A 201,974-nucleotide genomic window follows, 5' to 3' on the forward strand; every position below is an offset into this window, starting at 1 on the left:
TTTGTGCCTATTTTTGGTATAAACCAGCATCTGCAGTTCTTTATTTCAGCATAATCAAAGACAATGACTGTTTAAGTAGACAAGGCACAGAAGGATACAGAACTAATGCAAGCAAATGGGAGCAGAATAGTCAGCATGGACGCGGTGGGCCAAAGGGCCTGTTTTTGTGCTGTACAATCTATGACCCTGCAACTGGCATATACCTGTTGGGCCAAATGGCCTCATTCTGTCATTAGAAAATATAAAATAATTTTACAAGAAGTGAGAAGTGCAAATGGTGGAAAGAATATCCAACTTTCTAATTAACTCATTTATCACTTCAGGCATCTCCTGCCCATTTGTGGCAGAGTCTGCAGATCCCACATAAGAATCCAGTTGTCTCTGGAGTGGAACCAAGTCATCCTGAATCCGAGCTGTTGCCGCAGGAGGTGGGTGTCAGAATAAGAAAACTTCCATTATAATTCCAAATGGAAGGTGAAAGCAGCAGATATTTACTTTCCTTCCAGGATGCTAAGAGGAAATTGACATGAATTTGATTAAAGACATGAATTAAAGTCATGCAGAATTATGCAGCTCAGAAACAGTCTCTTTTGGCTTGGAGGTTGCTGTGAGTGACCCTCTGTAAGGTATCTGCAACTTCTGTGAGCCAGCCTGATTCAAAAGAGCAAAGTACAAACCATAAAACATGAAATATATATACCATTTAAATCATTGCAAAGAAAGCATTCTCAAGAGCAGATATAACCATAATTCCAGCAGCTTCCGCGGAGATCCCACCTGCAGGACAGCAGGGCGGCGCAGTGGCATAGCAGTAGAGTTGCTGCCTTACACCGCCAGAGACCCGGGTTCGATCCCGACTCTGGGTGCTGTCTGTTCGGAGCTTACACATTCTCGCCGTGACTGCATGGGTTTTCCCCGGGAGCTCCGGGTTTCCTCCCACATTCCAAAGACATACAGGTTGGCAGGTTCATTGGCTTCGGTAAAAATTGTAAATTGACCCTCGTGCATATGATAGTGCTAGTGTACATGGATCGCTGGTCGGCGCGGACTCGGTGGGCCGAAGGGCCTGTTTCCACGCTGTATCTCTAAACTAAATTGAACTAAACCAAAGCTGATGCTGAAATATTTTTGAAAAACACCACCAGGACTTTCTTGTTTAACTATGCACCTGGACAGTTGTGGCACCAGTGTTACTTAGGGAACCTTTCAATCTTACTGTCACTTGCACCCCAAATTCTAGCCCATTAACATGTCACCCATTTTAACAGCAATATTTTAAACAATTTCATTGAAACGACAGAGCATCATGATTCCAGGTGCATATTTATTGTAATCTTTAATAAAAGCCAGTAGTCACTGAGTAAGCAAGTGTTCAAACAAAACTTCGTACTGAATCTTTAGTCCAAGAATAAAACTGAAGCCCAGATAAAATTTGATTTTCTGTTTATATAATAAAAGTTTATAAATACACGATTATAAAAAGACAGACAGGAAATATTTCCCTCCACCAAAAAAAAAATAAATACAAGGAAATATAACTTTTACCCAAGATTTATTTTGAGCAATTAACCTTAAGAGAAACAAGCAAACAATCCAAAAGATTGTACAGCAAAGGAATCCTGGCACTGTAAGATGATACACAGGGATAAAATGTCCTTTTAAACACACTGATCACTCACTCTTGTCCACTCAATAATCCCCATTGATAAGACATTGGAAATGCTAGCTATTAAAACATTCAACTGCAGCCAAACACACAATATTTACAGAACATCCAGTCGTGGCTACTTTCTTCATGTCTCTTTAGGAGTCCTCTACTCTAGTCTGTAGTTCAACAGCAAACCAGTAATACTATACACACTACTACCTACAGTATACTATTGTATTTTAAGCATGACAAAAAAAAATAGCACAAATGATTGATAATTGCATGCAAATCATTGAAGAACTGTCAAAAAACTGACAATTATGAAAAGCAGAATTTCAAGAGTCCAGTGATGTGAACTTACTGGAAATCATGAAGGCACTTGGAGAATACCGGACCAGATTTTTTTTTTGAAGAGGACAGTTTGGTTTTAGTCAAAGGCTTATGTCGTCACTGAGTGTTGTCATTCACAGCATACTGGTAGCTAAGTGTTCTAACAACATTGAACATAATCGTAATAGAATAAAAGATCTTAAAGAAAATAGTTTACATCAAATATTAGACACAAGTAATTTAAGCAACATAAATTTTAAAAGCAGCAATGCATAGCCTTACTTTCAAATATTCCATACCTGTGGACACAGCTTCTATGTATGTATGTCTTTTAGTACATCTTTACAGTATAATTCAGGCAAATAAGTAGAAATCCTTCAACTGCCACCATGAACAGAGATATCAGGGGAAAATATCGGGGATGGAATTGAATATTTTTGCACAATAGGTCATTTATGGTAAAAATAAATCTAAATTCACTCGTCTTGCTACAATCATCTGGCAGTCTTCTAGGTCGCCATTCAAGCAACATTTGCTTTGGAAACTCATCTGAACGTTTCTCTCCACACCATCAGGAAGATCAGGACATCATTCACAGTACCTTTCAAATATATTCACGCATTTACCTTTTTTAAAGATCTGAAGTTCTCAAAACTGAACAAGCATTTTCATAAAAGAATATTTGGCAACTTTATTTTTCTTTAAAACTCCAGCAAGAGTTAAACCTATAAGCTCTCATTTCAAATTAAATGCAATTAAAGGTCTTTCCTCCCGTTTCTGCCAAGGGCTTTTTTTATCTTCCTCCTGGTCTGTACTATCGTTGTCATCATTCTCATTGATTTGATCATTGTCATTAATACGATCGTTTTCAATATTCATCATCTGATCATCAGTATCAGCGTCCTCAGTGTGTTTTGGACTCGTTGGAAGACAGGCTTCAATTTCTTCGATCCTCTGAATGTTTTCGTCCTGTAGACATTCTGTGGTGCCGCTCTGTCCTTCTTCAGCTGACCCTTCCAGTGGCTTCATTGAAGTCTCCTCTGGACTGCAAACTGCTGTACCACTTTCACTGCCACTCTGCTCTATGTCATCCATGTACACCAGCCTCGTGTACGTCATACTGCCAGAAAGATTGCGTTCCCGTGCTTCTTTCCCCTTTCGTGCGGGCTTCGATTCATTCATGTCCACGCCAGAATCCAAGCTGGCATCGTTGCTCCCGTTTTTCCCAGCTTTCTGCAAGTCAATGTAAGAATGTCTAACCTGGGCATTTGCACGTCCGTCTAGGGACACAAACCAAGCTCTCGGGTGAGGGAGAGGTTTTCCTCCAGCAAGTTCCAACAGTGCTTTCTCGGTAAAGAGTTGCACTTCACCGTTCATTTGAGCCATGGCAGCTTCACTTAGTGTGGCTGGGATGGACATAGATTCGGACATGGCACTTGACTGTGGACTCCAGTCCTCCCCCTCTGCTTCCTGAAGTTGCTGCTGTGATAAAGCTTGTGGTGCTAATTGCTGCTGCTGAGAGTGTGGATGTAACTGTTGATGAGAGAGAGAAAGATCTGCCTGTAGCCTCTCCAACTCTATCTGCTGCTCTGCTGGGGCAGTCAAAGGCTGTCCCATGGACGGATATTCCATAGGCAATTTCATATAGTGGGCAGGAATGACTAATGCAGGGAGCACTTTCCTATAAACGTTGTCGTTCACCTCATCTGCTGAACTGCAACAAAGCAATTGACCTGGCTGGGGAAAGGTGGGTGGTCTTTCAAGGTGGTCGACAGACCGAGACATCTTGTAATCAGTTACTTTTCTGTCGGTGTTTTGTGCTTTGTCAGAAACGTATGTTTGCTGATAATCTGGCCCTCGGATGCTACCCTTACTGTCAGCGGTGAACAGGCTCATTGAACCCTGAACTTCCCTATCCCTTCTATCCAACAGTGGTTGGGAAACAACAGAGTTGTAGCTCTGCCTATAGTCTTCTCTCACAGGAGATTCAAAATCTTCCAAAATGTCAATTGATCTGGCCATTTTGAGGCGGTAGCTTCTCGGAGACCTATAATAGTCTTCCTTCAAGGCATCTCTCAGCGTTGAATCCCTATGTGAAATTAATTCTTCTCTTGAACTGAATTCTCGTGAAGTGCTGTACGAGGGCTTCAGCATCGGCGTGTGAACATCTGCCTCCCCGTTGGATGCCAGTTCCATGTGGACGGCACTAATTAAGTTGAGGTGAGACATAGACGTTGCTTGGTCCTTCTTTGAACTGTCCAACGCAGAGGAGAGCTGGATTTTCCTATGGTGCAGACGGGGCTTCAGGCATTTTCTCCTGCAAGATACATGTGGTGGGACGGGAAAAGGAGAAATAATATCTCTATGTGCTTCGAAAATGACTTCACATAATTAAAAAGGTAAAACGGGCACTTAAAACATAAACTTAGTAACTCAAACATTTCCATGAAAAATCTACGTTGGAATTAAAAAATCAATTGACTGGCGTACATAAAGAAATGAGTTTGGGTTTGCTGTATTTTGGTCTTTATACTTACAAGCACAAATTTAACAGTAGGACCAATGACCAAATTTATTGTTAAATTGATTGAATAGCCGATAAATTTCAAAGAATTTTCGCAAGGAAAATCTCCAAGACTGTCAAGTGCTCCCAACAGCTTCTTATTAAAGTAACATTTGATAATTTGTCCATGTCAATTTTTATTTACTAAATGAATAAACGCGTACTTTTTAAATATACAAAATGGTATATTACCCTTTTTTCTTCGCACTGTATTTTAATCTCCCAATCCAAACAATTTCGCAGCTAACAGATGTTTCCCTGACTGCATGGCTGAAACTGGGCACTCATTGAATGAAGAATCACAGTATGGAGCAATTTCCTACCACACTGTGGTACAACATATTGAACAAAATACATTAATATAATAAAAAAATTACTGCAGCAGAATAAATAGCCTTTCAAGCATCTTATGGTTTTAAATAAATGAAGAATTGCACAAAGTAGAATGTCTCAAATTATGATTAAAAATATTTTTTTAATTAAATCAGTTTCATCCTTTGGAAGTGGATAATGATGCATTTCAAAGTGCTCAGCTTCAGTTTTATTTCCCTTTTAGGATTTACCTGCAATAATAGATGAGTAAGCAAAGCAAAACAAGCAAAATGATGGTCATCCCTCCGAGAATGGCCAACAGGAAGACAGTATGGTAGACAGTGATGTCACTGGCTCCAACACCAGCCAGATTACCTAAAACAAATACATTAAATTATAAAAAAATAGAAATTATTTTTTCTGGTGGAAGATATAGTATTTTTAATATCATAATAGGTTAAGGAAAGCCAAGTAGTAATGCATTAGTGCTTAGTCATTGGACTCAACTTCACCCGGTATTGCATATTTTACTTTTAGTTTAGTTTAGAGATACAGAGTGGAAACAGGCCCTTCAGCCCACCGAATCTGTGCCGACCAGTGATCCCCGCACACTAACGCTATCCTACACATACTAGAGATAATTTACAATGATACCAAGTCAATTAACCTACAAACCTGCAAGTCTTTGGAGTGTGGGAGGAAACCGGAGAGCCCGGAAAAACCCCATGCAGTTCACGGGGAGAACGAACAAACTCTGTACAGACAAGCACCTGTAATCAGGATCGAACCAGGGTCTCTGGCGCCGTAAGGTAGCAACCCTACCACTGCACTACTTTTCCGCCCATATGTTTGAACTGTTTACGCCCATTTTCTATTGAAGCCTAATCCACTGCAAAATTGGACTGGGCACCTACGATCATGATTTGCCAGAGCATGGAGACACCTACCCCACTTCGTATTTTATGTAAGTGATGATATCCTGAATGTGTGTGGCATTTATCATTTCCAATAGATTGAATCGGTAATTCATGAGCCCTGACCTTCAGTTTTGACTGTTCATCAACTGAATGAATCTGACATGGGTGATTTAAAATGTCCCTACTGGGGCATCTTTATATTCTATAAATTCCCTAGTCATCTTAAAAGTATTTTTAAAAATCTCATTACTAGGCACACTGAGGGCATCAGACCACAAATATCTTCAGCTCACTAATATTTCGCTCTGTGGCTCTAGCCACAGCCTTGGACCACAACTGCACCACGGGGTACAGACCAGCCCTCTCTCCAAGTGTCAGATGGGGTCTCCATCCGGAGATCTACCGATTACCTCCCCACTCCAACCACAACCCCTTCCCCCCCAGGTTTTTGTGATCCTCCGTTGTTTTGTGCAAACCCTCTCACCACTCCCTCGCTTTCCTGACAGCACAGAGATGACAAAGCAGCCACCTGTCTAAATGTGCAGATTGACTTTAATAAATCTTTAACAAAGGGGTGCAAACCACGTGAACACTTTAAAAAAAAAATGAAGGATGAACCAATTACATGATCTTTGATCAGTGATGCACAATTTGGTGGTGGGGCAAAATGCAGGACCACTTATCACATCAAAAGATGTGAAATCCCATTTCTAGGTGTAAGCTCGAAAGGCAATGCGCGAATGTATCCTCTGTGACACTGTTTCAACCCATCACTTTCAACCCGAATAGGATCCGCACCCTCCATGCAAGAACAGCCCATCACCGGCACGTGGGGGATGACAGACAGCCCTGCTTGCGACTGCGGATATCCAGACCAGACCATCCCACACATCGTGAATGACTGCTCATTGAGGCTTTTCCCTGATGGCATCAAGCCTATCCACCCAGCAACTGATGCTGCCCTGGTCTGGATGTCTGCCTTTGACCTACAACTTTAGGCTGTGCATGCCATGCGCAATAAGAAGACTTTCAACCCCCTACCACTGTAGCAATCCTCAAATATGATTGTAATCATAATAACATTTATTTACCAGGGCTTTGAGGAGACATGGCTGCAATCCAGTAACCCAACTGTGGAGCAAAGTATGTCCAAGTGAAATAGTCGCCTTCTTTTTGTACAATGCCCAATCCACTCTTCAGCCAAGCACCTGGAAAAAACAATCAATAGAAATTTTGACTCAAAATATTACTGCAGTTTTGAAGAATTTTTACCTCATTAAAAATGAGTCTAATTAAAAATGGACTTCTTTCTACAGAAGCACACCCAATTTTCTTCACTAAATTAAACGGAATAAAATGAAAAGAAATCATGACAGTTTTTCTCGTAGAGTGCTGACACATTTCCTATCATCCAAGTAATGACCTGATACTGGCGTCACAGGAGACTGCTGATGCTGGAATCTTTAAAAAATAACACATTTTTGGAGGAACTCTGCAGGTCAGGGAGGATCCATAGAGGGTAATGAGCAGACATCGCTTGATGTTTTTACTGAAGGGTCCCAAGCTGAAATGTCATCAGTCTATTACCTTCCACAGATGATGCCTGACCCACTGTATTCCTCCAGCAGTTTGTACTTTACTCATGACATTATGGCCTTGAGTGACTTCGGCCTCAATGTTTGTCATTGGGTCAGATCTTGCAGGCTTGTTTCCCCAAGTCAGAATCTCTGGCAATAATGTTTCCACACCTGAACCAGACAATCCAAAGGAATCCAGACTCCACAGGTGGATGTCAATAGGCACTTTAGTGATGCACAGAGGAAAGAAACCACACCTACTGGCTTGGATAAAGTGGATGTGGAGAGGATGTTTCCACTTGTGCGAGAGTCTAGGACTAGAGGTCATAGCCTCAGAATTGAAGGACATTTCTTTAGGAAGGAGATGAGAAGGAATTTCTTTAGTCAGAGGGTGATCTGTGGAATTCTTTGCCACAGAAGGCTGTGGAGGCTGTCAATAGATATTTTTAAGGCAGAGATAGATAGATTCTTGATTAGTACGGGTGTCAGGGGTTATGGGGAGAATGCAGGAGAATGGGGTTAGGAGGGAGAGATAGCTCAGCCAGGATTGAATGCCGAAGTAGGTTTGATGGGCCGAATGGCCTAATTCTGCTCCTATTACTTAGGACCTTACTGAACCCTCTTGAAAGCTTTGACATTTGGTAAAACCACATCTCAGCCTTGACATTTGGTAAAACCACACCACAGCCTTGACAACCATCAAACTAGTGAGGGTCATTAACTGTTTTAAAGTCTTACATTCAATGGAGAATGTAATTAAAACTTAAAAATATTTTAAAAAGAAAAATAATGTTTTGTAATCTAAAACACACACAAAAAAAATTAAAGACATTAAATTAGTTAAAATAGTAAACACAAACAGACATCATCCATTTTGCAATGTGATTCAGAGCCTTACAGTCGATATTGAAATGGAATGCAAGAGTGGAGTCATCAGGGGATGTGGAGGAATTCCAGCAGGAGTGGATGCCACCGCTGGGCTTGCCAAATGGTCCAAATCCATCAGAGAGTCTGGGCTTCAATGTTTGATAAAGCATGCATTGAAATAGCTTGTTGCTGGAGAGCTCGCAACAAAAAGCTTTTCACTGTACCTCAGTACGCGTGACAATAATAAATTAAAACTAAACTAATCCCGGACATATGGCCATGAAATGGATAAATGCTAGCACTTTTGTTTGCAATTGCCAACCTTGTAATATCCAGCCAATGAAGTGTTGAATAAAAAAAGACAATTCACCTTTTCATTAAAAATAAAGTGAATTCGAATTATTTTGCTTCTGACAACACAAAGATATATTTATCATCATATCATATCATATCATATCATATATATACAGCCGGAAACAAGCCTTTTCGGCCCTCCAAGTCCGTGCCGCCCAGCAATCCCCGACATTAACACTATCCTACACCCACTAGGGACAATTTTTACATTTACCCAGCCAATTAACCTACATACCTGTACGTCTTTGGAGTGTGGGAGGAAACCGAAGATCTCGGAGAAAACCCACGCAGGTCACGGGGAGAACGTACAAACTCCTTACAGTGCAGCACCCGTAGTCAGGATCGAACCTGAGTCTCCGGCGCTGCATTCGCTGTAAAGCAGCAACTCTACCGCTGCGCTACCGCGCTATTGTTCTGGAATATTTTACGATTATTTCTACTTCTCATCTTGTACAGGACATAAATTTATTGGTTTGCAGGTTAATTGCCTCAAGTGTGCAAGGAATGCGAAAGTGAAAGTGGGAATAACATAGAACTAGTGTGAACGTGTGACTGATGGTCTGTGTGGTAACAAGGGAGAGATTGCAATCAATCAATCAATAAAAAACGTACAGGTGAATATATGTAAGGCATCAGAATATCAGAAAATTGGTACGAACCATGGCAATGTTGGAATATCTTGATAAATTTGGGCCACTACCATATCTTAGTTACAGTCATTTCAAATCATGAAATATGACTCATTGTTCAAAGGATGCTCGAGGACTCTGGCATTCAACTTTAGATGCAGTTCACTCTTGTTGAAGTAAGTCTTGCTAGTCTTTTGCTCAGCCCTTCCACAGGTTAGTGCACAGATGTACAAGATCACAGAATGGTTACAGTACAGATGGAGGCCATTAAAGTTAACAGCACTTGCTTCTTACGCTTAAATTGTGCAATAGAGAGTTTTAACATGTTTGAAGTTTTTGCACACATTTTCCATTGAAGTTTGCCCACTGGAAAATTGGACTGTGCATCTCCTGTCATGGTTCATTCTTGGAGACACGAATCTGCAGATGCTGGAATCTGGAGCAACAATCAATCTGCTCGAGGAACTTAATGGGTCAGACAGCAACTGTGGAGGGAAATGCACAGATGTTGTTTTGGGTCAGGTTCCTTCATCTGGACTGAAAGAGAAGCTGATGGCCAATATACAGAGGTCAGGTGTGTGGTAAGAGTTGAAAAGCAATAGGCGTGTCCCGATGCAGAGATGCAGATGGAGTTAGGAGTGGGAAGGAAAGGTGGAAGTAATGACAGAAGCGGAGAGGTGAGAGGTAAAGGCAAAAGGCTGCAGATGATGGAATCTGATAGCAAAGGAAGATGAAGCATAGAACCAAATAAGGGAGGTAGAATGGGGTGGGGGTGGGGGGGGGGGGGGGAGGAAATCCCACTCCAACCTTGCTTTGGTCTCTTCCACTGCCAGAGTGAGGTCAAATATCAACTGGAGGAACTACACCTCATATTCCATCTGGCTCTTCTACTTCAGGGTGGTACAGTGGCACAGCTGTAGAACTGCTGCCTTACAGAGTCAGAGCCCTGGGTTCGATCCTGACTACGGGTGCTCGTCTGTACGGAGTCTGTACATTCTCCCCATGACCTGCGTGGGTTTTCACCAAGATGTTCGGTTTCTTCCCACACTTCAAAGACGTGCAGGTTTGTTTGTTAATTGGCTTGGTATAAATGTAAAATTGTCCCAAGTGCGTGTGTTACTGTGTGAAGATTGCTGGTCAGTCCGGACTCGGTGGGCCGAAGGGCCAGTTTCCTCGCTGTATCTCGAAACGAAACTAGACCCTATAATACAAACAATGAATTCTACAGTTTTAGGTAACCTCCATCCCTTTCTCTCTATTTCTGCTCCACCCTGGTCCTTTCACACATACCATCTTTTCATCTTTTCACCCTCTCCTCTGGCTCCCCATCACCCAATTCCTTTCTGCTTCACGTCCCACGCCATCTGTCCATAACCCACACACTGCTCCCATAGTGGCCCATCTGCCCAAACTACCTCCCTATTCACAATTCCATCTGCAATTTTAAAGATTTTCTCAACTTTTCCTGCCACATTCAATAAACTATGTACATAGTTTATCTGAAACTATGTACATAGTTTATGTACAAGAATCTGCATTCTGTAACCTTTTAAGAATTATGTCTTCTAGTTTATTTTTTCTCTCCCATCCTTCCGACCAAAATATAACAGGCCCATTTCATCGGTTTGTCTTTGAAGTCCATTGGAATCCTTCTCATGGTTCACTTAATAAGTCTCCAAGTTTTTTGGTCACCATAAAGTAAGAAACTGTGTTTTGCACATACAAGGCCAACTCATTTAGAAATATATATATATATATCAATCAAAGAAAGGAGTGGCCACAGTGCTGTGTCCAATGTGATTTCACTTTAAACTTCTCTCAATTGAAATTAAAACCTATATCTCCTGTTCTGTTTACCGATTATGCATGCAACTTACCCGCTGATATAAAATTTTCCCTCAAATGCACAAAATACAGACTCACCCAGTCACTACGAGACCACAGTTCAGACACTAATACAATATATCTATCAGAATATTTAGTACAATGCATTTTAAAGAAAATCTGACCCTTTCCCATAATTTATCCGTTATGTTGTAATGCAATACATTAAGACACGGCACATGAACGATTTTAGATGTGAGTGTTTGTAATTCAAGTGGGAAACCCAGTGATTTAATGACTACTCACTGTGACCTATTCATTTTTTTTGTTAAATTAGTTGCTGTGATTGTTTTCACCAAAGAAGCCCATGAATTAATTCCATTAAAACGTTTAGCTGCAGTCAAATTACTTTACAGCAGAAGGGACACTCAGACTATTGTGCGTATGCTAGACAAAAGAAAAATCAACTTTCAACCATTCCACTTCTCAGTACTTGTTTCACAGCTCAGTGTGCCATAAAATCAAGCGCCTTTGCCCTGGGAAAGCATCAAACACAATCAAGGGCCACATTCCCTCTTCTCCCCTTTGCCGTCTTGCTGAAGATACAAAAGCTTGAAAGCATGTACCACCAGATTCAAGAACAGCTTCTTCCCTGTTGTCATCACACTACTGAATGGTCCTCCCACAACTTAGGGTGTAGTCCCGATGTCCCAACCTACCTCATTGCGGGCCAGCACTTATTTTTGTTATTTGCACGTTCTCTGTAATGCTAAAACACTGCAACACTACATTACATTCTGCGTGTGTGGGAAAGAACTGCAGATGCTGGTTTAACACGAAGGTAGACACAAAATGCTGGAGTAACTCAGCGGGACAGGCAGCATCTCTGGAAAGGAGGAATGGGTGACGCATTCTGCATTCCGCAGTATGGTATTTTTGTCTAGCATTGTTGTACTACCTGTGTATGGATTGATTGTACTCTTGTATGATATGGTTTGATTGTGTAGATTTCCTTCCGTCAACCACTCTCTCATTTTGGAATGACCAAATCGACCTATTGCAGCCCTCACACTCTTTCTTTTATCTGCACTTTCCCTGTAGCTGTAACATTATATTCTACATGGCTTGATTGATTCATGCATGGTAGTTTTACTTGGATAGCATGCAAAACAGTTTTTCATTGTATCGCAGTATATGTAACAATAGTAAATCAATTCTAATACTTGCAAACTTAGTCATGGCTCTTCCATGCAAGCCAAAATCATTGATAGTTATATCACAAGGAACAAGAAGCCCCACTACATAGAACCATCCAAATACCAGAACTCAACTTCAACCATTACACTTTGCCTGACTCGTTGAGTTACTCCAGCACTTTATGTCTTCATTTGTACACCAGCATCTGCAGCTCCTTGTTTCTTAAAAAAATAATTTCCTTTGCTTTGTGTTACCAGCTGTCATCATGTTATGGAGATATCAAAATAATAAGTGTATATGGTTTGATTCATCACACTCTCTCTTCTATTAGTCACTCGAAGGAGCTTTCATTATTTGAACAGAAGAAACTGAATTCCCAAACTTGCAAAGGGACTTCCTATTCAATCGCCCAAAGTTTAAAAACCTCCACGACAAATTGGAAACAGCAATGAATCAATCGGAACAGAAATAAACTGAGATGATAAATAAAAATCAGTTGATTTTTAAAAGTACAAAACCAACTCCATTAAGTTCAACAAAAATTGTGTTGTAAATCACTAAGGACACCCAACAAAACCTGCTGAAAGTTTATCTACATTGAGACCAGATTCCAGAGGGAGTGTTTGGGACACTGCAGAATACAATCACTTCAAAAGGAAATGGATCTCCTTACTAAATTTCCCATTAAAAGAGATATTTAATGTTAATGTCCCTTGACTAAGATCAATGACAGGTAAGATTACTATGAGCTGGATCGTGACTCTGAATTCTTGTGGAAACATATCAATATCATTGGATATTAAAAATAAAAGCAGTTTACTTCTCAAAATTCCATTCATTGTATGTAACCTAAATCTTCTAATAGCATTCTAGAAACTGAGTAAAAATCTTTAACTGTTTCTGTGGTATTGGCATGTATACAAACTGTCTTGAAAGCATGAGGGACTTCAGGCTTTTATTTTGCACTGTTATTGTTTTTATTAAACTTTCTTTTGTTTATTTTTTTTCTATGAGTACTAGGTTTACAGACCTGTTATACTGCTGCAAGGTAAGAATTTAATTGTCCTGTTTTCGGTACATACACTCCTGACTCTAGATTTGGCTAAAACCTTTTCTAATCAGTGGATAGGGTGATATATTTTTTTAAATATTGTTTTAGGAAACATATAAACTCAAAGAATGGATGAGCACTCCATTCAGACAGAAAGCTGTGATGTAGCTTTTGAACTCAGGTGTGGAACAGAGCTTCATCCACAACCAATTAAAAATACTTTTTATGATTTTAGAAAAAGTTAAATGAGAGCTATGAATGGTTTCCGCTTGTGCTGGCAAGTCCGTTTGGTTCCATGCATGGAATCTAATTTCCTCCGCCCATCATCAATGCACAAACCCACAAATGAACAGGCAATGAGACCAAGTCAAGTAGTTTGATCGACAATTGAAACTTTAAAAAAAACTGCAGATGCTGGAAATCTGAAGTACAAACATGAAATGCTGGAAGCACCCGGCAGGTTAGGCAGCATCTGTGGAGAAAGAAGGTCAAAGATCTTCATCGTCCATTTTGATGAAGAGTCTTCGACTTGAAATAAAAACTCTTGTGTCCAGCATCTTCTGTATTTGTTTTTTCTCTAAATATATTCACTTGATCCATTATTCTTCGCATTGGACATCTGGACATAGGTTTTTGAAAGTTTGATATTTTGCAAAGACAAAACTCTTGTTCTGTGAATGCTTCCTGGAACAATTACTGAAGCTTGTTTCTACTGAAAACAAAAAAGCACATGTAATCTCCTCCAGAAACCCCAAGGGAATGTTTGTGTGAACTAGCAATTTCTGGTCAACAGCTGTGACATTGCTTTTGAGATAATATTTCTGGGCACTTTCATAAAAGTTTACTTCTATGATTTTCTGACTTAGATGTTATCAGACTGATAAATGTAAAAGGATTTAAAATTCCAAGACAAATCACTGGCAACAATTCTAAAAATAATAAAGATCCGAGAGTTTAGCATTTAAAATTACAGGCCAAATATGATTTGGAACCATAAGCTCCAGACCTCAGCTCAGTGTGGAATCATTGTATGAGTCTGAATTATATTTTTAAAATGGTAGATTGTCAAATCATCTCGACTGTGCAGTTGGAGGATGGCTTTTATGATGGGTTTTGAGCAATTTTGTTTTGATGTCATCTTCAGCTTGCTGCCCTAAAATTTATAATTTATAAAAGCTGTTTGGAAAATCCAATCAGTAATGATCAATGTAGCTATGTGAACAGATCATACAAAACTAATCATTTGAAGAAAATATAACCTTTAGTACTGTGAATTTCTAATAAAACCTCATATTTAAAATTCTCATACTATTCTCATACCGAGCTGCAGCTGCGGCTCACCGGCAGTCTCTCTGTGTTTTTTGTTGTTTTTTTGTCATTGTCGTCGTTAAATGTACGTTTTGTTTTATTTTTAACTCTGTGTATGTGGGGGGGTGGTGGGGGGGTTGGGGGAAACCTTTTTTCAAATCTCCTCCTCAACGGAGATGCGACCTTTACCGTGTCGTATCTCCGTTCGCGCCACGGCCTAACATCGTGGAGTCGGCGGCCTCCAGCTGGGATCGACCTCAAAGACTCCGGTCGCAGGGCCTGGACTTACCATCTTGGAGGCTTCGGCCGTGGGCCCTGCAGACCGCAACATCGGGAGTTCGCAGGTCCCTGGCTGGCGACCGGCTTTTGGGAGCTCCAGCCGTAGCAGCTTCGACCGCCCCGAAGCGCAAAGTACGATCGACCCGCTCGCAGGCCCTTCATCGCCCTGCGTGGCTCGGCCGCAGCACTTTCCATCACCCGGTGGGGGCTCAGGACTTTCATCGGCCTGCTCGGCTCGGCCCTGGGACTTTCCATCGCCCGGTGGGGGCTTCAAAAAGTTGGGAGCCTCGATCACCTCGTGGCACCACGGGAGAAGAACGAGGAGGAGATAAGACTTTGCCTTCCATCACAGTGAGGGTATGCCTAGAGCAATCACTGTGATGGCTGTTTGTGTAAAAAATTATATCTGTGTGTCTTGTGCTTTTTAATGTCTACTGCCGGACCCTGACGTGAGAGGACGCTGGCGTTGCGTATTCGCCGCTTTTCCGTCAGGATAGTTTGTCTGTTTGTTTCTATGTTAATTGTTTTTGTAAAGCGCTTTGAGCATGTGATAAGGCGCTATATAAAATAAATGAATTATTATTATTATTATTATTGCTCCTAAAGGTAGACTTAATGACCTGACCTCCTCATAACCTTATTTTCACACCAACATTTTCACTCCACAATTCTGGCCTCTCATTCTGTGTTATAATTGCTGTTCCGTCAGTGAGCATGTCTTCAAATATCTAGGCTTTAAGCTTTGAAAACCCTCCAAACATCTCTCTGACTCCTTAAGTCACTCAATGGCTTTTGGTTCAATGTCCTAATAATTGGGACTCAGTGATATGTTTTGCCTGACATTGCTCCTGTGAAGTGCACTGGTATGTTTGTACCACATTAAGGATATCCTTTTACAGCCACAGAGACAGAGAGGTACAGCACGGAAAAAGGCCTCACTAAATCTGCACTGACCATCAACCACCAATTTACCCAAAACCACCCATTTATCCCATTTTGTATTCTCCCCACATTCCCATCAATACCAACCCCCAGACTTGAGTAGGAGCTATTTACAAGAGCAAATTAATCACCCAACACTCACATCTCCAGGATGTGGGTAGAAGCCAGAGCCCCACATCATCACAGGGAAAAGAAACAAATTCCATGCAGGAGGCACCTTTGGCCAGGATTGATCATTATGGTTTTCGAACACCCATGGCTGAACTCAGTGAAGATTCACTCCTCAAGGGAATATACATTTGCAGAAAATTATGACTCTTTCATTGTGAATGTCTACTAATCAGCAGTTAATATAATTCAAGGAAGATTGAGATAGATTATGGTATAATCCAGTCTGATGGTGTGTAATTAACTCCTAGGATAAACTCGACTTCACACTAGGGATACCCCCTTTAATACTCTATGACAAAGCTATTGTACAAAATGGCAAAGGCTCATATCAGATCTAGCAGCTTAATATTGGGCATCCCTGAAGCACTGAACACTCAGCAACACTAAAAGTGTACAGCATCATAATCTGTAACCTCATGGCCTACCATTTACTAATTCTACCATTATATCAAGCCAGGGGATTAACGCTATCTCAACAGGGAGTACAAACCAAAAACTGTCTCAGGAAATTATAGGCCATGCATGCTACTGAACATCAAAAAGAGCATACAACAGATGGAACTGAGTAATCTCACAGCCAACAGATTAAACTAATGCTTAGTAACCCTGTCGCACCTAATCTTTAATGGAGGTGGACAAATAAACCAATGGAAGAAAGGGGATTCAAGAACATGTTCATCATGGCCTAGATTGGGGCTAGTGTTTGAGTGCTAAAAAAAGGTTGGCTTATTTGCCACTATTTTCAGTTGGCAGTATCAAAAGAAAGTTTCATCTTCTCTTGATCTTGAGGTCCAAGGATTATAAATGCCCACCTCAGCTAATTCGTGTCACTCCATGCGATACCATGGAATAGCGGAACGTGTTGTACACAGCAAAGGCAATGGAACCAGATATGTTACTTGATATGGAACTGATTTATGTCTGGTTCATAACAGAACAGGAAAGACTCCATCAGGCATATTACTATCAAATTAACCCACTTTCAATCATCAGTAAAGGGATGGAACATGTCGTTAAAAGCACTGCCAAATGGCACTCATCAATAACCAGCTCAACATTACTCAACTTGTGTTGTATGAGGGTTATTTGGCTCCGGACCTCAACTCATCCCTGGCGCAAACATTGACCAAAGAGCTGATCTCGAAACCTGGTGAAAGGCTGACTTTGTCACCAAGGCAACATCTGACCAAGTGTGGAATCAAGGAGCCAAGTGAAAAGAAAGTCAATGGACATCAAGGAGTAAACAATGGCTGGAGATGGTCATGGTTGTTGACGTCAATCACCTCAGCCCCAGGAGATCACTGCGGGAGTTGGCCAAGGAGGTATCTACAGTTGCTTCATCAACAACATTTCTTCCATCATCAGGTCAGAAGTAGGGTTGTTCACTGAACATTTTAGAATTCCCTATACTCTTCATCTAAACCTATACTATGTTTTGCTCCAACAACTCCCGTCTCTCCCAATCCATTGTGCATCTTTTTCACACCTATTCAATGTTCCTGGACTCCTTTATTCAATTTAATCCAACTCCACCAATTCACTTCCAGGTAAGAACATCAGTTCTTGATTCATTGAGGTGCAATCTCCCAGGCATGTAGAGGTCCCAGTCTTCACCAAACTGCTCCCAATAGTCCAGGAATCTGAAGTCTTTTCTCCAGCACCAAATCTCCAGCTATAAATCCACCTCCATTATTTTTTCACTCACTAGACTGTGGCATTGGAAGCAATCTGAAAATTACTGCCTTTGATGTCCTGCTTCTTAATCTCTATCCAAACTCCTTAAATCTGCTTATAGAAATTCACCTATCAACTTCAGGCTGGTCCCACCAAGGTACAGCACAGAACACCACACGAGATCCTTTTTCCCTCTGACTATCAGACTGTACAACTCCTACTTCTGTCATGGGATAGACTGACCCCCCCCCCCCCCCCATCTTTGCACATCCCTCATCCTGGACTTTTCCACTCGATAACTTAATTTCACTTTCATGTTTGTGCAATGTTACATATGTGCTGTGCACTAACTGGTCACATAAATGCATTATTATAAAGCACATTACACTTTCATAGGTATTACAGAAAGCTGGAGTAACCCAGCGGGTCAGGCAGCATCTCAGGAGAGAAGGAATGGGTGACGTTTCGGATCGAGACCCTTCTTCAGACTCACGTTTCGGGTCGAGACCCTTCTTCAGACCCATTCCTTTACACTTTCATAGCCTTGTAGCTGTATCTTTTGACTGGTGGCAGACTAATTTCCCTCTGGGATAAATAGGAAATGGTACCTTATCGTATCGTATTGACACTGACAGGTATTACACCTTTGGATCAGTCCCTCCCCTGCGCACCCTCTTAATAATGTCCTGCATCCCAACACTGAGGTAACATAAAACTATCCAGATTGTTCCACACCTGGGGTCACTTTCCGTCGCACCTCCATCTCTACCATCTCACATTGCTCCACAGCCATCCTGCCACTTTCAAGTACTTATCTAATTTCCTTGAGTTTCAATGCAATGAGTTTCAACCACCACTTTACATAGTACATTCCAAATAACAGCAAGTTGGATAACAAGGATTTTTATGTTACCTCCAACAAGAAATGATTGTGAAGAAGCAGAGCAGAATTTAGGAGCAATTTGTTTTGTCAGGATTGTTGGATCATGGAATGGTTGAAACAAAGACCATCATAGATAGAATATGTGCACACCAATTGTTCAGAGTTGGGGAATCTTTTTCTAATCTCTTACCTTGAAGGAGATGTGATTTTTTTCCATATCATATCTCCGTCTGCTCTGCGGCCTAACATTGAGGAATTGGCAGCCTTTGCTGGAAACCGATTTTGGGAGCTCCACCGCGGGAGCCTGTGGACTTACCATCGTGGAGCCCACGATCCCTTTGCCAGGGATCGACCTTTGAGCTCTACCGCGGGTGCCTGCGGACTTTAACATCGTGGGGCTCGTGGTCTCTGGTCAGAGACTGACATCGGGAACTCCAAGCCGCAGGAGCTTCGATCGCCCCGATGTGGGAGCTTCGATCGCCCAACGCGGGAGCTTCGACCGCCCCCACGCGGGAGCTTCGATCGCCCCGTCGCGGGAACTTCAAACGCCCCAACGCGGGGGCTTCGACCATCGGCTGCGGGAGCAATCGCCCCGACGGATAGTTCGACTGCCCCAACCGCGGGAGAAAAATGAGGGAAGATTAGACTTTATTGCCTTCCACCACACTGAGGAATGTGGGGAATCTGCTGTGGTGGATGTTTATGTTAACTTTTATGTAGTTGTGTGTCTTGTTGCTTTTTTTTAGTATGGCTGTATGGCAATTCGCATATCACTGTACCTTAATTGGTACACGTGACAATAAAAGACCTTTGAAACCTTTGAAGAATTAGAGGGCATAGGTTTAAGGTGAGAGGGGAAGGACTTAATTAAAACCTGAGGAACAACATTTTTGTACAGAGAATAGTACACATATGGAACAAGCTTCTGGTCAAAAAGGTTGAAGCATGTACAATAAGATAATTTAAAAGACACTCGGACATGTAGGTGGAGAGGAAAGGTTTAGAGCGATATGGATCACATACACCCAGAGGGGATAAGTTTAGATGAGCACCTTGGTTGGTCTGGATGGATTGTCCTGAGGGCCTGTTTCCGAGATGTATAATTAGAATATCTTTTGTGAGAAACAGCATTCAATATTGGAACAGGGAGAATGCGTGAGAAAGAATCTGATTTTGTCACCAAAGGTAATTAGTGACTTTCAATTCTATTACTTATGTCTTTCACTCCCTAAACAAAGACCTGCGTCAAATCACCTCTTAATATACTCTGTTCTCATTAAAAAGAGTTACAACATTTTCTGCTACCTCTCATCCTCGGCAATGTTCACAGGGAACCTATGACTAATTTCTTAACTTGGTGAGAATTTCAACAGTCATGCTGGCCAGGCAAGGGTGAGCTTGTGACTTTTTCTTGAGGCATTAGTCATGTTAATAGCTTTATCGTGACAGCACCACATTTTCCATTTCCACTGTGATGCCACCAGTAATAACTAAGCACAGCGAGCCGAGAATTACCATGTTCAGTCCAAGTACTTATTTCAGCAATTAATTTTTGACAGTCCTGCACTTAATCAGGTCAGTAATCTATCACTGAACAAGTAAGATGGCCCAACAATTCAAACCTTGTATAAATGAGTCTTAGCAATTCTCTAGCAGTTTAACTAGATGTTGTTGAGGCCGCATTTGGAGTACTGTGTTCAGTTTTGGTCACCCTGCTACAGGAAGGATGTTGCTAAGCCGGAAAGAGTACAGAGAAGATCTCGAGAATGTTGCCAGGAATTGAGGGCCTGAGTTAGAGCGAGAGGTTGCGCAGATTAGGATTTTATTCCTTGGATGACAGGGTGCCGAGGGGTGATTTTATAGAGAGGTATAAAATCATGAGGGGAATAGGTATTTTACCCAGAGTAGGGCAATCAAGAATCAGAGGACAAAGGTTTAAGGTAAGAGTGAAGAGGTTTAATAGCAACCCAGGAGGCAACGTTTTCCACACAGTGGGTGCTGGGTGTATGGAAAGAGCTGCCAGAGGAGTTAGTTGAGGCCGGCATTATAATGATATTTAAAAGACATTTGGATAGGTACATGGATAGGAAAGGTTTAGAGGGATATGGGCCTAATGTGGGCAGGTGGGACTAGTATAGATGGGGCACCTTGGTCAGCGTGGGAAAGTTTGGCTGAAGGGACTGTTTTGGTCACCCTGCTGTATAACTCTATAACTGAGGAAACTAATGTGGCAATATCTAACAAAAAGTATTCTTGGAGAATAATTTAGTCGAATGTCGAAGCAAGCCTTTTTGACATTCTTATTTTAACCCACCGGTGGTGTGATCGGAAGCTTCGCTTCAATGGATGCTGCTGCATTTGGAATACTTATTCCTGCCTCAAATAACGTCATCTATTAAAGTCTGTACATCAATGAATCTCTAAGATTCTGATCACAAATGGCTTCCTGCTTAACTGAAATGACTGATCTCAGGAGTTAGATAAATCACTGTGTCCAATTTAATTTGGATATAAATCAGGTAAATGTTCGCAAACATTAGACTTGGGTTTAACGAGCCACAAGTTTATTGATGGAGCATGTTTAACCAGATGTAGGTAGGTGATTGGCTTTTGAAAGAGAACATTTATTCCAGATTAATACCACCCCCATACACATGAACATGGTTCTTATGAACCAGTTTAAATCTCAAATGTTAAATTCAATAAGAAACTAGTCATTCAAGACTTTAATATGGTAATGGCAAGATGATTAAAAAAGTCAGAACCTATTCCAAGAAATCTTTAGGAAAACAAAATGCTAGAAATAATCAGAAATGTATTTATTTCTGGGGATTTCTAGCTTAAAATCCACTGCATTAGGTGGAAGAATTTATTTTAGGTTGTGGATATATGGAACTAGTTGCCAGAGGAGGTAGCCCACCAGAAATTGGAGGAACAGCACCTCATATTTCGCCTGGGCAGCTTGCAGCCCAGTGGTATGAATATCGACTTCTCCAACTTTAGATAGTTCCTCTGTCCCTCTCTTCCCCTCCACCTTCCCAGATCTCCCTCTATCTTCCTGACTCCACCTATATCCTTCCTTTGTCCCGCCCCCCTGACATCAGTCTGAAGAAGGGTCTCGACCCGAAATGTCTCCCATTCCTTCTCTCCTGAGATGCTGCCTGACCTGCTGAGTTACTCCAGCATTTTGTGAATAAATACCTTCGATTTGTACCAGCATCTGCAGTTATTTTCTTATACTAGGTAGTTGAGGCAGATCATATAGCAGCATTTTAACAGGGACTTGGACAGTTAAGAGGGATATGGGATAAATGGGGCTAGCTTAGATGGGGCATCTTGATTGACATAGACGAGTTGGGCCGAAGGGCCTGTTTCCGTGCTGTGTGACTCTAATAGCTGAGAGAGTTTGTAGCATGGTGGAACTTTTCCATACACTCTTGAAATTAATTTTTATTAATAAAGAAAGGAGTTTGTCCGTTCTCCCCGTGACTGCATGGGTTTTTTCTGAGATCTTCGGTTTCCTCCCACACTCCAAAGACATAAAGGTATTTTGGTAAAATTGGCTTGGTATAAGTGTAAGTTGTCCTTGGTATGTGTAAGATAATGTTAATGTGCGCGGATTGCTGGTCGGTGCAGACTCAGTGGGCCGAAGGGCCTGTTTCCGCGCTGTATCTCTAAACTAAACTAAACTAAACTAAACTGATTGGATCTTGTGATACCAACAGTGCTTGTGGAGTTCTCAAGACACATACAGTGACATAAAATGACATCAATTCTCAAGTGATGTTATCTGCAAGAATTCCATTACATTTACAACACCCACAAAAGGCATTGGGACCTTTATACAGGGAGGTAAAATGCATTACAAGAAGATACAAAACAAGAGCAGAAATAAATCAATTGGTTAATTAAGCCCCTCCAACATTCAATAAGCTAGAGTGTGATGCAACTGCAGCTTCACCACCACCACTTTCGCACTGCTTCCATACTTGTCAACTCTTCGTAGTTCAAACATCAGCCTATTTATCCTTGAATATCATCAGGGACCCTACTTCCACAGCTCTCTGGGATAGAGAATGCCAAAGAACCTCAGCCTTTTAAGAACAAAATTCTCCCCAGTCTATTTTGAATGGATGACAACTTATTCTGAAACTCTGCCCTCTAGTTCTGGATATCTGTACCAGGGGAAACATCTGCTCAGCATTCATCTTATCAATTCCCTTCAGAATCGAATGTTTCAATAACATCACCTCTCATTCATCTGAACAATATGTTTCGGCCCACTCTAACCTTCCTTTATTTTGTCATGCCTTTATCAACGGAAAGCATCATGGAACATTTGGAGTGTTTTGTGCAATTCTTGTCAACCATTATAGGAAGGGTAAGAATTTGGAGATGCACAGAAGAGGTTTACCAAAATGCTAACTTGATTAGAGAGCCTTCGCTACAAGGAGAGGTTGGACAAACTTGGAATGTTTTCTCTGGAGCATCAGAGATTGAGGGGAGACCCGATAAATGTATAAGATTAGAAGAAGCAGAGAGAGGGTAGATAGTCAGAAAGTTTTTTCCCAGGCTGAGAATGATCTGCCGTGATCACATTGAATGGCGGTGCTGGCTCGAAGGGCCGAATGGCCTCCTCCTGCACCTATTGTCTATTGACATGTCAAAGACTAGAGGACATAGCTTTAAGGTCAGGAGTTTGTGGAGTTTAAAGAAGATGTGTGGTGCTTTTTACACAGAGAGTGGTGGGTGTTGAATGCGCTGCCTGAGGTGGTGGTGGTGGTGGAGCAGATACGATTGTGGCATTTATGAGCCTTTCAGATAGCACATAGATATTCAAGGATGGTGCGATATGGATCACGTGCAGGCAGAAGAGATTAACTTGGCATAATTTTCTTGGGCTTGTTCCACTTCAGCACCATTCCATGTTCTATGAGCCCAGCTCTGCACTAGTCCACCGCAAACATGTCATTCCGAAAATTGGAGACCAAAATAATGCATACTATGCCAGGTAACAAATCACCAACATCCTATAAAGCTGCATCAAAACCTACCTGCATTCATGTTACCCATCCTTTGCAACAAAAGTTAACAGTCCAGAAACCACGATAAATATTTATTGCACTGACACACCATCCCTTTGTGTTTCATGCACTAGATCTCTTTGCACGGCAAAATAAAGTGCTCAGCAGCCTGCAGGCCCTGCCTCTAGGCCCTGCCTCCAGGGAGTCTCAGGAACCAATTTAACAGGTAGGCTCCTTCTTCGATGTTTTCAGGTCTAGTGATCATGCCTGCACGAGTGTAGTGCCAACCAATCTCAACAAGCTATGTAGGAAAATAACTGCAGATGCTGGTACGTAGAAACATAGAAAATAGGTGCAGGAGTAGGCCAATCGGCCCTTCAGGCCTGCACCGCCATTCAATATGATCATGGCTGATCATCCAACTCAGTATCCCGTACCTGCCTTCTCTCCATACCCCCTGATCCCTTTCGCCACAAGGGCCACATCTAACTCCCTCTTAAATATAGCCAATGAACTGGCCTCAACTACCCTCTGTGGCAGAGAATTCCTACGATTCGAAGGTATCACAAAATGCTGGAGTAACTCAGCAGGTCAGGCAGCATCTTGGAGAGAAGGAATGGGTGACTTTTCGGGTCAAGACCCTTCTTCAGACCGACATCAGGGAAAAGGTCGAGACCCTTCTTCAGGCAGTCAGGGGAGAGAGAAACGAGAGATATGAAAAGAAGCATAAAATAAAACAAAGGGACATAAAATAACTGCCTCTCCACCCACCCCAACCACCTCCGCCACTACTACCATCACCACCACCTCCAGCCGACCCATACCCGCACTCCAGCCATCCGTGGACCAAGACCAATGACTGCATGGATCCTCGCCTCTTCCCCAACCATAAACTCACCTGGATTCCAGGTCCAGTTCCAGACCGACAATCTGAAGAAGGGTCTGGAGTCGAGACATCACCTATCCATGTTCTCCAGAGATGCTGCCTGTCGCGCTGAGTTACTCCAGCACTTTGTGTCCTTTTGTGTATTAACCAGCATCTGTAGTTATATGTTTCTACTATTTATACAATGATAATCCCTTACTCAGTGAGAGGGTACAATCGGCAATAACAGACATCACCTCCCCCCCACCCTCCATGGTCCGTTATAATGAGGATTTACTGTACTGACGATATATTGCTGGTCCTACCTTACTGCTTGTCCAAATGCTGGAACTCCCAACCGCAAACAGTACTGGAGGAGGTTGTTTCACCAACAGGGGTTTGGAGCTGTCAATAATTCACAATAATGACTCTCGCCCACTGAATCCTGGCTGACCACCAAATTCCAATTAATGGTCATCCCATTTTATAAGGAGGAAGGACAACAAAAATGTACACTGCCAGCATAATCTCTCCACATAAACACACTGCAGAGCATGGCAGTTCCCATTCTTCCGAGGGCTATATTTGCACCATGCATCTTCAAAGAGAAACCACTGAGCTCAGGCGCACCTTCTCCCTTTGTCCAAACCTGGACACTTTACAGCTGCAGTTACAACAAAACAGGCTTCATCTGTGGTTTACAACTTTGTATGGTTGTGTCTATTTTTGCACTGGAAGAGTGAAGTTATGAATCCATCCATTTAAAGAAAGAATAGGCCTCTGAGCCTGCTCTGCCATTCAGTAAGATCATGTCTGATTAAACCATTAACAACAACTTCCCTCTCCGATGTTATGCCCATAACTCTACATTCCACTGAGGTCTAAAAATCGATCTCATTTTTCAAAACTCAGTATTGACAGCTCCCTGGGGTACAGAGATCCAAAGATTCAACATCCTCTAAGGGAAATTCTTCCCTATCTCTGTCCTATGTAATTAACCCTTGGATCTGACTGTGTCACCCTTTGCCAGCCGACAGCTCTTCACTGCGTCGAGCTTGCAAACGTCTCAAAGGAAACATTTACCTTCCCTAAATGTAACTACAACTGTATGTGTCCAGCGGTGTCCTTGTTGATGCCCCATACAGTTGTAGTAATGATGTTCAACCAAAAGAAGATCAAGACAACAAATGTTTTCAAAAACTGATGTGCAATTAAACCTAGAAACGGGTAAATGCAGACGCTAGTTTACTAAAAAGGACACAAAGTGCTGGAGTAACTCAGCGGGACAGGCAGCAAAGCAATCATGTCCAACCGAGTTTCGCAAGACAGGGAGACAAAGGGTGGTGGGTGTATGGAACAAGCTGCCAGAGCAGGTAGTTGAGGCTGGGACCATCCCAACGTTTAAGAAACAGTTTGACAGGTACATGGATAGGACAAATTTGGAGGGGTATGGACCAGGCACAGGCAGGTGGGACTAGTGTAGATGGGACATGTTGGTCGATGTGGGCAAGTTGGGCTGAAGGACCTGTTTCCACACTGTATCACTCTATGACTCTATGCTGCACTTAAACCTGATCCGTGTACATTTCCTTTCAATTATTAATGTCTGCAAATCAACCATAAGCTACATTGTTCATTGGTCAAAGATGAGCAAGAAAATTACTTCTCAAATTCATATTGTTCTGACCCTATCAACTTTATGTGATTTTAATAAAAAACTTATGACATAATTTGCCAGCTTTTATTTTTGTGAGTGTTCTTTGCAAATGTAGCTGCTGAAAGCTGAGATTCACAGAACATTTTGACGTATTTTTGGAATGTTATTAACAGGGAAGAAACTGCCTGCATCAGCACTAATCTCACCAGCTACCAACATAACATCTCCAGACACTGAGGCCTTCGGTCTCGCATACACCATTCCCACAGCAGGAAGTATCAATCCTGCATTTAATGTTCTATTTGTAGAAGATCATATCCTAAATTAGAATTTGGAACCGCTAGTCACTGTTTCAAGTAGCAATTTAGCTTACATTGTACAACTACATCTATTTATTGTCATGTATTTATTGTTTTTTTTGGCAAAAATGAATATCACTAATTATTATAATGCTTATAATGATTTGACTCTCGCACCAGTTCCCCAAATATGGTACGATGCATCTAATTCACCGAAACCTTCCTCAAAAATTACTGTCTTGCAGTTTTTCTATAAACGTACATTAAAATATTAGAAATGGTCCTTTACCTTATTTAATTTTAGATTATTTACTAGGGGGGGGGGGGGGGGGCACAGTGGCGCAGTGTTGGAGTTGCTGCTTTACAGTGCCAGAGACCCAGGTTCAATCCTGACAACGGGTGATTGTCTGCACAGAGTTTGTACGTTCTCCACATGACCTGCGTGGGTTTTCTCCAGGATCTCCGGTTTCCTCCCACATTCCAAAGATGTACAGGTTTGTAGGTTAATTGGCTTGGTATAATTGTAAATTGTCCCTAGCGTGTAGGATAGTGCTAGCATAAGGTATTGCTGGTCGGCATGGACTCGGTGGGCTGAAGGACCTGTTTCTGCACTGTAACTCTAACTTAAACTAAATGCGCTTTGTAAAAAGCAGTTCAATATGTAGGTTGTAAATTTAACAACAAAAGTGGCATGTAAAAACACCTGCCATTTGCAGGTAGCATTATGCACCATAATATACAATAGAATGTGGGTAACCTCTGTGCTATGCACATAGTAATTAGACATTTCAATCTGATTAATTTGCAGTCAAGCACATCACCATCAATTACTAATTACCAATAGATTTTTAATGACAAGCATGGCAGAAGTAGGACAGAATGGCTTGACATGGTTGCTGGTGATGGAGGGGAAAAAAAGAGCAGACATTATCAGGAGGAAGCATCTCAATCCGAAACATCACCTATCCATGTTCTCTAGAGATGCTGTCTGACCCACTGGGTTACTCCAGCAATTTGTGCCCTTCCAGGCATTGTCTCTACTCTTGAGTTATTTTACTCGTGTAGACAATAGTTCTAGCAGAGGAGAACATTTCAGGATTAGGTTTAGGTTTATTATTGTCACATGTACTGAGCCTCAATGAAGAGCTTTGTTTTGCTTGGTATCCAGTCAGATCAAATAATACTAATCATAAACACATTCAAGTCAAGCTCAAGTACAAAGAGGAAGATAGAGTGCAGAATATTGTTGTTAACTATATTCTGTATATCAGCATAGTAGTGTGTCAGTTCCAGAACCAAAGTCCATTGTCCACAATAGGGTAGAGGTGAATCGGACAGTACCCCAGCTTATGGAAGGACCGTTCTGAAACTTGATAGCAGAGGAGAAGAAGGTGTCCTGAATCTGTTGATGCAGTTACAAAAGCATAATGAATTTATTTGTTTAATGTGGATTGTTTCGTTTAGTTTTGAGATGCAGTGTGGAAATAGGCCCTTCGGCCCACCGAGTCTGCGCCGACCAGCGATCCCCGTTCACTAACACTATCCTATGCGCTAAGGGGGAAATTAACAATTTTTACCGAAACCAATTAACCCTCAAACCTGTACGTCTTTGGAGTGTGGGAGGAAACCGAAGCACACGGTCACAGGGAGAACGTATAAACTCTGTACAGACAACACCCGTAGTTAGGATTGAATCTGGGTCTCTGGGGTTGTAAGGCATCAACTCTACCGCTGCGCTACCATAGCGGCCCTAGATTGTTTACAACTTTAAAGATTAATATTCACTTTCTGGACTTTTAAAACTATAATTATCCATAAGGTTTGATATCAGTTGAAAAAGAAAATTACTTACCCTGTTGAATCTACTTTCAAATGGCTCAAATACAAGGATTTGTACAGTGTTTGGATGTTTCAAGGAAGGTTCTGCTGGGCACACCCATGAAATGTTACCTCTGGCACCGTGCGGTCAAAGAACCTTTATGGGCGACACAGTGGTGCAGCGATAGACCTGCTGCCTCGCAGCGCCAGAGACCCAGGTTCGATCCTGACTATGGTGCTGTCTAGGTTTGCACGTTCTCCCCGTGACTGCGTAGATTTCCTCTGGGTACTTCAATTTCCTCCCATATTCCAAAGACACATAGGATGGGGGGTTAATTGGCTTCTGTAAATTGCTCCCAGTGTGTACGATAGGATAGCACAGAACTAGTGTACGTGTGATCGATGGTCCGCATGGACTCGTTGGGCCGAATGGCCTGTTTCCACGCTAAATTCTAAACATCCTGCTCCTGCTTTTTATTAAGGCCCAGCAAAGTAGCCAATTTCTCCACTGTTTTGCAAAATGTCCTACTGCAACCTTCACTTTCCCTTTTTGCAATGCCAAGCCCTTTAGCTTCTGGCACCTTCAAGGACAAAAACTGTTTGTGCTTTTTTATTGATAAATATTAATTTTCCTGCTGCATCTGATCCAGTTCCTGTTCACTAAGGCATGATTCCACATTGCTTTAAGAAAGCCAAGAGTATTGTAAAAGCATAACATCTTTCTTTTAGGATACAAAAAGGGTGTGTCTTGTTAAAAATCTTTTTATGCTTGAGACCAGAATTTATTGGAGCCGAATTAGGCCATTCAATTTGGTTTATTGTTACGTGTACCGAGGTACAGTGAAAAACTTTTGTCACGCGTGCTAACCATCCAACGAAAAGGCAAAACATGATTACAATCGAGCCATTCACAGTGTAGAGATACATGATAAGGGAATAATGTTTAGTGCAAGATAAAGCCAGTATTCGGCCCATCGAGTCTGCTCCACCATTCGATCATGGCTGATCTATTTTTTCCCTTTCAACCCTCTTCACATCCAGGACCCAACATCAAAGCCACTTGGCAACTTGGATTTGATCTCAAAAGAAACAATGCTAAAGCATGGTGATCTGACTACGAGGGCAAGTGCCACGTTACTTTTGGAACAAGGTACAACCCGATGATGAACTCTGCCAAAACATCCCATGAACATCAAATAGTACAGAACAGAACAGGCCCTGCAACCCAAGCCAACCATTATGTCATATAATCTGCATATCTGCCTTCATGTAGTCTAATTTCCTTAATTAACTATGTCTATGGACTCAATTTCACCTGTAAATAAAACAATGGGTGTGATTCCTATTAAAAATTAGATTGAGCATTTGATTCAAGGAAAACTTTCTTAAAGTTTGAGATGGCGGAGAGTGTTACTAGAAAAATAGATGCAAATGATTAGCCATATTGTCTATTTGAAAGAGCATAAGTTCATGTCACAGGAGAAGAATTAGACCATTCGGCCCATCAAGTCTACTCCGTCATTCAATCATGGCTGATCTATCGTTCCACTCAACCTCATTCTCCTGCCTTGTACAAAGTGTTTGTAGTTATAGAGTCATACAGCAAGGAAACAGGCCCTTTGGCCCAACATCTCCATGCCGATCAAGATGCTCCATCTATACTAGTCCCACCTGCCTGCCTGCATTATTCACGTACCAGTTCAAATGTCTTTTAAGTGTTGTTATAGTATTTACCTCAACTACCTCCTCTTGCAACTCATTCCATATATCCACCACCCACTGTGTGAAAAAGATGCTTCTTGGGTTCCTATAAAATCTTTCCCCTCTCACCTTTAACCTATGTCTTCTGGTACTTGATTACCTTACTCTGGGCAAAAGATTGTGCATATATCTATCTATTCCCCTCATGATCTTGTGCATCTCTATAAGATCACCCCTCAGCCTCCTACGCTCCAAGAAATAAAGTCTTATTCACAGAGTCAAATGCTCCCTGTTGCTCAGCTCCTCAAATCCTGGCAACATCTTCATAAATCTCTGCATTCTTTCCAGCTTAACAACATCCTTCCTCTCACTTGGTAAAAGAACAGAATGGATTTCAAATTCTGTGGATTTTCCCTTCGGGTTGTCTTTTGCCTTCAAGTGGTTCAGTACACGAGAGCATTGTCCATCAATGTACTTTTGATCAGATCATTAATTCCTCTGTGCAGATGCTATTGACACTGTTTATACACCCACTGACTCGTGAATTTAGGCAGTGATTAGCGGTCTCATTTATGATGTGAGCCCAACTAGTTCAGTCTGAAGCAGGTCTGGTGAAATGCTTTCTCTGTTTCACCAGAAATATTTCAATATTACAATTAAGAGCCATTCTACAAAATGTGTGACTAATTATTCATTTTCTTTGTTACATGTTCATTAACAGGATCTGTTGCGCAGCTACTTGGAATAATCCTTACATGTTTAGCAAAGATTATTGTTTAAATCTGGACACGGTCCAGGACCACATTTTCAACATATGTGTTTTGGCAGAGATATGAACATCCCTCTTTTGGCCTCTCTCATCTGAAATGTTACTACTCTGGCAAGGCTCCCAAGATGTGTGAAGGATGCAGCAAGTCATAAAAAGTAAAATTACTTACCTTTTAAAATCTTTGGCATCCTTGCAGGACAATACACATTATAAGTTACCTCATACAACCATCCACTCCAGTTATGTTTGATTTCTATTGTGCTTGGTGTTAAGAGGAAAATTAGTTCAAAATTTTTTTTTTTTTAATTGGCTTCAGACTTTTATGGCATATCCCGGGACAGCTTTCCTCTGGAAGTAATACTGACACCATTCCTTCAGTTGAAAAATATGAAATACTGAAGAACATAAGTATGGACAACCCAAAACCATTGATAGTCCATTGAGTTTTACATCTTAAACCAACAAACAACTAAATATGGGGACCAACATGAAAAATAGATTATTGCAACTCTAAATGAGGCTAAAATCCAGTTTGAAAGACACGGCTTAATAGTGAAGGTAAAAATTACACTTCCAGTTTCTGCCCACAACGTCATGAACGAGATTGAGATTGAGATATTTTGACTCCTTTACAGCCAAAATATTCTGTGATTTTGAATGCAATGTAGTACCTCATTATGAGGGGGACAAATAAACTGAGCCATATAAAATAATTTACACTAATTCCATGTTAATTCCATTACTAATAATACAATCCTTTTTTTAACAACAGTTACAAAAGCTCGGTGCAATCATGGCTTTTGAAAAAATTCTGAGTTACTGTGAATTATAGTAAGAAAAATATGTATGCTATCGAAAGTATCCTGAGTGGTTGCTCATGGCCTGGGATGACAATAAGCGAGTTTGGTATCTCGATAGAGCATGCACAGGTCATAGGTCGTAAGGGCTAAGCATTCTCGCCGACCTGCGTTTAATCCGTATTTTACAGTTTTGCTTCGTAGAGGTACAAAAATACTGCTTTAATTAGGTTTATTTGTGGTTAATTTGTACTCCAGTAGACACAAAATGCTGGAGTAACTCGGTGGGACAGGCAGCATCTCTGGAGAGAAGGAATGGCTGACGTTTCAGGTCGAGACCCTACAGGAAGGGTCTCGACCTGAAACGTCAGCCATTCCTTCTCTTCAGTGATGCTGCCTGTCCCACTGAGTTACTCCAGCATTTTGTGAGTATCTTCGGTGTAAACCAGCATCTACAGCTCCTTCTTACACATTAAAAAATCCCTATGCTTGGCACTTCATTGCGGGTTACAGAGCTCCCTTCCACCCCGGGCAATGTCATTTATGCGGCCGACAAGAGTAGACACGGGCGTTGCACAAACTCACCTTTATTCCACACAAACCTCACTCTTCTTCACCCCCACGCCACTCCCGGGGATGGCGGTGCCAGCAGAGGCTGTTTCGCCAGCGCTGGCTCCCTGTAGCTGATTGTCAAGGTCTTGCTCCCTCGGTCACACCCCCGCTGTGCGTTTCCGATTGCAACACCTGTAACCTGAAGGAGCGCCACCCGCCAGGTCTGGGAGGTATGTGCCCACCTGTCACGGAGACCACTCTCACGGCAGCGCTGGCTGTGAGGATTGAGCCCGATCCACCTATCGAACAACCGCGGAGCGACGACCGACACGGGCCCTGGAAGGCCCGACTCGCCCCACAGGCCTTCCAGGGGACTGCGGAGATGCCGGGCGACGAGACCTGTCGAAGGAGCCTCAGCGGAGGTGGCGATGGGACTGTTGACCTGTAACCTCATGGAGCGGCACCCGCCAGGTCTGGGAGGTATATGCCCGCCTGGCCCGGGGACCACTCTCACGGCAGCGCTGGCTGTGAGGCTTGAGCCTGTCGGGTGCCGCTCCATCAGGTTACAGGTGTTGCAATCGGAAACATGCAGCAGGGGTGTGATCGAGGGAGTGGGGGAGGAAAGAGTGCTGGACCATTGCAGGAGAGGTTTGGGGCCATTGAGGGGGAGGGGGCTGCTGAGCTCTCGAGCTGCCGCTAACTTTAATAGATGCGCTCCCTCCCCCGCCGGGAGGACCAGCGCCCATCCCGGCGTGCCCCACGCCTGACCTTTCTCCCGTGGTGCAGCGCGGCGGCAGCGGGTCCCACAAGATGCCTGTCGCCGCCGTTCTACAGGAGAGGCTTCGGGTCCACGGCTCGCTCTGGCTGCAGTGCTGGCGGCACGGGGCCAAGGTGAGTGGCTCCCTCTCCCTTTCCCTGCCCCCCCTCGCCCGGCCACAGCCCCAGGGGATACTCCCCGCCCGGCAATCGGCTTCGTCAGTTAGAGAGGGCTGCCTCTCTAGTTCGTCAGTTGGAGTAGGGTTGCCCCAGCAGAGGCCCGCAGGAGAGATTTGGACCCAAGGGGTCCACCTCAGTCTAGTAAGGAATAAAAAACAAATCATATTTAACCATGTTATCTGGGCATCATCAAGGATCCCCACCATCAGAGCCATGTCATCTTATCTCACCTACCATCGGGCAGAAGCAACAGAAACCTGAAGTCCTACACCACCAGGTTCAGAAATAACTTTTCTAGAGCTGTCAGGTTCCTGAACCGACCCGCACATCCTTAATCCTACTTTGACAACTGAACACAAGTGCACATCCGCTGCATTTCCATGGACATTTAAAAAAAAAATCTCTGATGGCGTTTTGCACTGTTGTCTTGTTTTCTTGGCACAGCCTTCTTTCTTTTAGAAATTTTGTGTAATTTATATATAATTTGCTCTGGTGCATTTGTCTGAGTGTATGTGCCTGTGGCCCTGCTGAATGGGAAATTTTCATTGTATCCCTATCTCAATAATAAACTCAACTTGACTTAATGCGGAAACCTAAGTGTAGATTTTAGCAATCATTCTTTATCTTTTCAACTTTCAGCTTGAGTTGTCATTGACCATATTGTCCCTGAAAATGAACTTTCACTTTATGTCTCCTGTCCTTCACCATGCACTCCAATGACAGTGGAAGATCACCGACTTAATCGCATTCTGTTTGACAATTTTTAAAAGGACGGTTAGGAACTCAAGCCCAATGTGGTGCTGTTATTGTTATGCTATGTTAGCGCATTTCTTTTTCCCCTCTCTTGCGTGTATTTCCACTTTCAGTCTTGGATATGGTAATAATGCGCGTAGCCACCGTTCTGCATGGTGCTGCAATAAGTTTGTCTAATCAGTCTTACATATCAAAGGTTTGCTGACCCAGTTTACAACCACAGGAATCAGTTACAGAACAGGCAGGAAGAGAGAAAGACAACGGAGAAACAAATCTACTTAAAGAGAAAGTGACAGGCTGCTGGGTTAGGGTGGTGAAAGGAAATGGCAAAGTTGACAGGGAATGCCTCAGTAAAACAGAAGCACAAGTATACAGCAGAGCAAATATATGATTAAAAAAAAAATTCAGAGGAACAAGAGAAAAAAATTATATTTAAAAAATTTCATCAGGGTGTCAAAGAAAATTCTAAACTAAACATTGAAAGCATGCAGAGTTTTGCCAGTGGGCATTGGATTACTTTTAGGTCAACAACATACTTTGCACATTTTGGTTTATGTCCACACATATAAACACACAAACTGTTTTATAAAATCACTGGCAGCTTAACTGGGTCTGGCACCCTTTTATTCTTGAAACTTGAAACCTGGTGTTCTAGAAAGAGAGAAAGATTTTAACCAGAAAATTGGACACAGGGATTATCAAAGGGAAATCTGCAGGCCAAAATGAGACTAGATTTTGACTTGTTTGGTCCTCAGATTTTCAAAACAAAACTCATTTCTGGAAATACTATGTAGCACCAGCTCAGTCAAAACTATACTGTAGAGCAGGGAAACAGATCCTTCAGCCCATCAAGTCCACACTGACCAACAACCACCCATTTATATTAATCCTACATTAATCCCATTTTTTAATCTCGCCTTATTGTCAGCAACTCCTTTCAGACTCTGCCACACACAGTCACACAATATATAGTGAGCAACTAACCCACCAGCTTGCTTGTTTTTGGGATGTAGGAGGAAACCAGAGCATGTGCAAGAGAACTTGCAAACTCCACACAGACTACACCAGAGATCAATATTGAAGCTGTCTCTCCAGCGCTGTGGGGCTGTGGATCTACTACCAGTGCCATTGGGCAGTATATGTCCCAAGTACATTTATCTGTTAATTTTCGTTTTGTTTGGGCCCTTCCTTTCATTATGATGCGCACTTATAACTTTCCTCGGAAGTTGGATTGACTCAGACATTGCTTAGCTCTTTGTAACTATCACCATTATCACTGAAAAATGCCTAGTTAGGGCTGATTGAAAGTGATTGAAATTTGATGAATGGGATGCTTTGCTACATTCTGAAGGCATTCAAGAGAGAGCTGGATAGAGCTCTTAAGGATAGCGGAGTCAGGGGGTATGGGGAGAAGGCAGGAACAGGGTACTGATTGAGAAGATCAGCCATGATCACATTGAATGGTGGTGCTGGCTCGAAGGGCCGAATGGCCTCCTCCAGCACCTATTGTCTAAATTGTGTTTGATGAAGTCAATTAGCCACCGACTGAAGAGGAGTCCCAACCCAAACAGTCACCTATCCATTTCCTGCAGAGATGTTGCCTGACCTGCTGAGTTACTCTAGCATTTTGCATCTATCTTTGGTATAAACCAACATCTGCAGTTCATTTTTATTTTTTCGCCACTGACAAAGCCTGACTATGTACAGCGAACAAAAAACTGCTGGAATAATCCATCTGGTCAAGCAGTATCTGTGGAAGCAAAGGGACCTTTCGGGTCGAGACCCTGCATCAAGACTGGACCACTTTTATTCTAGATTCCAACATCTCCAGTCTCTTGTTCATCTAACCATGTATCTTGAGTTGTCTTAAGTACGAGGCAAGTATTCACTATTACCATAAAGTTCCCTTGATTACAATGGCCTAAGCATGCAAGGATACAAATATACCAATAGTGCAAAAGTAATAATTTAAAGCCTTTGGAGACAAAATAAAAATAGATCTTGTCTTCCCAAAGAGGGGCATGCATGTAAGCTTGAAAAGCAACAGAGAAACAAAATGGTTTGCTTTTGTACTTACCAGTACGAATTTAATATAAAAAACATTATTTATTTCCCATACCATCTCGGCAATGCACGTACCCAAAATAGGATTTTTTTTGGATTGCTTACCAATTTTCTTATCAAACTTCCAGGCTGGAAGAGCATCGTCATGCTTCAAACGGCTTTTGGCTGGCAGAGGAATCGTCACACAAATAGGCCCGTTCACTTGGATTTCAGTCCCATCACTATTCAACAGATGGACACTCACGGCTGTGACAGGGGTCAGCACAAACCTGCTGCTGTTTCCTGTTAAAGCAAAGATCATTTTGTAGCAATGGAAAGATTGAGCAAGTCATTATCATTGTGGAAGAAATAAATCAGTAAGGCTACCAGACATTTGGTGATTTTGCATAGGCAAAAAAAACTACTTGTTGGATTAGGAAGATAAGACGTTCATAATTTGAGTATTGAAAACAATACAAACCAGCTGTTAGAACATTGAACAATACAGCACAGAGATGGGCCCTTTGGCCACAACTGATCTCATCTGCCTGCACATGGTCCATATCCCTCGATTCCTAGCAATTCCATGTACCTATCTAAAAGCCTCCTAAACACCACTGTCACTTCTGCTTCCACCACACTCCTCGTAATGCTTTTCAGGCCCCCAATACTCTGTGCAAAAAAAAAAAACCCTGCACATTTCCATGAAACGTTCCCCCTCTCACCCGATAGCCATGTCCTCTAGTGTTGAATATTTCTACCCTGCGGAGAAAGGTTCCGACTGTCTACCCTATTTACGCCTCTCCTAATTTGATCTACTTCTCTCAAGTCTCCCCTCAACCTCCAATGTTCCAGGGAAAACAATCCAAATCTATCCAACCACTCCTTGAAGCAGAATCCCTCTGATCCAGGCAGTTACATATCTCCTCTTCTTTATTCCAAATATGGAATACAGCCAGGTAAAGATACAGTTCACAGATTTCACAACACAAAGACTGTCCAATTACACAAGTAGATCCCTGCAGGCACTCATTTGTAATAATTGATTCTGCACTGACTTGTGACCGACTCTCAAAATCAAATATTAGACGGTTAAAATTTATCTGGGTATCTCTGCAGTTGTGGAGCTCCTATTAAACAACTGAATAAAATACAGTTCCTGGCCAATACTTAACCTGCAGCCAGAAACTTTAACAAAGATAACGTGATAATTTTCTTCCAATTTGTTGGACTTTGCTGTGGTTCAATTATTTGTCCTGATTTCACTTAAACAGCAGAAGCTGCATTTCAAAAGTACTTAGGCTTTAAGGCACTTAAGGATATGTTGTGGGTGTAAAAAGCAATGCAAGAAATAGAAGCTCTGTCTTCTTCAGTACATCTTTAATGATTACATGAACAAATGTCACATTATAATGCAATCTAAATACACACATTATGTTTTCAGGAAAACAAGTTCTGCAATAATCCACAGCAAATTCTTGTGCACTCAGCAGGTGAACTATTTTAACCTGAAGTATTAAACATTATAAATGTAAAACATGAAATAACAGGGAATGTCAGTGAAACCATCTAATCATAGAATAAATATTAATGCTAAATACTTCAAATTCTAGAAATATTAAAACACAAAATGCTGGAATAACTCAGCAGGTCAGGGAATATCTGAGAGAGATAGAGAGAGAGAGTTGGCATTCAAGGTTGCCAAACTTTCAATAGGATTGGATTTCATGAAACTGCTGCTGAGACCAAATCTCTACATTAAAAAAGGGCATTAATTTTCAGAACATTCCTGTGCTTTGAGAAATGCTCTTCGACTTAAGCTAGAAATTCAGTCATTATTGGCAGTGGAATGACACCTTCATGGCGTGCCTGCTATCACACTGCTGAAAATCACATAATTCTCAAGTGGGACCTATTACTCAAGTCAATAACATCTTACTGGAACAATTAACATTCCACACTATTACAACATGATAAAATAGTTACAAGACGACATAAAATATATCAACCAAGAACAAAACTTAGCTTTACAGCAAACCACATTTTACTACACCACATTAAGATACAGGCACAGAGTTGTGTGAACGTGTATTTTTTTGGCATTCAGAACATATCAACAGAGACACAAGAAATTAGTTGGGCAATATTTATAAATTTATCTAGTGACATCCATTATGTTGGTTACATAAATTAACATTTCTGGAATCTAGGTGCAACATTTTGGGACGTCGAACATGGGGAGGACATCCACAGTAAATGGTAGGCCTCTGGATAGTGTTGTAGAGCAGAGGGATCTAGGAGTACAGGTGCATGGTTCCTTGAAGGTCGAGTCGCAGCTGGATAAGGTGGTCAAAAAGGCTTCTGGCACTTTAGCCTTCATCAGTCAGAGTATTGTGTATAGAAGTTGGGAGGTCATATTGCAGTTGTATAAGTAGTTGGTGAGACCGCATTCAGAATATTGTGTTCAGTTCTGGGCACCATGTTATAGGAAAGATATTGAAAGTGTTCAGAAAAGATTTACGAGGATGTTGCCAGGTCCTAGAGGGTGTGAGCTATAGGGAGAGGGTGAGTAGGCTGCTTCTCTATTCCATGGAGCGCAGGAGGATGAGGAGTGATCTTATAGAGGTATACAAAATCATGAGAGGAATAGATCAGGTAGATGCACAGTCTCTTGCCCAGAGTAGGGGAATCGAGGACCAGAGGACATGTTCAAGGTGAAGGGGAAAAGATTTAATAGGAATCCGAAGGGTCAATTTTTGTATGGAACAAGCTGCCAGAGGAGGTAATTGAGGCCAGGACTATCCCATCCTTTAAGAAACAGTTAGACAGGTAATATGGATAGGACAGGTTTGGAGGGATATGGACCAAGCGCAGGCAAATGGGATTAGTGTAGCTGGGACATTGTTGTCCGGTGTGGGCAAGTTTGGCCGAAGGGCCTGTTTCCACACTGTATCACTCTATGACTCTATGACCAAAGTCAGTTGTGCAACCACAGGTAAATTCCCTAATTTCCGGAAACATTGGCACAAGTTTAAAACATAGGTACATCAATTTGTCTCATGGCATGGTGAGAATTATTGGCCACATAAAGGAAAAGAAGCGGCACTGTTTTCACCTTCACAGAGAACGTGAGGAACAGCCAATGTTCAAAACATGTAATCATGGAGAGATACCGCATGTGAATAGAGGGCAGTGTGTAAATGGAATGAGCTGCCAGGGGAGGTAGTTGAGGCAGGTGCTATAACCACATGTAAAAGACAATTGGACAGATACATGGATAGGAAAGTTTTAGGGAGCTATGGTCTAAAAGCCACAGGTGGGACTAGTGTAGATGGGGTACCTTGGACAGCATGGGCGAGTTGGGACTGTTACCGTGCTGTACGATTCTAATTCATTCAAAATGATGTAGGGGAGTGGAGGGTGAGATATGCCAGGTGGTGGAAGTGATGGAAGGTGCCATCAATGGTACTATAAAATGGCACTTAACAAGAACTGCAATAACAAAGTCTATACCACAGGATAACGTAGCCCCAGACCTCATCTCACACTTGGTTTAAAAATGGACTGAAAGGCTGCATTCTTAGAGGCGAGGTCAGAGAGACTGCCTTTGACAATCAGGCAACAATTGACAACATGTGGTGTTTAGGAGCTGTGGTACAGTAGTAACCTACTTCAGACTACAGCAGGGTGTAGGGCATCACCATTGCCAGGGGCAGTCAGTGAATGTGAGCACCTCCACCTAAAGGCTGCCTTCAAGTCACACATCACCTTGGTTTGGACCTCACTGGGTTCTTCAGCTTTGCTGGGACTAAATCCTTGAATTACCTACCCAACAGCACTTGAGAGTATCTTCATCAGAAGGACAGCAGCTATTCAAGGTGGCAATTCACCACCACCTTAACTGGGGAAGGTCCAAAAATGCTGGTTTCTTCAGTGTTACCTTCATCTTGTAAATGAATTTTAAAAAGGACTCAGTTTAAACGATGGTATGTTTAAAGATAATGTGCTCACATCTTACCTGTTCGATTTACATCAATTCCTTGTAAATATGGGAAACCACCCACTTCCCATGGTGTGACAGCTACCGTAAGAAAAGCGATCAGGCTCCGATAGGATAAGTTCTTTGGCAAATTGAGAGACCTTCTCTGGAACTGGATCCTAGGCTGAATTAGGGTGCCTGCGGAATGAGAAAAACATGTATTTTTCAAGCATCCACCATACATAATGATTATGGCCGAATTAAACATTGTTAAATAATAAAATGTGAGAAGAATTTATATAGTTTGATGGCCAGGTTTACTTTGGAATTAAAATTAATAGTGGCACTCCATAGCAGTTAGGTATAAAAAAGTAGGAACAATCTACTGGAATAAAAACATCAGATTGATTGTGTAGATGTTCTGCCTACGTTTAAATTTGCAGTCGAGCTTTGCACTTGTACCTGAAGTACCCTGTGTTTCATTTCAAATTTGGCTCCAATTTCTTAATTGGGCTGCCCATATATTTGTTGTTTCATGTAAAAAGGATTTGCACTTTCTCTGATCTTCTGACAATCACCAACCACACCCCCACCATAATGTCCCACAACCTCCAACTGCTGCCACTTAATTAACTAGGAATCTTGAGTCACATCTTTTGGCTGCAATGTTTCGCAAACCACCCTAGTGAAGGATCCAATGGTATATATTCCTTCACTTAAGAGATGAACAGCCCTTCTTAAATAGAGGCACATTATCCACCCTCCAGTCTTCCAGCACCCCACATGTGTCTGGTGATAATTCATAGGACTGCAAATGGGATATTTTATAATAATAAATAAATAAAAATTAATAAATAATCTTTAAACAAACTGGTACTGACTTTTCTGACTGCAGAATAGGTTATCATGTTTTTAAACGTTAATATTCCTCACCTGTAGAGGAAGCAAAATTCTCTGTAACTATAATGTTCAGACAAATTTGATTCTCTGCAGCTTTAGTCTACACTTTGGCATAATGGCTATATTTTAACAAAATCGCCTGAAGTGTAGAGAGCACCATTGGTTTAAGATTTTTAAGTGCATAAACAGATGGGCAGTATAATGGTGCAGTTGCTATAGCGGCTGTCTCACGACACCAGAGTGCAGGGTTCGATCCAGATATCAGGTGTCGTCAGTGTGGAGTTAGCACATTCTCACTCTGACTGCGTGGGTTTCCTCCGGGTGCACCTGCGTTCACATCCCAAAGACATGCAGATGTGTAGGTTACTTGGCCTGTGTAAAATTGCCCCTAGCGTGCAGGGAGTGCTTGAGAAAGTGGCATGACATAGGACTAGTGTGAATGGGTGACTGATGGTCGGCATGTACTTGGTGGGCCGAAGATACATACAAGAGTCACGTCAAGAGTGTTTTATTGTATGTGGGAACGGAACAAAGAAATTCATATTTGCAGCAGCACAACAAACATGTAAAAACATAGTACACTGTAACCGACATAAAAAAACAACAAAATATGTTCAGTATTTATATAACAAAAACAAATAATAGTGCAAAGACAAACCCATGCCCCCATGTTTATGTAGTTCGCAGCTTAAATGGAGGTTGTAGTGTTTAATAACCTGATGCTTGTTGGGAAGAAGCTGCTCCTGAACCTGGACGTTACAGTTTTCAGCCTCCTATACCTTTCTCCCGGTGGCAGGAGTGAAATGAGGGTGTGGCCAGAGTGGTGTGAGTCTCTGTTGATGCAGGCTGCCTTTTTGAGACAGCAACTCTTGTCGATCCCTTCAATGTTGGGAAGGTCAATACCCGTGATGTTCATCACCTTTTGCAATCTTCGTTTCTGGGCGTTTGAATTGCCAAACCTGGCCATGATGCAACCAGTCAGTATGCTCTCTACTGTAGTTTAGCTTAGCTTAACAGCATGGATGCAGGCCTTTTGGCCCACTGAGTCCGCACTGAACAATGATCTACCGTACACCACACATCCCAGTTTTACATCCTATACACCAGGAGCAATTTACAGAAGCCAATTAAAGTAAGCATGCAAGTACAGCAGGCAGTGCAGAAAGCTAATGGCATGTTGGCCTTTATTGCGACAGGATTTGAGTTTAGGAACAAGGAGGTCCTACTGCGGTTGTTGTACAGGGCCCTGGTGAGACCGCATCTGGAGTATAGTGTGCAATTTTGATCTCCTACTTTGAGGGAGTGCAGGACCAGGTTAATTTCCGGGATGGCGGGACTGACATATGGTGAACGAATGGGTCGACTGGGCTTGTACTCACTGGAATTTAGAAAGATGAGAGGGGATCTTATAGAAACATATAATATTCTTAAAGGATTGGACAGGCTAGATGCAGGAACAATGTTCCCGATGTTGGGGGAGTCCAGAACCAGGGCTCACAGTTTAAGAATAAGGGGTAGGCCATTTAGAACTGAGATGAGGAAAAACATCTTCACCCAGAGCATTCTGAATCTGTGGAATATTCTGTCACAGAAGGCAGTGGAGGCCAATTCACTGGATGTTTTCAAGAGAGAGTTAGATTTAGCTCTTAGGGCTAATGGAATCAAGGGATATGGGGAAAAAACATGAAAGGGGTACTGATTTTAGATGATCAGCCATGATTGTATTGAATGGCAGTACGGGGTCGAAGGTCCGAATGGCCTACTCCTGTACTATTTTTCTATGTTATAATCCACAAATCTGCACATCTTTGAATGTGGGAGGAAACCCACATGGTCACAGGGAAAACATACAAACTCCCCTACGGACAGCCAATAGTCAGGATCAAACGGTCTATGGTCTCCGATGCTGTAAGGCAGCAACTCAACCACTGTGCTGCCCCTTTATAAGTTCAAGAGAGTATTTGTTGACACATCGAATCTCCTCAGTCTTCCAAGGACGCAGAAGCATTGATGGGCTTTTTTATGATTGTATCAATGTGCTGGGTCCAGGATAGAGATATGCATGTCCAGGAATTTGAAGTTTTTGACTTTCTCCACCACTGTCCCATCAATGAAAACTGGTTTGTGGATCCTCTGCCTTCCATTCTACAGTCAACAATCGGCTCCTTGGTTTTACTGATGCTGAGAGCACGGTTTTGTTCTCTAAACTAAACTATACATTGTTTTCCAGCCAAAACTGAGTCTTGAATGGTGCCATGGAGTTCAGCCCAATGGCAGGATCCATCAATAAAAGAATAAGACTATCTGCCACCTAATTGCAGCACTTATGCACGTGTTCATCAGAGATACCTTTGTCTCCACATTTTCTTTACAGTGATAATGAGCTGAGGCAGGTAGCATATGCCCTTTCCCTTCATCAAGGTTTCATGTCTAATCCTGATCGATTGGCAATAGTCTCTGCCAATCACAAAAGTCCTGCATCAAGTACATTTAGTCTGAACATACCCTTCAGTAAAGTGGAGATGCAAAAGCACAAGATCACCCAAAGCAGGAATTTTTGCATATTCACTCATCCAAATCACAGGAAGTTGCAGAAAACCTCTTGGGGAAAATAGAGTCAAATTTACTCTTTTCCTTTTTCCCATAGAATGAGTAATCAATTCCTATGATTTTAAGCATTTACTTTAATTACGTGCAGACCACAAGGCATTCATTCTATTCACCTCTAGGCTGTCCCATTCATTTGTGGTAAACAGCCTAATATTTATTAGCTGACAGCAATTGCTTGGTTAAAAGAAACAAATAGAAATCACACTTCAGAACCATTCTGATTTAGCTTTAAAATGACAGGAAAATATTTACATACTTACACCATGAGTTCCCTATACTTCATTTTTAAATTGTGCGAGAGAAAATAAGGTAATATTTATTTCAAGCCACCAAAGAGGTCCAAGCATTACAAATTCCAACAATAGTCATTTCAAGTGATGTACTTTGTCAGGACGAACCTAATAGATCTCATAGACGATCATTTCAAATTGTGAAGTCTAGTACACACCTTGGAATCCAGAGACAATCTGAACAACATCATCATATACCATCAGAGTTGCTATCCGCTCAGGGTGTAGGAGCAGACTCACCGAGGAAAACACTGTGAAAGAAATTATATATGAGGTTGTACACAGGCAAAAAAAAAATACTCGTAATGAAAACGAACATTTTGCAAAAGCTGCAACATTATATGAAGTCATTAGCTCTCAAAGTTATTATACTGGATGGCCAATGAGTGTCATATTGCGGTGTAATGAGGAACTGATTCCCACTTTCACGATTGAGACTGAAGGGCATGAGAGCATCATGGCAACTCATGACCATTGTGAATAGCCATATCAAGCCATCTGCAGACAATCTCTTAAGCCTGTGAATTAATGATTTCCATCCGATTAATCTTTACTGAAGGTCATCATTTTATACAATTTCCAGTGGTTTTTTAAAAAATCTATTGGGCCTAGCTAATGTAAAAGTGAAGAAAGGTGCATAATTATTAACCTCTGTAATCATGGCCTGGTGCCTGCACAGGAGAACACAACATTGACTCTCCAATTTGTGTCGGGCAAAAAATGTTTGGTATTTTAAAGAAACTTGAAAACTATGTCCAAAAAAAGGAAATTTGAAAATTTCTACTTTCTTAAAATTCACTTTAAAATTCGAGGCCATGCTCTATAAGCCTCACAATCCAAGTCTGTATGTTTTTAGCAATTAATTATTAACATTTAAATTGGATTCCTTTGGTTTAGTTTAGTTTAGAGATACAGCACACCTAGTCCGCGCTGACCATCGATTCCCGTACACTACCAGTCTCCCACACACTAGGGACAATTTACAATCTTTACTGAAGTCAATTAACCTACAAACCCGTACGTCCTTGGAATGTGGGAGGGAACTGGTGCACCCAGGGCAAACATACGCAGTCGAGGGGAAAACTTACAAACTCTGTACCGACAGCACCTGTAGTCAGGATCGAACCCAGCCAACTAAGACGCCCCATCTACACTAGTCCCCTTTGCCTGCATTTGGCCCGTATCCCACTAAACCTTTCCTATCCATGTTCAAATCGTTAGACAAAAATAGTAAGATGAAATTGACATGATGTACAAATGATGCATCTGATTGCATTAGATTTGTATTATTCCAACTGATATAGTTTTAAGTTGTAAAATCAGCATGCCAGATGGAGAACTTCCTAAAGTATCACAAAAAGCAGCGAGGACTGTGAATGCTGGTCACATTTTTGTGAGAAGTAGGATTAATCTCCAAGTAACATTTCCTGATTTATCCATTTATGTGATGACAAGGTTAGCACAATGTAAAAGTGACAACAATTTAGCTTCATGCATTCTTGGTGATTTCTCAGTGCAATTAACTGTCAACGAAACTGGAGGGTCCAGAACAACAACTCCATATACTACTTAAAACTAAGTTAATTCATAAACTGCTATGATGTGTTTTGCACTTGTGTCATGAGATTAAAGGGTTAATTTGCAGGTTGAGTCAGCGGTAAGGAAGGGAAGAGCAATGCTAGCAATCATTTCGAGGGGACTAGAATATAAAAACAAGGACATAATGCTGAGGCTTTACCAGGCACTGGTCAGGTCACATTTGAAATATTGTGAGCAGTTTTGGGCCCCATATCTGAGGAAGGATGCACTTGCTCTGGAGGAGGATTACGAGAATGACCCTGGGGATTATTGGGTTAACATATGAGGACCGTTTGAAGGGTCTGGGCCTGCACCCACTGGAGTTTAGAAGTATGAGGGGGGATCTTCATTGAATCCTACTGGATAATTAAAGACCTAGATAGAGTGGACATAGAAAGAATGTTTCCATTAGTGGGAGAGTCTAGAGCCACAGAGCACAGCCTCCGAATAAAAAGATGTACCATCAAAATAAAGATGAGGTGAATTTATTTAGCCAGAGAGCGGTGAACCTGTGGTGGGGGCAAAGTTATTGGGTATTTTTACGACAGAGATTGGTAGGTTCTTTAAGTATAAGAAAATAACTGCAGATGCTGGTACAAATCGAAGGTATTTATTCACAAAATGCTGGAGTAACTCAGCAGGTCAGGCAGCATCTCAGGAGAGAAGGAATGGGTGACGCTTTGATTAGTAAGGGTGTCAAAGGTTACCGGGAGAAGGCAGGTGAATGGGGTTGAGAGGGAAAAATAGATCAGCCATGATTGAATGGGGGAGTAAGCACGACAGGCCGAATGGCCTGATTCTGCAATGCCTGATGGTCTCCCATCCCCTCTCCCCTGCAATCAGCGTTTGCATAGTCAATTTGACTAAAGCAAGGAATATGCATGTGGAAAACTGTGCAAGAACCATACCCAATTATTTTTTAGCATGATATGTTACTCTACCACCCAATCATTGAGGAGAACTGTTATAATGAGCCTATGGTGCCTTGCAGTAATAATTATAGGACATATAGGTCTCAGAACATTTTTTTGAAGCCTGCTTAATTTACCCAACACCTATTTATATTTGTGCCAACCTGGTAGGTGACCTGATCAGCACTTCCAACATTTCGTTGATAGAAAATCAAAGCCGATACATTACTGTGCTCTTGGTTAACAGGGCTGTGTTGTTTCAATTCTACACACATCCTTCCTTTGTACACCTTTGATATTTATGATAATTTTTGTCAGTAGGATACCCTCACAGAAGTAGTTGTTTCATAATGTTAGCAGAGCAGGCAGTCTTTGTTAAGGGGAATGGCATTGAAGATGATGAAACCATATCAAATTGTGAACGTATATCGCAGTAAAAACAAGAAATTTATAACAACCATGTTATGCACGAGTACTATGTCGGGAATATAATCCAAACGCACAATGCAGATGGCCATTAATGACACTCTGTAGGAGTGCAATAACAATAAGCACTTTTCCAAGTTAAATACTTTCATCTTGTGCCAGGCTTTCCGCTGGGATAGCTTAATCATAACAATTCCTCGCTGATCACAAATTCATCCTCCACTGATCACAAGCAGGATCTTCTACCGGCTGTCAGCTAAAGCCTTTGGCGTTAGAAGGCTGTCAGCTTGGCTCAGTTTGTGATAAGATAACTCTTCAGATTTGAGCTGAGTAACACAAGTCTCTACCTACAATCTAATGAGTAAGAACCACTGTCCTGTTAAAAGTACAATTTTTCACATGAGACAATAAATTGGGATAGACAATAGACAATAGGTGCAGGAGTAGGCCATTCGGCCCTTCGAGCCAGCACCACCATTCAATGTGATCATGGCTGATCATTCTCAATCAATACTCCCCGTTCCTGCCTTCTCCTCATACCCCCTGACTCCGCTATCCTTAAGAGCTCCATCTAGCTCTCTCTTGAATGCATTCAGAGAATTGGCCTCCACTGCCTTCTGAGGCAGAGAATTCCACAGATTTACAACTCTCTGACTGAAAAGGTTTTTCCTCATCTCCGTTCTAAATGGCCTACCCCTTAATCTTAAACTGTGGCCCCTGGTTTTGGACCCCCCCCCCAACATTGGGAACATGTTTCCTGCCTCTAACGTGTCCAACCCCTTAATAATCTTATATGTTTCAATAAGATCCCCTCTCATCCATCTAAATTCCAGTGTATACAAGCCTAGTCGCTCCAGTCTTTCAACATATGACAGTCCCACCATTCCGGGAATTAACCTAGTAAACCTACGCTGCACGCCCTCAATAGCAAGAATATCCTTCCTCAAATTTGGAGACCAAAACTGCACACGGGTGTGTAAAGGGAAGAAAAAAAATCGCAGAGGTAACATCTGTAAAGAAGGTAGCAAATTTTAAATCTTTAAGGCTTTGGGTACAGAATGCTTCCCAGTATTTTCCATTAATGAACCTTTGTTCCATTTCAAGAAGAACAAAGATTAAAATTTACTACAAACAGAATAAAAGCAAAATCTAATGGGATTTTTAAATTCTGCTGCCAATGAGGAACAATTGCTGAACAAAGAAAATTTATATCGATTTAGCTTCATCTTATGCCCTTATCAACAGCAAAATGTTTCACAGGCAATAAATTATTTTGACAATATAGCCACTGTTTTGTGGTTAACTGTCAGTAGTAAATTAATTTAATATGGTTTAAATTTAAACAGGAAGCATAGGCAATATCTGCAGCAAAAAACAAGGCTTGAAATTTATTCACTGTCCTTTCGTCACCTTCGTAAAGAATTGCTGTTCATTTTGACTGTGTTGACAGCAAGGAGGGTGAACAACTATCTAATCAAATCAACTGAGGTCCTAGCTTTTGGCAATCTCTTGAAGCCATCTGCAAATTTTATTGTTACATTACCAGTGGACCCAAGCCAAAGATACTTCCACCAAAGCCAACAATAATCTTATAGCTATGAAGGTGACAAATATAGTCAACCTGAACTCATCTCAATAAACCTATTAACAGCCTCCAGGAAATCCATCAATGATAGCTTGGAGCTCAGCCTGGGATCATGTGCAAAAGCAAATGTTATCTGCATACTGCAGCTTGACTACTGAGGTTTGGCTAACCTTGCCTCTGGAGTGTGGACATCTTAAGGCTACCAGTTTCCCATTAGTTCTGAAGATTAGCTTGACTCCCGCTGAAAGCTTGTTGAGATGTAATGTTGTGGTGAGAAAGATTGAGAAGCATATTGGTATAAAGACACAGCCTTGTTGACATTTGTCTTCAATTGATAGCTTTGGTGGGTAAGCCTATATAAGGCTTTCATACAACCATTCCTGCAGTTTGCATATGTTTTCAGATTACCTATTCAAGGTTGGTTATATGTGTCTTGTAACTACATAGAGAACGTTCATCAGATTGATTCCTGGAGAAAGGGTACCTTAAGGAACGATGTTGTAAATTTATTGGACACCCTCAGAAATTTAGAAGTGATTTTATGAAATATGCCAGATTCTTCAGGGGCTTGATGGGGATGATGTAATGAGGATGTTTCCTCTATTGAGGGAGCCTGTAACCAGGGACTCCTTTTTATTGAGATTGCATCCATTCAAGGCTCAGATTACAAGGAACCTTCTGAGACACAAGCTTCAGTAAAAAACAAACTGCTAGAGTAACTCAAAGTCGCAAAGTGTAATATACAAAACATAGCAGTACAGCTGAAGAAACAAAAATCTAATACCATCAACTAATTAGAAAAATATATATAATTTCCTCTCCAACAAAAGGAATGGATCTGCTAAACCTGTGGAGGGACCGAGTTTATCTACTGGGAATCTGCAGAACGATTTACATTCTCTACAGAGAGCAGTCACAATGACAATGAGAGGAGCTTCTAAGATGTTTGGGACTTCTGTGTTCCTATAAGAGAACCTCAGAAGTGTCTCTGACTGCAAAGATGAAGAATGTCTGGCAATCGGTGGATCCAGGCTAATTGGCTTCCCATTATGGACACTCCTCCCTGCTTTAATTTAGGTCCCACTCTTTGCTACGCTGCTGGAACAACTCACAACAGGATGAGCAATGGGATTTATAGGCATCACCTGGTGGTGTCAGGGTCAAACAATACGTCAGGGTCTCCAAGCAGAACTTGACAGGCTTTGAAATTGAGGAATGGATCTGCTCATTACCAGATAGGTTCTCAACTTTCTGGCCTTTGAACTTCAGAAATACGAAACCAGTGAGGTGTTTCTTCTTCTTATTCAAAAGTAAATAAAGAGCCCCCCCACTGATTCCCCAAACTTCGCTGCACTGAATGCAGGAACAGAGTTCGTAACTGGCATTAAATTGTTCTTGATAAGGGCAGTGAAACAAAATTCCAGAGAGTGTTCATCGTGGCAACAAAGTAAAGCTATGGAGATTATTATAAGTGGTTGTAAATTGGAAACCAAGAACCTCATCAAAACCGCTTTTCTCTTAAACAGAAATCAGGTTGGGAAGATTGCCATTTCTTTCCATTTCTAAATGCACAGCCTGTTCACAAATTATTCCCATATACATGCTGATTTTTGGAATTTCAACACAATTTGCTGCAATGCATCATATTTTATGATGCAGGTGACTCTCAATGTTAGAGTCACAGAGTGATTCAGTGTGGAAACAGGCTCTTCGGCCCAACTTGCCCCAGCTACACTCGTCCCACCTGCCTGCGCTAGGTCCATATCCCTCAACTATCTCCTCTGGCAGCTTGTTCCATACACCCACCACCCTTTGTGTGCAAAAGTTACCCCTTGGATTCCTATTAAATCTTTTCCCCTTCACCTTGAACCTATGTCCTCTGGTCCTAGATTCCCCTACTCTGGGCAAGCGACTTCTGCATCTACCCGATCTACTTCTCTCATGATTTTGTACACCTCTATAAGATCACCCCTCATCCTCCCGCGCTCCAAGTAATAGAGACCCAGCCTACTCAACCTCGCCCTATAGCTCACACCCTCTAGTCCTGGCAACATCCTCGTAAGGGAGGTAGGCTTGAATGCCTAGATAAGGGTCTGCATCACGATTTTCCATAATACAAAACTGCATCATCTAAGTATGCATCAAAGAATGAGAGTCGAAAAAATAATTGTACTTAATTGGAGACACAACAAACTGCATTTGCTGGAATTTTATATTTATTTACTTTTTTCCACATAAATTCCAAGAGTGAATTTTATTCATAAGTTCATGTGATAGGAGCAGATTTAAGCCATTTAGCCCATCAAGTCTACTCCGCCATTCAATCATGGCTGATCTATTTCTCTCTCTCAACCCCATTCTCCTGCCTTCTTCCCATAACCCCCAAACACCCATATTAATCAAGAATCTATCTATCTCTGCCTTAAAAATATCCACTGACTTAGCCTCCACATCCTTCTGCACCAATGAATTGCACAGATTCACCACTCTCTGACTAAAGAAGTTTCTCCTCATCTCCTTCCTAAAGGAACGTCCACGTATTCTGAGCTATGACCCCTGGTCCTAAACTCTCCCACTAATGGAAACATCCTTTCCAGCCTCAATTTTTTTTAATACTGATTTGTGGATATCCGTTACCCACGATTGTAACATAGTAATTATAATTATGTAATTATATCTGTTGCGGCCTCCCTTACAAGGGTGTTGCCTGTAATTATATCTAATAGAGTCTTGGAGTCATCCAGCGTGGAAACAGGCTCTTTGGCGCAACTTGCCCATGCTGACCAACATGCCCCATCTACACTAGCCCCACCTGCCTGTGTATGGCCCATATCCTTCTAAACCTGTCCTAACCATGTAACTGTCCAAATGTTTCTTAAACGTTGCGATAGTACCTACCTTAATTACCTTCCCTGGCAGCATGTTCGACACACCCACCACTATTTGTGTAAAAAAGTTACCCCTCAGGTTCCTATTAATCTGGCATGGAGTGAGTAATACAAGGAAATGGCTGCTGCTTCCTTTAAATAATTGCATCATTTGTCTTTTCTCTCTCGTACATGCACACATCCACCCTCCCCTATGCTCTCTCTGCATTCCCTCTCCATCCCCACCCACCCACCCACCTTCTTTCCACACACACACAGGAACAAATGTTAAAAATATGAAATATTTACTAATGCGCCGTGTAATATTTGAGAACTTACAAGGCAGTTTGGTGGCCAGCCATGGAGAGGAGTTTGGCACATAACCGCTTTTTGTTGCAACAATAAACAGTTGAGCTCCAAGTGTGTAGTGAAAGGTAATGAAGGCTATCCCATCTGCTTCTGAATATCCTGAAGCAAATGAAGTCTGGTTGGTAAAAATCTCAATGAAGACTTTATCTAAAGGCTGATGGGTGCTGGAATCACTCACGTGGACTTTTAACGTCACTTCTGAAAAGAAAACAGGAAAATATTGTGAGATATTACTGATCAGGCAGAAAATTAGATGGAAGAAAACAGCTTTGCATTTGCTCTCATGTATTAATTTTACACCAAAATCAGGCACACACCTTGTTCCTGCTAGGGACAGCTTATTTCCAGCTGTTATCAGGCAACTGAATCATCCTACCACAACTAGAGAGCAGTCCTGAACTACGCCGATCAGCCAAAACATTATGTAGGAAAATAACTGCAGATACTGGTACAAATCGAAGGTATCACAAAATGCTGGTCAGGCAGCATCTCTGGAGAGAAGAAATGGGTGACGTTTCGGGTCGAGACCCTTCTTCAGACTGATGTCAGGGGGGCGGGACAAAGGAAGGATATAGGTGGAGACAGGAAGACAGTGGGAGAACTGTGAAGGGGAGGGGAAGAGAGGGACAGAGGAACTACCTAAAGTTGGAGAAGTCAATGTTCATACCACTGGGCTGTAAGCTGCCCAAGCGAAATATGAGGTGCTGTTCCCACCAACCTGCGGTGGGCCTCACTATGACAATGGAGGAGGCCCATGACAGAGAGGTCAGACTGGGAGTGGGAGGGGGAGTTGAAGTGCTCAGCCACCGGGAGATCAGGTTGGTTAAGGCGGACTGAGCGAAGGTGTTGAGTGAAATGATCGCCGAGCCTGGGTTTGGTCTCGCCGATGTGGTGAAGTTGACATCTGGAACAGCAGATGCAATAGAAACGGATGGCAGAATTGCAGGTGATCCTCTGTCTCACCTGGAAAGACTCTTTGGGTCCTTGGATGGAGTCGAGGGGGAAGGTAAAGGGACAGGTGTTGCATCTCCTGCAGTTGCAGGGGAAAGTGCCTGGGGAGGGGGTGGTTTGGGTAGGAAGGGACGAGTGGACCAGGGAGTTGCGGAGGGAACGATCTCTGCGGAACGCAGAAAGGGGAGGAGATGGGAAGATGTGGCCAGTATTGGGATCCCGTTGGAAGTGACGGAAATGTTGGAGGATAATTTGTGGATACGCTGGCTGATGGGGTGGAAGGTGAGAACGAGGGGGATTCTGTCCTTGTTACGAATGGGGGAAGGGGGAGCAAGAGCGGAGCTGCGGGATACAGAGGAGGCCCTAGTGAGAGTCTCATCTATAATGAAAGTGGGGAAGCCCCGTTTCCTAAAGAATGAGGACATCTCTGATGCCCTAATGTGAAATACCTCATCCTGGGCGCAGATGCGGTGTAGATGGAGGAATTGGGAGTAGGGGATAGACTTTTTGCAGGAGACAGGGTGGGAAGAAGTGTAGTCCAGATAGCTGTGGGAGTCACTGGGTTTGTAGTAGATGTCAGTCACTAGTCTGTCTCCTGTGATGGAGATGGTGAGATCCAGAAACGGTAGGGAGATGTCGGAGATGGTCCAAGTATATTTAAGAGCAGGATGGAAATTAATGGTGAAATGTATGAGGTCAGTGTGTTCTGCATGGTACAAGAGGTAGCACCAATGCAGTCGTCAATGTAGCGGAGGTAGAGTTCGGGGATGGGGCCAGTGTATGTCTGGAACAGGGATTGTTCGACGTACCCGACAAAGAGGCAGGCATAGCTAGGGCCCATGTGAGTGTCCATAGCTACGCCTCGGGTTTGGAGGAAGTGGGAGGACTCAAAGGAGAAGTTGTTGAGGGTAAGAACCAGCTCTGCTAGGCGGAGGAGAGTGTTAGTAGATGGAGATTGTTCAGTTCATTGCCAAAACATTGTGACCACTGACAGGTGGAGTGAATAACATTGATTACCTTTTTACAAAGACACCTGTCAAGGGATGGGATATATTAGGCAGCAAGTGAACAGTCAGTTCTTGAAGTTGATGTGTTAGATGCAGGAGAAATAGGCAGGAGTAAAGACCTGAGCGACTTTGACAAGAGCGAAATTGTTATGGCCAGACGACTGGGTCAGAGCATCTCTGAAACGGCAAGGCTTGTGGGGTGCTCCCGGTCAGCAGTGGTGAGTACCGACCGACAGTGATCCGAGGAGGGACAAACCACAAACCGGAGACAGGGTGTTGGGCGCCTAAGGCTCATCGATGCGCAAGGGCAACGAAGGCTATCCCGTCTGGTCCGAACCGATAGAAGGTCTACTGTGGCACAAGTCGCAGAAAATTTAAATGGTGGTCACGGGAGGAATGTGTCACAATACACAGTGCATCGCACTACACAATACACAGTGAATTGGGCTGCACACAGAGGACCAACAGCATATTAGGCAGGTGGTCATAATGTTTTGGCTGATTGGTGTACTATCTACCTCATTACATGGAAACATAGAAAATAGCCAGCACTGCCATTCAATATGATCATGGCTGATCATCCAAAATCAGTACCTGTTCCTGCTTTCGCCCCATATCCCTTGATTCCATTCATTGATGACCCTCGGATTATCTTTGATCGGACTTTAGTCGCTTTACCTTGCACTAAACATTATTCCCTAATCATGTATCCATACACTGTAAATGGCTCGATTGTAATCATGTATTGCCTTTCTGCTGACTGGTTAGTGTGTAACAAAAGCTTTTCACTGTACCTCGGTAGACGTGACAATGAACTAAACTGATAATTGCTTTTATCATATTGCTGTGAGATGATTCTGCACATAAGATAAGTCAACAATCTTATATATTTTCAAAATTAAAAGAGTTGGAACTAAGCAATAATATTGGCGCCGAAGAGCGGCCGCCGACCGATGGATGAGGGAGGACCACGCGGAGTGAGGACACCGCTGCCGAGAGAAGGAACAAAGGAGGACTTGGCGTGGAGGGACTGCGCATGGGGGAACGCCATGAGGGAGTGGGGGGGGGGAGGACAATGGAGGACCCTGTGTGGGGGGAGTGCCGTGAGGGAGGGGCGTGGAGGACAATGGAGGACCTGGTGTGGGGGGAGTGTGGAGGACCCGGTGTGGAGGGAGGGGGGGGAAGAAGAATGGAGGACCCAGTGTGGGGGGACAGCAATGAGGGGGGGGGGGCGGGGGAAGGACCCTTGTGGGGGACCACCGTGGGGGGTGGGGAGGACAATGGAGGACCCGGTGTGGGGGGGGGTGCCGTGAGGGAAGGGGGGGGGAGGAGGACAATGGAGGACCTGGTGTGGGGGGACTGCCATGGGGGGGGTGGGGGAGGACCCAGTGTGGGGGGACCACCGTGAGGGCGGGGGAGGACAATGGAGGTCCTGGTGTGGGGGGACTGCCGTGATGGAGGGGGGGGGGGAGGACAATGGAGGTCCTGGTGTGGGGGGACCACCGTGAGGGGGGGGGGGAGGACAATGGAGGACCCGGTGTGGGGGGACTGCCATGAGGGGAAGGGGGGGGAGGAGGACAATGGAGGACCTGGCGTAGGGGGACTGCCGTGAGGGAGGGGGGAAGGCGGGAAGAACAAAGGTGGACCTGATGCGGGATACTTTGTAAGCGCTCTTTATGAGGTGACTATTGCATACCTTGGCTATGCAAACAAAGAATCTCACTGAGACTTGTCACATGTGACAATAAAGCAATCATTCATTCATTGATTCATGCATAATAAACCTACTGCAGGAAAAAGATTAATGGGTCTTGATCTATTTAAAAAGACAATACCCCAGCATGTTGCAACCATCAATTTACTGCTAATTCTAAGTTTTTTGCAATGAATGCCCACACCAACTGACTGGTCCATTCGTCCACTAGTTCTGCTGAGCTTGTACTTGTGATGCACAGTGCTTGAGCAGAAATCTGCACCAACAGCATCAAATTCTACCTTCTTCAATTTTCTATTTGAGGCACAGTTAAAGCTGTTGGTTGCACAATCTGAGGGCCTGCAGATAAATTCCAGCCCTTCAGCTAATCCCTTCAAGTAGATAGTTTTGATGCCCCTTTTACATGTTTCAGTGATTCATGTAGTCTGGGGAAGAACCTTGATACAATTTTACTTTCTACGTACAGGAGCCATAGGTTATAGAGGAAGATACAGCACAAAACAGGCTCTTTGGCCCAGCAAATCTATGCCATCCATCAACCACCTATTTTGAACTCATCCTATACTAATCACATTACTTATTCTCCTGACGTTCACATCAATTGGAACAGCGCAACAGAGAGGAGGTTATGGCACACCATGCACATTATTCGTCAGGCCATCGATGATGTATTGTGTGCATGTAGTGGCCACACTATAGGTAGGATGTGATTGCACTGGGGAAGACACAGGATGATCAAACTCTGGAAAGCCTTGCCCGAGTAGGTAGTGGAGGGGAACTCCACAACGTTTAACTACTTAAATAAGCACTTGAATACTTAGTGCTTGGAGTATTCAAGTGCTTATCTAAATATTTGGATGGGATTCCACTTAAAAGCCTTAGTACAATTTTATTTTCTGCAGTTGGAGCCATAACTTACGGAGAAAGATAGAGCACGAAACAGGCTCTGCAGCCCAACAAGTCCTTGCCATCCATCAACCCTCCATTTATACTAATCCCACATTAATCTCATTCTTTATTCTCCTCACATTCCCATCAATTCCCACCGCCCACCCCACTCAGGCCCCAAACTCATTTACACACCAGATACGATTTACAGTGTCGAATTACGCTACGAAACCACACGTCTTTGGGAAGGAAAGAAACCAATGCGTTGAGAGGAAGGATACAGGAACATAGAAGGTACAAGAAGGATACAAGCCAAGTACTGGAACATGGGATTAACATTCTCCGTAGCTGCCATGGATTTGGTGGGCTGTAAGCCCTTTTTCCACACTGTATAATTCTATGACTATCTGGTACAAATGCCAATATTCAAGGGATACAATAGATCTTGCTCCTGCAGATTTTTGCTCAGATACTCAATAATATATTTTTTTATTTCAACAAACAATGCAGTATTAATTTTTGAAAACAAGGAAACCTGAAAAATAAATGAAATTCGCAAAAGGTGCAGATGTTCAAAATCCATAATTAAAACAAAAAAAATCTGGAAACGCTTTGCAGGCAAATTACCATTTGTGGAAAGAGAAATGTACTTAATAATTTAAGTCAGGGACCCTTTATCGGAACTTGGAAAGAGAAAATAGGTTAATTTTAAGATGCAGAGGGTATTTGGAAATGTTGGGAGGCAAGGGGGGTGGTGGGGGAGGGGGGGGGGAGGGAAAAGGGAAAGAGCATTGATAGGATGAAGGGAATATCTGTGATAGGGTGAAGCCAGACAAATGGGTTAATGAGGCATTTAGAGGTTGTTTGCCGATGAAGGGTCTCAAGCCCAAATCATTAACTGTGTTCTCACTCGGGATGCTGCCTCACCTGCTGAGTGTTTCCATAATTTTCTGTTTTTAATCTCTGTGAAATAAAAGGACAGCTCGTGCAAATCCCCAAGATAATTCACAATTTTCATTGTACAATTATATAGAGTTATACAGCACGAAAATAGGTCCTTTGGCCCAACTTGTCCATGCCATTCAAATGAGCTTGTCCCATTTGCCTTCTTTAGGTGCATATCCTTCTCAACCTTTCCTGTCGATATACTTGTTCAAAAGCCTTTTAAGTATTGTAATTGTACCTGCACCTTCCTTTGGTAGGTCATTCTAAATATCCATCATCTTCCAGGTGGATAAAGTTGTTCCTTATGTCCCCTTTAAGTGCGGTCTCTTGTACATTTGTAACACAATGTTCCAACACTTCTATCCAGTGCTCTGATCAAGGAAGGCTTAGAAACATAGAAAATAGGTGCAGGAGTAGGCTCTTCGAGCCAGCACCACCATTCAACATGATCATAGCTGATCATCCAAAATCAGTGCCTCGTTCCTGCTTTCCCCCCATATCCCATGATTCCGTTAACCCGAAGAGCTATGTCTAACTCTCTCTTGAAAACATCCAGTGAATTGGCCTCCACTGCCTTTTGTGGCAGAGAATTCCACAGATTCACAACTCTCTCGGTGAAAAAGCTTTTCCTCATCTCGGTCTTCTGTGAAGCCAAACTCTTCTGTTAAACGCCTTCTTCCCCACTTGTCTACCTGTGTCACCACTTTCAGGCACCTATGAACTAGTGCCCTAGATCTCTCTGTTCTATTACACTCCCCAAGGCCCTGCCATTTACAGTCCAAGTACCTTCGTTTAAAACTTCGCAGAATACAACAGCTTGCACTTGTCCAAGTTAAATTCAGTCTACCATTCTTCAACTCACTTTCCCAGTTGATCTAGATCCAGTTGTAATCTTACATAACCTTCTTCACTGTCCACTGTACCACCAATGTTTGTGTCATAACAAACCTATTAACTATGCCTATTACATTCCCAGCCAAATTGTTAATATAGATGTCAAACAACATCGGACCCAGCACCGATCCCTGCAGCACATCACTGGTCAGAGGCCTCCAAGCTGGCTGAAGGGTGTGCAGCTTTAAAAAAATATATAACTACTTGTGCCTTGCTGGTTGGTAATGTTAATGTGTGGAACTCATGATATTCAGCATATATTTTTTGCAGTCTGGTTGGGCACAACTTGGTACTAGGTAGGGCATTTTCATGGCAATGAATAAACATGTCTAACCCAACTCTAAGAATAGCATGGTGCACAATAATATTTTAAAAAGACACAAAGTGCTGGAGTAAGTCAGCAGGTCAGGCAGTATCCCTGGAGAACATGAATAGGTGACATTTCAGGTCGGGAACCTACTTCAGCCTTTTTTTGTAAACCAGCATCTGCAATTCCTTGTTTCTGCACAATAATATAATTGGTTCATTTCATATATGCAATGTTAGCATTATTGGGAAAGTAATATCCGATTATTAAGAGGCTTTCAGGACATCTGAACATCTTAAACTGCTTACCGTAGCTATAGCTGGAAAGTAGCAAACTGCATTAACACTAAACTAGGCAGAACCTCTGTGCTGTGGACTCGCAAAGAAGTATATGCACATGGTTTGGCACAGTGCATATTGCTGTCAAAATGAATAATTGAATTCAAATTAATTTTACATTGACGAGAGGGATATAGAACATAGAACAGTGCAGCACAAGAACAGGCCCTTCGGCCCACAATGCCTGTGCTGCAAACGTTCACTCAACAGTTCTGCACGATGTTTGAACCAGTTTCTAAAACTCTATGTTCTGAGTTTCTGATTTTCTAATATTGCTGGTCTGGATGAGATTAAATTAACTGTTAGCATTTTCTGGTGAGCTCCCCCCCCCACCTACTAAAGTACAGTCTTTGTTTCCCACCCTGTGCAGTGTCAATTGCTCTTAACTAAAATTATTCAATTTCAGACACTTCAGGTTGAGGGGAAGCTGTTTTTACTGGCCCCTGATTCTAATCACTATCCAGTTACCCTATTGGCAAGCACCGACTGTTGGTGTCTGCGTACACTTCTAATTTTAATCTGAGACTAAATTTTTGTCGACACTTTTTGTGCTATGTTTAGTAACTTATTAACTTTATTTATATTGTAACTGTAATTCTTTTTGTGCACAACCCGCAGGCATTGCCACTTTCATTTCACTGCACATCGAGTATGTGTATGTGACAAATAAATTTGACTTGACTACAAGGGGTCAAGTAGTCTGGCAATTTTCAGCACTGAGACTCACACATCATAATGGCCTCATGGGTGTGATATATCGATGAAAAATAGATAAAAGTAGGCCCTTTGGGGTGTTCCACCTTTTATTGTGATCTGTGTCCAAACCTGAAACATTAATTCCATTTCTCTCTCCACAAGTGCTACCCAACCACACTTTCTGCTGCCTTGGGAAAGCAGCCAACCTAATCATGGACCATTTGCACCTTCGTCATTCACTCTTCTCACTCCTGTCAGGCAGAAGACACAAAAACTTGAAAGGACATACCACCAGATTCAGGAACAGCTTCTTCCTCTCTAATATCAGACTACTGAACGGTCCTCCCATAAATCAGGGTGTGGTCCCAATCTTCCAACCTGCCTTCATTGCGGACACTAAACTTTTCCTTTGTAACTGTATTGCTACAATGCTGTAACACTCTATTCTGCACTCTGTTATTTTTTCTCATCGCACACTGTGTATGTCTTAGGTTTACTCATGTATGGTATGATCTGATTTAATTGATCAGCAAGCAAACAAAAGCTTTTCACTGTAACTCAACGGTACAGACAACAATAATAAACCAATACCAATATATCCAGCATTTGGTTTTTATATCAGATTTCTCGTACTTGCAGCGATGTTCTTTTCAGTGCCTGGTTTAAAATTAAAATTAGTGCCACTGCCACAATCTCCAGGCCGATCGGTACCTCAATGTTCAGTCCCATGTTATACCCCCACTGCAACGATGCTTGCTCCATATCCCAGGCTCCTCTGTTACAAGCTCGACACAAACATACATTAAAAAAAAAGTCAAGCACTGAATGGTTTCTCACCTTTGACATCTTTGAGCTGGCGAAAGACAGGGAAACTAATATCACAAAATAATCATCCCCTATCTGTCTCCGGGCTGAGTTAAATAAAGAAAATCCTCGACTCCATCCAAGGACCCCGACAGTCTTTTCAGGTGAAGCAGAGGTTCACTTGCACCTCCTCCAACCTCATCTACTGTATCTGCTGTTCCAGGTGTCAACTCCTGTATATTGGCGAGACCAAGCACAGGCTCGGCGATCGTTTTGCTGAACACCTCCGCTCAGTCCGCCTTAACCTACTTGATCTCCCTGTTGCTCAGCACTTTAATTCCTCTCCCATTCCCACAGTCACCTTTCTGTCCTGCGCTTCCTCCATTGTCAGAGTGAGGCCCAGCGCAAGTTGAAGGAACAGCATCCCATATTTCGCTTGGATAGCTTACACCCCAGCAGTATGAACATTGACTTCTCTAATTCCAAATAGCCCTTGCTTTCCCTCTCTCTCCATCCCCTCCCCCATCCTAGTTCTTCCACCAGTCTTACTGCCTCGGACTACATTCTATCTCAGTCCCGCCCACTCCCCTGACATCAGTCTGAAGAAGGGTCTCGACCCGAAACATCACCCATTCATTCTCTCCAGAGATGCTGCCTGTCCCGCTGAGTTACTCGAGCATTTTGTGTCTACCTTCTCTTTCTTTAATCATGCAGTCTGACTCCTTCAAGTTAAAGCAGAGGTTTAGCTGAAGGATAGAGTCAGACTGCATGATAAAAGAAAGAGGATTTCTTTGTTTACCTTGGCGGGGAGAAGGATAGGAACCTCAGGTTTAGCTTCTGCCATTAGTAAAATATTCACAACACATTGTCATAAGAGAGAGAGGAGAAAAAAAACCAAGTTGCAATTCTGACATTGGGTCTTCGATAAATTATAACTTTCCCTCCAGTTCATCAAGAATCATCCCATTCCACTTAATAATTGCAAAGGTTTTAGCATGAATTACTGGGGAAAAATGGTGAAACCATGGCAACAGTGTTTGTTCATGGAATATAGAAGGCTGAATGGAAAAATCCCCACAGAGAGCACATGCAGCATAACTAGGGCAACTCCGCTCAAACCGTTTTTGAATCAATACATTGAGGCTAGATTTTTCCCTTGGGGAAAGGAGTTATTATAACCATAGCAACATAAAGGTTAATTATCACAGACCACAAAGCAGGAGTGGTAATGGGAGCTGCAAGAAGACAGATTGTCACAACAACAAAAGGAAAGCCTACAAGGGGAAACAGTGAGCAAAGGGAGAATGACAGTGGGGAAACATGCTGTAAAGATGCAGCGTATTCAGATGGGGAGGGAATTGATTCTTTAACACTCATCCAGGGTTTTTAAAGAAATGCATGCTGAAAGATAGTATAAGAAAATAACTGCAGATGCTGGTACAAATCGAAGGTATTTATTCACAAAATGCTGGAGTAATTCAGCAGGTCAGGCAGCATCTCGGGAGAGAAGGAATGGGTGACGTTTCGGGTCGAGAAGGGTGAAGAAGGGTCTCGACCCGAAACGTCACCCATTCCTTCTCTCCCGAGATGCTGCCTGACCTGCTGAGTTACTCCAGCATTTTGTGAATAAATACCTCTGAAAGGTAGTATAATAAAAATGCTGTAAAATGATAGCAAAACTACCAGTCACTTTGCCCAAATGACACTTACACCAGTTGAAAAGACCACACTCTAAAAAGATAGAAAGTTTTTTAATGGAGTGTTTTACTGAAAAAAAATCTCAGCCAATTTTGTTCCAATGTCAAATTTCCTAACACTGGAAAGAGTTCACCACCAAGAACTTGGAAAAAAACCCCACCAGCCATCAAAATTTAGCCTGCTCATACCTCAATGCACGTACAAAGACATCCAGCTGATGAGGGAGACACCAACATTTATTTTAGTTGGGTCAAATACTGACGCCCCCTGAATAGAAATGAAATGGGAATCCACAATTCTCCCTTGAGTTGATAAACGTACCATCTGCTGTGGTACTGAGTTTATAATAAAAATAAGATCCCAGGTTTGAATCCCCCATCTGTTGTCACCTAATCTCAGTTGGATTGTCATTCGGGCATTACAATTGGTTTCAGTGCCTGAGGGCTCAAACATCAATGACAATTTTACATCTTCCTCATGGAATCCTCCCACCTCACCTGTGCCATATATTGTTTATCATTATAGAAATGGAGATGCAGACGATCCCTGACATTTTTGCTGCTTTTGGCATGTTGCAAAACCTTCCTTGGCTAAGAATCGAGATCTCAAACTTGTCTTGTGTAGGAGCAAATCCATTCTGTAACATGGCATATCCCTGCATTAAAACCGAGGAAGCTTCGAGCAATGTAGTGTGGCATAAGACCTTGCATATAGTTCCACATCCCGTCTTGCACAAGCAGGATTACAAAAATGTAATTCTCACAAGATTATCAGAAAGTACCCTGTCAGCATTTTTATTGCTCAGTGCATACTGAGACTCATCCAAACATTCTGGACCGTCACCGTACAGCTTGGTTCACACAACAAATGTGAGAACTAGACCATCGTTAGCAATAAACAGACATGGTAACAAAATAAGAATGAATGATAAATGAGATTCTTTAAAGCAATCTGCCTATTCTGCTAACATCTAGCTCTTGTCCAGCTCTTTATTCTGTGAAATAATTCATGGCTACATTTTCCTTGTATGTATTCTGTATGATTAATACAAAGTATTTGCATACGCAAGGATTAAAAATATCTGCATGTTCAAAATCCCAGCTACCTACTGAAAATTAAAAAAAATATTATTCCAATTAACTAAGTTATTTTGAATGTTTCAGGTCTTTTAAAGGGTTCTAATTTCTAAATATTTTACTCTACATTGTCATGCAACAATCTAAATGATTTCAATTCTAGTCTTTTTTTCCACAATGCACTGATAATGGGTTGTTGCAACAATAAAATATTTTCCCCCATTGCATGTTGTCTCTCTGAAAAATATGCACAGCCACCGCAGTACCTTGACAATGCAGACAAAATGATCTTTTAAATTTACACAATGCAGAGGTTCCAGGCAAAAACAATCAATTAAGAACAATCCCTTATATATAAATTTACTACATCTGTATAGCATTGTCCTCCCATCAACTGGTCTTGACCAGCTTACCTTCACGTTGTCTTTACACGAGTTCCATCTATATTGATGGAACTGGAACATCAACAGTAATGTGTGAGTAAACTGAGAGTAAGTTTAGCCATCACAGATAGATGGAGGCTGGGGCAGCCACAAGCATGGCAGTCATTGCAGCTGAGTCACTGCTCCATCAGCCCGTGTCCACTACTCAGCTCTGTTGCTGTATGGAGTTGCAAAGTCTTCCAGTGACCCGTTTCCCTGGTTTCCTCTCACCTTCCAGACATGCTGTTTATTAGGTTAATTGATCACTGAAAATTACCCGTGGTATATGTAGTGTGATATCATGACAGGTAGAGTCATAGAGGGGAGATACATTTCCTCCCAGTGGATGCAACAAGGACTAGAAACCATCATGGCTGCCGGCAAAAGACTACAAAACCCATAGTCAGCAGGGCTGCCTGCCCTGCTGACACTGATTGCTGCTGACACTGATTGCTGCTGACACTGATTGCTGCTGACAGTGATTGCTGCTGACACTGATTGCTGCCCAGATGAACCAGATGAGCTGATTGCCTCAGTGAGAGAGCTAAAAGGGAAGGGAAGCAGTGTATTTAAAAAGAGAGACAACGACTGGAGCAGACAGGGAGAGAAGCAGTGTTTGAGTTATATTTTGTAAGAAGGCAGCAAGCTACAGTTTTGATTTAACTACCTGTTTTGGTTTTGTGTACCTGTCTGCAAACAATTAAGTTTACCTGTTTTTGGAAAATATATGGAATTTAAGTTTGAAAACAAGAACTTTTCTGTCTTCATTTCCGGCACCCACACCTCCCAACCTTCAAGAGAAAAGCTCCCGACCTCTCAAGACATCCCTGTAGCTAGTGGGAGAATTGGGGGATGTTAATAGGCATGAGAGAAGCGAGGGGACATGAGGAACTGCAGATGCTGAACAAGGGGAATTGGGATTGCTCAGAGCTGGCATTATCTCCTATACGTTATTAGGAAATAGCAGTTTCCTTATTTGCTATTAATTTATTAGTCTGAATAGAATCACAGCAAAAGGCCCTTTGGCCCAACATGTCCATGCTGACCAAGATGCCCCATCTAAGCTAGTTCCATATCATTAAGCATTTGCCCCATATCCTTCCAACCCTTTCTGATCCATATACCCATCCAAGTGGTTTTTACATGCTATAGTATCTGTCTCAACTACTTCCTCAGACTTTGGAGCCACACCTATTTTTCAGTAGATACAGCTCTTGCCCGAGTCAGAGGATCCAGGCACAAGGAACTGCAGATGCTGGTTTACAAAAAAAGATACAATATTCTGGAATAACTCAGCAGGTCAGGCAGCATCTCTGGAAGACATGGAGAAGTGATGTTCTGGGTCAGGACCTTCCTTCAGACTGGAGTTCAGGAGTCATTTATTCCATCATTTTGTAGCTTTCTTTTTCAGAAGATCCAGAATTTAATTTCTACTTCAAAGAACCAAAGGACAGAGGTCTCTGTGGACCCACCAGGGCAGTGCTGAGGAGGTGCTGCACTGTCAGAGATGCAATCTTTTGGATGACTCACTGACCCCTAGGGCTTTCTCAGATGGACACAACGGATTCTTGGCACGAATTTAAAGCAGCACATTCATTCCACAGAGGAAGGAAATAATGTATCGCCTTGGACTCCATTTCCTGATCACCACCATTCAACAAAATACCCCATGGTCGGTGTTCATATGTACTTAATGCAAAAGCACAACTTAACTGGGATGATGATGATGATGGGCGGCACGGTAGCGCAGCGGTAGAGTTGCTGCTTTACAGCGAATGCAGCGCCGGAGACTCAGGTTCGATCCTGACTACGGGTGCTGCACTGTAAGGAGTTTGTACGTTCTCCCCGTGACCTGCGTGGGTTTTCTCCGAGATCTTCGGTTTCCCCCCACACTCCAAAGACGTACAGGGTATGTAGGTTAATTGGCTGGGTAAATGTAAAAAATTGTCCCTAGTGGGTGTAGATAGTGTTAATGTACGGGGATCGCTGGGCGGCACGGACTTGGAGGGCCGAAAAGGCCTGTTTCCGGCTGTATATATATGAATATGAATGAATGATGCAGCTTTATAGGCATTTGGAGTATTGCGAGCAGTCCTGGTCGCCCTATTTCTGGAAAGATGTGGAGGCTTTGCAGAGGACACAGAGGAGGTTTACCAGAATGCTGCCTGGATCAGAGGGTTTCAGCTACAGGGAGAGGATGGATAGACTTGGATTGTTTTCACTAGAACGTCGGAGGTTGAAGGGAGAATTGATAGAAGTATAGAAAATGTTGATAGGGGAGACAGAACTTTGTTTCTGGGGTGGAAATGGTCAACATTAGAGGGCATACTGTGGCTATATGATGGATGGGGAAAGTTTAATTGAGATATGCAGGACAATTTTTTTTTTACACAGAGAATTGAGGGCCCGGATCACATTGCCAGGAGAGATGGTGGAGGCTGATACAATAGGGGCTTTTTAGAGGCTTTTAGATGGGAAAATTGAAGTGCAGGGAATAGAGGAATATAGATCATGTACAGGCAGATGAGATCAGTGTAATTTGGCGTCATGTTTGGCACAGATAATCCTGTGCTGTACTGTTCTATGTTCTATATCCCATGTTCTAACTCAACTGCAATTCCTACAATAGTCAAATTCTCCATTCTTTCCATGTTTAATATCATGAAAGGACCAAAATTTGGAAAGCACCCGAGATCTACTAGCAACCACTGAGCACCAATGTAAGACAGCATTTGTAAAAAGAGAAAGACAATGGGAATTTTCTTCATTTTGCACAAATTGACAGTATGTTATTCATAAATCAGTGAGCAGATGTGGCTGGGAAATAGCTAACACAATAGGTCTACTTTGTCAGTGTGCCCTGATAGGATCAGCGAGTCCACATCCTAAACAACTCTCGTCGACTTTGCCATAGTGAGGCCCACCGGAAATTGGAGGAACAGCACCTCATATTTCGTCTGGGCAGTTTGCAGCCCAGTGGTATGAACATCGACTTCTCCAACTTTAGATAGTTCCTCTGTCCCTCCCTTCCCCTCCTCCTCCCCAGATCTCCCTCTATCTTCCTGTCTCCACCTATATCCTTCCTTTGTCCCGGCCCCTGACATCAGTCTGAAGAAGGGTCTCGACCCGAAACGTCAACCATTCCTTCTCTCCCGAGATGCTGCCTGACCTGCTGAGTTACTCCAGCATTTTGTGAACACATTCTAAACAACATACACACATCGTTTAAATAGTTGCAAATGATGCAGAAAATATCCATTGAAGGAGGAACTTATTGCAACAATGTTTAGTAAATTCAGCTTGTGTACTAAGAGCCTGCCACGCAATTCTCACATTTTCCTTTTAACCATTGCAAAGAGGACTGCTGCAAAGATCAAAGTCAAATTCTTTCAAAGCAACATGGAGATGTAGGTTATTTGGCTAGTCTGTATCGGTGCTTACTCTCCATATTTCCTAACGCATTTACCCACTCTGACTTGCCTATTGGTTTGCACAGTTGATTTAACATGATTCAACACGTCAGAGGATAATATATTTTAAAAAATAAAGCAAGGGAAAAATGGTCGATAATGCCTTATATTATCTTGGACCCTTAAAAGGAATAGTCCAACGTTTAAATTATTAGATTCAAAAGGCAAGTTGTACTTCGATCAACTCCTCAAATTACAGCTGGAGTTTGATACTTTCTGTAGGTAATGAAAACCTATCCCTTTTAGGTCACGACATACTGCCCTCAAAATATCCGAAAATAACTAGAATCAAGCCAAAAATTGGTCATTATTATCCCCAATATTAGCCCCTAATCCAGGCATCACTCTAGCAAACTTCCTCTGCAACCTTTCCAAAGTCACCACATCTTTCCTGGAATGGGAAGACCTGAACTGCACGCAACAGTCCAAATGCAGCCGAACCAAAGTCCCACCGTGACCTCCTGGCTTCTCTCGTACTCAATGCCCTGACTGTGAAAGCAATGATACTGTATGTCTTCTTTACATTTACTTGTGTTGCCACTTTCAGGGAGCTATGGACTTGGACCCCAAGATCCCTTGATGCATTTATTCATGCTCTTCTCTATTACTTACAAATAATTTTAATCTTTCCTTCAAAAAGTGATAATATTTAGATATTGACATAATTAATTAATAACATGATAATATTGCACATTTTAATATCACAATAATTTTGTTCCTCTAATTAGCAAATGTTTAGCTACAGCTATCAGGCAGTCTCTATTATTGTTAGATGAATTTTGTCCTCATGAAGGACTGAAATACTAATTTACAAGACTACCAGATGGACTGAAGTTTGAATTGGCTGCTGCATATTAAAATAGGAATATTAAATAGACCTGTGATGTGAGAACTTTCAGATAATTGTTGACATTTAAAAAAAAATGTATATGCAGCCAGCCCTTATTTAGTTGCAGCAAGAATATCAGTCAGAATATGCTCCATCTTTAATAATCAATCCCCTTTAACAATCACATCTGCCTTATTCACTCGAATAAAGATCAACTAGATCCCACTTTCAGGTTTGTTGCAATTTAGCCACATGAGCATCTGTCAAATCATGTTGATCTTTTAGCAGGCACAATCAATCCAAACCAATCCCAACAGCCTTTCATTTGGTAATGAAAATATGTGCATCATCAATTGTTTAAAAAAACCTGAACATTTGGAAATATTAGAAAAAATACTTCAAATTACCAAAAAAAAGCCTGATCCTCTCACTCTAAATGCATTTTGTCTGTCCATATTGTTTGATGAAGGAAAGAACAATTAGTATTAATTGAAAATTTTTGCCAGCTTTCCCTTAATAAGGAACAATGTCCAATTCAGCAAAAGCAATCCAGAGAATATTAAATTGCTGCAAGAGTCGGACAGTAGTTTAAAAACCATCCCCTGGATTTCAGTCAAACACTGCACCATTAAGAAATGGTGATTTTTGTCTTCAAAACAGAGCAAGTCTTTCTGTTCACAACCTGAAGTGATTTCCCAAGGGAGAGATAGTATAATGTTTTCTTATTGTGTAAGAGGACCGTTCCTGCTCCCTCTGAACAAGTGTTATCCACCTTCAAAATACTCTTACTTATCCAGCCCAGGCTTTTGCTGGATTGAGCATCTCGTCACCATCAGCTTCTGCTGGTACGACCTAAATGACCTGAGGGAGACTAAATATCTGGATCAAAGATTTTGAATAGAGATACTGAGGGATGCCTGCACACAGATCTTGCTGCCACATCAAATATTGGAAGTCACAGTTTATTACTAAGGGCTACTGAATATACCCTATAATACATTATTTGCCAGAGTCAAAGTATCACAAATTCTCACTTGGCGAAGTCTTTCCTTTATGTTACAATTTTCAGCTCATCTAACTCATACAATATCTTATTTCCTCACACTTTTCGTTCCTTTTGATATTGTATTTAAAAACAAGCTGCCTGCAAGAACTCTTGACATTTGCAGATGAAAAAAACAGCTTGCAAGTGCAAAGCAATCAGAAATATTCCACAATAATGGCAATTAAGAGGCATTTAGATAGGCACAAGAAGTGTAAGGAATAGAGGGATATAGATCATGTAAAGCAGATAAGGTATTTATTCACAAAATGCTGGAGTAACTCAGCAGGTCAGGCAGTATCTCAGGAGAGAAGGAATGGGTGACGTTTCGGGTCGAGACCCTTCTTCAGACTGAAGAAGGGTCTCGACCCGAAACGTCACCCATTCCTTCTCTCCTGAGATGCTGCCTGACCTGCTGAGTTACTCCAGCATTGTGTGAATAAATACCTTCGATTTGTACCAGCATTTGCAGTTATTGTCTTATACTATATGTAAAGCAGATAATATCAGTTTAGCTTGGCAATGTGTTCAGCATAAACATTGTGGGCTGAAGGGCCTGTCCCCGTGATGTACTGTTCTATATATTCCAATGTACATAATCTACAGGCCTTGCGGCAATTCTGCAATTCATAGAATGCAAACAAATCATCAAACATTTATTCTTCTATGATCTGTGTTTTAGTCTTCTCAAGTTTCCAATATAATCCAATACAGCAGCTAACCAGAATTTTGTTCCAAACGCTTCACATAAATGTGCTTTTCCTTGAAGTCTGCTGCATGGCTAACCTTGACAGCAGAAAGAAAATGTCAGACCCAGAGGTAAGGTTCAAGTAAATGAAAATGCATTTGTGTCTCATTACATAGGACAATGCAAATTGGGCTGACAACTGAACAGATTGGTCCTGCAATCAAGTGCACTGAAGTGACAAAGGGGCAATGCAAAAGAAATAGTTGCAACATGACCCAGTTCACGTCGTCATTCCACGCATTTAAGAGGCTTTTAGATAGACACATGGATATACAGGGAATGGAGGGATATGGATCACGTGCAGGCAGCGGAGATTATTTTAAGTTGGCATCATGTTTGGCATGGACTTTGTAGGCCGAATGGCCTGCTCCTGTGCTGTACTGTTCTACAGAGACAAAAGGAATTGCAGATGATGGAATCTTGAATAAAACACAAAGTGCTGGAGTAACTCAGTGGGTCAAGTGGGTCAGTGGGTCAAGCAGCATCTCCTCTTGACATGGATAGGCAATGTTTAAGGTTGCAACCCTTCTTCAGGTTGGTCTTCTGACCCGTTATGAATCAATATTTCAAATCCCTTCCTCGCTACTAATGAAACCCTGGTGTAAGTCCCCACACTGAAATCTCACAGATTTGATGGGTCCGCTGACTGGTTAGCACAAAACAAAAGCTTTTCACTGTACCTCATGACAATAAACTAAACTGAAACTGACATGGTCATTGCACTTGCTCAAGGCTAAAACCCATAAAAAGATAATGACCCTTTAAAATTTTCAGCGCTGCATCATTAATTACAGTTGGGCGCTTTCTGAAAGATATGCATTACTTCCTTTGCTACATGGCTCGAAAAAACCAATGTGGTGTTACTGAGAACCTACCAAGTGAACATTAGTTTAGAATTCTCAGTCTTCACCTGTTTTAAGATTGGATCAACATAGACGGATGGGCAGGGGTTCAAAGCTGATCTGTTAACTTCTTTCGGGAAATTGGATTGATTATGGAATTCCCAATTCCAAATGCGAAATATTAATGAAAAAAATATTTTCAGGGACAGATTCTTACAATATGATAGAAGTTGAAAGAAATGACGATTGTTGCATTTGCTAAAAATACATCAGCTAAAAGATCGGAGATGGAATAGACCTCATTCAATTTGCAGCAGGTCTATCACTTTTTCTTTCTGCTCATGAAATAATAAGTTACTGTGCCGAAGGCAAACCCCTGTGTGAAAAAAACCCCCAATGACTTCTAACAGTACAGCAGAGTCACAGAGTCATAGAGTGATACAGTGTGGAAACAGGCCCTTCGGCCCAACTTGACCACACCAGCCAACAATGTCCCAGCTACACTAGTTCCACTTGCCTGCGCTTGGTCCATATCCCTCCAAACCTGTCCTATCCATGTACCTGTCTAACTGTTTCTTAAACGATGTGAAAATCCCAGCCTCAACTACCTCCTCCGGCAGCTTGTTCCATACACCCACAACCCTTTGTGAGAAAAAAGTTACCCCTCAGATTTCTATTATATCTTTTCTATATCATTCAACCCGATCCCATCCTCAATGAAACTTTCATGCATTTACTGCTTTTAAAAGGCTCACTGAATATAATTAGGGAGCAAAAACACTGGCTGTTTTTGTTCCATTCACGTCCAAATGACATCTGGCCGATATTATCTAGATTCTTGATCTGTGTGATGTATTGTCACGTATGCTCCATTTACCCAGTAAGCTATTGAGAGAATTATGACCATCCTTTAATAAACACTAAACAAAATATAGTCAACCTGGTCAAATATATTTCTGACGCATGGAAACAAACGACAAGCAGCTTTGGCATTTAACTTTTAGAACCCCTATCCTCAATTGGAAAAAGAAAGAATTTTGAAACAAAGAGGGTAAAACTCCTACTCAGCTAATGAGTTATTTCCTCAAATAAAGAGAGTCCAAACCAGAATTCACTCAGTGAGAGGCTGTTCATTTAAACAGTTGTATTGAAACAGAGAATCAAGGTCCTCATTAGTATGATTTATACTGGGCCTCCACCACACTGGGAGGAATGACCTTAGGCTGCCCTGTTCCCCAGGAGGTTTTTCTTTGAAAAGATTATTTTAGCTCGTACACTATTACAGATAGAATCCTAGATGTGAGCTTGTAGCAGTTCATCATATGGAGCGGTGGGGAAATTGTTTTACTTTGTGTTGACAATAGCCATCTGTGCCCTTACCCGTTTGAAGACAAATCTGTACAAGTCGTTTCATTATGCTATACGCAAACCCAGAATAGCAATCAATAAATCCAAGGAAAAAGGAAGGGATATCGACTGGAAGCATTAATTAGTTTAGCTCCAGGGCTAGCATTCACATAAGATGCTGTACTGAAGAGGCCAAATGCTTTCTTCTGTTTGGACTAAATGCTGCAAAATAGTACATTCAAAGGTCCAGGATTACATGCTGAGGGAGTGAAGATGGGTGCAGTTGCTATTAAAGTTTCTACAATTTAAATCCTCCCTGCTACGCATATTGTAGAGCTCGAACCAGAGCTGGAACAAGAAACCATTAGACTGTTTGATCACGGAAAGAAAAAATACCCAATCATTAAAATGCAAATCTTGCACATAACCCTATAAAAGGATAACCATATGCAAATATACTAATGATTTAGACAAACAAAGTTAAAAAAAATCTGAAAAGGACAAAGTGGAGCTCTCCAACAAACAATACACAAACACAAAGGATGATGGGTGTATGGAACAAGCTGCCAGAGGAGGTAGTCGATGTAGGGACTATCCCAACATTTAAGAAGCAGACAGGTGCATGGATAAGACAGGTTTGAAGGGATATGGATCAAACAAGGGCAAGTGGGACTAGTGTAGATGGGACATGTTGTTTGAACAGGTTGGGCCGAAGGGCCTGTTTCCACACTGTATCACTCTATGACTCTAATAGGAACCAAACCTTTTAAAATATATTAAAGTAGTTAAAAGATTTAAGTTTTCTAATGCTCAAGTGCAAATACAGGAGACACAATTTTTAAAAAGGTATTATCACAGTCGATCCAAGCAACGCATCTGAAAGATTAAAGGATTTTAATTTCAATGTGTCCTTGAAGTAGATGGTGGAAGAAGTTTTTCTCTGGTCACTGAACTTCTGTTCACTTCAGTCATTGCTTAAACTTCCATCCTCACATTCAGTTCCACTGACCATTGGAGCCAAGCATACATCCACCAGCTGACTCTCTTGCAAAGAACCACAGACTATCCCTCATGGTTCCTCAGTATGTGCTCTACTGTACAACTTCCCTCATTTACAATGATGATTTAATTGGATACTTGAATGTGGAACCACAGTGTGTGAATTATGTCGATAGTTATGGAAATATAAAACACACCAATTCTGTCGCACTTTCCTAATTCTACATCATTATAAACACACAAACCAAGTCTCCATTTTACTCGCACTAGATACTTCATAAGGACATAAGGAATAGGCGTAGAATTAGTCTACTCCGCCATTCAATCATGGCTGATCTATCTCTCTCTCCTAACACCATTCTCCTGCCTTCTCATAACCTCTGACACCTGTACTAATCAAGAATCTATCTATCTCTGTCTTAAAAATATCGACTGACTTGGTCTCTACGGCTTTCTGTGGCAAAGAATTCCACAGATTCACCACCCTCTGACTAAATAAATTTCCCCTCATCTCCTTCCTAAAAGAACATCCTTTAATTCTGAGGCTATGACCTCTAGTTCTACATTCTCCCACTAATGGAAACATCCTCTCCACATCCACTGTATCTAAGCCTTTCACTATTCTGTATGTTTCAATGAGGTTGCCCCTCATTCTTCTAAACTCCAGAGAGTACAGGCCCAGTGCCAACAAACGCTCATCATCGGTTAACTTACTCATTCCTGGGATCATTTTTGTAAACCTTTTCTGGACCTTCTCCACATCCTTCCTCAGATATGGTGCCTAAAATTGCTCACAATATTCCAGCGCCTTGTAGAGCCTCAATATTACATCCCTATTGTTGTATACAAGCCCTCTTGACATAAATGCTAGCATTGAGTTTGCTTTCTTCACTCCCGATTCGACTTGCAGATTAACATTTTTGGGAATCCTGCACCAGCACTCCCAAGGCTCTTTGCACCTCCGATTTCTGGATTCTCATCCCATTTAGAAAATAGAGAAGGCGTTCGACAGGGTGGAGCACGACTACCTTCTTGGGACTCTGCAGGCGTTTGGATTTGGACCTCATTTCGTGGCCCGGGTCCGGCTTCTATACATTGCTGCAGAGTGCCTTGTCAAGATCAACGACTCTTTGTTGGTTCCCATTCACTTTGGAAGGGGGGTTCTTCAGGGATGTCCCATGTCCGGCCAGCTATATTCCCTCTGTGTGGAGCCTTTCTTGTGCCTCCTACGGAGGTGGCTGGCAGGCCTGGCTTTGCCGGGGCCGGAGGTGGTTCTTTCGGCCTACGCCGATGACGTGCTTCTAATGTTCACCGACCCTGTTGACCTGCGGAGGATGCGTGAGTGCCAGCAGGTGTTCTCAGCCGCATCCTCCGCCAGGATCAACTGAGGGAAGTGTGCTGGTCTCTTGGTGGGTCGGTGGCAGGTGGACTCCCTGCCGGAGGAGATGGCAGTTTTTGCGTGGAGCACCACGCACCTCCTCTATCTGGGGGTCTACATGAGTCCCACTGAGGGGGCTTGGCCGGCGAACCGGCAGGAGCTGGAGGCGAAAGTCGTCGCCCGGCTGGGGCGCTGGTCAGGCCTCCTTGGTGTGCTCTCATATCGGGGCAGGGCTGTGCTTATAAACCAGCTGGTGGCCTCTCTGTTGTGGTACCGGCTGGCCACTCTGGTCCCGTCCGCTCTGTTCATCATCTTGTTTTAGAGGAGGTTGGTCAACTTCTTCTGGGGTGAGAGGGACCACTGGGTCTCCACTGGGGTTCTGAGTCTCCCGTTGGAGGAGGGCGGTCAGGCGCTGGTCTGCGTCCGCACTCAGGTGTCGGCCCTCCGTCTCAGGACCCTGCGGAGGTACATGTATTCTGAGTGCCCTCCCAGATGGCACGCGCTGGCCAGGTACTTTTTCCGCCAGGGGGGCTGCCTCCAGGAGGGCTCTCGGCTCCCGGTGGCGGGCATGAGTCGGCGCGCTAGGTGGGAGTTGCCCGGCTTTTACCGCGATCTCCTGAAAGCCAGGAATCTGGTCACCTTCAGCCAGGCCGCTGCTCCTCAGGGGGAGGGGGATGCTGTGGTTGTGAAGGGGGCCGGTCCTCACCCTGTCACGGTGGGTGTCGAGGAGAGGCGTGTGCGTGGAGCGATTCCGACTGGGCTTACCCCCGCTCCGTCGGAATTGCTCATCGGGCCCACAGCCCAGGTCCCTTCCCAAGAGCCGGCCCCACGCAACGTGAGCCACCTTTCCCAGATGCCCAGCGTGCCATTCCGTGACGCGGAGAGGTGCATTTTGTACAGGCTGCTCCTGCACACTCTCCACTTCCTCGGTCTCGTCTTCTGTCCGGATACGCCCTGGCGGTCCGTGTTACCACCTGACGGTCCCCAGTGGAGGTCTCTCTATAAGGGAGTCCTCCCCCTTTACATCGGGGACCTGGGGTGGAGAGTGTTGCATAAAGCCGTGGTCTGTAACAGGTACTTGAGCCGGTTCACGGACTCGTCTGCCGCCTGTCACTTCTGCGGCGAGGAGGAGACCGTGTACCATTTGTAAACAGAGTACGAGAGGTTGCAGCCCCTGTTCGAGTATCTGAAGGGGCTGCTCCTCAAGTTCTGGCTCCATTTTAGCCCTACGCTGCTGATTTTTGGGCACCCGGTACAGAGGGGGGAGGGTCGGGAGGGAGGAGGGGGTCTCCCTGTCGGTCTGCTCCTGGGCCTGGCCAAGATGGCCATCCGCGGGTCCACGCAGTGGGTAGTCGACGGCCGCACAGAGGTCGGCTGCCTGCCCCTTTTCCGGGCTTACGTCCGTGCCCGCGTCTCCCTGGAGATGGAACACGCAGTGTCCACGGGGACGCTGGAGGCCTTCCGTGAATGCTGGTCGCCGCGGGAGGTCGAATGTATTTTTGACAAAGTTGGCGGGATTTTAATTTGATATTTGTTGTTTTTGTAAACTGCCAATACAGGCAGCTTTTGATCTGATCACATTACCACTTTGTATGTTTGTCTTGTTTTTTGGAATAAAGTATTTGTAATAAAAAAAATGTTTAAAAGGCCCGTTGCACCTCCGATTTCTGGATTCTCATCCCATTTAGAAAATTGTCTACGCCTTTATTCCTGCTACCAAAATGCATGACTCCACACTTTGCTACACTATATTCCATCTGCCACTTTTCTGCCCACTCTCCTAACCGGTCCAAGTCCTTCTGCAGAGTCCCTACTTTCTCTACACTACCTGCCCCTCCACCTATTTTCGTATCATCTGCAAACTTGGCCACAAAATCTTCAATCCCATCGTCCAAATTCATATTCCCTCGTCCAATTCCACTTCATGAATTCAAACAAATCTCTTAGAAATATTAACGGGTGGGGGTCAATCAACCCAGGTAACTAAGATCAAAATTGAATCCAATTTCCCACTTTATTGGCATTAGTTTATTAGAGTCACATATACTAAGATACAGTAAAGAGTAAGGTTCTGGCCTTGGTTTGCGTAGCACACCAAGTTCTTACCCTCTTTCAGTGGTTACAATGAAAGATTTCAAATTATTTGAACATTAATTTAATGCTGCATTTAAATGTCTTCAGACTACAGTAAGTATAAAATTAATTAGCCACGGGTAATACAAATTTCCTTCCCACATAAACTTTGATTCTAGTTTAATACAATTCGACTCTTTGAAGAAAACAGAGTCGTCATTGCCGACTTTACTCCATGCTTAATTGCACAATACAGCATGGAGTCAAAGAGTTACACAGCATTGAAACAGGGCGTTTGGTCCTTCTTGTTCGTGCCAACCAAGTTGTCTACTGCACTAGACCCGTTTGCCTGGTTTGACCTATATCCCTGTCAACCTTTCCAATCCACAAACCTGTCCAGATGTCATTTAAACATTGTAATTGTACTCGCCTCTACCATGTCCTCTGGCAGACTGTGCCATGTTCCCATCACCCTGTGCCAAAAGGTTATCTCTCAGGTATCCTTTAACTGTCTCCCCGCTCATCTTAAATCTTTGCTTTTGCCTTATTTCTGCCCCTTATGATTTCATAAACCTCTATAAAAGATATCCACTCTGCCTGTTTTGCTCCAAAGAATCTAGTTTCTCCTGATAACTTATGCCCTTGTGCACCCCAGCAACATTCTTGTGAACCTTTTCTGCACACACACACAGCTTAATCACATCATAATATTCCAGATGCAGTCTCACCAATGTCTTGTACATAACATAACATCACAACTCTTCTACTCAATGCCCTGACCAATACAGGCAAGCATGTCCTGTGCTGCCTTCACCAACCTGCATATTTCTGTCACCACTATGTACTTGTATCCCTATGTCTTTCTGCAATACAACCATTGCAAGTGCTTACTAAGGTCGTCAAAATTAACTTTGCCCCAATTTCGGACCTTAATAACTTGTGGACCAATCTTATTTTTCTGCATAATTATTTTAAAACAACCTCATTGAACCTAAAGTGCTCTCCCATTGACACTTGAGCTACTGGTCCAACCACATTTCCCAAGAGAAGGTAAAGTGCTGCCCCCTCTCTTGTAGGGTCATATTCATATTGCTTGAGAAAACATTTCTACATTTCTACAACTTCAGCACCAGAACTCTTTATCACTAGGGCCGTCCTAGTCAATATTATGGGAGTTGAAATCACCTCCAATTACAACCCGACAACCCGTCTGCGTTTGCCTTACCTACCTGCGCCTCTAATTTCCATTACTATTTGGGGACCTGGAGTACAATTCCATCAAAATGATCACCTCCTTCTTATTTCTAAGTTCCACCACTTTAGTCACACTGGGCATTCTTTTTAGTTTAGTTTAGAGATACAGTACAAAAACAGGCGCAATGGTCCACTGAGTCCACACCGACCAGCGATCCCCGCACATTAACACTATTTATTAATTATATATTAATTAATTAGGGACAATTGTGCACTGATACCAAGCCAATTTACCTACATACCTGTACGTCTTTGGAGTGTGGGTAGAAACCAAAGATCTCGGAGAAAACCCGCGCGGTCATGGGGAGAACATACAAACTCTGTACAGACAGCACCTGAAGTCGGGTTAGAACCCGGGTCTCTGACGCTGCAAGGCAGCAACTTTACCACTGCACTACCGTGCCGACCCTGCAGAATATCCTCTGCTATTGCTGTGATAATGTCCCATTTCAACATGCAACTCCTCCTCTGCTTTTACCTCCACTCCCTCCTATAGCATCTGTCATCCAGAACATTGAGCTGACAGTCCTGCACATCCCCCCCTCATAATAGCTATTATATCACAATCCCATTGTGAAAGAATGAATCAAAAACAGATAGGCAAACTGCATCTGTAAATAATGACCAGAATTTCTATTTTGGTCCAATCTGAAGAAGGAACTGGACACCCAAAAGGTCACCCATCCTTTTTCTCCAGAGATGTTGCCTGACCCGCTGAGTTATTCCAACATTTTGTGTCTATCTTTGGTATAAACCAGCATCTGCAGTGTGGCATGAAAGAAATCTATATGTAACTTCAAAGGGAATATGCACTGTTGTTGTTCGTCCTTCGGGTTCGATGATGGCCATGACTTCACTTTCAGTTGGAGGATTGGCGACTGTGAGTCCGGAAGTGACTGGTGAGGCCAATCCGGGCCCGGAAGGCACGCCCACACGTAAGGCACAAGTGGATGGGTGCTGCAGTGGAAGTGGAGGTAGCCCGGACCTTGCGCATGGTGCGTTTCCTCTGGGCCTCTGCAGTGCGTCTATCTGCCTTGATGTTATCCAGCAGGGTTCGCACGTTCCACGTGCCGAGGTTGAGAAAATAGATTATTTGTTACGCACAGACTGGACACATTAATTTCTAAATGGAAATTTCAAGTGGTTTATGTTCAAAGGCATATATTTTTTATGCTTCATCATAAGGTTCTGGTGACCCTGCGATAGGAAGGAGCTGCCAGAGGAAGTGACGGATACAGGTACAATACTAAAAAGGCGTTTGTTCAGATGTATGGATGAGAAAGGTTTGGGGGGATGTGGGCAAGGTGCAAATAAGTTGGACAAGCTTGGTTAGGAACTTTGGTTGGCACGGATGAGCTGGGCCTAGTGGACTGTTTCCATGCTGTTTAGCTCAGAGTCTTGATAACCATCCATGTACCTGTCCAAGTGTCTTTTAAAGGTCGGAATTGTACATGCCTTTAATACCTAGCAGGTATGGGCACCATTCTCTGTGTAAAAAAATTGCCCCTCGGGTTCCTTTTAAATCTGTCTCTCAACTTAAAACTATGCCCTCTAGTTTTAGAACTCCCCCACTCTGGTGAAAAGACTGTGGCTATTCAGTTTACCTTGCCCCTTTCTGCCTCCAACACTCCAGGGAAAAAAAGCCCATGTCTCTCCAGTCCGTACAATCTCTTTACACCCAACAACTCAGACTCAGCAACATCCTCGTCACTCTTTTATGCACACTTTCCTGTTTAATGATATCTTTAAGGACAACTAGAACTGTACACCAAACTCCAAATTTAACCTTGCCAACTGTAATCTTGAGCAGCTGTAATAGGACATCTGAGATCCTCTACTCAGTTCTATGACCGATGAACAGAAGCACATCAAGTGCCTGGTTCACCACCCTGTCCAGCTGTGTCACCACTTTCACGGAACTATATACCTGCATCCCTTAGTGGCTCTGTTCTATATCACTCCCCAGGGCCCTTCCATTTACTGTGCAAATCCTCCCCTGGTTTTTCTTCCCAAATCAGAACACATTGTATTTATCCGAATTAAACTCCATTCCTTGGCCCATTGGCCCAGTTGATCAAGATCCCGTTATAACCTTAGATAATCCTCTTCACTGTCCGCCATACCACCAATTTTAGCGTCATCCACAAATTTATTCAGGATTCAGTGCTGCGCCCGTTACTGTTTGACATCTAAATCAATGATATGGATGAGGACATACATGGCAAGATTAGCAAGTTTGCCGATGATACAAAAGTGGGTGGTAATGCAGAATGTGAAGATGGTTGTGAAAAATTGCAGCAGGATCTTGATCAATTTGCCAAGTGGGCTGAGGAATGGTTGATGAAATTTAATGCAGAAAAATGTGAGGTGTTGCATTTTAGGAAGTCTAACATGGGCAGGACCTTCACAGTGAATGGTAGGGCTCTGGGTAGTGTTGTAGAGCAGAGGGATCTAGGAGTGCAGGAGATCCCCTCTCATCTAAATTCCAGTGTATACAAGCCTAGCCGCTCCAGTCTTTCAACATATGACAGTCTCGCCATTCCGGGAATTAACCTAGTAAACCTACGTTGCATGCCCTCAATAGCAAGAATATCCTTCCTCAAATTTGGAGACCAAAACTGCACACAAGTACTCCAGGTGCGGTCTCACTAGGGCCCTATACAACTGCAGAAGGACCTCTTATACTCAACTCCTCTTGTTATGAAGGCCAACATTCCATTGGCTTTCTTCACTGCCTGCTGTACCTGCATGCTTCCTTTCAGTGACTGATGCACTAGGACACCCAGATCTCGTTGTACATCCCCTTTTCCTAACTTGACATCATTCAGATAATAATCTGCCTTCTTATTCTTACCACCAAAGTGGATAACCTCACACTTATCCACATTAAACCACATCCACCAGCTCTCCCCTGTCAATTTTCCTAGTTACATCCTCAAAAAATCCCTGAAGATTAGTCAAGCATGATTTCCCCTTCGTAAATCCATGCTGACTCGGAACGATCCTGTTACTGCTATCCAAATGCTTCGCAATTTCGTCTTTTATAATTGACTCCAGCATCTTCCCCACCACTGATGTCAGATTAACTGGTCTATAATTTCCCGTTTTCTCTCTCCCTCCTTTCTTAAAAAGTGGGATAACATTAGCTACCCTCCAATCCACAGGAATTGATCCTGAATCTATAGAACTTTGGAAAATGATCACCAATGCGTCCACAATTTCTAGATCCACCTCCTTAAGTACCCTGGGATGCAGACCATCAGGCCCTGGGGATTGATCAGCCTTCAGTCCCATCAGTCTACCCAACACCATTTTCTGCCTAATGTGAATCTCCTTCAGTTCCTCCGTCACCCTAGGATCTCTGGCCACTAGAACATCTGGGAGATTGTTCACACAAAGCCAAGTTAACAATCGCTAATGAGTCCATACCTCTCCAAATGCATATAGATTCTGTCTCTCAGAATCCCCACAAATAATTTACCCACCACGATTTGTTCTTCTTCATATTAGAGATCATAGATTCGAGAGAGGCAGTCAGAGGAGCCCAGGGTTACACAGTTGCAGCGATTTGCAAAAGGAATGTGATGCTTCATTCCATCTTATTCCACGACCGTATATTCAGATACAATTGTTCAAGGGAAAGGTGGCCCACATTTATTTACAATGGAGTTTGGTACCCCAGATCCATTTCACTAGTCAGCCCACTTATTACCAATCAGGGAACATGTGTCACTGTAAACTAATCTCACAGCACTTGCTGATAAACTTACGTCATAAATATTCAATTTGTATAATATTTTCCTTCCGGCATCCCGAGCCCAACCCAAAGCATACTCTGCGTGAAACCGGAGCCAAGAGCAGAGGAAACAGCATTGTCTATGGGACTCGACAACATCCCTGCTGTAGTACTAAAAACCTGCCCTCCACCTCCAACCAAACTAGTCCAGTGAGTTAAAACTCTGGCCATCTACTTGACAATGTGGAAAATTGCCTCAGTTATGCCTTCATCACAAAACACACTCTGGCTAGCTCATAGAGCGTGGAAACAGGCACTTCGGCCCAATTTGCCCAAGCCGACCACCATGCCCCATCTGCACTAACCTCCCCTGCCTGCATTTGGCCCATATCCCTCTAGGCCCATCTTTTCCATCTACCTGGCTAAATGTTTCTTAAATATTCATTCAAGAGAGAGCTAGATAGAGCATTCAAGAGAGAGCTAGATAGAGCTCTTAAGGATAGCGGAGTTAGGGGGTATGGGGAGAAGGCAGGAACGGGGTACTGATTGAGAATGATCAGCCATGATCACATTGAATAGTGGTGCTGGCTCGAAGGGCCGAATGGCCTACTCCTGCACCTATTGTCTATTGTCTAAATATTGTGATACTACCAGCCTCAATTACCTCCTCCAGCAGCTCATTCCATAAACCTACCACCCTTTGTGTGAAGAAAGTTGCGAGGGAATGTTGCTTGCTGCTTAGCAACCAATGTCTGAACATCATCTTAGTCCTGACCCAAGACGTCACCCATCCTTTTTCTCCAGAGATGTTGCCATGCCCCATCAAGGCTAGTCTCACCTGCCTGTGCTTGGCTCATATCCCTCTGAATCTTTTCTATCCATGCACCTGTAAAAATGTCTTGAAATGTTGTTACAGTACCTGCCTCAACTACCACCTCTGGCAGCTCGTTCCAGATACCCACTACCCTCTGTGCGAAAAATATAAAATTATTAGCGGCGTGAATAGGGTAGACAGACGGAACGCTTTCCCCAGGGTGGAAATGTCAAAGACTGGAGGCATCATTTTAAAGTGAGAGAGAAAAGTTTAGAGAAATGGGTGGGGTTTTTCTAAAGTTTTTCTTTCACTCAGAGTGGCGAGTGTCTGGAACAGGCTGCCAGGGGGTGGTGGTGGAGATAGATATGATGGTGGCATTTAAAAGGATTTTGGATAGGTACATGCGTATGCCGAGAATGGAAGAATATGGATCGTCTACAGTCAGAGGAGATTAGTTTAACTTGACATCATGATTTCAGAAACAGTTAGACAGATACATGGATAAGACAGGTTTGGAGGGATATGGACCAAGCGCAGGCAGGTGGGACTAGTGTAGCTGGGACATGTTGGCCGGTGTGTGCCTGCTCCCACACCGTACCACTCTATGACTCTAAAGTTCACATAGTGGGCTGTCAACAATTCTGTTTAAATTCGTAAAGTCAAAAAGAAGTTAAGGCTATGACATTATGGGTGATTTCAGACAGTACTGAGGGAACAAAAAAATCCTTCAAAGTTAACATCTGCTTTCAATTTGTGGTTGGAATGAAGCACACCCAGGATTGTTGCCGAGGCTGAATTTTTGAGTGTGCTCTGTTGATGAGATATGGATACCTCAAAGAGATTGATGGTTATCTGCAATGTATTACCACTGTTCCATAAAACAACGAGTGGATGGGACTAATGACTGGATTCAACTTTTATCGAGTAATTGAAGCATGCTGTGAAATTAGCTCCAAGAAAAACATTTTTGCAATAGGATATTCTAATAGATTGGATCAAACAACATCAAATGTAGCTTGCCTTGAAAGTAGAAAAAGAGTTTGAGGACAAGAGAAAAGGGGAGAGGGCGAGGGTAAGAGAAAAAGGGAGTGATGGGAGCTTCAATGTCGGGAGCCCCGACCACCCCAACGTGGAAACTACAAAAGCCTGACCGCGGGAGAAGACGGCAGGGGAAGAGAAAAATACATTCTGGCCTTCCATCACAGTGAGGAGGGACTGGAGGAGACTCACCGTGATGGATGTTTCTTTCGTTTCTTTTGTTTGGTGTTGGTTATGATTGTATGTGTTATTGTATTTTTATTGATTATTCTTATTGGTCTTATTGTTGAACTGCGGGTAATTTTTCATTTCACTACACATTTATGTGTATGTGACAAATAAATTACTATTGACTATTGGGAGGAGGGGGGGGGGGGGGAGAGAAGAGAAAGTAGAAGAAAGAGGCACAGAGTCACTCCATGTGGAAATAGTTCCTTCAGACCAACCCTTCCATACTGACCAAGATGCCCCATCTACTAAGCTGGTCCCGTTTACATGCATTTGAGTCCTATCTAGAGAGAGCACAAGACTGGATTTCCTCTCTGGGAACTAGGTAGGGCAAGTGATTGAAGTGCTAGAGTTGCACTTTGGGACCAATGACTATAATCCTATTAGTTTTAAAGTAGTTATGGAGAAAGATCAAGTCCTGACTTGGGGCAAGGACGATTTTGGAGGCATGAGGGGGGAACTTGCAGAAGTCGATTGCGACAGCTTGTTTGCAGGTAAGGAGATGTCTGGCAAGTGGGAGGCTTTAAAAAATGCGATAGCAGAAGTACAGAGGCAGAATGCTCCTGTTCGGGTGAAGGGCAAGGCTGGCAACTTTGGGGAACCCTGGATGATGAAAGATGTTGAGGCTCTAGTCAGGAAAAAGGAGGAAGACATTCAACGTAGGCAGTTGGGACCAAGCAAACCCCAAGGTTGTAAGATGCGTAGGTATACACTTAAGGAGGCAATCAGGTGGGCAGAAGGAGGACATGAAATGGACTGGCAGGCAAGGTAAAGGAAAATCCTATATTAAGGATATCTAAATATACACCAAGATCTAGATCACTTGGGAAGGTGGACCGAGGAATAGCAAATGGAATTTATCTCTGACAAGTACATCGTGTTGCAGACAGCATGTCTGACGAAAATGAATGGGTGACGCTTTGAGTCAAGGCTCTTCTTCAGTCCCTTCTTCTCCAGTCTGAAGAAGGGCCTCATCCAGAAACGTCACCTATTCCAATTCTCCAGAGACGCTGCCTGACCTGCTGAGTTACTCCAGCATTTTGTGTCTATTTTCGGTGTAAACCAGCACCGGCAGTTCCTTCCTACTCAAATGTGGTGTTGCACTTTGGTATGCCAAACCAGAACAGAACTTGCGCAGCAAAAGGTAGAGCCCTGGAGCGTGTTAGAAAACAGAGAGATCTTGGAGTACAGGTACATGGTTCCTTAAAAGTTACCAGTCAGATGGACAGGTTGGTGAAGAACATATTTGGCATGTTTGCCTTCATTCAGAAGGATATTGAATACAAGGTTCAAGGTCAGATTATTGTACCAATTAAAGTAGAGTGAAATTTGAGTTACCATACAGCCATACTAAGTGAAAAGCAACAAGACACCCAGCCACATAAAATAAAATTTAACATCAGCATCCACCACAGCGGTTCCCCGCATTCCTCACTGTGATGAAAGTAATAAAGTCCAGTCTTCGCCCTTTCTATTCTCCCACGGTCGGGGCTGTCGAACCATCCGCAGTCGGGGCCATCAAAGCTCCCGCAGCTGGCGATCCGAAGCCCTCGCGTCGGGGTGATCGAAACTCCTTCGTCGGGATGGTTGAAACTCTACGTGGCTTGGATCTCCCGAATCGGTCTCCAACCAGGGACCGCGGGCTCCACGATGTTAAGGTCCACAGGCCCGCGAGTTGGAGCTTTCCACAATCGATCCCCCGCAAAGGGATGGCAAGCTCCACGATGGTAAGTCCGCGCCCCGCCCGCGGTACAAAGCGCCAGGTCGGTCTCCAGGAAAGACCGCACCACTCCATGATGTAAGGCCGCAGTGGGGACGGAGTTATGATACAGGAAAAAATGGCATCTCCGTGGAGGCAAGAGATTGAAAAATGTTTCCCCAGCTCCCCCCCACATAAAACAAACCAAGGAATACATAAGTTGGCACATCATGATGCAGCTGTACTAGTCATTGGCGAGAGATCACACTTGGATTACTATGTGCAGTTTTGGGTGCCCAGTTATTGGAAGGATGTCAATACGTTGGATAGGGTTAAGGAGAAATTAACCAGGATATTCTTTCTTTGGAGCATAGAAAGCTGAGGGGGGACGTTATTCAGGTGTACAAAACCATGAAGGGCATGGATAATGTGAATGATCAGAGTCTTTTTCCCAGGGCCGAGGAATCTAAAAATGGAGGCCATAGGCTTAAGGTGAGAGGTGAGAGATTTAAGGGGGACCTCAGGGGCAACTTTTCACTCTGCATCTGGAAAGCAATGCCAGAGGAACTTTAGAAGCGAATGCAATTATGACTTTTAAAAGACGGTTGGACAGATATATGGATAGGAAAGGTTTAGAGGGTTATGGGCCAAATGTGGGCAGATGGGACTGGCCCAGGAGGCCAACTATGTCAACATGGAAAAGATGGGCAGAAGAGCCTGTTTCCTCGCTGTATTGTTCTCTGAATCTATGACTTTGGCAAAGAAGCTTCAGTTTTACCAGGGAACATAAATGAAAGTGTTGTGTTTTTTGACAACGGAAGTGAGCTCATATCTACTGAATATCATCTGAAGACAATTTTAAAAGCATCTGTAGATTTATTGCCAGATTCTGGACATTTTCTTCCCAGCTGCCAAATTCTTTTGCTGGTTCAAATGATTCAATATCAGTGTTTTGCTATCTTAGCATTATTGTGGAATTATTTACATTAACAAAACATTGGTACTCAAATTCTGTATATAATCTGACACCCTAATTTTTTACTTGTTATGCAAATGTTGCATGGTATCTAATGAAGAGTTCTCCGTTTATTCCATGATCCAAAAGTGTGTGTACTTATCTGTTTAACATTAATGCGCAAAATATCTAAGGATCAAAGGCATTTTATCAGATTGAATGGCAAGTTATCAAAGAGGTATTACCGGTCACCAAACAAAATGACCAATCTGAGACAAAATAAACTACTGGAACCTTGAGCAAAACACAAAGTACTGGAGGAACTCAACAGGTCAGGCAGCATCTGCAGTGGGAATGGACAGGCAACATATTGGATTGGGACACTTCTTCGGTACCATCACTCATCTGAGGTATTAACAAACAATGTCCAGTGTTCAAACCCTTGTCTTTGTGAACTTCATTCCACAATGTGAAACACACACAAGCCTCCTCAAACTCCCACGGTCTAAGTTTATCCAGTTTCCAAAATCAGCTCCCGATTTTATTTCTCACAAATTTCCCAGCCCACACCCTACATCTCAAATTGCTTCAGTTTCTGACCCTTGTATGCATCCACTCAAAAATAATATTAAGCAAAACTGGAGAGGAAAGGGTAGATTTGAATTTCATCGTAAGCTTATAGTTGTTCATTTACAACTTCTCCCTCCGGACCTATGCCTTGCATTATTTATGAAGCTCCTGGAGATGGTTTTTACAATTAAAAAGGTGCTGTATAAATACAAAATGACATTGATGAAAGTAGCTTAAATAGATTCTTTTGACAAAGTTAACACATCAGAATCAACTTCTGCCAATGCCTGCTTATATTTTGCATTTGCCCATGGTAAATTCTACACACAGTTTATGTCATAATTTTAAGCTGCATATGAATGTGGCAATATTTCTTCAATGCACCACAAATTGCATTTTAAGAACAGACTTTACATTGCAACAAAATGGCTGCAACATGTAATTCAAGGATTTGTACGTATACGTACATTACTATTGACTGTCATATCTTGAAAGACTGGAGCGGCTAGGCTTGTATACACTGGAATTTAGAAGGATGAGAGGGGATCTTCAGGGCCGTTTTTACAGCATTATGGGCCCCCGGGCAAAGCAGTGTACTGGGGCCCCTACCGTTACTCTCCCCCACCCCCCTTTCCCTACCAGCCCCCCCCTGTTGCGCCGGCGTAAAGCACTTACCAAAAAGCACTTAGCGATGGACTTAGGGTACTACATTGTTGCGAAAAGCACTTACAGATCGCTGTGAGAAGCACTTAGGGATGGAAAATGTTGCGAAAAAAACACTGGGACCGAAAATGTTGCGAAAAAAGCACTTATTGAACCTACATTTTTAAAGTAGTATTTATTTATTGCAAGTCACTTAACATACACAGATCAGCATGGGGCCCCTATGCTCGTGGGGCCCCGGGCAAGTGCCCATCAGGTCCATGCGTTAAGACGGCCCTGGGGATCTTATCGAAACATATAAGATTATGAAGGGGTTGGACACGTTAGAGGCAGGAAACATGTTCCCAATGTTGGGGGAGTCCAGAACCAGGGGCCACAGTTTAAGAATAAGGGGTAGGCCATTTAGAACGGAGATGAGGAAAACTTTTTCAGTCAGAGAGTTGTAAATCTGTGGAATTCACTGCCTCAGAAGGCAGTGGAGGCCAATTCTCTGAATGCATTCAAGAGAGAGCTAGATATTCGAAGGGCCGAATGGCCTACTCCTGCACCTATTGTCTATTGCTGCAAGTTGTTTATTGTTACAGAGGTAGAATTTGAGTTTAGCTTATTGTCACGTAAATTGAAGTACAGTGAAAAGCTTTTGTTGCGTACTAACCAGTCAGCGGAAAGACAATACAAGATTACAATCGAGCCATCCAGTGTACAGAAGCACGATAAAGGGAATAACATTTAGTGCAAGGTAAAGTCCAGTAAAGTCCGATTAAAGATAGTCCGAGGGTCTCCAATGAGGTAGATGGTAGCTCAGGACTGTTCTCTAATTGTGGGTGAATGGTTCAGTTGCCTGATAACAGCTGTGAAGAAAATGTCCATGAGTCTGGATGCATGTGTTTTCACACTTCTATACCTCTTGCCTGATGGGAGAGGGGAGAAGTGGGAGCAGCCGGGGTGTGACTCGGGAATTCACGTTATTCCGTTAATCTTTTTGATTTTGCATTTATTTGCACACTGTGGATGGTTCAATGGTAGTTTAGTTTAGAGATACAGTGCGCAAACAGGCCCTTCAGCCCACGCCGACCAATGTTCACCCGTGCACTAGTTCAATCCTACACACAACGGACAATTTAAGCCAAAGAAATGACAAATTGCATTCACATATTGTCTTACCGTTGACATGCAACAAAAGCTTTTCACTGTACCTCGTCGGTACACGTGGCAATAAACTAAACTCAATGGAAGAGAGGTTGGTTTGTGTGATGGTGTGGGTTGCGTCCACAATTCTCTGCAATTTCTTGAGGTCTTGGTTGCAGCTGTTCCTAAACCACGCTTTACTTATGATGCAATGTTCACTGATATTCCTCACAACACACGGTAGCGCAGCGGTAGAGTTGCTGCTTTACAGCGAATGCAGCGCCGGAGACTCAGGTTCGATCCTGACTACGGGTGCTGCACTGTAAGGAGTTTGTACGTTCTCCCCGTGACCTGCGTGGGTTTACTCCGAGATCTTCGGTTTCCTCCCACACTCCAAAGACGTACAGGTATGTAGGTTAATTGGCTGGGTAAATGTAAAAATTGTCCCTAGTGGGTGTAGGATAGTGTTAATGTACGGGGATCACTGGGCGGCACGGACTTGGAGGGCCGAAAAGGCCTGTTTCCGGCTGTATGTATATGATATGATATGATAACATGGAAAGAGGCCTTTTGGCCATCAAGTCTGTGCCAATTCTCAAAGCGTTCCTATCAGTCTAATTTCCCCACTTATTTCCATTTACTTAATTCTCTTTCACATGTTCCTCTTTATCTTCCAACCTTTCTCTTACAATTGAGGCATCTTACAGTTGGCATTTACCTACTACCAGTAGGATACAGGAGAAAACCCAAATGGTCATAATGAGAATGTGGAGTCTCCATACAAACAGGAGGCGGCACACTGGCACATCAGATGGTTCTGCTGCTTCCCAGACCCACGGACCTGGGTTTAGTCATAGAAACATAGATGCAGGAGTAGGCCATTCGAGTCAGCAACGCCATTCAATGTGATCATGGCTGATCATCTAAAATCAGTTCCTGGTTCCTGCTTCCTGCTTTTTCCCCATACCCCTTGATTCCCTTGGCCTGAAGAGTTAAATCTAACTCTCTCTTGAAAACATCCAGTGAATTGGCCTCCACTGCCTTCTGTGGCAGAGAATTCCACAGATTCACAACTTTCTGGGTGAAAAAGGTTTTTCATCATCTCAGTCCTAAATGGCCTACCCCTTATTCTTAAACTGTGACCCTTGGTTCTGGACTCCCCCAACATCGGGAACATTTTTCTTGCATCTAGCCTGACCAATCCTTTAAGAATTTTATGTTTTATATATTTCTATAAGATCCCTTCTCATCCTTCTAAATTCCAGTGAATACAAGCCCAGCCAACTCATTCATCATATGTCAGTCTCGCCATCCCAGGAATTAATCCGGTGAACCTGCGCTGCAATCCCTCAATAGCAATAATGTCCTTCCTCAAATTAGGAGATCAAAATTGCACACAATACTCCAAGTGCGGTCTCACCAGGGCCCAGTACAACTGTAGTAGGACCTCCTTGCTCCCAAACCATTATCGTAACCATTATCGTTGTGTAACGTTTGTATATTCTCCCAGTAGGTTCGTGGGTTTGCCCCATTACTTCCTTTACTAGTGCAGATGGGTGACAGGGGAAACAGGGGCAGTGTGCAAGAGAGAACAGGAGAAGGAGACGGATGGAACTGCTCTGAGAACTGTGATAAAAATCAATTCAGATGAATGGCATACTTCGGTGTTCATATTTCCTCGATTTTTTAAAATGCTACCACAGTAGAGTTGCTGCCTTACAGCACTTACGGCGTTCGAGATCCGGGCTCGTTCTCCCCATGACCGTGTGGTTTCTCTCCGAGATCTTCGGTATCTTCCCACGCTCCAAAGATGTACGGATTTGTAGGTTAATTGGCTTCGTATAAATGTAACTTGTCCCTAGTGTGTGTAGGATAGTGTTAATGTGCAGGAATCGCTGGTTGGTGCGGACTTGGCAGGCCGAAGGGCCTGTTTCCGTGCTGTATCTCTAAACTAAACTAAATCATATGGGAGGAAAGGGGAGAAACCCCATGTCGTCACAGGGGGAGATCATAAGATTATAAGATCATAAGTGATAGTAGAATTTAGCCATTCGGCCCATCAAGTCTAGTCCGCCATTCAATTATGCCTGATCTATCTCTCCCTCCTAACCCCATTCTCCTGCCTTCTCCCCATAATCTCTGACGCTTGTATCTATCTCTGCCTTAAATATATCCACTGACTTTGTCTCCACAGCCTTCTGTGGCAAAGAATTCCACAGATTCACCACCCTACGATTCACCACCTGTAGTCAGGATTGAACCCAGAAATCTGGCGCTGTAAGGCAGCAACTCCACCACTGCGGCAACCCTTCTTCAGACCCGAAACTTTATCTGTCCTTCTCCCTCCATGCATGCCTCCTGACCCATCGAGTTCTTCCAGCACTTTGCTTTTTATTCATTTCCAGCATTTGTAGTTTTTTGTGTCTATACCTTGTTGATGCTCAGAGTTAAAGCCTGACTTTTTAATGGATTTTATTTTAAATTCATACAGTGTAATTATAAAAATATATTGCCCAAGGAAAAATATTCAGACTAAATTCGTAATTAACCCATTAAACTAATTGTTAGAGTCAGTCTATAAGAAGTAATCATGATGTTTTATTTCCTAGATTTTTAATGATATCAAAGGTCACGATTGAACCTGCATTAATGGGTCTGTGCAGTAAAGGCACTACCTGCTGTAATAATATGTTACTGTGAGTATTCTTAATTTATGGCCGGCATTTAAAATCATTGCCATTTATATCCCTGCATACTTCTACTATTAAAATTAGGTTCACTACAATAGAAATATTCATAAATGTTCCCTTTCTAATTAAAAATGCAGGTAATTCCCCATAGTTTTACATTGTACCCATATCTCACTCTGCTTGTGTATATGACATTAAACTAGACCCGAGTTCACGTTAACACTAATCTCTGCCTTCCTGCTTGTTGAAGCAAGTTTATCTCAGTTCATGAAATCACATGACTCAGTCATTCATTACCGCACACTGCAGTCATGAATTCCTAAACATGATTTAAGAATGACTGCCCCACAGAGAATGGATCAGTTTGGCTGATTTGAGCAGTAGCAGTCGGATTAATTTGGAGTAAAGAGCAATAGAAGACAATTTATGGAGTGGAATAAATTAGGTGGTGAAGGGAGGAGGTGGAAGAGCAGGAGGAAGGAAGAAAAAGGTTGTTCCCAGTACCTAATACAAGAAAATGTCAATATGTTTTTTTACTGATACCACCAGTCATGAGCTACTCCCAACACTGGAAATAAAAATACAGATCACACTGAGAACCATGAGCACACTTTGTACAATGGCATTTTAAATATCACTACTTCAGGAGTAAAGGTAGTACAAATTGATTGGCCTGCAAGTAAATAAAAAATGTTTGAGATAGTGCTCTTCATACATAAATTTTGCATGTTGTGCTGCTGCTCATATTATGTGGGGAAGTTCTAGGCCAGAAATAAAATTTAAAAAATAAGCAAATGAAAATCCTCCTGAAATATTTTGTTTTAAATTTTGTGAATTAATTTCCACGACCCTAATTCCTTTTTGTGAAAAGAGTAACTTGTCAATACAAAACACAAAGCGCTGGAGAAACTGGGTAAATTGTCCCTAGACTGTGTAGGATAATGTTAATGTGCAGGGGTCGTTGGTCAGCGCGGACTCGAAGGGCCTGTTTCCGTGCTGTATCTATAAACTAAACACAGTGGGCGAGATGGTGTCTGTGGAAGGAGATGGATGGATGATATTTTAGATCGATGGCAGCACGGTGGCGCAGCGGTAGAGTTGCTGCCTTACAGCGAATGCAGCGCCGGAGACTCAGGTTCGATCCTGACTACGGATGCCGTCTGTACGGAGTTTGTACGTTCTCCCCGTGACCTGGGTGGGTTTTCTCAGAGATCTTCAGTTTCCTCCCACACTCCAAAGACGTACAGGTTTGTAGGTTAATTGGCTGAGCAAATGTAAAAATTGTCCCTGGTGTGTGTAGGATAGTGTTAGTGTGCGGGGATCGCTGGGCGGCGCGGACCCGATGGGCTGAAAGGGCCTGTTTCCGCGCTGTATCTCTAAATCTAAATCTAAAAAATCAGGATCCTTCGTCAGACTCAAAACTTCATCTGTCCATCTCCCTCCGCAGATTGTCCCTGACCCATCGGTTCCTCCAGCACTTTCTTTTCGCTCATGTCCAGCATCTGCAGTTTTCTGTGTGTTTATACCTGGTTAATGCTTGGAGTTAAAGCCTGACTATTTAATGGATAATGTTTAAAATTCATACAGTGTAGATCATAAAAATATATTGCCAAGGAAAAATATTCAGACGGAATTAGTAATTAACAAATGAAACTATTTGTGAGAGTCAGTCTATAAGAAGTCGTCAAGATGTTTTATATTGTATCAATTTTTTTGAACAACAGAAACAAAAATAATTTATTTTGCAAATAGATGATATACCGTGAAACCAGACATGAATAGTTTACATTTATGCTTAAGTCTGGATAATGAAGCAAATCACAGCTATGATTTAGGTAACTATTAGTTTGCTAAATATATAGAACTAGTTACCAAAGGAGGCTTTGAGAATAATTGGGAAAAAAGTTCATAAAAAGCAAACTAACTATCCCATTCACCATCACCGTACTACTAAATTACCTATTTGGTAAAAAAAAAATGAAAGTGGACACAAAATGACAGTTATCTTTTCAAGGAATATTCAGAATCTGGATGCTCTCAATAGTCTACTCAGCCAAATTCATAAATTTAAGATGATGCATTAAACACATGCATTTGCACCAGTCCTATTTTAGCAAGATGAAATTGCCAAAAATTCAATCATAGGACGAAACTTTGGAATATACCCACACTATACTTAGGAAACTGGATGTACAAGTGGTCTACCAATGAATATGAAGATTCGTCTGTCTGCTTTAACAGCTTTAACTCTCCATTGAAGTCAAAAGAAAAATCATCAGTTCCATGAAACAGCGACCATTTCAATGCTAGCTTATAATTCTAATTTACAATTTCTGCCATTCACTCCTAGCCATCCTTACTCCTTGCACTTTTTCAAAAAGCAGTTTTAGTTTAATACTGAAGCCTCTGCCTCGAACAATTCAAAGGCCAACATTTCCTTCAGCCCAACTGTAAAAAACTTCCAATTCCCTTCAGAATAGTTATAATAATGTAGTTGGAATATACTACATTGATGGTTTACTCTTTTCAAAACAACAATGGCGTCGTTTCTCTAAAATCTCATGTATGCAACATACTTTGTTAACCATGTTTTATAGCTGTTAGAGTTTGAAACAGTAAAATTAAACTGTAACAATTTATAATCACAGCGATTTAAATACAAATGGAGCTCCAACTTATCACAGCATCGTGTAGCACTTAACGCATGGTTGCAGCTACCGCTGGCAAAAAATAGCATGCATTTTACTGAACATGCCATTGCCAAAAGTTTACAAAGTTCAGTAGATTCCCATGACATTAATATACATTTTCCTGGGAACTGAAAATGATGTCGTGGAAAACTGTCACTTCATGACAAGCGGACTGAAAATCTGTCTCGTCTTCAGGATATTCATTAACATCGCAAGACGTTTCATCATCCTCCATGTTGAACAAATGTGCAAAAACAACGTATGTGTAAATGGTGCCATATGCCACAGAAGAATTGATCATGGGATTAATGCAAGATATATTAGAGCTCCCAAGATCCAAGATTTATTTAGAAAACCTTACCCTTTTGCTTCCTGCATTATTGCTGGGCGTTATTTCATTATGTTAAGATTTTGTATCCAACATCTTCACACTCTAAAATGTTGCTTTTCACGATTTTGTGGTCAGCTGAATTGGTACTTTTTTGACAATATTGATTATGCAGCACTTTACAGTATTTAAAATAAATTCACCATTGCTTTACAGGGAAAAAAGGGAATATCTATAACGTTGTAATAGTGGCCTAAATAGGAGGTGACTGAAATGTTTGTGGAGAAAATGTCTGAAGGATTTTTAGTACATTTTAAACAACTTAATACTATACGTAAATACAATCAAATCAAACTCAAGTTCAATAGATAAAGCTAATGGAAAGATATACAGAGTGCAGAATATAGTTCTCAGCATTGTAGTGCATCAGTTCCATAGACAGAGTCCAATATTCACAATGAGGTAGAGGTGAATCAGATGGTGCCCTAGCTTATGTAAAGACTGTTCAGAAGTCTGATAGAGGGGAAGAAGCTGTTCATGAGTATGATGGTGCAGTCTGCCAATCTTCTGCTGGATGAGAGCAGGGAGAAGGAGGAATGACCAGGGTGGGATGGGTTTTAATTATGTTGGCTGCTTTTCTAAGGCAGCGTGAAGTGCAGGTGGAGTCAATGGTGGGATGTCTGGGCTGGATTGGGCTACATCTGCAACTCTGCAATTTCTTGCAGTTTTAAGCAAGGATGTTCCCAAACCAAGCTGTGATGCAACCTGACAGTATGCGTTTTATGGTGCACTTGTGAATGCTTGTAAGAATCATTGGAGACATACCAAATTTCATCAGTGTCCTCAGGAATAGAGACATTGGTGTGCCTTCTTGGCTGTTGCATCAATATGGTTTATCCATGATTAATTGTTGGTAATATTAATGTCAAGGAACTTAAAGCTCTCAACAATTTTCTCTTTGGATACATTGATGCTGATTGGGGCATGAACTCCACCATGCTTCCTTAAGTGGCTAACTAGCACCTTTGTCTTGCTGACATTGAGAAAGAGGTTATTGTCCTGACACCATGTTACTAACTTCCCATCTCCATCCTGTACCCCATCTCATTATTGTTCGTCATCCGGCCCATCACAGTGGTGTCATCTGCAAACTTGTAGATGGTGTGAGAGCCGAATTTGGCCACATAGTCGCGAGTGTACAGGAAGTACAGTAAGGGAATTGCGAATGCTTCCTTGCGGGGCACCAGTGTTCAGAATTATTGTGGAGGAGGTGTTGTCATCTATCCTCACTGAGTCTGGTCTGTGGGTCAGAAGGTTGTGGATTCAGTGGCAGAGGGGGTGCTGATTCCTTGGTCCAGGAGTGTGGCGACGAGTTTGGATGGGATTATGATGTTGAATGCAGAGCTATAGCCAATAAATAGATGTTTTAACGTAGGAATCCTTGTTGTCTAGATGTTCCTGAGATGAGTAAAAGGCCAGGGAGTTGGCATCTGCTGTGGATCTGCTGCTATGGTAAGAAAACTGCAGTAGATTACGGCTGGTTTGAAGGCTGCAGTTAATGTGCTCCATCACCAGACTCTCAAAGCACTTCATGATGGTAGTCCGAGCCACTGGATAGTAGTCATTATGGCACGCTACCTTACTTTTCTTTGGCACTGGGACGATGGCGATCCTCTTGGTACAGGTAGTGACTTTGTACTGGAGTAATGAGAGGTTAAAGATGTCCGTGAATATCTCTGCCAGCTGATCCACACAGGACCCAAGGATGCGGCCAGGGACTCCATTCAGACCACTTGCTTTATAGGGGTCCACTCTCAGGAAAGGTTGATGTTACGTCTGTCATAGTAACCTTTGGCACAGGCACACCTGGAGACTGACCAGAGTCTTCAAAATGGTCCAATAACTTTTGTGGGTAGTATTTTTTGAAATTCGGGGAAATCCAAAAGGTAAAACAGCTTCAATTAGTTATGTTCGTATTGTGTAGACAGTTCCCTCATTATACTGAAAATAGACACAAAATGCTGGAGTAACAACGGGACAGGCAGCATCTCCGGAGAGAAGGTATGGGTGACGTTTCGGCTCCAGACCCTTCTGTGGTTCCTCCCTCATTATACTGATGCATTGTAAACATGGTTTCATATTCATCAGTGGTTGCATGGTGACTGGAATCTATGAGCGAGCTTCAACTAACAACGTTACTAAATACAGCCCCTTATAATTAAACAGCATCTTTCTCACAAGTAGCAAACTTCCTTGGATCACAAGGCAAGTGCTACTTCACATAGCTAAGAATAGACCAGAAAACTCATTGGCCAATCCATTTCACATTTATATTGAAATCTATAAACGCACCATATCGAACAGTTTCGAAGGACTTTTGCCATTAAAAAGACTGTGCCCAGTATTAATCACCCTTATACAAATAGTACTTGCTGACACGTGGACTTCCCTGTAATTGTCATCTCTAATGTTGCGGTGTCCCTTAATTTGAAATTATTCTTAGGTATTCTATGTCATTCAGCATTTTATGTATTTTTATAATCCTTCTCTTGTAAATCTATTGGCCAGACCATGCTGGGAGATGCCAATAATTGGCATGTGCCCCGGGTTCGATCTGACCTTCAGGCAAAAGTGGTGAGCTCTGTTGGAGATTTATTGGCCGCATTCTTCCGATGGACTCTGCAAGAAGCCCAAGAGCAAAGCACTAAACCTCCTGAATACTCCAACACCTATGCTGGAGAATTTACCCACAGATGCTGTGTGTGCCAGGATAGACTTATGATACGATAGAACTTTATTTATCCCGGGAGGGAGATTGATCTGCCAACAGTCATAAAACACAAGAGACGTGAAATTAAAATGACGAGTGGAAAGAATTGGGGATGTGCAAAGATTGGAGAGGGGAGGAGAGTCAGTCTACCTCACGACATAAGGGGGATGAGTTGTACAGTTTGATAGCCACAGGGAAGAAGGATCTCCTGTGGCATTCTGTACTGCATCTTGGTGGAACCAGTCTGTTGCTGAAGGTACTCCTCAGGTTGACCAGTGTGTCATGGAGAAGGTGAACTGTATTGTCCAAGATGCTGCACAGTTTGAGGAGCATACTCCCCTCCAAGACCACCTCCCATGAATCCAACTCCGCCCTCAGGATGGAGCCAGCCTTCCTGATGTTTGTTAATCCTGGTGGCGTCCACAGCCTGGCATAGGAGCCATCAGCCATGGACATTTTATGGCCGAGAAAGAAAGGTAAGACAAAGGCAAGTTATAATTTTGATTAATTATATGCTTTAATGCTTTTAGTTGCCCTAGTTGTATTTTAGGTGATGTGATTTTTATGGCTTTTTTCAATACAGTAATACTTGGGCTATTCAAAAGCCTTCAGCAAATAAAAGACAGCTTTGAGAGACAGCAATGTTTAAGGCTGTCTGTTAAAACTGCTTTGTTGGTATGGCTTGCTCTAGTCCTCCTATGCAATCAGAGTTCATGGCTTTATCCTGACACAGGGCTTTGCCAGATCGGTCCTGGTTATTTTGTCCTTGACGTTCAATGTCCAGACATGCATCTGCTTAAGCATGTGACCTCATTGGCAGCTGCAGGTAACAAGGTGCTCTTAACAAGCTTTAGGCTAATGTACAAACTTATTTTGCAAAATTACATTTCCCGAATGTTTTCTCACATTTGTCGCTCAGACTCATATTCTTTTGTACTACTTCCAGGCTTTGCCTGTGCACATGTGGGCCAAGAACCAAAAATAACATTTGATGTTCAAGTCTCCTCAAATTTCACTGTGAACTTTGGTGGTAAAGTTCAGTTGGCATTTTCAATTGATGCTTTTCACAAGTCAATGGACAAATAAAATTAACTTTCGTATCAAATCAACCTAACACTCTCTTTGTCATTGTGTGTAAGAACTGCAAATGCTGGTTTTCATCAAAATGCACCATCGAAATGCAGCGAGACGCAAAATGCTAGAGTAACTCAGCAGGTCAGGCAGCATCTCTGGAGAAAAAGTCTGAAGAAGGGTCTTGATCCCAAACATCACCTATTCCTTTTCTCCAGAAACCCACTGAGTTACTCCAGCACTTTGCGTCTCTCTTTGTCATTCCCTGGATAGATCAATATAATTCATTAGACTTGCCTCTTAGTTTCTTTTTAAACATATAAATGGGATTAATGCACGATTAGTGTACATGGGAGGAAGATGATTGTTGTGGACTCAATGTGGGCTGAAGGACCCATTTCAGTACAGTTTCTTCTATGACTCTATAGTACATTTATCTGTATTCACCTGCCTGAATTCTTACAATTACAACTACACCCCTCAACAATTACAACAATTACCTGCCTTAATTCTTACAATGTCAGTGCCTTAGCTGCCTCTAACATCAATGGCAGCTTTGCTACTAAATCACTCTTTGCTTCCTGATTGGATTTGATTGGTTTCCTTTGGGTTTGGAATCCTGGCCATTTATCATCAGAGGTTTCAGAACCAATCTCCCAGACACGTTGTTCTGTACATCTTCATATTCTGACTTTTTTTCCTACCCAGCACCAGCTGCTTCCTTTTCAACCAATTCATTACTTAAACCCAAACTTTGCTGAGGACACAGTGTCAAAACGTCACCTGCATATTTGAGATAACTCAAATTTTTCACAGCATATTTAAGAGATGATACTACTCCTGTAAAGTGAAGGTGTTCAGACTAATAAAATACATCCTCCGGAAGTTGTGCATTTTCAGTTCGTTTATAATCAAAAATAAATATTGGATTCCAATATTTTGTCAGTTTTGATGTTGGAATAAAAGCATAGCAATTACTTTAGTTAGCTAAATCAACAGTTGGTGATAGTTTTTAACCAAATTTATTAGAACATGATTACACTTGTAAATTCTAGCCTCGAGTCACTTTGTCCCCTGGAGTATTATCATCTGCACTTGGTAGTTAAATGGTTGTGCTCCTTTGTATTCAAATTCCCACCAACATCAACAAACTTGGAATTATGACAGACTAAGTATTGATGTAAATTGCAAATAGCTGGAGCCCAAGCAATTGTATACATTTTTTTAGATTTTAGATTTAGATTTAGAGATACAGCGCGGAAACAGGCCCTTCGGCCCACCGAGTCCGCGCCGCCCAGCGATCCCCGCACATTAACACTATCCTACACACACTAGGGACAATTTTTCATTTACCCAGTCAATTAACCTACATACCTGTACGTCTTTTTAACACTTGTTGCATTCTAGGCCGTCTGTTGTTTGGAGGATTAAAAACCATCCAAGGCAAATTTGCTGCTTCCAAAAGGGAATATAAAATTGAACTCGATCTGGTTGCCTGGATTGGAAGATTTTAGTTGTGAGTTTATCTGCAGTGAAGGAGGCAGAGGGATGATGATGATGTACAAGAGGATGAAAGGAATAGATTAGGTAGATAGTCAACATTTTCCATGATGGGGCATCAAAAACAAGGGGGCACAAGTTTAAGGTGTGAGAAAGGAATTTTAAAGGGGATGTAATAGGATACGGATTTGTTCTACACAGAGAGTATGATATCTGGAACATTCTGTCAGAGGAGGTGATGAAATGAGATGCAATTACTACATTTAAGTGGCATTTAGACATGCATTTAATTAGGCAAAGTCTTGAAGAGTATGGTCTTAAAGTAGGCAAATGGGATTAATGTAGATTGGTAAAAACGTCAGCATAGATATGGTGGGCAAATGGGTCTATTTCTGTGATGTACGACATTATGACTATGAAACAGGATCAAATGATGTCTCAAATGAGGACTGGATATATAGATAGCATATTAATGCACAATCAAGCATATGTACTTTATAGCACAAAGAATGGAATATTTTCTTTATATATTAATATTCTCAAAGCAAAGGAACATACTGAAAATGCACAAGTGCTAGGTCCCAGCACAAGTGTGTAAAGATAATTAAATTGACTAATCTACAGTCGTACATCAATGAGAGGATTATTTCAATCAAAAAACATTTGAAATTGCAGGAATTTGCATGGAATCAACGCCTGCGAGAAATAACCAGCAACTGCATTAGTTGTATGAAAAGATTTATCCAGAAATTGCAAAGTTGGCGGGTCCTTATACTGTGTGCTAGAAATACAACTGTCCGTGGTTAAAAGGTGAGTGAAGTCAATCCAAATTGTTAAGCACACAGCATCTTACATTTGACCCAGCTTGCAAAACTGCTACCTTGACAGAAATGGGAGTAAATAAGATGGCATGGAATTTCATCTCATCAGCAGGCACAAACACAACAGCAGACAGAAGACGGCATCAGAAGCTCAATTTTTGAAACAAAATGAGTATCATATGACTGCGTAATTTCTTGTTGTAGGTGTTAAGGCAGTCAATCTGCGAGTCTGTTTTATTATGAAGTCAATGTTATGTCAATCTGAAGGGTAAATAGAGGCACATAACTTAAAGTGGAGCAATGCAGCCAATGCGATTACTTAATGGTGAGAAAATGCCTCCAGTTATAAAATTAACAATGGGAGTCTGTGTAACAATGATTGTTTCAGGTAGAGTAGAAATAGGCGTGTGCAGCATTCAAATCATTAGTGGAAATGGCAGGAAGCAACAAGATCTTGAAGTAAAAGTAAACAGCCGGTTGATAGAAGTGATCATAGATGCAGCAGCAGATTTTTCTTTCATGGGCAGAGATATGCAGGGCAAAAATCCAGCCATTCACCTTTGATAGAAAGTTCATGCGTTCATAAGTTATAAGAGCAGAATTAGGACATTCCGCCCTTCAAGTCTACTCCGCCATTCAATCATGGCTGATCTATCTTTCCCCCTCAACCCCATTCTCCTTCCTTCGTCTCATAACCCTTGACACCCTTACTAATCAAGAATCTGTTAATATCGGCATTAAAAATATCCATTGAGTTGCCTCCACAGCCATCTGTGGCAATGAATTCCACAGATTCACCACCCTCTAACAATATTCCTCATCTCCTTGCTAAAGATACGTCTTTTTATTCTGAGGCCATGGCCTTTGGGCGGAGAATCAGTTAGTCCCAAGATAGAGCCTTGGTGAAGATACTACAGCAAACAATTGGGCATTGAGTACCGATGATTAAAACTGCATAGCTGACTACACACAACAACAAACCTGACTAGATAAGTATTGGCTGAGGAAATTAGATATCAATTGGATACTTATTGTTTATGCGGATGCTTTTCCCAGACTACCACACAAAGACTCTAACAAAGGTAGCACGAACCTCACCTTTACCTTGCATCTAGGGGGAAGATCACTTTCCAGTCACAGCTGCAAAAATCACGGAGCCGCTATGGACAGACTTTCAAAATCATAACGTTCAATGTTCAAATGTCAATATGCAACTCCAAACACAATGGAAGTTTTGAAATGTCCATTGATCAATAATGCCTGTAGTATGGGTATGAAATAGTCATCCTAAATGTCTCCAGATGAATTAATGGTGAATTACACTGAGAGCATGCTGGCATTGTAAATGCAAAGGCTATTACCAAAAGCTTCTTATATTGCCAGATATTGACAAAGAAGTAAAAGATTATGTTAGTATGTACCGTCTGAACAAAATTACCAGACATGCAAAATGTGATCATTTTCAAGTCAAAGTCCATTTCTTACAGAAAGACATTGGCAGTATTTCTTACCGATACTCATTTTAAATGGATTGGAGTGAAAACATGGGATCGTGGGCAATAGCACAGAGTGAGATTGATTTTTTTGCAATTCAGAACATACCTTAATTGTTTGTTTCAGATCATGGACCTTAGTTCATATAGTGACTGATGAATATTTCTGGAGGTGCTCCAGTTTCTAGCTTCACCCTAACTGCACTGCAGAAGGCAAAAAGGAGATACTCCAGGGTGGTGCCTGGGATGGAGTGTTCCAGTTACGAAGAGAGAGACTGGATAGGTTCAATTTATTTTGCTTGCTGTGGAGGAGGCTGAAGGAGGACTTAATAGGAACTCTGCAAAATTGTAGATAGATACTTTATTATCACCTGTGGCATGTCACGGTGACATGTCTTTGTTTTGCATACCATACATACGCAATGCAAAGAATCGCCAAGCATTGGGTGACAACAAAGTATTCATTATAGTCCCCAATGGTCCCTTTTAGTTCTCACCCCCCTCCCTCCCCCCCAGGCCAGGCCCCTCTTTGTTGTTGGTGACCTCCCCATGCCGGGCCCCTCTTTGTTCTCAGCAACCCCCCATGCCGGGTCCCTCTGTTCTCGGCGGCCGCCCCCATGCCGGGCCCCTCTTTGTTTTCGGCAGCCTCCCCATGCAAGGGCCCTCTTTGTTCCCAGCGGCCCCCTCACGCCAGGGTCCCCTTTAGTTATGGTGGGACACAGTTAGACTCGATGGTTGGACACTTGTCCTCATAGAAGAACAGTCCGAAACTAGCAATTCGGGACAGGAGCAAGGTTGAGAGATCCAAGAAATAAGTCTGAAAAAGGATCTCGACCCATACATCACTTATCCATGTTCTCCAGGAATGCTGCTTGACTTGCCGAGTTACTCTAACACTGTGCGTCTTTTTTAGTAAACCATCATCCGCAGTTCCTTGTTTCTAGACTTTTTTTTAAATTTGGCTTGAGCACTAAACACCAATAGATAGAAACAAAAATCAAAAGCTTACTCCAAAGGGAAAAATGTAAGAGCATCCAAATATTTAACTTCATTATACACAATTCAATTAAAAAGTTGGAGTACAATCAGCATCTTAACCAATTGGGTTAGAACACAACCAGATCTAAAAGTAAATAAGCTGCTGGCATATCTTTAAATGTACTACAATATTTTTGAAGAGGTAGAATAATAGAATACATGTTCTCAAAGAGGTTAAAAAACAGCAATTAAACATTTAAAATGTTTTTGGTCTTTGGAGTACGAGGTCATTGACCGCCCTCGATATCTTTCATTCCAGTGCTGATCTTACAAACTAAGGTCATAAAAAGGACCTCAAGGGAGCTCACACCATACGTCACAGCAGCGTGACCATGTAACAAGCTTGTCTCCACTTTAATGAGCTTTGTCTCCACACGGAGTACTTGGTGGAATGACTCACACTGACTATTCCTCTTTGGAGCGGGGGTGGGGGGGGGGGGGGGAGATAGCTGACACTAAGACCAGAGTTGGCTCATGACAAAGCAACAGTTGGAACAGTCTGTGTCCAAAATTCCCCATTGCTTGGGGTAGACTTCGCATGGGGCAACTGGGAATTAGAAACTAAGACAAACAAAAATGAATAATTCATTTGAATAATCTGGAATTTTATTAAGACAAGTGAACGGAGACACAAGAGACTGCAGATGCTGGAATCTTGAACAAAATGCTGGAGAAACTTAGCAGGTCAGGCAGCATTTGTGGAGTTAAATGGCAGAAGATATTTTGGGTCAAGATCCTTTTTCCTTAACCACCTTTAAACAAAATCTAAAGAACGCTCTTGACTTAAACTTCAAAAGTTCATAAATTCTAGGAGCAGAATTAGGCCATCCGGCCCATCAAGTAAGGAATCGCCAAATGCTTTACACTTAATTGATCAGTCTGAAGAGGGGTCCTGACCTGAAACGTTGCCTGTCCATTTCCTTCCACAGGTTCTGCCTGGCCTGCTGAGTTCCTCCAGCATTTTGATATTTGCAGCAAGGTACTAATCCTATTTGATCCTGCCAAAATCTGATACAACAGTATCATCCTAGTTCACCAAATATTTTCCCATGTGTTGACCATCCATTTTATGACACGCATCCTTTCATCACTTAATCACCCCACTTACTGCTGCATTGGAAGCAATGAGTCTGCTTCCAAAAGTGGACGATCATCAGCTCTACATACTTCTTTCTTCCAGTGTCACGACATTATCCAATTAATCATGTATGCATGAATTCAATTTTCCTCCAGTGAATTATTAACAATCTCAAGTCCTACCAGAACCTAGATTCTTTGCAGATCAACTCTATTTTTTTGGGGTCTTCTTAATTTTGTACACCTCAAACATCTCCTTGGCTTCTTCTGTTCAGATTAAAACCTTTCCAGTCTTCCAGCTGACATTTTCTGGTCCTGGCACAAATATATTTGCATCCACACAGTGAAATCAGATCTTTAGAATTATTGAGTAGGGTCTTGACCCAAAACGTCACCTATTCCCTTTCTCCAGAGATGCTGCCTGACCCATCTACTTACTCCAGCTTTTCATGTCTATTTTAGAATCATTGAGTGAAACAGCATGGAAAACAGGCCCTTCAGCCCAATTTGGCCACCTGTCCACCTGAGCTTGTTCTATTTGGTGTGTTTGGCTTATATCCCTCCAAACCTCTTCGCTCCATGTAATTGTCCAAATATCTTTCAAATATTGTAGTTGTACCGACCTCTACCATTTTGCCTGGCAGCTTGTCTCACATACGCATCACCCTTCATGTGAAAAAGATGCCTCTCGTGACCATTCTTATCTATACCCCTCATAATATTATACACCACTATAAAGATCAACCCTCAACCTCCTATGCACCAGGGAAAAAATTCCCAGCCTATCCTTATAACGTGAGCCCTCCAGTTCCAGGAACATCTTGGGGAATCTTTTCTGCACCCTTTCCAGCTTCTTGTAATGTGGTAAGAAGATCTGTCAAAACACTAAAGCTGCAGTCTATATTTCTCTAACAAGTCAAGTCAAGTCAAGTCAAGTTTATTTGTCACATACAAGATGTGCAGTGAAATGAAAGGGCACCCACAGTCCAGCAATAGAGCAATAAACAACAAACAATTTCACAATCACAACCAACACAAAACAAAACAAAAAAAGAAACATCCATCACAGTGAGTCTCCTCCAGTCACCTCCTCAGTGTGATAGAAGGCCAGAATGTATTTTCTCTTCCCCTGCCATCTTCTCCCGCGGTCAGGTTGTTGAAGTTGCCACATTCCAGGCCACGCTGGACAGTGAAAGGTCCGCAGCGGGCCGACCCAAGCCCCGCGATCCGGGACGGGCGAAGCCGCCGCCGCTGCACGTCGGGGCGGTCATGGCTCCCGACATTGAAGCCCCCGCCAGGCAGAAAAAAATCCCGCGGCCTATTTCAGCGGCGGGCCAACCCAAGCCCCACGATTCGGGGCGGGCGAAGCTCCCGATGTCGGCCCCCACCCAGTGGTTGTAAGCTTCCAACGTCCATGCGGCCCACGGCCGAAGCCTCCGAAGGCGAGTTGCAGCCGCTCCCGCAACGCCACCACAGCCTCCGAAGGCAGCCAGCTCTGCAGATGGTAAGTCCGGTCCACGGGCTGTGCGAACCAGAGCCCAGGTGGTCCCAGGTGGAAGCCGCCAGCTCCAGGTGTTTGGCCGATGGTAGGCCGCAGCGGGAACGGAGACACGACCCAGAAACAAAGGTCGCGTCTCCGTTCGGAAGAGACAATTTTAGTTCCCCCCCCCAACATAGTACACAACCACAAAAAACGACATCACATCTAAACACCACAATCAAGACAAAAACCAACAAAAAACACAAAGACAGACGGACTGCAGGTGAGCCGCAGCTGCTACACTGTCAGCTGCATAATAGGGATACATTTTCCATCCTTAAACACACATGCACATGAGCTATTCAGCCGGAATGACATGACATATGCGGAATGAGCTTTATTATGACGCAGACAGGCATGAAGATTTACACCAACACTGACCTAAATAACAGAAAATTACCACCACTCACTTCTGAATGATTCTTAAACAGAACAAAGAAAGGCAATGCTGCATTTATTGGCCTTCAGAATAAGCAAAGTACACAATCTGATTTCTATTGCATTTTAAAATTGATAGTTTGTGCACTTCTCAGTTTATATTGAAATAAAAATATTTCAAGTAACCTAATGATTTTTTCACAGCATATACAATCAAGTTTGATGATTCGTGACAGCAATCTTCTTCCCTTGTCTGTTTTCCCGCAGTCGGGGGCCTCGAGCCTTCCGTGTCGGGCCCTCCGTGTCGGGATGATCAAGCTCCTGCATCGTGGGGGGGGGGGGGAGGAATCTCAGCTCCCCTGCGCCGGGTGGTCAGACCTGGGTCAGGGCTGGTCGAACCTCGTGCAGCTTCGGAGCTTCTCGACATCGGTCTCTACCCGAGACTGCGAGCTCCTCGATGTTGAAGTCCGCAGGCCGCGGTTGGAGCGCCCATCTCAGGCAAGCGATCGCACACTCCGATGATAAGTCCACGTCCCCGCGGTGGGACTCAAAGTCTGCCCCGGGCAAGGCCGCCAGCTCCATGATGTGAGGCTGCAGAGCAACCGGAGATACGATCCGGAAAACAATCGCATCTCCGGCAAGGTAAGTTATTTTGGTATTTAACTCGCACCACAGATTACAACCATGTGAAATTGAAGCAAAAGTAGGCCATTGAGCCCCTTGAGCCATCTCTGTCATTTAATGTGACTGATTGTAATGTCAACTCAACACTTCTGTTCACCTGCAGTCATCACTCATCTGCTAACTTATCAAGAATCTATTGCTTTTCTTAAAATATAACAACATTACGCTTCCTCCCCACCTTTGAAGAAGAATCACAAAGGGTCATGACCCTCTTGTAAGATTTATTTTCACTTCATTTGACTTAAATGGGTAGCTCCTTTATATTTGCTACAGTGACCTCTAATTTCTGAGATTCTTCACCAGAGGACATATTCACACCACATCAAACTTCATAGAATCCTCAGGAGCTTATACGTTTCAAATAAATCATCTCTAACTCTTGTAAACTGCAGCAGATAACAAGCCTAGCTTGTTCATTCTGTCCCCATTAAACATCCCACTCAATCTGGGAATATCTGTCTAGCTAAACCTTTTCTGAACTGCTTTCAATGTATTAACATTCATTTAATTAATATGGAGACCAATACTGCATACTGTACTCCAGATTACCAATGTCCTATATAACTGAAACCATTCCTTACGATTCAATTGTATTCAAGTTTTCTTGTAATCCTGTCGGCTTTCTTAATTACTTGCTGTACCTGCATATTAGTCTCTGTGAATTATATGTTAGGACAGCCACATCTGCCCCATAATTTCTCAGTATTTATGTATTACATTTATTTTCATTCTTTAATATTTGGCAACATAAAATATGGTCCTAATTTTACTTCATATATGGAGTGTAATGTTATAGTCATGTTTTATTATTGAACTGCGATAAATGCACAATATTAATTGTTGTAAATTTGATCATCTGGTCTCTGCTAAGTTACATGTAATTCTGGAAAACAATCAGATATCAACTTGGGAGACTCCATCCAAATTTTACCCAATAATCTTAGCTATATTTACAAACAGCAAGGCTGACATGCTAGCCTCCAAAATACATTGCGTTAGGTTAGTTTAAGACTCTTTTGAGAAAATCCATTCGATCATTAACACCTTTTTGACCAATCTTGGATGGATGGACAGATCGATATTCAAAAACATTTAAAAATGTCTTCAAAATGGAAATAATAAACTGATAATTCTGAAAATTTCTATTTTCATTTTCCAGGATCTGAGCAACAGTGGCAAGTACAAGGTTTATTGTCAATTGAATGGCGGTGCTGGCTCGAAGGGCCGAATGGCCCACTCCTGCACCTATTGTCTATTGTCTATTGTCTAATTCTTTATTTCTATTAAAGTGATGACAAGTTGTTGCAATCCTCCTGGTGCAGTATTAGACAATAGACAATAGGTGCAGGAGTAGGCCATTCGGCCCTTCGAGCCAGCACCGCCATTCAATGTGATCATGGCTGATCATTCTCAATCAGTACCCCGTTCCTGCCTTCTCCCCATACCCCCTGACTCCGCTATCCTTAAGAGCTCTATCTCGCTCTCTCTTGAATGTATTCAGAGAATTGGCCTCCACTGCCCTCTGAGGCAGAGAATTCCACAGATTCACAACTCTCTGACTAAAAAAGTTTTTCCTCATCTCTGTTCTAAATGGCCTACCCCTTATTCTTAAACTGTGGCCCCTGGTTCTGGACTCCCCCAACATTGGGAACATGTTTCCTGCCTCTAACATGTCCATCCCCTTAATAATCTTATACGTTTCGATAAGATCCCCTCTCATCCTTCTAAATTCCAGTGTATACAAACCTAGTCGCTCCAGTCTTTCAACATATGACAGTCCCGCCATTCCGGGAATTAACCTAGTAAACCTACGCTGCACGCTCTCAATATGTTTTTCCATAACATTATTGGGTGGGAACCTCCACGAATGGATACCATCAGTGTTGAAGGATCTGCGAGATAGATATTTCAAAGGCAAGATTGTGTACAATTTAGAGGAGGACATCGAGGCTGCAGTGTCAATGCACCTGCTGCATTCTCCTTCCTGGTGGTAGAGGATACAGATTTAGGTGGTGTTGTCACATTAGCCTAGGAGAGTAACTGCAGGGAATTTTGTAGATGGCGCACTACACAGTCACCTTCTCTCAGTGCCTGAGGGAATACACGCTTAGGATGCTGGAAAGGATACCAATCATGCAGTCTGCTATATCCTTGGCGGCATCGACATTTATACGGAAGCTGCGTTCATCCAGGCTAATGGAATATTACATCAAACTCCTCACGTGTGCCTTGCAGGTGGTGGAGTTTTTTGAGATGACAGGGGGTGAGCTACTCCCTGTAGGATACCCAACCTCTGCTTTTGAAACTGGGATATTTAGGTGACTGGTCCAATTGAGCTTCTGATCAACATTCAGGTCACCCTGATAATGATGAGGATGGAAAACTCTAATGAGATAAATGCCATTGAATGCAAAGGATGGTTGGTTAAATTCTCTCTCATTGGAGGTATTCACAGGCTAGAGCCTTAATGAAATGGAGGTTATTTGCCACTTGTCAGACATGTTTGAATGTTGTACAGAGTCATTCTGTATGCACATGTGGTCTGCTTCATTTGGTGAGATGGTGAATGGAATTAAATTATTAGCATTGTTTCCTCGAGAGCAATGGAGGCTGAGGGGAGACCTGATAGAAGTAGGTAAAATTATGAGAAGCATAGATAAGGTAGACTCTCAGAACCTTTTTTCCCCAGGGTGGAAATGTCAAAGATTTGAGGTCATTGCTTTAAGGTGAAAAGGGCAAAGTTTAAAGGACATGTGCAGTGCAAGTTTTTTTTTCAAGAGAGTGGGGATGCTTGGAACATGCTGCCAAGGGTGGTAGTGATATTTAGGGGGCTTTTAAATAGGCACAAGAAAATGTGGGGAAGGGAGGTACATTCCAGAGAAGATTAGTGTAACCTGGCATCCTGTTTGACATGAACATTGTGGACTGTGCATCTATTTCTGTACTATATTGTTCTATGTCTAACAGACATCCCCACTTTTGATGAAGGAGAGGTCGTTGATGAAGCAGCTGAAGATAGCTGGGCTGAGAGTGTTGCCATGAGGAAGTCAGGGCTGGGATGATTAATATGTAGGAAGGAACTGCAGATGCTGGTTTAATCCGAAGATAGGCACAAAAAGCTGGAGTAACAGCGGGTCAGACAGCATCTCTGGAGAAAAGGAGTAGGTGATATTTCAAGTCGAGACCCAAAACATCACCTATTCCTTTTCTCCAGAGATGCTGTCTGTCCCTCTTAGTTACTCCAGCATTTTGTGTCTATCTTTGTGTTTATCTCTTTGATCATAAAAGGTTTTAAATTATTCCCCTACTGCCATCAACCTAGGTATAGCTGCTCTCCTAACTTAAATCTTATGATTTTGTATTTGCAGGTGCAAAAAAAACACATCAGTAATGATTATTATCCTTTGTAAATATGCAACCACCTCCTGCACCCCAGCCCCAAACACCCACCCAGATTTTTGACACAAAAAGCTGGAGTAACTCAGCGGGACAGGCAGCATCTCTGGAGAGAAGGAATGGGTGACGTTTCATGTCGAGACCCTTATTCAGACCGGAAACGTCACCCATTCCTTCTCTCCAGCTTTTTGTGTCTATCTTCGGTTTAAACCAGCATCTGCAGTTCCTTCTTACCCACCCAGATTATTTTGACACTCGGCATTGTATAAATATAGTAAGCCTACTTTGGCATACTATCCACCTACAGATCAGGAGCGGCACGGATTTGGTATGTCGTGGAATACGCTCTAGAACTTCTACAGGTGTACAGTTCACAGCGTACTAAGTGGTTGAATCATGGCCTGGTTCTGCAACTCGAACACCCAGGAACGAAGGAGATTACAGAGAGTGATAGACACTGCCCAGTCCATCACAGGTACTGACCTCCCCACCATCAAAAGGTTTATAAGAGGCACTGCCTCAAAGAGGCAGCCAATATCAAAAACTTACATCACCTGGCCACATTCTCAGTTCACTTCTACCATCAGAAAGAAGGCATAGGAGACTGAAAACTGTGACTACCCTAACATCAGTCTGAAGAAGGGTCTCGACCCGAAACGTCACCCATTCCTTCTCTCCTGAGATGTTGCCTGACCTGCTAAGTTACTCCAGCATTTTGTGAATAAATACCAGACTCAAGAATAGCTTCTTCCCAACAACCATCAGACTCTTGAACATTACACAACACTAACCACAACTATGAACTTTTGTAGACTGTCTCTGGTTGCATTAAGGATTATGTTTTCTTTGCTCTAATATTGTTGTTAACGTATTCTTTTTTTTTGTTTATTATATTATTTGCGTGCTTTGTGTTAACAGGCCTGTTCTGTTGCTGCAAGTGCTTCAACGTGCAATAACTTGACAATGATCGATAGTTTCTGGGCAGACCCCCCCCCCCCCCCCCCCCCAAGCAAATCAGTTCAGTAACCCTGGTGTCAGTGCCCTTTCATATGCTGATGGGCTTAACATTACTATTTCCTGCCGAGTTATTGTTCCTAATGGAATGCTTAAAGCAGGGTTAAATGGCAGCTGCAAGCCTCTGATTCCCATGCTTTACTGCAGCATGACATTTGATTGATCAATAATTACACCTTTACTGCACCAACATGCTTTTCTTCCATAACATTATATTCTTTAACAATTTGCATTTAGTGGGGCCAATAGAAAAAAAGCCAGAGAAAGGAGACAGTTGAAATCACTCTGTTGGTTGCACAATAAACTTTCCTTTTGAAAACCAATGCATTATTAGTGTTTTTGAATTAAATTAAATGCACCCTAATTAAAAGGCCATGACTAATTAAACCGGCTTCAACCAATTAATACATTAAAATTCAATAATATTACACGATTCAAGGGAAATTTTGAATCACTGTAACTTAAAGTCTCAACTTAATTATAATTATAATTGCTATCACTTTTGCTCATAGAAGCTACACCACAATTCTACATCTTTAAAATGTTAAAATCTATCAAAGGTAAATTATAAATCAATTCCTTGAAACAAGATCTGACACAAATCAAGACACCAAATATGAGTGTCAATGTCAAATATCAATGTCTTTATCAAATATATCTCATTTAATGAAATTAACTCAATGGCTATATAATACAAGATTTAAGCACAAATAAGGCAGTCAAATGATTTTTAAAACAAATTAAAAATCTACAGTTCTAAAACATTAAAAATCAGTTCTAAAACACTAAAACAATAGACAATAGACAATAGGTGCAGGAGTAGGCCATTCAGCCCTTCGAGCCAGCACCGCCATTCAATGCGATCATGGCTGATCACTCTCAATCAGTACCCCGTTCCTGCCTTCTCCCCATACCCCCTCACTCCGCTATCCTTAAGAGCTCTATCCAGCTCTCTCTTGAAAGCATCCAACGAACTGGCCTCCACTGCCTTCTGAGGCAGAGAATTCCACACCTTCACCACCCTCTGACTGAAAAAGTTCTTCCTCATCTCCGTTCTAAATGGCCTACCCCTTATTCTCAAACTGTGGCCCCTTGTTCTGGACTCCCCCAACATTGGGAACATGTTATCTGCCTCTAATGTGTCCAATCCCCTAATTATCTTATATGTTTCAATAAGATCCCCCCTCATCCTTCTAAATTCCAGTGTATACAAGCCCAATCGCTCCAGCCTTTCAAGATACGACAGTCCCGCCAATCCGGGAATTAACCTAGTGAACCTACGCTGCACGCCCTCCAAAACAGTATCAGGGGTTGCGGGGAGTACGCAGGAGAATAGGGTTGAGAGGGAAAGATAGATCAGCCATGATTGAATGGCGGAGTAGACTTGATGGGCTGAATATTCTAATTCGGTTCCTACAACTTATGAACATTGACAGCTTTGATTATTTAACTTCATCATCCTGATTCCAGGCACAAAAAGAAATGCTGTAAACAGAGGAGGGAGTTTATATTAATTTCTTGACCACTAATCCAGTTTAACATGATAGACACAAAATGCTGGAGTAACTCGGTGGAACAGGCAGCATCTCTGGAGAGAAGGAATGGGTGACGTTTTGGGTCGAGACCCTTCTTCAGACTGATGTCAGGGGATGTCAGGGGAGTGGACAAGACAAAGATAGAATGTAATCAGAGACAGTAAGACTAGTAGGAGAACTGGGAAGGGGAGGGGATAGAGAGGGAAAGCAAGGGCTACCTGAAGTTAGAGAAGCCAATGTTCATACCACTGGGGTGTAAACTACCCAAGCGAAATATGAGGTGCAGTTCCTCCAATTTGCACTGGGCCTCACTCTGACAATGGAGGAGGCCCAGGACAGAAAGGTCATATTGAGAATGGGAGGGGGAGTTGAAGTGATGAGCCACTGAGAGATCAGGCAGGTTAAGACGGACTGAGCAGAGGTGTTCAGTGAAACGATCACCGAGCCTGCCCTCGGTCTCGCCGATGTAGAGAAGTTGACACCTGGAACAGCTGATATAGTAGATGAGGTTGGAGGAGGTGCAAGTGGACCTCTGCCTCACCTGGAAAGACTGTTTGGTTCCTTGGATGGAGTCGAGGGGGGAGGTAAAGGGACAGGTGTTGCATCTCCTGCGGTTGCAGGGGAAGATACCTGGGGAGGGGGTGGTTTGGGTGGGAAGGGACGAGTTGACCAAGGAGTTTCGGAGGGAACGGTCTCTGCGGAAAGCAGAAAGGGGTGGAGGTGGGAAGATGTGGCCAGTAGTGGGATCCCGTTGGAGGTGGCAAAAATGTTGGAGGATTATATGCTGTATGCGACGGCTGTTGCGGTGGGAGGTGAAGACAAGGGGGACTCCGGCCTTGTTACGAATGGGGGGAGGGGGAGGGTGAGCAAGGGCAGAGCTGCGTGATATCGAGGAGACCCTAGTGAGTGCCTCATCTATAATGGAAGCGGGGAACCCCCGTTTCCTGAAGAATGAGGATATCTCCGATGCCCTGGTATGGAAAACCTCATCCTGGGCACAGATACGGCAAAGACGGAGGAATTGGGAGATGGGGATAGAGTCTTTATAGAAAGCAGGGTGGGAAGAAATGTAGTCAAGATAGCTATGAGAATCAGTAGGTTTGTAGTAGGTTTCCTACACATCCAGTTTAACATCTTGACTTATTTATTTTCCACTGCCTTCCCTCGACACCATATGCAAGAGTTTGAAAAGAAATTGCATTCTCATTGCCCAGTAAAATAATTCAAAACTATGTATCCAAGGGAGAGACGACACAGCCATTGTAACAAACGGGATAAAAATCATAATCTTCTGATTAACATCAAAATCATGATCATTTTCAAATTTAAGGGTGCAGTGGCATCAAACTGCTACATTCAGCCTTTTGAAATATGTTATTTCAATGAATTTAAACCAAGGTTATCACAATCAACTATCAAACCATACTTGAAACCTCAATTGTTCAAAAGTTGCATCGTATCAATCTGGAGAAGATAAAATCACGAGGAGCACAGGTGAACCAATCACAGTCTCCCCCCCCCCCCCCCCCCCAAGAATAGAGGAGTATAATATGAGATGGCATAGGTTTAAGGCAAGGGGAAACTTTATAATAAACCAGAGAGGCAACTTTTCCCACACAGGGGGTGGTGCATGTTTGGAACAACATGCCAGAAAAATTGATAGAGGCATGTACAATTGCAACATTTAAAGGACATGTGGACAGGTATCTGGCTAGATAAAGGTTAAGCTTTCAGCTCTGAAGGTCGAGGGATGTGGGCCAGGTGCAGGCAGATGGGACTGGCCGAATGAGGCAACTTGGTTGGCATGACCGAGTTGGGCCAAAGGGTCCATTTCCATGTTGTAAAACTCTCGGACTTCATAGCGATCTTCTTGATAGCTATATAAAGTAGGTGTTGATAGAAGGGGATAGGGTGCAAAAGTGTCTGTTCTTTCCTGGGTGACCTCTCTGAAAGACCTATCAATCTATCAACTATCAAAAAGGTTTACTAACGCAATTAAGACTCCATTGTCCAAGACATTTTTCTTCTTCCCAACCATGTTGACCTTACCCTTGATTGAGAAAGTGGGGAAACAAAGTTTGCAAGCATTTTCTACCCAATCTCTGACACTTAAACCCAACTATAGAAGCAATGTCAACAACCACAAAGAACACACAAATTGATCACACAAAAGGGCAAGAAAACTTTTTATTCTTGCTGGTTTCACTAGTGGTTGTTATCTGTGTTTAAGCTCCGACAGCAAGAATTTCAGCAAGTTACTCACTTAAAAATAAGGTGTCCAACCCTACTCTGATCTTTATTCTATGGAGAACTCATTGAATTGAATCATTGAACTATTGACTGCATTCATATCCTTTTCTGCAGGAGGGGCAAGAGTTCTTGCATGGATGCAACACAAATAACTGGGTGGGATCACTGAAGTGAGTTGTGCCACAGTGGAGCACAATTCTATGCTGTCTGTCCCGCTGAGTTGCACTGTTGTCAGGGAGGTAGGTGTGGCTCAAAGGCATCAAATCATCTGAGAACCAGGGCCAAATTACTCCCATCACTCACTGCAGAAGAACCACACTTTTGCGTGACTCTGAGAAGTTTCTCCCCCCTCCCACCCTAGTAAACATTCACCATGTTTGAAAGCTGCAATATCATCTGCATTTGCCAGTTTTTTATGAATCAGTTTGCTCCACATCTTCCTCCCCACCCACAGCATACTTTCTCAATTAAACAAAATGACTTCATTCCTGATTATCCTTGGACCTACTTGTTCCAAATAAAAAAAAGTTTTGAGCCCAAATCATAATTAAAAATTCCTTCATTTGATGGGGGAGGCAAAAACCAACTGCCCCAATGTGGCAGAAGTTTTACCCCTAATCCCCTTGATTGAAAAGTCTCCATTGTGTAATGTGGTTGTGATTGTAAACTAAAAATCAAGTTTAGGCCCAGAGACAAATTACTTTTTTCAATACAGGAGATAAAAGGTTCCAAAGCCCAACCACCTTCAGCTATTTCCTCTCTTCCCTTTTTCCTAATGAAATATTTGCTGACGGAACATAGAGCTGTACAGCACAGGAAAAGGTCCTTTGGCCCACAATGTCCATGCCAAGCGTAATGCCAAATTCTTTTATTCTTATCTCCCAGCAGATAATCTATATTCCTCCATTTCCTGCATATCCATGTGCCCATCCAAAAGCCTCATACCACTATCGCATCTACCTCTACCACCACCCTTGGCAATGCATTCCAACTACCCACCACTCTCTATGTAAAAAAAAATTGCCCCACACATCTCCTTAAAATTTTACACCTCTTAACTTAAAGCTAAACCCTCTAGTTTTTGAAATTTCCACCTTGGGAGAAAGATTGGAGCACAGAACATAGTGTACACCACAGGAATGTGTCTTTTGGCTCATAATGTTTGTGCTGAAAATAATGCCAAGTTAAACTGATTTCATCTGCCTGTACATGATCCACATTCCTCTATTCCCTGCACTTCCTCGTGCCCATCTAAAAGCCTCTTAAATGCCACTATCTTATCTGCCTCCACCACCACCATTGGTAATGCATTCCAAGTCCCCACTATTCTCTGTGTACGAAAATTGCCCTGCACGTCTCCATTAAGTTTACCAATCTCATCTTAAAGCTGTAACTTGTAGTGAAGAACATTTCCACCCTGGGTAAAACGTTCCGATTGTCTTCCCTAACAATGCCTCTCATAATTTTATATACTTCCTTCATTTCCCCTCAACCTCCGACGTCCAGAGAAAACAATCCAAGTTTTCTGTGGCAAAGAATTCCACAGATTCACCACCCTCTGACTAAACAAATTTCTCCTCATCTCCTTCCTAAAAGAACATCCTTTAATTCTGAGGCTATAACCTCTAGTCCGAGACTCTCCCACTAGTGGAAACATCCACTAGAATACAGGTCCAGTGCCGACAAACGCTCATCATATGTTAACCTACTCATTCCTGGTTCATTCCTAATTCATTGGTTATCCTGTTGAGTTGTAGTTTACTGAGGTGCTGTTATTCCAGTCTGGCAGTGGAAGAGACCAAGGAACGAAAGGACTTTAAGGGAATGGAAAGTGGAGTTAAAATGGTTAGCAACCATGAGCTCCAGCTCATTTAGAGCAACAATTGTAACAGATGAGGTTTGCAAACTGCAAGTGAACTTCTGACTCGCCTGGATGGATTGTTGGGGTCCCCAAAAGGAAGTAAGAGCGGAGATCGAGGGACAGGTGTTGCATCTCCTGTGGTTGCAAGGAAAAGTGGCTGGGAAGGACCGAGGTTGGGATGAGCAAACTGCAGAGACAATGGTCTCTACAGAAAGCAGAAAGGGCTGGGGACAGAAAGACAAGACTGGGATCAGGTTGAAGAGAACGGAAATGTCAGAGAACACATTAACATAATCTTCTCTATTTATTCACAAAATGCTGGAGTAACTCAGCAGGTCAGGCAGCATCTCGGGAGAGAAGGAATGGGTGACGTTTCGGGTTGAGACCCTTCTTCAGACCCTTCTTCAGAGATCTTCTCTGACGTTTCCGCCATCTTCAAAGTCTTTTTATTTATTCTTGTATCTATAATTATGTATACAATTTGCTGAGCTACAAGCTAATTTCATAGGATTACAAGACATAGGAGCAGAATTAGACCATTCGGCCCTTCAAGTCTGCTCTGACATTTGATCATGGCCTTCTCCCCATAACCTTTCAAGCCCTTACTAACCAAGAACGTATCAACCTCGGCTTTAAAAATACCCCATGACTTGGTCTCCACAGCCATCTGTGGCAATGAATTCCACAGATTCACCACTGTCTAAAGATATTCCTCCTTACCTCCTTTCTAAAGGTATCTCCTTTTATCCTGAGGCTGTGCCCTCTGGTTGTAGATTCTCCTATTACTCAAAACATTTGTTCCACACCAACTAACTTGATTGCACTCTGGTCGACATGAAAATAAACGAATATGAAATTGAAAAACAGGACAACATTGGCTATCCTCCAGTCTGCTGGTATCCCATCCATAGCTAATGAAAATGCAAAGATATCTGTCAGAACCCCTGAAAGCTTCTCCCTTGGTTCCCTAGATTCCTTGGATGGGTCCCATCAGGCCCCATGGATTTATTCACCCTAACGTACTCCAATTTTTCAAGCACTTCCTCTTTACTGATACAGAAGTGCTCCAGCACATCACCATGCCCTTCCCTGAACTTAGGGCGGCACAATGGAGCAGCGGTAGAGTTGCTGCCTTACAGCGCCGGAGACCCAGGTTCCATCTTGACTACGGGTGCTGTTTGTACAGAGTTTGTACGTTCTCTCTGTGACTGCATGGGTTTTCTCCGGGTGGTCCAGTTTCCTCCCACACTCCAAAGACGTACAGGTTTGTCGGCTAATTGGCTTCGGTAAAATTGTAAATAGTCCCTAGTGTGTGTGTGTAGGATAGTGTCAATGTGTGGGGATCGCTGGTTAGCAGTGACTCGGTGGGGCAAAGGGCCGGTTTCCACGCTGTACCTCAAAATTAACCTAAACTCTCCATCCTTGTTGGACTACAACTGGAATACTTCAGATATTCTGTGCACAATGCATTAGGAAGGCAGAACCAGGTGGAAGGATTGAGTGGCCAACCCCTTTCAATATTTTGGGAATTCTACCGTGTGCCTTCCAATTGTTAAAGCAGTTTTGTCCTAGTCTGACTTTTTACAATTTTTTTGAAGAAAAAGCAATAGCACTGCAGCTATTAATCAGCTTTAATTTTGCTGGATGGAAAATTACTTCTTGTGAAGGGAACTGCAGACATTTAAGTGGCCCTGGCTCACATCTCCGTTTGACACCACATTTGGGACTTTGGCGGTGCCAAACTGGCCGATTCTCCGGATGATTGGATGTTTTTTCAATTAATACTCCAACACACTTCTAATTCATATTTTGTTTTCTTTTAGAAAGAGGTTATACAGTGGTGTAATGTGTTTTCCAGAAAACCTGGATAAACTAAAAGGGATTGCAGGGACTGTGAGTATAAAGGGGGCATAGAAACAAGAACCTTGGTGTGTTGAAGGGAGAAGGAGAATCAGGACCCTGGAGAGTTTAAAGGACATGCAGGAATCAGCAGCAGGCAACCCAGATATTGAACAATCCGTCTGCAGATGATACCAGTTTTATGTTAGTTACCTTATTTAGAATGGAGAGAATAGAGTGCTTGTTGCTTTCATCTTTCAATTCACTGGAAAGATATTGAAAGTTAAAATTCAACATTGATATAAAAAAGTGTTAATGTTCACTCTAAGTTCTGCACCACTGGTAAAACCACCGCAGAGTTCAATTCATAGCAAATCTGTGAAACAATCCACCAATCGACAAAAAATGCATCGTCACTCCAAAGATGTCACAAGCAGAAAGAAAAATAGACTTGTGTCATTCATCGCACTATTAAATTTCACTATTTTTCACAGAGATATCACTCTGAAGAAATAAGACAAAGAAAAAAAAAGATTTGCTTCATGCAAATGATGCAGTGGATATTTCTATGAATATTAAATGTGCAGAATTTGTTATCGGAAACTGAATCCAGGCAGCACAGGAAAGAAAAACAAAATGTGCATGATGTCAACTAGAAATCATTTTGCAATGCACTCTCTTCAGTTTAAAACTGAAGCAGACTGCCAAAGGTTTGATTTCACTGGTAAAACTTTGCAAGTGCCGGCTACAGGCCAGCTGGCCGCCACTCGCTGCGTATTGAATGTTCTCCACATGTAAGCTGTCAGCAACCTCTCCACAAGGCATCCTATTCTCAAGACAAAAAGTATGGACACCGTTACCAGGCGACTTCCACAAGTGCCTGGTTGTCGAGTGCATCTCAAGTGCAAAAGATGTCCCTGAATTTCTTCAGCCATGAACCAAAGTGAGCAAAATTATAAATCTACACGATAAGCTGGCTGAGCATGCCGGTAAATCTTGGTTGGCAGGGCTCACCGAAACAAGGTTTCTGCGAAAGCTCTCCTTGTCGTCCTACCTTTTCGACAAAGAATAGGCTTAGATTTATTCAAAGGTACTGCGTTAAAATTATGAATTTGGGTCGGAACCCAAAATATCGTCTGTCCATTCATTCCCTCCACAGATGCAACCTGACCTGCTGGGTTCCTTCAGCACTTTGGCATTTTGTTTAGGAATGTGTAGATGCAATTGTATAAAAGTCACAATCACTGTGTATCAGATGGAAGCAGTTTCTCAAAACGTTCTAAGTAATTAGAAAATGAACTGAATTCCAGTTTCCCTGCCTGCTGCAGGCTGGGACTGTTGACTCTCCAGGGTCCTACTGCTCCCCCCAACTTCCCCCAGGCCAGGGCCCTGCCTACACTCCGACATTGCTGAGTCCTACTGCCCTTCCTTCTTGGCTAACCATACCACATCCCCTACCCCACACTCCTACACCACAATACACAAACGTTCCTCCGAGCCCCCCTCCTCCCTCCATGGTACCTCCCCCGAAACCCCTTCCACCCTCTTCAGACCCTGTGTCTGATCATAACCCTAACCTTGGTCGGGTTTTACCATGCCCCCCCCCCTGACCTTTCCCTCCCAGATGTAGAATGGTCTATGTTCAGCAGAGGCCCTACATTTGTACCCCTTACTCACACCTCAACGAGAGACCATGAAGTCAAGTTCTTCGTCTGCCGTTTCTGCCTCCAGGCCTACTCATCTGGCAAGGACTCCTCACTCTCCACTAATGACCCCTGCTGCTATGTCCAGCATTCCGCCACATTGTCTACCTCTGCTGGCCCTATACCTTCTCTTAACCTTTTCATTTACAACGGTTGCCACGTCGACTGCCTCAACTTCTCCACTCCCATTAGCCACTCCGAACACGCAGTTCTTTGCTCACTCAGTGCCAATCCCCATATTGTCATCAAACCCCCTGACAAGGGAGGTGGTTTATAGTCCCACTGGCTGACCTTTACAATGCTGAGGCTAGGCATCACCTCTCGGACACTTCCTCATTACCCATCACTTGACCATGACTCCATGGACAAATAACAGGCCATCATCGATATCCACATCTCTGGCGATCTCTTTCCCCCAACACCCCACCTTTCAGCTTTGTAGTTCCCCAACCCGACACTATTTTTTTTCTATTTCCTCCCTAAAATCCACAAGGACCAGTGCCAGACCCTTTGTTTCTGGCTGCTGCTGCCCCACTGAACTCATCTCCAAATGCCTCGATTGTCTCTTGTACCCCCTTGTCGTGTTCCTTCCGACCTACATAAAAGAAACTCTTCACCACTTCAATAGCTTCCAATTCCTGGCCTCCCACAGCATCATCTTTACCATGGATGTCCAGTCCTTTTACACCTCCAGTCTGCACCTGGAAGGCACCAGGATCCAGCAGGTCTTTACAATGTTGCCTCAGGCATCTGTGCTTGGCCCATTTCTGTTTTTCATTTATATCAACTTTTTGGAGGAGAAGGTACAAGGCACGGTTAGTAAAATTGCAGATGACATTGAAATAGCTGGTATCGTAGACAATGAAGATGATTATCAAGAATTATGGCAGGATGTTGATCTGCTGGACAACCGTTCTAATTAAATGGTATCTAGATTTATGAGCTTGATTTTTAAAAAGTGATCTTTTACGTTTATTCACTTTTATTCTTCCTCATCTAACACTCTCTTTTTTTCTCCATTTCATCTCTAGTCTTTGTCACCATCTCTCCTATCTGCCGAGTGGGAGAGTGAAATGAAATGTATGATTTCTATAACTATCAATAGATAATATGAAAAGTATTTGTGGGGTTTTCACCTCTTACTATATTAGTCCATGGCCACGGGCTGTATGCACGTTTGTTGACTTCTGAATGAGTTCTGCATGTACATGTGTAAGTAAAGTTGTGTAGTACAATCTTAGTCGCGAGTCTCCTGACTAATCATGTCTCTTCTGATTCCCATTAGATTGGATAATTTTAATCAGTATTTGACATTCTAATTTTCAGTTATAATCTTGTGATTGTATAAATCAGTTCAATACACTTGCACCATTTTCTTTTGTATTGTAACTTGTACCGTATGTAATGGACATGCTTAGAGATCATGATTTGATTAGGTCTATGCAGCCGAAACAGATGCCCAGCACTGAGATGCATTCACGACTGCACAGAGATATTTATAGAACAACCACGGCATCTACAGTTGCAGGCTTTGACATGGTCTGACTACAAGAGACACGACACTGTGAAACTATTGGTTGGAATTGCCCCAAACGGCATGATCACATTCTTATCAAAAGCTTGGGGTGGGCGATGATCTGATACACACATTGTTAGGAAGAGTGGATTTTTGAACTTAGTTGATCCTGGGGATTGCATAATGGCGGATAGAGGATTTCCCATTCATGAAGACTTGATGTTTCGCCAAGCCTACTTAGAGATTCCCCCTCCCAGCAGTGGTTATCAGCAAATGACCAGAGAAAAAGTACACAAAACCAAGAAGGTTGCCAATATCCACATTCATGTTGAGCGGGCCATAGGTCGTCCAAAGTGGTTTAACATCCTGAGAAACACTTTAACCATCACTTTAGTTCCGCATATTGATGATATTTTCATCGACGGCGCAGCATTATGTAATTTACTGCCTCCATTGGTGTGTAAATGAGATTTTGTTGCACTTGCAGATCATTTTGATCAGAAGTTCAACTTTATGTTCAACCAGATTTGATGTGAACTGAAATCCAGAACTCAATCAGTAAATGTACAGAAGTTCACACAACTCTTAATTTATTTCATTTCATTTAATCTTTTAATCAACCATTGTTTCAGTGTATATCACCCATTAAGTTCACTAGCAACACTCTGTTTACCCCGAATGACCTTTGACAAATCCCATGATTCCTTGTGTTTATCGAGATACCGAACTTGCTTATTCTAAATGAAAAGTCTAGGAAGGAACTGCAGAAGTTGTACACAGCTGAACAGAGGATACACACAAAATGCTGGAGTAACTCAATGGGACAGGCAGGTCTGAAGAAGGGTCTCAACCCAAAATGTCACCTATTCCTTCTACCCAGAGATACTGCATGTCCCGCAGGATTACTCCAGCATTTTATAGCTATGTAATGATAGGTCATTTACTCATGTTGATTCTATGTCCCTCTTCACAGCCACTGCCTGATCCGTAGAGTATAAACAGAATGTATCCACCAAATCCAAGATCTCAGTGCAATGAAAATGTCTGTTCCAAGGCTAATTCATTCAGTGCTCCTCACGCCTGATCAGCTTACTCTCAACTGTCGGGAAAATATGTTGAATCTTCTCCAGTTCCTCATTAAATGGAATCTGGCTTTTTTTTTAAAAATCAGTATTGTGTTCAATATCTATTAGCTGGCTCACAAGCTAAGGAGCAAAGGGAACACTGGAACGATAAAACATGAGCATTTAAAAAAAACTTAAGAAATGCAAATAGCTAGCAGTGTTATTTTCAATAATGAAAGTAACAAAGTTGTGTTTATATGCCTTGCGCAGTATATAGTTAAAATGTAGAAAGAAACCTCAAATAGCCAACATATTGTTGAGGGGATTTCCTTTCATTCATCTCAACACCCCATTACTGGTAAACCAACAACTACAACCTTGAATCATTTAATTCATAAGACTGATTGTGCTTCATCAAACGAACACTTTGATTGAATTAGATGGGATTCATCAACACACTTAATTCCCCTAACATCCCAGTATTTTAGCATGTTAACTTCATTCATGTATTCCAGCATTTCACACCAAATGGCCAAACCTTTCCTCTTAAAATCCCAGTAGCAGATCAAGGATCAGTCCTAAAAGCCTCTATCATCAGGATATGGGGTAAATGGGACAGCTTCTGTCTTCATTATTCACCGATCCAGACTGTGCTTGACGATATCTAGGTTTAGGTTTATTATTATCACCGAGGTACAGTGAAAAGTTTGGTTTTGCATGCTATCCAAACAGATCAGATATACCATACATTAATACAATCCAGTCAAACTCAAGTATAATGGGTGGGGTAAAGGGGAAGATACAGAGTGCAGAATACAGTCCTCAGCATTGCAGCACAACAGTTCCATAGACAAAGTCCAATATCCTCAATGGGGTAGAGATAAATCTAACAGTACCCTATATTATGGAATGACTGTTCAGAAGCCTGATAACAGGCTGGGAAGAAGCTATTCCCAAGTCTGTGGTGCATACTCAAGCTTCTGAATGGTTTCCCTTGAAGAAAAATAAGGCTTCTCATGAAGAGCACAGATTGGCAATGGACAAAACATTTGAACGGCTTGCTAAAGTTTCACTTTCTTCTTTCTGACCTTAACTGGTGCTCCAGATCCCATCCACCCCTCCCCCAGTAGCACTGCAGGCAGCATTTTTGCCTTAACCCAGGCACAAGAATAGGGGTCAGTGGAAAGATATTTGTACAGATAAATCACTGTGAATGTTAGAGGAACTTTACTGCAGGCTGAATACACATTAACCCTCTGGGATTAAAATCTTCCAGTAAATCTAATGAGATAGACTTCTTAATTTCTTTTCAAACTAATCAATACATTTGTTCCTCACTTCATAAGGGGAAAGTCACGTAATCCTCGCAGACGCAAGAAATTTAAGTGAAGAAGAAAGGCAAATCAATTTTTTTTTCCAATGAACAATTGCACATTTTGAAGGCTACAGATGTTTAGCTGGGCACAATTCCCTTTAATGTCTTCTTTGCTGTTCAAAGCAAATTCTGCAAAATATCTGGTCCTATCTAAATGATTAATACATTGATGATATAACACAGGTCAAGTTCTGGCAGATGAGAAAAGCTACTGAGCCATCATATTTTACCAGAGGACATCTCACAGGTTTGGTCATTAAGTGAAATTTGCTGCATTGATTTTCTGCTTAATTTTCAATAAAACTGATTTATTGCCTGTCATGCAATCAAACTATCCAATAGATTCTATATTTTCTACTTTCCAAAATAAAAGGAAAACACAAGAGACACTCTGTCAATCCTGCAAATAACTTACAGAAACAAGAATGTTCTATTCAAACCCAGGCAATAAAATATTCAGATATTGATGGAACGAAAAACTAATAAAGCAAGCTAAGAACTAATAAAACTGTCATAAATTGCAAGCTTATAATAACTGCTACAATTTCAGTTTCATCAGAATCTCTGGTTTCATTTGCGAGGCATAATTGGTAATAGCAATCCATGTTTAATTTGCTATCACCATCTATCACTCCTAAAAAAAAGTTTTTATTTTTAGTTAGAACGGTTTTGCACCCATATTTCAGAAATTGCTTCACCATTAATTGATCAGGCAAATGGCTAAGTGTTTAGAAAGACAATAAAATGCATTAAAATGTAAATGAAATACAGGAGTTTGACCAAATCGATTATGGGTCCATTTAGGAGCTATAATCGTAAATTATAGGACTATGCTATCAGTTATAAATGAGTTAAAAGTTATCTCAACCTCTGGAGAAATGGATAGGAAAGGTTTGGAGGATTGGGAAACTGCAAAATTTTCTTTTACCTGACGACAATGACCACGACAATGGTCGAGATTACACAGTCTTTGGAAACATCGCAAAATTCCCACGCTGTCAATGCTTCTTCGGCGTCCTAATTTACGCTGAAATCACTGACAAGTCGGTAAATACTTGAGAGTTTTGAAATATAACATCTTGCCCGGGTTACGTGAAAACCAAGCTTCACTGTAACAAGGCATAAACTGGATTTACTTCCAGTTTACTAATAGCAGTATTAAGAAATTTAATTTAAAAAGTGGTGAAATGGATTTTTGTGAAAAGTCTGTGGGCATTCTTTGAAAATGTACGGGAGATGCATATCTGGTTTCTGGGTTGCATATCTGGATTGGGAGCCTACTTTAAATGTAATGGCTGATGGCCATAAACATCGCAAAAATCCCCACGATTACCCGACCGTCAAACTGTCGCCTCCAATCTACCTGTCAAATGTCCTGACGGTAAATAAATTGGTTAAACACAAGTATTTTATGGCATCTTCAAATGACTTTACTTAATTTAATATTACGTGCTTCTAAATGCATCTAAGACAACCTAGCAAACCTGGGGACAGCATGCAACAGCGCCCACAATAAGCAACGATACCTGGCGACAAGCCAGCTGTTGCCGAGAAATTTCACTCCGGATGATTTCTCAGCGACGCACCGAGATCCACTACGATTCTTTGAAGACTCCACAATCATGCCCGCGACACCCCGGCGAACTGTCGGCAACAGCCTAGTCGCCGGCAGTCGCCTTAAAATCGCCTAAGTGGGACAGGCCCTTTACTCCAGCTTTTTCTGTCTACTTGGTGTAAACCAGCATCTGCAGTTCTTTCATCAGCATTAGGTGGATCCAGGTGAGGGGTGGTTGGAATCAGGTGGGGAAGAGAGGGGTGGAGATAGAATCAGAACCTGGCTCAAGATTGCTGTAGGTCACAAGAGGCTACAGATGATGGAATCGGACAGGAAAGGAAGGTGGTGTAAGTGAACCAAATAAAGGAGGTGGGATGGGCAGATGGGAAACAGTGGAATACAGGTACGATATGAGGAGTGTGTGGATGATGGGCAGATGGAGGGGAGGGGAAGCAGTTCGGCGAGAGAGGACAGGTTTTGTGGGAAGGAAGGGTAATTGTGGGAGGAATTGGGTAGATAAAGGAAAAGGGGACCGAGGTGCATCTATGCAACATTCCCTCAAAGCAACCATATATTTTACCTTAAGTATTTGAGAACCTTTAATTTTCTTAAGAAAACACTCATGTTAAAACTTCAATTTATACAAAGTTAAAAATGCAAAAACAATTCCACAAGGAATTAGGTTTCGAAATAAACAAAACAAAATCCACTCCTCGAGGTTGAACAGTTCCAGGTTTCAATTGGTCAATTGTTCAATCACTCATGATCCACTAAAGAGATCAGTCAAGCATAGGGATAGGCTATAGAGTTATATCGCATGTAAACAGGCCCTTCAGCCCAACTAGTACATCCCGACCAAGATGCCCCTTCAAAGCTTGTTCTATTTGCCTGTGTTTGCCTCATATCCATCTAAACCTTTCCTGTCCATGTGCCTGTCCAAATGTCTTTTAAATGCTGTTTATAGTACCTCATGTTAAATATGTTAAACATGTGCCCCACTAACAGACTGGTATACTACCTCCTTCTAAATTGGCCAACAAGTTACTTTATCAGCTAAAAAAACTGAAGTTATTCTGCAAGACCGGAGTTCTAGAAAATGACAAATCGTTGCACCCTCTCATTTCATGCATGACAGTAAGTTTTACTGCTCTGGTGTAAGATATATATGAGAATCTGCCACATATGCTTTGAAGAGTTACTATAAAATTAAAAAGTACCAAGCATGAATCTGTAACGAATAAGTTACATCCTTGGTCTTTAAGTGAGGAATTAATGAAATTCTCACCTGCAACAGCCACATAATCGCACAATTGTTCCACTGTAATACTATAATGTGGTAACACTACATTCTTCACTCTGATATTTTTCTCTTTGCACTACCCGTTGTACTTGTGTATAGCCTGATTGTACTGATGTACGGTATGATTTAGCATGCAAAACAAAACTTTTCTCTGTATCTTGGTACACATGATAATAACAAACCAATACCAACATGACTTGAAGGGCTGCTTCACATAAATACAACTTTAGTTTAGAGATACAGCATGGAAACAGGCACTTTGGCCCACAGCGTCCACGCCAACCAACAACCACCCATAAACTAGTTTTATCGTACACACAAGGGCCAATTTACAGAAGCCAATTAATCTACAAACCTACATGTTTTGGAATGTGGGAGGAAACTGGAGCACCCGGAAAAAACCCAGGTAGTCACAGGGAGAACGTTCAAACTCCGTACTGACAGCACCCGTAGTCAGGATCGAACACGGGTCTTCGGCGCCGTAAGGCAGCAGCTCTACCTCTGCGCCGCTGTGCAGGGGCAATGCCAGGTTAGCCACGCAATGGGAACTAAAAGTAGAGGTCGTCATCTCCAGTCATTTTCCAGACATTCTTGAACCATATAATTTTGCTTATCACACTATTCCTCACACTTGCCACCGAGTGCAGCTCAGTTCAGAGCATTTGGAATGAAGAACTGATTCCAAAACAAAACCTAAAAATAAATATGCAGAATTTAACACTGGCAGATTTTGTTCCTTGAAAAACACACTTGTCACTTTATGTTAACATTAGTCGGAAAGTTGCTATGGTAACATTGCAGCTTTGCATCATCTTACAATCCACTGTGTCAATGGCTCAGCATTAAAAACAGTTCAAGTGTAAAGTACTAATTCCTTCAACGCATACTGATGTAAGCATTAGAGGTCATACTGGTACAGTTTTAGCACATCTCTATCATATAATTTCTTTGGAGATTAATCTATCTTACTTACAAAACAGTACTTTAATGGAACCTTTCTACGTATTTTTGACAAACAGCCTGGGACTGTTTCCCCTTCCATTACCTGAAGTACTTTCAGCACATCACCAAAGAAACTCTACTCTGCAGTCGTTTACTAGGCAAGAGATAGTTTAATCATTATAAATTATGTTCTATAATAGGATCTTTATAATATCACGCTTTAGTTCTATATTATGTTCAGAAAAGTGATATCTATTGCTAGCTGACACTGAAGAGGATAACTTTTGTCAAAATTGCCAGACGAAATATCATTCCCTCATTGAACTAATGATATTAGGAATCAGATTTCTGGCATGACAAAAAGCCAGTGTTGAAAACTGTTTTAATAATTATGTTGGGTCATTTCCCATGGTAGGAAATTTAATGGCAACTGAAAACTCCAGTTTTCCACTCCCTGAATTTTTACCACTTTTTCTTTCCTTTCCTGATGTTAGCCACTTTTACTCTCAACTGCTTAGACTGCACACAATGGACCATTGTAGGTTCCACCTTTCCTAGGTCATCGATGCTGGCCATGATTGGTTTTGTACCTTTTCACACCTCCAGTTTCCCTCCCCCCTGACTCTCAATCTGAAGGGTCTCGACCCAAGACGTCAACAATTCCTTTTCTGCAGAAATGCTGCCTGACCCGCTGAGTTACTCCAGCATTTTGTGTCACTGCTTCAACTGCGGTTTCTTTCAAGTCCTCATGTTAGTAACCCCAGTATCTGGCAATGCAGAGGGCCCTTTGGATTCCACCAGTGTATCACGGTCTATCAAGTCAGGTAACTCAAATGCACAAATATATTGAAATGCCTGTAGGCAGTGACCATACTGACCACTCAGAATCAATCCTACCCTGCATTTAACTGGACCAGAGTGACTATATTACTGTATCACTCAGCATCAGTCAGGTATCCATGTGTGATAGAATTCAGGTAACGCAGCAAGTAATACTCATCCCAAACAGGAGAAGGCAGGAGAATGGGGTTGAGATGGGAAAGATAGATCAACCATGATAGAATGGTGGAGTGGAAATTTGATGGGCCGAATGGCTTAATTCTGCTCCTATGACTAGTGAACTTATGAAGAGGTTGTGATGGGGGAAGGGGGCCAATAATTTTGTCAGTTATAAGAGCTGTTATTAATGCTGATAACTTAAATGTAACTGAAATACATTCAAAAGTTATTAAAACTGAAGTGATAGTTAAAAAACACCAAGCTAAATTATAACTATTAAACCAAAAAAAATTAAATCTTGTAAAGGAGCGTTTCAACTCCTCGGCCTCCTCGTCCTATGCCCACAATCCCCACATGGGATCCAGCAACGATGCCGACAGATTCGGACTTCCCAATCTGTCAGCAACTCCCTGATTTCTGCATGTCACTATATCCACTTGGAAGCTTGGGATTTCTCAAGTTTCAACCGCTGAATGCCAATGGCTCCAAATGGGAACTATTGACAGATGTCAGTGTGAACCAGAAGCAGGGTAGGAGGAGTTTGGGGTCAGCAGCTGCACGAACAACAACCAAAGTCGCAGCAACGAACATGGGTTTTTTAAAAATTAGGTTGCAGAAGAAGGACATTCTTTTGGGAAGGAGATGAGGAGGAATTTCTTTAGTCAGAGGGTGGTGAACCTGTGGAATTATTTGCCACAGAAGGCTGCGGAGGCCAAATCAGTGGATATTTTTAAGGCAGAGATAGATTCTTGATTAGTACAGGTGTCAGAGGTTATGGGGAGAAGGCAGAAGAATGGGGTTAGGAGGGAGAGATAGATCAGCCATGATTGAATAGAGGAGTAGGCTTGATGGGCCATATGGTCTAATTCTACTCCTGTCCCTTATGACCTTAAGATCCAAAAAAAACAGAACACAGAAAGCAAAGAGTTGCAGTACTGTGGGAGATTGCAACAATGGAAAAGGATAAGGTTTTGCTTTCCGATAACAACATCAACAGAAATCCAAATATAATTAATGTCAGAGCCTCTCTAGTTAGCAAGCACAGGTGTGGATTGAACTTGAACTAAGGGCAGAAACAAAACAGTTTAGGAGGGAGATACATGGAAAGGACTGTCATGAGGTATTGCCAGTTATAAAGGTTGTCATGAATATTAATGGTATAACAGTTACAGAAACAGATATTCAAAAGTTATTACAATTATTGTTTGGTTGAATAGTTATAGAAAATGAGAGTCCAGCCAGAAGTAAGTGGTAATGGCCAAGTCTAAAGATAACAAGGGGTCATCATCAGATGGCTGAAGCTGGGGTAGAGTTTGAGGATACTACACATTGCAACAAAAGACCAGGATGTACTGTTTGAACTAATCAGATTCTGCTTCAGTTGCTGGGAAGAGGGTAAGACTCTGTAGCTGGGAATCAGTTTATGGTGGTGGTGGTGGTGGGGGGGGGGGGGGGGGGGGGGTGGGGGGGGGGGGTGGGGGGGGGGGGGGTGGGGGGGGGGGGGGAGGGGGGGCTGAAGGCAGTAAGTTCAATCTTTGTAATATTTAGTTGGAGTAATAAGATTCACAAAGTTAATCTGAGTACTGTTCCATCTGTAGTGGATGGGCTGCACAGCTGGTAAACCTACTGCCTCACAGCAAGAGAGACCCAGGTTCAATCCTTGGTTCTTGGTCCTCCAAAATATTCCAAATGGAATTTAAACTGGAGGTGGGTCCTGACTTCGGGTGCTGTGTGTGTGGAGTTTGCATGTTCTCCCCGTGACCACGGGGGTTTCTTCCCACATCCTAAAAGAGGTGCGTGTTTGTAGATTAATCATCTGTAAATTGCCCCCAATGAGTATGGAGTGGATGTGAAATTGGGATAACATGGAGCTAGTGTGAACGGGTGATCGATGGTAGGCGTGAACTCAGTCGGTTGAAGGGTCTGCTTCCTCGCTCTATCTCTAAACTAAACATATACAAGGACAAAATCAACCATTTCTGCAGAAGAATTTATTAGAAGGAACCAAGAGAGATTTCAGAAAGCACGTAAATATTATGGATAGAGTAAAATCAGTTGCTTATGTCTACTTTCAAGACTCTCTGCTTTACTTTAGAGCGGGGAAGATGAAAGTGTATGGAAATAAGTAACAGGATTAAAAATTCATTAACAATTGTTGATAGTTGTGGGGTTACTTCAAAATTAATAGGCAACAGTCACGTCTGGTTTCTGTTTGTTATTTACCTCATTAGAATCTGGATAAATGGTTATGGGGAGTGGTATTCTAATAATGTACTGTGATTCTTGGTAAAATGGGAAACAAGGTAAATAAAGCTGAAGAACAAAGCCGAAGAACAAAGTTACCCTAGGGGCAAATAGTCATAAAGAGGTCACACCATTTGGGAGGGAGGGAGAGGGGAGGCAGGAAGGAGAGAAGACTCAATAAACAGTGCAACCATTAACATCTACAACATGATAACTGAAGGGCAGGGCAGTTTTCCACACAAAAAATAATTAAAAGAAATATCCATCCTGCCTCACTCCACCCCGTGCTCTAGGCACGTGAAGCAAATGGAAAGCAAGCTGAGAGCTGGCGGTAAGAGGGCACCTCCAGTGCTTTCTGCAGGCAGAATTAATTTAACACAGGAGGTGGTTGTGGCTTCATAGTATGGTGCAGGACAGTACACACAACAAATGTTGCCCCTGAGCCAAGAACACTGCCTTCTTATTGCAATAGGATTGTTGTTCTTGTTGTATTGATCAAATGTGATTCTCCGAGAACATTTTGCCTCATGTTCCATGAATAACAAGAGCATAATTCCCATCCTAGTTAATATAAATATGGTATCTGGCCTCCAGGTCTACTGGGAAATTAGGCTTATTTTGACCAATCTGAAAAAGTTTGAATGCAATGCAGCATACAGTCTTAGAGACAGAAAGTTAAACCAAGTACATTACCAGTTGAAGATCTTGAGATATTATAAAAATGTACAATAGTAAACCCTTCATTTTCATTACATTCCGATTAAACACAGGCTTTCTACTGTGAACCACAGTTTTTTAACCAGCTACATCATTGATTAATCAATATGTGTAGAAAGGAACTGCAGATGCTGGTTTACCCTGAAGATACACAAAATGCTGGAGTAACTCAGCGGGACAGGCATTTCTCTGGAGAGAAGGAATAAGTGACATTTTGGATCGAGACCCTTTTTCAGACTGGGAGCCAGGGAAGAGGGACTCCAGAGATATGGAATGGTAAAGTGTGAAAATGACAGATCAAAGCAGATGCTGATCAAGGAAATACAGAATGGTTCTTTGTTAGCTGAGGGGAAGATGACAAGGCACACAATCAGTAAAATTAATCAGGAGGACAGTGGAACTAGGCAGAGAACTAGGATGGGGGAGGGACAGAGAGAGAGAGGGAAAGCAATATTCAGGCAAGCTGCCTAAGCAAAATTGATTAATCAATGTCAATAAACAATAGACAATGTCAACCCAATGGGATGCTTTAAAAAAAAAATGTAAATCACCCCTTCTATAAACGTGTACTGCAAAATCTAGTATGCAGATTTCTGGTAGCATAGTTACTCTGCTAATGCTGTTAGGAGAAATTTCCAGAATTCTGATCCAAAGGAGGAGAACCAGGAATCCATTTCAATAGACAATCGACAATAGACAATAGGCAATAGGTGCAGGAGTAGGCCATTCGGCCCTTTGAGCCAGCACCGCCATTCAATGTGATCATGGCTGATCATTCTCAATCAGTACCCCGTTCCTGCCTTCTCCCCACACCCCCTGACTCCGCTATCTTTAAGAGCTCTATCTAGCTCTCTCTTGAAAGCATCCAGAGAATTGGCCTCCACTGCCTTCTGAGGCAGAGAATTCCACAGATTTACAACTCTCTGAGTGAACAACAAGAATGATAATGGATCAGGTGCCAATCCAGCAGGCTGCATTGTCTTGGATGGTTTTATTAAATGGTGTTGGACATGCACTCAAAACAAGTGGAGAGTGTTCCATTGCACTCCTGAATGGTGGTTTAGAGAAGGCAGTTGAGAAATGGGGGAACCAATAAGCAAGTAGTTAGCTGCAGGATGCCCAACATCGAGCGAACTCTTATAACAACTGTATTTAGTTCCATGCCTTGGATAACACCGAGAGGATCTCCAGGAACCTTTCCTTTGAGGTGGGTATTGTTTCAGTGGGGAACTTTTCCCTCAATTGCCTTTTCACTTCGGACCCTGGTGGCCTTAACTGGGGACATTCTGCTCTGATGTCAACACTCTCCCTGCAGGTGTTGATCAAGTATTGCTTTCATGCACGCCACCAACATAATCAAGGACGTCGCACCCCGGTCACTCCCTCTTCTCCCCTCTCCCAATGGGTAAAAAGGTATAGAAGTGTGAAAACACACACCTCCAGATTCAGGGACAGTTTCTTCCCAGTTGTTATCAGGCTACTGAACCATCCTATCAACAACTAGAGAGCAAGCCTGAGCTACTATCTATCTCATTGGAGACCCTTGGACTATCTTTGATCAGACTTTACCTTGTACTCAACGTTATTAACGTTATTCCATCCAAGTATTGATACACTCTGGATGGCTCCATTGTAATCATGTGTTGTCTTTCTACTGGCTGGTTAATATGCAACAAAAGCTTTTCACTGTACCTCAGTACACGTGACAATAAACTAAACTCAATGTTTGAAACAAACTTAGCAGATCTGACAGCATCTGATGGAAGGTAGACACAAAATGCTGGAATAACTCAGGGGACAGGCAGTATCTCGGGAGAGAAGGAATAGGTGACGTTTCGGGTCGCAACCCTTCTTCAGACTGATGTCAGGGGAATGGGCGGGACAAAGATAGAATGTAGTCAGAGACAGTAAGACTGATGGGAGAACTGGGAAGGGGGAGGGGATAGAGAGGGAAACCAAGGGCTATTTGAAGTTAGAGAAGTCAATGTTCATACCACTGGGGTGTAAACTACCCAAACGAAATATGAGGTGCTGTTCCTCCAATTTGCACTGGGCCTCACTCTGACAATGGAGGAGGCCCAGTACAGAAAGGTCAGATTGGGAATGGGAGGGGGAGTCGAAGTGCTGAACAACCGGGAGATCAGGTAAGTTAAGATGGACTGAGCGGAGGAGCTCAGCGAAACGATCGCCGAGCCTGCGCTTGGTCTCGCCGATGTAGAGAAGTTGACACCTGGAACAGCAGTTACAGTAGATGAGGTTGGAGAAGGTGCAAGTGAACCTCTGCCTCACTTGGAAAGACTGTTTGAGTCCTTGGATGGAGTCGAGAGGGGAGGTAAAGGGACAGGTGTTGCATCTCCTGCATTTGCAGGGGAAAGTACCTGGGGAGGGGGTGGTTTGGATGGGAAGGAACGAGTTGACCAGGGAGTTTTGGAGGGAACAGTCTCTGTGGAAAGCAGAAAGGGGTGGAGATGGGAAGATGTGGCCAGTAGTGGGATCCCGTAGGAGGTCGTGAAAATTTTGGAGAATGAGATATTGTATGCGATGTCTGATGGGGTGGAAGGTGAGGACAAGGTCTCTATCCTTGTTACGAATGGGGGGAGGGAGAGCAAGAGAGGAGCTGCGGGATATTGAGGAGACCCTAGTGAGTGGGTCACATAGCATCTGATGGACGCTGTTTGATCCATCATGAACTTTAAGTACTTCCCATTTTTAATTCTACACTGTTGTCCATTATTTCTGCTCCTCAATGTCAATTAATAATTGAATAATGTATCTTAACCACTTCCAATGATAAATCTTACATTGTTAAAAAAAAAACTTCAAGTCAAAAGAAATTCTTCATAACTTCTGGTTTGGACCAGAGTGATGGTTTTACACTGTGATTGTAATTTTGACCCCCAACCCTGCCCCTCCCTAACTGATTCACCTCACCGATTCATCTTCACTTAAAAACCTCCCACCCTTCTTCACTTCAGTGAAGGCTGTTCCAGTCTTGAAATTTTTCTTCATGAATACTGCTCCGTATACCTGATACCACTCTGGCTGGTCTACACTGTATGTTTTCTATAATTGGGTAACCAAATCCTTACACTGTAATCTTCTGGATTGAGAATGTTCCACATACATTCATCAGGCCTCTACTCCTGCACTATGGTGCAATATCAAATTCATGGATCAGCATGTATAACAGAGTGATAATGCGATAATTAGTGACCTTTAAATTTGACTGAGGAATTGAATACAGACATTCTATTCTGCAGGACTTGTCAGAAATACTTTCCTGACTGCAGGAATGTCTGGTCAATTACATTCAAATCCCTGTCGTACATATCAATGTTGGCTTTTTTTTTTTCATAGCCGTGAAATGCAAACATCAAAATTTATATTAGCAAAATTATTAACCCAATTTAAGATAAGATTACATTATCTGCACCAAGGTAACCAACGCAGAATTCTTTTAACACCACCTAAACAAGGTTGAAATTGTAACCTCTAAAAAGATATGCAAGGGAAAGTCACAGAAGAACAAGAGTATGGCTGGCTAGTGATCAGGTTACTGGGCTAGATTCCAGACGGTGCACTCTGCGAATTTCCAATTCACACAACTAATCAAGTACGGAATAAAAAAACCTGGTGACCTTGAAATTGCTGGTGAAACTGGTAGGTGTTTGAACAATGTTCTTCAGTAAGCCACAATTCAGGGGCTATTGGGGACAGTCTGAAGAAGGGTCTCGACCCAAAACGTCACCCATTCCTTCTCTCCAGAGATGCTGCCTAGCCCGCTGAGTTGCTGATTACACTTTTTGTGTCTATCTTGAGGACAGGTAATATTTGCTGAGAGAGTAAACTAAGAAACTATTACAATAGTGCCGCCCCGAAGCACTATACACAGTTCAGAGGCGATGAGGATAGACACAAAAAGCTGGAGTAACCCAATGGGTCAGCCAACTTATCTGGAGATTAGATGACGCATCGGGTCACAGGGAAGCTAGAGATAAGGACGGGTAAGGTGTGAAAACGACAATCAAAGGCTATCAGGACAGGTAATAAATCCTGACTGAGTAAACAAGTAAATTATTGCTTTGGTCTAAAGCATTTTAAGCAATATGTAGATGTGCACAGTGGTATCACAAGAATGTTTACTACAGTACATTAATAAAGCATCTAACGAAGGGGAAGGTTCTGGGACATCCAGCTAACTGGCCAACTACAATCGCGTCAGTGCTGACAAACTCCTCGCTCAGGCAGGTTGATTTTCTGCTGTACTTCAGATTTCATATACCTACAGCCGTGTTTTCTTCACAGCCTGACAGAAATGACAGAAAACGATCTTTGGAACTTATTAAAATTCAAATGAAAATGTTGGGAAGAAGCCCGAATTGAGGCGCTTGGGAGGATAAGAAACAGAGATTAGACAATGGGAGAAGAGATCAGTACGATCCCGGATGGCAAAATGACGCAGAAAAACTGATTTTCATGATCAAAGTCCCTGTGAATACAGGAATACTGACTTACCACCAGATTCCAGTTCAGTTTACTTTATTTTCACTGTACACGTGACAAGCTTTTGTTGCGTGCTAACCAGTCAGCGGAAAGGCTATACATGATTATTATCTATCCAGTGACATAGAAACATAGAAAATAGGTGCAGGAGTAGGTCATTCGGCCCTTCGAGCCTGCACCGCCATTCAATATGATCATGGCTGATCATCCAACTCAGTATCCCGTACCTGCCTTCTCTCCATACCCCCTGACCCCTTTAGCCACAAGGGCCACATCTAACACCCTCTTAAATATAGCCAATGAACTGGCCTCAACTACCTTCTGTGGCAGAGAATTCCACAGATTCACCACTCTGTGTGAAAAAAAACTTTCTCATCTCGGTCCTAAAAGACTTCCCCCTTATCCTTAAACATCCCCCTTATCCTTAAAACTTCCCCCTGATCCTTAAAGACTGGTTAGCATGCAAAAGCTTTTCACTGTACCTCGGTACATGTGACAATTAACTAAACTGAACTGAAACTTCCCTCATTTCCTCCCGCCTAGACTACTGCAACTCCCTATACACTGGGATCAGCCAATCATCCCTGTCCCGCCTGCAATTGGTCCAAAATTCCGCAGCGAGACTCCTGACGGATACCCGTAAAAGGGACCACATCACCCCGATTCTGGCCTCTCTCCACTGGCTCCCAGGACGGTACAGAATCGATTTCAAGCTCCTCCTATTCACATACAAAGCCCTAAACGGGCTTGCCCCCCCTCCAATATCAAAAATCTTCTAACCCACCACTCGATCTCCAGGTTCCTCAGGTCGGCCGACTTGGGGCTACTATCCCGCGGTCTAGGCTTAAGCTCAGGGGTGACCGTGCTTTTGCGGTTGCAGCACCTAGACTGTGGAACAGTATCCCTCTCCCCATCAGAACTGCCCCCTCCATCGACTCCTTTAAGTCCAGGCTCAAAACCTATTTCTACTCCCTAGCGTTTGAGGCCCTCTGAGGGGGCGCTGTAAACAGTAAACTGCTTATATAGGTGTTGTTAAGTTTGTGTGCTATTGTGTGTTCTTTTTTTAGTACCTGCACTGATGTAAAGCACTTTGGTCAACATGGGTTGTGTTTAAATGTGCTATACAAATAAAATTGACTTGACTTGAAACTGAACTGAACAGGAATCTGGTGGTGAGTCAGTATTCCTATTTCGCAGGGACTTTGTGATCATGAAAATTTGTTTTCCTGCAGCTAATTTCCATGATCACAAAGTCCGTTGGTGCTATATTTGCATTGAATTAATTTTTTCTTCTCTTTTATGATGTTACAATTTCTAATAATAGTGTTTAGTCCAGTACAGATATGTAATAAAAAGCTGCACACAAATATGTCACTGTATCAGGAGGGCACACAAAACAAGTAAAAACCAAGAGACTTGCAAAACTCAATTTTTCCCATATCATAATTGGGACAAAATGTACAATTTAATATCTTCCACTTTGAAATCTTAAGTGTCCGGATTTTGTTTGAAAGAAAGGTCTTTTATATCGCCAAAACTAAATGGGTTTTCAAATCAGTTAGTAATAAAAGGCCAGATGTTTACAGAATTGTCCTTGGGATACAGCACTGGGCCCGAATTAACAAATCCAAAAACATGTTATTGGGAACAGACTGCACACATCACCTGAAATTATAATATAGAACAGGAACAATAACCTTCAGCCTCAATGTCCGTACCAAACATGATGCCAAGTTAAACGAGTCTCCTCTGCCTGCACGTTTAGTTTAGAGATAGTGTGAAAACAGGCCCTTCGTCCGCACCAACCAGTTATCAACCGTTTACTGGTTCTAGTCCTACACAATACGGACAATTTACAGAAGCCAATTAACCTACAAACCTTCATGTCTTTGGAAACTCGAACACCCGGAGACATCCCACACAGTCACAGGGAGAATGTATAAACGCCATACTGACAGCACCCGTAGTCAGGATCGAACCCGGATCTCTGGCGCTGTGAGGTAGCAACTCTACTGTTGTGCCATGGTGCTGTGATCCAGATGCCTCCAATCGCTGCACATCCAAAGTGCCCATCTAAAAGCCTCTTAAATGCCACCACTGTATTTGCCTCCACCACCAGCCCCAGCAGCGTGCTCCAGGTACCACTACTCCGCACATCTCTTTTTTACTTTGCCACATCTTACCTTAAAGCGATGCCACCCAGTCTTTTACATCTCCACCCTGGGAAAAACGTTCCGACAGTCAAAAAAATAAGCCACAAAGTGCTGGAGTAACTCAGCGGGTCAGGCAGCATCTCTGGAGAACATTGATCAGGTGACGTTTTAGGTCGAGGCCCTTCTTCAGACTGATCATTCTGTATCTCTTTTTTGTAAACCAGCATCCGCAGTTCCTCATTTCTCCCTTCAGACAGCATCTATGCTTCTCATAAATGTATATACTTCTATGAAGTGTCCCTCCAGTCTTCGAACTCCAGAGAAAATAATCAAATTTTGTCAACCTCTCCTTACAGCTAATACTCTCTACGAATTCTGGTGAACCCTCTTCTGCATCCTCTCCAAAGTCTCTTTGTCCTCTCTGTAATGGGGCGACCAGAACTGCAAACAGGACTGCAAATGTGGTCCAACCAAAATTAGCAGTCTACATTCACCAAAATGTGAATGAAACTCTGTCAAATGTTTCATACGTTGTGGTGGAAAGAGCACTCCAGGAATCAATTGCTGAAATTGTTTTTTTAAAAATTTCATAATTTCATTCCCGATGAATGATTGCTCAAGTCCCTGATGGTAACAAAAAAAAAGGCGATAATAGTACCATTGTACTATTTTCAGTACAATGAACTACCTAAATGTACTACCTAGTACATTTTCAGCTCTGAATGTTGGTCTGAATGTGTGAATCTCACGTATGTTTAGCATTAATCATCTTTTTACCAATTCCATGCCTTGCACCTTAAACCACAGGCATAGGTGTTGGCTTATTATTGTCACAGGGTACAGTGAAAAGTTTTGTTTCACATGTCATCCAATCAAATTAGATCATTTGATTCAATGAAGTCCCCCTTCATTCTTCTAAACTCCAGCGAGTCCAGGACAAACTCTCATCATAGGTTAACCTACTCATTCCTGGGATCATTCTTGTAGACCTCCCCTGGACCCTCTCCAGTGCCAGCACATCCTTCCTCAGATACGATGCCTAAAATTGCTCGCAATACTCCAAATGCGGCCTTACCTGCATCTTATAGAGCCTCAGCATTACATCTCTGTTTTTGTTTACAAGCCCTCTTGAAATAAATGCTAGCATTGAGTTTCTTTCTTTACTCCCGATTCGACTTGCAGATTAACGTTTTTGGGAATCCTGCACCAGCACTCCCAAGTCCCTTTTCACCTCCGATTTCTGGATTCTCAGCCCATTTAGAAAATAGTCTACACCTTTATTCCTCCAACCAAAATGCATGACTCCACACTTTGCTGCACTGTATTCTCTGCCCACTATCCCAACCTGTCCAAGTCCTTCTGCAGAGTCCCTGCTTCCTCTACACTACCTGCCTCTCCACCTATTTTCGTATCATCCGCACACTTTGGTACAAAGTCTTCAATCCCCTCATCCAATCATTAATATACAATGTGAAGGTTAGTGGCCCCAACACCGACCCTTGCAGAACCCGACTTGTCACTGGTAGCCAATCAGAAAAAGCCCCCTTTGTTACCACTCTTTGTCTTCTGCCATCCAGCCAACCTGCTACCCATGCCACTATCTGCCCCTTGATACCGTGGGCTCTCATCATCCTAAGCAGCCTAACGTGTGGTCAAATAAAGTGATCAAATAAAGGGAATGTAAAGTAATTGTCTTCATGTATCATAATCAATGCAACTGCACAGAAACAAGTGAACTAATCTGACTTTGAGATTTCCATTACCCAAAGAACAAAGACACAGTGTAACTACAGGAGCCAATTAATATTCAGTAACTACACCGACAGATTATTTGATTAACTCAGCCATGCACATTTTGGCAAACGTTTGCATACAAATTCATTTCTTGATTAAGTAACTAAAAAAAAAGCTGTGGCAGCATATTAATGCAACGAGTAAAAACAAAATAGACAAGTTAAAGGCAATTTAATTTCACATAAAAATATTCCGAGTCTCTAAAATAACATAAAAAATTCAGGTAATTGTTTTTTTCAGCATTGTTAAATCAAACGGAAGAGCTCCAAAACCCAAATTTGTTGACTGTTCGTACAGTCTTGGGTATGCCAGCAGGCACTTAGCAGGTTGAAAGTTTTGTTCCAACATTTTGGGAGACAAAGCTTGTTCTGGCCACAAATCCTTTTTTCCTACTACGTAGCATGTTTGTCAACCTTCAAGGAGCGAAGCTAGAACCTCCCTTATCAATGCACCTTCAAATTAATCATTTAAAATACAAACCATCCTGAAGTGCCAAAATTTGGTAGAAACTCACCCAAGTTGGAAGGTAGTAGTTTCAGACCGACCCATTTACCATTTACTTTAGTTCTTAAGTCAATATGATACCCTGAGCACGACTAAAGTGCTGCTGCATTGTCAAAAAGTACTTAGAAGGTATAAAACAAAACTTTCACCTGCCTGTTCATGTGGTTTTAAAACTGTATGCAAAGAATAGTTGGAATTTTCCTGGTGTCTCAATCAACATTTATCCATTAATCCACACCGTACAAAAAAAAGTATACCGACATCTTACTTTATTCCTGTCCGTACAATGCTGCTGCACATGAATTGCCAGCAAACATGTAACCAACCAATGCTGTAACTGCAGTTTGACAAAAAGAAGCTAGCTTGTGGATTTCTTTGCAGCATCAGGACAAAAAAGGGATTCTTGCTCATTGTCTGAGGTCTGTAATTCAGGTTTCTATGGAATGTTTTCTTAGGTGAACACAAACGTTCTCATGACAACAGCTTAAAAATAAAGGTAAGTCAAAATCCTGCCCACATTCATCCCTCCATCAGCATTACTAAAAACAGTCTTGGTAGTAATTTATTTGTTTTATTTTGTGAGAAGTCATTATATACAAATTGGTTGTCGCATTACACGTTTATTGGCTGTAAAGAATCTCATTCTTTAAGAATCTCAACGTTGATTTCATAAATGTTAGCTCTAACTTTTATGAATCTGATGAACAGTTGCAGCCCATTTTGGAAGTGCTGGGCGTTATCCCTAATTCGGCACTAACTCCATTTACAAGTTTGCAGATGATACCACTGATTGTATTTAGGTGTAGTGTTATCTGATACAGTGCATTCAGAAAGTATTCAGACCCCTTCACTTTTTCCACATTTTGCTAAGGTGCAGCCTTATTTTAAAATGGATTAAATCCATTTTTTTCTACCATCAATCTACACACAATACCCCACAGTAAAAAAGCAAAAACAGGTGTTTAGAAATTTTTGCAAAGTAATTAAAAAGAAATAACTGAAATATCACATTTACATAAGTATTCAGACCCTTTGCTATGACACTCAAAATTGAGCTTATGTTCATCCTGTTTCCATTGATTATCCTTCAGATGTTTCTACAACAATTGGAGTCCACCAGTGGTAAACTAAATTGATTGGACATGATTTGGAAAGGCATACACCTGTCTATATTAGTTCCTACAGTTGACAGTGCATGTCAGAACAAAAACCAAGCTATGAAGACGAAGGAATTGTCCGTAGACCTCCAAGACAGGATTGTGTCGAGACACAGATCTGGGGAAGGGTATAAAACAATGTCTGCAGCATTGCAGGTCCTGAAGAGCACAGTGGCCTCCGTCATTCTTAAATGGAAGAACTTTGGAACCACCAGGACTCTTCATAAAGCTGGCCGCCCAGCCAAACTGAGCAATTGGGAGAGAAGGGTCTTGGTCAGGGAGGTGACCAAGAACCCGATGGTCACTCTGACAGAGCTCCAGAGTTCCTCTGTGAAGATGGGCGAAACGTCCAGAAGGACAACTATATTTGCAGCACTCCACCAATCAGGTCTTTATGGTAGAGTGGCCAGGCGGAAGCCAGTCCTCACTAAAAGGCACATGACAGCCCGCTTGGAGTTTGCCAAAAGGCACCTAAAGGACTCTCAGACCATGAGAAACAAGATTCTCTGGTCTGATGAAGCCAAGATTGAACTCTTTGGTCTGAATGCCAAGTGGCACCGCTCATCACCTGGCCAATGCCATACCTACGGTGAAGCATGGTGGTGGCAGCATCATGCTGTGGGGATGCTTTTCAGTGGCAGGAACTGGGAGACTAGTCAGGATCGAGGGAAAGATGAACGGATCTTCCTTGATGAAAACCTGCTCCAGAGCATTCTGGACCTCAGACTGGGGCGCAGGTTCACCTTCCAACAGGACAATGACCCTAAGCACACAGCCAAGACAATGCAGGAGTGGCTTCGTGACAAGTCTGTGAATGTCCTTGAGTGGCCCAGCCAGAGCCTGGACTTGAACCCGATTGAACCTCTAGAGGAACCTGAAAATAGCTGTGCATCGACGCTCCCCATCCAACCTGACAGAGCTTGAGAGGATCTGCAGAGAAGAATGGGAGAAATTACCCAAATACAGGTGTGCCAAGCATGTAGCGTCATACCCAAGAAGGCGTGAGGCTGTAATCACTGCCAAAGATGCCTCAACAAAGTACTGAGTAAAGGGTCTGAATACTTATGTAAATGTGATATTTCAGTTATTTCTTTTTAATTACTTTGCAAAAAAATTAAAAACATCTGTTTTCACTTTTTTATTATGGGGTATTCTGTGTAGATTGATGATTAAAAAAATGAATTTAATCAATTTTAAAATAAGGCTGTAACGTAGCAAAATGTGGAAAAAGCGAAGGAGTCTGAATACTTTCTGAACGCACTGTATGAATGAAGAGCATGCAAAACAAAGCTTTTCACTGTATCCATTTCCAGGTGACGATAATACACCGAAACCTAATCCATTTCCTATCACCAAGCAATTTGCTAGTTGTGTTCGCAAATTTCACTTTACAACTTACCACTTTATCCAATGGTCTTTTATAAATGACCCCAGAAATGCTTCCTTGAATTCCATACAATATTCATGTACGTACGCCTAGCCACCATCAGAAACGCTTCAAAAACGTTAAGCAGGTATCCTTTAAAAATCCATTAAATTTGGCCATTCGTGGTTTTCTAAATTATTGACTCAAGTAATTCCCCGATAACAGGTGCTAAGCTATCCATTATGCAATTCCCTGTTACTCCAACCCTCACTTTCCAGATAGGTGCTCATGACTCCCAGTGTTTTCGAGAATTTTCTTTTACAACAGGGAACCTAACAAAACTTTTAGATTTTATATATGGCATTTGTAATGTTCTAACATAACCTTTTAAAAGGATATGGTGAAAAATATCTGGTTCTTGAGATCTGTCATTCTTCAATGTCAATATTTCCTTCATTATTATTACAGTATTTTAATTTTGGCAAGATCATACCCTTGATTAATACTAGTTTCCACAGGATGTCCGCAGATTATCCTAGTGTGCAATTACAAATCCTCATGCAAAGATAATTATTGAGCACTAGACCAAGAGGACCCATTGGGCCCAAACCTCTCCTACATTGGTGCAGCACCCTCTCTCTCTCCTCTCTCTCTTCTCTCTCTTCTCTCTCTTCTCTCTCTCCTCTCTCCTCCCTCCTCTCTCCTCCCTCCCCACCCCGTCCCCCTCAACCCCCCCTCCCTCCCCCGGAGATAGATTTAAAATTTAAAATGTGAATAATTTAAAAAATATTACACCAATTTCAATGAAACTTCTTCCATGAGCACCAAAGGGACATCGGTGAGTAAGGTGGGCCTAAAATTGTCGCGTTATCGTGTACCATTTTGGCTGTAGTTCAGGAACAAACAAACAAGAGTTTTAGTATATAGATGATTGCTACTTTCCCAGTTTGAATATCACTATTATCTGTTTAAAGAACTATCTGCACATTATTTTGACTTTGTGTTCATTTCCCTCAAGTTTAAATTAAATCAAAAATGTTAAAGAGTGTTTTCAAAACTGGTTCATTACCAGATTAGAAAGTTAAGATCCCCATTAAAACTTTTCTTTGCTGCTTGCTTGTCCAATCACAGCATTAATGTATGATACAACACATCACAAAGTGCTGCAGGAACTCAACTGGTCAGGTAGGGTAATATGCATACGATGTTTTGGTTCTTCAGACTAATTGTAGTAGGGGGAGAAAGCTGGAAAAGAGAGTTGGGATAGGAGAAACCTAGCAAGTGGTAGGTGGATATACCTGTGAGGGGGTTTGAATAGCAGATAGGAGAGTAAGTGACAAAGGCTAGAGGTGAAAAGGAGACAAAATGGTATCTGATAAGAAGAGAGGAGTGAAATGTAATAGATTTGGCCCATATCAATCCAAGCCTTTACTATCCATGGCCCAGCCCTTCGATTCTGCCGTGACTAAAAGGTGCTTTATAAGCAGTTAATACATTTCTATTTCTTGTAATAGCATGTATATTTTCTTTAAAAAAATATTGTTAAACATAAAATGTGGTTAACTGAGACATCCGGGAGACAACCTCTTTCCATCTGAATGTGGGAAATTAGGGAGTGATCCTAAGAGACAATGTAGTTTCTGATCGTTCTGTACTGGGCTTGTTCATTTTCTTCGTTGCATATTGAAGAAGGGACAAGGCAAAAGTTAAAGCATTTTACCTATTCTCCACAAACATAAAACAAGTGTATCATGCAATACTAGAGTCAGAGATAAACAGTGCTGAAACAAGCCCTCAGCCCAAATTATCCAATATGGTCATATCATAAGTGATAGGAGCAGAATTAGTCCATTCGGCCCATCAAGTCTACTCCACCATTCAATCATGGCTGATCTATCTCTCTCTCTCCTAACCCCATTCTCCTGCTTTCTCCCCATAAAACTTGACACCCATATTAATCAAGAATCTCTATCTCTGTCTTAAAAATATCCTTTGACTTGGCCTCCACACCTTCTGTGGCAAAGAATTCCACAGATTCACCACCCTCTGACTAAATAACTTCCTCCTCATCTCCTTCCGAAGGAACATTCTTTAATTCTGAGGCTATGACCTCTAATCTTAGACTCTTCCACTAGTGGAACCATCCTCTCCACATCCACTCTATCCAAGCTTTTCACTATTCATTTCAAGGAGGTTCCCCTCATTCTTCTAAACTGCAGTGAGTATTGGCCCAGTGTCGTCAAAAGCTCATCATATGTTAACCCACTCATTCCTGGGATCATTCTTGTAAACTTCCTCTGGACCCTCTCCAGAGCCAGCACATCCTTCCTCAGACATGGTGCCCAAAATTGCTCACAATACTCCAAATGCAGCCTGACCAGCACCTTATAGATCCTAAGCATTACATCCTTATTTTTGTATTCCATGCAATCCATATTTTTGATCTTCCAGAGAAATTTTGAAATGACAGATAAATTAAGAGACACTTGCCAATGCACACTTGTCTTCTGCAACTGATGAAAATAATGAGGCAAAATAATGATGTAAATTGAAATTCTTCATGAGTATTTGCCAATAATGTAGTTTTTATTGTCTGCATTATTCGTACTTAGTATGTCCTTATCCTAGCAGTCAAAGGGGTAGCAGGCAAGGTGTGCTTGTAATGTCTGTTGACTTTGTGTCAGGCCCAAAACACTCCAAAGTACAGCGAAACCATACATGCGCCAATTCTATGGCAGGAATGAAATACTCTTCATAACCAATCATAATCATGAAGAACAGAAAATGCTATGATTGCCCTTGGACTTTATCCACTCCCACCAGCAGTGCTCCAGAACAGAATAATTCACTGAAATTATTTCAACAATATCTTCCAAATGCATAAACTCCAAGAAAGGCATAGTTCACTCCATGGTCGGATTTGTTTATAAACCAGCATACTGAACCACGCCTTAGTATTCCACTTCAACATTAGGGTGGGAATACAATTGTGACAAAGAGCGAAGACCTTTTGGAACAACAACCACAATCTCATGAACACTTGGGACTATTAAATAAATTCTTATAATTCCAAACTCTAGTTTTAAAATGTATTGTGTTCCATAGAGACCTACGGAAAAGTTGGACTAGAAATCCAGAATCTTACACAAACAATTAAGATATTCAATCTCTAATGCCACCACAGCTTTAAATGTATTAACTGTTCTGTAATAACCATGACTGCAGAAGTACGAACCTGCCAAAAAGACCCATCTGGCTCACTGATGTCCTTGAGGGGAGGAAACCCTCCATTGTGGTGATCTCATAAGTTATAGGGGCAGAATTAGGTCATCAAGTCTACTCCATCATTCAATCATGGCTGATCTATCTCTCCCTCCCAACCCCATTATCCTGCCTTCTTCCCATAACCCCTGACACTTGTACCCTTACTGGCGCTGACCTCACACATCATGAAGTCCCTGGAGAGGCTGGTGCTCACTCATCTCCTACCCCTGGTTAAACCCTACCTGCACACCCTGCAGTTCACTTACCAAACGAAGTTGGGGGTGGAGGATGCCATCATCCACCTGCTCCATCGTTCCTATTCTCACCTGGATAAGCCAGGAAGCATTGTGAGAGTCATGTTTTTTTTAACTTCTCTAGTGCTTTTAACACCGTCTGATCTGCACTGCTAGGGAGCAAACTGAAAAACATGCAGGTGGATGCTCCATTGGTGTCCTGGATCACCAACTAGACGACCACAATATGTCAGGCTACAGAACTGTGTCCCGGACATGGTAGTGAGCAACACAAGGGCCTCTTTCCCTTCCTGTTCACCATCTACACCTCAGACTGCAGATACAGCTCGGCCAACTGCAGAGGTTTTTGGATGACTCTGCAATTGTGGGCTGCATCAGTGGGGGGGGGGGGGGGGGGGGGGGGGGAGAGCTGATTACAGAGTCAATGACTTAGCTGAGTGGTGTGGGCTGAATCACCTGCAGCTCCACACCGACAAGACTAAGGAGTTAGTGGTGGACATTAGGAGGAGAGGAACACCTCTGTCTTCTATCTCCATCAAGGGTGTGGATGTGCAGTTTACCAAGGAGTACAAGAACCTTGGAGTTTACGTGGACAGTAAACTGGACTGGTCCAAGAATGCTGAGGCACAGTATAAGAAGGGACAGAACCGTCTGTACATTCTGAGGAGACGCTGCTGTTTCAACTTCTGTAGTTAGATGCTGCAGATGTTCTATCAATCGGTGGTGGCCAGTGGCATCTTCTTCACCGTTGTGTGCTGAGGTAGCAGGGCGAAGGCTGCAGATGCCAATAGAATCAACAAGCTCAACAGGAAGGCTGGCTCCATCCTAGGGGTGGAGTTGGATCCAATGGAGGGGAGGATGCTCCTCAAACTGCGGAGCATCTTGAACAAAACAGCTCACCTCCTCCATGACACACTGGTCAACCTGAGGAGCATCTTCAGCAACAGACTGCTTCCACCAAGATGCAGTACAGAATGCTGCAGGAGATCCCTTTTCCCTGTGCCAATCAAACTGTACAACTCCTTCCCCTTCTGTCTTGGGATAGACTGACTCCTCATCCCGAATCTATGCACATCCCCAATCTTGGACATTCCACTCATCGCTTTGATTTTGTGTTGTGTTTTATGACTGTTGGCAGACCAATTTCCCTCCTGGGATAAATGAAGTTCTATCGTATTGTAATCAAGAATCTGTCAATCTCCTCCTTACAAAATATCCATTGATTTGGCCTCCACAGCTGTTTGTGGCAATGAATTCCATCGATTCACCACCCTCTGACTAAAGAAATTCCTCTTCATCTCCTTTTATTCTGATCAAATTCTGCTTATAATTCTGATCTGGCCAAGATGTGGCTCCACACCCACAATGTGATCGACTTGGCTCTGAAATGGCTTATCAAGAACAGCGAAGGATAGGCAATTAACACAATGTCACTGATTCTTTGACAAATGGCTGTCACCTGTGCACCCCTTTCCTTCCAAATTGGATTTTGAGAGTCAAGAGTGTTTTATTGTCATATGTCCTGAAATTGAACAGTGGGATTCTTATTCTTACTTGTGTTTGTTCCCATTTTTTAGACTATTGAACAATTCTGACCTCTGGCACCTCATCCTGATTTTTTTTCCCTTTCAAATTTAAAAATAGTTGATCCTGACAGCGCTCATTTTTAAAACTGAGGAAGAGGAAAGGAGAAAAGAGAAAGGCTCCATTTGTTTCTGTTTCTTAGACTATTAGTGGCCAGAGGACCTAGGGTGACGGAGGAACCAAAGGAAATTCACAGGCAGGAAATAGTACTGGGTGTAGACTGATGGGACTGAAGGCTGATAAATCCTCAGGGCCTGGTGGTCTGCATCCCAGGTACTCAAGGAGGTGGTTCTAGAAATCGTGGACGCATTGGTGATCATTTTCCAATGTTCTATAGATTCAGGATCAGTTCCTGTGGATTAGACAATAGAAAATAGGTGCAGGAGTAGGCCATTCAGCCCTTCGAGCCAGCACCGCCATTCAATGTGATCATTGCTGATCATTCCCAATCAGTACCCCGTTCCTGCCTTCTCCCCATTCCCCCTGACTCCGCTATCCTTAAGAGCTCTATCTAGCTCTCTCTTGAATGCATTCAGAGAATTGGCCTCCACTGCCTTCTGAGGCAGAGAATTCCACATAATAACAACTCTCCGAGTGAAAAAGTTTTTCCTCATCTCCGTTCTAAATGGCCTACCCCTTATTCTTAAATTGTGGCCCCTTGTTCTGGACTCCCCCAACATTGGGAACATGTTTCCTGCCTCTAACGTGTCCAACCCCTTAATAATCTTACATGTTTCCATAAGATCCCCTCTCATCCTTCTAAATTCCAGTGTATTGGAGGGTAGCTAATGTTATCCCACTTTTTAGGAAAGGAGGGAGAGAGAAAACAGGGAATTGTTGACCAGTTAGCCTGACGTCAGTGGTGGGAAAGGTACTGGGGTCAATTATAAAAGATGAAATAGCGGCACATTTGGATAGCAGTAACAGGATTGGTCCGAGTCAGCATGGATTTACAGAGGGGAAATCATGCTTGACTAATCTTCTGGAATTTTTTGAGGATGTAACTGGGGAAATGGACAAGGGAGAGCCAGTGGTCGTGGTGTACCTGGATTATCAGAAAGCCTTTGATAAGGTCTTACATAGGAGATTTTTAGTGGGCAAAATTAGAGCACATGGTATTTGGGGTAGGGTACTGACATGGATAGAAAATTGGTTGGCAGACAGGAAACAAAGAGTAGGGATTAACAGGTCCCTTTCAGAATAATAATAATAATATTTTATTTATATAGCGCTTTTCATATACTCAAAGACGCTTTACAGAGATTTTGAGAACATAGGGGAAATGAATAAATAGATAAATAAGTAAATAAATAAATGAACAGAGAAAGGAGACAGAAGGTGAGGTGACCTTCAAAATGGCAGGCAGTGACTAGTGGGGTACCGCAAGGCTTGGTGCTGGGACTGCAATTATTTATAATATACATTAATGATTTAGATGAAGGGATTAAAAGTAACATTCGCAAATTGCAGATGACACAAAGCTGGGTGGCAATGTGAACTGTGAGGAGGATGCTATGAGGATGCAGAGTGACCTGGTCTCGGACAGGGTGGTCTGCAGCACTGGGGTTCCGCAGGGAACAGTGCTAACTCCATTCTTGTTCACACTGTACACTACGGACTTCAGGCACAGCTCTGCAGACTCCTATCTACAGAAGTTCTCTGATGACTCTGCCATCGTCGGCCTCGAGGACAGGGCGTACAGAGAACTGATCAAGGAGTTTGTGGACTGGTGCAAGCGAAACTGCCTCCAGATCAACGCGGGGAAAACCAGGGAGATGGTAGTAGATTTCCGCAGGCACAGCCAGGTCCCCCCAACACCGGTGAACATCCAGGGAATGGACATCAAGAGGGTGGATTCTTATGTACCTGGGTGTCTACCTCAACAATAAACTGGACTGGACAGGACTGAAAACACCGATACGCTATACAGAAAGGACCAGAGCAGACATTATCTGCTAAGGAGACTCAAGTCCTTTGGAGTGCAGGGGGCATATTTGCCATCTAATTTGATGAATAGCGTCTTTTATTTGATGTTGACCGAATTTAGAACTGACTTTTGGTATCATTACTAATGCTAACGCTCAGGAGAAGGGGAGGGGGGAATAGGGGTGGGTAGGGGGGAATGGGGGTGGAGGCAGTGCTGGGAGAGTGGGGGTAGGGGAGGGACAAGTGGGGGTGGGGTAGGGGAGATGGAGTGGGTCAGTGGGGGGAGGATGGGGGGGGGGATAAGGGGGATTGAGTGTGGGGCGGGGGGTTGAGGGTGCAACACCAATACAGGAGAGGCTTTGAGTCCAGGGCTCACTCAGTGACGACACCCTCTCCCCTTCCCTGTTCCCCCTCTTATGAGGAATGGGCCCACTTGGTCTAGTATATTTTAAATTCTGACAAGTAACGTTGCATGTTTCACAAAATTTTGAAATTGAACCCTCCTGTTTTATCCATTGACAACAACTGGACAAAAGAAATGAATAATATGACCAAATGTATATTAGAATTTACTGCACTGCAAATTAAAATATTGCAGGAAAAATATGTCGGATTCACTAGCTCCCATAGCATGACAACTGTATTTAGACGAACGTGTCTTTTTGTTAAATACACTGTGTACAAGTTCATAATTGTTTGCGCTTCGATAAATTATCACAATTTATTTGCAGAAAAGAATAGATAAATATGTAGACAATGAGAATTCAAGAACATCTATCAAGATAAAGGAAAGCAAGCCATATTTGCCTCTCTATGTCTATTCAGCTTATATGCATTGTTAAAATTTCAGATATATTGTAAATGCCAATCTCCAACGTCCGAAAACAAGACGCAAGATATCTCCAACACAACAATTGCAATGGCTTACAGTAATTTCATTTATGCATGAACGGAATTAGGAGGAGATGGTGGCCACTCGGCCCATTGAACCTATCCCGCCATTCCGCACGGTTTTCCATATTTTGCACACAGGGTATTGTTTTTTCCCCTGAAATTGCACACTTGGATGCCCATCATCTTTCTTCTTTACGGCGGTCGGGGTGTGTGTGGAGGAAATAGTTGGATCGGCGGTCCACGTCGGAGCATGAAGATTCATGGCATAGAATATTATGTCAGCAAACAAAAGAGATGGCTGGGGTTCGCCACTCGTTGCTGAACCCCGGTTATTGGTGTATCGGGCGTGTTAACAAGGCGCAGTAGATTGCGTTTTTAAAAATGAAATAAAGCGAAGCGGCCGGGAGTGCATCTCTCCGCGATGACTTACAGCAATAACCGAGAGGGCGAGCAGAGGCCGAGACCCTCGGCCGGGGTCTCCTCTGGAACAACGTGTTCATTTTAAAGCCAATACATTTACAAACCCGCGCTGTGCTCGTTTCACGCCACTGCTCACACCGATGCTATATATTCACTGCATTAAAAAAAACCATAAACTCACACCGCCCTTTCAAAACAAAAAAGATTTTCTAATTTTTTTGGAAAATGAATCAAGGTGACCAGAGAATCTGACCTCTGGCATCTCATCCTGATTTATTCCCCCCCAGAAACAATTTAAATAGTAGATCCTGACACTGCTCTTTATTAAATCCGAGGACAAGGCAAGGGAAGGGAGAAAATGGAAAGGCATCAGGGCTGCGGTTGTGGACAACAGGACAGCCAGAGCAGAGGAGAGGAGAGGAGCGGAGCGGAGGCTCATTGTTCCCCCCTCCTCCTCCTCCCGCCACCACCGCGTCCCGGGGTTTGTTGTTCAAATGACAACAGGGTCCGGATAAAGCCGCCGGGAAACCCAGATACACTTCCACCACCCGCAGCACACACACACACAGAGACACAGACAGAGACAGGCATACACCCCCACAAAACACCCCTACCCCTCTCATATACACACAGACATACAGCCCCACACAACACCCATACCCCTCCCATATATATTCACACACCACCACCCCCCCCCTGCCGCAGCACACACATACACAGACACACACCCCCACACAACACCCCTACCCCTGCCGCAGCACACACACACCACCACTACCCCTCACATACACACACAGACATACACCCCCACACAACACCCCTACCCCTCACAGACACAGGCAGAGACCCCCACACAACACCCCTACCCCTCCCATATATATTCACACGCCACCCCCCCCCCCCCCTGCCGCAGCCACACCGTGCCCCTTCACACACCACTGCACCACTCCCCTCCCCTCCCCACATATATATTCACACACACCACCCCTTCTCCCCTCCACAGCTCCAACCAACCCACACACAGACCCAGGCTTCCCCTCTCCCCGGCCATCGCCCTCTACCTTGTGCGCGCCGCTCCCGTAAGGTTTTGGTGACCGCTTTCCACACGTTGCAGCCAAGCAGGCAAAGCAGGAGGGCGGCGGAGCGCGAAAACCCACTCATCCTTCAGTCAGCGAGAGGCGACGGGCGCCAACACCGAGGGGCCGCCCATAGTTAACGCTGCTCGCTCGCCTTCCTCCTCCTCCTCCTCCTCCTCCTCCACGGCCCCAGCTGCTGTCTTCTCTGCTTTCCCAACCTCAATCCGTCTGCATCCAGCTACCCCGGGCTCTCACTCCCCCTCCCCACCCTCCTCCCCACCCCACAGAGGCGCGGCCACAGGCAGTGGTTGGAGCTGCGGCGCCACCCGCCGCTCCCACCGCTCTCTACACTCGTCCAGAGAGGGGAGATGGGGGGAGAGGGAAGGGGAGAGGGGGGGAGAGGGAGGGGGAGAGGGAGGGGGAGGGGGGAGGGGTGGAAGAGAGAGGGGGAGAGAGAGAGGAGGGGGAGAGAGAGGGGGGAGAGAGAGGGGGAGGGGGTGGAGAGAGAGGGGGGGGAGGGGGAGAGAGGGGAGGGGAGGGAGGGGGAGAGAGGGGGAGGGGAGAGAGAGAGAGAGTAGGGAGAGGGAGTTGGGAGAGAGGGAGGGAGGTGGGAGAGAGGGAGGGAGGTGGGAGAGAGGGAGGGGGGAGAGAGGGGGAGGGTGGGGGAGGGGCGGCAGCAGGCGGTGCTCTCCGATGGAAACCCCTATCGATTCCGCTCCCCAGTCCAAGGCCACATGACTTATAACGCAAGCGATCGCCCGCCCGCTGTGACACGATACAAGTCCAACTCCTCTGATTATTCTGCCCACTTTATAGTATTTAGCCATTTCCATTGAGTTTGAAGAAGGGTCCCGACCCTATCCATTCCCTCCACAGATATTGCCTGATCCGCCGAGCTACCCCAGCACTTTTATTTTTCCCTCAAGATTCCAGCCTCTGCAGTTCCTTGTGTTAAAGTTACCACTGAACCGCCCAATCATTCAGACGGAGCGTCCTGGATACCGTTAGCATCTCGTTCTAATGGTTCGGTTTTTATACCCGGTACTCGGGTTATTTGGTCCGGGAGTTCCCGATACTGAGGAGAATATCTTACAGGACGCCAACATAAAAGGATATGGGGGATTGGAGAGGAAACTCGACGCCAGCCCCAAACGTTGCGAAGGACCGACCATAAACTTAAAGGATTTATGGAAGGGCGCAACTTTACCCTCTGCCCACGTTCCCCTCACCCCCAAGTCTCAATCCGAAGAAGGGTCTCGACCCGAAACGTTAGACATGCCTTCTCTCCAGAAATGCTACCTGACCCGCTGCGTTACTCCAGCATTTTAAGTCTATCTTCGGTGTAAACCAGCTTCTGCAGTTCCTACACATTCTTCCCTTTGCCCACCGATCCTCAGGCTCGTTAGACGTCCAGCCTTGATCCTCGGGTCCAGGGATTATGTCTGGCCCGGTTGGATCTATGTCCATTTCCATACCCTGGGAACCCGACCGGTGGATGGGGATCTGACACCATCGCAGTACTAGTGGGCACAGGGCTATCACTGTTATAACACTGGGGTAAGGTACCTTGTAGATATTGGAAATGTTTACTTGATTGTAAAAATCTTTCAGTTAGTGCCAAGCTTATCAGAAAGAAAAGAAAAACAAGGGAATGCAAATGCTTATTTACAAAAAAACAAGACACAAGTGCTGGAGTAACTCGGCGGGTCAGGCAGCATCTCCGTGAGAACTTGGATACATGACGTTTCGGGTCGAGATCCTTCTTCAGACTGGACTGATGTCCGAAGAAGGGTCCCGACCCGAAACATCGCCCGTCCATGTTCTCCAGAGATGCTGCCTGATCCGCTGAGATACCCCAGTTATCTTTTATTTAATCAGAAAGAATCCTACTTACTGCAAAGAGTCTAATTTGGTGTTTCCAATACAGTCAACTATGTTTCATTCAACCGCCATTAACTAAAAAGCGCTTTGAAATTATTGGCTGTGAACCACTTTATTTTATAACTGTGTTATTCCATGAATTGCCTCCCTGTAGATGGTGCAAAGTCCAATGATTATTAAGGCTGGACATGGAGGAAATGTATCCAGCTTCCTGATTTAAGGAAGAGGAAAGGTGTGAACAGGAAGCTTTTTGAATAAAACAGCTGGCTTTTATGTCCCTTTTTGTCTAAATGACCTGAAACATTGCCAAAAGAGATTACATTTGAGTGTAATAATGCACACTTTGGGGACTGCATTATTTTCAAACCCCAGTCAGGATAAATTTTATTCGGGCGCTGGGTAAATGAAAGTGCGGATCCATCGCTCCTGCTAGTGTAGAAGGAGCTGGGCTTGTGGCTGGGGTTGCGAATATGGTCAGTTCTGGAATTATGGGTGTCAATATACTGAAATATGCGTGAGGTTCTTCCAGAAAGCGATAGTTGCGTTCTTCAGAATCTTCTCGTTGATGGAGCATCCCGTTAATTAAACGAACATGTCAATAAGGAAAAGGGAGTTTGGAGTGAGAGCATTTCAGACTCGCAATAGTAAAGTGCCTTCCCTGCAAGATTTTCGAAATTAAGGTAATTTTGGTAGATAAGGTAATTTTGGTCTATTTTTGACAGAGAGCTAAAAATACTAAAGGTTGTATGTTACATTGTCTAGTAGAGTATCATTGCGCAAGTATCAATATGACAACTGGTTGTTAATTCCGGCACAAAATGCTAGAGTAACTCAACGGGTCAGACAGCATCTCTGGAAATCATGGGGAGGTGACATTTCGGGACGGGACCCTTCTTCAGACTGGACTGAGTCTGAAAAAGGAAGGATCTCGAGCCGAAACGTCACATAACCATGTTCTCCAAAGATGTGAACATGGTTTTTGTGACCTTTTTTTGCGTAAACCTTTTTGTGTCCTTTTTTGCGTGGCTTGTTTCTGCTGCATGTCAATGCCAGTGGCCACCTGCAGTGGAACTGATAGACTACGTTCTGACGAGACAATGCGGTCCGATAACAATAGACAATAGACAATAGATAACAGACAATAGATAATAGGCAATAGGTGCAGGAGGAGGCCATTTGGCCCTTCGAGCCAGCACCGCCATTCAATGTGATTATGGCTGATCATTCTCAATCAGTACCCCGTTCCTGCCTTCTCCCCATACTCCCTGACTCCGCTATCCTTAAGAGCTCTATCCAGCTCTCTCTTGAATGTATTCAGAAAATTGGCCTCCACTGAGATTCACAACTCTCTGACTGAAAAGGTTTTTCCTCATCTCAGTTCTAAATGGCCTACCCCTTATTCTTAAACTGTGGTCCCTTGTTCTGGACTCCTCCAACATTGGGAACATGTTTCCTGCCTCTAACGTGTCCAACCCCTTAATAATCTTATACGTTTCGATAAGATCTCCTCTCATCCTTCTAAATTCCAGTGTATACAAGCCTAGTCTCTCCAGTCTTTCAACATATGATAGTCCCGCCATTCTGGGAATTAACCTAGTAAACCTACGCTGCACGCCCTCAATGGCAAGAATATCCTTCCTCAAATTTGGAGACCAAAACTGCACACAGTACTCCAGGTGCGGTCTCACTAGGGCCCTGCACAACTGCAGAAGGACCTCTTTGCTCCTATACTCAACTCCTCGTTATGAAGGCCAACATTCCATAGGCTTTCTTCACTGCCTGCTGTACCTGCATGCTTCCTTTCAGTGACTGATGCACTAGGGCACCCAGATCTCATTGTACGTCCCCTGTTACTAACTTGACACCATTCAGATAATACTCTGCCTTCCTATTCTTACCACCAAAGTGGATAACCTCACACTTATCCACATTAAACTGCATTTGTCATGCATCCGCCCACTCACACAACCTGTCCAAGTCACCCTGCAACCTCATAGCAGCTTCCTCACAGTTCACACTACCACCCAGCTTTGTATCATCTGCAAATTTGCTAATGGTACTTTTAATCCCTTCATCCAAGTCATTAATGTAATAATAATAATAATAATGCATTTTATTTATATAGCGCTTTTCATATACTCAAAGACGCTTTACAGAGATTTATATGTATATAAATATTATATATATATATATATATACATATATATATATATATATATACATATATATATATATATATACATATATATTATATGTATATAATATTACAATATATTTATATGTATATTGTAAATAGCTGCGGTCCCAGCACCGAGCTTTGCGGCACCCCACTAGTTACTGCCTGCCATTCTGAACTGCAGGAAGGTTACATGGAAACAGTCCATAAAGGACTTACTAAAACCCATGTAGACAATATCCACTATCCTACCCTCATCAAACATTTTCATCATCTAAAAAAACTCAACCAAGTTTGGAAGACATAACCTGCTCCACAAAAACCCATGCTGACGTTACTTAATAACGAATGAATGAATGAATGAATGAATGAATAAGTTTATTGGCCAAGTATGTGCATATACAAGGAATGTGCCTTGGTGCTCCACTCACAAATGACAACACAAACATACAGTTAACAATTAAGAATAAAGCATAAACACATCCAAACAATAAGGATACAACATTACGGTCTAAACATGCGGGTGAAAATAAACCAGATTAAAAAAGAGACTTTGGTTGTTGAGTAGAACTATCACTCGTGGAAAAAAAGCTGTTTTTATGTCTGGCTGTGATTGCTTTGACAGTCCGGAGTTGCCTTCCAGGGGGAAGTGCTTCAAAGATTTTGCGGCCAGGGTGAGAGGGGTCAGAGATGATCTTGCCCGCTCACTTCCTGGCCCTTGCACTGTACAGTTCGTCAATGGGGGAAAGGTTGCAGCCAATAACCTTCTCAGCTGATCGAACGATCTGTTGCAGCCTCCGGTTGTCAAGCTTGGCGACTGAGCCAAACCAGACCATGATGGAGAAGGTGAGGACGGACTCAATGATAGCAGTATAGAATTGGACCATCGTTGCCTGTGGCAAATTGTATTTCCTCAGATGCCACAGGAAGTACATCCTCTGTTGGGCCTTTTTGATTGTGGAGTCGATGGTGGCCCCCCATTTAAGGTCCCTGGAGATGATGGTTCCAAGGAACTTAAATGGCTCCACTGATGTGGCTGTGGTGTTGTTGATGGTGAGTGGGGGAAGGGGAGGGGGAGCTCTTCAAAAGTCTACAATCAATTCCACTGTCTTAAGAGCGTTGAGCCCCAGGTTGTTGCGATGGCACCAGGATGCCATTGTGTCACTGTAAACCAATGTTTTTTCAAATGTGAGTAAATCCTATGGCAATAATCCTTTACAATTGCTTCCCTACCACTGATGTAAGGCACACTGGCCTATTGTTTGTCGGATTATCCCTAATGTCCCACTAAACCAAAGACAACACTGGCTACTCTCCAGTCCTCTGGAACATTGGGTGTGGCTATAGAGAATACAATGATTTTTGTCAAAATCCCAACAATCTTCATTCTCAATGTTATGGAATTGCGTAGCTAAGCCTGTTTTGCTAACTGATGTCCAATGCATTTTGTGTTGTATCTTCACCAGTGCGGCACCCTCATTTAATTATTTTTAATACTCCCCATGACATGCCCACAGAATCAGGGCTATTATTGAACCAAGACTGATCCCAAAACTTGATATTAATAGTACAGAAAGGAATATAAAATCAATTTTGAGTCTGGTAGGCTATAACGTGTCTAGATAGAGAAGCAAGATATTGGAAAGGGCTGTCAGAGAGAGGGAATGGAATGGAAAACTTAAAATGACAGAGTTTGTGGATTGTACAGGGATGCTCAACATCCTGTATTTGCTCTCTCCCACATATGTGCTTCGGATATGTCTCTCTTTTTGCTCATTTATAAAAAGATGCAAGGGGTGTTTTATAATGACCCCTTTGTCCTCCACAGGAAATTGCTACTTTAATGTGGTGACACTTTCCAAGTCATTTTGCAAGAGTGTGATCAAAGGAAATTTGGACTGAGTCATATGAGAAGGAATTATGACAGAGAATAGAAGGTTTGGTCAAAGTAGTGAATGAGGTTTTGGAAGGTAATGGCAAAGCTGAGGGCTGTGGGAGTTGAAGGCCCAAGCATAAATGGTGGATAAGATTACCACTGGGATATTCAAGAGGTAATAATCGAAAGACCGCAAAGAGGGTTGTAGGATCGGGTAGATTAAAGACATAGAAAACGACTGGTCCATGAAGAAAGGGGATCACCTTAAATCACAATAAAGGGATATTAGGATGGTGTTACAAGTGGGGGATGGGTGGAGGGAAATTAAAAGAACCGATGTAAACATTCTTTTAAAATATAAGCAGGATTCTCATGATCCACACACAGCCACACATTGTGGAAGAAAATGCAATAATAAGATCTGATTTCTTGACATGGTACAACTTGTTCTCTTTATCTGGTATCAACTATGAAGTGGCAATTAAATTAATACTAAGCAGATGCAGCTACGATATGATTCGGTGGTGCATGTTAACAATGAAGGAGTTCCCAGCAGCTCTACTGGATATGACTGTTCCCAGGAACAATTGCAACTCAGAAAAAGGTATGGAGAACTATAACCTCAGAACAGATGAATTCGTGGTGCCACCTACTGCCAAAGGACCCGATTAACAGTCCACTGTTTGCAGACAAAATGGGATGCAATCAATACAGTTTACAACTCATTAAGCACAAACGCATTCCACATCAATTCAACATTGCAACATTTGGCCTTGCCTATCTTGTTTGCACATTTAAAAAAAGTAAAAGGTCTTTAAAAGCTGTTCACCATTAAACTTGACCTACACTTGAAGAAAAATGGCTGAAGCATGTAAAACAATGAAAGAGAGATTCATACAACACAGAAACAGTCCCTTCAGCCCACTGAGCCCATGTTGACTATCAATTATCCATTTACGTTAATCCTACTTTAATCCCATTATTTTATTCTCCCCACATTCTCACCAACTTCACCCAGATTCTACCATCGCCAGCACACTTTACAGTGGCCAATTAACCAACAAACTCATATGTCTTTGGGATGTAGGTGAAAACTGGAACATCCGGAGGAAACCCACGCCGTCACAGGCAAACTTCACGCATAAGATATGAAATGAACCCAGGATCTTTGACGTGTGAGACAGTAGATCTACCTACCTGCACTGCTGTGCCACCCTTTTAGGCTCAGTTATGCGAGCATTGCTGCAAAGTGCCTTTGAACAAGAATGGTCCAATTTGGAGCTGAGGGGGAGAATAAGAGTAAGCTGAGACCAGGTATTTGAAGCAAGTATGCTTCTTCACCTGTGCATTAAACATTAAGCAGCAAAAGACAATAATTTGAACCAGTGGGTTTCAAAAGTAAGCTTTTTGTACTTAGCTTATTTTCATAACATTGTTTGCTAGGCGCTCAACATCACACAGGTTGGAGCAGAATCAGATGGAAAATACAGCTCATGAACATTAAAGATCTGCAGACGTGCCTGCCTTTCCCCAGAGTACTTTGTATTGTTACCATGGCAATGTATTTTCTTTGTGCGAAGCAATAATCACATACATGCTGCACAAAAATGGCAGCATGAATCACTTGGTAGCAACCTTGTCCCTCAGTCAAATGGCTGCAGTTTAAAACTGTCAATGCGAGTAAAGCTAGGAGTCCTGTACAGTACTGAGCTGCTGTTGCCTTCTGGATAGCATGTTAAGTGTTTGTTTATTTTGCTTCGGATCTGCCAGAGCCAAAATCTGCTCAGGTTCTCATAAAGGCTTAGCCCAAAGATGGCTAAAAAAAAATAAATTAAAACAAGGTTGTTTAGATATGAGATTGATTAAAAATTTGGAATCTGAGCCTTGGCCTTGGCGCACTTACAATAAATAAATGATCAGACCTCGTTATAACTTATCAGACCTCCAGGTGGAAGGAGGATGCCAAAAGATCATGGGTGACGTTTCGGGTCGAGACTCTTCTTCAGAAGGGTCTCGACCCGAAACGTGATCAGTCTGAAGAAGGGTCTCGACCCGAAACGTCACCCATTCCTTCTCTCCCGAGATGCTGCCTGACCTGCTGAGTTACTCCAGCATTTTGTGAATAAATCGATTTGTACCAGCATCTGCAGTTATTTTCTTATGCCAAAAGATCATTCTTGTTTTCTGAAGGATGCAAAGGTATATCCAGCAACTGAAGGCCAGGCGACTTAAACATATTGGTGGGGAAAATATAGAAGTGGTAATCATGAAGAAATTTAAATCTTTGAACATGAATGGATTAACAAAGCCTGCACCAACTTGGTAAAGGCAAATCATAATGACTGAGGAAAATGCTTTTTCATGAAGTGACCAGGTGATACGTACATGGGCTTTCAAAGGTATTTGATAGCTGCATAAACCTCTTATGTGCAGGATCCTCGGCGTTATAAATGAATGCAAAAAGCTTAACAGACGAGGAGGTTATGTTGAATCTCGACAAAACACTGGTGTGATTGCAATTAGATTGTGGTGGTCAATTTTGACTATCACATTGTAGAGGTTTGTGAAGATATCAGATAGGGTCTGGAGAAGATTTAGTGGAACAACTGAGAGGATGAGGAACTTTAGTAAAACACATAGTACTGAAGGGACTCAGTGGGTCAGGCAGCAGTTGGGAGAGAGTTCCCAAAGTATCAGAAAAAGATGGAATGAGATGAAGAATAGCGAGTCATGTTCTCTATGCAAGGGGCTTGAGGAAATGTCACCAGGGTTACAGCCTATTGCGTCTGGCTGTTGGCTACCAGGAAATTCTCTGAAAGAAGTATTAGTAAGAAGTATATATATATATTTTTTAGTTTAGCGATACAGCATGGAACAGGCCCTTCGGCCCACCGAGTCCACACTGACCAGAGATCCCTGCACATTAACGCAAGCCTACACACGCTAGGGACAATTTACACTGATACCAAGCACGTATACAAACCCAAGCCAATTAACTTACAAACCTGTACGTCTTTGGAGTATGGGAGGAAAAATCTCGAAGAAAACCCATGCGGTCAAAGGGAGAATGTACAAACTCTGTATGGATAGCTCCCGTAGTCAGGATTGAACCCGTGACTCGGGCGCTGCAAGCGCTGTAAGTCAGCAACTCTACTGCTGTGCCACCCTGCCACCCCTATATGAATGCCTGCACTTTGGAAAAAAAAACCTGCAATTAAGGTAAATCTCTGTGCTCAACATGTTTCCTCATTTGGACTGCAGGAAAAGTAGGTGGAGTCTTCCTTTCCTGACTATAGAGTTAGGGTGACATTCCCAATGCATCACTGGGCAGCACCTAGTGAAATGTGGCAGAGATCAACAATAACAGGCTGGAATTATCCTGAGGCTAGGAAACCGAAAGTGACTGTGAGTCTGACTTCCATGAGCAAAGCAGCCCATGCAAGTATAAGTCTGTAGTTGGCATTGCAGGAGGTCACAGGTTTTAGTGGATGAAAATAATATATTTTCACCCTTGGCCTATTAAATAGCATGGTTGCAGGGTAAATCATGTTTGCAACAGTCGATTGTTTCATGAATAAATAACAACTACAGACCATTTTATAGACCAGTGGTGTTGAAAATCATCCCAGAGTTAGATTTTAGTCAATGTTCTGTTGACATTATTTTGGGAAATTTTACATCAGAGGACTGGTACTAGAAAAAAATAAAATTCGACAGAAATATCAGGGCCATATTTTCTGACAAACACTATTGGGTTAAGCCAATTTACAGCCTCAGAACACTAGATTTTGCTGTGGTGTAATGAAGGAATTTCTGAGCCTTTGTATCTTCTTCTTTGGCTCAGCATTAATTATTACTATTGAAACATTGTGAAGCACTTTGGAATATCTTTCTATGTTAAAGGAGCCATATAAATCTATGTTTTTATTAAGTGGGTTTTGCATCGGCTTGAAACTATAATAGGATGTGGATTTCTTTTTTGTTCAAGATTCCAACATCTGGGCAATCACTGGTGTCTCTATGGATATCATTGTTTTTATTGCTCATCTTGTGGATTCCCAGTGCCCACATTTTAATCTATTGTTCCTATTTGGATTTTTAATTGGTGCACATGCAGTTATTGGGCTCTGCCATCTGTATGTTGTTCCTATTTAGTCCCTGGAAAACCTTTAACAGCCACAAAATGGAAAATAAATTTAGCACATTGTAACTATTATTTTTTATCTCACTCAGATAGAATCCCCTAACATATCACATGGATGCAGTCGGTATGCCTTTCAGCAAAACCTGTCGAGTTTAATCATTGATTAATTCATCACTCCTTAATTGTTGTCACAAATCAAAATTTGCGGCATGGAACCATGGTATAACCTAACAATAGACAATAGACAATAGGTGCAGGAGTAGGCCATTCGGCCCTTCGAGCCAGCACCGCCATTCATGGCTTCATGTGATCATGGCTGATCATTCTCAATCTTTGGGGTAGGCCATTGAACATCTTTGGGGTAGGCCATTAAACATCTTTGGGGTAGGCCATTGCTCTCTGCTGTTGTATTGACGTAACTGTTTGGGAATGTCTAACTAAAGTGTCACAACCTTGAAATTAAACCAGTTCTTATTGGCATTGGATTGAATGTGCAGAACTACCTGGCAGGTTGTGGGTCAGTTGGAACACATTTCTCTGAATCAAAAGATTATGGTTTCTCAGACACTCCAGAGACCTGATCCATGGCCTAGCTTCAGATTAGTATCTAGGGCGTACAGTTTTGTTGGAAATATCATCTTTCAGATGAGAGGTTACTCTGAAGTACTCCCTTAGAACATGCTGACATAATGTTACATCATGTTTGTGATTAGTTTAGTTTAGTTTAGAGATATAGCGAAGAAACAGGCCCTTCTGAGTCCACACCGACCAGCGACCCCCACACATTAACGCTACACTACACACACGAGGGACAATTTTACATTTACAACAAGCCAATTAACCAACAAACCTGCACATCTTTGGTGTAGCAGGAATCCGAAGATCTCAGAGAAAACCCACGCAGGTCATGTGGAGAATGTACAGACTCCGTACAGACAAGCACCCGTAGACTGGATCAAACCTGGGTCTCTGGTGCTGTAAGGCATACCGCTGTGCCACCATGCTGTCCTTCTGGACCCCCAATGCATTGCGTATTCAGACATACAACACTTGGTGAGTCAACTTTTGTCCTCTTCTCTTGTGAGGATGCAGGTTATCTTCAAAGTTGTGAATGATTGATTTATTGATTGAAAGGGACAGTATGGAACAGGCCCTTCAATGTGTTGAGTCTATGCTGATCATTGATCACATGTTCACACTAGTTCTATATTATCCCACTTTCTCATCCACTCCCTACACTCAAGGGGCAACTTACATAGGCCAATTAACCTACAAACCTGCACACCTTTGGGATGTGGGAGGAAACTGAAGCACCCAGAGGAAACCCATCTGGTCTCAAGAAGAACATGCAAACTCTACTCTGGCATTATGGGGTAATGGCTCTACCAACTGTGCCACCATGTTGTCCTTTTGTTACTGAGAGAGAGAGAAGGCCTTTCTTTTGGGTGCATTTGACCTATCCATTTTGTTACAATATATCATTCAGCATTACAAACTCTGAATCAGATGTGTAATTCACTGCAAAGGGTTCTGTAACATACTTCTCTGATTTCAATTAAAACTCCTAATCCATTGCTTTTTATACCTTTCTATTTGAGGAATTCCCTGGAAGTCTCTTGTCCCGAACATTTGAAGGAACCTAAAATAGATACAAAAAGCTGGAGTAACAGCGGGACAGGCAGAATCTCTGGAGAGAAGGAATGGGTGACGTTTCGGGTCGAGACCCTTCTTCAGACTGGTTAGGGAAAAGGGAAACGAATGACATAGATGGTGATGTGGAGAGATAAAGAACAATGAATGAAAGATATACCAAAAAGTAACAATGATAAAGGAATCAGGCCATTGTAAGCTGTTTGTAGGGTGAAAATGAGAAGCTGGTGCGACGTGGGTGGGGGAGAAAGGGAATGCCGGGGCTACCTGAAGTGAGAGTAATCAATATTCATACCACTGGGTTGGAAGCTGCCCAAGCGAAATATGAAATGCTGTTCCTCCAATTTGCGTTTAGCCTCACTCTGACAATGGAGGAGACCAAGGACAGAAAGGTCTGTGTAGGAATGGGAAGGAGAATTAAAGCATCCAGCAACCGGGAGATCAGATTGGTTCAGGCGGGCTGAGCAAAGGTGTTCCACGAAACGATCGCTCAGTCTGCGTTTGGTCACGCCGATGTATAAGAGTCCACATCTTGAACAACAGATACAGTAGATGAGGTTGGAGGAGGTGCAAGTGAACCTCTGCCTAACCTGAAAGGACTGTCGGAGTCCCTGGACAGAGTCGAGGGAGGAGTTATAGCGACAGGTGATGCATCTTCTGCGGTTGCTGGGGAAGGTACCTGGGGAGGGGGTGGTTTGGGGGGGAAGGAATGAGTTAACCAGGGAGTTGCGGAGGGAATGGTCTCTGCGGAAGGTGGAAAAAGGTGGAGATGGGAAAATGTAGCTAGTGGTGGCATCTCGTTGGAGGTGGCGGAAATCTCAGAGGATTATGTGTTGTATGCGATGGCTGATGGGGTGGAAGGTAAGGACTAGGGAGACTCTGTTTCTTTTGCGACTAGAGGGAGGGGGAGCAAGGGCGGACCTGTGCGGTACCGAGGAGAGACTAGTGAGGACCTCATCTATGATGGGAGTGGGGAACCTATTAGCCATCTATTGCAAAATAATGGCAACTGTGCAGCAAATGTTTACTGAATCAATAAAGAACAAAAAGAATAACGTCAAAGAGCTGAAAAATACCAAACTGAAAAATTGATTGATGGACCAGTAGAAATATAGAACTTCTGTTATCACAAAGTTTACAAATTGCAAATGGTGGTGTTTTTAATGGAGTAAAGCCTTCCACAGAAACATTTTGCCAAGGAATTCATCTGTAGCCAATGGCGTTATAAGCATTATTTTTCTCTGCAGTGCCAATCAATATAAAGATATCCTGAAAAATCTTAGATGTTACTCCTATATGGCATATTTATTGGCCGGGGCTAGATTTCTGGGTAACGGTTGGTAAAAGTGATGGTCCATAAAGTAAGAGAGATAAGTTTACTGACAGAATTCCAAAACACCCTTAGTCTACTGTATCTACAGTATTAGGGTGAAAAGAGAGAGGAAAATCAAGAACATGTGGAAATTTAGGAATGGGGGTGAGGCCAGGAAGACATATAAACCAAAGAACTTCCATGGTTTATAAAGAACCATTGGTAAAGAACCCCTCCCCAATCTGATCTTTCTGTCCTGGGCCTCCTCCATTGTCAGAGTGAGGCTCAGCGCAAATTGGAGGATTAGCACCTCATATTTCGCTTGGGTAGCTTACATCCCAGTGGTATGAACATTGACTTCTCCAACTTCAGATAGCCCTTGCTTTCCCTCTCTCTCCATCCTCTCCCCCTTCCCAGTTCTCCCACCAGTCTCACTGTCTCCGACTACATTCTATCTCTGTCCCGCCCACTCCCCTGACATCAGTCTGAAGGAGGGTCTCGATCGAAAATGTCATCCATTCCTTCTCTCCAGAGATGCTGCCTGTCCCACTGAGTTACTCCAGCATTTTGTGTCTACCATTAATTTCAAGTTCCCATTTGGAAAATAAGTGACCTGGCTCTGTGACTAAAGCAGTTGTTGATCCTATTCTGATTGTATCATTAAAAATAATAATTCATCAAATGTATTGCAAGATGGATTGAAAGTTGTTCTCTTTGGATTCTAGGAAGTTTTTGCTGGACAAAGGCAGCAGAAATTAGTAACAGACACAAGAGGTTAGTTGTACAGCCATCTAAAAAGAACTGAATTCAGTACTTAAGAACTATATTGAAATGGAGGAGCACCTGAATTTACTGAACAGCTGTTTGTCCCATCAAAAAAGGAAACTGAGACAAAGTGTATCAAACATTGTACTATACATGTTGTACTGTAAGTGCAATAACATGAAAGACTCATTGTGTTACCACCTTTTGATTACAAAACCATCCTGTGACATTTTCCAGCTTTTGCCCAGCAGGAAAAAAAAATGAGCATTACATTCTTGGATCTGGTATACAAAAGCATATGTCCTCCTAACTGATTTATTATTTTTCCGGAACACTTATGTTTCACGGGCTGCTTGAGGTCCTCATGTGGTTCTGATTAATCGGCACCTTTCTACAAGCACTTGCAAAGTGCAGAGGGTCAAGCTATCACAATCAGATCTCTCATAAAATTTCACCAACTGAGATTCTGCAGAACAAAGCATGTTTGATCAACTAAGTCTTTGATACTTGACATTTCTACTCCCGAGTCACGTTAACCAGTAGACCAAAGTGCGAAAAAAAGGTTTGTTTTTCTTTAAAGCAGGTTATTGTGTAAGATTGGATGTAGTCCTTTTTGGTTGTGTAGATTTACTATTGTCACATGCACGAAGGTACAGAGAAAAGCTTTGTTTTGCATGCTGTGCAATCAAATCAGACAATACTATATATAAATACAATTGAGCCAAACTCAGTACAACAGGCAGAGCAAAGGGAAAGATACAGAGTGCAGAATAAATTTTTCAGCATTGTCGAGCGGCAAGACCAGAGAAAGAGTCCAATGTTTGCAATGGGGTAGAGGTGAATCAGACCCTAGCTTATGGAAAGATCATTCCAAAGCCTGATAACAGAGGGGAAGAAGCTATTCTGGACACTGGTGGTGTGCGCTTTCAAACTTCTGTACCTTCTGCATGATGGGAGTGGGGAAAAGAAGTAATAACTGGGATGAGACAAGTCTGATTATGTTGGCTGCTGTTCCGAGGGAGTGTGAAGCGCATAGTTTCATTGGTGGGAAGTCTGATCCGTGTATTGGAATGGACTATATCCAGAACATCTGCCATTTCTTGTGGTCTGGGGCAGTGTTTTTCCCAAACCAAACTGAGAATCAATCCGACAGTATGCTTTCTATGATACATCTGTAGAAGTTTCTAAGTTTGTCATTGGAGGCATGCCAAATTTCCTCAGTTTTCTGAGCAAGTAGAGGCATTGGTGTGTCTTCTTGGTTGATGCTTCAATGTAGTTGGTCCACAACAGATTGTTTGTAAAATATAAGTTAAGGAACTTGAAGCTCTTGACCATTTTCACTATGACACCATTGAAGCGGACTGGGGCATGTACTCCACCATGCTTCCTGAAGTCGATAATTAGCTCCTTCATCTTGCTGATATTGAGGGAGAAGTTATTGTCCTGACACCATGTTACTAAGTTCTCTATCTCCTTCCTGGAGTCGATCTTTCAATGTAATACTATGTCAGATGCAAATTTACATTGGAGTCCCATCCTTTAGCTTTAGTAATAATGCAATTCTACCGAGCAAGTAAAATAAGTTCAAGATGCGTTGCGGAGGTCAACAAATTGGACTTGAAATTACACTGCTTCTAGGAGGAAGATATGTTTTAGGCTTACACTTAACCTTACTTCATAATCCCGAATCAAAAATTCTTGAGACAATCTAATTGTGCTTTAAAACACATTAATTATTTTGTGTGCATTGAATAATATTAAGAATACAATTTTACTATTATAACCGTGCAATGTTCTGCCATAAAATTATTTTTATTAAGAACCTAGTTCACTGTCTTTAAGAAGTCTGATATTAAACTATGGAAAATAACATCATGTTAAACCATTTACATATTTTATTAATGTAATAACTTCAGCTAAATTATATATTTTAAATATTTAAAACATTTTAAATTGTGATGACTAATGCTTGTGTGGAAAATAACACAAATTTGATCAATTGGCAGGAATTTCCTTTCATATTATTTCACCCAATTTATGTTTTTTGTAAGTCAGAAATAAAACTTCTGTGATCTTATATCTTGGATTCATTGTTTTCAGCTATAGTGTTTTTTTAGCTACATTCAGCACAGTGGAGCAGTGGTAGAATTGCTGCCTTTCAGCGCCAGAGACCCCTGGTTCGATCCTGACTATGGGCGCTGTCTTTACGGAGTTTGTCCATTCTCCCTGTGACCACATGGGTTTTCTCTGGGTGCACCTGTTTCCTCTCACACTCCAAAGATGTACAGGTTTGCAGGTTAACTGTAGGTTTGTAGGTTAACAGGTTGGTAAAATTTTAAATTGTTCCTAGTGTGTAGGATAGTACTAGTGTACCGGGTGATCATTGGTCAGCACGGACTCGATGGGCCAAAGGGCCTGATTCTATGCTGTATCTCTAAACTAAACTAACACCATGAAACATGAAAATGCCAGCCCAAGTGAGCCACTGTAATCAGCGAACACCAGCCAACAAATTACACCTCCGGAAAATAGAAATGACTTGTATTAAAGTTGGCACTCTGTGGAGAGCAGTCTCTTAAAACAGTTCCTTTTCCACTAATTTAAAATATCAAAAGAAAACTCTATGGCCAATTGAATTTTGAATAATGTTAGTGAGTTCAGAAGGAAAATGGGTACTTTCTTCAACAAAATCTCAGAACCACTTTTGGAATGATCTGGTTTGTGGTCATTTTGATTAATTTACCAATTTACCCGAGGTTAGATTTAGGTGAAAAACTGCCACTTGGAATTCAGCTAATTCTGAATTTATTAGAGTCTATGCTCAAGTTCATTGGCTGCAATGATGCAGCTATTTAATACTGACTAATGAAAAGTCAAACCAACAATATGTCTGTGCTGACTTCATTCTGCATACCCTCAGTAATGAGGAAATGCTGCTGGTGGCAGCTAATGTTCGGAAGAGTAAACCCTGTAAACTAATCAAGCTTGTGTATGTTCTAAACTACTTTTGAGTTCGTAGAATGACTGGGGAGAAGACTTACTAAGATTCAACTGGAAAGACCAGAGGGGTGATCTTATAGAGGTGTATAAAATCATGAGAGGAATAGATCGGGTAGATGCACAGTCTCTTGCCCAGAGAAGGGGAATCGAGGACCGGTGGACATAGGTTTAAGGTGAAGGGGAAAAGATTTAATCGGAATTTGAGGGGTAACGTTTTTACACAAAGGCTGGTGGGTGTCTGCCAGAGGAGGTAGTTGAGGCAGGGACTATTGCAAAATTTAAGGAACAATTAGACGGGTACATGGATAGGTTAGGAGGGATGTGGGCCAAACACAGGCAGGTGGGACCAGTATAGACGGAACATGTTGGTCGGTGTGGGCAAGTGTGGGCCGAAGGGCCTGGTGCCTCGCTGTATGACTGACTCTATGGCTCCATGAGTCTGAAACTCTTTCGCCTCTAACCACCCCTCCCCCTCCCCTTTTCCCTATTGATACGTGTTTTTATATTGTGATCTTCTACAACATGAGGTTTCTTAGGAACATAACCATTACATTATAACAGAACTACCTGTATGTAGTTCCAAGAACTCAATTTCCTTTGAAATTTTCCAAGATCAAAAGGACAGATTGTCTGGTGAAAAGAACAAAAGATGCAAAGATGTGCTTGAGGCCTCTTTAAAAATCTGAAAATTTGCAAAATTTCTTCTGACTGCAATTTTTTTTGTCTTTTCATCTCTGGTCTTTGTCCAACCATCTGCCAATCCCCCCCCCCCCCCCCCCCCCACCCGTATCCGCCTATCACTAGCCAAACTTTGGCCTGCCCGCACCTCTCTTCCTGTCCCCCTACCCCCACTACAATCTGTCTGAAGAACAGCTTTCTTAAGTGTTTTATGGTCTTTCATTTCATTTCATTTCATTTTATTTTATTTCGAACATGTTAAAAGACATCAATTAAAAAACAAAATAAACAAAAAAATTGAAGAAATACAAAGAATTTCATCCATTACTTAACATGTGCGAAAAGGAGTAGGAAGAAGTGTGAACTTATTTAATCCTACCCCCATTCCCTAATCAATATTTATCAAGTATTGTCTATAATAACTAATACCTAAAATACATATATAACTACATATATACTCACTCACCCCTACAATCATATGAATATACCTATTTACACAATAATGTCTATATTAACTACATCTGATATATATACATACATTAGGCCAATCATATATATACATATACCCGACCATTTACATACAAAATATAAGTACAATTATAGTCACCCACCCGTATAATAAGTCAGATATTAATGTAAAATACTCATACACCCTTATATGTTCATATAGATATACTTATTTAAATAATGATGTGTTATTATATGTAGACCCCTGGTGACTGTTAATCTCCCTCCTCACTGTACCTAGAAAAAACATGTGTTTATATTTGTTTTTAAACTGGATGATGTTTGAACATTGTTTTAATTCCGCATTCATTCTGTTCCATAGCTTAATCCACTGATTGATATAATAAAATCTTTTCATTGTTGTTCGAGTATTGCAAATCTTGAAATTTAATGTTCCCCTTAAATTATACCCCCCCTCTCTTTCGTAAAACATTTCCTGTAAGTTACTTGGTAGCAAATTGTTTCTCACTTTGTACATGAATTGAGCTGTTTGATATTCCACAATGTCATAAAATTTGATTATTTTAGACTTTATAAATAATGAGTTGGTGTGTTCACAAAAACCGACATTATGAATTATTCTAATGGCTCTTTTTTGCAGTATGAATAGTGGTTGTAGTGAACTTATATATGTACTTCCCCACACCTCTATACAGTAACTTAAATAAGGTGAAACTAGTGAACAGAACAGAATGCGAAGTGATTTGTTATCTAGGAAATGTTTTGCTTTGGCCAGAACTGAAATGCTTCTAGATACTTTACTGTAGATATGTTTAATGTGAGATTTCCAGCAATTTTTTTCATCTATTATCACCCCAAGGAATTTAGTTTCATTTACTCTTTCTATGTTAACACCCTCTATCTGTACCTGTGCTTGATTGTTTATTTTACTGTTCCCAAATATCATAATTTTTGTTTTGCTCAAGTTTAGTGATAATTTGTTAATGTCAAACCATTTTTTAATTTTGCAAAATTCTGAGGTGATACTGTCCAAAAGTTGCTGTAAATTTTCACCAGAACCAAGAATGTTAGTGTCATCAGCAAATAGGATGAATTTCAATATTTTTGATAATTTACATATATCATTGATGTAGATGATGAAGAGTTTAGGACCCAACACTGACCCCTGGGGGACTCCACACACAATGTCCAAACATCCAGACTGATATTCTCCCATCTTCACGAATTGTTTCCTGTTCTTTAAATAACTTCTAACCCACTCTAAAGCCAGCCCCCTAATCCCATATAGTTCCAATTTATTGATTAATATTTCATGATTTATTGTATCGAATGCTTTTTTTAGATCAATGAATACCCCAACAGCATATTTCTTTTTATCTATAGAATTTGTGATTTGTTCAATGAGTTCAGTTAAAGCTAGTGATGTTGACCGGTTACTTCTGAATCCATATTGACTATTAGAGAGTAAATTGTGCTTATCTATGAAATTGTCTAATCTGTTGACGAAAAGTTTTTCCAGAATTTTAGAGAACTGTGGGAGAAGAGAAACAGGTCTGTAATTTGTGAAGTGGTGTTTATCTCCAGTTTTATACAGCGGAATAACTTTAGCTATTTTCATATTATTGGGAAATTGACCGGTTTGTAATGATAAGTTAAAAATGTGTGATAGTGGTTTAGAAATCCCATCAATTACCTTTTTTACTATTTTCATATCTGTCTCATTATAATCAGTGGATGTTTTATTCTTGCATTTATTAACAATATCTACAATCTCCATTTCTTCTACCGGTTTAAGAAACATTGTACTTGGATTAGTTTCTATAAGATTATCATTAGATGTCACCGGTATATTTTAGATCCCTTGAGAGACTTGGTGCGTTGTAGTATGGTTTCTCTGTCCTTATACCTTAGGAGTTTCACCATTATGGTCCTCGGTCGGTCGCCACCGGGTTTCCCTGCCCGGTACGCCCGTTTAACCTCCACCTCTCGCTGGAGCTGGAGCTTCTCAGCCAGAACTTTCTGGACTTTCTCCTCCGTCTCGGTCCAGGTTTCTCCCGGTGACTCCACTATCCCGTCGAATACCAGGTTGTTGCGTGTGGTCTGCCCCTCCAGATACTCCATCTTGTCTGTGATAGTCAGTAAACCATCACAGACTTTGAAAATGTCCGACTGCATTGTGTTGCAGCACTCAGCTAGTTTGTTGTGGTCGGCCTTCAAATCGTCCACATCCTTTTGTGTGAACTGCAGACTCGTTTTGATATCTTGTAAGTCCCGGGTTATTGCATCCAGTCTGGTGTTTGTAGAATCCACAATGATTTGGACGAAACCTTTGAAGTTTTCCTGTTGTTGTTGAAGTAGCGCCGAGAACATGTCCTTCTGCTGTTGCAAAAGTTCTGTTACCTGAGTGAGTGACACATACTCCTCGACTGGTTTAATTTCGGCTTTTGACCCTTTTGGTGGCATTTTAAGGCAATGTTTTCCCTCCGTTTCCCCTCCGACCCTTGTGCTGCCCGCCGCCTCTAGAATTTCTTTCTAATCCGTCAAGTTTTCTTTTGACTTCTAGTTGTCGCTCCCCCACTCTTTGTTCTATGATCTTAGTAAATGGCAAAATAACCTGAGAGGCCGTGGCTGGCTCCTGGTCCTAATTCATATGGTTAAGTTACTTATTCACAAAATGCTGGAGTAACTCAGCAGGTCAGGCAGCATCTCGGGAGAGAAGGAATGGGTGACGTTTCGGGTCGAGACCTTTCTTCAGACTGATGTCAGGGGGGCGGAAGGATATAGGTGGAGACAGGTTAAGTTACTGTCAGTTAGCGTTCTGGATTACTGTTGCAAACATGCGAGTTCAAATCCCACCAGCACAGCTGGAGAATTAAAATTCAAGTCACTAAATAATTGTGAATTGTAAATAGAAGTTAATTGCAGAAACCATGACACTAACAGGTTGCTCAGAAACCCCCCCTCCAATTCACAAATGTTCATTGTTACATGGGTCAAATTGTTTCTAATGTGATTTCTATCGGGAATTAGAGAACAACTTTAAAACATTTTGGGAATTGACAAGCAGAAAATAAATATATCTTGGAAAAAAGTCCAGTGAAAAGAAAGTGTTTCTATCTAACCTCCACCTCTGTCCCCCCCCCCCCCCAATCTTACTGCAATAATCAGACACCATTGTCTCAAGACAGTCTCATGGGCTGTCAGTTTCACTGCGGGTGGCCATTAAAATTGACAAGCTCATCACTAAACTCAAGGGAATTGGAATCAACACTCATCTCTGCAACTGGATCTTCAACTTCCTGACCAACAATTATGACCTTCCTGACCAATTGTGGGCAGCACAGTGGCGCAGCGGTAGAGTTGCTGCCTTACAGCGCTTACAGTGTCAGAGACCCAGGTTCGATCCTGACTACGGGTTCTGTCTGTACGGAGTTTGTACTTTCTCCCCATCACTATGTGGGTTTTCTCCGAGATCTTTGGTTTCCTCCCACTCGCAAAAGATGTACAGGTTTGTGGGTTAATTGGCTTGGTAAAAATGTAAATTGTCCCTTGTGTGTGTAGGATGGTGTTAATATGTTTGTGTGTTTTAAAGGACCGCAATCATAAGCACAACACAGAAATAAATAAAAGATCAATATGTTTTCTTCCTTACTTGGATGTGGACTAAAACCTGTCAAAATTAAAGTCCTGTGCCAGAGAATCAAAGTGAGGTGTTGCCTGTGTATATTGAAAAAAATCCTACGCTCCAGAATAGCACCAAATGGAATGGCAGATGTCTTTATCGTACTAGGAATTCACACTGAATTAACGCCATTAGCTCTGGGGATATGGTGTGCAATTTAAAGCAGAGAGCAACAGTTTTGAACTGAGATTCTATCACTTCATCACCAGTCTGACTTGATATCGAGGTAGCAAAGTCTTAACTTCACTCCAACAATAGTAGTAATTTCTTCTCATAAATTCTTGGCTGGTTTCTGTCAGAAATGTGCACTGTGAAATTGGCCAATATATGTACCTTGCAAATGTGCCCTCTGCAAGCTACCTGTCCGTCCTATTATATTGCAGACTTGGTATTTTCTGCTTCACCCTGGAACTAGACGCAACATAAACCTAAAGCTAGGGCTTGTCTGACCCTATGGAGCAACATTATGAATCTGTCTGAGGAGAAGATGTATTGCCGGACAGAAATGGGGTTAACTTGATAGCTCGCATCTCTGGAGAAAATGGATAGGTGATGTTTTGTATCGCGACCCTTCTTCAGAGGTCCGACCGAAAACGCCACCTATCCATTTTCTCCAGAGATGCTGCCTGACCCGCTAAGTTACACCAGCATTTTTTGTCCAACCTTGGTATAAAGTAACATCTGCAGTTCTATTTTATTACATTAACTTGATAGTTCTACTAAGAGCCGTGTGTACTGGCTTGGTGGGATGGATGGCCATCCCTATTGTGAGTTTCTCTGTTACACGATTTGGGTTTGAAACTATGTGCAATGTAGGATTAGGTTTAGGTTTATTGTTGTCACGTGTATCAAGGTACAAGGAAAAGCTTTGTTTAGTATGCTATTGAGTCAAATCAAATAATACTGAAAGGCGGAGTAGACTTGATGGGCCGAATGGCCTAATTCTACTCGTATCACTTATGAATACTGTGCATGATTACAATCAAGCTACATTCAAGTACAATAGATAGAGTAAAGGAGAAGAGAGTGCAGAATATAGTTCTCACCATTAAATCCAACATCATACATAACCTTATTTTAAAAAGCACTCAGACGTCAGGGACTCCAGGGTAGTTTCGAAGCACATTGATTTAAATATTTTGGCCTCCAGAGTGCTCTCTGGACTATATGATTCCAGTGGCTGGTGAAGGAGCTCGGCAGTCACCTGCGACGTGAAGTGCAGAGCCATCACCCGAGCAAGAAAAAAGCAGTTCCCGCAGCCAATATAAATATGAAGGCTGCACATGTGAATGGGACCAGATGAAGGGGGATTGCAACTATATGACTGTTTAATTTCCTGTGAAATCCAAGGTGCACCTGGGCAGGAACGAGCACTCAATATGTGTGGCAGCATTAACTGAGTTAATAAATGCTGTATTGTAAGCTCCTTGACATTCTCACTAAGTACATCTCGTATCTCACATTGGAAGATGAAATCAGGCAGCACCTTTGAGGAATATAAAGCAAACAGGAAAGAAATCAAGCAGGGAATTAGAAGGGCCAAAAGAGGCCATGAAATCCCAATGGTGTCAGATCTAAGAAAATTCCAAGGTTTTAAATGTGCACATTAAAAAACAAGGAGAAGGTACGACACTTAAGTGTAAAGGAGGGAATTTATGCTTGGAGTCAGAGGATGTACCTAATGAGTACTTTGCATCTGTATTCACCAAGGAGAAAGACAGTGAGATCAGTGTGAGGTATACAAATATGCTAGTGCAGTTTGAGATTGGACTGAAGAAAGTGGTGTTGGGTCACTTGACAACCATCAAGATGGGTAAATCATCAGGACCTGCTGGGTTCAAGGAATTAGGTAGGAGAATCAAGAATTGGAGGACATAGATTTAAGGCACGATAAAAAGGATTTAATTGGAACCCGAAGGGCAACTTTTTGTGGTGGGTGTTCGGAACGGGCACTTGAGTCAGATGCAATAAAAACATTTAAAAAATGTATGGGCATTTTCATAGGTAGGAAAGGTCTTGTGAGATGCAGGCCTATGTGGGCAAACAGAATTACCTTTAATGGGGCATCTTGATTGGCATAAATGAATTGGGCTAAAGGCCTTGTTTCCATGCTGTTTGACTCTATGACTCTTTATTACAGACTCTATATTATCTTCTTATCAATCAAACACAGAGGCAATTTATAAAGATATCAAGTAAGAGCAATTCAGAAGTGCAGGGACAGGTTTGAGGAGGAACTTTAATGTCTGTCATTTGAACACTAGTCAAGCAGGAATCAAAGTCCATGGGGTGCAATTATCAATTTCCCAATTTCACAGCCATCTTAATGCTGCAGTTTTAGTGTGTGATTGTATATTTAGGCTTGAGCTTCATAGGGATATATCAGTCAGCTCAACATAGGTTTAACAGCTCTGATTGCTCCATCTACCACATCAAGCTTGGTGCAAAGGAACTTGGCAAAGAGGCAACTAACTTAAGTTTTAAAACATATTGCAATGTTTTAGGCTGTTCAGACTTCAAGCTTAATCCAAACCAATCCATCTTCACCCCCATTCCACATCTCCCCTTCCGTCTGCGCAAACTCTTTCCTCACAGTTCCCTGACAAACTCCAGGACATTATTTTGTTTGTAGGGCCATTCCTGGCAAGCTGCCCCGAATTGCCTGTTTCAGGCAGGCAGCTGGCCAGTGGGACATTTGTTAATAAGGCCTGGTTGTTAAAATGGACTAGGCCTCACGGTCCACTTCCTGCTGGCTTCTTGCCCAGCAATTGACATATTCCCCATGGAGTTTTCATATTGTTATTCCCGTCCGGACTTTAAAAAAAAATTCACCTCCTCAATATTGCCGTAGTCCTGAAGTCAAGGCTGTAACTATTTTCTTCCTGTTTCAGTGCAATATGGAGATTAATTATCTATACATTTGAGGGACTATAATCAGTATTTACCCATTCCTGAAGATTAACAAGTAACCCATTCAGGAATATATTTGTGAATTGTCAAAGACATCAATTTGTCAATATTTTTGATAAAGTAGCCTATATAAATTGTCTCCCCTCTCAATTCAACCCGTTGTTTATGAAACTGTGGAATATGATAAGTCCCAGCTGTCTTCATTTGCTTTGCCCTGCACTAACCCTGAAAAATTATGAGGAGAATGTCGATGTGATGTTATTATGGTTCAATGTAAATGTTCCCCCATAGCATTACAATATGATTATCTCATCGGCTTCAATACAAACTGTGTCAATTAGGTAACTGAGAATGTGTCAGTATCAGAGAACTTAATTCCACAGAAATTTTGCAAGGAGATAATTCAAAATCCTTTCAGAAAATGAAACAATGTATATGTAGTGATACTTCCAGTAAAATCAGTCAGCAAATTACCTAGGCAACCAGTTAAACACAAAATGGAAAATCTGTGTCCAAATTGTCAGAATGTCAAACAGTGGAAAATGCTTTAATTTTTGCTCTGAAAGTCATTCACTATGTTAAATTGTTTTGGAAGGACCTTACAGCATTATGACACCAAATCAGCCCCAGAAAAAGACATCCATCTCTTTCATATGGTGGACATCTAACGTGCAAGTCAGATGTTGGATCCCAGTTTATTATTTTACAAAACATTGGGGTGGAATAGGATTTGGATATGTTTGACCCAGTTTGATGAGTAGTATAGTTCATGGAGCCAAAAATAAAAAAGAAATGTAAGGAGTAAAAAGGCAATTTGTCCCCTTGTGCCTCTCTCAGTGCCCAATAATGTGCTGGTTGATCATCAACCTCAGCATGACTTTCCTGTCACATAATCTATGATTCCTCTGACAGAGAAAAAAAAATCTCATGATCACTAGCTTGAATATCTGTTCAGTGGTGAAGCTCCCTTGGCCCTTTTGTGTTGCAAATTCAATAGACAATAGACAATAGGTGCAGGAGGAGGCCATTTGGCCCTTCGAGCCAGCACCGCCATTCAATGTGATCATGGCTGATCATTCTCAATCAGTACCCCGTTCCTGCCTTCTCCCCATACCCCCTGACTCTGCTATCCTTAAGAGCTCTATCTAGCTCTCTCTTGAATGCATTCAGAGAATTGGCCTCCACTGCCTTCTGAGGCAGAGAATCACATTGCTGACAGGAAACCTATTTCTTGCTGCACAAATCAAAATTTAATCTGAGCTCAATTATGAACGACTGGTTCAATATTTTGATTGACCTATGGATTTAGAAACCCCTTCAAGGCGACACTCCTGCATCTATTCTGCTCAGCAACTTAAGGGAAATTGTATACATATCAATGAGATCGGTTCTCTTTTTTCTAAATTCTGGGAAGTGTAAGCCTAGGCTGCCTAATCTCTCCTCAGAAGAGTATCCCCCATCTGGGAGTCAGTCCCGTGAAACTTTGGTGGGCTCGCAAGATCCTTCAAATACTTTTGTCAATCCAGGAGCAATGTAAGGGGTCCTCCTGGTTTACTAAAACTGGTCTGGATTACTACTACCTTGTCACAATGGCACAGCGATAGAGTTGCTGCCTTACAGTGCCAGAGACCTGGGTTCAATCCTGACCATGGGTGTTGTCTGCACAGAATTTGTATGTTCTCCCTGTGACGGCGTGGGTTTTCTCTGAACAATATGCCCGATTCACCTCTACCCCATTGAGGAGATTGGCCTTGTCTATGGAACTGGTGCACTCCAATGTGTTACAATGTTGAGAACTATATTCTGCACTCTGCATCTTCCCCTTTGCTCTATCTACTGGATTTGATTTTGACTCAACATTATTTATACATGGTATATCTGATCTGTTTGGATAGGATGCAAAACAAAGCTTTTCACTGTACCTCATATGACCTAAACCTGAAGTCATAGACTTCAAGATCAACCTCATCTCCATCTCATCTGCTCCTTCATTTGAACACCTGGCTTTCAAACTCTCTGGCCACACAAAATTAGTCATGGCAGTTGTCTACCGCCCTCCCAAACCACACCCATCATTCCTTTCTGACTTCTCTGACTTTCTGACCCAGTTCTGTTCTCTCTCCCCCTCAATCCTCCTCCTCGGTGATTTCAACATCCATATGGACTCCACTGACTCCACAATAACCGCTGACTTCACTGAAATACTCAACTGCTTTAACCTCACTCAACACGTCAATTTTCCCATCCATAACCGTGGGCACATTCTGGACCTTGTCTGCTCCACTGGACTAAATCTACATCACCTCTCTGGCTCCGACCCCACCCTCTCTGATCACTTAGCCATCACCATGTTTGTCAACATTCCCACCCCAGCTCCAAAGCAAAAACGCAAAATCAACTTCCGCAAGCTGAACTCTGTTTCACCTACCTCGCTCTCATCCTCCCTCTCTGAAATAATGTCCGCCTCTCCCTTCGTTGACCTCCACAGCCCCTCTGACCTCACTGACTACTACAACCGCACTCTCTCCTCCTGCCTCGACCAGCTTGCACCTATAAAACCCAAAACAGTTTCCTTCACCCACTCTGCTCCCTGGTTTACCCCTGAACTCCGCGTGATGAAAACTCATGCCCGCCAACTTGAAAGACTCCGCAACAAAACAGGTCTCACAATTCACTCCCAAGCCTACAAAGACCACATACAGCACTATAAAGATGCCCTCTCCCGCGCCCACTCCACCTACTACTCTCAAATAATTCACTGGCTCCGGAAACCCAAAAACACTCTTCTCAACAATAAACAAACTCCTCAGCCCCCTGGACATCATCTCCCAATCATTCACAGTTGACAAATGCACCACTTTCCTTTCATTCTTCCAAAGCAAAATAGACAACATCTACAGCACCTTAACCACCAACGCACCTGTTCCCCCTCAAACCACCTGCCCCCCCTTATCCTGTCAGCCCCTGCCTCAGTTCTCCCCAATCTCCACCACCGACCTCTCTGACCTCTTCACAGGAATAAAAACTGCCACCTGCTCTCTGGACCCCATCCCCTCCAGCTTTGTCAAGGCCTGCCTTCCTGCTCTCTCTCCACTTATCACTGCAACAATAAACTCCTCCCTGTCCACTGGCATCGTCCCGCCATCCCTCAAAATCGCTGCTGTCACCCCCATTCTGAAAAAACCTGGTCTATACCCTGACACCCCAAACAACTTCAGACCAATCTCCAACCTGCCCTTTCTGTCCAAAGTTTTGGAACGTGCTGTAGCTTCCCAACTCAAATACCACCTCTCTACCAATAACCTGTATGAAACTTTCCAATCCGGATTCCGCTCAAACCACTGTACTGAAACTGCGCTCCTCAAAATCACAAACGACATTCTCCTCTCCTCCGACGCTGGCAACCTCAACATCCTCATCCTACTTGACCTCAGCGCCGCCTTTGACACCATAAATCACTCCATTCTCCTCACCCGACTTGAAACCTCCCTTAACATCACCGGCACAGCCCTATCCTGGTTCAAATCTTACCTCTCTGACAGACACCAGTTCATCTCCATTAACAACTGTAAATCCCCCACCGCTCCCCTCCCCCAAGGTGTCCCCCAAGGCTCAGTCCTTGGCCCCCTCCTCTTCATCCTCTACCTGTTCCCCCTTGGTCAATTAATCCGCCGTCATGGTCTCAACTTCCACTGCTTCGCCGATGATATCCAGCTCCTCATCTCCACCAAGTCAATCTCCCCTACCACACACTCTACACTGACAAACTGCATCACTGAAATAAAATCTTGGCTTCAATCAAACTTCCTCAAACTCAATTGCAACAAATCTGAAATCATCATCATTGGTCCAAAAACGCTCACCAAATCCACCCAAAACTTCATCCTCAACATTGATGGTCTCCCAGTATCCACCTCACCTCACATCCGGAATCTTGGAATCATCCTTGATCAAACCCTCTCCTTCGACAAACACATCAAACACATCACAAAGACAGCCTTCTTCCACCTCAAAAACATTGCCCGTCTCCGTCCATCCCTCTCCTCCACAGCTGCAGAAACCCTCATCCACGCCTTCATCACCTCCCGCCTGGACTACTGCAACACCCTCAAAAATCATCAATAAACTTCAATACATTCAAAACTCCGCTGCCCGTCTACTCACACACACCTCGATCCGTGACCATATCACCCCCGTCCTTTATAAACTCCACTGGCTCCCCATCCCCCAGAGAATCCAGTACAAAATCCTCCTCATAACCTACAAAGCCCTCCATAACCTGGCCCCATCCTACCTGACCGACCTCCTCCACAGGCACACTCCCACCTGCACCCTCCGCTCTGCCGCTGCCAATCTCCTATCCCCCCACATCCGGACAAAACTCAGATCCTGGGGGGACAGGGCTTTCTCCATTGCTGCTCCCACCCTATGGAACTCACTACCCCAAACCGTTAGAGACTCCTCCACACTCACCACATTCAAAACATCGCTGAAGTCTCACCTGTTCAGTACTGCCTTCAACCACTGAAGGTCACCTCACCTTCTGTCTCCTTTCTCTGTTCATTTATTTATTTACTTATTTATCTATTTATTCATTTCCCTATGTTCTCAAAATCTCTGTAAAGCGTCTTTGAGTATATGAAAAGCGCTATATAAATAAAATGCATTATTATTATTATTATAGTTCCACTGTTATTCCATCAATGTGCTTTGTTTTTAAGTGACTCAGAGTCATACAGCGTGGAAACAGGCCCTTCAGCTCAACTTGCCCACACCATCCAACATGTCTGATCTACACTAGTCCTATCTGCCAGTGTTTGGCCCATATCCAAACCTGTCTTATCCATATACCATGTAAATGTTTCTAAAACTTTGAGATAGTATCTGCCACACCTACCTCCACAGGCAACTTGTTCCATACACCCACCACCCTTTGTGTGAAAAAGTCACCCCTCAGGTTCCTATTAAAATATTTCCTGCTTCTCCTTAAACCTTTGTCCTCTGGTTCTTGATTCCCCTACTCTGGGTAAGAAACTCTGTGCATCTACCCAATCTATTCCTCTCATGATTTTGTACATTTCTATAAGATCACTCCTCATCCTCTTGTGCTCCAGGGAATAGAGTCCCAGCCTACTCAATCTCTCCCTATAGCTCAGACCCTCGAGTCCTGGCAACAACCTCAAAATCTTCTCTGCACCCTTTCCAGTTTTACAACACCTTTCCTATAACATGGTGGCCAGAATGGAACACAATACTCTAAATGCGGCCTCACCAACATCTTATACTACTGCAACATGGCCTCCCAACTATACTCATTGCCCTGACCGAAGACGGCCAATGTGACGAAAGCCTTTATGACCCTACCCACCTATGATGCCACTTTCATTGAACTATGTACCTATTCTCCTAGATCCCTCTGCTCCACAACACTCCCCAAAGCCCTACCATTCATAATGTAATTCCTGCCCATGTTAGTCTTCCCAAAATGCAATATGTCACAATTCTTTGTATTAAATTCCTCAGCCCACCTGCCCAACTGATCAATATCCTGCTGCAATTTTTGACAACCATCTTCACTATCGACGATACCACCCACTTTTGTATCATCTGCAAACTTGCTAATCATGCCATGAACGTTCTCATCCAAATCTTTGATATAGATGACAAACAGCAATGGGCCCAGCACTGAATCCTGATGCACACCACTAGTCATAGGCCTCCAGTCCGAGAAGCAACCTTCCACTATCACCCTCTGCTTCATTTCATGAAGCCAATTTTCTATCCATCCAGCCATCTCTCTTTGTATCTTATGGGATCTAAGGAATCCAGATCCTAGGAATGAGTGGATTAACATATGATGAGCATTTGACAGCACTGGGCCTCACTCGTTAGAGTATAGAAGGATGAGGGTGGACCTCATTGAAACTTATTGAATCGTGAAAGACCTGGATAGAGTGGATGTGGAGAGGATGTTTCCACTAGTGGGAGAATCTAGGACCAGAGGTCATAGCCTCAGAAAGAAAGGACATTCCTTTATGAAGGCGATGAGGAGGAATTTCTTTAGTCAGAGGGTGGTGAATCTGTGGAATTCATTGCCAAAGTGGTTTGCGGAGGTCAATTAGGTAGATATTTTGAAGGCGGATATAGATAGTTTCTTGATTATTGTGGGTGTCAAGGGTTATGGGGAGAAGGCAGGAGAATGTGGATGAGAGAGAAAAATAGATCAGCCATGATTGAATGGCAGAATGGACTAGATAGGCCAAATGGCCTAATTCTGCTTTTACCACTGATGAACGTATGAGCAGCCTACCATACGGAACCTTGTCAAATGCTTTGCAGAAGTCCATATATACAACATCTACAGCTCTGCCCTCATCGACCTTTTTGGTCACATTGTACACAACAACAACAACAAATCCTGAGTTGGATCAGTAACTGTTAAATCTACTTAAAATAAAAAAGAAGTTGTGTCCACTTCAAACACTATTTTCCTTCCTTTTTAAACAAAGCAAATTTCAGCACATAAACTGTTGCCAAAAGTGTGTTCCATGTGTTGTGCTCAATTGCTGATAACTTCCTCTGTTTGATTACATGATCCTGATTACTACATTGAGCACTACTGTACTTAATGTAAATAGCGCACTTGGATCTGGCAAGCTTACAACCTTTTCAGCTATTCCGTCATAGTCTAGTTTAGACCACCTCAGATTTTGGATTCTTGGTAAATTAGTGGGAAGCTCTTAGAAATTTACTGTAACATTTGGCCAACTGGAAAAACAAACAACAGTTTTCCATATTTCTTTTTTTTTTGGCCCCTTTTACAATAATAAAATTAGAGATCCACAGTAAATCTAATGTTGAAAATAGTTACAGGTGCATTCCTTACAGAAAAAGGCACATATATGCTTTTGCTCAATCTTGTGGTGATTTGGGCCTGAGCACAAAGTCAACAGACATTACAAGCACATTGCCCACTCCCCCTCTGACTGTTAGGATAATGTCATACTAAGTACGAGTAGTCTGGACCATAAACACTACTGGCAAACATTCATGAAGAATTTAATTTTACATAATTATTTCTGCAATGCCTCATGCTGATTGTCAGTTGCAGAAGGCTGGGACTGTGCATTGGCAAGTCATCTTTAATTGATCCATTATTTCAAAATTTCTCTGGAAGAGCTTTATGTCAAAAATATCAACAGCTTTTTGGACGATTTAACTTTCGACTTTTAGACTTTAGAGAACAGGTTGGAAATAGGCCCTTTGGCCCGTCGAATCCACGCCTACCAGCAATAACCCCAAACACTAGCACTATCCTACACTCGAGGGACAGTTTACAGAAGCCAATTAACTTACAAACTTGTACGTCTTTCGAATGTAGGAGGAATGTAGGAGGAAATCAGAGCGCCGGGAGAAAATCCACACAGTCACAGGGAGAATATACAAACTCCGTACAGACAACACCCATCGTCAGGATCAAACCCGTGACTCTGGTGCATCACAGTGCCGCCCTGCTGATTTGGGCTGAGAGGCCTGTTTCAGTGCTGTATGACTCCAAGTATAGAAATAAGGAACTGCAGATGCTGCTTAATACACAAAAACACACAACGTGTTGGAATAACTCAGTGGGCCAGTCAACATCTCTGGAGAAAATGGATAGGGACGTTTCGGGTCATGATTCTTCTTCAGACTTAACTGGCTTGCTGAAGAGATAATGATTGTTCCAAAGCTCTTGTCTGAAACCATGTGTCTCTTAATCTTGCCTGCAGCAGCATCACAGGCACAGAGAGTGAGAGACAAGACATATATTTTTGTGTGTTGTCGGAGTCTGGGTGCTTGTGATGCAGCTGCAAACAAGATTTTCATTACGCCTGTTCCTCACCATACTTGTGCTTATGACAAGAAACTTGATTTGAACATATCACAATTAATTAGGATATTGGATGTATTCAAGAGAGAATTGGATAGAGCTCCTAGGGCTAATGGAATCAAGGGATATGGGGAGAAATCAGGAACGGGGTACTGATTCTGGATGATCAGCCATAATCATATTGAAAGGCGGTGCTGGCTCGAAGGGCCGAATGGCCTACTCCTGCACCTACCTTCTATGTTTCCAATTTTTTATGGATCAGGAGTTTTGCTACACATATTCTGTGAGTCTAGTGGGACACATACAAACCACTGCTGCAAACAATTGAGCTCTACGAGTTACGATAGGATACCAGTGAGACTAGGGCTGTGGCATTGACTGTAAGGGTTAGTGTGTAAGAAATGGATCAAGGTGTCACTTAACCTGTTAATTCCTGATTGTTCCTATCCGGCGCAGTTGTAGGGATAGCCAATGGCTATAGAAAGATGTGATGCTTCAGTATCCACAAGAGTAGGCAAAGAAGTGGCAGATGGAATACAGCACAGCAAAGTGTGGAGTCATGCATTTTGGTAGAAGGAATAAAGGCATAGACTATTTTCTAAATTTGGATAGAATTCGGAAATTGGAGGTGCAAAGGGACTTGGGGAGTACTGGTGCAGTGTTCCCAACAAGTAAATTTGCAAGTCGAATCATTAGAAAGGAAGGCAAATACAATGAGAGCATTTATTTTGAGAGGACTAGAATATAAAACCAGTGATGTAATGCTGAGGCTTTATAAGGAGTATTGTGAGCAGTTTTGGGCCCCATATCTGAGGAAGGATGTGCTGGCTCTGGAGAGGGCCCAGAGGAGGTTTATACGAATGATCTCAGGAATGATTGGATTAACATATAATGAGCGTGTAATGACACTGGGCCTGGACTTGCTGGAGTTTAGAAAGATGAGGGGGGACCTCATTGGAACTTACGGACCAGCGAAAGACCAGATAGAGTGGATGTGGAGAGGATGTTTCCACTAGTGGGAGAGTCTTGGATCAGAGGCCATAGCCTCAGAATAAAAGGACATACCATTAAAAAGGAGATGAGGAGGAATTTCATTAGTCGGACGGTGGTGAATCTGTGGAATTAATTGCCACAGAAGGCCGTGGAGGCCAAGTCAACGGATTTTTAAGGCGGAGATTAATAGATTCTTGATTAATTCAATGTCAAGGGTTATGGGGAGAAGGCAAGTTAATGGGGTTGAGAGGGAAAAATAGATCAGCCATGATTGAATGACAGAGTAGAGTTAATGGGCTGAATGGCCCAATTCTGCTCCTATAATCTATGAACTAATGAACTGATGAAGAGAACCTTTGGTGTTACTAAAAAGAGGGGATGGTGTGTGGTGGAAGGACGGTCCTATATTGATAAAGTAAAATGATCATATATAGAGCTGCTATCTCATACCTCCAGCAATTTTGGTCTCCAGTGGTATCTTTTGGAGTTTGCATATTTTCTCTGTGACTGCATGAGCGATCCTCTGGGTGATCAGATTACCTCCCACATCTCAAAAACGTGCGAGTTGGTAGTTTTATTGGCCACTGTAAATTTCCTCTGACATGCAAGTCATAGAGTTGCAGAGTCACAGAGAGAAACCAATTTGGAAACAGGCCCTTCAGCCACTGATTTAGAGCTGACCATCAACCATCCATTTACTTTAATCCTACATGAATCCCATTTTTTATTCTCCCCTCTTTCTTGTCGACTCCCCCCAGATTCTACCACTCACCTGCTCCCTGAAGAGCATCTCCAGTGGCAAATGTGAATGGACCTGCACGTTTTTGAGACCCACATGATGAGAGAAAGTACATGCAAACGCAAACAGACAACCCTCAAGGACAGGTTTGACCATGGGTTTCTGGAGCCATGCGGCATTGAGTGTCTCTACCAATGATACTACTGTGCTACTGTGATAGAATTCAGGGGATGTTGATGGGAACTTGGAGAGATTAAAATAGGATTAATGTGGACCTCCCTTTTCCTCATCTTTGTTATGGAGGTCATCCAAAATTCTGCACTTCTGGGCCAATTCTCTTCACCGCTGTGCATGCTGAATTACTTTGGGTCCTGCTTAATTTTGCATTGATTTTAAAGTTTGGATGTTTGTTTTTAAATCCCTCACTGCTCTCTATCTTTGTAACCACTTTGTCTCCACAGTACTCCAAATATTGGCTCCTTGACCAATCTTTTTTGTAATCACAACAGCTGTCAAGATCCTGACCCCTGGAGTTCCCTTCCTGAAGCATTCTATTTCCCTCAATATTCTTGTTAAAACTCCTTGACCACGATGGGACATTGGATTATGTTGGTGAGAACAATTACTAGAGTTATTGGAGCTTATTCTCAAAGGAAGGATCTACCTGCATTTAGAAAGGCAGAAACTGATTAGTGATGCTCAGCATGGCTTTGTGCATGGACAATTGTGTCACACAAATTTGAAACTTTTTTTTAAAGAAGTGACCAAGAGGATTGATGAGGGCAGAATGATGAACGTTGACTACATGCACTTTGGCAAGGCCTTTGACAAAGTCCCACATGGTAGGCTGGTCCAAAGGATAGACAACATGGGATCCAAGTTGAGCTAGCCAATTGAAATCAAAATTGTAGACACAAGATACTTCAGATACTGGTTTACATAAAGGGTTCTGATCCAAAGAAGGGTCCCGACAGGAAACATCACCTATCCATGTCTTCCAGAGATGTTGCCTTACTCACTGAGTTGATCAAGGACCTTGTCTCAGTTTTTGGATACAAAATTAGCTTGGTGGTAGGAATCAGAGGATATAGCAGAGGATTTTTCTTTTAGAATTTAATTTGGATAAGTGCGACTTTGATAAGTTAAACCAGGGCAAGGTTTACTCAGATTGGAGGCCTGTGACCAATGGGATGTGCCACAAGGATCTGTGCCACAAGGATCTGTGCTGGATTGACTATTGTCTGTCATCTATATTAACGATTTGGATGAGAATATAGTTGGCATGGTTACCAAGTTTGCAGATGACACCAAAATTGATTGTGCATAATGAACAAAGTAGTCTATGATTAAAACAGGCTCTAGATGAACTGGGAAAGGGTTCCAAGGAATTGCAGACAGAATTTAATTCAGACACTGTTGCATTTTGGCAAGTTAAACCAAGGCTGGACTTACACAGTATATGGCAGGGCCTGGAGAATATTGTAGAATGGAGAAGTGTTAAATGCACACATTTCCCTAAAAGCAGAGACACATGTAGACAAGGTGGTGAAGAAGACATTTAGAATGCTCTACCTTTATCGGTCAGGGCACTCAGTAAAAGAGTTGGGACATCATGTATAAAACATTGGTGAGACAACACTTGGAGTGTAATATGCAGTTCTGGTCACCAGCTAAAAGAAAGGTGTAATTAAGCGGGAAAAATGTAAAGGGTACCCGAGGGGCTACTTTTTCCCACTGATGGTAACGAATAGGTGGAACAAGCTGTGAAAGGAAGAGCGAGTGATGGTTAAAATTACAATGTTTAAAAGACATTTCGACAGGTACACGGATAGAAGAGATTTAGAGACATATGGACCAGAGAAAGGCAAATTGGACTAGCTCAGGAAGGCAATTTGGTCAGCATAGACGGGTTGGTGTGGAGTGGCAGTCTATGATAGACTGTATATCCTGGAATGTCTCCTCATCCCTCTCCAACCATAAGGCTTATTGCAGGAATGTGTTATAATGTTTATCCTTTCCCTGAATGAATGAAGTTGCAATTAAACGAAGAAACTTGACAAACCAGGATAGAGCAATTGGCCTAATTATAGCCCAATGTGGCAGCAACGTCTGTGAATGTACCGCAGCACCTCTTCAAGGTTAATTCGACAAAAGTCTCTCTAAATCAAATTTCACCATTAAGAAGACAAGAGCAACAATGTGAATAGATGACCATCATGTTCTGAAGAAGGGTCTCGACCTGAAACGTCACCCATTCCTTCTCTCCTGAGATGCTGCCTGACCTGCTGAGTTACTCCAGCATTTTGTGAATAAATACCTTCGATTGGTACAAGCATCTGCAGTTATTTTCTTACACCATCATGTTCTAGTTCCCCTTAATTCACATTTCTTTCTGACTTTTTTCTATCATAGTTGCCCGGTGTGTTACACTATTTAGAGCACACCATTCACGTGAAGAGATGACCTTGGACATCTTCTTCAACCAACTGTTGACACCTTGTTAATCAACACCTTGTTAATGTCGGTCACATCAAGAAAATAAATTTGCTAAAGCTTCTCATACAGGACTATCAATCAGCAAAGGTATCCGGTCAAAAGGGCAAAACTGCTTTCTTTTAAAAAAAAATTACACTGAAAAGGCTACAAAAGTGAAATAATACAAATGTAAGAAATCTGAAATAAGAACAAAGATGCTGGTTACACAACTTGCTTCTTAAGTGGAAGTATTAATCCCCAGTCTCTCTCCATAGATGATGAGTATTTCAAGTATTTTCTGAATAACTGTACTTATAAATCTTTACTTGCCTGCGAGATTGCATAGGGAAATCTGCCCCCAGTATCTCTTGATACTTCATTCCCTTTTAGTTCAAGCTAAATGATAGTTGCTGAGTTTGATATTTCCTTGCTTATATTGTGCAGCCTACTCTCTGTGGTGGATTGTCTAATCAAAATGAAAGACAGCCCATATAGTTCTGCTGGGTTGCCATTCCATGTCTGGCCACACTGTGGCACACTCACATTGTTTTGTCAGATCTGGTGTTGCTGGTTTTGCTGTATTCCGATTGAAGAGAAAATGATTGAAATTCAAAGTAGTGGGTGAGTAATCTATTACACCAAATTGTTGGTGGTCAACATTGCATCTAAATGTGTTCCAGCATATTAAACTCAAATAGATGAAGCAATTGAACAAATGATTTTGCAGACAATGATCATCTCATTTTGCCCCATTACCTAGGCTCTTGCACTTTCCATTCAGTATGAAAAATGTAAGCGTTAATTACAGAGTGAGAGGGACATCTTACATGTAAATGGACATTTAGGACCTTAGCGAAATGCAGGGTTCGATCTTGTCTTTCGGCGCTGTCTATGTGAAGTTTACATGTTCTCCGTGACCAGGTGGGTTTTCTCTGTGTGCTCCTGTTTCCTCTGGCCACTGTAAATTGCCCCTGGTGTATAGGGAGTGGTTGCAAAAGTGAGATAACATGGAACTAGTGAGAACAGGTTGATAAGTTCATAAGTGATAGGAGCAGAATTAGGCCATTCGGCCCATCAAGTATACTCCACCATTCAATCATGGCTGATCTATCTCTCCCTGCTAACCCCATTCTCCTGCCTTCTCCCCATAACCCCTGACACCCGTGATTGATGGTCAGAGTGGACTTGGTGGACTGAAGGGCCTGTTTCCATGCTGTGTCTTTCAATCAATTCAATTTGATCAATCAAAAGGGGGACTGTGTACTTCCTTAATCAAAGAAATGGCAGAGAAAGATCAGAATGGATGATTGGCAATGAAATAGACTTAAAAACACTTTAGTTATGGAAATAAATAAAAAGCAATGGAAGTACAGACTGATTAAGGGAGGTAAAGAAAGAATTCTTTAACAAAAATCAATTTTGAAACTTATGAGGGCAATTTTCTAGCTGCATGGATGAGTCTCCACAATTCTCTTTCAGTTCCCTTTGTGGATGTAGAAATTAGTCCCAAAATCCAGTTCAATATTTACTGTGTATCTGCAAAACCTCTTGAAGCTCTCTGGCTGGTTAATAGTGAGGCTGTGCTTTGCAGAGGCTCATGGACATGCACTGATCTTTTCCCAACAAATACAATTTTTTTAAAAAATCCATTATTATTGCTTCCTTTGTAAATAAATAATTGTCTTAGCCAAGTTATAAAATATTCTAGTATGTTTAATGTAAGGGGATGAACCTTCTTTCCTCTCCAAAACAACATGGCTTTCATTGTTTTACTCTTGCCAACATAATTAATCAATAACTCTTGTCATTTTTCTTCTGTCCTGTCTCTTCCTCTTGCTGTATTTTGTTTGAAGATATGCTTTTTTGCCTTTATTGATTGAAGTACAATTTCCACACAAAGGCATAAAATGTTCAATTGCTTGACTGACCTTCTAGCTTAATTATAACGGCAATTATGTTTGTTGGTGATTTAACATTTTTTATTTTGCGTCAGCCACTATAGTACTCTAACCATGGAGGAAGGCTCAAAGATACTGTCTCAAATGACAGCATCTTTTGAAATATTGATTCAGAAAATAACATCATTAAATCTTAAGTAAAGTGTTGAAAATCATCTCCAGCCATGTCATCAGTTTTATTCATTTTGAACACTAAATTATTATTTGCCATCTGAAATAACAATTCTCGTGAAATAGATCAATCTTCCAACAGTTTTAATGCTGTTAGTTAGTTATAATGATTGATTATCATTATTGAAATATAGTAATAAATGGACATAACTGAAATTGCGTATGTACCCTTTATCCTTTGTTACTAGATGTTTGCATTAGTTATATCCCTCAAGATCCATTTGTATTACTCAAATTCAATGGCATCATTTTAAGATCCCGAGCAGAAGACTGCCTTCCTCCAAGGCTAAACCTGCTGGGAATACTCGCCTGGCCCATTAGAGACACGACAAGAGCAGCATCTGGGAACTGTTGCCTGGGCTTCCTATTTACCAGATGGGAAGTGAAATCTCTTAAACTCCCAGGCCTTTTTCTTTGAGGATGTTCACGAGTCCCGGCAATTAAGATCTCCTCTGCTGCAGCAACTTCCTTCTGATTTTAGATATATTATTAGTGCGGTAATCACAGGCCGATAGTTTGATGACTCATTAAATAGGCTTGCAAATGTAATTAAGAAATGGCTCTTAATTAGTCATTTATTGGATGAAAATTAACGAAATTATGCCTTTACTTTTCCCTGGTGCCCTTTTTCCTGACTATCTAACTAGTTGCGCAGACACTGAAGAAGTAAAGAATTAAATCAACGAAACACAGGAACATCAGACGTCCTAAGTATAGATATTTGAAGTGGAAATATTCTCAGTTAACCTGAGGCTAGGTATACTTTCTAGTGTGAATATTTGTGTGTGTGTGTGCGAGAAAGGATTTTCACAGTGTTTAGGTAATATGATATAGATTGATTACATGGACTTTAATGGTTATCTCTGACTTTCATCTGCTGTTTGAACTTAAAGGCTTCAATTTGAAAAAAATAAATTGCACAACAAGCTGTCATGTTACTCCGATTGAAGCTTCCAGCATCTGCACTATCTTGCTCTTGCTTTGCAGGGAAAATATTGGAATTATATTATAGACAATAGACAATAGGTGCAGGAGGAGGCCATTCGGCCCTTCGAGCCAACACCGCCATTCAATGTGATCATGACTGATCATTCTCAATCAGTACCCCGTTCCTGCCTTCTCCCCATACCCCCTGACTCCGCTATCCTTAAGAGCTCTATCTAGCTCTCTTTTGAATGCATTCAGAGAATTGGCCTCCACTGCCTTCTGAGGCAGAGAATTCCACAGATTCACAACTCTCTGACTGAAAACGTTTTTCCTCATCTCAGTTCTAAATAGCCTACCCCTTATTCTTAAACTGTGGCCCATTGTTCTGGACTCCCCCAACATTGGGAACATGTTTCCTGCCTCTAACGTGTCCAGCCCCTTAATAATCTTATACGTTTCGATAAGATCCCTTCTCATCCTTCTAAATTCCAGTGTATACAAGCCTAGTCGCTCCAGTCTTTCAACATACGACAGTCCCGCCATTCCGGGAATTAACCTAGTAAGCCTACGCTGCACGCCCTCAATAGCAAGAATATCCTTCCTCAAATTCTTTTTATCCATCTATTCTCTCATTTGTTAGAATCAAGCATTTCTACTCACGTTGAAAGTATATGTATACATCAGATGATGGGCGGCACGGTAGCGCAGCAGTAGAGTTGCTGCTTTACAGCGAATGCAGCGCCGGAGACTCAGGTTCGATCCTGACTACGGGTGCTGCACTGTAAGGAGTTTGTACGTTCTCCCCGTGACCTGCGTGGGTTTTCTCCGAGATCTTCGGTTTCCTCCCACATTCCAAAGACGTACAGGTATGTAGGTTAATTGGCTGGGTAAATGTAAAAATTGTCCCTAGTGGGTGTAGGATAGTGTTAATGTGCGGGGATCACTGGGCGGCACGGACTTGGAGGGCCGAAAAGGCCTGTTTCCGGCTGTATATATATGATATGATATGATATGATATGCAGCCAAAAGACTAAACAAATGAGCCGACTGAAGTGGAAGATTCTCTCCCCAAGCAAGCACAGGTTATGCCACATATTTGGTAATGCTTGTACACATTTTCTCACTCGTTTGTTAACAAACCATACTGAGATAGGATAAGTAGTGTTTGTTAGATCTGAGGTATAATTGTAACTGTACACAATCATTATTGTGAAAGCTGGGATAAGAACTGACACTAGATAGACACAAAATGCTGGAGTAACTCAGCGGGACAGGAAGGGAGGAGGAGAGAATGGATGGATGACGTTTTGGGTTGAGACCCTTCAGTCTGAGTTACTCCAGCAGTTTTTTTTGTATTGGCCACAATTTAATATAAAAAGTAATGAAACACATATTTATTACAGCTGGTCTTATAAGAGACCACCTTTACAGGAGAGAAGGAATGGGTCGAGGAAACATTTCGGGTCGAGACCCTTTACAGTCTTTACACATGATCTCACTTATTTGTTAACAAATCATACTGAGATGATACAAAAGTGAGTGGTTTTGCAGATAGTGAAGATGGTTGTGAAAAATTGCAGCAGGACCTCGATCGATTGGCCAGGTGGGCTGAGGAATGGTTGATGAAATTTAATACAGAGAAATATGATGTTGCATTTTGGGATGTCTAACATAGGCAGGACCGACACAGTGAATCTTAGGCCTCTGGGGAGTGTTGTAGAGCAGAGGGATCTAGGAATACAATGGCATGATTCCTTGAAAATGAAGTCACAGGTGGTCAAAAAGGCTTTTGGCACATTGGCCTTCATCATTCGGGGTATTGAGTATAGAAGTTGGGAGGTCATGTTGCAGTTGTACAAGATGTTGGTGAGGCCACATTTAGAGTATTGTGTTCATTTCTGGGCACCATGTTATAGGAAAGATGCTATCAAGCAGGAAAGGGGACAGAGAAGGTTTACGAGAATGTTGCCAGGACTAGAGGGTCTGAGCTATAGGGAGACGTTGAGTAGGCTGGAACTCTATTCTTTGGAGGGCAGGAGGATGACTGTTCTTATAGAGGTGTATAACATCATGAGAGGACGAGATCAGGTAGATGCACAGAGTCTCTTGCTCAGAGTTGGCAAATTGTGGACCAGAGGACATAGGTTCAAGGTGAAGGGGAAGAGATTTAATAGGAATCAAGAACTTTTTCACACAAAAGGTGGTGGGTGTATGGAACAAGCTGCCAGAGGCGGTAATTGAGGTTGGAACTATCCCAACATTTAAGAAACAGTTAGACAGGTACATGGATAGGACAGGTTTGGAGGGATATGGACCAAACGCGGGCAGGTAGGACTAGTGTAACTGGGACATGGTGGCCGGTGTGGGCAAGTTGGGCTGAAGGGCCTGTTTCCATGCTGTATTACTCTATGACACGGAAGTAACATTTGCACAGGCATTCTCTCAATCTATTACTTTTTTGCGTTGTCAGGAAATTCAGTTGTCATAGCTTTACAATAGGCAATAGACAATAGGTGCAGGAGTAGGCCATTCAGCCCTTCGAGCCAGCACCGCCATTCAATGCGATCATGGCTGATCACTCTCAATCAGTACCCCGTTCCTGCCTTCTCCCCATACCCCCTCACTCCGCTATCCTTAAGAGCTCTATCCAGCTCTCTCTTGAAAGCATCCAACGAACTGGTCTCCACTGCCTTCTGAGGCAGAGAATTTCACACCTTCACCACTCTCTGACTGAAAAAGTTCTTCCTCATCTCCGTTCTAAATGGCCTACCCCTTATTCTTAAACTGTGGCCCCTTGTTCTGGACTCCCCCAACATTGGGAACATGTTTCCTGCCTCTAATGTGTCCAATCCCCTAATTATCTTATATGTTTCAATAAGATCCCCCCTCATCCTTCTAAATTCCAGTGTATACAAGCCCAATCGCTCCAGCCATTCCAGGAATTAACCTAGTGAACCTACGCTGCACGCCCTCCATAGCAAGAGTATCCTTCCTCAAATTTGGAGACCTAAACTGCACACAGTACTCCAGGTGCGGTCTCACCAGGGCCCGGTACAACTGTAGAAGGACCTCTTTGCTCCTATACTCAACTCCTCTTGTTACGAAGGCCAACATTCCATTGGCTTTCTTCACTGCCTGCTGTACCTGCATGCTTCCTTTCATTGACTGATGCACCAGGACACCCAGATCTCGTTGAACTCCCCCTCCTCCTAACTTGACACCATTCAGATAATAATCTGCCTTTCTATTCTTACTTCCAAAGTGAATAACCTCACACTTATCTACATTAAACTGCATCTGCCATGTATCCGCCCACTCACACAACCTGTCCAAGTCACCCTGCAGCCTTATTGCATCTTCCTCACAATTCACACTACCCCCCAGCTTAGTATCATCTGCAATGATGCTTTCTGGCAAGTAATTTATATAGACACTAAAAAAATTAACCCCCACAGAAATGATTCTTGTGGCACACCAGTCATGACATCTTGACAACTGGAAATACCAATTTATGTCTCTTCTCTGGATGCTGTTAGCAGCCCAACTTCTATCAATACCATTAGGTTAAATTTTGCAGTATAAACATTGTTTTCTGTTTTGATACTTCAAATGGCTGTCATTAATCAGTATAGTACATCTACCAGTTCCCCTTTTTCTGTAGCCCGCGTTATTTTATTCATTTGTTGGCGGTTGTACAGTTATGCCACTTTAAAGTTGTTTATAGAAATGGAATAAAAACAGGCCCTTTGGCCCATCAGGACCATGCTGACCACTCATTCACCAGCTCTATGTTATCCTACTTTCTCATCCCCACCCCTACACATTTTCCAGAGGCCAATTAACTTACAATCTTACATGCCTTTGGGATGCGGGAGGAAACCGGAGCAACCAGAGGAAACACAAGCGGTCACAGGGAGAATGTGCAAACTCCACATAGATAGCAGCCGAGGTCATGATCGAACTTGTATCTCTACCAGCTGTGCTGCCTTCACATCCCTTAACGGCATTACTCTATTTCTGATTTTTTCTAATTTTGTTATTTATATGTGCATAAAATACTGCACTAAATAATTGTTTCAATTTGCAATTTTTTTTTCATCAGCCTAATTTAAATAAAATAATTTCTAGTCAATTTACATTCCCTCTTGTCATTCAGTCTATTAATGGTGGGTTTAGTCTATGCCAATATTTACATTTTGGTCTTCAGTCAAGTTTATTTTTATTTGTTTATATTCTTTCATTGATGTTTGTAAAACATAAATCATTTCAGAACCAATTGAAATGATTATTTGAAAATAACAATTGACTGATAGAAGAAATGCAGTAAAAGTTTCCAAATGGTCTCTGTTCAGGCACCACGTAAAGAAATGCATTGTTAATGTTAAAATGTGTGGTATTAAAGAACATGTGGTGATATGGTTGGGAAATTGGCTGAAGGGTAAAAAACAGAGAGCAGTGAATAATAGATAGATTTTGACCTTTGAGGGATATAAACAGTGGAGTCCCTTGTGATTAGTGTTCGGTTCAGTGTTGTATAAATCATTTTGACTTGAGGATTTGAACACGATATGAATATTTCCTGATGTCGCAAACAAAGGCAACTTGGTTCTTAATAAAAAAGGATTATAAGTGATTTCAAGAGGATTTAGAAGAATAGATTGGGCAATTCATCAGATAACATTGTATACATGCGAGGTTATATATTTTGGGGCATACGATAATAAAAGATAAATATAGAACATTTTAAAACTTTTAAAACAACAGGAAGTTTCATGATTCTTAATTCTTCAAAAGCGAGACAACTCGATGAATCCATTTTAAAAACTCAAGCTATAGGTTAAAAATTAAAGTAACACTGAGTCATGGGTAAACGATTATGTTTAATATTCATTGTCCAAGGATATAGAAATGGCAAAACATTTAGATGATATTAGAATAAGAGTCATAAATCTGAAGAAACACTGACCAAAAGGGAAGCCTTTTCACTGGACCGGAGATAGTTTGAAGGAAATCTGATATGGGCATTTGACGCCCCGAAGGCTTTTCATTGATAATCAAGGGGCTAAGGAATGCACGGCTCAGGTCACAATCAGATCAGCAGTGACCTTATTAATGTCAGACGAAGGCTCTCTGAGCCGGGTGCCCCATTCCATCTCCTAATCTGCAGGTTCATGTTTAGTTTCGCTGGTGATTTGGTAACTAGAACACACATCTAAGAATGGTTAGGATGAGGAATCCTTCACCAGAGAGAAAGCTAGGAGAAAAAATCATTATAGCTTTGAAAGGGAAGTGGATAGCTTCTTGAATAACACAGTTTAAAAATGTTGGACAATGTTTAAATGCAAATGTACAGTATGGAATAGGTAGTAGACGTACAGGTATGTAGGTTAATTGGCTGGGTAAATGTGAAAATTGTCCCTAGTGGGTGTAGGATAGTGTTAATGTGCGGGGATCACTGGGCGGCACGGACTTGGAGGGCCGAAAAGGCCTGTTTCCGGCTGTATATATATGATATGATATGATATGATATGATAGACACATTTGTGTTGTTTGAGCTGGGGCATGGGATTCACAAATCTTGCAAAAGGATAAGGGTGATTGTGAAATAGTATAGTTTTAAGGAGTATCCAGTGTGAATGTGTTGTTTAATAGTATCTGAAGGCATGGTTTGGGGTTTAGTAGAGGGATGTTCAGGATTCATTAACAGTATCATCGAAGATTTATGATACAGGACGAGGCCATTTGGCCCATAGAGTCTGTGCCGGTCTTTGATTTTCAAGTAAACATCCAAATACTTTTTACACGTGATTCTGCCTCTCCCGTCCTTTGGGCAGTGAGTCCTCCAGCCATCTGGGTGAAAAATGTTGTCCTCATCTTCCCTCCAATCTCCCTGGTTTAAATCTATACCCTCCACTGTTTGTCTCCTCTGCCAAGTGAAATAGATCTTTCCTATTTACTCTCTGTGGGCCCTTCATAATTTGATGCACCTCAGATTAGAATCCCTCCTTTCTCCAAAAGAAACCAATCCTACTTTATGCAATCTTTCCTTGTAGCAACAATGATCCAGTTCTGGGAACATTATTGTAACTCTCCTCTAATACAATCACACATTTCCTGTAGGGTGTTAAACATAATGTCACACAGTACTGAGGCAGTGGTCTACCAGGGATGATTATAATTTTCTAGGTTTTACGTTCTGTGCCTTGGCTAATCTAGGAAAACTTCCTGTATGTCTTTTAAAACACATTATTAGTTTGATCTGCTAACTGCAAGGACGTCTGGACATATACTTTGTCCCTTTGTTTTTCCACAACAGATACTATTCTCTCATTAATTTATATTCCCTTGCAATGTTGCTTTCCCAAATGCACTTCCTCTCACTTCTCTAGATTAAATGTCATTTGCCACTTATCTGCCAAACTGGCCAGACTATCTGTATCTCCCGATAGTTCCTCTGTCCCTCTCTTTCCCCTCCCCCTTCCCAGTTCTCTCACTGTCTTCCTGTCTCTAACTACATTCTTTCTTTGTCCCTCCCCCTCCCCTAACATCAGTCTGAAGAAGGGTCTCGACCCAAAACGTCACCCATTCCTTCTCTCCCGAGACGCTGCCTGACCCACTGAGTTACTCCAGCATTTTGTGATACCTTCGATATTCCCGAAATTTAAAGCTTTCTCCACATTATCAACCCGATATCTGATTTATGTATCATCTGCTATGGGTGATTGCTGCAGCAATAATTACTGTGGAAGATAATAATGGGTATTCAATAAGGGTCACACAAAAAGCGATGGGAAAGGCCTGGAAGGATGGCTAGAAAAATAATGGCAATTGCAGGGACCATGGTGTATGAGCCAGCAATTGGTGAGCACATTTGGATAATTATGTGGAAACTGTCAGGAGAATGGAAAGGGAGCATGGGTTCTCAGCTTGGATCTGCAACAGGGAGTAATAATAAGAAGGCAAATGAAGGAGTACAAGTGTAAGGTGAGGCTGTATTATGGAGTAGGATGTAAGATTGTGGGGCAATTTAGGTGTCTGGGCTAGAGGTTGGAAAGGCAGTAAAGCATTCCCAACGATGGAGAAGTAAGTACTATCGAGAGCAATAGAAAAGAGGGACAATTTGGGGAGGACGTTAAAAGTTCTGGAACGGAAAGGTGCAAATGGTATGTGACCATGAAGCACCACTGGCAGCAGACATTTATTGAGGTGCGCAGTAAATGGATTGGAAGCAGGAATTGGCAAGTGTGATGCTTTGGGAATGTTGGAATGTTGCAGTCGGAGTGTTGGAATTGGCTTATAATTTTTATCTGTTCTGAATTGTTTCTGCATGTTTGGATCTCTCCCCCACAGTTTAATGTCCCCTTTGTCAATTCCCTAATATCTTGAACCTCTTCATCTGCTCCTTTGTGTCCAATCTATCTCACCTCACCTCATTTTCATTTTAATTCTCTTCCATGTTTCTCTCTTTCCATTCAATATTTCACCCTATTAGGTTTGCTTCTCCATCTCTCCCTTCTAACTTCATGTCACCATTTAACTACATTATATCTGTGTCCTGGGAGAGTGGATTTCCATGTGCTAGCCTGTGCTCTAGGTATTCATCAGCTACTCACTACTAATTGAATGTAAACCAAAAACTCACCAAAAAATAATCCATTTTGTTTTAGTTTAAATCAAATGGATCCTATTTCCACCTAACAAGCTTGTAATGCAAGCAAACTTTGCATTTTTACTTAAAGTGGCAATACTGAGGTAAACATTCTGTTGCAGCTGGGGACATGAACTCAAATGATGCTGAGAAGCACCACATTCGAAAGCAAACAAAGAACTCATTGGAGGGTCGATCCATGTTGATTTAATGACCGCACAAATATTCATTGACCCCAGCGGTATGAACATTGACTTCTTTAACTTCAAGTAGCCCTTGCTTTCCCGCTCTCTCCATCCCCTCCCCCTTCCCAGTCTCCCACGAGTCTTAAGTCTTACTGTCCCTGACTACATTCTATCTTTGATCAGTTTGAAGAAGGGTCTCGACCCGAAACGTCACCCATTCCTTCTCTCCAGAGATGCTGCCTGTCCCGCTGAGTTATTCCAGCATTTTGTGTCTACCTTTGATTTAAACCAGCATCTGCAGTTCTTTCCTACACATCGATACGTAAGGCTTACATTCATTCAGGGTTATATGTCAAGACCTTCTCCGCCTATTAACACCGATAAGCTTTGAGGTCAGAGGAAGGGTCACTGGTTTACAAGCTTGTAAAACGACTAAAGCTGGCAATCTTCAACCTGGATGGTGATTCCTTGGGAATCCAAATGATGCATGGCAGGAGGCAAACCATCCTCAGAAATTGTTAGATGGCAATGAAAAATATTCTTGACTGGTTTCATCTGTCCAAAATCCTTGAAAGGATATATTATTCTTCAAAATACCATCTGAATTAATTCATGCTACAATTCATGAGAAAGGGAGCCCAAGTTCATCTTGTTAAACTGGCTTGTATTTAGTATTCTTGAGAATCAGGGCATACTTCCAATTTCTATGGTGCCTCAAAAAGCTATAATCTCAACTGTGTTTTCTTTTTAATCAAACTTAACCAAGTCTATGTGCCCAAAAGAACTTGAACTTAATTTTCAGCTGATGACTGGCACGTTGTTCATTTTACAACTTTCTGTTCTCAGTTAATAATAATAATAATAATAATAATAATATTGCATTACATTTATATAGCGCTTTTCTAACACTCAAAGACGCTTTACAGGGTTTACTAAAACATAAAAGAAAATAAATAGATAAATGAGTAAACGAAGAGAAAAAGAAAAAGAAGGTGAGGTGACGGTCAGTGGTTGAAGGCAATGCTGAACAGATGAGACTTCAGTGATGTTTTGAATGTGGTGAGTGAGGAGGAGTCTCTGACGGTTTGGGGTAGTGAGTTCCAGAGTGTGGGAGCAGCGATGGAGAAAGCCCTGTCCCCCCAGGATCTGAGTTTGGTCCGGATGGGGGGGACAGGAGGTTAGCAGCAGCAGAGCGGAGGGTACGGGTGGGAGTGTGTCTGTGGAGGAGGTCAGTCAGGTAGGATGGGGCCAGGTTATGGAGGGCTTTGTATGTCATGAGGAGGATTTTGTACTGGATTCTCTGGGGGATGGGGAGCCAGTGGAGCTTGTAAAGGACGGGGGTGATATGGTCACGGATCGGGGAGTGGGTAAGTAGACGGGCAGCGGAGTTCTGGATGTGTTGGAGTTTGTTGATGATTTTTGAGGGTGAACCATAGAGGAGGCTGTTGCAGTAGTCCAGACGGGAGGTGATGAAGGCGTGGATGGGGGTTTCAGCAGCTGTGGAGGAGAGGGATGGACGGAGACGGGCAATGTTTTTGAGGTGGAAGAAGGCTGTCTTTGTGATGTGTTTGATGTGTTTGTCGAAGGAGAGGGTTTGATCAAGGATGATTCCAAGATTCCGGATGTGAGGTGAGGTGGATACTGGGAAACCATCAATATTGAGGGTGAAGTTGTGGGTGGATTTGGTGAGGGTTTTTGGTCCAATGATGATGATTTCAGATTTGTCGCAGTTGAGTTTGAGAAAATTGAATTGAAGCCAAGATTTTATTTTAGTGATGCAGTTTGTCAGGGTCGAGTGCGTAGCGGTGGAGATAGACTTGGTGGAGATGAGGAGCTGGATATCATCGGCATAGCAGTGGAACTTGAGACCATGACGGCGGATTAATTGACCAAGGGGGAACAGGTACAGGATGAAGAGGAGGGGGCCAAGAACTGAACCTTGGGGGACACCTTGGGGGAGGGGAGCGGTGGGGGATTTGCAGTTATTAATGGAGATGAACTGGTGCCTGTGGGAGAGGTATGATTTGATCCAGGATAGGGCTGTGCCGGTGATGTTAAAGGTGGTTTCAAGTCGGGTAAGGAGGATGGAGTGATTTATGGTGTCAAAGGCGGCGCTGAGGTCGAGTAGGATGAGAATGTTGAGGTTGCCAGCGTCAGAGGAGAGGAGAAGGTCATTGGTGATTTTGAGGAGTGCAGTTTCAGTACTGTGGTTGGAGCGGAATCCGGATTGGAATGTTTCATATAGGTTATTGGTAGAGAGGTGGTGTTTGAGTTGAGAAGCTACAGCGCGTTCCAAAACTTTGGACAGAAAGGGTAGGTTGGAGATTGGTCTGAAGTTGTTTGGGATGTCAGGGTTGAGTCCAGGTTTTTTCA

The 201,974-nt window shown here is 42.4% G+C and overlaps 1 protein-coding gene across 3 annotated transcripts; it reads right to left on the reverse strand.

Annotated features, from left to right (window-relative positions):
* Positions 1–1,450: 1,450 nt before the first annotated feature.
* Positions 1,451–159,395, reverse strand: fam171a1 (family with sequence similarity 171 member A1). Of its 3 annotated transcripts, none has more exons than XM_078417139.1 (8): positions 159,224–159,395; positions 51,226–51,453; positions 43,678–43,770; positions 39,759–39,917; positions 35,867–36,043; positions 6,862–6,978; positions 5,105–5,228; positions 1,451–4,295 (listed from the first exon to the last, which is right to left on the reverse strand). In XM_078417139.1, exons 3-8 carry the CDS (start codon positions 43,718–43,720, stop codon positions 2,714–2,716), a joined length of 2,202 nt encoding a protein of 733 aa, XP_078273265.1. In that variant the 5' UTR covers positions 43,721–43,770; positions 51,226–51,453; positions 159,224–159,395; the 3' UTR covers positions 1,451–2,713. The 3 variants fall into 3 exon arrangements, with proteins under 3 accessions (XP_078273265.1, XP_078273245.1, XP_078273255.1); XM_078417119.1 differs by lacking the exon at positions 159,224–159,395 and adding an exon at positions 152,079–152,304; XM_078417129.1 differs by lacking the exons at positions 51,226–51,453; positions 159,224–159,395 and adding an exon at positions 152,079–152,304.
* Between the last annotated feature and the right edge of the window lie 42,579 nt (positions 159,396–201,974).

Source organism: Rhinoraja longicauda, chromosome 2 (genome assembly GCF_053455715.1).
Source record: "Rhinoraja longicauda isolate Sanriku21f chromosome 2, sRhiLon1.1, whole genome shotgun sequence".
Lineage (NCBI taxonomy): Eukaryota > Metazoa > Chordata > Chondrichthyes > Rajiformes > Arhynchobatidae > Rhinoraja > Rhinoraja longicauda.

Coding starts and splice junctions, on each gene's coding strand:
- fam171a1 (XM_078417119.1), bottom strand. CDS start 152,178: ATGAGTGGGTTTTCGCGCTCCGCCGCCCTCCTGCTTTGCCTGCTTGGC. Junction 36,044..39,758: donor AATTGATGTAAATCGAACAG/GTAAGATGTGAG, acceptor TTGCTTTAACAG/GAAACAGCAGCAGGTTTGTG. Junction 5,229..6,861: donor CATGTCTCCTCAAAGCCCTG/GTAAATAAATGT, acceptor TATTTGTTTTAG/GTAATCTGGCTGGTGTTGGA.